The 210,386-nt window shown below is 45.5% G+C and overlaps 2 long non-coding RNA genes, 71 other non-coding genes and 1 pseudogene across 73 annotated transcripts; 37 read left to right on the forward strand and 37 right to left on the reverse strand.

Annotated features, from left to right (window-relative positions):
* The first annotated feature begins 17,484 nt into the window (after positions 1–17,484).
* LOC138235604 (U4 spliceosomal RNA) lies at positions 17,485–17,626 on the forward strand. Its single transcript, XR_011188281.1, has one exon. It is a non-coding gene; the product is annotated as a U4 spliceosomal RNA (small nuclear RNA).
* A 4,383-nt stretch (positions 17,627–22,009) lies between these two features.
* trnag-gcc (transfer RNA glycine (anticodon GCC)) lies at positions 22,010–22,080 on the forward strand. Its single transcript has one exon. It is a non-coding gene; the product is annotated as a tRNA-Gly (tRNA).
* Positions 22,081–27,513: 5,433 nt separating this feature from the next.
* Positions 27,514–27,655, reverse strand: LOC138235595 (U4 spliceosomal RNA). The gene has a single exon (XR_011188272.1). It is a non-coding gene; the product is annotated as a U4 spliceosomal RNA (small nuclear RNA).
* Positions 27,656–28,947: 1,292 nt separating this feature from the next.
* Positions 28,948–29,066, forward strand: LOC138235582 (5S ribosomal RNA). Its single transcript, XR_011188260.1, has one exon. It is a non-coding gene; the product is annotated as a 5S ribosomal RNA (ribosomal RNA).
* Positions 29,067–29,702: 636 nt separating this feature from the next.
* Positions 29,703–29,866, reverse strand: LOC138235570 (U1 spliceosomal RNA). Its single transcript, XR_011188248.1, has one exon. It is a non-coding gene; the product is annotated as a U1 spliceosomal RNA (small nuclear RNA).
* A 1,807-nt stretch (positions 29,867–31,673) lies between these two features.
* LOC138235565 (5S ribosomal RNA) lies at positions 31,674–31,792 on the forward strand. The gene has a single exon (XR_011188243.1). It is a non-coding gene; the product is annotated as a 5S ribosomal RNA (ribosomal RNA).
* A 637-nt stretch (positions 31,793–32,429) lies between these two features.
* Positions 32,430–32,589, reverse strand: LOC138235583 (U1 spliceosomal RNA). Its single transcript, XR_011188261.1, has one exon. It is a non-coding gene; the product is annotated as a U1 spliceosomal RNA (small nuclear RNA).
* Positions 32,590–37,835: 5,246 nt separating this feature from the next.
* On the forward strand, positions 37,836–37,949 carry LOC138235553 (U5 spliceosomal RNA). Its single transcript, XR_011188231.1, has one exon. It is a non-coding gene; the product is annotated as a U5 spliceosomal RNA (small nuclear RNA).
* A 229-nt stretch (positions 37,950–38,178) lies between these two features.
* On the forward strand, positions 38,179–38,320 carry LOC138235608 (U4 spliceosomal RNA). The gene has a single exon (XR_011188285.1). It is a non-coding gene; the product is annotated as a U4 spliceosomal RNA (small nuclear RNA).
* A 755-nt stretch (positions 38,321–39,075) lies between these two features.
* On the reverse strand, positions 39,076–39,192 carry LOC138235561 (U5 spliceosomal RNA). The gene has a single exon (XR_011188239.1). It is a non-coding gene; the product is annotated as a U5 spliceosomal RNA (small nuclear RNA).
* A 393-nt stretch (positions 39,193–39,585) lies between these two features.
* LOC138235563 (U5 spliceosomal RNA) lies at positions 39,586–39,700 on the reverse strand. Its single transcript, XR_011188241.1, has one exon. It is a non-coding gene; the product is annotated as a U5 spliceosomal RNA (small nuclear RNA).
* Positions 39,701–40,091: 391 nt separating this feature from the next.
* Positions 40,092–40,208, reverse strand: LOC138235559 (U5 spliceosomal RNA). The gene has a single exon (XR_011188237.1). It is a non-coding gene; the product is annotated as a U5 spliceosomal RNA (small nuclear RNA).
* A 391-nt stretch (positions 40,209–40,599) lies between these two features.
* On the reverse strand, positions 40,600–40,716 carry LOC138235552 (U5 spliceosomal RNA). Its single transcript, XR_011188230.1, has one exon. It is a non-coding gene; the product is annotated as a U5 spliceosomal RNA (small nuclear RNA).
* An 8,838-nt stretch (positions 40,717–49,554) lies between these two features.
* On the forward strand, positions 49,555–49,636 carry trnas-gcu (transfer RNA serine (anticodon GCU)). The gene has a single exon. It is a non-coding gene; the product is annotated as a tRNA-Ser (tRNA).
* Positions 49,637–52,069: 2,433 nt separating this feature from the next.
* Positions 52,070–52,151, forward strand: trnas-cga (transfer RNA serine (anticodon CGA)). The gene has a single exon. It is a non-coding gene; the product is annotated as a tRNA-Ser (tRNA).
* Positions 52,152–60,274: 8,123 nt separating this feature from the next.
* trnar-ucg (transfer RNA arginine (anticodon UCG)) lies at positions 60,275–60,347 on the reverse strand. Its single transcript has one exon. It is a non-coding gene; the product is annotated as a tRNA-Arg (tRNA).
* A 2,679-nt stretch (positions 60,348–63,026) lies between these two features.
* On the forward strand, positions 63,027–63,100 carry trnan-guu (transfer RNA asparagine (anticodon GUU)). The gene has a single exon. It is a non-coding gene; the product is annotated as a tRNA-Asn (tRNA).
* A 1,536-nt stretch (positions 63,101–64,636) lies between these two features.
* Positions 64,637–64,718, forward strand: trnas-uga (transfer RNA serine (anticodon UGA)). Its single transcript has one exon. It is a non-coding gene; the product is annotated as a tRNA-Ser (tRNA).
* Positions 64,719–66,270: 1,552 nt separating this feature from the next.
* trnar-ucg (transfer RNA arginine (anticodon UCG)) lies at positions 66,271–66,343 on the reverse strand. The gene has a single exon. It is a non-coding gene; the product is annotated as a tRNA-Arg (tRNA).
* Positions 66,344–71,035: 4,692 nt separating this feature from the next.
* trnar-ccu (transfer RNA arginine (anticodon CCU)) lies at positions 71,036–71,108 on the reverse strand. Its single transcript has one exon. It is a non-coding gene; the product is annotated as a tRNA-Arg (tRNA).
* Positions 71,109–77,601: 6,493 nt separating this feature from the next.
* Positions 77,602–77,674, reverse strand: trnar-acg (transfer RNA arginine (anticodon ACG)). The gene has a single exon. It is a non-coding gene; the product is annotated as a tRNA-Arg (tRNA).
* A 1,624-nt stretch (positions 77,675–79,298) lies between these two features.
* Positions 79,299–79,380, forward strand: trnas-gcu (transfer RNA serine (anticodon GCU)). The gene has a single exon. It is a non-coding gene; the product is annotated as a tRNA-Ser (tRNA).
* A 1,340-nt stretch (positions 79,381–80,720) lies between these two features.
* On the forward strand, positions 80,721–80,802 carry trnas-uga (transfer RNA serine (anticodon UGA)). Its single transcript has one exon. It is a non-coding gene; the product is annotated as a tRNA-Ser (tRNA).
* A 1,691-nt stretch (positions 80,803–82,493) lies between these two features.
* Positions 82,494–82,564, forward strand: trnag-gcc (transfer RNA glycine (anticodon GCC)). Its single transcript has one exon. It is a non-coding gene; the product is annotated as a tRNA-Gly (tRNA).
* A 2,847-nt stretch (positions 82,565–85,411) lies between these two features.
* Positions 85,412–85,949, reverse strand: LOC138235533 (uncharacterized). The gene is made up of 3 exons (XR_011188212.1): positions 85,874–85,949; positions 85,654–85,770; positions 85,412–85,554 (listed from the first exon to the last, which is right to left on the reverse strand). It is a non-coding gene; the product is annotated as an uncharacterized lncRNA (long non-coding RNA).
* A 3,553-nt stretch (positions 85,950–89,502) lies between these two features.
* Positions 89,503–89,575, reverse strand: trnar-ccu (transfer RNA arginine (anticodon CCU)). The gene has a single exon. It is a non-coding gene; the product is annotated as a tRNA-Arg (tRNA).
* Positions 89,576–93,035: 3,460 nt separating this feature from the next.
* trnar-ccu (transfer RNA arginine (anticodon CCU)) lies at positions 93,036–93,108 on the reverse strand. The gene has a single exon. It is a non-coding gene; the product is annotated as a tRNA-Arg (tRNA).
* Positions 93,109–100,371: 7,263 nt separating this feature from the next.
* trnar-ccu (transfer RNA arginine (anticodon CCU)) lies at positions 100,372–100,444 on the reverse strand. The gene has a single exon. It is a non-coding gene; the product is annotated as a tRNA-Arg (tRNA).
* A 6,247-nt stretch (positions 100,445–106,691) lies between these two features.
* On the reverse strand, positions 106,692–106,764 carry trnar-acg (transfer RNA arginine (anticodon ACG)). Its single transcript has one exon. It is a non-coding gene; the product is annotated as a tRNA-Arg (tRNA).
* A 1,625-nt stretch (positions 106,765–108,389) lies between these two features.
* Positions 108,390–108,471, forward strand: trnas-gcu (transfer RNA serine (anticodon GCU)). Its single transcript has one exon. It is a non-coding gene; the product is annotated as a tRNA-Ser (tRNA).
* Positions 108,472–109,814: 1,343 nt separating this feature from the next.
* On the forward strand, positions 109,815–109,896 carry trnas-uga (transfer RNA serine (anticodon UGA)). The gene has a single exon. It is a non-coding gene; the product is annotated as a tRNA-Ser (tRNA).
* A 1,695-nt stretch (positions 109,897–111,591) lies between these two features.
* Positions 111,592–111,662, forward strand: trnag-gcc (transfer RNA glycine (anticodon GCC)). The gene has a single exon. It is a non-coding gene; the product is annotated as a tRNA-Gly (tRNA).
* A 4,588-nt stretch (positions 111,663–116,250) lies between these two features.
* On the reverse strand, positions 116,251–116,403 carry LOC138235537 (U4 spliceosomal RNA; annotated as a pseudogene).
* A 6,407-nt stretch (positions 116,404–122,810) lies between these two features.
* On the forward strand, positions 122,811–122,929 carry LOC138235562 (5S ribosomal RNA). Its single transcript, XR_011188240.1, has one exon. It is a non-coding gene; the product is annotated as a 5S ribosomal RNA (ribosomal RNA).
* A 636-nt stretch (positions 122,930–123,565) lies between these two features.
* On the reverse strand, positions 123,566–123,729 carry LOC138235572 (U1 spliceosomal RNA). Its single transcript, XR_011188250.1, has one exon. It is a non-coding gene; the product is annotated as a U1 spliceosomal RNA (small nuclear RNA).
* Positions 123,730–125,504: 1,775 nt separating this feature from the next.
* Positions 125,505–125,623, forward strand: LOC138235594 (5S ribosomal RNA). The gene has a single exon (XR_011188271.1). It is a non-coding gene; the product is annotated as a 5S ribosomal RNA (ribosomal RNA).
* Positions 125,624–126,259: 636 nt separating this feature from the next.
* LOC138235575 (U1 spliceosomal RNA) lies at positions 126,260–126,423 on the reverse strand. The gene has a single exon (XR_011188253.1). It is a non-coding gene; the product is annotated as a U1 spliceosomal RNA (small nuclear RNA).
* Positions 126,424–128,198: 1,775 nt separating this feature from the next.
* Positions 128,199–128,317, forward strand: LOC138235568 (5S ribosomal RNA). Its single transcript, XR_011188246.1, has one exon. It is a non-coding gene; the product is annotated as a 5S ribosomal RNA (ribosomal RNA).
* Positions 128,318–128,953: 636 nt separating this feature from the next.
* Positions 128,954–129,117, reverse strand: LOC138235574 (U1 spliceosomal RNA). The gene has a single exon (XR_011188252.1). It is a non-coding gene; the product is annotated as a U1 spliceosomal RNA (small nuclear RNA).
* A 1,807-nt stretch (positions 129,118–130,924) lies between these two features.
* Positions 130,925–131,043, forward strand: LOC138235605 (5S ribosomal RNA). Its single transcript, XR_011188282.1, has one exon. It is a non-coding gene; the product is annotated as a 5S ribosomal RNA (ribosomal RNA).
* A 636-nt stretch (positions 131,044–131,679) lies between these two features.
* On the reverse strand, positions 131,680–131,843 carry LOC138235578 (U1 spliceosomal RNA). The gene has a single exon (XR_011188256.1). It is a non-coding gene; the product is annotated as a U1 spliceosomal RNA (small nuclear RNA).
* Positions 131,844–133,650: 1,807 nt separating this feature from the next.
* Positions 133,651–133,769, forward strand: LOC138235564 (5S ribosomal RNA). Its single transcript, XR_011188242.1, has one exon. It is a non-coding gene; the product is annotated as a 5S ribosomal RNA (ribosomal RNA).
* Positions 133,770–134,405: 636 nt separating this feature from the next.
* LOC138235577 (U1 spliceosomal RNA) lies at positions 134,406–134,569 on the reverse strand. The gene has a single exon (XR_011188255.1). It is a non-coding gene; the product is annotated as a U1 spliceosomal RNA (small nuclear RNA).
* A 1,807-nt stretch (positions 134,570–136,376) lies between these two features.
* Positions 136,377–136,495, forward strand: LOC138235551 (5S ribosomal RNA). Its single transcript, XR_011188229.1, has one exon. It is a non-coding gene; the product is annotated as a 5S ribosomal RNA (ribosomal RNA).
* Positions 136,496–137,131: 636 nt separating this feature from the next.
* Positions 137,132–137,295, reverse strand: LOC138235579 (U1 spliceosomal RNA). The gene has a single exon (XR_011188257.1). It is a non-coding gene; the product is annotated as a U1 spliceosomal RNA (small nuclear RNA).
* A 1,807-nt stretch (positions 137,296–139,102) lies between these two features.
* On the forward strand, positions 139,103–139,221 carry LOC138235571 (5S ribosomal RNA). The gene has a single exon (XR_011188249.1). It is a non-coding gene; the product is annotated as a 5S ribosomal RNA (ribosomal RNA).
* Positions 139,222–139,858: 637 nt separating this feature from the next.
* Positions 139,859–140,028, reverse strand: LOC138235581 (U1 spliceosomal RNA). The gene has a single exon (XR_011188259.1). It is a non-coding gene; the product is annotated as a U1 spliceosomal RNA (small nuclear RNA).
* A 5,264-nt stretch (positions 140,029–145,292) lies between these two features.
* Positions 145,293–145,409, forward strand: LOC138235550 (U5 spliceosomal RNA). Its single transcript, XR_011188228.1, has one exon. It is a non-coding gene; the product is annotated as a U5 spliceosomal RNA (small nuclear RNA).
* Positions 145,410–145,638: 229 nt separating this feature from the next.
* Positions 145,639–145,780, forward strand: LOC138235609 (U4 spliceosomal RNA). The gene has a single exon (XR_011188286.1). It is a non-coding gene; the product is annotated as a U4 spliceosomal RNA (small nuclear RNA).
* Positions 145,781–146,539: 759 nt separating this feature from the next.
* On the reverse strand, positions 146,540–146,654 carry LOC138235558 (U5 spliceosomal RNA). Its single transcript, XR_011188236.1, has one exon. It is a non-coding gene; the product is annotated as a U5 spliceosomal RNA (small nuclear RNA).
* Positions 146,655–147,044: 390 nt separating this feature from the next.
* On the reverse strand, positions 147,045–147,161 carry LOC138235560 (U5 spliceosomal RNA). The gene has a single exon (XR_011188238.1). It is a non-coding gene; the product is annotated as a U5 spliceosomal RNA (small nuclear RNA).
* A 393-nt stretch (positions 147,162–147,554) lies between these two features.
* On the reverse strand, positions 147,555–147,669 carry LOC138235557 (U5 spliceosomal RNA). The gene has a single exon (XR_011188235.1). It is a non-coding gene; the product is annotated as a U5 spliceosomal RNA (small nuclear RNA).
* Positions 147,670–148,060: 391 nt separating this feature from the next.
* LOC138235543 (U5 spliceosomal RNA) lies at positions 148,061–148,177 on the reverse strand. Its single transcript, XR_011188221.1, has one exon. It is a non-coding gene; the product is annotated as a U5 spliceosomal RNA (small nuclear RNA).
* Positions 148,178–148,568: 391 nt separating this feature from the next.
* LOC138235555 (U5 spliceosomal RNA) lies at positions 148,569–148,685 on the reverse strand. The gene has a single exon (XR_011188233.1). It is a non-coding gene; the product is annotated as a U5 spliceosomal RNA (small nuclear RNA).
* Positions 148,686–157,523: 8,838 nt separating this feature from the next.
* On the forward strand, positions 157,524–157,605 carry trnas-gcu (transfer RNA serine (anticodon GCU)). The gene has a single exon. It is a non-coding gene; the product is annotated as a tRNA-Ser (tRNA).
* Positions 157,606–160,043: 2,438 nt separating this feature from the next.
* On the forward strand, positions 160,044–160,122 carry trnas-cga (transfer RNA serine (anticodon CGA)). Its single transcript has one exon. It is a non-coding gene; the product is annotated as a tRNA-Ser (tRNA).
* An 8,087-nt stretch (positions 160,123–168,209) lies between these two features.
* trnar-ucg (transfer RNA arginine (anticodon UCG)) lies at positions 168,210–168,282 on the reverse strand. The gene has a single exon. It is a non-coding gene; the product is annotated as a tRNA-Arg (tRNA).
* Positions 168,283–170,961: 2,679 nt separating this feature from the next.
* Positions 170,962–171,035, forward strand: trnan-guu (transfer RNA asparagine (anticodon GUU)). Its single transcript has one exon. It is a non-coding gene; the product is annotated as a tRNA-Asn (tRNA).
* Positions 171,036–172,571: 1,536 nt separating this feature from the next.
* Positions 172,572–172,653, forward strand: trnas-uga (transfer RNA serine (anticodon UGA)). Its single transcript has one exon. It is a non-coding gene; the product is annotated as a tRNA-Ser (tRNA).
* Positions 172,654–174,197: 1,544 nt separating this feature from the next.
* On the reverse strand, positions 174,198–174,270 carry trnar-ucg (transfer RNA arginine (anticodon UCG)). Its single transcript has one exon. It is a non-coding gene; the product is annotated as a tRNA-Arg (tRNA).
* A 1,193-nt stretch (positions 174,271–175,463) lies between these two features.
* trnan-guu (transfer RNA asparagine (anticodon GUU)) lies at positions 175,464–175,537 on the forward strand. The gene has a single exon. It is a non-coding gene; the product is annotated as a tRNA-Asn (tRNA).
* Positions 175,538–177,074: 1,537 nt separating this feature from the next.
* On the forward strand, positions 177,075–177,156 carry trnas-uga (transfer RNA serine (anticodon UGA)). Its single transcript has one exon. It is a non-coding gene; the product is annotated as a tRNA-Ser (tRNA).
* Positions 177,157–178,700: 1,544 nt separating this feature from the next.
* On the reverse strand, positions 178,701–178,773 carry trnar-ucg (transfer RNA arginine (anticodon UCG)). Its single transcript has one exon. It is a non-coding gene; the product is annotated as a tRNA-Arg (tRNA).
* Positions 178,774–179,966: 1,193 nt separating this feature from the next.
* trnan-guu (transfer RNA asparagine (anticodon GUU)) lies at positions 179,967–180,040 on the forward strand. The gene has a single exon. It is a non-coding gene; the product is annotated as a tRNA-Asn (tRNA).
* Positions 180,041–181,579: 1,539 nt separating this feature from the next.
* On the forward strand, positions 181,580–181,663 carry trnas-uga (transfer RNA serine (anticodon UGA)). The gene has a single exon. It is a non-coding gene; the product is annotated as a tRNA-Ser (tRNA).
* A 1,550-nt stretch (positions 181,664–183,213) lies between these two features.
* Positions 183,214–183,286, reverse strand: trnar-ucg (transfer RNA arginine (anticodon UCG)). Its single transcript has one exon. It is a non-coding gene; the product is annotated as a tRNA-Arg (tRNA).
* Positions 183,287–187,978: 4,692 nt separating this feature from the next.
* trnar-ccu (transfer RNA arginine (anticodon CCU)) lies at positions 187,979–188,051 on the reverse strand. Its single transcript has one exon. It is a non-coding gene; the product is annotated as a tRNA-Arg (tRNA).
* A 9,419-nt stretch (positions 188,052–197,470) lies between these two features.
* trnac-aca (transfer RNA cysteine (anticodon ACA)) lies at positions 197,471–197,543 on the reverse strand. The gene has a single exon. It is a non-coding gene; the product is annotated as a tRNA-Cys (tRNA).
* Positions 197,544–199,167: 1,624 nt separating this feature from the next.
* trnas-gcu (transfer RNA serine (anticodon GCU)) lies at positions 199,168–199,249 on the forward strand. Its single transcript has one exon. It is a non-coding gene; the product is annotated as a tRNA-Ser (tRNA).
* Positions 199,250–200,589: 1,340 nt separating this feature from the next.
* Positions 200,590–200,671, forward strand: trnas-uga (transfer RNA serine (anticodon UGA)). The gene has a single exon. It is a non-coding gene; the product is annotated as a tRNA-Ser (tRNA).
* A 1,400-nt stretch (positions 200,672–202,071) lies between these two features.
* On the forward strand, positions 202,072–202,153 carry trnay-aua (transfer RNA tyrosine (anticodon AUA)). Its single transcript has one exon. It is a non-coding gene; the product is annotated as a tRNA-Tyr (tRNA).
* Positions 202,154–202,365: 212 nt separating this feature from the next.
* Positions 202,366–202,436, forward strand: trnag-gcc (transfer RNA glycine (anticodon GCC)). The gene has a single exon. It is a non-coding gene; the product is annotated as a tRNA-Gly (tRNA).
* Positions 202,437–205,277: 2,841 nt separating this feature from the next.
* LOC138235532 (uncharacterized) lies at positions 205,278–205,815 on the reverse strand. Its single transcript, XR_011188211.1, has 3 exons — positions 205,740–205,815; positions 205,520–205,636; positions 205,278–205,420 (listed from the first exon to the last, which is right to left on the reverse strand). It is a non-coding gene; the product is annotated as an uncharacterized lncRNA (long non-coding RNA).
* A 3,553-nt stretch (positions 205,816–209,368) lies between these two features.
* trnar-ccu (transfer RNA arginine (anticodon CCU)) lies at positions 209,369–209,441 on the reverse strand. Its single transcript has one exon. It is a non-coding gene; the product is annotated as a tRNA-Arg (tRNA).
* Between the last annotated feature and the right edge of the window lie 945 nt (positions 209,442–210,386).

A 210,386-nucleotide genomic window follows, 5' to 3' on the forward strand; every position in this document is an offset into this window, starting at 1 on the left:
ATTCTCTGTTGTGTATCTCTTTGTTTGGTGCACAATTTATATTAATAAATGTATCTAGTGTATTGAACCCCTGTGTGTGCGTTGTTAGTTGTTCTGACGATTGATTTTCTAAAAGCCCCAACTAACAACCTCGTGATTACTGCTACAATAAATAATTGTCTCAGTAAACCCATCAAACCATTACATTTAATGGCGTCCCTGGGTGGGCGAGTTTAGAATGAAATGAGAATCAGTCGCACAGAATAACTGATGTTGCTGTGAGTTCAAGTTCAGCACAGCACCGCGGCTTCTATACACGAATACCGGGTGTGCTGATAACTGCGTAAAGAAATCCCCCTGTTTTCTAGCGTTTAGTGTAACGTGTGCTGATTGGAAATCCATCTGCTCAGGTGTCTAGATTCCATACTGTATTTTGGAAAAAGAAAAAAAAAAGTAATACTCTTAAAGTTTCTCTGACGTGTAGCGGTGAGGCTTATTAATAGAAAGAATTAAGTGTTCTGAGCCTTCCCAAATGAGGCCCCATTTCTCTGTTCATCTCTGTGGTGCAGCCACAGAGAAACTATTCATGCAAGATGTTTTCTTTTGATAAGGACAGCTCCCAAAGGGGGATGCACTTAGCTAAGCCTGGCTATCATGATCAATGGTCATCCATTGGCACCTATCTGTCTAGGGAGTGCCAGTTGGACATCTGGACTGCATTACTAAGTGTCAGGAGTAAGTGACTCATATCTCACCTTGATCAACCAATCAGGGACTGGTAGGGCCGAGTAACCCACATGGGACTCTGATGCCCATGGAACTTTCAGCCAATCAATGAGCTGAAGTTCCTCCAGGTAAAAACAGGCAACACAGAGAGCCTGGAGATTCAGATTCAGAAGGGAAGATTCAACAAGATTCAGATTCAGATTCAGATTCAACAATTCTAAAGGGAATTCAAAGGAGAATCCCAAGGGCAGGACATTCTCGCAGCGCGCCTCCTGACCATCCTGAGACTCAGCCCGGACAACCATGGAACGGCCAGTATGTCCGAGTGCCAGAACCTTCCTTTGTTCTAAGAGTCTAGAGTGGAGGTTGCCAGAGAGTAACCAGCAGCAGGCCTTGTGAACAGGTCGGAACTGTGGACAGCTGAATCACTATTCAGAACTAGCTCTTCATCAGGAACGAACCGGTCCTCTTCCTGACTTGCTGGGACCCACAGTCATCTTTTCTCCTGTGCACAAACTTTGCTAGTTAAAGCCAACAGTGAGCATCAGCAGCGCACCGTCGCAAGCCGCACAGCACAGCCTGGCACGGAGCCAGAGAGCGCGGATTGGACAGCAACAGCCTGCAACTGTTTCTTTGAGTCCGCAGGAGATCTGAATCCCCAAAGATTGGATGAGTATTCAACTTCAATGCATTACAGCTCGAGAATTCAATTGTTATCCCAACCAGTTGATATCAATTTAATTCCTAAGAGTTATGTACTTGTTTTGAGTATCTAATGTAGAAGTTGTAACCAAGTTCATTTATGAAACGGTCTTAATGAATGATATACTGAACGTATGTCCTCTTGATATGTGTAACACTTTGTAACTGATTGAATATATACCTTTTGTATTCTGATAACCCTCTCGATAAGATCTGTTAGGTTTATATGCATATTCTATGTATTAATAAATGTATGCTCGTGTATTAGTACCTGTGTGTGTGCGTTGTTTGAGTTATATCGCATGGTTGGATTCTAAAGCCATCAAAAGAATCAACTTTGTGATTTACTGCTACAATTAATAATTGTCTCAGTAAATGCCCAAACCCTGCAGAACTGGTGCCTTCAGAGAGCCACTATGATTACATATTTGGCGTCCCTGAACCGGTTTTCCCTACATTATTTGGCGTCCCTGAACGGCTATGAATCACTACACATTTGGCGTCCCTGGCACGGGCGTGGCAAGACTGAAATGAGTCAACCAAGCGGAATAATTCATATAAAACGCCGCGGGTTTCATACACGACAATACAGTGTGCTGAAAGCCAAAAGAAAAAGTTCCCCTTGCTCTTTAAGCAGTGCTTGATTGTTTTGTGATCTTTTGCGATCTACCGGGTTGATTGCATACTTGATCTTGTGGTTTTCTGTGGTAAAACTGTGATTTCGTACTTAAAAGTAATACTCTTTAAGTTTAACGATGGTTGCTAAAAGGTCTGAATTCGAGTCGCTATTAAGCACTCTCTCTAGCAGCGACAGGTCTGACCACGATCTCTTCCATATCTCCGTCAGCGGAGAAGCTAGTAGAATAAATCTCCATTCTCTGAGAGAGCTAGCGAAGGACATAGAGAGATTTGACCCCGCAGTGTCAGAGAATAATATCGAGAGTTATATTCAGGACCTCAGGTATAACCTGCAGTACCTGCCAAACGCCACAGAACAGGAGAAAGTGTTTCTGGTCAGGAAAACTACCAGCAGAGCTGTACATGAGTGGATGGCTAGGCAGATGAAAGAAGTCTGTAATGACTTTGAGCAGCTTTGTCAAGCACTTATCGAAGAATACAGTGCGTTTATTGACCCGTCTGCTGCGATAGCCGCCGCTCTTAACATTAAGCACGAGAGAGCAGAGTCCCCTCGTGAATATTACGAGAGACTTAGACGAACTTATTTTGCAGGGCGAAATGATGAGGGTTGCGAAGAGAACACACATTTCAAGGGTTTATTCATTGCGAATCTCCACCCGTCAGTCAGAAAAATGATCTTAATGCATACAGATGCACAGACCATGAAAATGACTGATATTAAGAGATTCGTGCAGAAAGCCTGGGAGTATGATGTCCAAAGTCGCTCTGAGCAAAAAGCTGCTAAAGCGACTGTGTTCGCCGTCAGAGCCAGCAGGGTTAATTCCCCCCTGCTCGAAGGAGCACAGGCTCCTGAGCTGGCTAAGCCCCGTTCCAAAGGCACACAGGACCGCACCCAGCGTCCTAAGTGCCATGAGAACACCGGGGGAGGGAAAGGGCTAGAAAAGGCTGAACAAAAAGCCGCCCGCCTGGCCAGGCTTGAACAAGCTTTATTAGGACAGGGACAACCGCTCCCCAAGGCTGCCGGAAGCGTGAATGAGCTGATACTCTCCACTGGAGGAGGCGGAGACCCGCCCCCTCTCCCTCCCTCAGTCTATTTGATTGAGCGGAAGGGTTCCTGCCTGGATGAATTCAGCCACTCCCAAGTGAGTGCTGACTCCACCCCTGAAGTCACAGAGCAGGCAGTAAAACACAGAGGAAAAGCAGGAAGCTTTTACCTCAAGGCTGCCATGGGAGATGTCTTACACAGTGAGACACTGATTGACACTGAGGTTGAGAGGTGTTTGATGTCACACGGCAAGCTCAAACGGGTAGAAAAAGAAAAGGGCATGCGACTCAGAGAGGAACCTTTGGTGGATCACCAGAAAGGCAAAGTGTGGAAACAGGTCAAGGCTCCTAAGCCTTCTGTACAGAAGAAAAGGGGGGCCAAGAGGCAGACTGTGCTCACACAGTGCCCACCGAACACAGAAGCCTATGTGGAGATTCCTTCTGTTCCCTCTGGACAAGAAATACAAATATTTTCTTGTTCCCCGAATATACAGGGAAGTCGTGTCCCGGCCGAGGTCCCAACAGCCTCCCTGCCACAGGAGCGGTGCTCCAAGCAGCCGCCTGATCCACCAGGTAAAGCACACCCCTTTTACATCCCTAAAGAGGAGCAGATCTCCCCACCTGGCGATGAAAAGGAGCTTTCCCTGTGTACCCTGGCACCCAAGAGGGGTCAGGACCACCACCCTGCAGTGGTGGAAGGGATCCAGATGGCAGGAGAGCAGGTTGGTGATGTAGCCCTCACCCTTAGCCCTGAGAGGTCCTCTATTAGTGAGGATCTGCTTGAGCAGCTGTCACAGGGCCACCGCCAGGTGCCCCTGGTGCAACATTCACAGGTTAGACAGGAGGTCCAGCTGGACTCTGAGACTACTGCGCTGTGGACACACCTGATCCCAGATGCCGATTCCCTCTGCTTTGACCCAGGGAACCTGCAGTCAGGTAACATTATTTCTCACAACTACCAGGTAGTGAGTGAGACTGACCTGATTGTTCCTGCCTCAACGGCAGGGTTTCCAACACACCCAGTCCAACAGAAGGGACAGGGAATGAAAGCCGAGCCGGTTTTCTTACAGCCACCAGCTCAGTCTGTCAGTCTGAGTCTGATCAACAGTGGTTCAGCCAGACTGGAGCTGGATGGTCAAGTCACCCGCCTGCCAGTGCAGGACATCGCAAAGAGGGGTGTCAGAATCCCCGCCTGCACTGACATGGGCCTGGTGAGTGATAGTAAGTTCAAGGACAGTGAACTAGCTATCCCAGTGCTGGGGCAGCTCCCTGAACCCCTAGCGAGGGAAAGGGGGAGCGAGCAGGTGTCCTACACCCACGCCCAGCGAACGATTGTAAACATGCCGATAGAGGGATTCCTCAATCAGGAAGTGTGCAGGGTGGACCTGAACAGTGAGAATGGGGTAACAATCCCAGATCACTCAGGTGCTCCAGATGACCACTCAGCCGAGGGTCAGGCATGCTCCACCGCTGCACCGCCCCCTGCAGGGTTCCTAGAGCACAGGCATGAACAAATCGAAAAAGCAAATGTCCTGGAAAAGGAGGAGCAGCATCAGCAGCTGCATCAGATCTCCACAGATTTCCAGGATGTTGGTGCCCAAGATGCCACATGGCATACTGAGAAAGACACCATGTACACGCTGCGCCAGCTTAGAAAGGCAACAGTCACTCAGAAGGAGATGACTGGGATCAGCCACCCGAAAAGACTTTTGGGAGGACTGATTGCTGCCGCCACTGTTGCACGTTTGCTATTTCTGGTAGGTTTGTGTGCTACTGGCACTCTCCCCCTGACTGCCCCAAGAAGGCAGGTGTCAGAGATGCCAGAGGGTAGTGACAGACTGTATCGACAGCAGCAAAAGTTGGAAAGCTTAGGGAAAACCCTACAGGCAACTTCCTATGCAACAGGGTTAAACCTTATTCCCCAAACAGTGGACATGATTGTTGGTGTTATACAGTGGGTTTATGCTTGTGTGCAACAGGCCAGAATGTTGACACAAGACCTGTTAAGGGAGCTTAGTGCCACTGTAGCCAGTCTAGCCATGGCACAAATCCCAACCCACTTGATTCCACTCTTCTCAGTAGAGGAGTATGTGACATTAACCCCATCGCTCATAGCTCACCCAGAAGGCAATCCAAGATTGAATTCAGTTCCAAATCTTGAGATGGGTATGGCTACCAAAGCTATCCATTGGCTGAGTCTAAATGATTCACCAATGAAGGGTGTAAAGCTACTGACGAGCAGAGGGATGTTAATGAACCCCACGAAGAGCAGGTGGGAAGTAAATGGCTGGTAAGCACACCACATTTAACTGACACTATGACTTGTGACAGGCATGATACAGCTACCGCAATGCAGCTACCTAATCAAACAGTTTTCCTGCAAGTTCCCAAGGAGGCCATAGTACAGCTTGGACTTAACACTGTACGGTCTGGAACCAGACAATATAAGACCAAACTTGAGGTCGTGGATGCCTTCAGGTGCCACACTATTGAATTGGATAGAAATCCAAGAAACAGTAAGTCCTGAAGAGGTACAGGTAGTTGAGTTTGCTTTAATGGAACAAACCTCCAAACCACCCTAGCAGATACCCAACACAGGTGTTGTGGTTTATCGGGGGGGCTGGGAACAGGAACCGTTGTTATTGTAACACTACTGCCAGGTAGCTGGATCATGACTGACAGTGTACTCTGAATGATGTACTCTCACATCAAGATGTACTCTGGGTAGCATGAATGAGTCAAAGGTAGCATGTCAAAAGAAAGGAAGTGACTTCTCCCCAAATATCTACTACAGAGGTATCAGATATTGACAGTGAACTTCCTGATGTGTACTCCTAGACTTAGATAATGTCTCCTACCGTGTTTATACATACTCCAGATGTTATTCATCCTGTTTGTATCCAATGCTGGTTCCGGTATGAATTCTCGAGGAGTAATGTAGACATTTAAGATTAATGTTCTAATGGCAAGGGACATCACTTAACTCTGTTTTGTTTTGAAGGCAACAATGCCTCGGGACCTCGTGGCCTTCAAAAAGGGGGGATATGTAGCGGTGAGGCTTATTAATAGAAAGAATTAAGTGTTCTGAGCCTTCCCAAATGAGGCCCCATTTCTCTGTTCATCTCTGTGGTGCAGCCACAGAGAAACTATTCATGCAAGATGTTTTCTTTTGATAAGGACAGCTCCCAAAGGGGGATGCACTTAGCTAAGCCTGGCTATCATGATCAATGGTCATCCATTGGCGCCTATCTGTCTAGGGAGTGCCAGTTGGACATCTGGACTGCATTACTAAGTGTCAGGAGTAAGTGACTCATATCTCACCTTGATCAACCAATCAGGGACTGGTAGGGCCGAGTAACCCACATGGGACTCTGATGCCCATGGAACTTTCAGCCAATCAATGAGCTGAAGTTCCTCCAGGTAAAAACAGGCAACACAGAGAGCCTGGAGATTCAGATTCAGAAGGGAAGATTCAACAAGATTCAGATTCAGATTCAGATTCAACAATTCTAAAGGGAATTCAAAGGAGAATCCCAAGGGCAGGACATTCTCGCAGCGCGCCTCCTGACCATCCTGAGACTCAGCCCGGACAACCATGGAACGGCCAGTATGTCCGAGTGCCAGAACCTTCCTTTGTTCTAAGAGTCTAGAGTGGAGGTTGCCAGAGAGTAACCAGCAGCAGGCCTTGTGAATAGGTCGGAACTGTGGACAGCTGAATCACTATTCAGAACTAGCTCTTCATCAGGAACGAACCGGTCCTCTTCCTGACTTGCTGGGACCCACAGTCATCTTTTCTCCTGTGCACAAACTTTGCTAGTTAAAGCCAACAGTGAGCATCAGCAGCGCACCGTCGCAAGCCGCACAGCACAGCCTGGCACGGAGCCAGAGAGCGCGGATTGGACAGCAACAGCCTGCAACTGTTTCTTTGAGTCCGCAGGAGATCTGAATCCCCAAAGATTGGATGAGTATTCAACTTCAATGCATTACAGCTCGAGAATTCAATTGTTATCCCAACCAGTTGATATCAATTTAATTCCTAAGAGTTATGTACTTGTTTTGAGTATCTAATGTAGAAGTTGTAACCAAGTTCATTTATGAAACGGTCTTAATGAATGATATACTGAACGTATGTCCTCTTGATATGTGTAACACTTTGTAACTGATTGAATATATACCTTTTGTATTCTGATAACCCTCTCGATAAGATCTGTTAGGTTTATATGCATATTCTATGTATTAATAAATGTATCCTCGTGTATTAGTACCTGTGTGTGTGCGTTGTTTGAGTTATATCGCATGGTTGGATTCTAAAGCCATCAAAAGAATCAACTTTGTGATTTATTGCTACAATTAATAATTGTCTCAGTAAATGCCCAAACCCTGCAGAACTGGTGCCTTCAGAGAGCCACTATGATTACATATTTGGCGTCCCTGAACCGGTTTTCCCTACAGACGTAATGACAATGGCTGCTAAAATGTCTGAAGTGGAGTCGCTTATAAGTACTATTTCTAGCGACGACAATCCTGGTTACTGGAGTGGTATCGAAAAGTTGAACTTTGATGATATTGAGAAGCTGCAAGTAGATTTAGTAGCTAAGGTAGCGAACCAGCTTAACACAGGAGGGTCTGTGAAAGCAGTTCTGGTCCTATCGAGTTTCACCTTAAATCTAGCTAAACAGCTGGAACTGTCTTTGTCCGAGCTGACAAAGTTTCAAAAGCTTCAGGGAACGCTAGAAAGATATAAGGCGGAGCGAGTTGAGTTGTTGGATATAATCAGAGAAAAGAGAGTGAAAAATGAGGAAAGTGAAGACTGACTCAGGGAAGTTTTAGGTAAATTAGATGACTTGTCTGCTAGAGAAACTGCGGCTGAGGTAGCTAGGAGAGACCTGGAAGCGAGCTTGAAAGAAAAAGAAAAAGAAATTGAGAGTTTAAATGAGCTCAGCCAGGAAAGGCAAAAGGAGTCAGATGCTGCCGTACTGGAAGCAAAATAGACTAGATCCCACTTGCATGCCAGCCCACCTAGCAGCCCGGAGCGCTCACACAGCGCGCCGGGAGGAGGTTTCTCCCGGCCAGGGTCTGTGGTCGGATCGGCATGGGGGAGATCGCCGAGTCCTGCGCGAAACGCAAGGGCGAGTCAGTTCAGGCATAGACCCCCTGCTCCTGATCACGGCCGTCTCCCTGCCCGCGGAGAAACCGTAAAAATTAACCTCCACTCCCTGAGGCAGTTAGCCAAAGATGTAGAAAGGTTTGACCCGTCAGTGTCAGGGAATAATGTGGAGACCTACATCGATGAGCTGAGATATACTTTGCAGTTTATGCCCGAAGCGTCCGAACAGGAAAAGGCTATGTTAGTAAGGAAAACTACCAGCCGAGCGGTCCACGAGTGGATGTCTAGACAAGGACCGGAGGTCTGTAATAGCTTTGAGGAGCTGTGTCAGGCAATGTTCGGAGAATTTTCGGCTTTTATCGATCCCATAGCTGCCGTGGCCGCTGTGCACCATATTAAGCACGAAAAAGCTGAAGCCCCTCGCGACTATTATCAGAGGCTTAGGCGCACTTATTTTGCTGGGCGGAATGAAGAGGGTTGCGAAGAGAACGTGAATTTCAAAGGTTTATTCATTGCTAATCTGCATCCCTCAGTCAGGAAAATGATTGTGATGCACACTGATGCAAAAGCGATGAAAATGTCTGACATTAGAAGGTTGGCTCAAAAAGCCTGGGGAGCTGAAGTCTCTGCTTCCTCAGAGCAAAAACCTGCTAAAACGGCCGTGTTCGCCACTAAAGCCAGCAGGGTTGACGACTCGCCTCAGCTCGAGGCAGCTGAGGTTCCTGAGCTCGCTAAGCCCCGTCGCAAAATAGGCAGGCAGGACCGCACTAAGCGTCAGAGCCGCCGTGAGCGCTACGGGGAAGGCAAGGGCTCAGGCAGAGCCTATCATAAGACTGGACGAAGGGAGTCAACTGCAGCCCGCCTGGCCAGGCTTGAACAAGCCCTGCCTGAGAGATCAGGACAGGGTAAACCTTCCGCACCGAATGCCGGAAGTGTGAATGAGCTTAGGGGGACCACGCCCCTTCTCACTGGAGGAGGCGGGGATCCGTCCCAAGCCCCTCCCTCAGTCTATCTGATTGGGTGGGAGGGTTCCTGCCTGGAAGAAGGCTGTGACTCTGAGTTGGGCGCTGACCCACAATCCTACAATTCTTAGGGAATCTCAGCCAGAAAGGCAAAGCAAGGCGTATTTATATCAAGGTTTCTCTTGAAAACGTCTTAGATAGAGAAGCACTGATTGACACTGGGGCTGAAATTAGTTTGATGTCAGCCGATCTACTCAGCGAGCTCAAACGAGTAGCGAAAGGAAAAGGCATCAGACTTAAGGTAGAACCGTGTAAGATAGATATTTCCAGCTATACCCAGGATCATGCCAGGATCACACACCGAGTGTGGGTGGCACTTAGGTTCGGGCCAATGAACGTGGTGCATCCTGTTTACATCTCTAGGTTTAAAACAGAGCCACTACTCATTGGCCAAGACCTGCTTGACAGGCTGGAGCCTCTGGTGGACTGCCAGCGTGGAAAATTGTGGGCTCAGGTCAAAAACCCTAAGCCTGTTGCACAGCAAAAAGGGGGATTCAGTGGTTATGCTGTGATCACACAGTGCCCACTGAACACTATAGCTGAGTTGGAGGTTCCTCCTGGTTCCTCTGGACGAGAATAAATGTCTCTTCTTGCTTTCCAAAACTACAGGGAAGTCCTGCCCAGGCCAGCACTCCCACGGTCTCCCAACTACAGGAGCAGTGCTCCAAGCAGCTGCTTGACCCGCCAGGTAAAGCACACCCCCTTTTCATCCCTGAAGAAGAGTGGATCTCCCTGTCCGGTAATGAATGGGAGTCCTTTCTGTGCACCCTGGTACCTCAGGGGGTCCAGGACTACCACCCCATGGTGGTGGGAGGGGGTCCAGGTGGCAGAAGTGCAGGTTGATGATGTAATTCTTAGCCTCAGCTCTGAGAAGTCCATAATCAGTGAAGGTCTGTTCGAGGACCTGTCGCGAAGCTGTCAGGTGACCCTGGTGACGCAGTCACAGGTTCTGTGGTGGGCACCCCCATCTCATAAGTCCATTTGGAGCAAAGGAAGCTGTGTAGCTTCCATCTCCATCGGAAAAAGGAAGTTTGCTCACTACTTCCTATTGGAAGTACCTATTGGTTCGACTGGGCGCCCAGCTGGACACAGTAAACAGTGTGCTGTGGACACGGGTGGACCCAGATGCCCACTCTCTAAGCGGTGACCCCGAGAACATTCGGTCAGGTCAGACGATTCCTCAGGCCTGCCAGGTAGTAAACGAATCGGACCTGATCGTTCCTGCGTCAACAGCAGGGTTTCCAGTACGCCTTGTCCTAAAGAAGGGACAGAGAATGGACGCTGAGATGGTTTTCTTCCAACCATCAGCTCAGTTTATCAGACTGAACCTAGCAGTCTGTTGTACCCCCAGACTGGAACGGAATGGCCGAGCCACCTGCCTGTTGGTGCAGAACATAGCAAAACAAGATGTCAAAATCCCTGCTCGCACTGACATGGAACTGGTAATTGACAATGGTTTCTATGATTTCGAACTAGCCATCCCAGTACTGGGGCAGCTCCCTGGTCCCTTGGCCAGGGAGGGGGGAACCGAGCAGGTGTACTACACCTACCCCCGGCGGATGATTGCAATTATGCCAATAGAGGGATTCTGCAACCAGGAGGTGTGCAGGGTGGACCTTAGCGATAAGGATGAGATGGTTGTGTACACAGTACACGCAGGTGTTCCGATGGACCACTCAGCCGAGAGTACGACCCGGGATACCGCCATGCCGTCAAAAGCGGGGTTCCTAGAGCAGGTACAGGAACAGGTTGGCAAGGCAGATGCCCTGGAAACGGAAAGCCAGCGTCAGCAGCTGCGTCAGAATTTCCAGGATTTCCGGGAAGTGTTTGCACGGGACGCCTATGACTGCGGGGTGACGGATTTGAACACAGTGCGCATTCCAACGGCCCCTGGCGCCCGCCCAACCTATGTCAGGCAGTATCGCATTCCCCTCACGGCATACGAGTCCATAAAGCAGACGTTGGATGCTCTACTAGAGCGTCAGATCATAAGGGAGTGTAACTCCACTTATAACTCCCCACTGTGGCCGGTGCTGAAACCCAATGGTAAATGGCGTCTGACCATTGACTACCGGCAGCTGAATAAACAGGTTCCTTTGTCACGATGGCCAATGATCTACCTAGATCAGGAGTTATTCAAGGTGACAACAGCGAAATATTTCACCACAGTGGATGTGGCCAATGGGTTCTGGACCCTTAAGGTAGAACCAACAGACCAGTACAAACTGGCCTTTTCCTTTGGAAACAGGCAGTTCACCTGGAATCGATGCCCCTTTGGGTATTCCAACTCCCCAGCGGAGTTCAACATATTTCTGCACAAAGCCATGAGTCATGCAGCCGCCAGGGGCAACCTGGTCTATGTGGACGATATTCTGATGAGGAGTCAGACCTGGGAAGAACACATGGCCGAGATCAGGCATGTGTTGACCCAGCTCTCCTGTGCAGGGGCCAAACTGTCCCTGGCTAAGGGACAGTGGTGTAGGACCCAAGTGGAGTACGTGGGACTGTTGGTTGGAGCCCAAGGCATACAGCCACAGTCCAGCAGAGTCCAAGCTATCCAGAATATGAAGTCGCCCACTAACCTGTCTGAACTGCGCAGCTTTCTGGGAGTATGTAATTATTCCCAGCAGTTCATTGAGGATTACGCTGAAATAGCAAGGCCCCTCCACAAGCTGTTGCAGAAAGACGTGCCCTTTGAGTGGGGGCCTTCCCCAGAACAGGCTGTGATGGAGCTGAAGCGCAGACTCGGTAGTGCGCCGAGCTTGGCCTACCCTGACAAAAATAAGGTCTTCTACCTTGAAGCAGGGTTCTCAGAGCACTGCCTTGGGGCTGCTCTGAGTCAGGAATATAACCAAGAGCGAAGGGTGGTGGCATATGCCAGTCGAGCCCTGAGCCCAGTGGAGCAAAAGTTCTTGGACTGCGAGAAGGCCCTGTTGTCTACGGTCTGGTCGGTAGAACACTTCCGTAGTTATGTTGGGGGACAAAAGATCATCATCGAAACCTGCCACCAACCTGTGACATTCCTGCATAGCCAGAGACTGAAAGCGGGCAGGGTGTCAAATAGCAGGATTGTGGCATGAATGATGGCCCTACAAGGCTATGAGATAGAGGTACGTTATGCACAGAGCAAGAAAATGTACCTGGGACAGGGCCTGGCTTTGGGCCAAGTGTGTCACGGCTGTGACACTGACATGGAAGCTCCAGAAACAATTCCCGCTGCTGAGCTACCGAACAATCATCGGTACTACGATGAGAACGTGGGCCAGGGCTTACCCATGGCCTATGTTGACGGTTGCTCTTTTCGCCACGAACAGCAGGTGCTAGCAGGGGTAGGAGTAGTCTGGCAAGACAATACTCCCTGTGGGCCGACCCGCTATAAGCTAGGACCAAAGACTAGTCAGTATGCGGAAGTAGCTGGGGTGCTGATCACCCTCCAGCAGGCCCTGACACATGGCCTTAAACAGTTTGTCATCTGTAGTGACTCGAACTACGCCCGACATAGCTTCGTGTCTCACGTTCCGTATTGGAAGGGTAACGGCATGAAAAATGCCCGGGGCAAGGAAGTAAAGAACAAAGAGTTGTTCCTGGCCAGTGACAAGCTCACGACCGAGGCTGGAATGATGGTTTACTGGAGGAAGGTGAAGGGACACTCCCAGGTGAAGGGACCCGACAAAGACGGGAATGATGAGGCCGACCGGTTGGCCAAATCTGGTGCCTTAGAGGGTGAACCCTGGCAGTTCCAGCAGGAATGGCTACCCCCAGAATTCGTGGCTGAGGTCAAGGCGGTCACCCGAAGCAGGGCTAGACAGGATGTCGGAGCTGACCCTCAATCTGTAGTGCTTGGGTCACAGGGTTTTAACACCGATCTTGCGGAAATGCAGAAACAGGACCCAGCAATTGGGCAAATGTATCAGCATATCGCTGACCCAGTGCGTCAACCTCTTTCGGAGCAGGTGCTGAGCCAGTCTCTGGAGCTGAAGGAGCTGGCAGAGGTGAAAGACAACCTAAAAATTATAAAGGGGTTGTTGGTTTGTGTACCAGTTGCACAAGGTGTCCCAAAGTGGGTAGTTCCCCACTGTCATCGGGGGGTCATGATCCAACACGCTCATGACGAACCCTGTGGGGGTCACCGGGGAATCAAGGCTACATACGACACTATCCAGCAGGTGGCATTCTGGCCTCACATGGGCCAAGACATCGCCGCGTATGTAAAGGGGTGTCTGACGTGTAGCCAGTTCCAACCATCACGGCCCTTGCACCGTGCACCACTCCAGAAAAAGGGCATGACATTCACCTGGTCCAATCTTCAAATGGATTGGGTGGGGCCGCTGGTGAGGTCATCCAGAGGGAACAAATATTTCCTCACTGTTACGTGTGCATTCACAAAATGGATTGAGTGCCTCCCAGCACCCAACGACACGGCAGAGACAACTGCAGTGCTGTTGGTGAACCATGTGTTCAGTCGATGGGGATTCCCCCTGACCGTGGTCTCGGATCGGGGAACCCATTTCACAGCTACAGTAATGGCAACCCTGTGGAATATGCTTGGGGTCAAGACCCAGTTGCATATCTCCTACCACCCTCAATCCTCGGGCCAGGCAGAAAGGGCAAACCGAATGGTGGTTAGTATGCTCAAAAAGTTTGTCTCCAACAGCAGTAGGGACTGAGACATTAAGCTGCCCCTGGTTCTGATGGCCATCCGAGGTAAGCCCCATTGCTCTACGGGGGTCCCACCTTTTGAGATGATGACAGGTCGGAAGATGACTCTTCCCCTACACTGTCTTTATGGGGTGGAGGACCTGAGCACGACGGGGGCTGCTACGGCCCATCAGTATGTGTCAGACCTGCGAGCACATCTGCAGGCAACCTTTGCTTTTGCCCAGAACAATCTGGGAAGGAGTGCAGAGGGTAGGAAAGCATACTATGACCGAAAGGCAGTTAACCAGGAACTCCAAGTAGGAGACAAGGTCCTGTACTTCCAATTTGCCAAACCCACAGGGGTGGCCCGGAAGTTCTTACCCAGTTGGACAGGACCCCACGAGATTGTCGATAAGGTATCACCGGTAGCTTATCGAATTCAGATTGAGAAGGGAAGGCAATCTCTGGTCTACAAGTGGGTGCATCGCAACCACCTCCGGTTGTATCGCCCACCTCAAATGGCGCCGGAGAACACAGAATAGGGTTAAACGTCCAAACCCGATCAAAGAGGGGGGTGCCCCTTTGTAGCTGCAGGTAGTTAGGTACTGTACTGTAGGTCCTGCTAGGAAAATATATTCAAAATTATAGTGGAACTGTACCATGTGCCTCATCTATGTTCCAGAATGGGAATCCTAAAACTGCCAGGGCTGGTCCTGACAGTACTGTGGATCGCCTCGACACAGCCCCTTGAAGTTGTGGAACCTGGTCCTCCTACCGGCATAGTCCTGCAGGAAACCATAGTCCTCTCCATGGAAATCTTTATGGTACAATCTTTTTTTTTTCTTATAAAATATACTTTATTCCGAAAAAAAACACATCTCAAAGGGAAACGTCTCACACGATAACACTCCACAAAATTAAAACATCGGCGGAACGGCGGTGATTGTCTGTTATCAATCCTTGCAAGGGTGGGCGGATTTGCGCTATTATGAGAGTCCCTCCAAACCCTACCGCTTGCTGTAAACCATTAATCCCTGTACAGGGTCCATAGGCCTTTCCAGTGCTCCTTTGCCGTGGGGAAACCCCATTTAGCAACGTCGCGCTTCATCCTCCTCCTGAGGTCCGCCAGGATCCTCTCTTCCAGCTCCCTCGCTCCCCACTTGTTGTTGTGCCGGATGAGATTGTTTCTCGCGTCCCACAGGCCTTTCTTTGTGAGGGACAGCAGCAGCCACATCAGGAACTGCGTCCCCCTGTCCAGTCCGGTAGGTGCCAGCCCCAGCAGAATGTACTGGTAGCTGAGCACCGCATTCGTTTCCAGGAGTTGCATTATGTTGTCCATTCTGCCCCACACCGCCTTGGCGAAGGGGCAGCTCCTTCACTTTATTAAGATACTGAAGAAAGATGTGGAGACGGGGGTTTGAATTTAATCCTTTCTGTAGGGGGTTTAGACTTTCAAGTCACAAACTGGGGTTTATGGCAGGAAAGGGGGGTTAACTGATAAGGATTGCAGATGCAAGCTAGGAACCCCCCTGGGTGTAATGTTAAACTGACCATTTGTCCAGAACATCGTAAACTGGCCAAATACCATGAACCCCCCTCTTTACCATCAGACCGAGTGACGTCAGAAACGGAGAAGAAAACACTATATACCCCAAAAGTTTGTAACAGTACGGGGAACAATACTTCGGTTTTGTTGTTTCTTGCGGGAAACAAGACTTCGGCTTTATTGTTCCTTGCATGCAATAAACTCATCTGTTTTACTTCATCTCGGGATCAAGAACCTTATTTCTTCTGTTACAACAACCAGAACTATAACAGTCCTTAACACTTAACTACACCATTCCAAACTAACACTAAAGAAACACTAGTATATACTGGTATAACAAATATAACCAAACATAATCATTAACTGAGCAGTCACTGGGAGCAAATCTCCTTCCCGTCCACAAAGGCCCTCGCTCCCACAAAGTAGGCTCTCCTCCCCTCTCTTCTGGCAGCTTCAACCTGGGGCCACAGCTGGTTCCTGGTGCTCCTGTCCGCGGCAGACAGGTCCTCTGCAAACCTCAGTTTGTTCCCATTCAAATACTCATTCCCCCTCGCCGCTCGCCACAGCATGTCCCTCGCCGTCCTCTTGGTGAACTGTATTATAATCGATCTGGGGCGCACTTGCTCAGACATGTTCGCTCTCCCGAGCCTGTGAACAAAGTCAAAGGCCGATATTACGTCCTCCTGGTCCGGCAGGGTCCTTTTACAGATACCCTTCACTGTTGCAACAAGGTCCTTATCACGTTCCTCTTTAACTCCAAATAATTTTAAATTCCATCATCGACGGTATCTATCTACATCGTTCACTTTCAATTCAAGTTCTTTAATATGCTTTTCTTGTTTGGTATTTACTTGTTTAAGAACTTTTACTTCACTCTTTAAGTCTTCAACCTCTTTAAACACACAGTCCATGGACTTTTTAAGACTTTCGATTGCGACTGTATTAGATCAAATCATTTCCTTCAGCTCACCCATGCTCTGTGCCATCATGTTGAAGATGTTGGTCTGGAGCTCCTCCAGCGTCAGCTCGCCCCTTCCTCTCTTGGCTGCCGGGGTTTTCACAGGTGTGCTGGGCAGGGACTCCGGCTCTTCCTCTGGCAGCTGAGTCTCACTTGAGCGCATCTCAAGCACTCTTTCCACGTCCCCTCCAGCTGCTTCACTTTTCCCTTTAGTTGCCATCAATTTTCTTGTAGTGCTATACATATACGATTGAGGTTTCTTAGACTTCTCCTTCGAAGACCCAGCACTCTCTTTTCTTTTCCCAGTGTTACTCATATCGAAATTCTTAAACCTAAAAAAAATCGTTTTTTTTTCTTTCAATTATAACTGAAGTTTAAACAAGTAGTGTTAAGTCCTTATTTTTCTGTAGTCAAAAAAAGCAAAAATTAACATTCAGGTCATGAAAAACTCAAAAAAAATCCTCAACCACTAAACTTTACCTCCCACCTGAGCGCCATCTTGAACGCCCCTACCACCAGAGAATGCTCACGATTTCGGAAGCTGTCTCCGGGACGTGCTGATTCCACACATCCTGAATAAATCATGATATTGTTAGTTGCTGTAGCTAGACGTTCAAATGAGTTTCATGGCCAGATGGACTGTTTCCTCCAGCGGTATAGTATTGCAGTGAGACAGCACGATGCCTGCAAGACTATGTCACGCTAAACGCCACAGATTGTGTTTGTCCGTTCATGTCAGTTGTCCTGCAGCCACGGGAAGTGGGACACAAACATGCCGCAATGCTTTCAAGACGTTAGGATTTGTTTGTGCAACATCCGAGAAGAGTACTTGTGGCTTGAATGTGAACTGTACGTGCCCGCCCCCTTTCCTCTGTAGTGCATGAGTTCCTCCCGGCATGCCCTTCGTCATTGTTCTGTCATCTTGTATTTAAAGGGTTGTATTTCTGCTGCTGAAAAGAATCAACGGGTTTCTTTGTTCCCAACGGAGCCCTTGTCTGTCATGAAATTCTTCAAAACCTCAAGCTAGAAGAAGACGACAAATATGAAGCGTTACAGCAATGACATGCCATGAGACGATTGATAACGATTTCCATAGGATCCCCGCGGTTGCCTGGCAACCGTCAGCTTTGCGCAGTGGCAGTATCGTAGCCTGTGAGGTTTAGCCGAGGCGGGATTATTGCTAGTTGAAAACTTTTCCCAATACCCCGCTTCCGCCGGTTTGCAATACAATCGGCGAAAGCAATTTTTGACAGTCTCGTTAGAGACTGAGCAAGGTGTTTAAAGACAGATTTGGTCATGGTGACATCATGGTAGAAAGAAGCGAGCTTGTTCCCAGTGGGCATTGATTCGTCGAATATACGTATATTTACGGTGAAATTACGGCTATACGTATATATACGTCGCCTCGAAGTATAATCAACGTCGAATTGCAACCGTAAAATTGACGACATTAACAAACGCATATATAACGTCGAAAACACATCTAACACAGTGCCTGAGGCTTTTTACTGTATGTATCGTGTGTGCCGCAACTAGGAGTATACGGCACTCTGCACAGTGTACGAAGTAAATTATTTTCGCAGCAAATAATTTACACGTGTATAATAAATATAGTAAATATAATAAATTAATTACTGCGAAAATAATTTACTTTGTACACTGTGCAGAGTGCCGTATACTCCTAATTGCGGCACACACGATACATACAGTAAAAAGCCTCAGGCACTGTGTTAGATGTTTTTTCGACGTTATATATGCGTTTATTCATGTCGTCGATTTTACGGTTGCAATTCGACGTTGATTATACGTCGAGGCGACGTATATATACGTATAGCCGTAATTTCGCCGAATCAATGCCCACAGCTTGGCATACAAGGGTTTTGCTGAGGGGGTCTTGCCACCTGCCTGAAAAAAAACAGTAAAATGTTTGAGTGCCTATAGAGTTTCTATTTTTATTTTCTTGACAAAAGTCCCCCATCAGTGCGCGGTGCCCGAGGAAAAATCTGTAGGGGGGCGTCTGAAATTCTGAGGGGGGAGTGATATTTCGGTTGAAACGGAGCTGTACGGTGCAGCTACCCAAATGAAATCTCGCAGCTATGCCATTGATTAGTGCTTCATGATAGAAGATAACGACTAGCAATCTGGTATTTGCGATGAAGTTCAGTTTCACATTTTTCGTCACTCTCAAGGTTTGTATTGCCTGGAGCGAAAAGTACCATAAGCGTTCATTTTTGCAGCTACATGGACGTTCTGAATCGTTAAGAAAAAAATGTTGTAAAACCAACAGAAAGCACAGACTGCTATAACTAGTCCTAGTTATATAACGATTTTAAGTATAATGATAAACTACTGCAAGGAATCGGTCCACCTGAGCAAACAGGATCGTAATGTTGACACTCAATAATATGTGCAGTTCCTGGACGGATAGCCCTCCTGCCCATCAAACAGACTGAGTGACTGTTCGTGTCATTTAGTGTTGTCTGACCATTGACAAAGTACAACTATTTTTTTAGGGTGCAAATTAAGTTAGGTAAAACTTTTTGCCCAAAACTGAAGGGGCGACATTCCCCCCTCCCCCCGTGATGCCAGGCCTGTCCCCATCCTATTCCATAATGTCATTATATATAATACCATACAACAGTGACCGATCCTTACTTATTGCATGCGTTAAAATTGCACATCAGCTCATAGCAGCGATGTATTATCAATGTTAAATTTCAACCATAATATCGACAACATTAATAAACGCATACGTTGAGAAAATATCGAACCCAGCATATTTTCCGGTTATATACCACAATGCATTGCTAGTATTCGTTGGTCACCATTTTGGACACGTTTTTCAAACGTAGAAGTATATCCGAAAATATCTCAGCAATCCTCTTTTGACGAGTAAGTATGAACAATAATAATACTATCTGAATACATACAGATCTTTCTTAATATTATTTTGATTAAAATAGTATGTGAATAAGCAAAAAAATGGCACATAATATAGTGTGAATGGGGAAGATGACACAAAATTGTTTTGCCGTTTCTCTTATTCTTATTCTATGTTGTACTTTCAAACTTTGGGTACTCTTTAATTAGGACAGACTTTATTGCTCAACTGCTATGATGCAAGCCAAATTCTATACATTTATTTCAGCTTTGAGCTTAGTAAACCGTTCATTTTTTAGATTATACTAAAGAAGATATTAATCATCATTTATTTGGGAAGTAATATTATATAATTTTCTCCTAGCTGCAGTGCTGAAGTCCCACCCTACATCAACAGAAAAAGAAATAAAGGAGCACGCAATGTGTTACTTGAAGAATGCATATGCAAGGCAGGGGGCCAAGAGATCTGGACTCTGAAAATAATAGGTTTTTGGTTCTAACTGTTAGGACAATTAGACAGGGTTTGCAAATAGTGGACAAAAATCGTCTTAACTTCCATTGTAATATTTTATATTTTATGTAATATTTTTTTCTTGGAAATATAGAAGTTGTACATTTTAAAATGTATATTTGAATCAAAATGTGGTTTTGAGTTAGTGTGTTAATGTAATTAGTTTTGTGTTTGTCATTACTATACTGTATATTGCCATGTTACCAGAATTTGTAGCTGAAGTTTAAGACTAGTTGTGTTTTTATGATTATTGCCCATATGTTGATTGTTGATTGATTGTATACAATGTATAATTTGAAATACATATGTTTCAGGTGTGAATGTGTATTTTCAGAATACATTTCTAAACCTAATCATTGGCTTGTTTTACTTGTTTCTACACCTATAAAATCTATCTTTGATGTATAATAGACCTCTACCCATATACGTATAATAGACCTCTAATGTTATCCGTATAATAGACCTCTAACCATATACGTATAATAGACCTCTAAAGTTATACGTATAATAGACCTCTAACCATATACGTATAATAGACCTCTAAAGTTATCCGGAACTCCAACCATATATGTATAATAGTCCTCTAAATTTATCCGTATAATAGAACTCCAACCATTTATGTATAATGAACGTCTAAATATAGACGTATAATTGACGTTTAACTTTAGACGTATATTAGAATTTCATTCTAGACGAATTGTAGACCACATTTAGACGTCTAAGATATGCGTTTAATGGACGTATATTATACGTCTTTTGCCCAATGGGTTACATCTCAACAGAAACGCTCTTTAGCTCTTTCAGCGTTATGCAGAGAACATCGTCTGTCGAGATCACTTTTGAGTCAGCGCGAAACGCCGTGTGCTGTCAGTTTGATTTCATATTGCTCGTAGCGGCGCCCGGCTTTTGTCTGTCAAACGTTAGGTTGCGCTTCTTCATGCTGCATCGTCGGCATGAGTGGAGCTTTATAAACGTCTGTACTTACTGCGCCCCATAAGAAATCGTTTGTCCCCGTTCAAAAGAGATTGTGCGATGTCCTGCAGCAAACCTTTGACAGTTTGAAAAGAGGAATTTATTCTGCTTCCTGTGCGTGCAGTAGTTACAAAGTTGAACGCCTTTACACGATCTGCTGCAGTTTTCAGTGGGCGGGCTTTGTCAAATGGCTTGGAAAAACGCACTGTGTTTCGGCTCGGGAAACATCATGAGCAGTGTCCTGCATGTTTTCTGTGTATAGCTGTCTTTTAACGCATACAGAATTCATTCGAAATCATTGATTTCTCCAATTAACAAGGGTCCCTTAAAGGATGAGTCAAAGTAACGTCTAATCGGATTAGTTTCCTTAGAGCTGGTTCAGAGTTTGCTCAAGAGTTTACCTTTCACAGATGCGCAAAGAAGAATGTTGGGGGTGCACGCTTCAAGGCGCCTTACAGCTGTAGGGAGTGATTCGAGACGATTCGTGGCGTGTGCTCGTTCCCATATTCCGTACGACCCGGGGTGCAGTGCTAGGATGATGTACAATACCGCTTGGGCACGTAACAGCGTTATATGCAAGTGCGGGACTTGAGGGTTTTCGTTTGTTCGTTTTGTTTTGCTCTGCTTTGCTTTGTTTTGCTTTCCATCGCGTTGGTAAGAGCGTAAATAAAAAGGCGATTCCTGTGTCTACCACTAATGTAAGAGCTATTTCAAGTGCGACGTGGTGCGGCTTTTCAAATGCTTGTGGGCATTTCTCTGTTGTTGATTCTTTTTTTGTGTGTAACAAAGTGGCATTTTCATGTCCGGACGGGGAGACTTTATCATTCCTACATGAAGCCACCCTTAAGTCCTCTGAGGCGTGTCTGTCTGCAAGGCTTGTATTTTGGAAATGTTTTTTTGAAACGGAGAACGACTTTGAAATAGGCTTCCGCCGGCGCCTCGCGATCCAGGTAAGATTGTAGCAAGAACGCAGCGGCGGCGGGGCTTGCTGTAGTCGTGGCCGAGTGGTTAAGGCGATGGACTAGAAATCCATTGGGGTCTCCCCGCACAGGTTCCAATCCTGCCGACTACGTTGTCCGCCTTCAGTCGGTGTGTTTCGGCACAAGCAAAGAAGCGCGCCTCTTTGCTGTTCCTGGTGGTTTTAAAACGCCCAATCGCTTGTACCCGCTGCCTTGGAAATAAGTTCTTCAGCGTCCGCAAATGGCATTTTGCAGCTGGAAGCAGATGTCGACGCGTTTTGCACAGAGCACCAAAAAAGTGTCTTTTTTGAAGGCCCAGGCACTGAGCATTGGTGGTTCAGTGGTAGAATTCTCGCCTGCCACGCGGGAGGCTCGGGTTCGATTCCCGGCCAATGCAGTGGCTTTTGCAGCGAGCGGCTCCATCACTTGCATCCCCTTGGAACTCGCAACTGAAAACCCACTGAAGCTAAGCAGGTGTGAGCCAGGTCAGTACCTGGATGAGGATGAGCTACAGGGAAAAACAAAGCTTCCAGCTGGAAGCGGTGTTAATGGTGCCGGCGGGGGGGCGCTCACCCTGAGGTCTGTGCGGGTCCCAATGCCCCAGTATAGTGACGGAGACGCTGTGTTGTAAAAGGGCGCTGAATTTTGGATGAGATGTAAAACTGAGGTCACAGCGCTCTGTGGTCATTCAAAATGACCACCAAAACCTTTGACAAAAGCTCTTGGTAATTGATGGTCTTCAATAATGCTTCTCCTTTAGGTACATTTTAAATCAGCTGAAAAATGCTGTGAAATGGGGGGGCACTTCAGGCCAGTGTAGGATTTGGGTTACAAGAACCATGAAACTGCACGAGAAAGCCCGTACACTGAATTACACGGCTTTCTATTCAAAGGAGGACAAAAGAAATTCCCTGAGTTTGATTTTTTGCAGCACAGAGAGGAGCACTGTCGTGAGGCCGGTTAGCTCAGTTGGTTAGAGCGTGGTGCTAATAACGCCAAGGTCGCGGGTTTGAGCCCTGTACGGGCCAGGTCTAGGTCCAGGTCCCTGTTTGTGAAACAGGCAAATGACTGTCTCAGGGGCCCATTCCTCATTCTCAAGACACATGTATGCAGTATGTACACCGTGCATTGAGCAATAGGGACTGAATACACCACAGGTAAGGTTAGAAGTCATTCTGAGGTGCCACATGTGAGGGATACAGCTAGGCATCCGAAATGTAGGGATTGAGACCCTTCATGAGTACTGCATCCTTTGAGACAGACCCGTGCATGTTAAACAAATGATCATTTCTTTCGGCATTAGGGACTAAATATACTAAACATATGATGCTAAAATGTTATTTTCACATATATTAATGTAATAAATGATTGCTTATGCTTTATAAACAAATCTAATTAAAATAAAACATTAAGTTTTGTATTTATCTTGTACCATAGAACATGATTTTCTTTGTATTTCAAGCCCACCAAGTGTCCAAATGACGCACTACATGATATAAGGAAGATTATCACATGCATATCGGTATTATCTTTCTTATGAAAATGCATTCCTTTCATTACCTTTTACTTTTTAAAATGAACTCAAATTGAGTATAATGTAATAATTTAAGTAGAATAGATTCTAATAATATAATGATCCAGTGTTTTGCACTACTTCACTGCTTCACTGCTCTATGCCATCTGGAAATAAATCCTCAGACTGCTTACTGCCCTGGGCATGTACCAATAAATTAAAGGAGCACATCTGTTTATCACTGCGTTGAAGCAGGAGACACACAGTCTCTGCAAACACATCCTAGATACAGTGTTCCAGCACCTTTGACCTCATCCAGAATGTATCATTTCTCGAAAGGGATTGCTGTCCGAATGCACATCTGAATCCCAAACAGAATCTCTAGTAAAATACGATCATTTGTGAAACAGGCAAATGACTGTCTCAGGGGCCCATTCCTCATTGTCAGACACATGTATGGAATGCTTTCACCGTGCATTGAGCAATAGGGATTAAAAACACCGCAGGTAAGGTTAGATGTCATGTTCTATGATCATTTCTTTCAGCATTAGGGACTAAATATACTAAACGTATGATGCTAAAATGTTATTTTCACATATATTAATGTAATAAATGATTGCTTATGCTTTATAAACAAATCTAATTAAAATAAAAGCTTAAGTTTTGTATTTATCTTGTACCATAGAACATGATTTGCTTTGTATTTCAAGCCCACAAAGTGTCCAAATGTTCTATGATCATTTCTTTCAGCATTAGGGACTAAATATACCAAACGTATGATGCTAAAATCCTGAAAAAAGGATGTGCTCCATCTCGTCAGTAGATTGGATTCCAAAACTGATTTGGGTCAATATACATTACCTTTGAAATTAAAGTACAGTCTACTGTAGGGAACCATCAACTTAGAAAGCATTGGCCTTCCCTGGGGGTCAGGTAGGTGCAAAAGATAAACCTTTATCCTATCTTTATCTTAAGATAAGTGGCCAAGCAGTATTTTTCCAAGTTTCACCAAGCACATCATGTTGCCATAGTAGACAAAGTTCTATAAAATGTTAAATAACTTTTAAAAAAAGTATCTTGGTCTTACAGTACTGTACAAGGTGAATTAAACTGTCCCTGGTAATAAAAAGTAATTAGAAGCATCTCAGAAACTTTATCTCTAGAAACATTAGCTGTTTTATATCATGTAATTTAGTGTGATGTTGTCAGAATTCAAGGACATTATCACACACAGAAATTGGTTCAGTTAAATCTAAAAAACACAGCTAAACATGGGTTTAAATGTAACAGAAGTCTTACCTCTTGTCAAAAGATTTAATTCAAGAAGCGATGTAATAAATGATTGCTTATGCTTTATAAAGAAGCTTAAGTTTTGTATTTATCTTGTACCATAGAACATGATTTTCTTTGTATTTGAAGCCCACAAAGTGTCCAAATGACGCACTACATGATATAAGGAAGATTATCACATGCATATCGGTATTATCTTTCTTATGAAAATGCATTCCTTTCATTACCTTTTACTTTTTAAAATGAACTCAAATTGTGTATAATGTAATAATTTAAGTAGAATAGATTCAGGTAGGAAATATAGAGTCATGATGTTTATGGCTGACATCATTTCACATGGGTGAATTTTAAGCTAAGAAATAAAAACATTTACAATGAAGATACCATTGCTTAATTTTAAATGCCTTTAAAAAATAAATACCTCCTGAGAATAATTTGCCACTCCCAGATCCTTGGTAAGGTACTGTTTGAATCCATTCAGGAGAGGAGCATCCAGGGAGTGCTTTCTATAGAGTCCAGCTTGGGCCACTCTCTTCCGGCCTGCTGATACTTTTTAACTACTGAGGGCCTGTAAGGATATAAAACATCGGTTTAAACATTTTATACCTATAAGACAAATTAGAATTTTAGTAAAAAATAGATACATCTGAAAAATAAAAAAGTCTTACTGCTGATAGAGTTCTTCAGAGCTCACATCTTCCCCTTCCTTATCCGCTTCTGTTTCAGTTTCTAGAGCAGCCTCTGGCATCTCTTCCTCCTGGACAGCGGCCTCTTGCTCAGGGCCGCTGGAATGCAGGTAGATTCTTTTCAACATGCTTTTACATAATATGTTGTAACAATGATTTCAAAAAGAAACTACAGAAGCCTTACAGATTTAAAATTTCTCACCTTGCCAATGTGTCTTCAGGCTTCCCATGTACAAAAAGGCCCAAGGACTCTAGCAGTCTTACAACCACTATCCTGTTTGCCTCACCAGACACGATCTCTATTCTGTGGTAATCCACGATGACCCCGTTCTTCAGGTGATTCATCATGTCCTCCCTCGCCTGTTGAGAGGCCATCCTGATCTTTTCTGCCGTGGCGTGCTTCATACACGCCCTCTTCAAGTGAGCAGGAAGCTGATCAAGAGTATTCAGGTACATCTTGCACACCAGGGGAATCCGCGCGGGTTTCCTTTGAAAATAAATAATACCATCTGTGTATAGAAACAAGCTAAGACTGATTTCTTAAATTATCCTTAATTTTCTCTCTCATAGTTTGAGCATAATGATTTTATTGCATTTATATAAGAATTGCTCATTGCTCCTAAATAAATAATGGTTTCATAAAAAAGTGAACACTTACTTGGTCTCAGTCACAGACTTTCCAATAGAAGCCATCGTGGAGTTCAGCAACTGCAGGTCCTAGAAGTGGGGAAGGAATTTTAAAAGAGAAATTGAATTACAATACAGAAGGAATGGCTGAGGGTTCACTGAAATATATAAATATACAAATTCCAAAGACTGAGTCCATATAGAAACAACTACCTTTCATTTTCAGTATAAGAAAAAAAAAACATTATCTTCCAAAGCATCATAAAATTGTCCCTTCTTCCAGACTCTACTTCTCTCTTGTAGTAGTATAGCAGACCTTTCCAGGTGAGCAGATCACAGAGTCCGAAATGAGCTTCCTCCATCAAGCAAAGTACCTGAACATGACTCTGTCTTCATAAAAGCGCCCCTGTAATAAAGAAATTAAATCCGAAATCAAGAGGGCAGTTGCCTACTGAAATACAAGAAGTCATCAATTTTAACCTAGCAACACATTAAAGGCTGCATCTATACAAGTACGATTCTAGAAATGCTCACCAGATTACGTTTTAAAAGGAACTGCGCCTCAGGTTCCGCCGAGATCTTAACTCGGATGGCAGGATTCAGAGTCCGGAGTGTGGACTGATGGCGCACGGAGGGTCCATATACTGTGGATCCCTCAGTGATCTTCCGCGTATTCAAACCGCCAGCGTGTGACTCCCCTGTCCCCGTGACCTCATTGCTCTGCTCTCTCCTCTGTGCAGCTGAGCCCGACTCACGGTAAAATGGAAAAAAATATGCCCTCGACGCGAGATTTATTCTGGAGCGAGCCAGTGTTGCGCATAGCTGCCTTCAAAGCAGTTAACCCAGGTTCGATTCCCGGCCAACGCAGTTGCGAATGTTTTCAAATGCTGTCATGAGCCTTGGATTGTGACTAGCAAAGCGAAGCCTTTTGAAAGAGCTAAAGCACTGCAAAACGGAATTGAAGGAGAATCTTACAGGGGATTCTGAGCAGTGTCTGCATACATGCAGTCAGATAAAGGTGCTGAAAGCTTGAGCTACTCTCAATGTCATGCTGCCCTTCCCCGGAGTAAATCTGTTACATTGAAAGAATGCTTCTGGCAGGTTCAAAAAGGGACCCTTGTTAATTGGAGAAATCAATGATTTCGAATGAATTCTGTATGCGTTAAAAGACAGCTATACACAGAAAACATGCAGGACACTGCTCATGATGTTTCCCGAGCCGAAACACAGTGCGTTTTTCCAAGCCATTTGACAAAGCCCACCCACTGAAAACTGCAGCAGATCGTGTAAAGACGTTCAACTTTGTAACTACTGCACGCACAGGAAGCAGAATAAATTCCTCTTTTCAAACTGTCAAAGGTTTGCTTTGCGAACGCTGCAGGACATCGCACAATCTCTTTTGAATGGGGACAAACGATTTCTTATGGGGCGCAGTAAGTACAGACGTTTAAAATGCTCCACTCATGCCGACGATGCAGCATGAAGAAGCGCAACCTAACGTTTGACAGACAAAAGCCAGGCGCCGCTATGAGCAATATGAAATCATACTGACAGCACACGGCGTTTCGCGCTGACACAAAAGTAATCTCGACAGACGCTGTTCTCTGCATAAAGCTGAAAGAGCTAAAGAGCGTTTCTGTTGACACGTAACAAGCTCGTTTCTTTCTACCATGATATCACCGTGACCAAATCTGTCTTTAAACACCTTGCTCAGTCTCTGACGAGACTGTCAAAAATTGCTTTCGCCGATTGTATTGCAAACCGGCGGAAGCGGGGTATTGGGAAAAGTTTTCAACTAGCAATAATCGCGCCTCGGCTAAACCTCACAGGCTACGATACTGCCACTGCGCAAAGCTGACGGTTGCCAGGCAACCGCGGGGATCCTATGGAAATCGTTATCGATCGTCTCATGGCATGTCGTTGCTGTAACGCTTCATATTTGTCGTCTTCTTCTTCTTCTAGCTTGAGGTTTTGAAGAATTTCATGACAGACAAGGGCTCCGTTGGGAACAAAGGGCGTTGTGAGAAAACCGTTGCTTATTTTCAGCAGCAGAAATACAACCCTTTAAATACAAGATGACAGAACAATGACGAAGGGCATGCCGGGAGGAACTCATGCACTACAGAGGAAAGGGGGCGGGCACGTACAGTTCACATTCAAGCCACAAGTACTCTTCTTGGATGTTGCACAAACAAATCCTAACGTCTTGAAAGCATTGCAGCATGTTTGTGTCCCACTTCCCGTGGCTGCGGGACGACTGACACGAACGGACAAACGCAATCTGTGGCGTTTAGCGTGACATAGTCTTGCAGGCATCGTGCTGTCTCACTGCAATATTATACCGCTGGAGGAAACAGTCCATCTGGCCATGAAACTCATTTGAACGTCTAGCTACAGCAACTAACAATATCATGATTTATTCAGGATGTGTGGAATCAGCACGTCCCGGAGACAGCTTCCGAAATCGTGAGCATTCTCTGGTGGTAGGGGCGTTCAAGATGGCGCTCAGGTGGGAGGTAAAGTTTAGTGGTTGGGGAGTTTTTTTGAGTTTTTCATGACCTGAATATTAATTTTTGCTTTTTTTGACTACAGAAAAATAAGGACTTAACACTAGTTGTTTAAACTTCAGTTATAATTGAAAGAAAAAAAAACGATTTTTTTTTAGGTTTAAAAAGTCCGATATGAGTAACACTAGGAAAAGAAAAGAGAGTGCTGGGTCTTCGAAGGAGAACTCTAAGATACCTCAATCGTATATGTATAGCACTACAAAAAAATCGATGGCAACTAAAGGGAAAAGTGAAGCAGCTGCAGGGGCAGCAACAGGGCGGAGGCGCCGCGCGCCCGGCCGACGTGTTGGACCGGTGCGCTTTACGTGCTGAAATAAACACGCGACAGCCCCGAAATGTTTCCAGAGTGCTGTGCACTGAAGACTTGCCTGGTGCTCCTCCGTGCAGATTGTTTGTCCTCCTCCAGTGCGGGACGAGCCAACACAAGGGAGCGCATTCGCCAACATCCAGGCACGCAATGCGATTTGGAAAGCAGCTCCTTTCCAAAGAGTGGCACACGAACGATCCTTCAGTCCCGCTCGGGGAGCACGGAACCCCCGCCACACACAGCTTCAAGTAGCGAGTCAGGCGCCGAGGCTTTCGCTTACGGCCACACCACCCTGAACACGCCCGATCTCGTCTGATCTCGGAAGCTAAGCAGCGTCGGGCCTGGTTAGTACTTGGATGGGAGACTGCCTGGGAATACCAGGTGCTGTAAGCTTTTGCTCTCCCGGCCAGCAGGGGTCGCCGTTGGTGCCGTAGGCTTTGGGAGGAAAACCTGCAGGATGGAAAGGTGATCTATAGCCTCATCTCTAGAGATGTTTTGTTGCTGTGGCATGTGTGTGACCCATATTCCAAAAAAAAAACCCGTCTGTAAAACGAATATCGAAGCTGCCTCTAAATCTGCAAATGAAGATGAGTCGATAAACCACTCGTTTTTCGTATAACTAGACATATATTAATTTGTTACCGATTTCATTCATTGAGCACGGATACAATAGAGGTACAGCCATTCACTGTTTGACATGTCTGCACTGGTACAGAACCGAGCAATCAGAAAACGGGTGAAACTGTCTTTAGACTCAGCATACAGTACCGAGGCCCCCCATGACCAAATAAAGGCTAACCTCGATAATCAGCCTAAAGAACGCAGACTACAGCAAAACGACTGACTTTGAAAAGGGAATGAACGTCCGGAAGGAGTAGTGGAACTAGCTTGAGATGCTTCTCCGGACCCCTAACTAAAAGCCAGCGAGAACCAGCAGCGGCGTCCACTCCTGTCGAACCGGGATCCTTCCGGAGCCACGCAGCTCGTTGTGTCCTAACCCTCCCGTATCTGATTTTGGACCAAGCACATCAGGGGAGAGCGCGAACGCAGTCCCCCACTACCAGAAATTATGCAGTCGAGATTCCCACATTTGGGGAATTCGCAGGGGTCAGCACAGCCGGAGTGCAATGGCCGAGCCTCGCCCTGGGTGAACCTCCTTCTTGATCAAGGTATCTCCCCTGCCAGGTAAGTATGAGTTAAACAGGCCCCTGCAAGCGGCCCGCACCCACAGCACAAATCGCGCAGCCTAGGCCACCTCCTCGCCCCGCACGCCACCGCCTCCTGCTGGGCCCACTCTTTCACACACTCACACGCCACACTAACACTCAAAAGTGTGGGCAAAACGAGAAAACGAGCGCGCCGTTTCCTACACATCTGCAGTCGCCGTTGCGCATTCGCAGCATGTCCCGGGATGCAATTCGGCCTCATTTGCATAACTCCAGACCGGCAGATCGCCACGCAAGCTCGCGACGTGCGCCTGCCACACACCGAACAAACCTTTTCAGCAATTTCCAAAAAACGGGCCTGCTCGCCTGCCCACAAGGCTCCGTCTCTTACCTGTTCTCCAGAGCCTGCTGCCTTCTGTGCTTTTCTCTCGGCACCGCTGCAGTGCACACAACTCCTGTAGCGGGAGGGGGGGAGAAAGTTCCCGCGCTCCGCCGCAGGGAAGGCTCGCTCCGTGCGCACACGTCCTTTCGATGCCAGTCCAACAAGTGCTCCGCATTAGCTGCGTCGGGGCTCCGGCGTGTCGCACCTCACCTCACCTCGCACTGCCCCCTCCTTGAATGTCTGCCGCTGGGCATGCCCCGCTCTCCTCCGCCTCATCTTATCGCATGTGAGCACCGACAATGGCCACAATGCCGGGGAATGGCACCTGTAAAGTGTTAATTGGGGCACAGGAACAGCCCGTCTCGTCTCGGGGGGGCCGGCTTCAGAGACAATACAGCAAACACAGCGGGGCGGGGGAAGAAGACGACACCACACATGCGGGTACATTCAGCTCCGGCGGGAACGAGACATTTGTCGGTCTTTTCAAGTGCCGAGAGCCGAGCAAACCTTCACTTGTATCGTTTCTCCCCGGTGACTAGATCTGGCCCTGCGACTCTCGACTGGGCTCACCCCCGGGGCAGCCCAGCAGGTGTGAGCCTGGCCGGCACCCGGATGGGAGATTCCACCCCGGAAAAGCTCCGGTTGCTGCTGCTCCTGCAAGAGGTGTGACTGGGACCAGTAGGGAGCGCTCACCCTGCGGGCTGTGTGGCTCTCTTACGCCCCAGCCTCCTGATGGCGACACTCTGCTGCACAAACAGGCGCCGTCCTTCGGGGGAGGCGTCAAACCGAGGTCCCGACCCTCCTTGGCCATTAGGAAACCCCAGGGCGTCTCTCAAAAAGAGACGCCGGGGGTGTCCCTCTGGTGTTAGTGCTCCCCTTTACCCATCAGTCGGGGTCTCCTCCTAATCCCCGTCTCACCTGTAACAATCAATGACGAGGCCCCCCTGTCCGTGAGATTTAGTACTCGCGCAAGAGACCGGGGGCAGAGCGCGAACGCGGTCCCCCGCCCCCCACAAAGTGCGCGCTCCGGGTTCCCTCTCGGGGCCCTGCAACACAGCGGAAGGGCAGCGAGAAGGAGCCTCTTGCTCTGACGCCGCAAGGCCACAAGAGGGCGGAGGCGCCGCGCGCCCGGCCGACGTGTTGGACCGGTGCGCTTTACGTGCTGAAATAAACACGCGAAAGCCCCGAAATGTTTCCAGAGTGCTGTGCACTGGAGGTTTTTCTCTGGTGAAGACTTGCCTGGTGCTCCTCCGTGCAGATTGTTTGTCCTCCTCCAGTGCGGGACGAGCCAACACAAGGGAGCGCATTCGCCAACATCCAGGCATGCAATGCGATTTGGAAAGCAGCTCCTTTCCAAAGAGTTGCACACGAACGATCCTTCAGTCCCGCTCGGGGGGCACGGAACCCCCGCCACACACAGCTTCTAGTAGCGAGTCAGGCGCCAGGGCTTTCGCTTATGGCCACACCACCCTGAACACGCCCGATCTCGTCTGATGTCGGAAGCTAAGCAGCGTCGGGCCTGGTTAGTACTTGGATGGGAGACTGCCTGGGAATACCAGGTGCTGTAAGCTTTTGCTCTCCTGGCCAGCAGGGGTCGCCGTTGGTGCCGTAGGCTTTGGGAGGAAAACCTGCAGGATGGAAAGGTGATCTATAGCCTCATCTCTAGAGATGTTTTGTTGCTGTGGCATGTGTGTGACCCATATTCAAAGAAAAAAAACCCGTCTGTAAAACGAATATCGAAGCTGCCTCTAAATCTGCAAATGAAGATGAGTCGATAAACCACTCGTTTTTCGTATAACTAGACATATATTCATTTGTTACCGATTTCATTCATTGAGCACGGATACAATAGAGGTACAGCCATTCACTGTTTGACATGTCTGCACTGGTACAGAACCGAGCAATCAGAAAACGGGTGAAACTGTCTTTAGACTCAGCATACAGTACCGAGGCCCCCCATGACCAAATAAAGGCTAACCTCGATAATCAGCCTAAAGAACGCAGACTACAGCAAAACGACTGACTTTGAAAAGGGAATGAACGTCCGGAAGGAGTAGTGGAACTAGCTTGAGATGCTTCTCCGGACCCCTAACTAAAAGCCAGCGAGAACCAGCAGCGGCGTCCACTCCTGTCGAACCGGGATCCTTCCGCAGCCACGCAGCTCGTGGTGTCCTAACCCTCCCGTATCTGATTTTGGACCAAGCACATCAGGGGAGAGCGCGGACGCAGTCCCCCACTACCAGAAATTATGCAGTCGAGATTCCCTTATTTGGGGAATTCGCAGGGGTCAGCACAGCCGGAGTGCAATGGCCGAGCCTCGCCCTGGGTGAACCGATTTCGATTTTTCGATTTTTAAGAACTTTATTTTCTTTTCACAATAAAATACAGGACATCACAAATCAGAAAGCTTTACATTAATATACATACTTAAAACAGTATATATGATCACATCTCATTACATTTTGACACGGTAACAGTTACATAGTAACAATTTATTTTTTTCTGGTGCAAATCACATTCTTTACTTAAACATGATAATGTTTTTCACAGTCTCTTGAGATATTGACCTATGCTCTCTATTTCCCACAGATTTTCTGCTTCCTCCCTCCCTTCTCTCCACAGATCTCTGAGGTAATAGTTCTCTCGGGTGATGAACAGGGCCAGGCTACCTGCTGCCTTGACTGGGACCTCGATGCCTTTGAACAGCCCCATGTTCCTCACTCTCCACAGGGCGTCTTTCCCACTGTTCACCACGGCCCAGATCCTGTCAAACACGTCAGGAGGAAGTTTGACAGGAGAGATGCCGTATATGACGAAAGCAGCGGTCAGGGTAAATTGGGGCGAGAGAGCCTGCAACCAATCTTCAAACTGTGCCCAGAAGGCCTTAGCAAAAAAACAGGACCACAGGAGATGGGTCACAGTCTCCTCCTCGCCGCAGCCCACCCTAACGCAGCGAGGCCCCTACGGTACAAGAAAGTTCGTACCGGTAAGCACTGGTGGACGACACTCCAGGCTAAATCTCTGTGAATGTTGCACAGAAACTTAGAGGATGTGTGTTTCCACACCTTCCTTGTTTGGGCTGATGTTAAAATGCCCACAGGGGTCTGCCTATTATTCTGGGGTGCAACGAAATCTTCCAGTTTTTGGACGCTGACATCTCGGAAGGGAATATGGCCAATTGGGTGAGATCTTAGAAAACTTTTAACTGTCCCATAAATTGCAGGGCATGTGTCAGAGAGTGGGACGTCCAGCTTGGGTCTGACACCCCACACTCTGAACACCTCCCTACCTACCCAGAGCCTGGAAAAATAAGTCCAGGTACGCGCTGCAGGTGCTGTTGCAAAGCCTCTCAGCACAGAGGCCAGGAAAATGCACAGCAGCTTCGTAGCAATATCTGGGACAGACTTCCCCCCTGAGGGTAGCGGCCTGTACATTATTTCCCTTCTGAGTCTTTCCTGCTTCCCACCCCATAGAAATTGAAACATCAATCTCCTCAGCACCGCCGCAACACGGTGTGGGATTGGGAAGGTAGAAGCCAGAAAATTCAAGACAGACAAGAGCTCGGCTTTGATGACCAGCACCTTCCCTGTCATGGTGAGGTCTCGGTCCTTCCATTGCATCAGTTTTTTGTTTAAGATTGGCAATTTGTTCTGCCAATTTACTGTTCCCATCTCTTCTCCAAAATACACCCCCAGGACCTTAATTCTCTTCTCTTGCAGCCTGAGATCATGTCCTTCTATTGGCTCCCTCCAGTTCTGATAAAAAATCTCACTCTTAGATTTGTTAATTTTTGCGGAGGAAGCCAAAGAGAAACGATCACAGCACTGCAGAGCTCTGCTAATTGAGGCATTGTCAGAGAGGAGCAGGGTGACGTCATCCATGTATAGAGATGTCTTTACCTCTCCTCCCCCACTTCCAGGCACTGGTATCCCATTAATGGCCTGATCCTGGCGCAAGGCACAGGCTAAGGGCTCCATAGCCAAAACGAATAACAAGGGGGATAATGGGCAGCCCTGCCTCACCCCTGAACAGACTTCAAAGGGGCGTGATCTATTGCCATTAACCATTACTCTGCTGTTGCTACCTGTGTACAGCAGGTTAATCCACTTTCTCATGATGGGGCCAAACTTCATGTGCTCAAGTACCGATGTTAAGTACTGCCGGTTTAGGTGGTCAAAGGCCTTTTCTAGGTCTACACCTAAAATGCACAGAGGGAGGGAGCGATCCTCTGAGTACAGACAGACATCCCTCAACAAGGCCAGGTTGTCGCTCATCAGGCGTCCTGCTATCCCACAAGTCTGTTCTTTCCCTACCAGTGAGGCCACTACATTTTGTAGGCGCAGGATCTTAGCGTCCACGCCTAAGAGGCTGAGGGGTCTCCAGTTCTTTATGTCATTCTTTGCTCCTTTCTTAAACAAGAGAGAGATAGTGCCTTCTCTTAAGGAGTCAGGCAGCTATTCTGTCTTATAGCTTTCCTCGAATAGGAGCAGTAGCGGATCCTGAAACAGATCCCAAAAGGTGCAATAAAATTCTTTAGGCAGCCCGTCAGCACCCGAAGTTTTCCCCTTCTGTAAGCTCTCCATAGCCTGTCTCAGCTCTTCTACTGTCAAATCCCTCTCAAGTACTTCCCTATCTTCTTCACTCAAAACGTTTTCTAGCTTTGAGGTAAAAAAATGAATTTCTTCATCCTTTACCTCTGTAGAGCTGTACAGTCTTGAGTAGAAGGCCTCGCTGCAGGAGAGGATAGTACTCGGCTCTGTTCTCTCTCGTCCCTCCTCAACAACACTTTCCATGACAGACTTGGAGCCTACCACTTTCCTGAAAAAGAGGCGAGTACACTTCTCATTTTCTTCCAAGAACTGCACTCTGCTTCTTAACAGCACTCCTCGACTACTTTCTTCGGCTATGCTCCGGATGTCCTTTTTTAAAAGGGTGATATCCTCGAGCACATCGAAGCCACTGTGCAGCATTGTGTAGAGACGCTGCAGCTGCCTCTGTTTCCTGGCTAGCACTCCTCTCCGTCTGGCAGCAGCCTTCCTTCCCTCAGCCATGAAAAAGGCCTTTGTCCTCATCTTCACCTCCTCCCACCACTCTCCTACTGACCCGTACAGACACTGCAAGGACAGCCACTGTGATAGTTTCTCCTTGTAGCGGGATACTACCCCCTCGTTCTCTAGCAGCTTTGTGTTGAGTTTCCAGAGGCCTGGGCCAAAGACAGTCCCGCCCTGGAGTTCCACTCTACACCCTAAAGCCTGATGATCTGAGAAGAAGACAGGCTGAAGAGTGACCCCAACAACTTTCACTCTCTCTGAGACAAAGCAATAGTCAATTCTGGAGCTGCTATTCCTCCCTGACCATGTACATCCTGCTGTTGTGGGATATATACATCTATATGTGTCTGAGAGTTTAAAGTCTTGAACTAAGTTTTGCAGGGCCAGTGAGCTGGAATCCAATTTTATCGGAGAGCTAGACTGCCTGTCTTTGTGCTCTAAGATACAATTAAAATCCCCTCCCACTATCACGTCTGTGCTACTTAACAATAGGGGAGAGAGTGCCTTGAGTAGCTCCACCCTTCCTCCCACGTCAGTAGGACAATACACATTGATTAGCCGCAGGTTAACGGTCCCCCATTCCACATCCACACACAGCAACCTGCCATCTATGACCCTCTGAATACTTTTCAATTTGAAAGCCCATCCTTTGAAAAGAATGGCCACGCCAGAGGCTCTGTTGTTATTGTCCCCTGACCAAACAGAAGGCCCTTTATCCCACCTATCTTCAAAGCTTTTATACCTCTCTTGATAGGCTAAAGCACACTCCTGCAACATCAACACATCTCCCTCTCTCTGCTGGAGGTAATCAAAGACACACTGGCATTTAACTCTGTCATTGATACCTCTGGTGTTAAGAGAAATTATGTTTAGAGCCATATTACATAAGAAAGTGGAACCAGTCTTTACAAAACACATTTCTCTTCGGTCTCACCTGTTACCTTCTTCTTTTTCTTTTTCTTCTTACCAATTTCCTGCCAGCCATCCTCTGAATGAGCCTTCATCAGGGTGGCAGCAGTAAAAGCGTTCACCGAGTCCATTTCAAGGAAGGGGGTAGAAGGAGGGGTGGAGGGGTTCCAGCTGTCCCCATCGCCATGCTCTCCTTCCTCCTCGCTCGGGGAGAAAACAGAGTCATTTTTCCTTTTCCTCAAGTCCAGCTCCTGGGAGCACTGAGGGGAAAGGGGTGCAGCCGATGCACCAGTCTCCTCTTCCCCCTCACCCACCAGCTGTTGCAGATCCTCCGTGACGGACTGGATGGAGGAGAGGAGGGCATCTGTAGCACTTGTAGAGTCTGAGAAAAGCAGCTCCGCTGAATCCTGGGTATCGTCGCTGGACCCGCTCCACCGGGGGGCCCCACACTGGCCCTCGTTCTGAGGAGCAGGAGTGGGGGAGGGGTCCTCGCTGTTCTCTGGGGTTTTCAAACCCTCGTGCTTGTCTGGTGCAGTCTGCGGTTGTGGGAGCGTAGTGGATTTCTCTTCCACCGGCCCCGGAGCCACAGCAGGACTGATCCTGGCTGGAGGCTGAGACTCTTTGTCCAACAAGGGTTCTTTGTTTGACTTGTTGTTTGCTTTGGCTTTTCGGGCCGGTTTGGCTGAAACAAGCACTGCCTCATCCTTTCTCATTTTGAGTTTATTGGCGTAGGTGTGAGGGCAGTTCTTAAAAACGTGTCCTTTCCGAGCCACATAAATTGCACTTTGGCAGCATTGAACAGTCAGAGGCTAAATGTCCCTGTTTGCCACAGGTCTTGCAGCATTTCACAGTGCAGGACGATGCCAGGTGTCCCACAGCACCACAGCGCCGACACACCTTTGGTTGTCCCACATAAAAAACATAGCCATTGCAGGCGCCCAGCCGGATTGTAGAGGGCAGGTGCCTTAAGCCTCCATTTACATTGTCCGGTAGCAAGCGAACCTCGAATTTCCTTGCTCCTGTTTTTATACCGTCAACATCTCTAACCTCAGTTCCATGGTGGACGGTGCAGTACTGCTTAAGCCAGGTGTGAATGTCCTCCGTCTTTGCCAGTTCCGAGAACATAACAACATGCACCGTTTTCCTCTCTCTCTGTGTCAGAGGCTGCAAGCTGATCTTCTCAAGGGCAGGAACTTTCCCTCTTTTTGCCTCAAACACATCCATGCATTGTTCAAACAGAGAATAGGTAGCAAAAAACCTCAAATGCTTTCTGACCTGGGAGAGCGAAGATGAAATCCAAGTGCCGAGGTTCAAAGCCAAGTTCCTTCTGTAACACTTTTCTGCTGAACTGCATACGATCCATGAAGAGGTCATCCAAAAGCTCAAAACGTACAGCATTCTTGCGGGATCCAAAGGTTGCCATCTCAAACTGCAAAACAAACACTGCTTCCACAAAACAAGAAAACAATCCAACTACTCCAACTACAGGCTGATCAAGGTATCTCCCCTGCCAGGTAAGCCGAGAGCCGCAGGCGATGAGCCCGGAGCTGAACGGGCCCCACTGGCTCGTTTGTAAGGCCAGGTGCATTGCCAACCACGACCGGCAGGGCAGAGGCCTTGAAGGCGGCCTGGGCTCCTGCAGCTGTCCAGCCACGCACTCTGGTTTCTCTTCATCTCGTACAAATCTTTTGCCTTTTACTAAAGATTTCCATGGAGAGGAGCATGAATGAGTTCCACACAATTTTTGTGCTTCCCTGCCTTCGGGTGAGGCGCAGCTGGGCTGGTCAAAGAGAGAAAACAAAACCGCTCACAATCGCTCTTATTACGGCGACTGTGGCCGTCTGCTCTGCGAGTCCTCGGTCTCCGCCTGTCTGATTGGCGCTCTTTTCTTTGGGGGGCGGGAAGTGTCCGGCCGCAAATATGAAGCATTACAGCAACGACATGCCATGAGACGATAACGATTTCCATAGGATCCCCGCGGTTGCCTGGCAACCGTCAGCTTTGCGCAGTGGCAGTATCGTAGCCTGTGAGGTTTAGCCGATGCGCGATTATTGCTAGTTGAAAACTTTTCCCAATACCCCGCTTCCGCCGGTTTGCAATACAATCGGCGAAAGCAATTCTTGACAGTCTCGTCAGAGACTGAGCAAGGTGTTTAAAGACAGATTTTGTCATGGTAACATCATGGTAGAAAGAAACAAGCTTGTTACGTCTCAACAGAAACACTCTTTAGCTCTTTCAGCGTTATGCAGAGAACAGCGTCTGTCGAGATCACTTTTGAGTCAGCGCGAAACGCCGTGTGCTGTCAGTTTGATTTCATATTGCTCGTAGCGGCGCCCGGCTTTTGTCTGTCAAACGTTAGGTTGCCCTTCTTCATGCTGCATCGTCGGCATGAGTGGAGCTTTTTAAACGTCTGTACTTACTGCGCCTCATAAGAAATCGTTTGTCCCCGTTCAAAACAGATTGTGCGATGTCCTGCAGCGTTCGCAAAGCAAACCTTTGACAGTTTGAAAGAGGAATTTATTCTGCTTCCTGTGCGTGCAGTAGTTACAAAGTTGAACGTCTTTACACGATCTGCCGCAGATTTTACAAACGAGCCAGTGGGGCCCGTTCAGCTCGGGGCTCATCGCCTGCGGCTCACGGTTTGCGAGCGTGCCCAATCCGTGCGATAACTCGGAAAACACCCGGCCACACTGTGGCGGAAACGACGCACTCTGGGAAGCCGCTATGCAGGCAAGGTCCCAAGATCCCTGCGGCCGGACACTTCCCGCCCCCCAAAGAAAAGAGCGCCAATCAGACGGCCGGAGACCGAGGACTCGCGGAGCAGACGGCCACAATCACCATTACAAGAGCGATTGCGAACGTGCTTGTTTTCTCTCTTTGACCAACCCAGCTGCGCCCCACCCGAAGGCAGAGAAGCACAAAAATTGCATGGAACTCATTCATGCGCCTCTCCACGGAAATCTTTAGTAAAAGGCGAAAGATTCGTATGAGACGAAGAGAAACCAGAGTGCGTGGCTGCACAGCTGCAGGAGCCCAGGCCGCCTTCAAAGCCTCTGCGCTGCCGGTCATGGTTGGCAATGCACCTGGCCTTACAAACTAGCCAGTGGGGCCCGTTCAGCTCCGGGCTCATCGCCTGCGGCTCTCAGCTTGCGGCCGTGCCCAATCCGTGCGATAAGTCGGAAAACACCCAGCCACACTGTGCCGGAAACGACGCACTCTGGGAAGCCGCTATGAAAAGCGAGGTCCCAAGATCCCCTGCGGCCGGACACTTCCCGCCCCCCAAAGAAAAGAGCGCCAATCAGACGGCCGGAGACCGAGGACTCGCGGAGCGGACGGCCACAATCACCATTACAAGAGCGATTGCGAACGTGCTTGTTTTCTCTCTTTGACCAGCCCAGCTGCCCGCCACCCGAAAGCAGGGAAGCACAAAAACTGCAGGGAACTCGTTTGTGCTCCTCTCCATGGAAATTTTTAGTAAAAGGCGAAAGATTTGTACGAGATGAAGAGAAACCAAAGTGCGTGGCTGCACAGCTGCAGGAGCCCAGGCCGCCTTCAAGGCCTCTGCCCTGCCGGTCGTGGTTGGCAATACACCTGGCCTTACAAACGAGCCAGTGGGGCCCGTTCAGCTCCGGGCTCATCGCCTGCGGCTCACGGCTTGCGAGCGTGCCCAATCCGTGCGATAACTCGGAAAACACCCGGCCACACTGTGCCGGAAACGACGCACTCTGGGAAGCCGCTATGCAAAGCGAGGTCCCAAGATCCCCTGCGACCGGACACTTCCCGCCCCCCAAAGAAAAGAGCGCCAATCAGACGGCCGGAGACCGAGGACTCGCGGAGCAGACGGCCACAATCACCATTACAAGAGCGATTGCGAGCGTTTTTGTTTTCTCTCTTTGACCAGCCCAGCTGTGCCCCACCCGAAAGCAGAGAAGCACAAATATTGCATGGAACTCATTCATGCTTCTCTCCGCGGGAATCTTTAGTAAAAGGCGAAAGATTTGTACGAAATGAAGAGAAACCAGAGTGCGTGGCTGCACAGCTGCAGGAGCCCAGTCCGCCTTCAAAGCCTCTGCGCTGCCGGTCGTGGTTTGCAATGCACCTGGCCTTACAAACGAGCCAGTGGGGCCCGTTCAGCTCCGGGCTCATCGCCTGCGGCTCACGGCTTGCGAGCGTGCCCAATCCGTGCGATAACTCGGAAAACACCCGGCCACACTGTGCCGGAAACGACGCACTCTGGGAAGCCGCTATGCAAAGCGAGGTCCCAAGATCCCCTGCGGCCGGACACTTCCCACCCCCCAAAGAAAAGAGCGCCAATCAGACGGCCGGAGACCGAGGACTCGCGGAGCAGACTGCCACAATCGCCATAACAAGACCGATTGCAAGCGTTTTTGTTTTCTCTCTTTGACCAGCCAGGGTGCGCCCCACCCGAAGGCAGGGAAGCACAAAAATTGCATGGAACTCATTCATGCTCCTCTCCACGGAAATCTTTAGTAAAAGGTGAAAGATTTGTACGAGATGAAGAGAAACCAGAGTGCGTGGCTGCACAGCTGCAGGAGCCCAGACCGCCTTCAAAGCCTCTGCGCTGCCGGTCGTGGTTGGCAATGCACCTGGCCTTACAAACTAGCCAGTGGGGCCCGTTCAGCCCCGGGCTCATCGCCTGCGGCTCTCGGCTTGTGGGCGTGCCCAATCCGTGCGATAACTCGGAAAACACCCGGCCACACTGTGTCGGAAACAACGCACTGTAAGGCACCTTGAAGCGTGCACCTCCAACATTCTTCTTTGCACATCTGTGAAAGGTAAACTCTTGAGCAAACTCTGAACCAGCTCTAAGGAAACTAATCCGATTAGACGTTACTTTGACTCATCCTTTAAGGGACCCTTGATAATTGGAGAAATCAATGATTTCGAATGAATTCTGTATGCGTCAAAAGACAGCTATACACAGAAAACATGCAGGACACTGCTCATGATGTTTCCCGAGCCGAAACACAGTGCGTTTTTCCAAGCCATCTGACAAAGCCCGCCCACTGAAAACTGCAGCAGATCGTGTAAAGACGTTCAACTTTGTAACTACTGCACGCACAGGAAGCAGAATAAATTCCTCTTTTCAAACTGTCAAAGGTTTGCTTTGCGAACGCTGCAGGACATCGCAAAATCTCTTTTGAACGGGGACAAACGATTTCTTATGGGGCGCAGTAAGTACAGACGTTTAAAAAGCTCCACTCATGTCGACGATGCAGCATGAAGAAGCGCAACCTAACGTTTGACAGACAAAAGCCGGGCGCCGCTACGAGCAATATGAAATCAAACTGACAGCACACGGCGTTTCGCGCTGACTCAAAAGTGACCTCGACAGACGCTGTTCTCTGCATAACACTGAAAGAGCTAAAGAGCGTTTCTGTTGAGACGTAACCCAGTGGGCAAAAGACGTATAATATACGTCTATTAAACGCATACCTTAGACGTCTGAATGTGGTCTGCAATTCGTCTAGAATGAAATTCTAATATACGTCTATTGTTATACGTCAATTATACGTCTATGATTAGATGTTCATTATACGTAAATGGTTGGAGTTCTATTATACGGATAAATTTAGAGGACTATTATACATATATGGTAGGAGTTCCGGATAACTTTAGAGGACTATTCTACGTATATGGTTGGAGGTCTATTATACGGATAACTTTAGAGGTCTATTATACGTATATGGGTAGAGGTCTATTATACGGATAACTTTAGAGGTCTATTATATGTATATGGTTAGAGGTCTATTATACGGATAACTTTAGAGGTCTATTATACGTATATGGGTAGAGGTCTATTATACATCAAAGTTAGGTTTTACAGGTGTAGAAACTAGTAAATCAACCCAATGATTTGGTTTAGAAATTTATTCTGAAAATACACATTCACACCTGAAAAATATGTATTTCAAATTATACATTGTATACAATCAATCAACAATCAACATATGGGCAATAATCATAAAAAACACAACTAGTCTTAAACTTCAGCTACAAATTCTGGTAATATGGCAATATACAGTATAGTAACGGCAAACACAAACTAATTACATTAACACACTAACTCAAATCCACATTTTGATTCAAATATACATTTTAAAATGTACAACTTCTATATTTCCAAGAAAAAAAATATTACAATGGAAGTTAAGACGATTTTTGTCCACTATTTGCAAACCCTGTGTAATTGTCCTAACAGTTAGAACCAAAAACCTAGTATTTTCAGTGTCCAGATCTCCTGGCCCCCTGCCTTGCATATGCATTCTTCAAGTAACACATTGCGTGCTCCTTTATTTCTTTTTCTGCTGATTTAGGGCGGGACTTCAGCACCGCAGCTAGGAGAAAATTATATAATATTACTTCCCAAATTAATGATGATTAATATCTTCTTTAGTATAATCTAAAAAATGAACGGTTTACTAAGCTCAAAGCTGAAATAAATGTATAAAATTTGGCTTGCATCATAGAAGTTGAGCAATAAAGTCTGTCCTAATTAAAGAGTACCCAAAGTTTGAAAGTACAACATAGAATAAGAATAGAGAAACGGCAAAACGATTTAGTGTCATCTTCCCCATTCACACCATTCCCCATTTCGAATGAATTCTGTATGCGTTAAAAGACAGCTATACACAGAAAACATGCAGGACACTGCTCACGATGTTTGCCGAGCCGAAACACAGTGCGTTTTTCCAAGCCATTTGACAACGCCCGCCCACTGAAAACTGCAGCAGATCGTGTAAAGACGTTCAACTTTGTAACTACTGCACGCACAGGAAGCAGAATAAATTCCTCTTTTCAAACTGTCAAAGGTTTGCTTTGCGAACGCTGCAGGACATCGCACAACCTCTTTTGAACGGGGACAAACGATTTCTTATGGGGCGCAGTAAGTACAGATGTTTAAAAAGCTCCACTATTTTTATGTGCCATTTTTTGCTTATTCACTTACTATTTTAATCAAAATAATATTAAGAAAGATCTGTATGTATTCAGATAGTATTATTATTGTTCATACTTACTCGTCAAAAGAGGATTGCTGAGATATTTGCGGATATACTTCTACGTTTGAAAAACGTGTCCAAAATGGTGACCAACGAATACTAGCAATGCATTGTGGTATATAACCGGAAAATATGCTGGGTTCGATATTTTCTCAACGTATGCGTTTATTAATGTTGTCGATATTATGGTTGAAATTTAACATTGATAATACATCGTGGCTATGTGCCCCCTGCTATGAGCTGATTTGCAATTTTAACGCATGCAGTTAGTAAGGATCAGTCACTGTTGTATGGTATTATATACAGTATAATGACATTATGGAATAGGATGGGGACAGGCCTGGCATCACGGGGGGAGGGAGGAATGTCGCCCCTTCAGTTTTGGGCAAAAAGATGTACCTAACTTACCTAGGAGTATACGGCACTCTGCACAGTGTACGAAGTAATTTTCGCAGTAATTAATTTATTATATTTACTATATTTATTATACACGTGTAAATTAATTACTGCGAAAATAATTTACTTCGTACACTGTGCAGAGTGCCGTATACTCCTAGTTGCGGCACACACGATACATACAGTAAAAAGCCTCAGGCACTGTGTTAGATGTGTTTTCGACGTTATATATGCGTTTATTAATGTCGTCGATTTTACGGTTGCAATTCGACTTTGATTATACGTCGAGGCGACGTATATATACGTATAGCCGTATTTTCGCCGTGAATATACGTATATTCGACGAATCAGTGCCCACTGGGTAAACTCTTCAGCAAACTCTGAACCAGCTCTAAGGAAACTAATCCGATTAGACGTTACTTTGACTCATCTTTTTACGCTAGGGTTAGGGTTAGCATTCCCACGCTACTTAGACACTTTGTTTACGCTCAGTGCTTGATTTTGGGAACTTCAGGACGAGTGGGAATTTTCTCCTATCTGTCAATTCTGTTTTGTTTTGGAGACTCTTGGCTGCCTATGTTGTACAGTGCAGCGTGAAGGAAACATTTTCCAAAACTGTGTCAGCTCAAAAGTTGTAAGAAAACCTCTCCAGCTGCTTTAACTCTCTTCATTTTTGTCATTTAATGTGACACTCGATGTATAACTGGAGCCTCACATATGCAAATGGTGAGGCTCCAGTTCGACACCCAGTTCAATACCACTTTACAGTAAATGACAAAAGCATGGCAGACTGTGCCGGACCGGCAGATTACTTCCGCTTATTTTTACCATATTAAACAATGGAAATCCAACCACTTGCATTTGTGACACTTGATTTTGGCTGCACCTAAGACACTCTTAAATCTTCAAACACATTTCTCTTCTCCCGCAACACTCTTGTCTGTCGGCGCTATGTGGCAGCGTTGCATGACAACCCATCTCACCACGGAAAGGAACCTAACAGCTTTGGTAAGAGAGGAGAAAAGGACCTGGCCCGTACGCGGCTCAAACCCACAACCTTGGCGTTACTAGCACCACCATCTAACCAACTGAGCTAACCGACCTCACAACAGTGGTCCTCTCTGTGCTGCAAAAAATCAAGCTCAGGGAATTTCTTTTGTCCTTTGAATAGAAAGCCGTGTAATTCAGTGTACGGGCTTTCTCGTGCAGTTTCATAGTTCTTGTAACCCAAATCCTACACTGGCCTGAAGTGCCCCCCCATTTCACAGCATTTTTCAGCTGATTTAAAATGTACCTAAAGGAGAAGCATTATTGAAGACCATCAATTACCAAGAGCTTTTGTCAAAGGTTTTGGTGGTCATTTTTAATGACCACAGAGCACTATGACCTCGGTTTTACATCTCATCCAAAAGACAGCGCCCTTTTTCCAACACAGCTTCTCCGTCACTATATTGGGACATTGGGACCCGTACAGACCTCAGAGTGAGCGCCCATTAACACCACTTCCATCTGGAAGCTTTGTTTTTCCCTGTAGCTCACCCTCATCCTGGTACTGACCTGGCTCACACCTGCTTAGCTTCAGTGGGGTTTCAGTTGCGAGTTGCAAAAGTTGGGATACAAGTGTAGCGGCAATGCTTGTTAATAAGACAGAATTAAGCGTTGGTATGCTGTCCTAAATGAAGCCCCATCTCACCCCCCATCTCTGTGGTGCAGCCACAGAGAAAGTATTCATGCAGACTGATTTAAGTTGTTTTCTTTTGATAGGGAACAGCTCCCAGACAGGGATGCACTTAGCTAAGCCTGGCTATCATGATCAATGGTCATCCATTGGCGCCTATCTGTCTAGGGAGTGCTGAATGGACATCTGGACTGCATTCTTAAGTGTCAAGAGTAAGTGACTTATATCTCACCTTGACCAACCAATCAGGGACTGGCAGGGTGTGGTAATACCACGTGGGTCTCCAATGCCCGCAAAACTCTCAACCAATCAGCACACATCTGTGTCTTGGTCAAAAAGGGAGCGCAAGCTCAGATCGGGGCTCTCCTTGGCCATTTTCGCGCATCCTCAGAGACAATCACGTGACAACTGCTGTTGTCTGCATAGGGACTTGGACTTTGTTCTAAGCGCGAGGCCAAGCATCCCGTACGTACTCAGAATTCTACTAACGTGAATGCTCCGTTTGATCAACGGCAGCCTACAGTTGGACCCTCGTCGACAACCTGAATAGCTTATTCAGAAGCAGCGCTGGACCGGGAACGAACCAGTTTCTTCCCAGGCAAAAGAGTGACTTGTGAGGACTCGCGGTCACACTCTGTGCATAGAGACTTTCTACTAGCCAGCCGGACTGCTGGTAGATCCCCTCGGAGCAACGACTGCCCTGCGCGCCGCAGTCAGATTCCTCCGCCCGTCCTACTCCGAGCTGCACCTTGACTGGTTGGCTGGTAGCCAGAGGACGCCGACACAACGCCCATTGGACAACCGCTGGAACAGAGGCTGCAACAGAGCTTGTCAGCTGGTTTGGTGTTCGTGCCGGGAAATTCCAAATCCATACACAGTGGATAAGTTAACCCCATGTTCTACATTGCGTCTCGAGAATTCAATTGTACCTCAACACAAGTTGTTATCAATTTAATTCATGAGTAATGTATTTACTTCCGAGTTTAGAGTAACAATGGGTAATAACACTGATTAGCGATTTGGTAACCGAACGATATATATTGACATATATTCTCTGTTGTGTATCTCTTTGTGTTTGCATCTCTTCGAGATTATATATCTTGTATATTGATAACCCTCACAGTAAGGTCTGCCGCTCGTATCCAGGCAGACTAGTATATGTTTGGTGCACAATTTATATTAATAAATGTATCTCGTGTATTGAACCCGTGTGTGTGCGTTGTTAGTTGTTCTGGCGATTGATTTTCTAAAAGCCCCAACGAACAACCTCGTGATTACTGCTACAATTAATAAGTGTCTCAGTAAACCCATCAAACCACTACATTTAATGGCGTCCCTGGGTGGGCGAGTTTAGAATGAAATGAGACTCAATCGTACAGAATAACTGATGTTGCTGTGAGTTCAAGTTCAGCACAGCACCGTGGCTTTTATACGCGAATACCGGGTGTGCTGATAACTGCGTAAAGAAATCCCCCTGTTTTCTAGCGTTTAGTGTAACGTGTGCTGATTGGAAATCCATCTGCTCGGGTGTTTAGATTCCATACTGTATTTTGGTAAAAGGAAAAAAAGTAATACTCTTAAAGTTTCTCTGACGTAATGACAATGGCTGCTAAAATGTCTGAAGTGGAGTCGCTTATAAGTACTATTTCTAGCGACGACAATCCTGGTTACTGGAGCAGTATCGAAAAGTTGAACTTTGATGATATTGAGAAGCTGCAAGTAGATTTAGTAGCTAAGGTAGCGAACCAGCTTAACACAGGAGGGTCTGTGAACGCAGTTCAGGTCCTATCTAGTTTCGCCTTAAATCTAGCTAAACAGCTGGAACTGTCTTTGTCCGAGCTGACAAAGTTTCAAACGCTTCAGGGAAAGCTAGAAAGATATAAGGCGGAGCGAGTTGAGTTGTTGGATATAATCAGAGAAAAGAGAGTGAAAAGTGAGGAAAGTGAAGACAGACTCAGGGAAGTTTTAGGTAAATTAGATGACCTGTCTGCTAGAGAAACTGCGGCTGAGGTAGCTAGGAGAGACCTAGAAGCGAGCTTGAAAGAAAAAGAAAAAGAAATTGAGAGTTTAAATGAGCTCAGCCAGGAAAGGCAAAAGGAGTTAGATGCTGCCGTACTGGAAGCAAAACAGGCTAGATCCCACTTACATGCCAGCCCACCTAGCAGCCCGGAGCGCTCACCCAGGAGGTTTCTCCCGGCCAGGGTCTGTGGTCGGATCGGCATGGGGGAGATCGCCGAGTCCTGCGCGAGACGCAAGGGCGATTCAATTCAGGCATAGACCCCCTGCTCCTGATCACGGCCGTCTCCCTGCCCACGGAGAAACTGTAAAAATTAACCTCCACTCCCTGAGGCAGTTAGCCAAAGATGTAGAAAGGTTTGACCCGACAGTGTCAGGGAATAATGTGGAGACCTACATTGATGAGCTGAGATATACTTTGCAGTTTATGCCCGAAGCGTCCGAACAGGAAAAGGCTATGTTAGTAAGGAAAACTACCAGCCGAGCGGTCCACGAGTGGATGTCTAGACAAGGACCTGAGGTCTGTAATAGCTTTGAGGAGCTGTGTCAGGCAATGATCGGAGAATTTTCGGCTTTTATAGATCCCATATCTGCCGTGGCCACAGCGCACCATATTAAGCACGAAAAAGCTGAAGCCCCTCGCGACTATTACCCCTATTATATAATATTTTACTATTATATAACTTGTAAAATATTACCCCCGGTCCATTCTCTTCCAAAAGTGAGAAACACCTGTTTTCTACATTTTGTCTGTTTTAAAACCATATCTCTTTAAACCAAACCAAGAGTTTGTCTTTTGCACTGATATTCTGATTCATTTCAATTTCAAAGAAAAAAAAAAACATTATCTTCCAAAGCATCATAAAATTGTCCATTCTTCCAGACTCTACTTCTCTCTTGTAGTAGTACAGCAGACCTTTCCAGGTGAGCAGATCACAGAGTCCGAAATATGCTTCCTCCATCAAGCAAAGTACCTGAACATGACTCGGTCTTCATAAAAGCGCCCCTGTAATAAAGAAATTAAATCCAAAATCAAGAGGGCAGTTGCCTACTGAAGTTCAAGAAGTCATCAATTTTAACCTAGCAACACATTAAAGGCTGCATCTATACAAGTACGATTCTAGAAATGCTCACCAGATTACGTTTTAAGAAAGAACTGCGCCTCAGGTTCCGCCGAGATCTTAACTCGGATGGCAGGATTCAGAGTCCGGAGTGCGGACTGATGGCGCACGGAGGGTCCACATACTGTGGATCCCTCAGTTTTCTTCCGCGTGTTTAAACCGCCAGCGTGTGGCTCTCCTGTCCCCGTGACCTCATTGCTCTGCTCTCGCCTCTGTGCAGCCGAGCCCGACTCATGGTAAAGTGGAAAAAAATATGCCCTCAACGTGGGATTTACTCTGGATCGAGGATAGATGTCACCTTTTTATCGTTGAACAGGATGTATGTGATGTGGCGACTAGGTTCAATTTTGTATCCTTTTAAAAGATTAAGGACTGGGGTGAGCGGGATTTATCACCCTTTCAGCTAAGAACCCGACGTGAGCACCGTTTAAGCTGCATAGACTCGGTCGTTTAACTCTTCTCCATTAGCAGGGTTAAGGTTAAAGAAAAAAAACATTGCTGACTTCTTTTTTTTTGCCAGCCGCGAGCGCTGATTAGCGAGGTTTGTATTTCATGTTTTGCAAGTTGCATCCATTTTAAGAAAAACAAGTCGTTCAAGACAGGAAATGAATACTTGCATTTAATTAAGTCTAGGCGTATGCGGTTGTCCATAATGACCAGTTCTGTTCGAGAACACAGCACAAAAAAAGGCACCGCTGGGATTCGGACCCAGGATTTCTTGTTTACTAGACAGGCGCTTTAACCAACTAAGCCACGGCGCCCCGGGAGTACTGTTTTTTTGCAGCCACTTGGACACACCACTCAGACACATCTGCATTCGGTGTGTGCTCCGCCTGCTCGCTGAGCAAGTTGCCACCTTTACATACAATAGCAACATCGACACCAAGAGAAAGGATGACAAATGGCTTTTATCTGGAACTTTTCATGTCCAAGGAGCTCAATGTGCTTTCTGTGTACAACAGGGCCACTGAACTCCACACTGGCCACTGAACCACAGCAGTGGCTTGCTGGCTTGACATCTCCCAAGGAAAATGTTGAAATCGCATGTGGAACAGGAAAAGGACCCTCGAGTACGAGGGAAAAAAAAGAAAAAGATCACCTGGAGCGTGCCAACCCGTGTCTGGACAGCCCAGTTTCATTGACGAGGTGGCCGAGTGGTTAAGGCGATGGACTGCTAATCCATTGTGCTCTGCACGCATGGGTTCGAATCCCATCCTCGGCGCTCTCTATGTCTGACACGTGTGCCTGTTAGATGTTGGCCCTCCTTCTGTTTGCTCCAGTACTAGAGCTGTACATTTTCTAGCGGTGGCTGAACATGGTATAGTAGGCTAACGTCGGTATCGAGCAGTGGCAGTAACAGTATTTACGTGCCGCTGCTGCCAAGTGGCTCTGGGTTGAGACCGCATTTTCACTTACTTGCAGCACAAACGGAGAAAGCGATTTTTGACAGTCTCTCGAGAGACTGCGCTAGGTGTTTAGGGATAGACTTTGTCAGTTCCCCCTGGGATGATGGCCTCTCAAATAGTTTGTGATTCCTCTAGACGTTTATACAGTAGAAGCCTGCTTCGTGGCTTAAATCCAAGCTAAGGAAACGAGTTAGAGGTCTGATGCAGAACTGCACTGTATGTGTGAGGAAAGCTGCCCCCTTCTGTTCCATGTCGACCGAACAGAGGACTGTAAAGGATACGACCAAGAAACTTTAGGATGCTGGTTGGAATCCAGCTCCAAAGAAGCCCCTTTGGGTGTTATGTCATGAAAAAGTAAGAACAGAGAATCTCCCTTTGATCAAAAGCGCAACAGAACTGTTTTCCGTGGAGCAGGTTTCAGACCCGTAGACCTGTTTTATTTGTATGGCGTTCGTAAGCGCGCAAAACAAGGACAATTCCTGCGTCTAACACGAATGTAAATGCTTTTGAAAGTGCAGTGTGGTGCAGCTTGTAAAATCCTTGTCCACATTTGTGGTTTGTTGATGTTTTTTTTCTGTCTGCCAAAGTTGCATTTTGACATCCGGACGGTGAGACTTTATCATTTGAACGTGAAGCCAGCCTTAAACCCTCTGAGGCGTGTCTGTCTGCCGGCATGTATCTTGTGAAAGGTATTTTTTTTTAACGGAGAGCGACTTTAAAAAGGTTTCCGCAGACACCTCGCACTCCGGAGGAGGAATGCGGCGGTGGCGAGCTCACTGTAGTTGTGGCCGAGTAGTTAAGGCGATGGACTTGAAATCCATTGGGGACTCCCCGCTCAGGTTCGAATCCTGCTGACTACGGCGTCTGCTGCACGTCGCCTTGTGCCTGTGTGGCAAAGGCGAAGTGCCGCTTCTCCTTTCCTGGTACTATAAAAATGCTACATCGCTTGGTCCTGCTTCCATGGAAAGCAGTTCTTCAGGTAATTCTACTCTCTTACCAAAGCTGTTAGGTTCCTTTCCGTGGTGAGATGGGTTGTCATGCAACGCTTCCACATAGTGCCGACAGACAAGTGTGTTGCGGGAGAAGAGAAAAGTGTTAGAAGATTTAAGAGTTTCTTAGGTGGAGCCAAAATCAAGTGTCACAAATGCAAGTGGGAAGATTTCCAATGTTTAATATGGTCAAAATAAGCGGAAGTTATCTGCTGGTCCGGCACAGTTTGCCATGCTTTTGTCATATACTGTAAAGTGGTGTCGAACTGGGTGTCGAACTGGAGCCGCACCATTTGCATATGTGAGGCTCCAGTTATACATCGAGTGTCACATTAAATGACAAAAATGAAGAGAGTTGTAGCAGCTGGAGAGGTTTTCTTACAACTCTTGAGCTGACACAGTTTTGGAAAATGTTTCCTTCACGCTGCACTGTACAACATAGGCAGCCAAGAGTCTCCAAAACAAAACAGAATGGACAGATAGGAGAAAATTCCCACTCGTCCTGAAGTTCCCAAAATCCAGCACTGAGCGTAAACAAAGTGTCTAAGTAGCGTGGTAATGCTAACCCTAACCCTAGCTGGAGTTTGAGCAATCCAGCACTGAGCGTAAAAAGATGAGTCAAAGTTACGTCTAATCGGATTAGTTTCCTTAGAGCTGGTTCAGAGTTTGCTCAAGAGTTTACCTTTCACAGATGCGCAAAGAAGAATGTTGGGGGTGCACGCTTCAAGGCGCCTTACAGCTGTAGGGAGTGATTCGAGACGATTCGTGGCGTGTGCTCGTTCCCATGTACCGTACGCCCCGGGGTGCAGTGCTAGGATGACGTACAATACCACTTGGGCACGTAACGGCGTTATGTGCAGGGTTTTCGTTTGTTCGTTTTGTTTTGCTCTGCTTTGCTTTGTTTTGCTTTCCATCGCGTTGGTAAGAGCGTAAATAAAAATGCGATTCCTGCGTCTACCACTAATGTAAGAGCTATTTCAAGTGCGACGTGGTGCGGCTTTTCAAATGCTTGTGGGCATTTCTCTGTTGTTGATTCTTTTTTTGTGTGTAACAAAGTGGCATTTTCATGTCCGGACGGGGAGACTTTATCATTCCGACATGAAGCCAGCCTTAAACCCTCTGAGGCGTGTCTGTCTGCCGGCACGTATTTTGTCAAAGGTATTATTTTTTTTTAACGGAGAGCGACTTTGAAAAGGTTTCCGCAGCCACGTCGCATTCCGTGTTAGATTAAAGGAGGAATGCGGCGATGGTGAACTTGCTGTAGTCGTGGCCGAGTGGTTAAGGCGATGGACTCGAAATCCGTTGGGGACTCCCCATGCAGGTTCAAATCTTGCCGACTACGGCGTCTGCCGCACGTCTCCTTGTGCCTGCGCGGCAAAGGTGAAGTGCCGCTTCTCCTTCCCTGGTACTATAAAAACACTAAATAGCTTGGCCCCGCTGCCATGGAAATGAGTTCTTCAGATAACCACACATCTTGCGTTCGCACCTCTGGTGTTCTACTTATGCCTTTGAAAACCTAATGAATAAAACTGAAAGAACCGACACAATATGTAGGTGCTCGTAAAGCATGCATTAAAGAACTGTTAACAGCAAGGGTTTCAGTGGGTTAACTGAGGAGAAGGCGTGATCGCTAATTGTTGACTTTTTATTTTATGTTAGAAACACTCTTACTGTGCATGACGTGCAACAAATTTAGCCACAGAAATTGCATCACGCTTTCATGTATGCTATTGCAGACACCAACGTTGCCTAGATAGAAAACCGAAATAGCCGTGGGTTTGCTTGCTGGTCTGAAGGATCTCTCTTCGAATCTCTATCATTTGTCAATGGAAGTAAAAGGTGCTGCAATCTGATACGTTCAGAATCAAACCCGCAGCTGTTGTTCGACTTTATTTCTTGACTAATTACAACTGAGTGTCGCATGAGCAGTTACGTAAACTTGTCTGATATATTTGAACACAAATGCCGTTCTTCAATTAAAACTAACAGTACATTGTCAGGGACATTCAGTTCTATACAAACAAGAGACAGACAAGAGAACATTTAGTATATAATAGACAGAAAGAGGTTCGAATCCTGCCGACTACGTTGTCCACCTCCTGTCGTTGTGTTTCGGCGCAAGCAAAGAAGCGCCCCTGTTCGGTGTTCCTGGTGGTTTTAAAATGCCAAATTGCTTGTACCCGCTCCCTTGCAAATAAGTTCTTCAGCGTCCGCGAATGGCATTTTACAGCTGGAAGCAGATGTCGACGCTTTTTGCACAGAGCACCAAAAAAGCGTCTTTTTTGAAGGCCCGGGTTCTGAGCATTGGTGGTTCAGTGGTAGAATTCTCGCCTGCCACGCGGGAGGCTCGGCTTTGATTCCCCGCCAATGCAGTGGCTTTTGCAGCTAGCTGCTCCATCACTTGCATCCCCTTGCAACTCGCAACTGAAAACCCACTGAAGCTAAGCAGGTGTGAGCCAGGTCAGTACCCGGATGAGGGTGAGCTACAGGGAAAAACAAAGCTTCCAGCTGGAAGCGGTGTTAATGGTGCCGGCGGTGGGGCGCTCACCCTGAGGTCTGTGCGGGTCCCAATGCCCCAGCATAGTGACGGAGACACTGTGTTGTAAAAGGGCGCTGTCTTTTGGATGAGATGTAAAACCGAGGTCACATCGCTCTGTGGTCATTAAAAATGACCACCAAAACCTTTGACAAAAGCTCTTGGTAATTGATCGTCTTCAATAATGCTTCTCCTTTAGGTACATTTTAAATCAGCTGAAAAATTCTGTGAAATGGGGGGCACTTCAGGCCAGTGTAGGATTTGGGTTACAAGAACCATGAAACTGCATGAGAAAGCCCGTACACTGAATTACACGGCTTTCTATTCAAAGGAGGGCAAAAGAAATTCCCTGAGTTCGATTTTTTGCAGCACAGAGAGAACCACTGTCGTGAGGCCGGTTAGCTCAGTTGGTTAGAGCATGGTGCTAATAACGCCAAAGTCACGGGTTCGTGCCCCGTACTGGCCAGGTCCTTTTCTCCTCTCTTACCAAAGCTGTTAGGTTCCTTTCCGTGGTGAGAGGGGTTGTCATGCAACGCTGCCACATAGTGCCGACAGACAATTAAATGACAAAAATGAAGAGAGTTAAAGCAGCTGGAGAGGTTCTCTTACAACTTTTGAGCTGACACAGTTTTGGAAAATAATTCCTTCACGCTGCAGTGTACCATATAGGCAGCCAAGAGTCTCCAAAACAAAACAGAATTGACAGTCATATAATGTCCATTAACCCCGGTTTTAAACGCAGCATCATGTCTGCCATCATAAGAATATGAGTCCAATATTTTAGAATATAGTCAGAATGACTTCTAACCTTAGCTGTGGTGTCTTTAATCCCTATTGCTCAATGCATGGTGTACGTACTGCATACATGTGTCTTGAGAATGAGGAATGGGCCCCTGAGACAGTCATTTGCCTGTTTCACAAATGATCGTATTTTACTAGAGATTCTGTTTGGGATTCAGATGTGCATTCGGACAGCAATCCCTTTCAAGAAATGATATGTTCTGGATGAGGTCAAAGGTGCTAGAACACTGTATTTAGGATGTGTTTGCAGTGATTGTGTGTCTCCTGCTTCAACGCAGTGATATATAGATGTGCTCCTGTAATTTATTGGTACATGCCCAGGGCAGTAAGTAGTCTGAGGATTTATTTCCAGACGGCATAGAGCAGTGAAGCACTTCTACTTAAATTATTACATTATACACAATTTGAGTTCATTTTAAAAAGTAAAAGGTAATGAAAGGAATGCATTTTCATAAGAAAGATAATACCGATATGCATGTGATAATCTTCCTTATATCATGTAGTGCGTCATTTGGACACTTTGTGGGCTTGAAATACAAAGAAAATCATGTTCTATGGTACAAGATAAATACAAAACTTAATCATTTATTTTAATTAGATTTGTTTATAAAGCATAAGCAATCATTTATTACATTAATATATGTGAAAATGACATTTTAGCACCATAATATTACATACAGGTCTCTAGCTTCAACACAGTGATATATATATATATGCTCAGTGATTTATTGGTACATGCCCAGGGCAATAATCAGAATTAGTATTTATTTCCATACGGGCTACAGGTAATGTTGCGAAATACTTCAACACACTGGATCGCAGATTTAGACCCCCTGCACTCTTACTCCTTAAAAACCAAAGAAATGAAGATATGTAGCAATCACATTGTAACAGGGGTGACAGTGACTTAATGCTTATACTACTGGACTTCTGGTACCTTTAGGGTACGGTGTTCCCTGAAGGGCTCTCAAACCCCGCATTTCAGATGCCTAGCTGTATTGCTGATGTGTTGCACCTCAGAATCACTTTTAAACCTTACCTCTGGTATCTTTAATCCCTATTGCTCAACGCATGGTGAAAGTATTGCATAAATGTGTCTGAAAATGAGCAATGGGCACCTGAGAGACTCATTTGCCTGTTTCACAAATGATCATATTTGACTAGAGATTCTGTTTGGGATTCAGTTGTGCATTCTGACAGCAATCTCTTTCAAAAAATGATTTTACCTTATCGCGGCTTTGCCCTTCTTGCCTTTTTGGACAATATCTCCATCTTGTGGTCGTTGTTGGTAATGTCTAGACAATATCTCCATCTTGTGGTCGTTGTTGGTAATGTTTTCTTATGCCCTTTTTTTATTTCAATTCTCTATTAGATGATTCTAGAATCTCTACAATAGAGTTGAAAACATCAGTTTTATAGCAGACAATATGACATTATTTATAGTCCAATTAGAAATTTATTACCCTGTTTTTAACATAATAACAAATTAAAACTAAATTTGGAACACCAGGGAACATAAAAAATGATTTTTAGGAAAACCATGAGGTTCTCTGTGTCCGATGCCTGCAAGGGGAGAAAGCTAGAATCCTTTGATTTTTCCAAATTTGAAAATAAACATCATATAACAACAGCTTTCATTCCTAGGAGTGAAAAACAACCATTTTTGAAGACATATTAGTTTCTAAAACACTACAATAAAGTTAAAAACATCCATTTTATATTACATTATTTTTTGTGAAATAATTAAATTGGCTTATTTCTCTCACATTAAATTGGCTACAAATGCAAGAATTCAACCAGATATTCTTGTAAAATGTATAATGTTGCATTGCAGTTAGTTAATGTAGTTAGTCCATAGTCAGCAATCTAAACTTTATTGTTAAGCTTTAATGATTGATGTTGTACCAGTAACCTTTAGAAATACTATAGTACTTCACAAATGCTTTGTGTGTTTGGAAACCTTTTGAGTAAAAGCCTTATAAAAATAGGTTTAGTTTTTACAGGACATCACAAAGAAATAGGATGGTATAATTCTTATAATTGCTTAGTGATTGTATTTGGAAGATTATGCACTAAACAGACTTCAGGAATGCCAGTGGATCATTGTGCTATTTGGAATTATTCCAAAAATCAAGTGACCTCTTTGCTGTAGTATTTTTAGTATTATTTATTTAGTATTAATAAAGAATAGATTTATTAAAGTCGTGCGATGTGCAAGCGGGATATGTAAAATAATTTAAAATAAAGTTTTTTATTATTGTTATAGAGAAACATGATCAGATTTTCCCTGGTTCAGAAACAAAACGATTAAAATCTGTAATCTTTCCACTTGTATGTCATCAGACATTAACGAGTACAACCCCCCTCTCTGCCGGAGTGCTGGCTGTGACGAATTAAACCAATTTCACAGGTGTTTTCAAAGTAGGAAGTACAGTGTTAACTAGTAGATGGCCTCCTCAATGAAATCGCTTCAACATGCTAATGCGTTGGTGTAACAGTCCGGGCGTGGCAAGCTTCCAATGTCAACTCGACTCGATTGGAAGACAATGAACGTATTTTAGCCCTAAATGAATTAATAGCAAACATGGTTTACATAAAAGACATTTTTCCAAGAAAGTTTATAATAATACAATCTATAGTTGAAATCTGAGCCTAAATATAAAGAAAAAAGCATTTTCAGAGAGCAATCACGCTGTGTTTATGTAGAAAAAGCGATTAGGTTTATGAGCAATCTAATTACCTATTCGCTTAAAACGCTATATAAAATAAAGTTTATTTAAAGATGAATGATAAGTGTCGCAGTTTTAATAATTTTCGTAGTAGGGCTTGGACAGATTCCAAGTGCATTTTTGCAATTTACGTTGCATTGTCCAATGTGATGTTGTAATACAGTTTAGAATACAGTAAGTCTAAACTGTATCAGCTTTATTTATGGGTTGCAATTTAGAAAAAGTCAAAAACCGCACTCAAAATCCAATTTAGAGCTTTCTGGCAAGAGGAGACACCCAAATTATAATGTAACATGCCACTGTTTGTGCATGAACAAAGTTATACTGCAATTTTCCTTAGATACGCGATTAAAAAAAATAATTTTTTTGAATCCCCGGCCAAACACATTCCATAAGAATCAGCGCTTTTATACAGTATATCGCCTTTAAACACGCGTTTACGATTTAAATCAAAACTCGATTCAAATCAATATAAATGTTTATTTTGTAACGCATAGGTGACTATTCATTGTTATTAAAAAGACGTAAATTCGATCATGTTGTGATATTTAGAAATATAAATTTGTTTTGATGCGAGTGAGGTTTTATTTAATCTCTGACCAAGGGAAATGTTTCATTTTTTCAAAGAAATGTTTGTTAAAAATTAAAGTCATAGTTCCATGAGATTCAACCACAGACCATGTGACATAGGAGTCAGGAACCTAACCCACAGCACCACCAGCGCAGTCACATGCTGAGGGCTGAAAAAGCACTACAGAAACATTATCGACTATAAAATAATGTAATTAGGCACAGAAGAAGTTTACAGCACAGTACAATAATAAATGCTGACCATGACTTTAGAAGCATAAATTACCTTACACTCAATTTAAACACAAGCTGTCTTTAGCCCTCTAAGCTGGTTCATACAGAAATGTAGAGAACCAGGCTCAGAACACACAGCTTCATTAGCGAATACATATGCAGAACAACTAGAGAAGATGTTTTACAGAGGATGGATTTTTAGAAACATCCCATCAGTGACATCACTGAAGTCAACTCCTAGGTAACTGTCGTGTGGATAGTTTCACAAGAATCAGACAAAGGTTTAAGCATCGCTTATTTTAGATAAAACTGCAAAAAAACAACAACAACCCATAATGTACTTCTTTGCGGCTCTGTTTGCCCAAATCATATATTCACAACGTGAAATTAGAAAATAGTATTACGTAACCAAAAACCGCAATATGGAAACAGAACCTGTGTAATTGTTGACAGATGATGTACTCGTAACATTTTTACAAGACGAACTACAACATTTAAAAAATGACTTGTATGTACTTGATATCTCTAATCAATCCACTGCACTGCATTAAAACAAAACAAAAACTAAAACGCCCTGGGCATACCGTTTCGCGCTTCTTATCAGTTGCTCAAAAGCAATTTGACCGTATGAAATGCATAATATAAACCTAGAAACATATACGTGAGGAGTATTTACGTAGTATCGGTGTCAAGACATACCTCTCAAATACTGTAAATCAAGTTAAAAATATCTCAAGACCGATTCTGGTCATAATGAAACCATGTTTCGTGTATGTTTTCTTTAAAGTACCGAGACCAGCCATATACTGTATGTTTATGTTCCAAAATTAATATCGTTTATGGCCTTCACACGCGTTGCATTACGCTCCTATTCTTTTTATGCTCAGGCACTAAGATTTCCCTTCAGTGGTAAAATTCCATATAAATATTCAATACTTAAACGGGCACAGTTAAGACATTAAATATACATATACATATACATATACATATACAAACTGTATACAGTACAGTTTGCATACGGTAATATGTTTATGTTCCTAAATCAATCTCTTTTATGAGCATGTGAAAGGCATGGTGAATCGATTCTCAAAAATTACTGTACTTTGCATGATTGGAAAAAAATGCGTGATTGCGAAATGCTGTGGTGTTACTTTTACAAAGAAGGTCAGTGAAAGAAATAATGTGGACCAGGGCAATACTTTGAGTTTACAGCTTGTCCAAGGTCATTTATTATTAATACTATTAGTAATATCTTCATTAAAGACTTTGATGGCTACAGCTCAAACATGAGAAGTTGAGCTTTATTAGCTCCACCTTGCGGAAATTCCGGATACTATTATTTTGCTAGCGGTATTTACCGGTAACTCGCGGTATTTACCGGTAACTCGCGGTAGACTGCGTACAGCGTACCGGAAAATAATGCAGTATCGCCCGCACATTTTGAATGGCTGCATCTGTAGCAATCATATTGTAGCAGACACTCATTTGCCTGTTTCACAAATGATCATATTTTACTAGAGATTCTGTTTGGGATACGGATGTGCATTCTGACACCAATCTCTTACAAAAAATGATTTTACCTTATCGCGGCTTTGCCCTTCTTGCCTCTTTGGACAATATCTCCATCTTGTGGTCGTTGTTGGTAATGTCTAGACAATATCTCCATCTTGTGGTCGTTGTTGGTAATGTCTTCTTATAGATAGATACTTTATTGATCCCGTGAGGGAAATTGCAGTGCAACAGCAGCTTAACACACACAACACAGCCACAGTGTAACGAATTATATAATAATAGTACAATACTGTATATATACTGTATATATATATATGAAACAGAAATAGAAACAGAAACAGGAATCGCTTACTCACCTGGAGAATCTCTGTAGGAATATATAGCATTTATCAATGGAAATAAAAGCTGCTTTAATACAGTGCATGTTCAAACTCAAACCCTCAGCTGCTGTTCTTGTTTGTTTTGGGACAAATTGCAACTGAGCATCGCATGAACCGTTACGTACCCTCATCTGTTAGGGAATTTCAAGGGAGGAGTTAGGTCAGAATGGGTAGGCTGCAAAACAACAAGTAAAGATTTATTCCAAGATGAAACGTTGTGGCGGTTTTCTTATCTTTTCAGCATGGACTAAACTTTTACGTGTTCCTTATATGCTATATGTGTATCTATTAGCACCAATGTCGTTCTTAAAAACTAACATGAAATTGTCAGGGACATTCAGCTATATACAAAGACGAGACAGACAAAGTAATAATTCTGTATTAACGTGGCCTACATATTGACGCAATGATCGAACTAACTGACATGTTCTGATTCAGATCCCCTGCAGTTCATGCCAATTAGAACAATAGCAATGCTGAGTCCTCCCCACCCTACCGAGCACAAATTCAGCTGCTCTCCAGTTCTGTTCTGCATGTTTTTTCATTGCAATTGAGCTCGGAGCTGGAGATGATCTCCATACAGTTCTGTGTTCACTAGCCCGCACTTGCGTGCTAATTTACGGGTTGTGGCAAATGCTTTTCTATAGTTCATATACATGACGGCAACCTGTTACCGAGGAACCTGAGAGGTTTAAAAGCCTCATGAGCCAGGCAGGACTCGAACCTACAATCTTCTGATCCGAAGTCAGACGCGTTATCCATTACGCCACTGGCCCATAGGACATGCACTTGCACTCCACCACAGAGAGCTCTACACTGCTACTAGTAGTACACTTCCCCATCTAAATTTTCACAGCAAGAAACTTGTGTTTCCTACTATTTTTATCAGGTTTAAAATATCATCTCCTTAAAACAGAAAAAGTGTTGATGTGTCGTGCTGAAATTCCGATTGATTTTGAATTCAAAGAAAAAAGGTTTTCTTCCAAAACACCATGAAATTGTCACATCTTGCAGACAATAGGTGTATTCCATGTTGAAAAGAGAAGAAAGAAAACCATGGAGCCTTTAACAGGTGTGAGGCTTCTTCAGGTGTGAGAAGACCTCACAGTCGAAACGCTGTGGTTCCATTCTTCTCTTTTCAGTGTAGTGATTCATAGCCGTTCAGGGACCCCAAATATGTAAGAAAACCGGTTCAGGGACGCCAAATATGTAATCATAGTGGCTCTCTGAAGGCACCAGTTCTGTAGGGTTTGGGCATTTACTGAGACAATTATTAATAGTAGCAGTAAATCACAAAGTTGATTCTTTTGATGGCTTTAGAGTCCAACCATGCGACATAACTCAAACAACGCACACACACAGGTACTAATACACGAGGATACATTTATTAATACATAGAATATGCATATAAAACTAACAGATCTTATCGAGAGGGTTATCAGAATACAAAAGGTATATATTCAGTCAGTTACGAAGTGTTACACATATCAAGAGGACATACGTTCAGTATATCATTCATTAAGACCGTTTCGTAAATGAACTTAGTTATAACTTCTACATTAGATACTCAAACAAGTACATAACTCTTAGGAATTAAATTGATATCAACTGGTTGGGATAACAATTGAATTCTCGAGCTGTAATGCATTGAAGTTAAATACTCATCCAATCTTTGGGGATTCAGATCTCCTGCGGGCACAAAGAAACAGTTGCAGGCTGTTGCTGTCCAATCCGCGCTCTCTGGCTCAGTGCCAGGCTGTGCTGTGCGGCTTGCGACGGTGCGCTGCTGATGCTCACTGACCGGCTAGTTAGTGTTGGCTTTAACTAGCAAAGTTTGTGCACAGGACAAAAGATGACTGTGGGTCCCAGCAAGTCAGGAAGAGGACCGGTTCGTTCCTAATGAAGAGCTAGTTCTGAATAGTGATTCAGCTTTCCACAGTTCCGACCTGTTCACGAGGCCTGCTGCTGGTTACTCTCTGGCAACCTCCACTCTAGACTCTTAGAACAAAGGAAAGTTCTGGCACTCAGACACACTGGCCGTTCCGTGGTTGTCCGGGCTGAGTCTCAGGATGGTCAGGAGGCGCGCTGCGAGGATGTCCTGCCCTTGGGAGCCTTCTGCTCCTGGGCCGTCCTGCCCTGGAATTCTCCTTTGAATTCCCTTTAGAACAGTCCACAGAATCCTCTCCAGAATCCCTTCTGAATCTTGTTGAATCTCACTGAATCTCTCAGGCTCTCTGTGTTGCCTGTTTTTACCTGGAGGAACTTCAGCTCATTGATTGGCTGAAAGTTCCATGGGCATCAGAGTTCCACGTGGGTTACTCGGCCCTACCAGTCCCTGATTGGTTGATCAAGGTGAGATATGAGTCACTTACTCCTGACACTTAGTAATGCAGTCCAGATGTCCAACTGGCACTCCCTAGACAGATAGGCGCCAATGGATGACCATTGATCATGATAGCCAGGCTTAGCTAAGTGCATCCCCCTTTGGGAGCTGTCCTAGGACCTTAAATCACCCTGGGAATAGTCTCTCTGTGGCTGCACCACAGAGATGAACAGAGAAATGGGGCCTCATTTGGGAAGCTCGGAAACACTTAATTCTGCCTTATTAATAAGCCTCGCCGCTACATCAGCATGCAATAAACCTATTACTTGTTCCTTTGCAGCCGAGGCATGCTGACGTAGCTACCCAGCTGAACATCTTGCAGACTCTACAGTACTTCTCTCCTGTAGAAGTAAAGCAGGGCTTGCTGGGTGAGCTTTTGCTCCGGTAAATTAGGTCACGTGTCATGTTAAATCACTTCTTCTAAACACAACATTTGCTGGTGCTAGCTTTCCCCATGAAAAGAGACATTTCCCTTACAGTACATGACATATCGTTTTTATTCTATCAATAAGTATAGAAATTAAACAAAAGAAAAAATGGTGTCGCCAAAGAATGCACAGCTCTGTCGCCTTGGGGAGGTGTCAAGGGCATTGAGCTCCTTGGACATGAAAAGTGCCCGATAAATGCCATTTCTCATCATTTCTCTTGGCGTCAGTTCTGCTATTAAATGGGACGGAGGCAACGGGCTCAGAGAGCAGGTTAAGTGCACACCGAACGCAGATGTGTCCAAGTGTCTGTAAAAGCGCGGTGCTCCGCTGGCGCTGTTCCCTAGTGGCTTAAAGTGCCTGCCTAGTAAGCAGGCGATCCTGGGTCTGAATACCAGCGGTGCCTCTCTCCGTGTCTTGTTGTGCCGAATGTCTCATTTCAGACAAACGTACAGCTTGGTTCAGTTTAATGCAAGAATTCATTTCCTTTCTGGAATAACTTGTTTTTGAAGAAATCCATACAGCTTGTGAAAGATGAAATCCATTTCTTGGTTGTCAGTGGAAAAAGATTGCCGGCTGCAAGAAGCGCAAGTGATTGTTTTCTTTGACCATAAACCTGCAAATGTAGGGAGTACAAGCGGCCGTCAGTCTCTGTGGCACAATCGGTTAGCGCGTTCGGCTGTTAACCGAAAGGTTGGTGGTTCAAGCCCACCCAGGGACGTATGTCTCCGTTTTTCCAATGTAAACATCATCACCGCTAAAGAAGATGGCGCAGAAGGCTCCACAGTCGAAACGTTGTGCTTCTTTTCTTTTCTTTTCAGCATGGAGTAAACCTTTGCTTGATCCTTTGCAGCCTACGCATGCTGACACAGCTACCTTTCTCTTAACGCGCCTCAATCATTATTCACCAAAACCATCAGCAGAATGTGTCGCCTTTGTGGTGATGTCACTCCTCTGCTTCACAAATGTCCTTAGTGACGGACCATTTCTTTCTGCCATTTTTCCGGAGCGGTTATTGATTGCTCCATCATTTCCCTCATACTTTCCATCCCTAGATTGAAAAAAAAAAACAGAAACAGGCTGACAGGACGACAATCAAATTGCAAAAACTCATCAAAGCACTCGATAGAGTATTTGAATCCACAAGTAGCTACGAGCAACTTTGTCCTGGCTTGCATGAAAGTCGGAAAATGTCAAAAAGAAAAAGATGGTGGCTTTTTCATATCTGTTCTTTTATTTTTAGTTCGTTGGCTCATCTGTCCATTGTCCTCCTGCCTGGCTCTTGACCTGTGACTGTCTGAACGCACACATTAGACTTTCAGGCGGGGGATTTGTCCTGAGCCTCTGTGAAAGACCCACCCACCCCCATAAATAACTGCTCTAGAAACACATGAATGCAAAACTAAACCACAGCTTAAAGAGGAGCTCCAACTCAGTGCCATACTAATGTAAACGATGTAATACTAAGACATGTTCTTATGGATTTGTCTTACCTTGAGATATGTAATTGGATTTCAGGATTAACTTCCTCATTCAATGTACTGGTGATTCTTTGCCTGGTCAGTACCTGGGTGGGAGACCTCCAGCGAACAATTAAGCTTGCTGCTGGAAGTGGTGTTAAGAGACTCTTAGGATCTTCCAGAGGTGTCTGTCCAATAGCACTAGTTGCCTTAGAGCTGGCTCAAACATTGCTCAAGAGTCTACCTTTCACAGATGCGCAAAGATGAATGATGGGGGTGCACGCTTCAAGGAGCCTTCCAACTGTAGGGACCGATTAGAGACGATCCGTAGCATGTGTTCGTTTCCATATACGCCCCGTGTCTCAACGGTAGGACAGAGAAAAATACTGCCTCGACACGTAACAGCGTTATATTAAACCGCAGGACTTGAGGGCTGTTTTGTTTGAATGTTCAAGGCATTGGTAAGAGCGTAGGTCAAGGGCCATTGGTGCATCTCCTGTAACTGGAGTAAAAATGCTATTCAAAGTGCAGTGACTAAAATCGTCGTCCACATGTCTCCGTTGTTGATTGCTTTCTGTCTAAGAACGTTCTGTTTTCATGTCCGAACGGGGAGACTTTATCATTCCAACTTGAAGCCACCCTTAAGTCCTCTGAGGTGTGTGTGTGTGTGCTTGCACGTATGGCGTAAAAGGTTTCTTAAACGGAGAGCGAACTTGAAAAAAGTTGCCTCCGCTGCCGCCGCCGCCTCGCACTCCCTGTTCGATTGTAGCAAGAAGGCAGCGGCCGCGGCGCTTGCTGTAGTCGTGGCCGAGTGGTTAAGGTGACGGACTTGAAATCCGTTGGGGTCTCCCCGCGCAGGTTCAAATCCTGCCGACTACGGCGTCCTTTGCATTTGGTTGCGTGCGTGCGTGTAAAAGGACCAGCGCCGTTTCGTTTTCGCTGGGACCTTTAACACTCTAAATCGCCTGGACCCGCAGCCTGTGAAATCGATTCTTCAGCACCCACGAAGGACGCTTTGCCGCTGGACACAGATAACGATGCTTTTCTGCAACGAGCTTTCCAGCTGAATTTTCTCGGCAGCTCCGTACTGAACCTGTTCTCCATTGCAACATAGCGGAGGCTCGTCACGTCTATAGCAAGGCTGTGTAGGACCGCATACGCCACAGTGACTTGTACACAGACCACATGAAAGGCAAGCAAAATACACTTTTAAAATTCCAAAGACTCACAAGGTCAGAGAAACAGCGATGACCTGAACAGATCTGTTACAGAAGTCTAGGTTGACCTTTTTAGAGCTGTAATTGCATTTTTGTTTAATAGAAGATCAAATCTACTCGCATGTACCAGCACCTTACAGTTTATTGATGTTAATTCTGTTTAAGTAATAAGATTGCTAACGATGTTGGACTTTAGCCGGTGTTTTTTAGAACAAATTGCTTACACTTCTGTAAGGAATACGCAGTACGTGCCTTTGTCAGTCATTGCTCACCATACCTGTAACTTTCTTATCTAACTCACTTCCTCAAATGGTGAAGGTCCACAAACATAAATGAAAAAAAAACCCTTGTTGTAGATGAGGTGCACAAAAAAGCAGCCCCTGATAGTGTATAACACATTTATACTATTGCAGAGACACATGTAACATATATATACTGTATAGATATGAAACAGAAATAGAAATAGAAACAGGAATCGCTTACTCACCTGGAGAATCTCTGTAGGAATATCTAGCATTTATCAATGGAAATAAAAGCTGCTTTAATACAGTGCATGTTCAAACTCAAACCCTCAGCTGCTGTTCTTGTTTGTTTTGGGACAAATTGCAACTGAGCATCGCATGAGCCGTTACGTACCCTTATCTGTTAGGGAATTTCAAGGGAGGAGTTAGGTCAGAATGGGTAGGCTGCAAAACAACAAGTAAAGATTTATTCCAAGATGAAATGTTGTGGCGGTTTTCTTATCTTTTCAGCATGGACTAAACTTTTACGTGTTCCTTATATGCTATATATGTATATATTAGCACCAATGTCGTTCTTAAAAACTAACATGAAATTGTCAGGGACATTCAGCTATATACAAAGACGAGACAGACAAAGTAATAATTCTGTATTAACTTGGCCTACATACTGACGCAATGATCGAACTAACTGACATGTTCTGATTCAGATCCCCTGCAGTTCATGCCAATTAGAACAATAGCAATGCTGAGTCCTCCCCACCCTACTGAGCACAAATTCATCTGCTCTCCAGTTCTTTTCTGCATGTTTTTTCATTGCAATTGAGCTCGGAGCTGGAGATGATCTCCATACAGTTCTGTGTTCACCAGCCCGCACTTGCGTGCTAATTTACGGGTTGTGGCAAATGCTTTTCTATAGTTCATATACATGACGGCAACCTGTTACCGAGGAACCTGAGAGGTTTAAAAGCCTCACGAGCCAGGCAGGACTCGAACCTACAATCTTCTGATCCGAAGTCAGACGCGTTATCCATTACGCCACTGGCCCATAGAACATGCGCTTGCACTCCACCACAGAGAGCTCTACACTGCTACTAGTAGTACACTTCCCCATCTAAATTTTCACAGCAAGAAACTTGTGTTTCCTACTATTTTTATCAGGTTTAAAATATCATCTCCTTAAAACAGAAAAAGTGTTGATGTGTCGTGCTGAAATTCCGATTGATTTTGAATTCAAAGAAAAAAGGTTTTCTTCCAAAACACCATGAAATTGTCACATCTTGCAGACAATAGGTGTATTCCATGTTGAAAAGAGAAGAAAGAAAACCATGGAGCCTTTTACAGGTGTGAGGCTTCTTCAGGTGTGAGAAGACCTCACAGTCGAAACGCTGTGTTTCTGTTCTTCTCTTTTCAGCATGCAATAAACCTAGTACTTGTTCCTTTGCAGCCGAGGCATGCTGACGTAGCTACCCAGCTGAACATCTTGCAGACTCTACAGTACTTCTCTCCTGTAGAAGTAAAGCAGGGCTTGCTGGGTGAGCTTTTGCTCCGGTAAATTAGGTCACGTGTCATGTTAAATCACTTCTTCTAAACACAACATTTGCTGGTGCTAGCTTTCCCCATGAAAAGAGACATTTCCCTTACAGTACATGACATATCATTTTTATTCTATCAATAAGTATAGAAATTAAACAAAAGAAAAAATGGTGTCGCCAAAGAATGCACAGCTCTGTCGCCTTGTGGAGGTGTCAAGGGCATTGAGCTCCTTGGACATGAAAAGTGCCCGATAAATGCCATTTCTCATCATTTCTCTTGGCGTCAGTTCTGCTATTAAATGGGACGGAGGCAACGGGCTCAGAGAGCAGGTTAAGTGCACACCGAACGCAGATGTGTCCAAGTGTCTGTAAAAGCGCGGTGCTCCGCTGGCGCTGTTCCCTAGTGGCTTAAAGTGCCCGCCTAGTAAGCAGGCGATCCTGGGTCTGAATACCAGCGGTGCCTCTCTCCGTGTCTTGTTGTGCCGAATGTCTCATTTCAGACAAACATGTACAGCTTGGTTCAGTTTAATGCAAGAATTCATTTCCTTTCTGGAATAACTTGTTTTTGAAGAAATCCATACAGCTTGTGAAAGATGAAATCCATTTCTTGGTTGTCAGTGGAAAAAGATTGCCGGCTGCAAGAAGCGCAAGTGATTGTTTTCTTTGACCATAAACCTGCAAATGTAGGGTGCACAAAAGACTGTCAGACTCTGTGGTGCTGAAAAGTTGGTGGTTCAAGCCCCTCCAGTATGCGTGTCTCAGTTTTTCCAATGTAAACATCATCACCATCGCTAAAGAAGATGGTGCAGAAGGCTCCACAGTTGAAACGTTGTGCTTCTTTTCTTCTCTTTTCAGCATGGAGTAAACCTTTGCTTTATCCTTTGCAGCCTAAGCATGCTGACGCAGCTACCTTTCTCTTAACACGCCTCAATCATTATTCACCAAAACGATCAGCAGAATAAGTCGCCTTTGTGGTGATGTCACTCCTCTGCTTCACAAATGTCCTTAGTGACGGACCATTTCTTTCTGCCATTTTTCCGGAGCGGTTATTGATTGCTCCATCATTTCCCTCATACTTTCCATCCCTAGATTGAAAAAAAAAAAACAGAAACAGGCTGACAGGACGACAATCAAATTGCAAAAACTCATCAAAGCACTCGATAGAGTATTTGAATCCACAAGTAGCTACGAGCAACTTTGTCCTGGCTTGCATGAAAGTCGGAAAATGTCAAAAAGAAAAAGATGGTGGCTTTTTCATATCTGTTCTTTTATTTTTAGTTCGTTGGCTCATCTGTCCATTGTCCTCCTGCCTGGCTCTTGACCTGTGACTGTTTGAACGCACACAGTAGACTTTCATGCAGGGGATTTGTCCTGAGCCTCTGTGAAGGACCCACCCACCCCCATAAATAACTGCTCTAGAAACACATGAATGCAAAACTAAACCACAGCTTAAAGAGGAGCTTGTCATGACCGCCAGGCAGTTAAGACCAACTCTTAAGCAATCTAAACAGCACCAGCAGAGGGTGATTATTAACAAACGCCGCCGCACGAGTTAACCCACCTGCACACACTCCACCGTGGGGTACGCAGTGCTATTTTTACCATCTTTACTTGCATCCCGCTGGTATTGAGTCTACTCCTTGAGAGCTCTACCTGGCGTTTTTTCCATTACCTCGTTTATTCTGGATATTGGACTCCCCTTCTGCCTTTTCGACTTTGGACCTCGCCTCTCACCTCGGACTGTTTGCCACCAGTGTTCTCCCTGGATTACGACTTACCTTACGCCTCTTGACCACGAAACAAAGCAAAGCAGAGCAAAACAAAATGAACAAACGAAAAGCCTCACGTCCCGCACTTGCGTGTAACGCCGTTACGTGCCCAAGCGGTATTGTACTTCATCTTAGCACTGCACCCCGGGGCGTACGGTATATGGGAACGAGCACACGCCACAAATCGTCTCGAATCACTCCCTACAGCTGTAAGGCACCTTGAAGCGTGCACCCCCAACATTTTTCTTTGCGCATCTGTGAAAGGTAAACTCTTGAGCAAACTCTGAACCAGCTCTAAGGAAACTAATCCGATTAGACGTTACTTTGACTCATCCTTTAAGGGAACCTTGTTAATTGGAGAAATCAATGATTTCGAATGAATTCTGTATGCGTTAAAAGACAGCTATACACAGAAAACATGCAGGACACTTCTCATGATGTTTCCCGAGCCGAAACACAGTGCGTTTTTCCAAGCCCTCTGACAAAGCCCGCCCACTGAAAACTGCAGCAGATCGTGTAAAGACGTTCAACTTTGTAACTACTGCACGCACAGGAAGCAGAATAAATTCCTCTTTTCAAACTGTCAAAGGTTTGCTTTGCGAACACTGCAGGACATCGCCCAATCTCTTTTGAATGGGGACAAACGATTTCTTATGGGGCACAGTAAGTACAGACGTTTAAAAAGCTCCACTCATGCCGACGATGCAGCATGAAGAAGCGCAACCTAACGTTTGCATTCCTAGCAAATTCCTTTTATTTTTTGATAAATAAAGACAGTCTTGTTTAACAAACAACACACACAACATTTTACATTGTCAATTCAATTCAAATCAATGTATTTCTATATAGCGCCTTTCACAACAAGGTTACGTGCTGTCTCTTTGAGGCAGATGTTTAAATCCTCTGAGTTAAGTGCTGAAGTTATAGTAGTCCTATCAGTATTGTTGCCTCCGATCAACAGATCCTCATTTTTCTCAGAGTTGAGTAACAAAACGTTTTCACACATCCAAGTATTTCCTTCCTTAATGCATTTAACTAAACTGATAATAGAAGAGTTGTCGTTTGGTGTAAACAAAATGTTTATTTGAGTGTCATCAGCATATGAATGAAAGTTCATATTATTTTTTCATATTATCCTACCTAGCAGCAGCATGTAGAGAGAGAGAGCAATATTGGTCCCAGCACTGATCTTCTGGTACCCCAAATTGAACTGGTGACATTGATGAAGCAGTACAATTATTAGATATTTGAACATAATGAAAACGATGAGTAAAATGTGAAGTAAACCACTGAAGGACGGTTCCAGATAAGCCAACCTCAAACTCAAGCCTGTGTAACAAAACAGAGAGGTCAACCGTGTCAAAGGCAGCTCTAAGATCTAGAAGCAAAGCACAAGCACTGTTGCATTCCCTGCATCAGTAGCTAAGAGAATATCATTTACGACTCTTGTTAATGCAGTTTCAGAAACCAGACTAAAATTTCTCAAGTATATTATTTGAATCCAGATATGATTGACGTTAGGCAACAACTATTCTCCCAAGACTTTTAGATTGAAATGGGACCTTTGAGACAGGCCTGTAGTTGTTAAGAACTTGTTGATCCAAATTTGACTTCTTAAGAGCGGTCTAACAACCGCTACCTTAAATTGATCAGGTACAACGCCTGACGCAAGCGATGCATTCATCATACTAATTATAGGTCCTGCCAGTCCTTCGAGGGAATCTTTGACTAGCTGAGTGGGGATGGGATCTAGCGAACAGGTGGTTGACTTTGTCTTACGTCTGTGTTTATGAGTCCACCATAAGAAGAAATCTGAACAGGAGTGGTGATCATGCGAGGTCACCATGGAGGAAACCACTGCTCTCCCCCCAAAAAAAACCACCACTGCCCCTCTCAAGTTTGCTAAAGACCACATGGATGTTCCACAGCAACTCCTGGAACAATGTTCTGTGGACAGTGACAAAAGTTGAACATGTTGGTAAATGTGCACAACGTTATGTTTGGAGATAACAAAACACTGCATACCAACTCCAAAACCTCATCCCACCTGGGAAGCATAGCGGAGGCTGTACGGCTTGCAATCATCGAGGGACCGATGAATTCCAAGATGTATCAGGAAATTCTACAGCAGAATGTCAGGGTGTCTGCCTGTGATCTAAAACTCGAAAGACGCTGGGTCATGCAGCATGACAAAAACAAAGGAGTACATCAACAACAGAGTGGCTGAAACAATAGAAATTCCGTATTTTGGGATGGCCGAGTAAGAGTCCTGACCCCAATCCCATTTAAGTGCTGTGGCGTGATCTGAAGCAGGCCGTTCAGTGCAAGACATCTCCCAACTGTATGTGAGAGAAAAGCAGAGACGCTCACTGAGTAAGGTGGGGTTGCAGCTTTGCAAATCAAAAGGACATTTGTACGCTCAAAAAGGGACAGTAGCACCCCAGATGGGACTCGAACCCACAATCCCTGGCTTAGGAGGCCAGTTCCTTATCCATTAGGCCACTGGGGCACACTGGGTTGGGTCGATCACGCTGATGAAGAGCCAGTTTTTTTTTTCCTTTGCTTTTTCAAAGGGATCCCCAAAATTAGGAAAGTTAGGCAGCAGAAGGTTTACTGTGACCTGAGAAGGACCGGCATCCAATCACGGTGGTACACACACACACGCTCTCACTCATCTGAGCTACACGGCTACCAAGATGATCTCAGGTGCGCCGAGCTGGTACGGAACATATTGAACTGATCGACGGCGAATTGTCTCTCAGACAGGCTTTTCACCTCTGAGCTCCCTGACTGACAGTAATCAGCTAGGTAGTGAAACAGTCAGCTGCTTCTAAGCCTTAAACAGCTGCATCTCGGCGCTTCCACAGAGAGATGATTTGCAAGCCAAACATCGCCCATTGGGAACACCTTACTATCACTAGTTTAAGAGACTCTTAAGGTCTTGCAGAGGTGCCTGTCTAATAGCATGCGCTTTGCAAGCTATAGGTGTTTAGGCTGAGGCAGAATGCCTGTTAACAAAATGTTTTTCTAAAGGGGCCTCGCACTCTTTTCCAAGCAATGGTCACCATCCCCACCGAGTGTCACAATGTAGTCATGTCCTAGGACATCACCTGTTAGTCTCCATTTGTCTGCCACCAACACTTTAGGTTAAGGGGTCACAACCGCACCCCAAAGACCAGAGGAGCCGTTGGCGTTCTGGCGGCGCAGATTGGGCTGAAGGTGGGGCGCTTGAATCTCGCTGTTGGAGGCCGTCTGAAACTGACCCAAGCCTTTCCCTTGAATTAAATGTAAATAAATAAATGAACCCCAGATGCACATGGAATCAATCACGTGTTTCCTTTGAGCCGTTTCAAAGACTGCTCCAGAGTTTACCTTGCACAGATGCGCAAAGATTAATGATGGGGGTGCACGCTTCCAGGCGCCTTACAACTGTAGGGACTGATTAGAGACAATTCGTAGCGTGTGTTCGTTTCCATATACGCCCCGTGTTGCAATGGTAGGATGAAGTCAAATACGGCTTGGACGCGTAACGGCATTCTATCCAACTGCAGGACTTGAGGGTTTTTTGTGCTTTGTTCTGTTTTCGTTGACATCGCATTCGTAAGAGCGTCAAAAAAAGGCAATTCCAGCATCTAACACGAATAAAAGGGCTATTGAAACTGCAGGGCTGCGCAGCTTCTAAAATCCTTGCACACAATTCTCCGTTATTGTTACTTCCTTCTTTCTGTCTAACAAAGTTCCCTTTTCCTGACCGGACGGGGAGACTTTATCATTCCAACTTGAAGCCAGCCTTGTCCTCTGAGGCGCATTTGTCTGCTAGCATGCATTTTGTGAAAGTTTTTTTTGTTGTTGTTAAACGGAAAGCGACTTTGAAAAAGGTTTCCGCCGCTGCCCGGCACTCTATGTTAGACTGCATCAAAAAGGCAGTGGCGGCGGCGGTGGCCGAGTGGTTAGGGCGATGGACTAGAAAGCCATCGGGGTCTCCCTGCGAAGCTTCGAGTCCTGCCGCCTACGGTGTCGTCGTGTGTCTGCGCAACAAAGGAAAAGCACCTGTTTTGCTTTTCCCGCAACTTTTAAAACGCGAATGATCTGGATTTCTACATGATTGGCTCTTAAAATGTGATCTGATCTTCATCTGACACATAATAATAAATAAAGACAGTCTTGTTTAACAAACAACACACACAACATTTTACATTGTCAATTCAGTTCAAATCAATGTATTTCTATATAGCACCTTTCACAACAAGGTTGTCTCAAGGCACTTAACAATGCAAGTTGTTAAGAGCCTTGTGTCTAATATGCCACTTAGGTTACGTGCTGTCTCTTTGAGGCAAATGTTTAAATCCTCTGAGTTAAGTGCTGAAGTTATAGTAGTCCTATCAGTATTGTTGCCTCCGATCAACAGATCCTCAGTTTTCTCAGAGTTGAGTAACAAAAAGTTTTCACACATCCAAGTCTTTCCTTCATTAATGCATTTAACTAAAGTGATAATAGAAAAGTTGTCGTTTGGTGTGAACAAAATGTTTATTTGAGTGTCATCAGCATATGAATGAAAGTTCATATTATTTTTTCGTATTATCCTACCTAGCAGCAGCATGTAGAGAGAGAGAGCAATATTGGCCCCGGCACTGATCCGTCTGGTACCCCAAATTGAACTGGTGACGTTGATGAAGCAGTACAATTATTAGATATTTGAACATAATGAAAACAATGAGTAAAATGTGAAGTAAACCACTGAAGGACGGTTCCAGATAAGCCAACCTCAAACTCAAGCCTGTGTAACAAAACAGAGAGGTCAACCGTGTCAAAGGCAGCTCTAAGATCTAGAAGCACAAGCACTGTTGCATTCCCCACATCAGTAGCTAAGAGAATATCATTTACGACTCTCGTTAATGCAGTTTCAGAAAGCAGACTGAAATTTCTCAAGTATATTATTTGAATCCAGATACGATTGACATTGGGCAACAACTATTCTCTCAAAACTTTTAGATTGAAATGGGACCTTTGAGACAGGCCTGTAGTTGTTAAGAACTTGTGGATCCAAATTTGACTTCTTAAGGAGCGGTCTAACAACCGCTACCTTAAATTGATCAGGTACAACGCCTGACGCAAGCGATGCATTCATCATACTAATTATAGGTCCTGCCAGTCCTTCGAGGGAATCTTTGACTAGCTGAGTGGGGATGGGATCTAGCGAACAGGTGGTTGACTTTGTCTTACGTCTGTGTCCATGAGTCCACCATAAGAAGAAATCTGAACAGGAGCGGTGATCATGCGAGGTCACCACGGAGGAAACCACTGCTCTCCCCCCAAAAAAAACCACCACTGCCCCTCTCAAGTTTGCTAAAGACCACATGGATGTTCCACAGCAACTCCTGGAACAATGTTCTGTGGACAGACATGACAAAAGTTGAACTTGTTGGTAAATGTGCACAGCGTTATGTTTGGAGATAACAAAACACTGCATACCAACTCCAAAACCTCATCCCACCTGGGAAACATGGCGGAGGCTGTACGGCTTGCAATCATCGAGGGACCGATGAATTCCAAGATGTATCAGGAAATTCTACAGCAGAATGTCAGGGTGTCTGCCTGTGATCTAAAACTCGAAAGAGGCTGGGTTATGCAGCATGACAAAAACAAAGGAGTACATCAACAACAGAGTGGCTGAAACAGAAGAAATTCCGTATTTTGGGATGGCCAAGTAAGAGTCCTGACCCCAATCCCATTGAAGTGCTGTGGCGTGATCTGAAGCAGGCCGTTCAGCGCAAGACATCCCAAAAATATACATGAACTGAAACAGTTTTGCATAGAGGAATAGGCCAAAATACCTCCTAACCGCTGCTCAGGTCTGACCAGCCGCTACAGAAAGTGGGGATTGAGGTTTTTGTCATAAAGGAGCTTCCACTAGCTCCTTAATATAAGGGTTCACGTACTTTTTCCATCAATGACCTTGATTGTTTAACCATTTGGTCAATAAAGAAACAGCAATGTCAAATGTTGGGCGTGTGTTGTTTGTTAAATCAGACTCTCTTTATTAATTATTATGACTTAGATAAAGATAAGATCACATGTTAGGAGCCATTCATGCAGAAATCCACATCATTCCGAAGGGCTGTTTACAAAAGTTTTTCTCCCAACTGTATGTGAGAGAAAAGAAGAGACGCTCACTGAGTAAGGTGGGGTTGTAGCTTTGCAAATCAAAAGGACATTTGTACGCTCAAAATGGGACAGGAGCACCCCAGATGGTACTCAAACCCACAATCCCTGGCTTAGGAGGCCAGTGTCTTAGCCATTAGGCCACTGCGCCACACTGGGTGAGGTCGATCATGCTGATGAAGAGCCAGTTTTTTTTCCTTTGCTTTTTCAAAGGGATCCCCAAAATTAGGGAAGTTAGGCAGCAGAAGGTTTACTGTGACCTGAGAAGGACCGGCATCCAATCACGGTGGTACATACACACACGCTCTCACTCATCTGAGCTACACGGCTACCAAGATGATCTCAGTTGCGCCGAGCTGGTACGGAACATATTGAACTCATCGACGGCGAATTGTCTCTCAGACAGGCTTTTCACCTCTGAGCTCCCTGACTGACAGTAATCAGCTAGGTAGTGAAACAGTCAGCTGCTTCTAAGCCTTAAACAGCTGCATCTCGGCGCTTCCACAGAGAGATGATTTGAAAGCCAAACATCGCCCATTGGGAACACCTTACTATCACTAGTTTAAGAGACTCTTAAGGTCTTGCAGAGGTGCCTGTCTAATAGCATGCGCTTCGCAAGCTATAGGTGTTTAGGCTGAGGCAGAATGCCTGTTAACAAAATGTTTTTCTAAAGGGGCCTCGCACTCTTTTCCAAGCAATGGTCACCATCCCCACCGAGTGTCACAATGTAGTCATGTCCTAGGACATCACCTGTTAGTCTCCATTTGTCTGCCACCAACACTTTAGGTTACGGGGTCACAACCGCACCCCAAAGACCAGAGGAGCCGTTGTCGTTCTGGCGGCGCAGATTGGGCTGAAGGTGGGGCGCTTGAATCTCGCTGTTGGAGGCCGTCTGAAACTGACCCAAGCCTTTCCCTTGAATTAAATGTAAATAAGAAATGAACCCCAGATGCATATGGAATCAATCACGTGTTTCCTTTGAGCCGTTTCAGAGACTGCTCCAGAGTTTACCTTGCACAGATGCGCAAAGATTAATGATGGGGGTGCACGCTTCCAGGCGTCTTACAACTGTAGGGACTGATTAGAGACAATTCGTAGCTTGTGCTCATTTCCCTCTGTAACGCTTACGGCCGACAGGCACTGTGTAAGAGCCGGCGTACAAGAGCGGGTGACGTCACCGCCCTTCCCTGTGATAGCAGGACCACAGCTACTGGGCTGTGGAGCGATCTCTCTTTAGCTCACGGGGCTAGGTCGCTGCAGAGAGACGCGGAAGTCCCGGGTTTGAGCCTCCAGTCGGGATGGGGCCGACCAGATGCGGCAAGGGCGCCCGCCTGAGCCCCCGTTGCGTTACATCTCTATTCCCCGTGTTGCAGTGGTAAGATGACGTAAACTCCTGCTTCGACACGTAACGGGATTATAATCAAGTGCAGGAGCTGAGGGCTTTAGTTTTGTTTCGTTTTCCATGGCGTTCGTAAGCGCGCAAATCAAAGGCAATTCCTGCGTCTAACACGAATGTAAATGCTTTTGAAAGTGCAGTGTGGTGCAGCTTGTAAAATCCTTGTCCACATTTTTGGTTTGTTGATGTTTTTTCTGTCTGCCAAAGTTGCATTTTGACATCCGGACTGGGGGACTTTATGATTTGAACGTGAAGCCAGCCTTAAACCCTCTGAGGCGTGTCTGTCTGCCGGCACAAATCTTGTGAAAGGTATTTTTTTTAACGGAGAGCAACTTTAAAAAGGTTTCCGCAGCCACCTCGCAGTCCGTGTTAGATTATAGGAGGAATGCGGCGGTGGTGGGCTCGCTTTTGTCGTGGTCGAGTGGTTAAGGCGATGGGCTCGAAATGCGTTGGGGCTTCCCCGCGCAGGTTCGAAACCTGCCGACTCCGGCGTCTGCCGCACGTCGCCTTGTGCCTGCGCGGCAGAAGTGAAGTGCCGCTTCTCCTTTCCTGGTACTATAACAACGCGAAATCACTTGGACCCGCCGCCATGGGAAGCAATTCTTCAGATAACCACACATTTTGCGTTCGCACCTCTGGTGCTCTACTTATGCCTTTGAAAACCTAATGAATAAAGCTGAAAGAACCGACACGATATGTAGGTGCTGGTAAAGCACGCAGTAAAGAACTGTTAACAGCAAGGGTTTCAGTGGGTTAACTGAGGAGAAGGCGTGATCGCTAATTGTTGACTTTTTATTTGGTGTTAGAAACACTCTTACTGTGCATGACGTGCAACAAATGTAGCCACAGAAATTGCATCACGCTTTCATGTATGCTATTGCAGACACCAACGTTGCCTAGATAGAAAACCGAAAAAGCCGTGGGTTTGCTTGCTGGTCTGAAGGATCTCTCTTCGAATCTCTATCATTTGTCAATGGAAGTAAAAGGCGCTGCAATCTCATACGTTCAGAATCAAACCCGCAGCTGTTGTTCGACTTTTTTTTCTTGACTAATTACAACTGAGTGTCGCATGAGCAGTTACATAAACTTGTCTGGTATATTTGAACACAAATGCCGTTCTTCAATTAAAACTAACAGTACATTGTCAGGGACATTCAGTTCTATACAAACAAGAGACAGACAAGAGAATATTTCTACCGTTCATGTGGACTACGTGTTGACTTACTGATCGGAATAATTGAAAAGTTCGGGCTCATAGCCGATGCAGTGCGTGCTAATTAGAACAGCAACGCTAAGCTCTCAGCACCGTACTGAGCCCAGGTGTTTTTCTAAAGCTGTCAGGTGCAGTTCATTTACATGAAGGAAATATCTTACTGGGTACGATTACAATGCAGTAAGTAGCACAGACTACTTAGGGAGTAGCCCGATGTGTTTAAAAACGACCCGAGCCAGGTAGGAGTCGAACCTGCAATCTCCTGATCCGTAGTCAGACGCGTTATCCATTGCGCCACTGGCCCTGGTGTGACACTGCAGGACTGTAACCCAGTGAGATGAGCACTGCACCTAGTAAAATATTACCCCCGGTCCATTCTTTTCCAAAAGTGAGAAACACCTGTTTTCTACATTTTGTCTGTTTTAAAACCATATCTCTTTAAACCAAACCAAGAGTTTGTCTTTTGCACTGATATTCTGATTCATTTCGATTTCAAAGAAAAAAAAAACATTATCTTCCAAAGCATCATAAAATTGTCCATTCTTCCAGACTCTACTTCTCTCTTGTAGTAGTACAGCAGACCTTTCCAGGTGAGCAGATCACAGAGTCCGAAATATGCTTCCTCCATCAAGCAAAGTACCTGAACATGACTCTGTCTTCATAAAAGCGCCCCTGTAATAAAGAAATTAAATCCGAAATCAAGAGGGCAGTTGCCTACTGAAGTTCAAGAAGTCATCAATTTTAACCCAGCAACACATTAAAGGCTGCATCTATACAAGTACGATTCTAGAAATGCTCACCAGATTACGTTTTAAGAAGGAACTGTACCTCAGGTTCCGCCGAGATCTTAACTCGGATGGCAGGATTCAGAGTCCGGAGTGTGGACTGATGGCGCACGGAGGGTCCATATACTGTGGATCCCTCAGTGATCTTCCGCGTGTTCAAACCGCCAGCGTGTGACTCCCCTGTCCCTGTGACCTCATTGCTCTGCTCTCGCCTCTGTGCAGCTGAGCCCGACTCATGGTAAAGTGGAAAAAAATATGCCCTCATCGTGGGATTTACTCTGGATCGAGGATAGATGTCACTTTTTTATCGTTGAACAGGATGTATGTGATGTTGCGACTAGGTTCAATATTGTATCCTTTTAAAAGATTAAGGACTGGGGTGAGCGTGATTTACCACCCTTTCAGCTAAGAACCCGACATGAGCACCGTTTAAGCTGCATAGACTCGGTCGTTTAACTCTTCTCCATTAGCAGGGTTAAGGTTAAAGAAAAAAAACATTGCTGACTTCTTTTTTTTTGCCAGCCGCTAGCGCTGATTAGCAATGTTTGTATTTCATGTTTTGCAAGTTCCATCCATTTTAAGAAAAAAAAGTCGCGTTAAAGACAGGAAATGAATACTTGCATTTAATTAAGTCTAGCCGTAGGCGGTTGTCTGTAAGGACCAGTTCTGTTCGAGAAGACAGAACAAAGAAGGCACCACTGGGATTCGGACTCAGGATCTCCTGTTTAAGAGACAAGCGCTTTAACCAACTAAGCAACGGCGCCCCGGTAGTGTTGTCCTTTTGCAGCCACTTGGACACACCACTCAGACACATCTGCATTCGGTGTGTGCTCCGCCTGCTCGCTGAGCAAGTTGCCACCTTTACATACAATAGCAACATCGACACCAAGAGAAAGGATGACAAATGGCTTTTATCTGGAACTTTTCATGTCCAAGGAGCTCAATGTGCTTTCTGTGTACAACAGGGCCACTGAACTCCACAATGGCCACTGAACCACAGCAGTGGCTTGCTGGCTTGACATCTCCCAAGGAAAATGTTGAAATCGCATGTGGAACAGGAAAAGGACCCTTGAGTACGAGGGAAAAAAAAGAAAAAGATCATCTGGAGCGCGCCAACCCATGTCTGGACAGCCCAGTTTCATCGACGGGGTGGCCGAGTGGTTAAGGCGATGGACTGCTAATCCATTGTGCTCTGCACGCATGGGTTCAAATCCCATCCTTGTCGCTCTCTACGTTTGACGTTGGCTCTCCCTTTGTTTGCTCCAGTACTAGAGCCTTACATTTTCTAGCGGTGGCTGAACATGGTATAGTAGGCTAACGTTGGTATCGAGCAGTGGTAGTAACAGTATTTACGTGCCGCTGCTGCCAAGTGGCTCTGGGTTGAGACCGCGTTTTCACTTACTTGCAGCACAAACGGAGAAAGCGATTTTTGACAGTCTCTCGAGAGACTGCGCTAGGTGTTTAGGGATAGACTTTGTCAGTTCCCCCTGGGATGATGGCCTCTCAAATAGTTTGTGATTCCTCTAGACGTTTATACAGTAGAAGCCTGCTTCGTGGCTTAAATCCAAGCTAAGGAAACGAGTTAGAGGTCTGATGCAGAACTGCGAATTCAATGAAGGGGAACACTACAGTACATTGCACTGTATGTGTGAGGAAAGCTGCCCCCTTCTGTTCCTTGTCGACCGAACAGAGGACTGTAAAGGATACCGCCAAGAAACTTTAGGATGCTGGTTGGAATCCAGCTCCAAAGAAGCCCCTTTGGGTGTTATGTAATCAAAAAGTAAGAACAGAGAATCTCCCTTTGATCAAAAGCGCAACAGAACTGTTTTCCGTGGAGCAGGTTTCAGACCCGTAGACCTGTTTTATTTGTAGGGCAGGGCGCATTCCCAAACGCGAATCTCCTGTTTTAGAAATGCTTTGGGCGGCGTGAAGTGAAAATAAGAAGTGGGCTCCAGATGCACATGGAAGCAATCAAGTGTTTCATCCGAGCTGTTTCAAAGACTGCTCAACAGCTTTCCTTTTACAGAGGCCCAACGATTAATGATGGGGGTGCACCCTTCAATGTGCCTTACGACTCTAGGGAGTGATTGAGACGATTCGTAGCGTGTGTTCATTTCCCTCTATTCCCCATGTTGCAGTGGTAAGATGACGTAAATTCCTGCTTCGACACGTAACGGCGTTATAATCAAGTACAGGAGCTGAGGGCTTTTGTTTTGTTTCGTCTTCTATGGCGTTCGTAAGCGCGCAAAACAAAGACAATTCCTGCGTCTAACACGAATGTAAATGCTTTTGAAAGTGCAGTGTGGTGCAGCTTGTAAAATCCTTGTCCACATTTGTGGTTTGTTGATGTTTTTTCTGTCTGCCAAAGTTGCATTTTGACATCCGGACGGGGAGACTTTATCATTTGAACGTGAAGCCAGCCTTAAACCCTCTGAGGCGTGTCTGTCTGCCGGCATGTATCTTGTGAAAGGTTTTTTTAACAGAGAGCGACTTTAAAAAGGTTTCCGCAGCCACCTCGCACTCCGTGTTAGATTATAGGAGGAATGCGGCGGCGGCGAGCTCGCTGTAGTCGTGGCCGAGTAGTTAAGGCGATGGATTTGAAATCCATTGGGGACTCCCCGCTCAGGTTCGAATCCTGCCGACTACGGCGTCTGCCGCACGTCACCTTGTGCCTGTGCGGCAAAGGCGAAGTGCCGCTTCTCCTTTCCTGGTACTATAAAAATGCTACATCGCTTGGTCCTGCTTCCATGGAAAGCAGTTCTTCAGGTAATTCTACTCTCTTACCAAAGCTGTTAGGTTCCTTTCCGTGGTGAGATGGGTTGTCATGCAACGCTGCCACATAGTGCCGACAGACAAGTGTGTTGCGGGAGAAGAGAAAAGTGTTTGAAGATTTAAGAGTGTCTTAGGTGGAGCCAAAATCAAGTGTCACAAATGCAAGTGGGAAGATTTCCAATGTTTAATATGGTCAAAATAAGCGGAAGTTACCAGCTGGTCCGGCACAGTCTGCCATGCTTTTGTCATATACTGTAAAGTGGTGTGGAACTGGGTGTCGAACTGGAGCCTCACCATTTGCATATGTGAGGCTCCAGTTATACATCGAGTGTCACATTAAATGACAAAAATGAAGAGAGTTAAAGCACCTGGAGAGGTTTTCTTACAACTTTTGAGCTGACACAGTTTTGGAAAATGTTTCCTTCACGGTGCACTGAACAACATAGGCAGCCAAGAGTCTCCAAAACAAAACAGAATGGACAGATAGGAGAAAATTCCCACTCGTCCTGAAGTTCCCAAAATCCAGCACTGAGCGTAAACAAAGTGTCTAAGTAGCGTGGGAATGCTAACCCTAACCCTAGCTGGAGTTTGAGCAATCCGGCACTGAGCGTAAGAAGATGAGTCAAAGTAACGTCTAATCAGATTAGTTTCCTTAGAGCTGGTTCAGAGTTTGCTCAAGAGTTTACCTTTCACAGATGTGCAAAGAAGAATGTTGGGGGTGCACGCTTCAAGGCGCCTTACAGCTGTAGGGAGTGATTCGAGACGATTCGTGGCGTGTGCTCGTTCCCATATACCGTACGACCCGGGAGTGCTAGGATGACGTACAATACCGCTTGGGCACGTAACGGTGTTATATGCAAGTGCAGGACGTGAGGGTTTTCGTTTGTTCGTTTTGTTTTGCTCTGCTTTGCTTTGTTTTGCTTTCCATCGCGTTGGTAAGAGCGTAAATAAAAAGGCGATTCCTGTGTCTACCACTAATGTAAGAGCTATTTCAAGTGCGACGTGGTGCGGCTTTTCAAATGCTTGTGGGCATTTCTCTGTTGTTGATTCTTTTTTTGTGTGTAACAAAGTGGCATTTTCATGTCCGGACGGGGAGACTTTATCATTCCGACATGAAGCCACCCTTAAGTCCTCTGAGGCGTGTCTGTCTGCAAGGCTTGTATTTTGGAAATGTTTTTTTGAAACGGAGAACGACTTTGAAATAGGCTTCCGCCGGCGCCTCGCGATCCAGGTAAGATTGTAGCAAGAACGCAGCGGCAGTGGGGCTTGCTGTAGTCGTGGCTGAGTGGTTAAGGCGATGGACTAGAAATCCATTGGGGTCTCCCTGCACAGGTTCCAATCCTGCCGACTACGTTGTCCGCTTTCAGTCGGTGTGTTTCGGCACAAGCAAAGAAGCGCGCCTCTTTGCTGTTCCTGGTGGTTTTAAAACGCCCAATCGCTTGTACCCGCTGCCTTAGAAATAAGTTCTTCAGCGTCCGCAAATGGCATTTTGCAGCTGGAAGCAGATGTCGACGCGTTTTGCACAGAGCACCAAAAAAGCGTCTTTTTTGAAGGCCCAGGCACTGAGCATTGGTGGTTCAGTGGTAGAATTCTCGCCTGCCACGCGGGAGGCTCGGGTTCGATTCCCGGCCAATGCAGTGGCTTTTGCAGCGAGCGGCTCCATCACTTACATCCCCTTGCAACTCGCAACTGAAAACCCACTGAAGCTAAGCAGGTGTGAGCCAGGTCAGTACCTGGATGAGGATGAGCTACAGGGAAAAACAAAGCTTCCAGCTGGAAGCGGTGTTAATGGTGCCGGCGGGGGGGCGCTCACCCTGAGGTCTGTGCGGGTCCCAATGCCCCAGTATAGTGACGGAGATGCTGTGTTGTAAAAGGGCGCTGTCTTTTGGATGAGATGTAAAACCGAGGTCACAGCGCTCTGTGGTCATTCAAAATGACCACCAAAACCTTTGACAAAAGCTCTTGGTAATTGATGGTCTTCAATAATGCTTCTCCTTTAGGTACATTTTAAATCAGCTGAAAAATGCTGTGAAATGGGGGGGCACTTCAGGCCAGTGTAGGATTTGGGTTACAAGAACCATGAAACTGCACGAGAAAGCCCGTACACTGATTACACGGCTTTCTATTCAAAGGAGGACAAAAGAAATTCCCTGAGTTTGATTTTTTGCAGCACAGAGAGGAGCACTGTCGTGAGGCTGGTTAGCTCAGTTGGTTAGAGCGTGGTGCTAATAATGCCAAGGTCGCGGGTTTGAGCCCTGTACGGGCCAGGTCTAGGTCCAGGTCCCTGTTTGTGAAACAGGCAAATGACTGTCTCAGGGGCCCATTCCTCATTCTCAAGACACATGTATGCAGTATGTACACCGTGCATTGAGCAATAGGGACTGAATACACCACAGGTAAGGTTAGAAGTCATTCTGAGGTGCCACATGTGAGGGATACAGCTAGGCATCCGAAATGTAGGGTTTGAGACCCTTCAGGAGTACTGCATCCTTTGAGACAGACCTGTGCATGTTAAACAAATGATCATTTCTTTTGGCATTAGGGACTAAATATACTAAACATATGATGCTAAAATGTTATTTTCACATATATTAATGTAATAAATGATTGCTTATGCTTTATAAACAAATCTAATTAAAATAAAAGCTTAAGTTTTGTATTTATCTTGTACCATAGAACAAGATTTTCTTTGTATTTCAAGCCCACAAAGTGTCCAAATGACGCACTACATGATATAAGGAAGATTATCACATGCATATCGGTATTATCTTTCTTATGAAAATGCATTCCTTTCATTACCTTTTACTTTTTAAAATGAACTCAAATTGAGTATAATGTAATAATTTAAGTAGAATAGATTCTAATAATATAATGATCCAGTGTTTTGCACTACTTCACTGCTTCACTGCTCTATGCCATCTGGAAATAAATCCTCAGACTGCTTACTGCCCTGGGCATGTACCAATAAATTAAAGGAGCACATCTGTTTATCACTGCATTGAAGCAGGAGACACACAGTCTCTGCAAACACATCCTAGATACAGTGTTCCAGCACCTTTGACCTCATCCAGAACGTATCATTTCTTGAAAGGGATTGCTGTCCGAATGCACATCTGAATCCCAAACAGAATCTCTAGTAAAATACGATCATTTGTGAAACAGGCAAATGACTGTCTCAGGGGCCCATTCCTCATTGTCAGACACATGTATGGAATGCTTTCACCGTGCATTGAGCAATAGGGATTAAAAACACCGCAGGTAAGGTTAGATGTCATGTTCTATGATCATTTCTTTCAGCATTAGGGACTAAATATACTAAACGTATGATGCTAAAATGTTATTTTCACATATATTAATGTAATAAATGATTGCTTATGCTTTATAAACAAATCTAATTAAAATAAAAGCTTACGTTTTGTATTTATCTTGTACCATAGAACATGATTTGCTTTGTATTTCAAGCCCACAAAGTGTCCAAATGTTCTATGATCATTTCTTTCAGCATTAGGGACTAAATATACCAAACGTATGATGCTAAAATCCTGAAAAAACGATGTGCTCCATCTCGTCAGTAGATTGGATTCCAAAACTGATTTGGGTCAATATACATTACCTTTGAAATTAAAGTACAGTCTACTGTAGGGAACCATCAACTTAGAAAGCATTGGCCTTCCCTGGGGGTCAGGTAGGTGCAAAAGATAAACCTTTATCCTATCTTTATCTTAAGATAAATGGCCAAGCAGTATTTTTCCAAGTTTCACCAAGCACATCATGTTGCCATAGTAGACAAAGTTCTATAAAATGTTAAATAACTTTTAAAAAAAGCATCTTGGTCTTACAGTACTGTACAAGGTGAATTAAACTGTCCCTGGTAATAAAAAGTAATTAGAAGCATCTCAGAAACTTTATCTCTAGAAACATTAGCTGTTTTATATCATGTAATTTAGTGTGATGTTGTCAGAATTCAAGGACATTATCACACACAGAAATTGGTTCAGTTAAATCTAAAAAACACAGCTAAACATGGGTTTAAATGTAACAGAAGTCTTACCTCTTGTCAAAAGATTTAATTCAAGAAGCGATGTAATAAATGATTGCTTATGCTTTATAAAGAAATCTAATTAAAATAAAAGCTTAAGTTTTGTATTTATCTTGTACCATAGAACATGATTTTCTTTGTATTTGAAGCCCACAAAGTGTCCAAATGATGCACTACATGATATAAGGAAGATTATCACATGCATATCGGTATTATCTTTCTTATGAAAATGCATTCCTTTCATTACCTTTAACTTTTTAAAATGAACTCAAATTGTGTATAATGTAATAATTTAAGTAGAATAGATTCAGGTAGGAAATATAGAGTCATGATGTTTATGGCTGACATCATTTCACATGGGTGAATTTTAAGCTAAGAAATAAAAACATTTACAATGAAGATACCATTGCTTAATTTTAAATGCCTTTAAAAAATAAATACCTCCTGAGAATAATTTGCCACTCCCAGATCCTTGGTAAGGTACTGTTTGAATCCAATCAGGAGAGGAGCATCCAGGGAGTGCTTTCTATAGAGTCCAGCTTGGGCCACTCTCTTCCGGCCTGCTGATACTTTTTAACTACTCAGGGCCTGTAAGGATATAAAACACCGGTTTAAACATTTTATACCTATAAGACAAATTAGAATTTTAGTAAAAAATTGATACATCTGAAAAATAAAAAGTCTTACTGCTGATAGAGTTCTTCAGAGCTCACATCTTCCCCTTCCTTATCCGCTTTTGTTTCAGTTTCTAGAGCAGCCTCTGGCATCTCTTCCTCCTGGACAGCGGCCTCTTGCTCAGGGCCGCTGGAATGCAGGTAGATTCTTTTCAACATGCTTTTACATAATATGTTGTAACAATGATTTCAAAAAGAAACTACAGAAGCCTTACAGATTAAAAATATCTCACCTTGCCAATGTGTCTTCAGGCTTCCCATGTACAAAAAGGCCCAAGGACTCTAGCAGTCTTACAACCACTATCCTGTTTGCCTCACCAGACACGATCTCTATTCTGTGGTAATCCACGATGACCCCGTTCTTCAGGTGATTCATCATGTCCTCCCTCGCCTGTTGAGAGGCCATCCTGATCTTTTCTGCCGTGGCGTGCTTCATACACGCCCTCTTCAAGTGAGCAGGAAGCTGATCAAGAGTATTCAGGCACATCTTGCACACCAGGGGAATCCTCGCGGGTTTCCTTTGAAAATAAATAATACCATCTGTGTATAGAAACAAGCTAAGACTGATTTCTTAAATTATCCTTAATTTTCTCTCTCATAGTTTGAGCATAATGATTTTATTGCATTTATATAAGAATTGCTCATTGCTCCTAAATAAATAATGGTTTCATAAAAAAGTGAACACTTACTTGGTCTCAGTCACAGACTTTCCAATAGAAGCCATTGTGGAGTTCAGCAACTGCAGGTCCTAGAAGTGGGGAAGGAATTTTAAAAGAGAAATTGAATTACAATACAGAAGGAATGGCTGAGGGATCACTGAAATATATATATACAAATTCCAAAGACTGAGTCCATATAGAAACAACTACCTTTCATTTTCAGTATAAGAAAAAAAAACATTATCTTCCAAAGCATCATAAAATTGTCCCTTCTTCCAGACTCTACTTCTCTCTTGTAGTAGTATAGCAGACCTTTCCAGGTGAGCAGATCACAGAGTCTGAAATGAGCTTCCTCCATCAAGCAAAGTACCTGAACATGACTCTGTCTTCATAAAAGCGCTCCTGTAATAAAGAAATTAAATCCGAAATCAAGAGGGCAGTTGCCTACTGAAATACAAGAAGTCATCAATTTTAACCTAGCAACACATTAAAGGCTGCATCTATACAAGTACGATTCTAGAAATGCTCACCAGATTACGTTTTAAGAAGGAACTGCGCCTCAGGTTTCGCCGAGATCTTAACTCGGATGGCAGGATTCAGAGTCCGGAGTGTGGACTGATGGCGCACGGAGGGTCCATATACTGTGGATCCCTCAGTGATCTTCCGCGTATTCAAACCGATAGCGTGTGACTCCCCTGTCCCCGTGACCTCATTGCTCTGCTCTCTCCTCTGTGCAGCTGAGCCCGACTCACGGTAAAATGGAAAAAAATATGCCCTCGACGTGAGATTTATTCTGGAGCGAGCCAGTGTTGCGCATAGCTGCCTTCAAAGCAGTTAACCCAGGTTCGATTCCCGGCCAACGCAGTTGCGAATGTTTTCAAATGCTGTCATGAGCCTTGGATTGTGACTAGCAAAGCGAAGCCTTTTGAAAGAGCTAAAGCACTGCAAAACGGAATTGAAGGAGAACCTTACAGGGGATTCTGAGCAGTGTCTGCATACATGCAGTCAGATAAAGGTGCCGAAAGCTTGAGCTACTCTCAATGTCATGCTGCCCTTCCCCGGAGTAAATCTGTTACATTGAAAGAATGCTTCTGGCAGGTTCAAAAAGGGACCCTTGTTAATTGGAGAAATCAATGATTTCGAATGAATTCTGTATGCGTTAAAAGACAGCTATACACAGAAAACACGCAGGACACTGCTCATGATGTTTCCCGAGCCGAAACACAGTGCGTTTTTCCAAGCCATTTGACAAAGCCCACCCACTGAAAACTGCAGCAGATCGTGTAAAGACGTTCAACTTTGTAACTACTGCACGCACAGGAAGCAGAATAAATTCCTCTTTTCAAACTGTCAAAGGTTTGCTTTGCGAACACTGCAGGACATCGCCCAATCTCTTTTGAATGGGGACAAACGATTTCTTATGGGGCACAGTAAGTACAGACGTTTAAAAAGCTCCACTCATGCCGACGATGCAGCATGAAGAAGCGCAACCTAACGTTTGCATTCCTAGCAAATTCCTTTTATTTTTTGATAAATAAAGACAGTCTTGTTTAACAAACAACACACACAACATTTTACATTGTCAATTCAATTCAAATCAATGTATTTCTATATAGCGCCTTTCACAACAAGGTTACGTGCTGTCTCTTTGAGGCAGATGTTTAAATCCTCTGAGTTAAGTGCTGAAGTTATAGTAGTCCTATCAGTATTGTTGCCTCCGATCAACAGATCCTCATTTTTCTCAGAGTTGAGTAACAAAAAGTTTTCACACATCCAAGTATTTCCTTCCTTAATGCATTTAACTAAACTGATAATAGAAGAGTTGTCGTTTGGTGTAAACAAAATGTTTATTTGAGTGTCATCAGCATATGAATGAAAGTTCATATTATTTTTTCATATTATCCTACCTAGCAGCAGCATGTAGAGAGAGAGAGCAATATTGGTCCCAGCACTGATCTTCTGGTACCCCAAATTGAACTGGTGACATTGATGAAGCAGTACAATTATTAGATATTTGAACATAATGAAAACGATGAGTAAAATGTGAAGTAAACCACTGAAGGACGGTTCCAGATAAGCCAACCTCAAACTCAAGCCTGTGTAACAAAACAGAGAGGTCAACCGTGTCAAAGGCAGCTCTAAGATCTAAAAGCAAAGCACAAGCACTGTTGCATTCCCTGCATCAGTAGCTAAGAGAATATCATTTACGACTCTTGTTAATGCAGTTTCAGAAACCAGACTAAAATTTCTCAAGTATATTATTTGAATCCAGATATGATTGACGTTGGGCAACAACTATTCTCCCAAGACTTTTAGATTGAAATGGGACCTTTGAGACAGGCCTGTAGTTGTTAAGAACTTGTTGATCCAAATTTGACTTCTTAAGAGCGGTCTAACAACCGCTACCTTAAATTGATCAGGTACAACGCCTGACGCAAGCGATGCATTCATCATACTAATTATAGGTCCTGCCAGTCCTTCGAGGGAATCTTTGACTAGCTGAGTGGGGATGGGATCTAGCGAACAGGTGGTTGACTTTGTCTTACGTCTGTGTTTATGAGTCCACCATAAGAAGAAATCTGAACAGGAGTGGTGATCATGCGAGGTCACCATGGAGGAAACCACTGCTCTCCCCCCCAAAAAAACCACCACTGCCCCTCTCAAGTTTGCTAAAGACCACATGGATGTTCCACAGCAACTCCTGGAACAATGTTCTGTGGACAGTGACAAAAGTTGAACATGTTGGTAAATGTGCACAACGTTATGTTTGGAGATAACAAAACACTGCATACCAACTCCAAAACCTCATCCCACCTGGGAAGCATAGCGGAGGCTGTACGGCTTGCAATCATCGAGGGACCGATGAATTCCAAGATGTATCAGGAAATTCTACAGCAGAATGTCAGGGTGTCTGCCTGTGATCTAAAACTCGAAAGACGCTGGGTCATGCAGCATGACAAAAACAAAGGAGTACATCAACAACAGAGTGGCTGAAACAATAGAAATTCCGTATTTTGGGATGGCCGAGTAAGAGTCCTGACCCCAATCCCATTGAAGTGCTGTGGCGGGATCTGAAGCAGGCCGTTCAGTGCAAGACATCTCCCAACTGTATGTGAGAGAAAAGCAGAGACGCTCACTGAGTAAGGTGGGGTTGCAGCTTTCCAAATCAAAAGGACATTTGTACGCTCAAAGAGGGACAGTAGCACCCCAGATGGGACTCAAACCCACAATCCCTGGCTTAGGAGGCCAGTGCCTTATCCATTAGGCCACTGGGGCACACTGGGTTGGGTCGATCACGCTGATGAAGAGCCAGTTTTTTTTTCCTTTGCTTTTTCAAAGGGATCCCCAAAATTAGGAAAGTTAGGCAGCAGAAGGTTTACTGTGACCTGAGAAGGACCGGCATCCAATCACGGTGGTACACACACACACGCTCTCACTCATCTGAGCTACACGGCTACCAAGATGATCTCAGGTGCGCCGAGCTGGTACGGAACATATTGGACTGATCGACGGCGAATTGTCTCTCAGACAGGCTTTTCACCTCTGAGCTCCCTGACTGACAGTAATCAGCTAGGTAGTGAAACAGTCAGCTGCTTCTAAGCCTTAAACAGCTGCATCTTGGCGCTTCCACAGAGAGATGATTTGAAAGCCAAACATCGCCCATTGGGAACACCTTACTATCACTAGTTTAAGAGACTCTTAAGGTCTTGCAGAGGTGCCTGTCTAATAGCATGCGCTTTGCAAGCTATAGGTGTTTAGGCTGAGGCAGAATGCCTGTTAACAAAATGTTTTTCTAAAGGGGCCTCGCACTCTTTTCCAAGCAATGGTCACCATCCCCACCGAGTGTCACAATGTAGTCATGTCCTAGGACATCACCTGTTAGTCTCCATTTGTCTGCCACCAACACTTTAGGTTAAGGGGTCACAACCGCACCCCAAAGACCAGAGGAGCCGTTGGCGTTCTGGCGGCGCAGATTGGGCTGAAGGTGGGGCGCTTGAATCTCGCTGTTGGAGGCCGTCTGAAACTGACCCAAGCCTTTCCCTTGAATTAAATGTAAATAAATAAATGAACCCCAGATGCACATGGAATCAATCACGTGTTTCCTTTGAGCCGTTTCAAAGACTGCTCCAGAGTTTACCTTGCACAGATGCGCAAAGATTAATGATGGGGGTGCACGCTTCCAGGCGCCTTACAACTGTAGGGACTGATTAGAGACAATTCGTAGCGTGTGTTCGTTTCCATATACGCCCCGTGTTGCAATGGTAGGATGAAGTCAAATACGGCTTGGACGCGTAACGGCATTCTATCCAACTGCAGGACTTGAGGGTTTTTTGTGCTTTGTTCTGTTTTCGTTGACATCGCATTCGTAAGAGCGTCAAAAAAAGGCAATTCCAGCATCTAACACGAATAAAAGGGCTATTGAAACTGCAGGGCTGCGCAGCTTCTAAAATCCTTGCACACAATTCTCCGTTATTGTTACTTCCTTCTTTCTGTCTAACAAAGTTCCCTTTTCCTGACCGGACGGGGAGACTTTATCATTCCAACTTGAAGCCAGCCTTAAGTCCTCTGAGGCGCATTTGTCTGCTAGCATGCATTTTGTGAAAGTTTTTTTTGTTGTTGTTAAACGGAAAGCGACTTTGAAAAAGGTTTCCGCCGCTGCCCGGCACTCTATGTTAGACTGCATCAAAAAGGCGGCGGCGGCCGAGTGGTTAGGGCGATGGATTAGAAAGCCATCGGGGTCTCCCTGCGAAGCTTCGAGTCCTGCCGCTGACGGTGTCGTCGTGTGTCTGCGCAACAAAGGAAAAGCACCTGTTTTGCTTTTCCCGCAACTTTTAAAACGCGAATGATCTGGATTTCTACATGATTGGCTCTTAAAATGTGATCTGATCTTCATCTGACGCATAATAATAAATAAAGACAGTCTTGTTTAACAAACAACACACACAACATTTTACATTGTCAATTCAGTTCAAATCAATGTATTTCTATATAGCACCTTTCACAACAAGGTTGTCTCAAGGCACGTAACAATGCAAGTTGTTAAGAGCCTTGTGTCTAATATGGAACAAGTAATAGGTTTATTCCATGCTGAAAAAAAGAAGAAAGAGAACACAACGTTTCGGCCGTGGAGCCTTCTTCAGGTGTGTCTAATATGCCACTTAGGTTACGTGCTGTCTCTTTGAGGCAAATGTTTAAATCCTCTGAGTTAAGTGCTGAAGTTATAGTAGTCCTATCAGTATTGTTGCCTCCGATCAACAGATCCTCAGTTTTCTCAGAGTTGAGTAACAAAAAGTTTTCACACATCCAAGTCTTTCCTTCATTAATGCATTTAACTAAAGTGATAATAGAAAAGTTGTCGTTTGGTGTGAACAAAATATTTATTTGAGTGTCATCAGCATATGAATGAAAGTTCATATTATTTTTTCGTATTATCCTACCTAGCAGCAGCATGTAGAGAGAGAGAGCAATATTGGCCCCGGCACTGATCCGTCTGGTACCCCAAATTGAACTGGTGACGTTGATGAAGCAGTACAATTATTAGATATTTGAACATAATGAAAACGATGAGTAAAATGTGAAGTAAACCACTGAAGGACGGTTCCAGATAAGCCAACCTCAAACTCAAGCCTGTGTAACAAAACAGAGAGGTCAACCGTGTCAAAGGCAGCTCTAAGATCTAGAAGCACAAGCACTGTTGCATTCCCCACATCAGTAGCTAAGAGAATATCATTTACGACTCTCGTTAATGCAGTTTCAGAAAGCAGACTGAAATTTCTCAAGTATATTATTTGAATCCAGATACGATTGACATTGGGCAACAACTATTCTCTCAAAACTTTTAGATTGAAATGGGACCTTTGAGACAGGCCTGTAGTTGTTAAGAACTTGTGGATCCAAATTTGACTTCTTAAGGAGCGGTCTAACAACCGCTACCTTAAATTGATCAGGTACAACGCCTGACGCAAGCGATGCATTCATTATACTAATTATAGGTCCTGCCAGTCCTTCAGGGGAATCTTTGACTAGCTGAGTGGGGATGGGATCTAGCGAACAGGTGGTTGACTTTGTCTTACGTCTGTGCTCATGAGTCCACCATAAGAAGAAATCTGAACAGGAGTGGTGATCATGCGAGGTCACCACGGAGGAAACTACTGCTCTCCCCCCCAAAAAAACCACCACTGCCCCTCTCAAGTTTGCTAAAGACCACATGGATGTTCCACAGCAACTCCTGGAACAATGTTCTGTGGACAGACGTGACAAAAGTTGAACTTGTTGGTAAATGTGCACAGCATTATGTTTGGAGATAACAAAACTCTGCATACCAACTCCAAAACCTCATCCCACCTGGGAAGCATGGCGGATGCTGAGGTTTGTTGGATGTTGAGGTTTTTGTCAATAAAGGAGGTTCCACTAGCTCCTTAATATAAGGGTTCACGTACTTTTTCCATCAATGACCTTGATTGTTTAAACCATTTGGTCAATAAAGAAACAGCAATGTCAAATGTTGGGCGTGTGTTGTTTGTGAAATCAGACTCTCTTTATTAATTATTATGACTTAGATAAAGATAAGATCACATGTTAGGAGCCATTCATGCAGAAATCCACATCATTCCGAAGGGCTGTTTACAAAAGTTTTTCTCCCAACTGAGAGAAAAGCAGAGACGCTCACTGAGTAAGGTGGGGTTGCAGCTTCACAAATCACAAGGACATTTGTACACTCAAAAAGGGACAGGAGCACCCCAGATGGGACTCAAACCCACAATCCCTGGCTTAGGAAGCCAGTGCCTTATCCATTAGGCCACTGGGGCACACTGAGTGGGGTCGATCACGCTGATGAAGAGCCAGTTTTTTTTTTCCTTTGCTTTTTCAAAGGGATCCCCAAAATTAGGGAAGTTAGACAGCAGAAGGTTTACTGTGACCTGAGAAGGACCGGCATCCAATCACGGTGGTACACACACACACGCTCTCACTCATCTGAGTTACACGGCTACCAAGATGATCTCAGGTGCGCCGAGCTGGTACGGAACATATTGAACTGATCGACGGCGAATTGTCTCTCAGACAGGCTTTTCACCTCTGAGCTCCCTGACTAACAGTGATCAGCTAGGTAGTGAAACAGTCAGCTGCTTCTAAACCTTAAACAGTTGCATCTCGGCGCTTCCACGGAGAGATGATTTGAAAGCCGAACATCGCCCATTGGGAACACCTTACTATCACTAGTTTAAGAGACTCTTAAGGTCTTGCAGAGGTGCCTGTCTAATAGCATGCGCTTTGCAAGCTATAGGTGTTTAGGCTGAGGCAGAATGCCTGTTAACAAAATGTTTTTCTAAAGGGGCCTCGCACTCTTTTCCAAGCAATGGTCACCATCCCCACCGAGTGTCACAACGTAGTCATGTCCTAGGACATCACCTGTTAGTCTCCATTTGTCTGCCACCAACACTTTAGGTTACAGGGTCACAACCGCACCCCGGAGAGCAGAGGAGCCGTTGTCGTTCTGGCGGCGCAGATTGGGCTGAAGGTGGGGCGCTTGAATCTCGCTGTTGGAGGCCGTCTGAAACTGACCCAAGCCTTTCCCTTGAATTAAATGTAAATAAATAAATGAACCCCAGATGCACATGGAATCAATCACGTGTTTCCTTTGAGCCGTTTCAAAGACTGCTCCAGAGTTTACCTTGCACAGATGCGCAAAGATTAATGATGGGGGTGCACGCTTCCAGGCGCCTTACAACTGTAGGGACTGATTAGAGACAATTCGTAGCGTGTGTTCGTTTCCATATACGCCCCGTGTTGCAATGGTAGGATGAAGTCAAATACGGCTTGGACGCGTAACGGCATTCTATCCAACTGCAGGACTTGAGGGTTTTTTGTGCTTTGTTCTGTTTTCGTTGACATCGCATTCGTAAGAGCGTCAAAAAAAGGCAATTCCAGCATCTAACACGAATAAAAGGGCTATTGAAACTGCAGGGCTGCGCAGCTTCTAAAATCCTTGCACACAATTCTCCGTTATTGTTACTTCCTTCTTTCTGTCTAACAAAGTTCCCTTTTCCTGACCGGACGGGGAGACTTTATCATTCCAACTTGAAGCCAGCCTTGTCCTCTGAGGCGCATTTGTCTGCTAGCATGCATTTTGTGAAAGTTTTTTTTGTTGTTGTTAAACGGAAAGCGACTTTGAAAAAGGTTTCCGCCGCTGCCCGGCACTCTATGTTAGACTGCATCAAAAAGGCAGTGGCGGCGGCGGTGGCCGAGTGGTTAGGGCGATGGACTAGAAAGCCATCAGGGTCTCCCTGCGAAGCTTCGAGTCCTGCCGCCTACGGTGTCGTCGTGTGTCTGCGCAACAAAGGAAAAGCACCTGTTTTGCTTTTCCCGCAACTTTTAAAACGCGAATGATCTGGATTTCTACATGATTGGCTCTTAAAATGTGATCTGATCTTCATCTGACGCATAATAATAAATAAAGACAGTCTTGTTTAACAAACAACACACACAACATTTTACATTGTCAATTCAGTTCAAATCAATGTATTTCTATATAGCACCTTTCACAACAAGGTTGTCTCAAGGCACTTAACAATGCAAGTTGTTAAGAGCCTTGTGTCTAATATGCCACTTAGGTTACGTGCTGTCTCTTTGAGGCAAATGTTTAAATCCTCTGAGTTAAGTGCTGAAGTTATAGTAGTCCTATCAGTATTGTTGCCTCCGATCAACAGATCCTCAGTTCTCTCAGAGTTGAGTAACAAAAAGTTTTCACACATCCAAGTCTTTCCTTCATTAATGCATTTAACTAAAGTGATAATAGAAAAGTTGTCGTTTGGTGTGAACAAAATGTTTATTTGAGTGTCATCAGCATATGAATGAAAGTTCATATTATTTTTTCGTATTATCCTACCTAGCAGCAGCATGTAGAGAGAGAGAGCAATATTGGCCCCGGCACTGATCCGTCTGGTACCCCAAATTGAACTGGTGACGTTGATGAAGCAGTACAATTATTAGATATTTGAACATAATGAAAACGATGAGTAAAATGTGAAGTAAACCACTGAAGGACGGTTCCAGATAAGCCAACCTCAAACTCAAGCCTGTGTAACAAAACAGAGAGGTCAACCGTGTCAAAGGCAGCTCTAAGATCTAGAAGCACAAGCACTGTTGCATTCCCCACATCAGTAGCTAAGAGAATATCATTTACGACTCTCGTTAATGCAGTTTCAGAAAGCAGACTGAAATTTCTCAAGTATATTATTTGAATCCAGATACGATTGACATTGGGCAACAACTATTCTCTCAAAACTTTTAGATTGAAATGGGACCTTTGAGACAGGCCTGTAGTTGTTAAGAACTTGTGGATCCAAATTTGACTTCTTAAGGAGCGGTCTAACAACCGCTACCTTAAATTGATCAGGTACAACGCCTGACGCAAGCGATGCATTCATCATACTAATTATAGGTCCTGCCAGTCCTTCGAGGGAATCTTTGACTAGCTGAGTGGGGATGGGATCTAGCGAACAGGTGGTTGACTTTGTCTTACGTCTGTGTCCATGAGTCCACCATAAGAAGAAATCTGAACAGGAGCGGTGATCATGCGAGGTCACCACGGAGGAAACCACTGCTCTCCCCCCAAAAAAAACCACCACTGCCCCTCTCAAGTTTGCTAAAGACCACATGGATGTTCCACAGCAACTCCTGGAACAATGTTCTGTGGACAGACATGACAAAAGTTGAACTTGTTGGTAAATGTGCACAGCGTTATGTTTGGAGATAACAAAACACTGCATACCAACTCCAAAACCTCATCCCACCTGGGAAACATGGCGGAGGCTGTACGGCTTGCAATCATCGAGGGACCGATGAATTCCAAGATGTATCAGGAAATTCTACAGCAGAATGTCAGGGTGTCTGCCTGTGATCTAAAACTCGAAAGAGGCTGGGTTATGCAGCATGACAAAAACAAAGGAGTACATCAACAACAGAGTGGCTGAAACAGAAGAAATTCCGTATTTTGGGATGGCCAAGTAAGAGTCCTGACCCCAATCCCATTGAAGTGCTGTGGCGTGATCTGAAGCAGGCCGTTCAGCGCAAGACATCCCAAAAATATACATGAACTGAAACAGTTTTGCATAGAGGAATAGGCCAAAATACCTCCTAACCGCTGCTCAGGTCTGACCAGCCGCTACAGAAAGTGGGGATTGAGGTTTTTGTCATAAAGGAGGTTCCACTAGCTCCTTAATATAAGGGTTCACGTACTTTTTCCATCAATGACCTTGATTGTTTAACCATTTGGTCAATAAAGAAACAGCAATGTCAAATGTTGGGCGTGTGTTGTTTGTTAAATCAGACTCTCTTTATTAATTATTATGACTTAGATAAAGATAAGATCACATGTTAGGAGCCATTCATGCAGAAATCCACATCATTCCGAAGGGCTGTTTACAAAAGTTTTTCTCCCAACTGTATGTGAGAGAAAAGAAGAGACGCTCACTGAGTAAGGTGGGGTTGTAGCTTTGCAAATCAAAAGGACATTTGTACGCTCAAAATGGGACAGGAGCACCCCAGATGGTACTCAAACCCACAATCCCTGGCTTAGGAGGCCAGTGTCTTAGCCATTAGGCCACTGCGCCACACTGGGTGAGGTCGATCATGCTGATGAAGAGCCAGTTTTTTTTCCTTTGCTTTTTCAAAGGGATCCCCAAAATTAGGGAAGTTAGGCAGCAGAAGGTTTACTGTGACCTGAGAAGGACCGGCATCCAATCACGGTGGTACATACACACACGCTCTCACTCATCTGAGCTACACGGCTACCAAGATGATCTCAGTTGCGCCGAGCTGGTACGGAACATATTGAACTCATCGACGGCGAATTGTCTCTCAGACAGGCTTTTCACCTCTGAGCTCCCTGACTGACAGTAATCAGCTAGGTAGTGAAACAGTCAGCTGCTTCTAAGCCTTAAACAGCTGCATCTTGGCGCTTCCACAGAGAGATGATTTGAAAGCCAAACATCGCCCATTGGGAACACCTTACTATCACTAGTTTAAGAGACTCTTAAGGTCTTGCAGAGGTGCCTGTCTAATAGCATGCGCTTTGCAAGCTATAGGTGTTTAGGCTGAGGCAGAATGCCTGTTAACAAAATGTTTTTCTAAAGGGGCCTCGCACTCTTTTCCAAGCAATGGTCACCATCCCCACCGAGTGTCACAATGTAGTCATGTCCTAGGACATCACCTGTTAGTCTCCATTTGTCTGCCACCAACACTTTAGGTTAAGGGGTCACAACCGCACCCCAAAGACCAGAGGAGCCGTTGGCGTTCTGGCGGCGCAGATTGGGCTGAAGGTGGGGCGCTTGAATCTCGCTGTTGGAGGCCGTCTGAAACTGACCCAAGCCTTTCCCTTGAATTAAATGTAAATAAATAAATGAACCCCAGATGCACATGGAATCAATCACGTGTTTCCTTTGAGCCGTTTCAAAGACTGCTCCAGAGTTTACCTTGCACAGATGCGCAAAGATTAATGATGGGGGTGCACGCTTCCAGGCGCCTAAAAACTGTAGGGACTGATTAGAGACAATTCGTAGCGTGTGTTCGTTTCCATATACGCCCCGTGTTGCAATGGTAGGATGAAGTCAAATACGGCTTGGACGCGTAACGGCATTCTATCCAACTGCAGGACTTGAGGGTTTTTTGTGCTTTGTTCTGTTTTCGTTGACATCGCATTCGTAAGAGCGTCAAAAAAAGGCAATTCCAGCATCTAACACGAATAAAAGGGCTATTGAAACTGCAGGGCTGCGCAGCTTCTAAAATCCTTGCACACAATTCTCCGTTATTGTTACTTCCTTCTTTCTGTCTAACAAAGTTCCCTTTTCCTGACCGGACGGGGAGACTTTATCATTCCAACTTGAAGCCAGCCTTAAGTCCTCTGAGGCGCATTTGTCTGCTAGCATGCATTTTGTGAAAGTTTTTTTTGTTGTTGTTAAACGGAAAGCGACTTTGAAAAAGGTTTCCGCCGCTGCCCGGCACTCTATGTTAGACTGCATCAAAAAGGCGGCGGCGGCCAAGTGGTTAGGGCGATGGATTAGAAAGCCATCGGGGTCTCCCTGCGAAGCTTCGAGTCCTGCCGCTTACGGTGTCGTCGTGTGTCTGCGCAACAAAGGAAAAGCACCTGTTTTGCTTTTCCCGCAACTTTTAAAACGCGAATGATCTGGATTTCTACATGATTGGCTCTTAAAATGTGATCTGATCTTCATCTGACGCATAATAATAAATAAAGACAGTCTTGTTTAACAAACAACACACACAACATTTTACATTGTCAATTCAGTTCAAATCAATGTATTTCTATATAGCACCTTTCACAACAAGGTTGTCTCAAGGCACGTAACAATGCAAGTTGTTAAGAGCCTTGTGTCTAATATGGAACAAGTAATAGGTTTATTCCATGCTGAAAAAAAGAAGAAAGAGAACACAACGTTTCGGCCGTGGAGCCTTCTTCAGGTGTGTCTAATATGCCACTTAGGTTACGTGCTGTCTCTTTGAGGCAAATGTTTAAATCCTCTGAGTTAAGTGCTGAAGTTATAGTAGTCCTATCAGTATTGTTGCCTCCGATCAACAGATCCTCAGTTTTCTCAGAGTTGAGTAACAAAAAGTTTTCACACATCCAAGTCTTTCCTTCATTAATGCATTTAACTAAAGTGATAATAGAAAAGTTGTCGTTTGGTGTGAACAAAATATTTATTTGAGTGTCATCAGCATATGAATGAAAGTTCATATTATTTTTTCGTATTATCCTACCTAGCAGCAGCATGTAGAGAGAGAGAGCAATATTGGCCCCGGCACTGATCCGTCTGGTACCCCAAATTGAACTGGTGACGTTGATGAAGCAGTACAATTATTAGATATTTGAACATAATGAAAACGATGAGTAAAATGTGAAGTAAACCACTGAAGGACGGTTCCAGATAAGCCAACCTCAAACTCAAGCCTGTGTAACAAAACAGAGAGGTCAACCGTGTCAAAGGCAGCTCTAAGATCTAGAAGCACAAGCACTGTTGCATTCCCCACATCAGTAGCTAAGAGAATATCATTTACGACTCTCGTTAATGCAGTTTCAGAAAGCAGACTGAAATTTCTCAAGTATATTATTTGAATCCAGATACGATTGACATTGGGCAACAACTATTCTCTCAAAACTTTTAGATTGAAATGGGACCTTTGAGACAGGCCTGTAGTTGTTAAGAACTTGTGGATCCAAATTTGACTTCTTAAGGAGCGGTCTAACAACCGCTACCTTAAATTGATCAGGTACAACGCCTGACGCAAGCGATGCATTCATTATACTAATTATAGGTCCTGCCAGTCCTTCAGGGGAATCTTTGACTAGCTGAGTGGGGATGGGATCTAGCGAACAGGTGGTTGACTTTGTCTTACGTCTGTGCTCATGAGTCCACCATAAGAAGAAATCTGAACAGGAGTGGTGATCATGCGAGGTCACCACGGAGGAAACTACTGCTCTCCCCCCCAAAAAAACCACCACTGCCCCTCTCAAGTTTGCTAAAGACCACATGGATGTTCCACAGCAACTCCTGGAACAATGTTCTGTGGACAGACGTGACAAAAGTTGAACTTGTTGGTAAATGTGCACAGCATTATGTTTGGAGATAACAAAACTCTGCATACCAACTCCAAAACCTCATCCCACCTGGGAAGCATGGCGGATGCTGAGGTTTGTTGGATGTTGAGGTTTTTGTCAATAAAGGAGGTTCCACTAGCTCCTTAATATAAGGGTTCACGTACTTTTTCCATCAATGACCTTGATTGTTTAAACCATTTGGTCAATAAAGAAACAGCAATGTCAAATGTTGGGCGTGTGTTGTTTGTGAAATCAGACTCTCTTTATTAATTATTATGACTTAGATAAAGATAAGATCACATGTTAGGAGCCATTCATGCAGAAATCCACATCATTCCGAAGGGCTGTTTACAAAAGTTTTTCTCCCAACTGAGAGAAAAGCAGAGACGCTCACTGAGTAAGGTGGGGTTGCAGCTTCACAAATCACAAGGACATTTGTACACTCAAAAAGGGACAGGAGCACCCCAGATGGGACTCAAACCCACAATCCCTGGCTTAGGAAGCCAGTGCCTTATCCATTAGGCCACTGGGGCACACTGAGTGGGGTCGATCACGCTGATGAAGAGCCAGTTTTTTTTTTCCTTTGCTTTTTCAAAGGGATCCCCAAAATTAGGGAAGTTAGACAGCAGAAGGTTTACTGTGACCTGAGAAGGACCGGCATCCAATCACGGTGGTACACACACACACGCTCTCACTCATCTGAGTTACACGGCTACCAAGATGATCTCAGGTGCGCCGAGCTGGTACGGAACATATTGAACTGATCGACGGCGAATTGTCTCTCAGACAGGCTTTTCACCTCTGAGCTCCCTGACTAACAGTGATCAGCTAGGTAGTGAAACAGTCAGCTGCTTCTAAACCTTAAACAGTTGCATCTCGGCGCTTCCACGGAGAGATGATTTGAAAGCCGAACATCGCCCATTGGGAACACCTTACTATCACTAGTTTAAGAGACTCTTAAGGTCTTGCAGAGGTGCCTGTCTAATAGCATGCGCTTTGCAAGCTATAGGTGTTTAGGCTGAGGCAGAATGCCTGTTAACAAAATGTTTTTCTAAAGGGGCCTCGCACTCTTTTCCAAGCAATGGTCACCATCCCCACCGAGTGTCACAACGTAGTCATGTCCTAGGACATCACCTGTTAGTCTCCATTTGTCTGCCACCAACACTTTAGGTTACAGGGTCACAACCGCACCCCGGAGAGCAGAGGAGCCGTTGTCGTTCTGGCGGCGCAGATTGGGCTGAAGGTGGGGCGCTTGAATCTCGCTGTTGGAGGCCGTCTGAAACTGACCCAAGCCTTTCCCTTGAATTAAATGTAAATAAATAAATGAACCCCAGATGCACATGGAATCAATCACGTGTTTCCTTTGAGCCGTTTCAAAGACTGCTCCAGAGTTTACCTTGCACAGATGCGCAAAGATTAATGATGGGGGTGCACGCTTCCAGGCGCCTTACAACTGTAGGGACTGATTAGAGACAATTCGTAGCGTGTGTTCGTTTCCATATACGCCCCGTGTTGCAATGGTAGGATGAAGTCAAATACGGCTTGGACGCGTAACGGCATTCTATCCAACTGCAGGACTTGAGGGTTTTTTGTGCTTTGTTCTGTTTTCGTTGACATCGCATTCGTAAGAGCGTCAAAAAAAGGCAATTCCAGCATCTAACACGAATAAAAGGGCTATTGAAACTGCAGGGCTGCGCAGCTTCTAAAATCCTTGCACACAATTCTCCGTTATTGTTACTTCCTTCTTTCTGTCTAACAAAGTTCCCTTTTCCTGACCGGACGGGGAGACTTTATCATTCCAACTTGAAGCCAGCCTTGTCCTCTGAGGCGCATTTGTCTGCTAGCATGCATTTTGTGAAAGTTTTTTTTGTTGTTGTTAAACGGAAAGCGACTTTGAAAAAGGTTTCCGCCGCTGCCCGGCACTCTATGTTAGACTGCATCAAAAAGGCAGTGGCGGCGGCGGTGGCCGAGTGGTTAGGGCGATGGACTAGAAAGCCATCGGGGTCTCCCTGCGAAGCTTCGAGTCCTGCCGCCTACGGTGTCGTCGTGTGTCTGCGCAACAAAGGAAAAGCACCTGTTTTGCTTTTCCCGCAACTTTTAAAACGCGAATGATCTGGATTTCTACATGATTGGCTCTTAAAATGTGATCTGATCTTCATCTGACGCATAATAATAAATAAAGACAGTCTTGTTTAACAAACAACACACACAACATTTTACATTGTCAATTCAGTTCAAATCAATGTATTTCTATATAGCACCTTTCACAACAAGGTTGTCTCAAGGCACTTAACAATGCAAGTTGTTAAGAGCCTTGTGTCTAATATGCCACTTAGGTTACGTGCTGTCTCTTTGAGGCAAATGTTTAAATCCTCTGAGTTAAGTGCTGAAGTTATAGTAGTCCTATCAGTATTGTTGCCTCCGATCAACAGATCCTCAGTTCTCTCAGAGTTGAGTAACAAAAAGTTTTCACACATCCAAGTCTTTCCTTCATTAATGCATTTAACTAAAGTGATAATAGAAAAGTTGTCGTTTGGTGTGAACAAAATGTTTATTTGAGTGTCATCAGCATATGAATGAAAGTTCATATTATTTTTTCGTATTATCCTACCTAGCAGCAGCATGTAGAGAGAGAGAGCAATATTGGCCCCGGCACTGATCCGTCTGGTACCCCAAATTGAACTGGTGACGTTGATGAAGCAGTACAATTATTAGATATTTGAACATAATGAAAACGATGAGTAAAATGTGAAGTAAACCACTGAAGGACGGTTCCAGATAAGCCAACCTCAAACTCAAGCCTGTGTAACAAAACAGAGAGGTCAACCGTGTCAAAGGCAGCTCTAAGATCTAGAAGCACAAGCACTGTTGCATTCCCCACATCAGTAGCTAAGAGAATATCATTTACGACTCTCGTTAATGCAGTTTCAGAAAGCAGACTGAAATTTCTCAAGTATATTATTTGAATCCAGATACGATTGACATTGGGCAACAACTATTCTCTCAAAACTTTTAGATTGAAATGGGACCTTTGAGACAGGCCTGTAGTTGTTAAGAACTTGTGGATCCAAATTTGACTTCTTAAGGAGCGGTCTAACAACCGCTACCTTAAATTGATCAGGTACAACGCCTGACGCAAGCGATGCATTCATCATACTAATTATAGGTCCTGCCAGTCCTTCGAGGGAATCTTTGACTAGCTGAGTGGGGATGGGATCTAGCGAACAGGTGGTTGACTTTGTCTTACGTCTGTGTCCATGAGTCCACCATAAGAAGAAATCTGAACAGGAGCGGTGATCATGCGAGGTCACCACGGAGGAAACCACTGCTCTCCCCCCAAAAAAAACCACCACTGCCCCTCTCAAGTTTGCTAAAGACCACATGGATGTTCCACAGCAACTCCTGGAACAATGTTCTGTGGACAGACATGACAAAAGTTGAACTTGTTGGTAAATGTGCACAGCGTTATGTTTGGAGATAACAAAACACTGCATACCAACTCCAAAACCTCATCCCACCTGGGAAACATGGCGGAGGCTGTACGGCTTGCAATCATCGAGGGACCGATGAATTCCAAGATGTATCAGGAAATTCTACAGCAGAATGTCAGGGTGTCTGCCTGTGATCTAAAACTCGAAAGAGGCTGGGTTATGCAGCATGACAAAAACAAAGGAGTACATCAACAACAGAGTGGCTGAAACAGAAGAAATTCCGTATTTTGGGATGGCCAAGTAAGAGTCCTGACCCCAATCCCATTGAAGTGCTGTGGCGTGATCTGAAGCAGGCCGTTCAGCGCAAGACATCCCAAAAATATACATGAACTGAAACAGTTTTGCATAGAGGAATAGGCCAAAATACCTCCTAACCGCTGCTCAGGTCTGACCAGCCGCTACAGAAAGTGGGGATTGAGGTTTTTGTCATAAAGGAGGTTCCACTAGCTCCTTAATATAAGGGTTCACGTACTTTTTCCATCAATGACCTTGATTGTTTAACCATTTGGTCAATAAAGAAACAGCAATGTCAAATGTTGGGCGTGTGTTGTTTGTTAAATCAGACTCTCTTTATTAATTATTATGACTTAGATAAAGATAAGATCACATGTTAGGAGCCATTCATGCAGAAATCCACATCATTCCGAAGGGCTGTTTACAAAAGTTTTTCTCCCAACTGTATGTGAGAGAAAAGAAGAGACGCTCACTGAGTAAGGTGGGGTTGTAGCTTTGCAAATCAAAAGGACATTTGTACGCTCAAAATGGGACAGGAGCACCCCAGATGGTACTCAAACCCACAATCCCTGGCTTAGGAGGCCAGTGTCTTAGCCATTAGGCCACTGCGCCACACTGGGTGAGGTCGATCATGCTGATGAAGAGCCAGTTTTTTTTCCTTTGCTTTTTCAAAGGGATCCCCAAAATTAGGGAAGTTAGGCAGCAGAAGGTTTACTGTGACCTGAGAAGGACCGGCATCCAATCACGGTGGTACATACACACACGCTCTCACTCATCTGAGCTACACGGCTACCAAGATGATCTCAGTTGCGCCGAGCTGGTACGGAACATATTGAACTCATCGACGGCGAATTGTCTCTCAGACAGGCTTTTCACCTCTGAGCTCCCTGACTGACAGTAATCAGCTAGGTAGTGAAACAGTCAGCTGCTTCTAAGCCTTAAACAGCTGCATCTCGGCGCTTCCACAGAGAGATGATTTGAAAGCCAAACATCGCCCATTGGGAACACCTTACTATCACTAGTTTAAGAGACTCTTAAGGTCTTGCAGAGGTGCCTGTCTAATAGCATGCGCTTCGCAAGCTATAGGTGTTTAGGCTGAGGCAGAATGCCTGTTAACAAAATGTTTTTCTAAAGGGGCCTCGCACTCTTTTCCAAGCAATGGTCACCATCCCCACCGAGTGTCACAATGTAGTCATGTCCTAGGACATCACCTGTTAGTCTCCATTTGTCTGCCACCAACACTTTAGGTTACGGGGTCACAACCGCACCCCAAAGACCAGAGGAGCCGTTGTCGTTCTGGCGGCGCAGATTGGGCTGAAGGTGGGGCGCTTGAATCTCGCTGTTGGAGGCCGTCTGAAACTGACCCAAGCCTTTCCCTTGAATTAAATGTAAATAAGAAATGAACCCCAGATGCATATGGAATCAATCACGTGTTTCCTTTGAGCCGTTTCAGAGACTGCTCCAGAGTTTACCTTGCACAGATGCGCAAAGATTAATGATGGGGGTGCACGCTTCCAGGCGTCTTACAACTGTAGGGACTGATTAGAGACAATTCAAAGCTTGTGTTCATTTCCCTCTATTCCCAGTGTTGCAGTGGTAGGATGCCGTAAATTCCTGCTTCGACACGTAACGGCATTATAATCAAGTGCAGGAGCTGAGGGCTTTAGTTTTGTTTCGTTTTCCATGGCGTTCGTAAGCGCGCAAATCAAAGGCAATTCCTGCGTCTAACACGAATGTAAATGCTTTTGAAAGTGCAGTGTGGTGCAGCTTGTAAAATCCTTGTCCACATTTTTGGTTTGTTGATGTTTTTTCTGTCTGCCAAAGTTGCATTTTGACATCCGGACTGGGGGACTTTATCATTTGAACGTGAAGCCAGCCTTAAACCCTCTGAGGCGTGTCTGTCTGCCGGCACGAATCTTGTGAAAGGTATTTTTTTTAACGGAGAGCAACTTTAAAAAGGTTTCCGCAGCCAAATCGCAGTCCGTGTTTGATTATAGGAGGAATGCGGCGGCGGCGAGCTCGCATTTGTCGTGCTCGAGTGGTTAAGGCGATGGGCTCGAAATGCGTTGGGGCTTCCCCGCGCAGGTGCGAAACCTGCCGACTCCGGCGTCTGCCGCACGTCGCCTTGTGCCTGCGCGGCAGAGGCGAAGTGCCGCTTTTCCTTTCCTGGTACTATAACAACGCGAAATCGCTTGGACCCGCTGCCATGGAAATCAATTCTTCAGATAACTACACATTTTGCGTTCGCACCTCTGGTGCTCTACTTATGCCTTTGAAAACCTAATGAATAAAGCTGAAAGAACCGACACGATATGTAGGTGCTGGTAAAGCACGCAGTAAAGAACTGTTAACAGCAAGGGTTTCAGTGGGTTAACTGAGGAGAAGTTCGCTAATTGTTGACTTTTTATTTGGTGTTAGAAACACTCTTACTGTGCATGATGTGCAACAAATGTAGCCACAGAAATTGCATCACGCTTTCATGTATGCTATTGCAGACACCAACGTTGCCTAGATAGAAAACCGAAATAGCCGTGGGTTTGCTTGCTGGTCTGAAGGATCTCTCTTCGAATCTCTATCATTTGTCAATGGAAGTAAAAGGCGCTGCAATCTCATACGTTCAGAATCAAACCCGCAGCTATTGTTCGACTTTATTTCTTGACTAATTACAACTGAGTGTCGCATGAGCAGTTACATAAACTTGTCTGGTATATTTGAACACAAATGCCGTTCTTCAATTAAAACTAACAGTACATTGTCAGGGACATTCAGTTCTATACAAACAAGAGACAGACAAGAGAATATTTCTACCGTTCATGTGGACTACGTGTTGACTTACTGATCGGAATAATTGAAAAGTTCGGGCTCATAGCCGATGCAGTGCGTGCTAATTAGAACAGCAACGCTGAGCTCTCAGCACCGTACTGAGCCCAGGTGTTTTTCTGAAGCTCTCAGGTGCAGTTCATTTACATGAAGGAAATCTCTTACTGGGTACGATTACAATGCAGTAAGTAGCACAGACTACTTAGGGAGTAGCCCCATGCGTTTAAAAACGACCCGAGCCAGGCAGGAGTCGAACCTGCAATCTCCTGATCCGTAGTCAGACGCGTTATCCATTGCGCCACTGGCCCTGGTGTGACACTGCAGGACTGTAACCCAGTGAGATCAGCACTGCACCTAGTAAAATATTACCCCCGGTCCATTCTTTTCCAAAAGTGAGAAACACCTGTTTTCTACATTTTGTCTGTTTTAAAACCATATCTCTTTAAACCAAACCAAGAGTTTGTCTTTTGCACTGATATTCTGATTCATTTCGATTTCAAAGAAAAAAAAAACATTATCTTCCAAAGCATCATAAAATTGTCCATTCTTCCAGACTCTACTTCTCTCTTGTAGTAGTACAGCAGACCTTTCCAGGTGAGCAGATCACAGAGTCCGAAATATGCTTCCTCCATCAAGCAAAGTACCTGAACATGACTCTGTCTTCATAAAAGCGCCCCTGTAATAAAGAAATTAAATCCGAAATCAAGAGGGCAGTTGCCTACTGAAGTTCAAGAAGTCATCAATTTTAACCCAGCAACACATTAAAGGCTGCATCTATACAAGTACGATTCTAGAAATGCTCACCAGATTACGTTTTAAGAAGGAACTGTGCCTCAGGTTCCGCCGAGATCTTAACTCGGATGGCAGGATTCAGAGTCCGGAGTGTGGACTGATGGCGCACGGAGGGTCCATATACTGTGGATCCCTCAGTGATCTTCCGCGTGTTCAAACCGCCAGCGTGTGACTCCCCTGTCCCTGTGACCTCATTGCTCTGCTCTCGCCTCTGTGCAGCTGAGCCCGACTCATGGTAAAGTGGAAAAAAATATGCCCTCATCGTGGGATTTACTCTGGATCGAGGATAGATGTCACTTTTTTATCGTTGAACAGGATGTATGTGATGTGGCGACTAGGTTCAATATTGTATCCTTTTAAAAGATTAAGGACTGGGGTGAGCGTGATTTACCACCCTTTCAGCTAAGAACCCGACATGAGCACCGTTTAAGCTGCATAGACTCGGTCGTTTAACTCTTCTCCATTAGCAGGGTTAAGGTTAAAGAAAAAAAACATTGCTGACTTCTTTTTTTTTGCCAGCCGCTAGCGCTGATTAGCAATGTTTGTATTTCATGTTTTGCAAGTTCCATCCATTTTAAGAAAAACAAGTCGCGTTAAAGACAGGAAATGAATACTTGCATTTAATTAAGTCTAGCCGTAGGCGGTTGTCTGTAAGGACCAGTTCTGTTCGAGAAGACAGAACAAAGAAGGCACCACTGGGATTCGGACTCAGGATCTCCTGTTTAAGAGACAAGCGCTTTAACCAACTAAGCAACGGCGCCCCGGTAGTGTTGTCCTTTTGCAGCCACTTGGACACACCACTCAGACACATCTGCATTCGGTGTGTGCTCCGCCTGCTCGCTGAGCAAGTTGCCACCTTTACATACAATAGCAACATCGACACCAAGAGAAAGGATGACAAATGGCTTTTATCTGGAACTTTTCATGTCCAAGGAGCTCAATGTGCTTTCTGTGTACAACAGGGCCACTGAACTCCACAATGGCCACTGAACCACAGCAGTGGCTTGCTGGCTTGACATCTCCCAAGGAAAATGTTGAAATCGCATGTGGAACAGGAAAAGGACCCTTGAGTACGAGGGAAAAAAAAAGAAAAAGATCATCTGGAGCGCGCCAACCCATGTCTGGACAGCCCAGTTTCATCGACGAGGTGGCCGAGTGGTTAAGGCGATGGACTGCTAATCCATTGTGCTCTGCACGCATGGGTTCGAATCCCCTCCTCGTCGCTCTCTACGTTTGACGTTGGCTCTCCTTCTGTTTGCTCCAGTACTAGAGCCTTACATTTTCTAGCGGTGGCTGAACATGGTATAGTAGGCTAACGTTGGTATCGAGCAGTGGTAGTAACAGTATTTACGTGCCGCTGCTGCCAAGTGGCTCTGGGTTGAGACCGCGTTTTCACTTACTTGCAGCACAAACGGAGAAAGCGATTTTTGACAGTCTCTCGAGAGACTGCGCTAGGTGTTTAGGGATAGACTTTGTCAGTTCCCCCTGGGATGATGGCCTCTCAAATAGTTTGTGATTCCTCTAGACGTTTATACAGTAGAAGCCTGCTTCGTGGCTTAAATCCAAGCTAAGGAAACGAGTTAGAGGTCTGATGCAGAACTGCGAATTCAATGAAGGGGAACACTACAGTACATTGCACTGTATGTGTGAGGAAAGCTGCCCCCTTCTGTTCCTTGTCGACCGAACAGAGGACTGTAAAGGATACCGCCAAGAAACTTTAGGATGCTGGTTGGAATCCAGCTCCAAAGAAGCCCCTTTGGGTGTTATGTAATCAAAAAGTAAGAACAGAGAATCTCCCTTTGATCAAAAGCGCAACAGAACTGTTTTCCGTGGAGCAGGTTTCAGACCCGTAGACCTGTTTTATTTGTAGGGCAGGGCGCATTCCCAAACGCGAATCTCCTGTTTTAGAAATGCTTTGGGCGGCGTGAAGTGAAAATAAGAAGTGGGCTCCAGATGCACATGGAAGCAATCAAGTGTTTCATCCGAGCTGTTTCAAAGACTGCTCAACAGCTTTCCTTTTACAGAGGCCCAACGATTAATGATGGGGGTGCACCCTTCAATGTGCCTTACGACTCTAGGGAGTGATTGAGACGATTCGTAGCGTGTGTTCATTTCCTTCTATTCCCCATGTTGCAGTGGTAAGATGACGTAAATTCCTGCTTCGACACGTAACGGCGTTATAATCAAGTACAGGAGCTGAGGGCTTTTGTTTTGTTTCGTTTTCTATGGCGTTCGTAAGCGCGCAAAACAAAGACAATTCCTGCGTCTAACACGAATGTAAATGCTTTTGAAAGTGCAGTGTGGTGCAGCTTGTAAAATCCTTGTCCACATTTGTGGTTTGTTGATGTTTTTTCTGTCTGCCAAAGTTGCATTTTGACATCCGGACGGGGAGACTTTATCATTTGAACGTGAAGCCAGCCTTAAACCCTCTGAGGCGTGTCTGTCTGCCGGCATGTATCTTGTGAAAGGTTTTTTTTTTAACAGAGAGCGACTTTAAAAAGGTTTCCGCAGCCACCTCGCACTCCGTGTTAGATTATAGGAGGAATGCGGCGGCGGCGAGCTCGCTGTAGTCGTGGCCGAGTAGTTAAGGCGATGGATTTGAAATCCATTGGGGACTCCCCGCTCAGGTTCGAATCCTGCCGACTACGGCGTCTGCCGCACGTCACCTTGTGCCTGTGCGGCAAAGGCGAAGTGCCGCTTCTCCTTTCCTGGTACTATAAAAATGCTACATCGCTTGGTCCTGCTTCCATGGAAAGCAGTTCTTCAGGTAATTCTACTCTCTTACCAAAGCTGTTAGGTTCCTTTCCGTGGTGAGATGGGTTGTCATGCAACGCTGCCACATAGTGCCGACAGACAAGTGTGTTGCGGGAGAAGAGAAAAGTGTTTGAAGATTTAAGAGTGTCTTAGGTGGAGCCAAAATCAAGTGTCACAAATGCAAGTGGGAAGATTTCCAATGTTTAATATGGTCAAAATAAGCGGAAGTTACCAGCTGGTCCGGCACAGTCTGCCATGCTTTTGTCATATACTGTAAAGTGGTGTGGAACTGGGTGTCGAACTGGAGCCTCACCATTTGCATATGTGAGGCTCCAGTTATACATCGAGTGTCACATTAAATGACAAAAATGAAGAGAGTTAAAGCACCTGGAGAGGTTTTCTTACAACTTTTGAGCTGACACAGTTTTGGAAAATGTTTCCTTCACGGTGCACTGAACAACATAGGCAGCCAAGAGTCTCCAAAACAAAACAGAATGGACAGATAGGAGAAAATTCCCACTCGTCCTGAAGTTCCCAAAATCCAGCACTGAGCGTAAACAAAGTGTCTAAGTAGCGTGGGAATGCTAACCCTAACCCTAGCTGGAGTTTGAGCAATCCGGCACTGAGCGTAAGAAGATGAGTCAAAGTAACGTCTAATCGGATTAGTTTCCTTAGAGCTGGTTCAGAGTTTGCTCAAGAGTTTACCTTTCACAGATGCGCAAAGAAGAATGTTGGGGGTGCACGCTTCAAGGCGCCTTACAGCTGTAGGGAGTGATTCGAGATGATTCGTGGCGTGTGCTCGTTCCCATATACCGTACGACCCGGGGTGCAGTGCTAGGATGACGTACAATACCGCTTGGGCACGTAACGGCGTTATATGCAAGTGCAGGACGTGAGGGTTTTCGTTTGTTCGTTTTGTTTTGCTCTGCTTTGCTTTGTTTTGCTTTCCATCGCGTTGGTAAGAGCGTAAATAAAAAGGCGATTCCTGTGTCTACCACTAATGTAAGAGCTATTTCAAGTGCGACGTGGTGCGGCTTTTCAAATGCTTGTGGGCATTTCTCTGTTGTTGATTCTTTTTTTGTGTGTAACAAAGTGGCATTTTCATGTCCGGACGGGGAGACTTTATCATTCCGACATGAAGCCACCCTTAAGTCCTCTGAGGTGTGTCTGTCTGCAAGGCTTGTATTTTGGAAATGTTTTTTTGAAACGGAGAACGACTTTGAAATAGGCTTCCGCCGGCGCCTCGCGATCCAGGTAAGATTGTAGCAAGAACGCAGCGGCAGTGAGGCTTGCTGTAGTCGTGGCTGAGTGGTTAAGGCGATGGACTAGAAATCCATTGGGGTCTCCCCGCACAGGTTCCAATCCTGCCGACTACGTTGTCCGCTTTCAGTCGGTGTGTTTCGGCACAAGCAAAGAAGCGCGCCTCTTTGCTGTTCCTGGTGGTTTTAAAACGCCCAATCGCTTGTACCCGCTGCCTTAGAAATAAGTTCTTCAGCGTCCGCAAATGGCATTTTGCAGCTGGAAGCAGATGTCGACGCGTTTTGCACAGAGCACCAAAAAAGCGTCTTTTTTGAAGGCCCAGGCACTGAGCATTGGTGGTTCAGTGGTAGAATTCTCGCCTGCCACGCGGGAGGCTCGGGTTCGATTCCCGGCCAATGCAGTGGCTTTTGCAGCGAGCGGCTCCATCACTTGCATCCCCTTGCAACTCGCAACTGAAAACCCACTGAAGCTAAGCAGGTGTGAGCCAGGTCAGTACCTGGATGAGGATGAGCTACAGGGAAAAACAAAGCTTCCAGCTGGAAGCGGTGTTAATGGTGCCGGCGGGGGGGCGCTCACCCTGAGGTCTGTGCGGGTCCCAATGCCCCAGTATAGTGACGGAGATGCTGTGTTGTAAAAGGGCGCTGTCTTTTGGATGAGATGTAAAACCGAGGTCACAGCGCTCTGTGGTCATTCAAAATGACCACCAAAACCTTTGACAAAAGCTCTTGGTAATTGATGGTCTTCAATAATGCTTCTCCTTTAGGTACATTTTAAATCAGCTGAAAAATGCTGTGAAATGGGGGGGCACTTCAGGCCAGTGTAGGATTTGGGTTACAAGAACCATGAAACTGCACGAGAAAGCCCGTACACTGATTACACGGCTTTCTATTCAAAGGAGGACAAAAGAAATTCCCTGAGTTTGATTTTTTGCAGCACAGAGAGGAGCACTGTCGTGAGGCTGGTTAGCTCAGTTGGTTAGAGCGTGGTGCTAATAACGCCAAGGTCGCGGGTTTGAGCCCTGTACGGGCCAGGTCTAGGTCCAGGTCCCTGTTTGTGAAACAGGCAAATGACTGTCTCAGGGGCCCATTCCTCATTCTCAAGACACATGTATGCAGTATGTACACCGTGCATTGAGCAATAGGGACTGAATACACCACAGGTAAGGTTAGAAGTCATTCTGAGGTGCCACATGTGAGGGATACAGCTAGGCATCCGAAATGTAGGGTTTGAGACCCTTCAGGAGTACTGCATCCTTTGAGACAGACCTGTGCATGTTAAACAAATGATCATTTCTTTTGGCATTAGGGACTAAATATACTAAACATATGATGCTAAAATGTTATTTTCACATATATTAATGTAATAAATGATTGCTTATGCTTTATAAACAAATCTAATTAAAATAAAAGCTTACGTTTTGTATTTATCTTGTACCATAGAACATGATTTGCTTTGTATTTCAAGCCCACAAAGTGTCCAAATGTTCTATGATCATTTCTTTCAGCATTAGGGACTAAATATACCAAACGTATGATGCTAAAATCCTGAAAAAAGGATGTGCTCCATCTCGTCAGTAGATTGGATTCCAAAACTGATTTGGGTCAATATACATTACCTTTGAAATTAAAGTACAGTCTACTGTAGGGAACCATCAACTTAGAAAGCATTGGCCTTCCCTGGGGGTCAGGTAGGTGCAAAAGATAAACCTTTATCCTATCTTTATCTTAAGATAAGTGGCCAAGCAGTATTTTTCCAAGTTTCACCAAGCACATCATGTTGCCATAGTAGACAAAGTTCTATAAAATGTTAAATAACTTTTAAAAAAAGCATCTTGGTCTTACAGTACTGTACAAGGTGAATTAAACTGTCCCTGGTAATAAAAAGTAATTAGAAGCATCTCAGAAACTTTATCTCTAGAAACATTAGCTGTTTTATATCATGTAATTTAGTGTGATGTTGTCAGAATTCAAGGACATTATCACACACAGAAATTGGTTCAGTTAAATCTAAAAAACACAGCTAAACATGGGTTTAAATGTAACAGAAGTCTTACCTCTTGTCAAAAGATTTAATTCAAGAAGCGATGTAATAAATGATTGCTTATGCTTTATAAAGAAATCTAATTAAAATAAAAGCTTAAGTTTTGTATTTATCTTGTACCATAGAACATGATTTTCTTTGTATTTGAAGCCCACAAAGTGTCCAAATGATGCACTACATGATATAAGGAAGATTATCACATGCATATCGGTATTATCTTTCTTATGAAAATGCATTCCTTTCATTACCTTTTACTTTTTAAAATGAACTCAAATTGTGTATAATGTAATAATTTAAGTAGAATAGATTCAGGTAGGAAATATAGAGTCATGATGTTTATGGCTGACATCATTTCACATGGGTGAATTTTAAGCTAAGAAATAAAAACATTTACAATGAAGATACCATTGCTTAATTTTAAATGCCTTTAAAAAATAAATACCTCCTGAGAATAATTTGCCACTCCCAGATCCTTGGTAAGGTACTGTTTGAATCCAATCAGGAGAGGAGCATCCAGGGAGTGCTTTCTATAGAGTCCAGCTTGGGCCACTCTCTTCCGGCCTGCTGATACTTTTTAACTACTCAGGGCCTGTAAGGATATAAAACACCGGTTTAAACATTTTATACCTATAAGACAAATTAGAATTTTAGTAAAAAATAGATACATCTGAAAAATAAAAAGTCTTACTGCTGATAGAGTTCTTCAGAGCTCACATCTTCCCCTTCCTTATCCGCTTCTGTTTCAGTTTCTAGAGCAGCCTCTGGCATCTCTTCCTCCTGGACTGCGGCTTCTTGCTCAGGGCCGCTGGAATGCAGGTAGATTCTTTTCAACATGCTTTTACATAATATGTTGTAACAATGATTTCAAAAAGAAACTACAGAAGCCTTACAGATTAAAAATATCTCACCTTGCCAATGTGTCTTCAGGCTTCCCATGTACAAAAAGGCCCAAGGACTCTAGCAGTCTTACAACCACTATCCTGTTTGCCTCACCAGACACGATCTCTATTCTGTGGTAATCCACGATGACCCCGTTCTTCAGGTGATTCATCATGTCCTCCCTCGCCTGTTGAGAGGCCATCCTGATCTTTTCTGCCGTGGCGTGCTTCATACACGCCCTCTTCAAGTGAGCAGGAAGCTGATCAAGAGTATTCAGGCACATCTTGCACACCAGGGGAATCCTCGCGGGTTTCCTTTGAAAATAAATAATACCATCTGTGTATAGAAACAAGCTAAGACTGATTTCTTAAATTATCCTTAATTTTCTCTCTCATAGTTTGAGCATAATGATTTTATTGCATTTATATAAGAATTGCTCATTGCTCCTAAATAAATAATGGTTTCATAAAAAAGTGAACACTTACTTGGTCTCAGTCACAGACTTTCCAATAGAAGCCATTGTGGAGTTCAGCAACTGCAGGTCCTAGAAGTGGGGAAGGAATTTTAAAAGAGAAATTGAATTACAATACAGAAGGAATGGCTGAGGGATCACTGAAATATATATATACAAATTCCAAAGACTGAGTCCATATAGAAACAACTACCTTTCATTTTCAGTATAAGAAAAAAAAAACATTATCTTCCAAAGCATCATAAAATCGTCCCTTCTTCCAGACTCTACTTCTCTCTTGTAGTAGTATAGCAGACCTTTCCAGGTGAGCAGATCACAGAGTCCGAAATGAGCTTCCTCCATCAAGCAAAGTACCTGAACATGACTCTGTCTTCATAAAAGCGCCCCTGTAATAAAGAAATTAAATCCGAAATCAAGAGGGCAGTTGCCTACTGAAATACAAGAAGTCATCAATTTTAACCTAGCAACACATTAAAGGCTGCATCTATACAAGTACGATTCTAGAAATGCTCACCAGATTACGTTTTAAGAAGGAACTGCGCCTCAGGTTCCGCCGAGATCTTAACTCGGATGGCAGGATTCAGAGTCCGGAGTGCGGACTGATGGCGCACGGAGAGTCCATATACTGTGGATCCCTCAGTGATCTTCCGCGTATTCAAACCGCCAGCGTGTGACTCCCCTGTCCCCGTGACCTCATTGCTCTGCTCTCTCCTCTGTGCAGCTGAGCCCGACTCACGGTAAAATGGAAAAAAATATGCCCTCGACGTGAGATTTATTCTGGAGCGAGCCAGTGTTGCGCATAGCTGCCTTCAAAGCAGTTAACCCAGGTTCGATTCCCGGCCAACGCAGTTACGAATGTTTTCAAATGCTGTCATGAGCCTTGGATTGTGACTAGCAAAGCGAAGCCTTTTGAAAGAGCTAAAGCACTGCAAAACGGAATTGAAGGAGAATCTTACAGGGGATTCTGAGCAGTGTCTGCATACATGCAGTCAGATAAAGGTGCTGAAAGCTTGAGCTACTCTCAATGTCATGCTGCCCTTCCCCGGAGTAAATCTGTTACATTGAAAGAATGCTTCTGGCAGGTTCAAAAAGAGACCCTTGTTAATTGGAGAAATCAATGATTTCGAATGAATTCTGTATGCGTTAAAAGACAGCTATACACAGAAAACATGCAGGACACTGCTCATGATGTTTCCCGAGCAGAAACACAGTGCGTTTTTCCAAGCCATTTGACAAAGCCCACCCACTGAAAACTGCAGCAGATCGTGTAAAGACGTTCAACTTTGTAACTACTGCACGCAGAGGAAGCAGAATAAATTCCTCTTTTCAAACTGTCAAAGGTTTGCTTTGCGAACGCTGCAGGACATCGCACAATCTCTTTTGAATGGGGACAAACGATTTCTTATGGGGCGCAGTAAGTACAGACGTTTAAAATGCTCCACTCATGCCGACGATGCAGCATGAAGAAGCGCAACCTAACGTTTGACAGACATAAAGCTGAAAGAGCTAAAGAGCGTTTCTGTTGACACGTAACAAGTTCGTTTCTTTCTACCATGATATCACCGTGACCAAATCTGTCTTTAAACACCTTGCTCAGTCTCTGACGAGACTGTCAAAAATTGCTTTCGCCGATTGTATTGCAAACCGGCGGAAGCGGGGTATTGGGAAAAGTTTTCAACTAGCAATAATCACGCAATAATCACGCCTCGGCTAAACCTCACAGGCTACGATACTGCCACTGCGCAAAGCTGACGGTTGCCAGGCAACCGCGGGGATCCTATGGAAATCGTTATCGATCGTCTCATGGCATGTCGTTGCTATAACGCTTCATATTTGTCGTCTTCTTCTTCTTCTAGCTTGAGGTTTTGAAGAATTTCATGACAGACAAGGGCTCCGTTGGGAACAAAGGGCGTTGTGAGAAAACCGTTGCTTATTTTCAGCAGCAGAAATACAACCCTTTAAATACAAGATGACAGAACAATGACGAAGGGCATGCCGGGAGGAACTCATGCACTACAGAGGAAAGGGGGCGGGCACGTACAGTTCACATTCAAGCCACAAGTACTCCTCTTGGATGTTGCACAAACAAATCCTAACGTCTTGAAAGCATTGCAGCATGTTTGTGTCCCACTTCCCGTGGCTGCGGGACGACTGACACGAACGGACAAACACAATCTGTGGCGTTTAGCGTGACATAGTCTTGCAGGCATCGTGCTGTCTCACTGCAATACTATACCGCTGGAGGAAACAGTCCATCTGGCCATGAAACTCATTTGAACGTCTAGCTACAGCAACTAACAATATCATGATTTATTCAGGATGTGTGGAATCAGCACGTCCCGGAGACAGCTTCCGAAATCGTGAGCATTCTCTGGTGGTAGGGGCGTTCAAGATGGCGCTCAGGTGGGAGGTAAAGTTTAGTGGTTGGGGAGTTTTTTTGAGTTTTTCATGACCTGAATGTTAATTTTTGCTTTTTTTGACTACAGAAAAATAAGGACTTAACACTAGTTGTTTAAACTTCAGTTATAATTGAAAGAAAAAAAAACGATTTTTTTTTAGGTTTAAAAAGTCCGATATGAGTAACACTGGGAAAAGAAAAGAGAGTGCTGGGTCTTCGAAGGAGAACTCTAAGATACCTCAATCGTATATGTACAGATGCAGCCATTCAAAATGGGTGAGGTATTTCGCGGCATACCCCGGTGGGCGTGTCACAGTATCACGCAGTATCACGCGGTATCACGTGTGTCACGTGTGTCAAGTGACTAACTATCCGGCGTCGCCTTGTAAAACCGCCAGGGGGAGCTTAACCTCTCATGTACAGCATTTGAGCCTTTAATTTGGAACTGTGTATTACAGCATGTTAATCATCAGTCATTAAAATGTTGGTATATATTATGAAAGCAAGATTGCTCAGTTGGACAGAAGTACACAACCTACCTTTATCAGAAATATTTATGCATCAAAGCCTTTACTGAAGATATTACTAATAGTATTAATAATGGATGACTTTGGACAAGCTGTATACTCAAAGTATAATTTCTTTAGCACATTTGTACAAGCACTTGGAATCTGTCCAAGCCATACTTTGTCAGGCATTTTGTTTTACTTCAACGGGGCATAAAAACTTCCTTGCTTTTAACAGGGCGTTTCATAATTTCTAGCTACGAAAATGATTTAAAATGCGACACCTATCATTCAACTAGAGCTTAAAATATCACAAGGAAAAATACACACCGGTATTCCATTTCTCCCTAAACATTGTAAGCTTCGAAGTCTTTAACTAACGTGAAACCGGAGTCAACAAGCATACTTTTAGAATTTGATTAAAAGGGAATATAATATGGAATCGCATATCTCAATAATTTAATAACGGTATGATTATATCCGTGTACTGCGGCAGAGCTATGTAGGGCTGTTTCGCCTGCCTGATCATGTGAGCTCCCTTGTAGCCTACTGGTCTAGGTGCGTGACCACCAGCTGGTAGGTTGGGTGTTCGAATCCAGCTGGTACTGGACTTTTCATTTTCATTTTCATTTTTATTTATTTATTTTTTAATCGCGTAACATAAACATATTACCGTATGCAAACTGTACTGTATACAGTATGTATATGTATATTTAATGTCTTAACTGTGCCCGTTTAATTGAATTTAAAAAACATATTTAACACGAACATTAAGCTGCTTACATCTTCCGCCTGAGAACAGTCACCCGTTGCTACCCAACGCAGAATGGTGATTGGCTGACACCATCTGACACCCCTCTGATTGGAGAAAAAAGACGTGCTGGTGTGCTATACCAGGAAGAGGATTTCTTTCCATTCAAAACGTGTATTTTAAAAGTTTAAGAAGTAAAAACCTTACAGCGTACACAGATTTCTAAACTGATCAGGATCGTTATCTTTGTCTTATGCATAATAATGTTCACCGCTCTGTCCAGCAAATTAATAATAAACTTTATTTTATATAGCGTTTTAAACGAATAAGAAATTAGATTGCTCATAAACCTAATCACTTGCTTTTTCTTTTTATTTAGGCTCAGATTTCAACTATAGATCGTATTATTAATAACCATAATAACAACCAACCAACAAAAACAACCATATAAACATAATGGTGGTGCTGGACCTTCCAGTTTTATTTATTTATTTTTTAATCGCGTAACATAAACATATTACCGTATGCAAACTGTACTGTATACAATCTTAACTGTGCCCGTTTAAGTATTGAATATTCATATCTAATTTTACCACTGAAGGGAAATCTTAACATAAACATACAGTATATGGCTGGTCTCGGTACTTTAAAGAAAAAAATACGCACCAGTATTCCATTTCTCCCTAAACATTGTAAGCTTCGAATGAAACCACTAAATAAAGACATAAATATAGAAATCTTAAGATTTGTTTTATTTAATGTTGGTAGCAGGATGAACTGTCAGAGTGTATATTTTGTCGCAAAGTTGCTACAAGATGTTAACAGTGAAAAAGGTATTTAGAAATGAGTTATTTCAAGATGAAAAAGAAAACATACACGAAACATGGTTTCATTACGACCAGAATCGTTCTTGAGATATTTTTAACTTGATTTACAGTATTTGAGAGGTATGTCTTAACACCGATACTACAGTGCTTAAGTACTGCTCACGTATATGTTTCTAGGTTTATATTATGCATTTCATACGGTCAAATTACTTTTGAGCAACTAATAAGAAGCGCGAAACGGTATGCGTTTTACTTTCGTTTTGTGCTGGGACCCGTGGATTGATTAGAGATATCAAGTACATACAAGTCATTTTTTAAATGTTGTAGTTCGTCTTGAAAAAATGTTACGAGTACATCATCTATCAACAATTACACAGGTTCTGTTTCCATATTGCGGATTTTGGTTAGGTACAGTATTATCAAATCCACTGGCGCTGTGTGTTACTTTACTGAGTCCCAATCTGTGATTGAAACCTGTAAAACCGGTTTAATTCGTCACAGCCAGCACTCTTCAGGTGTGAGGGTCTTCTGAATGAAATGCTAAAATGTTTGTGTATATTCTAATGGTAGTGGGGGCAGGGTGTGTGGGAACAGGTTTGTTCTTCACACCTGAAACATTTTCTCTGAAAGGATTTTCTTCGAAGTTTAACCGATCTTGTTACAGCATGTTACAGTTTACTATTATTAACCATATTCATTTTAAGTGCTTAATGTAAAATCTTGTAAAAATATATTTTCATTGTTCAAATATACATTAATATACATTAAGTCTGACTATCATATAATAAGTTAAATACAAAACTAAAGAAAAAATAGGGTTAAATATAATTCAAAATATTTTGCTAACAATGTTAACTGTTTATGAATAATAAAATGTATTAACTAAGGAGTAGGATGGCACAGTTGTTAGTATGTTTTTTGTTTTGTTTCTTTTTCATAAATACAACAGTAGTACCTGATGTCTCAGTGGCTTTCAAAATTAAATTATGCATGCAAACCTGTGAACTAGAAAGATAACTAAGATTTTAATACTAATTAAATGACCGCGGGCACTTCCCACCCCCCCCCCTACATTCTCAAAGTAGAACAGACTAACCTTCTAATGAAAGACGGTCCACCCCCCACGGACAGTAAAAGTGCCCACAGGCACTTAAACTTAATATGGTCAGTAACGGTAAACAGTAACATGGTAAGAAGGAGCACGTACAAACGTTTTCGAAATAACCACATGTAAGACTCTGATCCTAAAAATGTTTAGGGAGAAAGTGGAATACTGGTGTGCTTCCAGAAGAATCAGTATGGCTCAGAGATTAAATAAAACTTCACAGACATTAACGAAGAGCATAACGCGTGTACTGTATACACTGCAAGTACAACCCAACTCTCTGCAGGAGTGCTGGCTGTGACGAATTGAACCGGTTTCACGGGTATTTTCAAAGTAGGAGGCGAGATTTCCAGCGAAAGACACCCCCCCCCCCCTCAAAAACCCAGTAAATACAGTACTTACTAGTTAAAGGCTAGGCTCTCGACTACGGCGAAAGGAACCCTTCTTTCATTAGAAGACAATGAACATATTTTAGCCCTGAATGAATTAATAGCAAACATGGTTTACATAAAAGACATTTTTCCAAGAAAGTTTAGCCTTTGTCACTAATGAAACCACTAAATAAAGACATAAATAGAAAAATCTTAAGATTTTTAAAATACATGACTTTGCTAAAATTTATTTGAAAATAAAAACAATTACAACCGCCAGGGGAGAGAGAGAACAGGGGAGGGATGTTGGTTTTGCATAAGGGGCGGGGCTATGGAAAGTAGGTATGTTTGGGAATGTGTAGTTACATGTTCTGGCTGTTTGTGAATTATCGTTGTTGAGTATGGAGTGTTGAGGTATTGATTTTGTGTAATGCTTTATGTTGAAAATTGAGGTGGATTTTGTTTATGATAAACAGGATAAACTGGGATGGGAGGAAGGTTTGGTTTTGCATAAGGGGCGGGATTATGATAATTGGATGACTTTGCGAGTGTAAAATGGTTTGATTATTTGATTTTGTATTGTGGTTGTTATCTATGTTTTTGGTTGGTATTATGTTTATATGGTTGTTTTTGTTGGTTGGTTGTTATTATGGTTATTAATAATACGATCTATAGTTGAAATCTGAGCCTAAATAAAAAGAAAAAGCAAGTGATTAGGTTTATGAGCAATCTAATTACTTATTCGTTTAAAAAGCTATATAAAATAAAGTTTATTATTAATTTGCTGGACAGAGCGGTGAACATTATTATGCATGAGACAAAGATAACGATCCTGATCAGTTTAGAAATCTGTGTACGCTGTAAGGTTTTTACTTCTTAAACTTTTAAAATACACGTTTTGAATGGAAAGAATCCTCTTCCTGGTATAGCACACCAGCACGTCTTTTTTCTCCAATCAGAGGGGTGTCAGATGGTGTCAGCCAATCACCATTCTGCGTTGGGTAGCAACGGGTGACTGTTCTCAGGCGGAAGATGTAAGCAGCTTAATGTTCGTGTTAAATATGTTTTTTAAATTCAATTAAACGGGCACAGTTAAGACATTAAATATACATATACATACTGTATACAGTACAGTTTGCATACGGTAATATGTTTATGTTACGCGATTAAAAAATAAATAAATAAAAATGAGAAGTCCAGTACCAGCTGGATTCGAACACCCAACCTACCAGCTGGTGGTCACGCACCTAGACCAGTAGGCTACAAGGGAGCTCACATGATCAGGCAGGCGAAACAGCCCTACATAGCTCTGCCGCAGTACACGGATATAATCATACCGTTATTAAATTATTGAGATACGCGATTCCATATTATATTCCCTTTTAATCAAATTCTAAAAGTATGCTTGTTGACTCCGGTATCACGTTAGTTAAAGACTTCGAAGCTTACAATGTTTAGGGAGAAATGGAATACTGGTGCGTATTTTTTTCTTTAAAGTACCAAGACCAGCCATATACTGTATGTTTACGTTCCAAAATTAATATCGTTTATGGCCTTCACACGCGTTACAGTATGCTCCTATTCTTTTTATGCTCAGCTACTAAGATTTCCCTTCAGTGGTAAAATTCAATATCTACAACGGGCACAGTAAAGACGTTTACAGTACAGTAAGTCTTTCTACGACAGACCAACGGACCACGAGTGCCCCTGTCGGTCAACCAATCACGCACCGCGGTATCGCGTGTCATCTTACCTGCGGTATCTGTACTGCGGTGTCTTTACCGCGCACTTTGAATGGCTGCATCTGTATAGCACTACAAAAAAATCGATGGCAACTAAAGGGAAAAGTGAAGCAGCTGCAGGGGCAGCAAGAGGGCGGAGGCGCCGCGCGCCCGGCCGAAGTGTTGGACCGGTGCGCTTTACGTGCTGAAATAAACACGCGACAGCCCCGAAATGTTTCCAGAGTGCTGTGCACTGAAGACTTGCCTGGTGCTCCTCCGTGCAGATTCTTTGTCCTCCTCCAGTGCGGGACGAGCCAACACAAGGGAGCGCATTCGCCAACATCCAGGCACGCAATGCGATTTGGAAAGCAGCTCCTTTCCAAAGAGTTGCACACGAACGATCCTTCAGTCCCGCTCGGGGGGCACGGAACCCCCGCCACACACAGCTTCAAGTAGCGAGTCAGGCGCCGGGGCTTTCGCTTACGGCCACACCACCCTGAACACGCCCGATCTCATCTGATCTCGGAAGCTAAGCAGCATCGGGCCTGGTTAGTACTTGGATGGGAGACTGCCTGGGAATACCAGGTGCTGTAAGCTTTTGCTCTCCCGGCCAGCAGGGGTCGCCGTTGGTGCCGTAGGCTTTGGGAGGAAAACCTGCAGGATGGAAAGGTGATCTATAGCCTCATCTCTAGAGATGTTTTGTTGCTGTGGCATGTGTGTGACCCATATTCAAAAAAAAAAACCCGTCTGTAAAACGAATATCGAAGCTGCCTCTAAATCTGCAAATGAAGATGAGTCGATAAACCACTCGTTTTTCGTATAACTAGACATATATTCATTTGTTACCGATTTCATTCATTGAGCACGGATACAATAGAGGTACAGCCATTCACTGTTTGACATGTCTGCACTGGTACAGAACCGAGCAATCAGAAAACGGGTGAAACTGTCTTTAGACTCAGCATACAGTACCGAGGCCCCCCATGACCAAATAAAGGCTAACCTCGATAATCAGCCTAAAGAACGCAGACTACAGCAAAACGACTGACTTTGAAAAGGGAATGAACGTCCGGAAGGAGTAGTGGAACTAGCTTGAGATGCTTCTCCGGACCCCTAACTAAAAGCCAGCGAGAACCAGCAGCGGCGTCCACTCCTGTCGAACCGGGATCCTTACGCAGCCACGCAGCTCGTGGTGTCCTAACCCTCCCGTATCTGATTTTGGACCAAGCACATCAGGGGAGAGCGCGAACGCAGTCCCCCACTACCAGAAATTATGCAGTCGAGATTCCCACATTTGGGAAATTCGCAGGGGTCAGCACAGCCGGAGTGCAATGGCCGAGCCTCGCCCTGGGTGAACCTCCTTCTTGATCAAGGTATCTCCCCTGCCAGGTAAGTATGAGTTAAACAGGCCCCTGCAAGCGGCCCGCACCCACAGCACAAATCGCGCAGCCTAGGCCACCTCCTCGCCCCGCACGCCACCGCCTCCTGCTGGGCCCACTCTTTCACACACTCAAACGCCACACTGACACTCAAAAGTGTGGGCAAAACGAGAAAACGAGCGTGCCGTTTCCTACACATCTGCAGTCGCCGTTGCGCATTCGCAGCATGTCCCGGGATGCAATTCGGCCTCATTTGCATAACTCCAGACCGGCAGATCGCCACGCAAGCTCGCGACGTGCGCCTGCCACACACCGAACAAACCTTTTCAGCAATTTCCAAAAAACGGGCCTGCTCGCCTGCCCACAAGGCTCCGTCTCTTACCTGCTCTCCAGAGCCTGCTGCCTTCTGTGCTTTTCTCTCGGCACCGCTGCAGCGCACACAACTCCTGCAGCGGGAGGGGGGGAGAAAGTTCCCGCGCTCCGCCGCAGGGAAGGCTCGCTCCGTGCGCACACGTCCTTTCGATGCCAGTCCAACAAGTGCTCCGCATTAGCTGCGTCGGGGCTCCGGCGTGTCGCACCTCACCTCACCTCGCCCTGCCCCCTCCTTGAATGTCTGCCGCTGGGCATGCCCCGCTCTCCTCCGCCTTATCTTATCGCGTGTGAGCACCGACAATGGCCACAATGCCGGGGAATGGCACCTGTAAAGTGTTAATTGGGGCACAGGAACAGCCCGTCTCGTCTCGGGGGGGCCGGCTTCAGAGACAATACAGCAAACACAGCGGGGCGGGGGAAGAAGACGACACCACACATGCGGGTACATTCAGCTCCGGCGGGAACGAGACATTTGTCGGTCTTTTCAAGTGCCGAGAGCCGAGCAATCCTTCACTTGTATCATTTCTCCCCGGTGACTAGATCTGGCCCTGCGACTCTCGACTGGGCTCACCCCCGGGGCAGCCCAGCAGGTGTGAGCCTGGCCGGCACCCGGATGGGAGACTCCACCCCGGAAAAGCTCCGGTTGCTGCTGCTCCTGCAAGAGGTGTGACTGGGACCAGTAGGGAGCGCTCACCCTGCGGGCTGTGTGGCTCTCTTACGCCCCAGCCTCCTGATGGCGACACTCTGCTGCACAAACAGAGGTCAAACCGAGGTCCCGACCCTCCTTGGCCATTAGGAAACCCCAGGGCGTCTCTCAAAAAGAGACGCCGGGGGTGTCCCTCTGGTGTTAGTGCTCCCCTTTACCCATCAGTCAGGGTCTCCTCCTAATCCCCGTCTCACCTGTAACAATCAATGACGAGGCCCCCCTGTCCGTGAGATTTAGTACTCGCGCAAGAGACCGGGGGCAGAGTGCGAACGCGGTCCCCCGCCCCCCACAAAGTGCGCGCTCCGGGTCTTGCAACACAGCGGAAGGGCAGCGAGAAGGAGCCTCTTGCTCTGACGCCGCAAGGCCAAAAGAAGGCGGAGGCGCCGCGCGCCCGGCCGACGTGTTGGACCGGTGCGCTTTACGTGCTGAAATAAACACGCGAAAGCCCCGAAATGTTTCCAGAGTGCTGTGCACTGGAGGTTTTTGTCTGGTGAAGACTTGCCTGGTGCTCCTCCGTGCAGATTGTTTGTCCTCCTCCAGTGCGGGACGAGCCAACACAAGGGAGCGCATTCGCCAACATCCAGGCACGCAATGCGATTTGGAAAGCAGCTCCTTTCCAAAGAGTTGCACACGAACGATCCTTCAGTCCCGCTCGGGGGGCACGGAACCCCCGCCACACACAGCTTCAAGTAGCGAGTCAGGCGCCAGGGCTTTCGCTTACGGCCACACCACCCTGAACACGCCCGATCTCGTCTGATCTCGGAAGCTAAGCAGCGTCGGGCCTGGTTAGTACTTGGATGGGAGACTGCCTGGGAATACCAGGTGCTGTAAGCTTTTGCTCTCCCGGCCAGCAGGGGTCGCCGTTGGTGCCGTAGGCTTTGGGAGGAAAACCTGCAGGATGGAAAGGTGATCTATAGCCTCATCTCTAGAGATGTTTTGTTGCTGTGGCATGTGTGTGACCCATATTCAAAAAAAAAAACCCGTCTGTAAAACGAATATCGAAGCTGCCTCTAAATCTGCAAATGAAGATGAGTCGATAAACCACTCGTTTTTCGTATAACTAGACATATATTCATTTGTTACCGATTTCATTCATTGAGCACGGATACAATAGAGGTACAGCCATTCACTGTTTGACATGTCTGCACTGGTACAGAACCGAGCAATCAGAAAACGGGTGAAACTGTCTTTAGACTCAGCATACAGTACCGAGGCCCCCCATGACCAAATAAAGGCTAACCTCGATAATCAGCCTAAAGAACGCAGACTACAGCAAAACGACTGACTTTGAAAAGGGAATGAACGTCCGGAAGGAGTAGTGGAACTAGCTTGAGATGCTTCTCCGGACCCCTAACTAAAAGCCAGCGAGAACCAGCAGCGGCGTCCACTCCTGTCGAACCGGGATCCTTCCGCAGCCACGCAGCTCGTGGTGTCCTAACCCTCCCGTATCTGATTTTGGACCAAGCACATCAGGGGAGAGCGCGAACGCAGTCCCCCACTACCAGAAATTATGCAGTCGAGATTCCCACATTTGGGGAATTCGCAGGGGTCAGCACAGCCGGAGTGCAATGGCCGAGCCTCGCCCTGGGTGAACTTCCTTCTTGATCAAGGTATCTCCCCTGCCAGGTAAGTATGAGTTAAACAGGCCCCTGCAAGCGGCCCGCACCCACAGCACAAATCGCGCAGCCTAGGCCACCTCCTCGCCCCGCACGCCACCGCCTCCTGCTGGGCCCACTCTTTCACACACTCACACGCCACACTAACACTCAAAAGTGTGGGCAAAACGAGAAAACGAGCGCGCCGTTTCCTACACATCTGCAGTCGCCGTTGCGCATTCGCAGCATGTCCCGGGATGCAATTCGGCCTCATTTGCATAACTCCAGACCGGCAGATCGCCACGCAAGCTCGCGACGTGCGCCTGCCACACACCGAACAAACCTTTTCAGCAATTTCCAAAAAACGGGCCTGCTCGCCTGCCCACAAGGCTCCGTCTCTTACCTGCTCTCCAGAGCCTGCTGCCTTCTGTGCTTTTCTCTCGGCACCGCTGCAGTGCACACAACTCCTGCAGCGGGAGGGGGGGAGAAAGTTCCCGCGCTCCGCCGCAGGGAAGGCTCGCTCCGTGCGCACACGTCCTTTCGATGCCAGTCCAACAAGTGCTCCGCATTAGCTGCGTCGGGGCTCCGGCGTGTCGCACCTCACCTCACCTCGCACTGCCCCCTCCTTGAATGTCTGCCGCTGGGCATGCCCCGCTCTCCTCCGCCTTATCTTATCGCGTGTGAGCACCGACAATGGCCACAATGCCGGGGAATGGCACCTGTAAAGTGTTAATTGGGGCACAGGAACAGCCCGTCTCCTCTCGGGGGGGCCGGCTTCAGAGACAATACAGCAAACACAGCGGGGCGGGGGAAGAAGACGACACCACACATGCGGGTACATTCAGCTCCGGCGGGAACAAGACATTTGTCGGTCTTTTCAAGTGCCGAGAGCTGAGCAATCCTTCACTTGTATCGTTTCTCCCCGGTGACTAGATCTGGCCCTGCGACTCTCGACTGGGCTCACCCCCGGGGCAGCCCAGCAGGTGTGAGCATGTCCGGCACCCGGATAGGAGATTCCACCCCGGAAAAGCTCCGGTTGCTGCTGCTCCTGCAAGAGGTGTGACTGGGACCAGTAGGGAGCACTCACCCTGCGGGCTGTGTGGCTCTCTTACGCCCCAGCCTCCTGATGGCGACACTCTGCTGCACAAACAGAGGTCAAACCGAGGTCCCGACCCTCCTTGGCCATTAGGAAACCCCAGGGCGTCTCTCAAAAAGAGACGCCGGGGGTGTCCCTCTGGTGTTAGTGCTCCCCTTTACACATCAGTCGGGGTCTCCTCCTAATCCCCGTCTCACGTGTAACAATCAATGACGAGGCCCCCCTGTCCGTGAGATTTAGTACTCGCGCAAGAGACCGGGGGCAGAGCGCGAACGGGGTCCCCCGCCCCCCACAAAGTGCGCGCTCCGGGTCCTGCAACACAGCGGAAGGGCAGCGAGAAGGAGCCTCTTGCTCTGACGCCGCAAGGCCACAAGAGGGCGGAGGCGCCGCGCACGCGGCCGACGTGTTGGACCGGTGCGCTTTACGTGCTGAAATAAACACGCGAAAGCCCCGAAATGTTTCAAGAGTGCTGTGCACTGGAGGTTTTTGTCTGGTGAAGACTTGCCTGGTGCTCCTCCGTGCAGATTGTTTGTCCTCCTCCAGTGCGGGACGAGCCAACACAAGGGAGCGCATTCGCCAACATCCAGGCACGCAATGCGATTTGGAAAGCAGCTCCTTTCCAAAGAGTTGCACACGAACGATCCTTCAGTCCCGCTCGGGGGGCACGGAACCCCCGCCACACACAGCTTCAAGTAGCGAGTCAGTCGACGGGTCTTTCTCTTACGGCCACACCACCCTGAACACTCCTGATCTCGTCTGATCTTGGAAGCTAAGCAGCGTCGGGCCTGGTTAGTACTTGGATGGGAGACTGCCTGGGAATACCAGGTGCTGTAAGCTTTTGCTCTCCCGGCCAGCAGGGGTCGCCGTTGGTGCCGTAGGCTTTGGGAGGAAAACCTGCAGGATGGAAAGGTGATCTATAGCCTCATCTCTAGAGACGTTTTGTTGCTGTGGCATGTGTGTGACCCATATTCAAAAAAAAAAACCCATCTGTAAAACGAATATCGAAGCTGCCTCTAAATCTGCAAATGAAGATGAGTCGATAAACCACTCATTTTTCGTATAACTAGACATATATTCATTTGTTACCGATTTCATTCATTGAGCACGGATACAATAGAGGTACAGCCATTCACTGTTTGACATGTCTGCACTGGTACAGAACCGAGCAATCAGAAAACGGGTGAAACTGTCTTTAGACTCAGCATACAGTACCGAGGCCCCCCATGACCAAATAAAGGCTAACCTCGATAATCAGCCTAAAGAACGCAGACTACAGCAAAACGACTGACTTTGAAAAGGGAATGAACGTCCGGAAGGAGTAGTGGAACTAGCTTGAGATGCTTCTCCGGACCCCTAACTAAAAGCCAGCGAGAACCAGCAGCGGCGTCCACTCCTGTCGAACCGGGATCCTTCCGTAGCCACACAGCTCGTGGTGTCCTAACCCTCCCGTATCTGATTTTGGACCAAGCACATCAGGGGAGAGCGCGAACGCAGTACCCCACTACCAGAAATTATGCAGTCGAGATTCCCACATTTGGGGAATTCGCAGGGGTCAGCACAGCCGGAGTGCAATGGCCGAGCCTCGCCCTGGGTGAACCTCCTTCTTGATCAAGGTATCTCCCCTGCCAGGTAAGTATGAGTTAAACAGGCCCCTGCAAGCAGCCCGCACCCACAGCACAAATCGCGCAGCCTAGGCCACCTCCTCGCCCCGCACGCCACCGCCTCCTGCTGGGCCCACTCTTTCACACACTCACACGCCACACTAACACTCAAAAGTGTGGGCAAAATGAGAAAACGAGCGCGCCGTTTCCTACACATCTGCAGTCGCCGTTGCGCATTCGCAGCATGTCTCGGGATGCAATTCGGCATCATTTGCATAACTCCAGACCGGCAGATCGCCACGCAAGCTCGCGACGTGCGCCTGCCACACACCGAACAAACCTTTTCAGCAATTTCCAAAAAACGGGCCTGCTCGCCTGCCCACAAGGCTCCGTCTCTTACCTGCTCTCCAGAGCCTGCTGCCTTCTGTGCTTTTCTCTCGGCACCGCTGCAGTGCACACAACCCCTGCAGCGGGAGGGGGGGAGAAAGTTCCCGCGCTCCGCCGCAGGGAAGGCTCGCTCCGTGCGCACACGTCCTTTCGATGCCAGTCCAACAAGTGCTCCGCATTAGCTGTGTCGGGGCTCCGGCGTGTCGCACCTCACCTCACCTCGCACTGCCCCCTCCTTGAATGTCTGCCGCTGGGCATGCCCCGCTCTCCTCCGCCTTATCTTATCGCGTGTGAGCACCGACAATGGCCACAATGCCGGGGAATGGCACCTGTAAAGTGTTAATTGGGGCACAGGAACAGCCCGTCTCGTCTCGGGGGGGCCGGCTTCAGAGACAATACAGCAAACACAGCGGGGCGGGGGAAGAAGACGACACCACACATGCGGGTACATTCAGCTCCGGCGGGAACGAGACATTTGTCGGTCTTTTCAAGTGCCGAGAGCCGAGCAATCCTTCACTTGTATCGTTTCTCCCCGGTGACTAGATCTGGCCCTGCGACTCTCGACTGGGCTCACCCCCGGGGCAGCCCAGCAGGTGTGAGCCTGGCCGGCACCCGGATGGGAGATTCCACCCCGGAAAAGCTCCGGTTGCTGCTGCTCCTGCAAGAGGTGTGACTGGGACCAGTAGGGAGCGCTCACCCTGCGGGCTGTGTGGCTCTCTTACGCCCCAGCCTCCTGATGGCGACACTCTGCTGCACAAACAGGCGCCGTCCTTCGGGGGAGGCGTCAAACCGAGGTCCCGACCCTCCTTGGCCATTAGGAAACCCCAGGGCGTCTCTCAAAAAGAGACGCCGGGGGTGTCCCTCTGGTGTTAGTGCTCCCCTTTACACATCAGTCGGGGTCTCCTCCTAATCCCCGTCTCACCTGTAACAATCAATGACGAGGCCCCCCTGTCCGTGAGATTTAGTACTCGCGCAAGAGACCGGGGGCAGAGCGCGAACGCGGTCCCCCGCCCCCCACAAAGTGCGCGCTCCGGGTTCCCTCTCGGGGCCCTGCAACACAGCGGAAGGGCAGCGAGAAGGAGCCTCTTGCTCTGACGCCGCAAGGCCACAAGAGGGCGGAGGCGCCGCGCGCCCGGCCGACGTGTTGGACCGGTGCGCTTTACGTGCTGAAATAAACACGCGAAAGCCCCGAAATGTTTCCAGAGTGCTGTGCACTGGAGGTTCTTGTCTGGTGAAGACTTGCCTGGTGCTCCTCCGTGCAGATTGTTTGTCCTCCTCTAGTGCGGGACGAGCCAACACAAGGGAGCGCATTCGCCAACATCCAGGCACGCAATGCGATTTGGAAAGCAGCTCCTTTCCAAAGAGTTGCACACGAACGATCCTTCAGTCCCGCTCGGGGGGCACGGAACCCCCGCCACACACAGCTTCAAGTAGCGAGTCAGGCGCCGGGGCTTTCGCTTACGGCCACACCACCCTGAACACGCCCGATCTCGTCTGATCTCGGAAGCTAAGCAGCGTCGGGCCTGGTTAGTACTTGGATGGGAGACTGCCTGGGAATACCAGGTGCTGTAAGCTTTTGCTCTCCCGGCCAGCAGGGGTCGCCGTTGGTGCCGTAGGCTTTGGGAGGAAAACCTGCAGGATGGAAAGGTGATCTATAGCCTCATCTCTAGAGATGTTTTGTTGCTGTGGCATGTGTGTGACCCATATTCAAAAAAAAAAACCCGTCTGTAAAACGAATATCGAAGCTGCCTCTAAATCTGCAAATGAAGATGAGTCGATAAACCACTCGTTTTTCGTATAACTAGACATATATTCATTTGTTACCGATTTCATTCATTGAGCATGGATACAGTAGAGGTACAGCCATTCACTGTTTGACATGTCTGCACTGGTACAGAACCGAGCAATCAGAAAACGGGTGAAACTGTCTTTAGACTCAGCATACAGTACCGAGGCCCCCCATGACCAAATAAAGGCTAACCTCGATAATCAGCCTAAAGAACGCAGACTACAGCAAAACGACTGACTTTGAAAAGGGAATGAACGTCCGGAAGGAGTAGTGGAACTAGCTTGAGATGCTTCTCCGGACCCCTAACTAAAAGCCAGCGAGAACCAGCAGCGGCGTCCACTCCTGTCGAATCGGGATCCTTCCGCAGCCACGCAGCTCGTGGTGTCCTAACCCTCCCGTATCTGATTTTGGACCAAGCACATCAGGGGAGAGAGCGAACGCAGTCCCCCACTACCAGAAATTATGCAGTCGAGATTCCCACATTTGGGGAATTCGCAGGGGTCAACACAGCCGGAGTGCAATGGCCGAGCCTCGCCCTGGGTGAACCTCCTTCTTGATCAAGGTATCTCCCCTGCCAGGTAAGTATGAGTTAAACAGGCCCCTGCAAGCGGCCCGCACCCACAGCACAAATCACGCAGCCTAGGCCACCTCCTCGCCCCGCACGCCACCGCCTCCTGCTGGGCCCACTCTTTCACACACTCACACGCCACACTAACACTCAAAAGTGTGGGCAAAACGAGAAAACGAGCGCGCCGTTTCCTACACATCTGCAGTCGCCGTTGCGCATTCGCAGCATGTCCCGGGATGCAATTCGGCCTCATTTGCATAACTCCAGACCGGCAGATCGCCACGCAAGCTCGCGACGTGCGCCTGCCACACACCGAACAAACCTTTTCAGCAATTTCCAAAAAACGGGCCTGCTCGCCTGCCCACAAGGCTCCGTCTCTTACCTGCTCTCCAGAGCCTGCTGCCTTCTGTGCTTTTCTCTCGGCACCGCTGCAGTGCACACAACTCCTGCAGCGGGAGGGGGGGAGAAAGTTCCCGCGCTCCGCCGCAGGGAAGGCTCGCTCCGTGCGCACACGTCCTTTCGATGCCAGTCCAACAAGTGCTCCGCATTAGCTGCGTCGGGGCTCCGGCGTGTCGCACCTCACCTCACCTCGCACTGCCCCCTCCTTGAATGTCTGCCGCTGGGCATGCCCCGCTCTCCTCCGCCTTATCTTATCGCGTGTGAGCACCGACAATGGCCACAATGCCGGGGAATGGCACCTGTAAAGTGTTAATTGGGGCACAGGAACAGCCCGTCTCGTCTCGGGGGGGCCGGCTTCAGAGACAATACAGCAAACACAGCGGGGCGGGGGAAGAAGACGACACCACACATGCGGGTACATTCAGCTCCGGCGGGAACGAGATATTTGTCGGTCTTTTCAAGTGCCGAGAGCCGAGCAATCCTTCACTTGTATCGTTTCTCCCCGGTGACTAGATCTGGCCCTGCGACTCTCGACTGGGCTCACCCCCGGGGCAGCCCAGCAGGTGTGAGCCTGGCCGGCACCCGGATGGGAGATTCCACCCCGGAAAAGCTCCGGTTGCTGCTGCTCCTGCAAGAGGTGTGACTGGGACCAGTAGGGAGCGCTCACCCTGCGGGCTGTGTGGCTCTCTTACGCCCCAGCCTCCTGATGGCGACACTCTGCTGCACAAACAGGCGCCGACCTTCGGGGGAGGCGTCAAACCGAGGTCCCGACCCTCCTTGGCCATTAGGAAACCCCAGGGCGTCTCTCAAAAAGAGACGCCGTGGGTGTCCCTCTGGTGTTAGTGCTCCCCTTTACCCATCAGTCGGGGTCTCCTCCTAATCCCCGTCTCACCTGTAACAATCAATGACGAGGCCCCCCTGTCCGTGAGATTTAGTACTCGCGCAAGAGACCGGGGACAGAGCGCGAACGCGGTCCCCCGCCCCCCACAAAGTGCGCGCTCCGGGTTCCCTCTCGGGGCCCTGCAACACAGCGGAAGGGCAGCGAGAAGGAGCCTCTTGCTCTGACGCCGCAAGGCCACAAGAGGGCGGAGGCGCCGCGCGCCCGGCCGACGTGTTGGACCGGTGCGCTTTACGTGCTGAAATAAACACGCGAAAGCCCCGAAATGTTTCCAGAGTGCTGTGCACTGGAGGTTTTTGTCTGGTGAAGACTTGCCTGGTGCTCCTCCGTGCAGATTGTTTGTCCTCCTCCAGTGCGGGACGAGCCAACACAAGGGAGCGCATTCGCCAACATCCAGGCACGCAATGCGATTTGGAAAGCAGCTCCTTTCCAAAGAGTGGCACACGAACGATCCTTCAGTCCCGCTCGGGGAGCACGGAACCCCCGCCACACACAGCTTCAAGTAGCGAGTCAGGCGCCGGGGCTTTCGCTTACGGCCACACCACCCTGAACACGCCCGATCTCGTCTGATCTCGGAAGCTAAGCAGCGTCAGGCCTGGTTAGTACTTGGATGGGAGACTGCCTGGGAATACCAGGTGCTGTAAGCTTTTGCTCTCCCGGCCAGCAGGGGTCGCCGTTGGTGCCGTAGGCTTTGGGAGGAAAACCTGCAGGATGGAAAGGTGATCTATAGCCTCATCTCTAGAGATGTTTTGTTGCTGTGGCATGTGTGTGACCCATATTCAAAAAAAAAAACCCGTCTGTAAAACGAATATCGAAGCTGCCTCTAAATCTGCAAATGAAGATGAGTCGATAAACCACTCGTTTTTCGTATAACTAGACATATATTCATTTGTTACCGATTTCATTCATTGAGCACGGATACAATAGAGGTACAGCCATTCACTGTTTGACATGTCTGCACTGGTACAGAACCGAGCAATCAGAAAACGGGTGAAACTGTCTTTAGACTCAGCATACAGTACCGAGGCCCCCCATGACCAAATAAAGGCTAACCTCGATAATCAGCCTAAAGAACGCAGACTACAGCAAAACGACTGACTTTGAAAAGGGAATGAACATCCGGAAGGAGTAGTGGAACTAGCTTGAGATGCTTCTCCGGACCCCTAACTAAAAGCCAGCGAGAACCAGCAGCGGCGTCCACTCCTGTCGAACCGGGATCCTTCCGCAGCCACGCAGCTCGTGGTGTCCTAACCCTCCCGTATCTGATTTTGGACCAAGCACATCAGGGGAGAGCGCGAACGCAGTCCCCCACTTTTAGAAATTATGCAGTCGAGATTCCCACATTTGGGGAATTCGCAGGGGTCAACACAGCCGGAGTGCAATGGCCGAGCCTCGCCCTGGGTGAACCTCCTTCTTGATCAAGGTATCTCCCCTGCCAGGTAAGTATGAGTTAAACAGGCCCCTGCAAGCGGCCCGCACCCACAGCACAAATCACGCAGCCTAGGCCACCTCCTCGCCCCGCACGCCACCGCCTCCTGCTGGGCCCACTCTTTCACACACTCACACGCCACACTAACACTCAAAAGTGTGGGCAAAACGAGAAAACGAGCGCGCCGTTTCCTACACATCTGCAGTCGCCGTTGCGCATTCGCAGCATGTCCCGGGATGCAATTCGGCCTCATTTGCATAACTCCAGACCGGCAGATCGCCACGCAAGCTCGCGACGTGCGCCTGCCACACACCGAACAAACCTTTTCAGCAATTTCCAAAAAACGGGCCTGCTCGCCTGCCCACAAGGCTCCGTCTCTTACCTGCTCTCCAGAGCCTGCTGCCTTCTGTGCTTTTCTCTCGGCACCGCTGCAGTGCACACAACTCCTGCAGCGGGAGGGGGGGAGAAAGTTCCCGCGCTCCGCCGCAGGGAAGGCTCGCTCCGTGCGCACACGTCCTTTCGATGCCAGTCCAACAAGTGCTCCGCATTAGCTGCGTCGGGGCTCCGGCGTGTCGCACCTCACCTCACCTCGCACTGCCCCCTCCTTGAATGTCTGCCGCTGGGCATGCCCCGCTCTCCTCCGCCTTATCTTATCGCGTGTGAGCACCGACAATGGCCACAATGCCGGGGAATGGCACCTGTAAAGTGTTAATTGGGGCACAGGAACAGCCCGTCTCGTCTCGGGGGGGCCGGCTTCAGAGACAATACAGCAAACACAGCGGGGCGGGGGAAGAAGACGACACCACACATGCGGGTACATTCAGCTCCGGCGGGAACGAGACATTTGTCGGTCTTTTCAAGTGCCGAGAGCCGAGCAATCCTTCACTTGTATCGTTTCTCCCCGGTGACTAGATCTGGCCCTGCGACTCTCGACTGGGCTCACCCCCGGGGCAGCCCAGCAGGTGTGAGCCTGGCCGGCACCCGGATGGGAGATTCCACCCCGGAAAAGCTCCGGTTGCTGCTGCTCCTGCAAGAGGTGTGACTGGGACCAGTAGGGAGCGCTCACCCTGCGGGCTGTGTGGCTCTCTTACGCCCCAGCCTCCTGATGGCGACACTCTGCTGCACAAACAGGCGCCGACCTTCGGGGGAGGCGTCAAACCGAGGTCCCGACCCTCCTTGGCCATTAGGAAACCCCAGGGCGTCTCTCAAAAAGAGACGCCGTGGGTGTCCCTCTGGTGTTAGTGCTCCCCTTTACCCATCAGTCGGGGTCTCCTCCTAATCCCCGTCTCACCTGTAACAATCAATGACGAGGCCCCCCTGTCCGTGAGATTTAGTACTCGCGCAAGAGACCGGGGGCAGAGCGCGAACGCGGTCCCCCGCCCCCCACAAAGTGCGCGCTCCGGGTTCCCTCTCGGGGCCCTGCAACACAGCGGAAGGGCAGCGAGAAGGAGCCTCTTGCTCTGACGCCGCAAGGCCACAAGAGGGCGGAGGCGCCGCGCGCCCGGCCGACGTGTTGGACCGGTGCGCTTTACGTGCTGAAATAAACATGCGAAAGCCCGGAAATGTTTCCAGAGTGCTGTGCACTGGAGGTTTTTGTCTGGTGAAGACTTGCCTGGTGCTCCTCCGTGCAGATTGTTTGTCCTCCTCCAGTGCGGGACGAGCCAACACAAGGGAGCGCATTCGCCAACATCCAGGCACGCAATGCGATTTGGAAAGCAGCTCCTTTCCAAAGAGTGGCACACGAACGATCCTTCAGTCCCGCTCGGGGAGCACGGAACCCCCGCCACACACAGCTTCAAGTAGCGAGTCAGGCGCCGGGGCTTTCGCTTACGGCCACACCACCCTGAACATGCCCGATCTCGTCTGATCTCGGAAGCTAAGCAGCGTCGGGCCTGGTTAGTACTTGGATGGGAGACTGCCTGGGAATACCAGGTGCTGTAAGCTTTTGCTCTCCCGGCCAGCAGGGGTCGCCGTTGGTGCCGTAGGCTTTGGGAGGAAAACCTGCAGGATGGAAAGGTGATCTATAGCCTCATCTCTAGAGATGTTTTGTTGCTGTGGCATGTGTGTGACCCATATTCAAAAAAAAAAACCCGTCTGTAAAACGAATATCGAAGCTGCCTCTAAATCTGCAAATGAAGATGAGTCGATAAACCACTCGTTTTTCGTATAACTAGACATATATTCATTTGTTACCGATTTCATTCATTGAGCACGGATACAATAGAGGTACAGCCATTCACTGTTTGACATGTCTGCACTGGTACAGAACCGAGCAATCAGAAAACGGGTGAAACTGTCTTTAGACTCAGCATACAGTACCGAGGCCCCCCATGACCAAATAAAGGCTAACCTCGATAATCAGCCTAAAGAACGCAGACTACAGCAAAACGACTGACTTTGAAAAGGGAATGAACATCCGGAAGGAGTAGTGGAACTAGCTTGAGATGCTTCTCCGGACCCCTAACTAAAAGCCAGCGAGAACCAGCAGCGGCGTCCACTCCTGTCGAACCGGGATCCTTCCGCAGCCACGCAGCTCGTGGTGTCCTAACCCTCCCGTATCTGATTTTGGACCAAGCACATCAGGGGAGAGCGCGAACGCAGTCCCCCACTTCTAGAAATTATGCAGTTGAGATTCCCACATTTGGGGAATTCGCAGGGGTCAACACAGCCGGAGTGCAATGGCCGAGCCTCGCCCTGGGTGAACCTCCTTCTTGATCAAGGTATCTCCCCTGCCAGGTAAGTATGAGTTAAACAGGCCCCTGCAAGCGGCCCGCACCCACAGCACAAATCGCGCAGCCTAGGCCACCTCCTCGCCCCGCACGCCACCGCCTCCTGCTGGGCCCACTCTTTCACACACTCACACGCCACACTAACACTCAAAAGTGTGGGCAAAACGAGAAAACGAGCGCGCCGTTTCCTACACATCTGCAGTCGCCGTTGCGCATTCGCAGCATGTCCCGGGATGCAATTCGGCCTCATTTGCATAACTCCAGACCGGCAGATCGCCACGCAAGCTCGCGACGTGCGCCTGCCACACACCGAACAAACCTTTTCAGCAATTTCCAAAAAACGGGCCTGCTCGCCTGCCCACAAGGCTCCGTCTCTTACCTGCTCTCCAGAACCTGCTGCCTTCTGTGCTTTTCTCTCGGCACCGCTGCAGTGCACACAACTCCTGCAGCGGGAGGGGGGGAGAAAGTTCCCGCGCTCCGCCGCAGGGAAGGCTCGCTCCGTGCGCACACGTCCTTTCGATGCCAGTCCAACAAGTGCTCCGCATTAGCTGCGTCGGGGCTCCGGCGTGTCGCACCTCACCTCACCTCGCACTGCCCCCTCCTTGAATGTCTGCCGCTGGGCATGCCCCGCTCTCCTCCGCCTTATCTTATCGCGTGTGAGCACCGACAATGGCCACAATGCCGGGGAATGGCACCTGTAAAGTGTTAATTGGGGCACAGGAACAGCCCGTCTCGTCTCGGGGGGGCCGGCTTCAGAGACAATACAGCAAACACAGCGGGGCGGGGGAAGAAGACGACACCACACATGCGGGTACATTCAGCTCCGGCGGGAACGAGACATTTGTCGGTCTTTTCAAGTGCCGAGAGCCGAGCAATCCTTCACTTGTATCGTTTCTCCCCGGTGACTAGATCTGGCCCTGCGACTCTCGACTGGGCTCACCCCCGGGGCAGCCCAGCAGGTGTGAGCCTGGCCGGCACCCGGATGGGAGATTCCACCCCGGAAAAGCTCCGGTTGCTGCTGCTCCTGCAAGAGGTGTGACTGGGACCAGTAGGGAGCGCTCACCCTGCGGGCTGTGTGGCTCTCTTACGCCCCAGCCTCCTGATGGCGACACTCTGCTGCACAAACAGGCGCCGTCCTTCGGGGGAGGCGTCAAACCGAGGTCCCGACCCTCCTTGGCCATTAGGAAACCCCAGGGCGTCTCTCAAAAAGAGACGCCGTGGGTGTCCCTCTGGTGTTAGTGCTCCCCTTTACCCATCAGTCGGGGTCTCCTCCTAATCCCCGTCTCACCTGTAACAATCAATGACGAGGCCCCCCTGTCCGTGAGATTTAGTACTCGCGCAAGAGACCGGGGGCAGAGCGCGAACGCGGTCCCCCGCCCCCCACAAAGTGCGCGCTCCGGGTTCCCTCTCGGGGCCCTGCAACACAGCGGAAGGGCAGCGAGAAGGAGCCTCTTGCTCTGACGCCGCAAGGCCACAAGAGGGCGGAGGCGCCGCGCGCCCGGCCGACGTGTTGGACCGGTGCGCTTTACGTGCTGAAATAAACACGCGAAAGCCCCGAAATGTTTCCAGAGTGCTGTGCACTGGAGGTTTTTGTCTGGTGAAGACTTGCCTGGTGCTCCTCCGTGCAGATTGTTTGTCCTCCTCCAGTGCGGGACGAGCCAACACAAGGGAGCGCATTCGCCAACATCCAGGCACGCAATGCGATTTGGAAAGCAGCTCCTTTCCAAAGAGTGGCACACGAACGATCCTTCAGTCCCGCTCGGGGAGCACGGAACCCCCGCCACACACAGCTTCAAGTAGCGAGTCAGGCGCCGGGGCTTTCGCTTACGGCCACACCACCCTGAACACGCCCGATCTCGTCTGATCTCGGAAGCTAAGCAGTGTCGGGCCTGGTTAGTACTTGGATGGGAGACTGCCTGGGAATACCAGGTGCTGTAAGCTTTTGCTCTCCCGGCCAGCAGGGGTCGCCGTTGGTGCCGTAGGCTTTGGGAGGAAAACCTGCAGGATGGAAAGGTGATCTATAGCCTCATCTCTAGAGATGTTTTGTTGCTGTGGCATGTGTGTGACCCATATTCAAAAAAAAAAAACCCGTCTGTAAAACGAATATCGAAGCTGCCTCTAAATCTGCAAATGAAGATGAGTCGATAAACCACTCGTTTTTCGTATAACTAGACATATATTCATTTGTTACCGATTTCATTCATTGAGCACGGATACAATAGAGGTACAGCCATTCACTGTTTGACATGTCTGCACTGGTACAGAACCGAGCAATCAGAAAACGGGTGAAACTGTCTTTAGACTCAGCATACAGTACCGAGGCCCCCCATGACCAAATAAAGGCTAACCTCGATAATCAGCCTAAAGAACGCAGACTACAGCAAAACGACTGACTTTGAAAAGGGAATGAACGTCCGGAAGGAGTAGTGGAACTAGCTTGAGATGCTTCTCCGGACCCCTAACTAAAAGCCAGCGAGAACCAGCAGCGGCGTCCACTCCTGTCGAACCGGGATCCTTCCGCAGCCACGCAGCTCGTGGTGTCCTAACCTTCCTGTATCTGATTTTGGACCAAGCACATCAGGGGAGAGCGCGAACGCAGTCCCCCACTACCAGAAATTATGCAGTCGAGATTCCCACATTTGGGGAATTCGCAGGGGTCAGCACAGCCGGAGTGCAATGGCCGAGCCTCGCCCTGGGTGAACCGATTTCGATTTTTAAGAACTTTATTTTCTTTTCACAAAAAAATACAGGACATCACAAATCAGAAAGCTTTACATTCATATACATACTTAAAACAGTATATATGATCACATCTCATTACATTTTGACATGGTAACAGTTACATAGCAACAATTTTCTTTTTTTCTGGTGCAAATCACATTCTTTACTTAAACTTGATAATGTTTTTCACAGTTTCTTGAGATATTGACCTATGCTCTCTATTTCCCACAGATTTTCTGCTTCCTCCCTCCCTTCTCTCCACAGATCTCTGAGGTAATAGTTCTCTCGGGTGATGAACAGGGCCAGGCTACCTGCTGCCTTGACTGGGATCTCGATGCCTTTGAACAGCCCCATGTTCCTCACTCTCCACAGGGCAACTTTCCCACTGTTCACCACGGCCCAGATCCTGTCAAACACGTCAGGAGGAAGTTTGACAGGAGAGATGCCGTATATGACGAAAGCAGCGGTCAGGGTAAATTGGGGCGAGAGAGCCAGCAACCAATCTTCAAACAGTGCCCAGAAGGCCTTAGCAAAAAAGCAGGACCACAGGAGATGGGATACAGTCTCCTCCTCGCCGCAGCCCACCCTAACGCAGCGAGGGCTGGGGGTGAGGCCCCTACGGTACAAGAAAGTTCGTACCGGTAAGCACTGGTGGACGACACTCCAGGCTAAATCTCTGTGAATGTTGCACAGAAACTTAGAGGATGTGTGTTTCCACACCTTCCTTGTTTGGGCTGATGTTAAAATGCCCACATGGGTCTGCCTATTGTTCTGGGGTGCAACGAAATCTTCCAGTTTTTGGACGCTGACATCTCGGAGGGGAATATGGCCAATTGGGTGAGATCTTAGAAAACTTTTAACTGTCCCATAAATTGCAGGGCATGTGTCAGAGAGTGGGACGTCCAGCTTGGGTCTGACACCCCACACTCTGAACACCTCCCTACCTACCCAGAGCCTGGAAAAATAAGTCCAGGTACGCGCTGCAGGTGCTGTTGCAAAGCCTCTCAGCACAGAGGCCAGGAAAATGCACAGCAGCTTCGTAGCAATATCTGGGACAGACTTCCCCCCTGAGGGTGGCGGCCTGTACATTATTTCCCTTCTGAGTCTTTCCTGCTTCCCACCCCATAGAAATTGAAACATCAATCTCCTCATCACCGCCGCAACACGGTGTGGGATTGGGAAGGTAGAAGCCAGAAAATTCAAGACAGGCAAGAGCTCGGCTTTGATGACCAGCACCTTCCCTGTCATGGTGAGGTCTCGGTCCTTCCATTGCATCAGTTTTTTGTTTAAGATTGGCAATTTGTTCTGCCAATTTACTGTTCCCATCTCTTCTCCAAAATACACCCCCAGGACCTTAATTCTCTTCTCTTGCAGCCTGAGTTCATGTCCTTCTTTTGGCTCCCTCCAGTTCTGATAAAAAATCTCACTCTTAGATTTGTTAATTTTTGCGGAGGAAGCCAAAGAGAAACGATCACAGCACTGCAGAGCTCTGCTAATTGAGGCATTGTCAGAGAGGAGCAGGGTGACGTCATCCATGTATAGAGATGTCTTTACCTCTCCTCCCCCACTTCCAGGCACTGGTATCCCATTAATGGCCTGATCCTGGCGCAAGGCACAGGCTAAGGGCTCCATAGCCAAAACGCATAACAAGGGGGATAATGGGCAGACCTGCCTCACCCCTGAACAGACTTCAAAGGGGCGTGATCTATTGCCATTAACCATGACTCTGCTGTTGCTACCTGTGTACAGCAGGTTAATCCACTTTCTCATGATGGGGCCAAACTTCATGTGCTCAAGTCCCGATGTTAAGTACTGCCGGTTTAGGCGGTCAAAGGCCTTTTCTAGGTCTACACCTAAAATGCAAAGAGGGAGGGAGCGATCCTCAGAGTACAGACAGACATCCCTCAACAAGGCCAGGTTGTCGCTCATCAGGCGTCCTGCTATCCCACAAGTCTGTTCTTTCCCTACCAGTGAGGCCACTACATTTTGTAGGTGCAGGAAAAGGGCTTTGGACAGGATCTTAGTGTCCACGCCTAACAGGCTGAGGGGTCTCCAGTTCTTTATGTCATTTTTTGCTCCTTTCTTAAACAAGAGAGAGATAGTGCCTTCTCTTAAGGAGTCAGGCAGCAATTCTGTCTTATATCTTTCCTCGAATAGGACCAGTAGCGGATCCTGAAGCAGATCCCAAAAGGTGCAATAAAATTCTTTAGGGAGCCCGTCAGCACCTGGAGTTTTCCCCTTCTGTAAGCTCTCCATAGCCTGTCTCAGCTCTTCTACTGTCAAATCCCTCTCAAGTACTTCCCTATCTTCTTCACTCAAAACGTTTTCTAGCTTTGAGGTAAAAAAATGAATTTCTTCATCCTTTACCTCTGTAGAGCTGTACAGTCTTGAGTAGAAGGCCTTGGTGCAGGAGAGGATAGCACTCGGCTCTGTTCTCTCTCGTCCCTCCTCATCAACTACACTTTCCATGACAGACTTGGAGCCTACCACTTTCCTGAAAAAGAAGCGAGTACACTTCTCATTTTCTTCCAAGAACTGCACTCTGCCTCTTAACAGCACTCCTCGACTACTTTCTTCGGCTATGCTCCGGATGTCCTTTTTTAAAAGGGTGATATCCTCGAGCACATCGAAGCCACTGTGCAGCATCGTGTAGAGACGCTGCAGCTGCCTCTGTTTCCTGGCTAGCACTCCTCTCCGTCTGGCAGCAGCCTTCCTTCCCTCAGCCATGAAAAAGGTCTTTGTCCTCATCTTCACCTCCTCCCACCACTCTCCTACTGACCCGTACAGACACTGCAAGGACAGCCACTGTGATAGTTTCTCCTTGTAGCGGGATACTACCCCCTCGTTCTCTAGCAGCTTTGTGTTGAGTTTCCAGAGGCCTGGGCCAAAGACAGTCCCGCCCTGGAGTTCCACTCTACACCCTAAAGCCTGATGATCTGAGAAGAAGACAGGCTGAAGAGTGACCCCAACAACTTTCACTCTCTCTGAGACAAAGCAATAGTCAATTCTGGAGCTGCTATTCCTCCCTGACCATGTATATCCTGCTGTTGTGGGATATATACATCTATATGTGTCTGAGAGTTTAAAGTCTTGAACTAAGTTTTGCAGGGCCAGTGAGCTGGAATCCAATTTTATCGGAGAGCTAGACTGCCTGTCTGTGTGCTCTAAGATACAATTAAAATCCCCTCCCACTATCACGTCTGTGCTACTTAACAATAGGGGAGAGAGTGCCTTGAGTAGCTCCACCCTTCCTCCCACGTCAGTAGGACAATACACATTGATTAGCCGCAGGTTAACGGTCCCCCATTCCACATCCACACACAGCAACCTGCCATCTATGACCCTCTGAATACTTTTCAATTTGAAAGCCCATCCTTTGAAAAGAATGGCCACGCCAGAGGCTCTGTTGTTATTGTCCCCTGACCAAACAGAAGGCCCTTTATCCCACCTATCTTCAAAGCTTTTATACCTCTCTTGATAGGCTAAAGCACACTCCTGCAACATCAACACATCTCCCTCTCTCTGCTGGAGGTAATCAAAGACACACTGACATTTAACTCCGTCATTGATACCTCTGGTGTTAAGAGAAATTATGTTTAGAGCCATATTACATAAGAAAGTGGAACCAGTCTTTACAAAACACATTTCTCTTCGGTCTCACCTGTTACCTTCTTCTTTTTCTTTTTCTTCTTACCAATTTCCTGCCAGCCATCCTCTGAATGAGCCTTCATCAGGGTGGCAGCAGTAAAAGCATTCACGGAGTCCATTTCAAGGAAGGGGGTAGAGGGAGGGGTGGAGGGGTTCCAGCTGTCCCCATCGCCATTCTCTCCTTCCTCCTCGCTCGGGGAGAAAACAGAGTCATTTTTCCTTTTCCTCAAGTCCAGCTCCTGGGAGCACTGAGGGGAAAGGGGTGCAGCCGATGCACCAGTCTCCTCTTCCCCCTCACCCACCAGCTGTTGCAGATCCTCCGTGATGGACTGGATGGAGGAGAGGAGGGCATCTGTAGCACTTGCAGAGTCTGAGAAAAGCAGCTCCGCTGAATCCTGGGTATCGTCGCTGGACCCGCTCCACCGGGGGGCCCCACACTGGCCCTCGTTCTGAGGAGCAGGAGTGGGGGAGGGGTCCTCGCTGTTCTCGGGGGTTTTCAAACCCTCGTGCTTGTCTGGTGCAGTCTGCGGTTGTGGGAGCGTAGTGGATTTCTCTTCCACCGGCCCCGGAGCCACAGCAGGACTGATCCTGGCTGGAGGCTGAGACTCTTTGTCCAACAAGGGTTCTTTGTTTGACTTGTTGTTTGCTTTGGCTTTTCGGGCCGGTTTGGCTGAAACAAGCACTGCCTCATCCTTTCTCATTTTGAGTTTATTGGCGTAGGCGTGAGGGCAGTTCTTAAAAACGTGTCCTTCCGAGCCACATAAATTGCACTTTGGCAGCATTGAACAGTCAGAGGCTAAATGTCCCTGTTTGCCACAGGTCTTGCAGCATTTCACAGTGCAGGAAGATGCCAGGTGTCCCACAGCACCACAGCGCCGACACACCTTTGGTTGTCCCACATAAAAAACATAGCCATTGCAGGCGCCCAGCCGGATTGTAGAGGGCAGGTGCCTTAAGCCTCCATTTACATTGTCCGGTAGTAAGCGAACCTCGAATTTCCTTGCTCCTGTTTTTATACCGTCAACATCTCTAACCTCAGTTCCATGGTGGACGGTGCAGTACTGGTTAAGCCAGGTGTGAATGTCCTCCGTCTTTGCCAGTTCCGAGAACATAACAACATGCACCGTTTTCCTCTCTCTCTGTGTCAGAGGCTGCAAGTTGATCTTCTCAAGTGCAGGAACTTTCCCTCTTTTTGCCTCAAACACATCCACGCATTGTTCAAACAGAGGATAGGTACCAAATACAACCTCAAATGCTTTCTGACCTGGGAGAGCAAAGATGAAATCCAAGTGCCGAGGTTCAAAGCCAAGTTCCTTCTGTAACACTTTTCTGCTGAACTGCATACGATCCATGAACAGGTCATCCAAAAGCTCAAAACGTACAGCATTCTTGCGGGATCCAAAGGTTGCCATCTCAAACTGCAAAACAAACACTGCTTCCACAAAACAAGAAAACAGTCCAACTACTCCAACTACAGGCTGATCAAGGTATCTCCCCTGCCAGGTAAGCCGAGAGCCGCAGGCGATGAGCCCGGAGCTGAACGGGCCCCACTGGCTCGTTTGTAAGGCCAGGTGCATTGCCAACCACGACCGGCAGGGCAGAGGCCTTGAAGGCAGCCTGGGCTCCTGCAGCTGTCCAGCCACGCACTCTGGTTTCTCTTCATCTCGTACAAATCTTTTGCCTTTTACTAAAGATTTCCATGAAGAGGAGCATGAATGAGTTCCATACAATTTTTGTGCTTTCCTGCCTTCGGGTGGGGCGCAGCTGGGCTGGTCAAAGAGAGAAAACAAAACCGCTCACAATCACTCTTATTACTGCGACTGTGGCCGTCTGCTCTGCGAGTCCTCGGTCTCCGCCTGTCTGATTGGTGCTCTTTTCTTTGGGGGCGGGAAGTGTCCGGCCGCAAATATGAAGCGTTACAGCAACGACATGCCATGAGACGATTGATAACGATTTCCATAGGATCCACGCGGTTGCCTGGCAACCGTCAGCTTTGCGCAGTGGCAGTATCGTAGCCTGTGAGGTTTAGCCGATGCGCGATTATTGCTAGTTGAAAACTTTTCCCAATACCCCGCTTCCGCCGGTTTGCAATACAATCGGCGAAAGCAATTCTTGACAGTCTCGTCAGAGACTGAGCAAGGAGTTTAAAGACAGATTTTGTCATGGTAACATCATGGTAGAAAGAAACAAGCTTGTTACGTCTCAACAGAAACACTCTTTAGCTCTTTCAGCGTTATGCAGAGAACAGCGTCTGTCGAGATCACTTTTGAGTCAGCGCGAAACGCCGTGTGCTGTCAGTTTGATTTCATATTGCTCGTAGTGGCGCCCGGCTTTTGTCTGTCAAACGTTAGGTTGCCCTTCTTCATGCTGCATCGTCGGCATGAGTGGAGCTTTTTAAACGTCTGTACTTACTGCGCCTCATAAGAAATCGTTTGTCCCCGTTCAAAACAGATTGTGCGATGTCCTGCAGCGTTCGCAAAGCAAACCTTTGACAGTTTGAAAGAGGAATTTATTCTGCTTCCTGTGCGTGCAGTAGTTACAAAGTTGAACGTCTTTACACGATCTGCCGCAGATCTTACAAACGAGCCAGTGGGGCCCGTTCAGCTCGGGGCTCATCGCCTGCGGCTCACGGCTTGCGAGCGTGCCCAATCCGTGCGATAACTCGGAAAACACCCGGCCACACTGTGCCGGAAACGACGCACTCTGGGAAGCCGCTATGCAAAGCGAGGTCCCAAGATCCCCTGCGGCCGGACACTTCCCGCCCCCCAAAGAAAAGAGCGCCAATCAGACGGCCGGAGACCGAGGACTCGCGGAGCAGACGGCCACAATCACCATTACAAGAGCGATTGCGAACGTGCTTGTTTTCTCTCTTTGACCAGCCCAGCTGCCCGCCACCCGAAAGCAGGAAATCACAAAAATTGCAGGGAACTCATTCGTGCTCCTCTCCACGGAAATCTTTAATAAAAGGCGAAAGAGTTGTACGAGATGAAGAGAAACCAGAGTGCATGGCTGCACAGCTGCAGGAGCCCAGGCCGCCTTCAAGGCCTCTGCCCTGCCGGTCGTGGTTGGCAATACACCTGGCCTTACAAACGAGCCAGTGGGGCCCGTTCAGCTCCGGGCTCATCGCCTGCGGCTCACGGTTTGCGAGCGTGCCCAATCCGTGCGATAACTCGGAAAACACCCGGCCACACTGTGCCGGAAACGACGCACTCTGGGAAGCCGCTATGCAGGCAAGGTCCCAAGATCCCCTGCGGCCGGACACTTCCCGCCCCCCAAAGAAAAGAGCGCCAATCAGACGGCCGGAGACCGAGGACTCGCGGAGCAGACGGCAACAATCACCATTACAAGAGCGATTGCGAACGTGCTTGTTTTCTCTCTTTGACCAACCCAGCTGCGCCCCACCCGAAGGCAGAGAAGCACAAAAATTGCATGGAACTCATTCATGCGCCTCTCCACGGAAATCTTTAGTAAAAGGCGAAAGATTCGTATGAGATGAAGAAAAACCAGAGTGCGTGGCTGCACAGCTCCAGGAGCCCAGGCCGCCTTCAAAGCCTCTGTGCTGCCGGTCATGGTTGGCAATGCACCTGGCCTTACAAACTAGCCAGTGGGGCCCGTTCAGCTCCGGGCTCATCGCCTGCGGCTCTCAGCTTGCGGCCGTGCCCAATCCGTGCGATAAGTCGGAAAACACCCAGCCACACTGTGCCGGAAACGACGCACTCTGGGAAGCCGCTATGAAAAGCGAAGTCCCAAGATCCCCTGCGGCCGGACACTTCCCGCCCCCCAAAGAAAAGAGCGCCAATCAGACGACCGGAGACCGAGGACTCGCGGAGCAGACGGCCACAATCACCATTACAAGAGCGATTGCGAACGTGCTTGTTTTCTCTCTTTGACCAGCCCAGCTGCCCGCCACCCGAAAGCAGGGAAGCACAAATATTGCATGGAACTCATTCATGCTTCTCTCCGCGGGAATCTTTAGTAAAAGGCGAAAGATTTGTACGAAATGAAGAGAAACCAGAGTGCGTGGCTGCACAGCTGCAGGAGCCCAGTCCGCCTTCAAAGCCTCTGCGCTGCCGGTCGTGGTTTGCAATGCACCTGGCCTTACAAACGAGCCAGTGGGGCCCGTTCAGCTCCGGGCTCATCGCCTGCGGCTCACGGCTTGCGAGCGTGCCCAATCCGTGCGATAACTCGGAAAACACCCGGCCACACTGTGCCGGAAACGACGCACTCTGGGAAGCTGCTATGCAAAGCGAGGTCCCAAGATCCCCTGCGGCCGGACACTTCCCTCCCCCCAAAGAAAAGAGCGCCAATCAGACGGCCGGAGACCGAGGACTCGCGGAGCAGACTGCCACAATCGCCATAACAAGACCGATTGCGAGCGTTTTTGTTTTCTCTCTTTGACCAGCCAGGCTGCGCCCCACCCGAAGGCAGGGAAGCACAAAAATTGCATGGAACTCATTCATGCTCCTCTCCACGGAAATCTTTAGTAAAAGGCGAAAGATTTGTACGAGATGAAGAGAAACCAGAGTGCGTGGCTGCACAGCTGCAGGAGCCCAGGCCGCCTTCAAAGCCTCTGCGCTGCCGGTCATGGTTGGCAATACACCTGGCCTTACAAACGAGCCAGTGGGGCCCGTTCAGCTCCGGGCTCATCGCCTGCGGCTCTCAGCTTGCGGCCGTGCCCAATCCGTGCGATAAGTCGGAAAACACCCAGCCACACTGTGCCGGAAACGACGCACTCTGGGAAGCCGCTATGCAAAGCGAGGTCCCAAGATCCCCTGCGGCTGGACACTTCCCGCCCCCCAAAGAAAAGAGCGCCAATCAGACAGCCGGAGACCGAGGACTCGCGGAGCAGACGGCCACAATTGCCATAACAAGAGTGATTGCGAACGTTTTTGTTTTCTCTCTTTGACCAGCCAGGCTGCGCCCCACCCGAAGGCAGGGAAGCACAAAAATTGCATGGAACTTATTCATGCTCCTCTCCACGGAAATCTTTAATAAAAGGCGAAAGATTTGTACGAGATGAAGAGAAACCAGAGTGCGTGGCTGCACAGCTGCAGGAGCCCAGACCGCCTTCAAAGCCTCTGCGCTGCCGGTCGTGGTTGGCAATGCACCTGGCCTTACAAACTAGCCAGTGGGGCCTGTTCAGCCCCGGGCTCATCGCCTGCGGCTCTCGGCTTGTGGGCGTGCCCAATTCGTGCGATAACTCGGAAAACACCCGGCCACACTGTGTCGGAAACAACGCACTGTAAGGCACCTTGAAGCGTGCACCCCCAACATTCTTCTTTGCACATCTGTGAAAGGTAAACTCTTGAGCAAACTCTGAACCAGCTCTAAGGAAACTAATCCGATTAGACGTTACTTTGACTCATCCTTTAAGGGACCCTTGATAATTGGAGAAATCAATGATTTCGAATGAATTCTGTATGCGTCAAAAGACAGCTATACACAGAAAACATGCAGGACACTGCTCATGATGTTTCCCGAGCCGAAACACAGTGCGTTTTTCCAAGCCATCTGACAAAGCCCGCCCACTGAAAACTGCAGCAGATCGTGTAAAGACGTTCAACTTTGTAACTACTGCACGCACAGGAAGCAGAATAAATTCCTCTTTTCAAACTGTCAAAGGTTTGCTTTGCGAACGCTGCAGGACATCGCAAAATCTCTTTTGAACGGGGACAAACGATTTCTTATGGGGCGCAGTAAGTACAGACGTTTAAAAAGCTCCACTCATGCCGACGATGCAGCATGAAGAAGCGCAACCTAACGTTTGACAGACAAAAGCCGGGCGCCGCTACGAGCAATATGAAATCAAACTGACAGCACACGGCGTTTCGCGCTGACTCAAAAGTGATCTCGACAGACGCTGTTCTCTGCATAACACTGAAAGAGCTAAAGAGCGTTTCTGTTGAGACGTAACCCAGTGGGCAAAAGACGTATAATATACGTCTATTAAACGCATACCTTAGACGTCTAAATGTGGTCTGCAATTCGTCTAGAATGAAATTCTAATATACGTCTATTGTTATACGTCAATTATACGTCTATGATTAGATGTTCATTATACGTAAATGGTTGGAGTTCTATTATACGGATAAATTTAGAGGACTATTATACATATATGGTAGGAGTTCCGGATAACTTTAGAGGACTATTCTACGTATATGGTTGGAGGTCTATTATACGGATAACTTTAGAGGTCTATTATACGTATATGGGTAGAGGTCTATTATACGGATAACTTTAGAGGTCTATTATATGTATATGGTTAGAGGTCTATTATACGGATAACTTTAGAGGTCTATTATACGTATATGGGTAGAGGTCTATTATACATCAAAGTTAGGTTTTACAGGTGTAGAAACTAGTAAATCAACCCAATGATTTGGTTTAGAAATTTATTCTGAAAATACACATTCACACCTGAAAAATATGTATTTCAAATTATACATTGTATACAATCAATCAACAATCAACATATGGGCAATAATCATAAAAAACACAACTAGTCTTAAACTTCAGCTACAAATTCTGGTAATATGGCAATATACAGTATAGTAACGGCAAACACAAACTAATTACATTAACACACTAACTCAAAACCACATTTTGATTCAAATATACATTTTAAAATGTACAACTTCTATATTTCCAAGAAAAAAAATATTACAATGGAAGTTAAGACGATTTTTGTCCACTATTTGCAAACCCTGTGTAATTGTCCTAACAGTTAGAACCAAAAACCTAGTATTTTCAGTGTCCAGATCTCCTGGCCCCCTGCCTTGCATATGCATTCTTCAAGTAACACATTGCGTGCTCCTTTATTTCTTTTTCTGCTGATTTAGGGCGGGACTTCAGCACCGCAGCTAGGAGAAAATTATATAATATTACTTCCCAAATTAATGATGATTAATATCTTCTTTAGTATAATCTAAAAAATGAACGGTTTACTAAGCTCAAAGCTGAAATAAATGTATAAAATTTGGCTTGCATCATAGAAGTTGAGCAATAAAGTCTGTCCTAATTAAAGAGTACCCAAAGTTTGAAAGTACAACATAGAATAAGAATAGAGAAACGGCAAAACGATTTAGTGTCATCTTCCCCATTCACACCATTCCCCATTTCGAATGAATTCTGTATGCGTTAAAAGACAGCTATACACAGAAAACATGCAGGACACTGCTCACGATGTTTGCCGAGCCGAAACACAGTGCGTTTTTCCAAGCCATTTGACAACGCCCGCCCACTGAAAACTGCAGCAGATCGTGTAAAGACGTTCAACTTTGTAACTACTGCACGCACAGGAAGCAGAATAAATTCCTCTTTTCAAACTGTCAAAGGTTTGCTTTGCGAACGCTGCAGGACATCGCACAACCTCTTTTGAACGGGGACAAACGATTTCTTATGGGGCGCAGTAAGTACAGACGTTTAAAAAGCTCCACTATTTTTATGTGCCATTTTTTGCTTATTCACTTACTATTTTAATCAAAATAATATTAAGAAAGATCTGTATGTATTCAGATAGTATTATTATTGTTCATACTTACTCGTCAAAAGAGGATTGCTGAGATATTTGCGGATATACTTCTACGTTTGAAAAACGTGTCCAAAATGGTGACCAACGAATACTAGCAATGCATTGTGGTATATAACCGGAAAATATGCTGGGTTCGATATTTTCTCAACGTATGCGTTTATTAATGTTGTCGATATTATGGTTGAAATTTAACATTGATAATACATCGTGGCTATGTGCCCCCTGCTATGAGCTGATGTGCAATTTTAACGCATGCAGTTAGTAAGGATCGGTCACTGTTGTATGGTATTATATACAGTATAATGACATTATGGAATAGGATGGGGACAGGCCTGGCATCACGGGGGGAGGGAGGAATGTCGCCCCTTCAGTTTTGGGCAAAAAGATGTACCTAACTTACCTAGGAGTATACGGCACTCTGCACAGTGTACGAAGTAATTTTCGCAGTAATTAATTTATTATATTTACTATATTTATTATACACGTGTAAATTAATTACTGCGAAAATAATTTACTTCGTACACTGTGCAGAGTGCCGTATACTCCTAGTTGCGGCACACACGATACATACAGTAAAAAGCCTCAGGCACTGTGTTAGATGTGTTTTCGACGTTATATATGCGTTTATTAATGTCGTCGATTTTACGGTTGCAATTCGACTTTGATTATACGTCGAGGCGACGTATATATACGTATAGCCGTATTTTCGCCGTGAATATACGTATATTCGACGAATCAGTGCCCACTGGGTAAACTCTTCAGCAAACTCTGAACCAGCTCTAAGGAAACTAATCCGATTAGACGTTACTTTGACTCATCTTTTTACGCTAGGGTTAGGGTTAGCATTCCCACGCTACTTAGACACTTTGTTTACGCTCAGTGCTTGATTTTGGGAACTTCAGGACGAGTGGGAATTTTCTCCTATCTGTCAATTCTGTTTTGTTTTGGAGACTCTTGGCTGCCTATGTTGTACAGTGCAGCGTGAAGGAAACATTTTCCAAAACTGTGTCAGCTCAAAAGTTGTAAGAAAACCTCTCCAGCTGCTTTAACTCTCTTCATTTTTGTCATTTAATGTGACACTCGATGTATAACTGGAGCCTCACATATGCAAATGGTGAGGCTCCAGTTCGACACCCAGTTCAATACCACTTTACAGTAAATGACAAAAGCATGGCAGACTGTGCCGGACCGGCAGATTACTTCCGCTTATTTTTACCATATTAAACAATGGAAATCCAACCACTTGCATTTGTGACACTTGATTTTGGCTGCACCTAAGACACTCTTAAATCTTCAAACACATTTCTCTTCTCCCGCAACACTCTTGTCTGTCGGCGCTATGTGGCAGCGTTGCATGACAACCCATCTCACCACGGAAAGGAACCTAACAGCTTTGGTAAGAGAGGAGAAAAGGACCTGGCCCGTACGCGGCTCAAACCCGCAACCTTGGCGTTACTAGCACCACCATCTAACCAACTGAGCTAACCGACCTCACAACAGTGGTCCTCTCTGTGCTGCAAAAAATCAAGCTCAGGGAATTTCTTTTGTCCTTTGAATAGAAAGCCGTGTAATTCAGTGTACGGGCTTTCTCGTGCAGTTTCATAGTTCTTGTAACCCAAATCCTACACTGGCCTGAAGTGCCCCCCCATTTCACAGCATTTTTCAGCTGATTTAAAATGTACCTAAAGGAGAAGCATTATTGAAGACCATCAATTACCAAGAGCTTTTGTCAAAGGTTTTGGTGGTCATTTTTAATGACCACAGAGCACTATGACCTCGGTTTTACATCTCATCCAAAAGACAGCGCCCTTTTTCCAACACAGCTTCTCCGTCACTATATTGGGACATTGGGACCCGTACAGACCTCAGAGTGAGCGCCCATTAACACCACTTCCATCTGGAAGCTTTGTTTTTCCCTGTAGCTCACCCTCATCCTGGTACTGACCTGGCTCACACCTGCTTAGCTTCAGTGGGTTTTCAGTTGCGAGTTGCAAAAGTTGGGATACAAGTGTAGCGGCAATGCTTGTTAATAAGACAGAATTAAGCGTTGGTATGCTGTCCTAAATGAAGCCCCATCTCACCCCCCATCTCTGTGGTGCAGCCACAGAGAAAGTATTCATGCAGACTGATTTAAGTTGTTTTCTTTTGATAGGGAACAGCTCCCAGACAGGGATGCACTTAGCTAAGCCTGGCTATCATGATCAATGGTCATCCATTGGCGCCTATCTGTCTAGGGAGTGCTGAATGGACATCTGGACTGCATTCTTAAGTGTCAAGAGTAAGTGACTTATATCTCACCTTGACCAACCAATCAGGGACTGGCAGGGCGTGGTAATACCACGTGGGTCTCCAATGCCCGCCAAACTCTCAACCAATCAGCACACATCTGTGTCTTGGTCAAAAAGGGAGCGCAAGCTCAGATCGGGGCTCTCCTTGGCCATTTTCGCGCATCCTCAGAGACAATCACGTGACAACTGCTGTTGTCTGCATAGGGACTTGGACTTTGTTCTAAGCGCGAGGCCAAGCATCCCGTACGTACTCAGAATTCTACTAACGTGAATGCTCCGTTTGATCAACGGCAGCCTACAGTTGGACCCTCGTCGACAACCTGAATAGCTTATTCAGAAGCAGCGCTGGACCGGGAACGAACCAGTTTCTTCCCAGGCAAAAGAGTGACTTGTGAGGACTCGCGGTCACACTCTGTGCATAGAGACTTTCTACTAGCCAGCCGGACTGCTGGTAGATCCCCTCGGAGCAACGACTGCCCTGCGCGCCGCAGTCAGATTCCTCCGCCCGTCCTACTCCGAGCTGCACCTTGACTGGTTGGCTGGTAGCCAGAGGACGCCGACACAACGCCCATTGGACAACCGCTGGAACAGAGGCTGCAACAGAGCTTGTCAGCTGGTTTGGTGTTCGTGCCGGGAAATTCCAAATCCATACACAGTGGATAAGTTAACCCCATGTTCTACATTGCGTCTCGAGAATTCAATTGTACCTCAACACAAGTTGTTATCAATTTAATTCATGAGTAATGTATTTACTTCCGAGTTTAGAGTAACAATGGGTAATAACACTGATTAGCGATTTGGTAACCGAACGATATATATTGACATATATTCTCTGTTGTGTATCTCTTTGTGTTTGCATCTCTTCGAGATTATATATCTTGTATATTGATAACCCTCACAGTAAGGTCTGCCGCTCGTATCCAGGCAGACTAGTATATGTTTGGTGCACAATTTATATTAATAAATGTATCTCGTGTATTGAACCCGTGTGTGTGCGTTGTTAGTTGTTCTGGCGATTGATTTTCTAAAAGCCCCAACGAACAACCTCGTGATTACTGCTACAATTAATAAGTGTCTCAGTAAACCCATCAAACCACTACATTTAATGGCGTCCCTGGGTGGGCGAGTTTAGAATGAAATGAGACTCAATCGCACAGAATAACTGATGTTGCTGTGAGTTCAAGTTCAGCACAGCACCGTGGCTTTTATACGCGAATACCGGGTGTGCTGATAACTGCGTAAAGAAATCCCCCTGTTTTCTAGCGTTTAGTGTAACGTGTGCTGATTGGAAATCCATCTGCTCGGGTGTTTAGATTCCATACTGTATTTTGGTAAAAGGAAAAAAAGTAATACTCTTAAAGTTTCTCTGACGTAATGACAATGGCTGCTAAAATGTCTGAAGTGGAGTCGCTTATAAGTACTATTTCTAGCGACGACAATCCTGGTTACTGGAGCGGTATCGAAAAGTTGAACTTTGATGATATTGAGAAGCTGCAAGTAGATTTAGTAGCTAAGGTAGCGAACCAGCTTAACACAGGAGGGTCTGTGAACGCAGTTCAGGTCCTATCTAGTTTCGCCTTAAATCTAGCTAAACAGCTGGAACTGTCTTTGTCCGAGCTGACAAAGTTTCAAACGCTTCAGGGAAAGCTAGAAAGATATAAGGCGGAGCGAGTTGAGTTGTTGGATATAATCAGAGAAAAGAGAGTGAAAAGTGAGGAAAGTGAAGACAGACTCAGGGAAGTTTTAGGTAAATTAGATGACCTGTCTGCTAGAGAAACTGCGGCTGAGGTAGCTAGGAGAGACCTAGAAGCGAGCTTGAAAGAAAAAGAAAAAGAAATTGAGAGTTTAAATGAGCTCAGCCAGGAAAGGCAAAAGGAGTTAGATGCTGCCGTACTGGAAGCAAAACAGGCTAGATCCCACTTACATGCCAGCCCACCTAGCAGCCCGGAGCGCTCACCCAGGAGGTTTCTCCCGGCCAGGGTCTGTGGTCGGATCGGCATGGGGGAGATCGCCGAGTCCTGCGCGAGACGCAAGGGCGATTCAATTCAGGCATAGACCCCCTGCTCCTGATCACGGCCGTCTCCCTGCCCACGGAGAAACTGTAAAAATTAACCTCCACTCCCTGAGGCAGTTAGCCAAAGATGTAGAAAGGTTTGACCCGACAGTGTCAGGGAATAATGTGGAGACCTACATTGATGAGCTGAGATATACTTTGCAGTTTATGCCCGAAGCGTCTGAACAGGAAAAGGCTATGTTAGTAAGGAAAACTACCAGCCGAGCGGTCCACGAGTGGATGTCTAGACAAGGACCTGAGGTCTGTAATAGCTTTGAGGAGCTGTGTCAGGCAATGATCGGAGAATTTTCGGCTTTTATAGATCCCATATCTGCCGTGGCCACAGCGCACCATATTAAGCACGAAAAAGCTGAAGCCCCTCGCGACTATTACCCCTATTATATAATATTTTACTATTATATAACTTGTAAAATATTACCCCCAGTCCATTCTCTTCCAAAAGTGAGAAACACCTGTTTTCTACATTTTGTCTGTTTTAAAACCATATCTCTTTAAACCAAACCAAGAGTTTGTCTTTTGCACTGATATTCTGATTCATTTCAATTTCAAAGAAAAAAAAAACATTATCTTCCAAAGCATCATAAAATTGTCCATTCTTCCAGACTCTACTTCTCTCTTGTAGTAGTACAGCAGACCTTTCCAGGTGAGCAGATCACAGAGTCCGAAATATGCTTCCTCCATCAAGCAAAGTACCTGAACATGACTCGGTCTTCATAAAAGCGCCCCTGTAATAAAGAAATTAAATCCAAAATCAAGAGGGCAGTTGCCTACTGAAGTTCAAGAAGTCATCAATTTTAACCTAGCAACACATTAAAGGCTGCATCTATACAAGTACGATTCTAGAAATGCTCACCAGATTACGTTTTAAGAAAGAACTGCGCCTCAGGTTCCGCCGAGATCTTAACTCGGATGGCAGGATTCAGAGTCCGGAGTGCGGACTGATGGCGCACGGAGGGTCCACATACTGTGGATCCCTCAGTTTTCTTCCGCGTGTTTAAACCGCCAGCGTGTGGCTCTCCTGTCCCCGTGACCTCATTGCTCTGCTCTCGCCTCTGTGCAGCCGAGCCCGACTCATGGTAAAGTGGAAAAAAATATGCCCTCAACGTGGGATTTACTCTGGATCGAGGATAGATGTCACCTTTTTATCGTTGAACAGGATGTATGTGATGTGGCGACTAGGTTCAATTTTGTATCCTTTTAAAAGATTAAGGACTGGGGTGAGCGGGATTTATCACCCTTTCAGCTAAGAACCCGACGTGAGCACCGTTTAAGCTGCATAGACTCGGTCGTTTAACTCTTCTCCATTAGCAGGGTTAAGGTTAAAGAAAAAAAACATTGCTGACTTCTTTTTTTTTTGCCAGCCGCGAGCGCTGATTAGCGAGGTTTGTATTTCATGTTTTGCAAGTTGCATCCATTTTAAGAAAAACAAGTCGTTCAAGACAGGAAATGAATACTTGCATTTAATTAAGTCTAGGCGTATGCGGTTGTCCATAATGACCAGTTCTGTTCGAGAACACAGCACAAAAAAAGGCACCGCTGGGATTCGGACCCAGGATTTCTTGTTTACTAGACAGGCGCTTTAACCAACTAAGCCACGGCGCCCCGGGAGTACTGTTTTTTTGCAGCCACTTGGACACACCACTCAGACACATCTGCATTCGGTGTGTGCTCCGCCTGCTCGCTGAGCAAGTTGCCACCTTTACATACAATAGCAACATCGACACCAAGAGAAAGGATGACAAATGGCTTTTATCTGGAACTTTTCATGTCCAAGGAGCTCAATGTGCTTTCTGTGTACAACAGGGCCACTGAACTCCACACTGGCCACTGAACCACAGCAGTGGCTTGCTGGCTTGACATCTCCCAAGGAAAATGTTGAAATCGCATGTGGAACAGGAAAAGGACCCTCGAGTACGAGGGAAAAAAAAGAAAAAGATCATCTGGAGCGTGCCAACCCGTGTCTGGAAAGCCCAGTTTCATTGACGAGGTGGCCGAGTGGTTAAGGCGATGGACTGCTAATCCATTGTGCTCTGCACGCATGGGTTTGAATCCCATCCTCGGCGCTCTCTATGTCTGACACGTGTGCCTGTTAGATGTTGGCCCTCCTTCTGTTTGCTCCAGTACTAGAGCTGTACATTTTCTAGCGCTGGCTGAACATGGTATAGTAGGCTAACGTCGGTATCGAGCAGTGGCAGTAACAGTATTTACGTGCCGCTGCTGCCAAGTGGCTCTGGGTTGAGACCGCATTTTCACTTACTTGCAGCACAAACGGAGAAAGCGATTTTTGACAGTCTCTCGAGAGACTGCGCTAGGTGTTTAGGGATAGACTTTGTCAGTTCCCCCTGGGATGATGGCCTCTCAAATAGTTTGTGATTCCTCTAGACGTTTATACAGTAGAAGCCTGCTTCGTGGCTTAAATCCAAGCTAAGGAAACGAGTTAGAGGTCTGATGCAGAACTGCACTGTATGTGTGAGGAAAGCTGCCCCCTTCTGTTCCATGTCGACCGAACAGAGGACTGTAAAGGATACGACCAAGAAACTTTAGGATGCTGGTTGGAATCCAGCTCCAAAGAAGCCCCTTTGGGTGTTATGTCATGAAAAAGTAAGAACAGAGAATCTCCCTTTGATCAAAAGCGCAACAGAACTGTTTTCCGTGGAGCAGGTTTCAGACCCGTAGACCTGTTTTATTTGTATGGCGTTCGTAAGCGCGCAAAACAAGGACAATTCCTGCGTCTAACACGAATGTAAATGCTTTTGAAAGTGCAGTGTGGTGCAGCTTGTAAAATCCTTGTCCACATTTGTGGTTTGTTGATGTTTTTTTTCTGTCTGCCAAAGTTGCATTTTGACATCCGGACGGTGAGACTTTATCATTTGAACGTGAAGCCAGCCTTAAACCCTCTGAGGCGTGTCTGTCTGCCGGCATGTATCTTGTGAAAGGTATTTTTTTTTTAACGTTGAGCGACTTTAAAAAGGTTTCCGCAGACACCTCGCACTCCGGAGGAGGAATGCGGCGGCGGCGAGCTCACTGTAGTTGTGGCCGAGTAGTTAAGGCGATGGACTTGAAATCCATTGAGGACTCCCCGCTCAGGTTCGAATCCTGCTGACTACGGCGTCTGCTGCACGTCGCCTTGTGCCTGTGTGGCAAAGGCGAAGTGCCGCTTCTCCTTTCCTGGCACTATAAAAATGCTACATCGCTTGGTCCTGCTTCCATGGAAAGCAGTTCTTCAGGTAATTCTACTCTCTTACCAAAGCTGTTAGGTTCCTTTCCGTGGTGAGATGGGTTGTCATGCAACGCTTCCACATAGTGCCGACAGACAAGTGTGTTGCGGGAGAAGAGAAAAGTGTTAGAAGATTTAAGAGTTTCTTAGGTGGAGCCAAAATCAAGTGTCACAAATGCAAGTGGGAAGATTTCCAATGTTTAATATGGTCAAAATAAGCGGAAGTTATCTGCTGGTCCGGCACAGTTTGCCATGCTTTTGTCATATACTGTAAAGTGGTGTCGAACTGGGTGTCGAACTGGAGCCGCACCATTTGCATATGTGAGGCTCCAGTTATACATTGAGTGTCACATTAAATGACAAAAATGAAGAGAGTTGTAGCAGCTGGAGAGGTTTTCTTACAACTCTTGAGCTGACACAGTTTTGGAAAATGTTTCCTTCACGCTGCACTGTACAACATAGGCAGCCAAGAGTCTCCAAAACAAAACAGAATGGACAGATAGGAGAAAATTCCCACTCGTCCTGAAGTTCCCAAAATCCAGCACTGAGCGTAAACAAAGTGTCTAAGTAGCGTGGTAATGCTAACCCTAACCCTAGCTGGAGTTTGAGCAATCCAGCACTGAGCGTAAAAAGATGAGTCAAAGTTACGTCTAATCGGATTAGTTTCCTTAGAGCTGGTTCAGAGTTTGCTCAAGAGTTTACCTTTCACAGATGCGCAAAGAAGAATGTTGGGGGTGCACGCTTCAAGGCGCCTTACAGCTGTAGGGAGTGATTCGAGACGATTCGTGGCGTGTGCTCGTTCCCATGTACCGTACGCCCCGGGGTGCAGTGCTAGGATGACGTACAATACCACTTGGGCACGTAACGGCGTTATGTGCAGGGTTTTCGTTTGTTCGTTTTGTTTTGCTCTGCTTTGCTTTGTTTTGCTTTCCATCGCGTTGGTAAGAGCGTAAATAAAAATGCGATTCCTGCGTCTACCACTAATGTAAGAGCTATTTCAAGTGCGACGTGGTGCGGCTTTTCAAATGCTTGTGGGCATTTCTCTGTTGTTGATTCTTTTTTTGTGTGTAACAAAGTGGCATTTTCATGTCCGGACGGGGAGACTTTATCATTCCGACATGAAGCCAGCCTTAAACCCTCTGAGGCGTGTCTGTCTGCCGGCACGTATTTTGTCAAAGGTATTATTTTTTTTTAACGGAGAGCGACTTTGAAAAGGTTTCCGCAGCCACGTCGCACTCCGTGTTAGATTAAAGGAGGAATGCGGCGATGGTGAACTCGCTGTAGTCGTGGCCGAGTGGTTAAGGCGATGGACTCGAAATCCGTTGGGGACTCCCCATGCAGGTTCAAATCCTGCGCGGCAAAGGTGAAGTGCCGCTTCTCCTTCCCTGGTACTATAAAAACACTAAATAGCTTGGCCCCGCTGCCATGGAAATGAGTTCTTCAGATAACCACACATCTTGCGTTCGCACCTCTGGTGTTCTACTTATGCCTTTGAAAACCTAATGAATAAAACTGAAAGAACCGACACAATATGTAGGTGCTCGTAAAGCATGCATTAAAGAACTGTTAACAGCAAGGGTTTCAGTGGGTTAACTGAGGAGAAGGCGTGATCGCTAATTGTTGACTTTTTATTTGGTGTTAGAAACACTCTTACTGTGCATGACGTGCAACAAATTTAGCCACAGAAATTGCATCACGCTTTCATGTATGCTATTGCAGACACCAACGTTGCCTAGATAGAAAACCGAAATAGCCGTGGGTTTGCTTGCTGGTCTGAAGGATCTCTCTTCGAATCTCTATCATTTGTCAATGGAAGTAAAAGGTGCTGCAATCTGATACGTTCAGAATCAAACCCGCAGCTGTTGTTCGACTTTATTTCTTGACTAATTACAACTGAGTGTCGCATGAGCAGTTACGTAAACTTGTCTGATATATTTGAACACAAATGCCGTTCTTCAATTAAAACTAACAGTACATTGTCAGGGACATTCAGTTCTATACAAACAAGAGACAGACAAGAGAACATTTAGTATATAATAGACAGAAAGAGGTTCGAATCCTGCCGACTACGTTGTCCACCTCCTGTCGTTGTGTTTCGGCGCAAGCAAAGAAGCGCCCCTGTTCGGTGTTCCTGGTGGTTTTAAAATGCCAAATTGCTTGTACCCGCTCCCTTGCAAATAAGTTCTTCAGCGTCCGCGAATGGCATTTTACAGCTGGAAGCAGATGTCGACGCTTTTTGCACAGAGCACCAAAAAAGCGTCTTTTTTGAAGGCCCGGGTTCTGAGCATTGGTGGTTCAGTGGTAGAATTCTCGCCTGCCACGCGGGAGGCTCGGCTTTGATTCCTCGCCAATGCAGTGGCTTTTGCAGCTAGCTGCTCCATCACTTGCATCCCCTTGCAACTCGCAACTGAAAACCCACTGAAGCTAAGCAGGTGTGAGCCAGGTCAGTACCCGGATGAGGGTGAGCTACAGGGAAAAACAAAGCTTCCAGCTGGAAGCGGTGTTAATGGTGCCGGCGGTGGGGCGCTCACCCTGAGGTCTGTGCGGGTCCCAATGCCCCAGCATAGTGACGGAGACACTGTGTTGTAAAAGGGCGCTGTCTTTTGGATGAGATGTAAAACCGAGGTCACATCGCTCTGTGGTCATTAAAAATGACCACCAAAACCTTTGACAAAAGCTCTTGGTAATTGATCGTCTTCAATAATGCTTCTCCTTTAGGTACATTTTAAATCAGCTGAAAAATTCTGTGAAATGGGGGGCACTTCAGGCCAGTGTAGGATTTGGGTTACAAGAACCATGAAACTGCATGAGAAAGCCCGTACACTGAATTACACGGCTTTCTATTCAAAGGAGGGCAAAAGAAATTCCCTGAGTTCGATTTTTTGCAGCACAGAGAGAACCACTGTCGTGAGGCCGGTTAGCTCAGTTGGTTAGAGCATGGTGCTAATAACGCCAAAGTCACGGGTTCGTGCCCCGTACTGGCCAGGTCCTTTTCTCCTCTCTTACCAAAGCTGTTAGGTTCCTTTCCGTGGTGAGAGGGGTTGTCATGCAACGCTGCCACATAGTGCCGACAGACAATTAAATGACAAAAATGAAGAGAGTTAAAGCAGCTGGAGAGGTTCTCTTACAACTTTTGAGCTGACACAGTTTTGGAAAATAATTCCTTCACGCTGCAGTGTACCATATAGGCAGCCAAGAGTCTCCAAAACAAAACAGAATTGACAGTCATATAATGTCCATTAACCCCGGTTTTAAACGCAGCATCATGTCTGCCATCATAAGAATATGAGTCCAATATTTTAGAATATAGTCAGAATGACTTCTAACCTTAGCTGTGGTGTCTTTAATCCCTATTGCTCAATGCATGGTGTACGTACTGCATACATGTGTCTTGAGAATGAGGAATGGGCCCCTGAGACAGTCATTTGCCTGTTTCACAAATGATCGTATTTTACTAGAGATTCTGTTTGGGATTCAGATGTGCATTCGGACAGCAATCCCTTTCAAGAAATGATATGTTCTGGATGAGGTCAAAGGTGCTAGAACACTGTATTTAGGATGTGTTTGCAGTGATTGTGTGTCTCCTGCTTCAACGCAGTGATATATAGATGTGCTCCTGTAATTTATTGGTACATGCCCAGGGCAGTAAGTAGTCTGAGGATTTATTTCCAGACGGCATAGAGCAGTGAAGCACTTCTACTTAAATTATTACATTATACACAATTTGAGTTCATTTTAAAAAGTAAAAGGTAATGAAAGGAATGCATTTTCATAAGAAAGATAATACCGATATGCATGTGATAATCTTCCTTATATCATGTAGTGCGTCATTTGGACACTTTGTGGGCTTGAAATACAAAGAAAATCATGTTCTATGGTACAAGATAAATACAAAACTTAATCATTTATTTTAATTAGATTTGTTTATAAAGCATAAGCAATCATTTATTACATTAATATATGTGAAAATGACATTTTAGCACCATAATATTACATACAGGTCTCTAGCTTCAACACAGTGATATATATATATATATGCTCAGTGATTTATTGGTACATGCCCAGGGCAATAATCAGAATTAGTATTTGTTTCCATACGGGCTACAGGTAATCTTGTGAAATACTTCAACACACTGGATCGCAGATTTAGACCCCCTGCACTCTTACTCCTTAAAAACCAAAGAAATGAAGATATGTAGCAATCACATTGTAACAGGGGTGACAGTGACTTAATGCTTATACTACTGGACTTCTGGTACCTTTAGGGTACGGTGTTCCCTGAAGGGCTCTCAAACCCCGCATTTCAGATGCCTAGCTGTATTGCTGATGTGTTGCACCTCAGAATCACTTTTAAACCTTACCTCTGGTATCTTTAATCCCTATTGCTCAACGCATGGTGAAAGTATTGCATAAATGTGTCTGAAAATGAGCAATGGGCACCTGAGAGACTCATTTGCCTGTTTCACAAATGATCATATTTGACTAGAGATTCTGTTTGGGATTCAGTTGTGCATTCTGACAGCAATCTCTTTCAAAAAATGATTTTACCTTATCGCGGCTTTGCCCTTCTTGCCTTTTTGGACAATATCTCCATCTTGTGGTCGTTGTTGGTAATGTCTAGACAATATCTCCATCTTGTGGTCGTTGTTGGTAATGTTTTCTTATGCCCTTTTTTTATTTCAATTCTCTATTAGATGATTCTAGAATCTCTACAATAGAGTTGAAAACATCAGTTTTATAGCAGACAATATGACATTATTTATAGTCCAATTAGAAATTTATTACCCTGTTTTTAACATAATAACAAATTAAAACTAAGTTTGGAACACCAGGGAACATAAAAAATGATTTTTAGGAAAACCATGAGGTTCTCTGTGTCCGATGCCTGCAAGGGGAGAAAGCTAGAATCCTTTGATTTTTCCAAATTTGAAAATAAACATCATATAACAACAGCTTTCATTCCTAGGAGTGAAAAACAACCATTTTTGAAGACATATTAGTTTCTAAAACACTACAATAAAGTTAAAAACATCCATTTTATATTACATTATTTTTTGTGAAATAATTAAATTGGCTTATTTCTCTCACATTAAATTGGCTACAAATGCAAGAATTCAACCAGATATTCTTGTAAAATGTATAATGTTGCATTGCAGTTAGTTAATGTAGTTAGTCCATAGTCAGCAATCTAAACTTTATTGTTAAGCTTTAATGATTGATGTTGTACCAGTAACCTTTAGAAATACTATAGTACTTCACAAATGCTTTGTGTGTTTGGAAACCTTTTGAGTAAAAGCCTTATAAAAATAGGTTTAGTTTTTACAGGACATCACAAAGAAATAGGATGGTATAATTCTTATAATTGCTTAGTGATTGTATTTGGAAGATTATGCACTAAACAGACTTCAGGAATGCCAGTGGATCATTGTGCTATTTGGAATTATTCCAAAAATCAAGTGACCTCTTTGCTGTAGTATTTTTAGTATTATTTATTTAGTATTAATAAAGAATAGATTTATTAAAGTCGTGCGATGTGCAAGCGGGATATGTAAAATAATTTAAAATAAAGTTTTTTATTATTGTTATAGAGAAACATGATCAGATTTTCCCTGGTTCAGAAACAAAACGATTAAAATCTGTAATCTTTCCACTTGTATGTCATCAGACATTAACGAGTACAACCCCCCTCTCTGCCGGAGTGCTGGCTGTGACGAATTAAACCAATTTCACAGGTGTTTTCAAAGTAGGAAGTACAGAGTTAACTAGTAGATGGCCTCCTCAATGAAATCGCTTCAACATGCTAATGCGTTGGTGTAACAGTCCGGGCGTGGCAAGCTTCCAATGTCAACTCGACTCGATTGGAAGACAATGAACGTATTTTAGCCCTAAATGAATTAATAGCAAACATGGTTTACATAAAAGACATTTTTCCAAGAAAGTTTATAATAATACAATCTATAGTTGAAATCTGAGCCTAAATATAAAGAAAAAAGCATTTTCAGAGAGCAATCACGCTGTGTTTATGTAGAAAAAGCGATTAGGTTTATGAGCAATCTAATTACCTATTCGCTTAAAACGCTATATAAAATAAAGTTTATTTAAAGATGAATGATAAGTGTCGCAGTTTTAATAATTTTCGTAGTAGGGCTTGGACAGATTCCAAGTGCATTTTTGCAATTTACGTTGCATTGTCCAATGTGATGTTGTAATACAGTTTAGAATACAGTAAGTCTAAACTGTATCAGCTTTATTTATGGGTTGCAATTTAGAAAAAGTCAAAAACCGCACTCAAAATCCAATTTAGAGCTTTCTGGCAAGAGGAGACACCCAAATTATAATGTAACATGCCACTGTTTGTGCATGAACAAAGTTATACTGCAATTTTCCTTAGATACGCGATTAAAAAAAATAATTTTTTTGAATCCCCGGCCAAACACATTCCATAAGAATCAGCGCTTTTATACAGTATATCGCCTTTAAACACGCGTTTACGATTTAAATCAAAACTCGATTCAAATCAATATAAATGTTTATTTTGTAACGCATAGGTGACTATTCATTGTTATTAAAAAGACGTAAATTCGATCATGTTGTGATATTTAGAAATATAAATTTGTTTTGATGCGAGTGAGGTTTTATTTAATCTCTGACCAAGGGAAATGTTTTATTTTTTCAAAGAAATGTTTGTTAAAAATTAAAGTCATAGTTCCATGAGATTCAACCACAGACCATGTGACATAGGAGTCAGGAACCTAACCCACAGCACCACCAGCGCAGTCACATGCTGAGGGCTGAAAAAGCACTACAGAAACATTATCGACTATAAAATAATGTAATTAGGCACAGAAGAAGTTTACAGCACAGTACAATAATAAATGCTGACCATGACTTTAGAAGCATAAATTACCTTACACTCAATTTAAACACAAGCTGTCTTTAGCCCTCTAAGCTGGTTCATACAGAAATGTAGAGAACCAGGCTCAGAACACACAGCTTCATTAGCGAATACATATGCAGAACAACTAGAGAAGATGTTTTACAGAGGATGGATTTTTAGAAACATCCCATCAGTGACATCACTGAAGTCAACTCCTAGGTAACTGTCGTGTGGATAGTTTCACAAGAATCAGACAAAGGTTTAAGCATCGCTTATTTTAGATAAAACTGCAAAAAAACAACAACAACCCATAATGTACTTCTTTGCGGCTCTGTTTGCCCAAATCATATATTCACAACGTGAAATTAGAAAATAGTATTACGTAACCAAAAACCGCAATATGGAAACAGAACCTGTGTAATTGTTGACAGATGATGTACTCGTAACATTTTTACAAGACGAACTACAACATTTAAAAAATGACTTGTATGTACTTGATATCTCTAATCAATCCACTGCACTGCATTAAAACAAAACAAAAACTAAAACGCCCTGGGCATACCGTTTCGCGCTTCTTATCAGTTGCTCAAAAGCAATTTGACCGTATGAAATGCATAATATAAACCTAGAAACATATACGTGAGGAGTATTTACGTAGTATCGGTGTCAAGACATACCTCTCAAATACTGTAAATCAAGTTAAAAATATCTCAAGACCGATTCTGGTCATAATGAAACCATGTTTCGTGTATGTTTTCTTTAAAGTACCGAGACCAGCCATATACTGTATGTTTATGTTCCAAAATTAATATCGTTTATGGCCTTCACACGCGTTGCATTACGCTCCTATTCTTTTTATGCTCAGGCACTAAGATTTCCCTTCAGTGGTAAAATTCCATATAAATATTCAATACTTAAACGGGCACAGTTAAGACATTAAATATACATATACATATACATATACATATACAAACTGTATACAGTACAGTTTGCATACGGTAATATGTTTATGTTCCTAAATCAATCTCTTTTATGAGCATGTGAAAGGCATGGTGAATCGATTCTCAAAAATTACTGTACTTTGCATGATTGGAAAAAAATGCGTGATTGCGAAATGCTGTGGTGTTACTTTTACAAAGAAGGTCAGTGAAAAAAATAATGTGGACCAGGGCAATACTTTGAGTTTACAGCTTGTCCAAGGTCATTTATTATTAATACTATTAGTAATATCTTCATTAAAGACTTTGATGGCTACAGCTCAAACATGAGAAGTTGAGCTTTATTAGCTCCACCTTGCGGAAATTCCGGATACTATTATTTTGCTAGCGGTATTTACCGGTAACTCGCGGTATTTACCGGTAACTCGCGGTAGACTGCGTACAGCGTACCGGAAAATAATGCAGTATCGCCCGCACATTTTGAATGGCTGCATCTGTAGCAATCATATTGTAGCAGACACTCATTTGCCTGTTTCACAAATGATCATATTTTACTAGAGATTCTGTTTGGGATACGGATGTGCATTCTGACACCAATCTCTTACAAAAAATGATTTTACCTTATCGCGGCTTTGCCCTTCTTGCCTCTTTGGACAATATCTCCATCTTGTGGTCGTTGTTGGTAATGTCTAGACAATATCTCCATCTTGTGGTCGTTGTTGGTAATGTCTTCTTATAGATAGATACTTTATTGATCCCGTGAGGGAAATTGCAGTGCAACAGCAGCTTAACACACACAACACAGCCACAGTGTAACGAATTATATAATAATAGTACAATACTGTATATATACTGTATATATATATATGAAACAGAAATAGAAACAGAAACAGGAATCGCTTACTCACCTGGAGAATCTCTGTAGGAATATATAGCATTTATCAATGGAAATAAAAGCTGCTTTAATACAGTGCATGTTCAAACTCAAACCCTCAGCTGCTGTTCTTGTTTGTTTTGGGACAAATTGCAACTGAGCATCGCATGAACCGTTACGTACCCTCATCTGTTAGGGAATTTCAAGGGAGGAGTTAGGTCAGAATGGGTAGGCTGCAAAACAACAAGTAAAGATTTATTCCAAGATGAAACGTTGTGGCGGTTTTCTTATCTTTTCAGCATGGACTAAACTTTTACGTGTTCCTTATATGCTATATGTGTATCTATTAGCACCAATGTCGTTCTTAAAAACTAACATGAAATTGTCAGGGACATTCAGCTATATACAAAGACGAGACAGACAAAGTAATAATTCTGTATTAACGTGGCCTACATATTGACGCAATGATCGAACTAACTGACATGTTCTGATTCAGATCCCCTGCAGTTCATGCCAATTAGAACAATAGCAATGCTGAGTCCTCCCCACCCTACCGAGCACAAATTCAGCTGCTCTCCAGTTCTGTTCTGCATGTTTTTTCATTGCAATTGAGCTCGGAGCTGGAGATGATCTCCATACAGTTCTGTGTTCACTAGCCCGCACTTGCGTGCTAATTTACGGGTTGTGGCAAATGCTTTTCTATAGTTCATATACATGACGGCAACCTGTTACCGAGGAACCTGAGAGGTTTAAAAGCCTCATGAGCCAGGCAGGACTCGAACCTACAATCTTCTGATCCGAAGTCAGACGCGTTATCCATTACGCCACTGGCCCATAGGACATGCACTTGCACTCCACCACAGAGAGCTCTACACTGCTACTAGTAGTACACTTCCCCATCTAAATTTTCACAGCAAGAAACTTGTGTTTCCTACTATTTTTATCAGGTTTAAAATATCATCTCCTTAAAACAGAAAAAGTGTTGATGTGTCGTGCTGAAATTCCGATTGATTTTGAATTCAAAGAAAAAAGGTTTTCTTCCAAAACACCATGAAATTGTCACATCTTGCAGACAATAGGTGTATTCCATGTTGAAAAGAGAAGAAAGAAAACCATGGAGCCTTTAACAGGTGTGAGGCTTCTTCAGGTGTGAGAAGACCTCACAGTCGAAACGCTGTGGTTCCGTTCTTCTCTTTTCAGTGTAGTGATTCATAGCCGTTCAGGGACCCCAAATATGTAAGAAAACCGGTTCAGGGACGCCAAATATGTAATCATAGTGGCTCTCTGAAGGCACCAGTTCTGTAGGGTTTGGGCATTTACTGAGACAATTATTAATTGTAGCAGTAAATCACAAAGTTGATTCTTTTGATGGCTTTAGAGTCCAACCATGCGACATAACTCAAACAACGCACACACACAGGTACTAATACACGAGGATACATTTATTAATACATAGAATATGCATATAAAACTAACAGATCTTATCGAGAGGGTTATCAGAATACAAAAGGTATATATTCAGTCAGTTACGAAGTGTTACACATATCAAGAGGACATACGTTCAGTATATCATTCATTAAGACCGTTTCGTAAATGAACTTAGTTATAACTTCTACATTAGATACTCAAACAAGTACATAACTCTTAGGAATTAAATTGATATCAACTGGTTGGGATAACAATTGAATTCTCGAGCTGTAATGCATTGAAGTTAAATACTCATCCAATCTTTGGGGATTCAGATCTCCTGCGGGCACAAAGAAACAGTTGCAGGCTGTTGCTGTCCAATCCGCGCTCTCTGGCTCAGTGCCAGGCTGTGCTGTGCGGCTTGCGACGGTGCGCTGCTGATGCTCACTGACCGGCTAGTTAGTGTTGGCTTTAACTAGCAAAGTTTGTGCACAGGAGAAAAGATGACTGTGGGTCCCAGCAAGTCAGGAAGAGGACCGGTTCGTTCCTAATGAAGAGCTAGTTCTGAATAGTGATTCAGCTTTCCACAGTTCCGACCTGTTCACGAGGCCTGCTGCTGGTTACTCTCTGGCAACCTCCACTCTAGACTCTTAGAACAAAGGAAAGTTCTGGCACTCAGACACACTGGCCGTTCCGTGGTTGTCCGGGCTGAGTCTCAGGATGGTCAGGAGGCGCGCTGCGAGGATGTCCTGCCCTTGGGAGCCTTCTGCTCCTGGGCCGTCCTGCCCTGGAATTCTCCTTTGAATTCCCTTTAGAACAGTCCACAGAATCCTCTCCAGAATCCCTTCTGAATCTTGTTGAATCTCACTGAATCTCTCAGGCTCTCTGTGTTGCCTGTTTTTACCTGGAGGAACTTCAGCTCATTGATTGGCTGAAAGTTCCATGGGCATCAGAGTCCCACGTGGGTTACTCGGCCCTACCAGTCCCTGATTGGTTGATCAAGGTGAGATATGAGTCACTTACTCCTGACACTTAGTAATGCAGTCCAGATGTCCAACTGGCACTCCCTAGACAGATAGGTGCCAATGGATGACCATTGATCATGATAGCCAGGCTTAGCTAAGTGCATCCCCCTTTGGGAGCTGTCCTAGGACCTTAAATCACCCTGGGAATAGTCTCTCTGTGGCTGCACCACAGAGATGAACAGAGAAATGGGGCCTCATTTGGGAAGCTCGGAAACACTTAATTCTGCCTTATTAATAAGCCTCGCCGCTACATCAGCATGCAATAAACCTATTACTTGTTCCTTTGCAGCCGAGGCATGCTGACGTAGCTACCCAGCTGAACATCTTGCAGACTCTACAGTACTTCTCTCCTGTAGAAGTAAAGCAGGGCTTGCTGGGTGAGCTTTTGCTCCGGTAAATTAGGTCACGTGTCATGTTAAATCACTTCTTCTAAACACAACATTTGCTGGTGCTAGCTTTCCCCATGAAAAGAGACATTTCCCTTACAGTACATGACATATCGTTTTTATTCTATCAATAAGTATAGAAATTAAACAAAAGAAAAAATGGTGTCGCCAAAGAATGCACAGCTCTGTCGCCTTGGGGAGGTGTCAAGGGCATTGAGCTCCTTGGACATGAAAAGTGCCCGATAAATGCCATTTCTCATCATTTCTCTTGGCGTCAGTTCTGCTATTAAATGGGACGGAGGCAACGGGCTCAGAGAGCAGGTTAAGTGCACACCGAACGCAGATGTGTCCAAGTGTCTGTAAAAGCGCGGTGCTCCGCTGGCGCTGTTCCCTAGTGGCTTAAAGTGCCTGCCTAGTAAGCAGGCGATCCTGGGTCTGAATACCAGCGGTGCCTCTCTCCGTGTCTTGTTGTGCCGAATGTCTCATTTCAGACAAACGTACAGCTTGGTTCAGTTTAATGCAAGAATTCATTTCCTTTCTGGAATAACTTGTTTTTGAAGAAATCCATACAGCTTGTGAAAGATGAAATCCATTTCTTGGTTGTCAGTGGAAAAAGATTGCCGGCTGCAAGAAGCGCAAGTGATTGTTTTCTTTGACCATAAACCTGCAAATGTAGGGAGTACAAGCGGCCGTCAGTCTCTGTGGCACAATTGGTTAGCGCGTTCGGCTGTTAACCGAAAGGTTGGTGGTTCAAGCCCACCCAGGGACGTATGTCTCCGTTTTTCCAATGTAAACATCATCACCGCTAAAGAAGATGGCGCAGAAGGCTCCACAGTCGAAACGTTGTGCTTCTTTTCTTTTCTTTTCAGCATGGAGTAAACCTTTGCTTGATCCTTTGCAGCCTACGCATGCTGACACAGCTACCTTTCTCTTAACGCGCCTCAATCATTATTCACCAAAACCATCAGCAGAATAAGTCGCCTTTGTGGTGATGTCACTCCTCTGCTTCACAAATGTCCTTAGTGACGGACCATTTCTTTCTGCCATTTTTCCGGAGCGGTTATTGATTGCTCCATCATTTCCCTCATACTTTCCATCCCTAGATTGAAAAAAAAAAACAGAAACAGGCTGACAGGACGACAATCAAATTGCAAAAACTCATCAAAGCACTCGATAGAGTATTTGAATCCACAAGTAGCTACGAGCAACTTTGTCCTGGCTTGCATGAAAGTCGGAAAATGTCAAAAAGAAAAAGATGGTGGCTTTTTCATATCTGTTCTTTTATTTTTAGTTCGTTGGCTCATCTGTCCATTGTCCTCCTGCCTGGCTCTTGACCTGTGACTGTCTGAACGCACACATTAGACTTTCAGGCGGGGGATTTGTCCTGAGCCTCTGTGAAAGACCCACCCACCCCCATAAATAACTGCTCTAGAAACACATGAATGCAAAACTAAACCACAGCTTAAAGAGGAGCTCCAACTCAGTGCCATACTAATGTAAACGAAGTAATACTAAGACATGTTCTTATGGATTTGTCTTACCTTGAGATATGTAATTGGATTTCAGGATTAACTTCCTCATTCAATGTACTGGTGATTCTTTGCCTGGTCAGTACCTGGGTGGGAGACCTCCAGCGAACAATTAAGCTTGCTGCTGGAAGTGGTGTTAAGAGACTCTTAGGATCTTCCAGAGGTGTCTGTCCAATAGCACTAGTTGCCTTAGAGCTGGCTCAAACATTGCTCAAGAGTCTACCTTTCACAGATGCGCAAAGATGAATGATGGGGGTGCACGCTTCAAGGAGCCTTCCAACTGTAGGGACCGATTAGAGACGATCCGTAGCATGTGTTCGTTTCCATATACGCCCCGTGTCTCAACGGTAGGACAGAGAAAAATACTGCCTCGACACGTAACAGCGTTATATTAAACCGCAGGACTTGAGGGCTGTTTTGTTTGAATGTTCAAGGCATTGGTAAGAGCGTAGGTCAAGGGCCATTGGTGCATCTCCTGTAACTGGAGTAAAAATGCTATTCAAAGTGCAGTGACTAAAATCGTCGTCCACATGTCTCCGTTGTTGATTGCTTTCTGTCTAAGAACGTTCTGTTTTCATGTCCGAACGGGGAGACTTTATCATTCCAACTTGAAGCCACCCTTAAGTCCTCTGAGGTGTGTGTGTGTGTGCTTGCACGTATGGCGTAAAAGGTTTCTTAAACGGAGAGCGAACTTGAAAAAAGTTGCCTCCGCTGCCGCCGCCGCCTCGCACTCCCTGTTCGATTGTAGCAAGAAGGCAGCGGCCGCGGCGCTTGCTGTAGTCGTGGCCGAGTGGTTAAGGTGACGGACTTGAAATCCGTTGGGGTCTCCCCGCGCAGGTTCAAATCCTGCCGACTACGGCGTCCTTTGCATTCGGTTGCGTGTAAAAGGACCAGCGCCGTTTCGTTTTCGCTGGGACCTTTAACACTCTAAATCGCCTGGACCCGCAGCCTGTGAAATCGATTCTTCAGCACCCACGAAGGACGCTTTGCCGCTGGACACAGATAACGATGCTTTTCTGCAACGAGCTTTCCAGCTGAATTTTCTCGGCAGCTCCGTACTGAACCTGTTCTCCATTGCAACATAGCGGAGGCTCGTCACGTCTATAGCAAGGCTGTGTAGGACCGCATACGCCACAGTGACTTGTACACAGACCACATGAAAGGCAAGCAAAATACACTTTTAAAATTCCAAAGACTCACAAGGTCAGAGAAACAGCGATGACCTGAACAGATCTGTTACAGAAGTCTAGGTTGACCTTTTTAGAGCTGTAATTGCATTTTTGTTTAATAGAAGATCAAATCTACTCGCATGTACCAGCACCTTACAGTTTATTGATGTTAATTCTGTTTAAGTAATAAGATTGCTAACGATGTTGGACTTTAGCCGGTGTTTTTTAGAACAAATTGCTTACACTTCTGTAAGGAATACGCAGTACGTGCCTTTGTCAGTCATTGCTCACCATACCTGTAACTTTCTTATCTAACTCACTTCCTCAAATGGTGAAGGTCCACAAACATAAATGAAAAAAAAACCCTTGTTGTAGATGAGGTGCACAAAAAAGCAGCCCCTGATAGTGTATAACACATTTATACTATTGCAGAGACACATGTAACATATATATACTGTATAGATATGAAACAGAAATAGAAATAGAAACAGGAATCGCTTACTCACCTGGAGAATCTCTGTAGGAATATCTAGCATTTATCAATGGAAATAAAAGCTGCTTTAATACAGTGCATGTTCAAACTCAAACCCTCAGCTGCTGTTCTTGTTTGTTTTGGGACAAATTGCAACTGAGCATCGCATGAGCCGTTACGTACCCTTATCTGTTAGGGAATTTCAAGGGAGGAGTTAGGTCAGAATGGGTAGGCTGCAAAACAACAAGTAAAGATTTATTCCAAGATGAAATGTTGTGGCGGTTTTCTTATCTTTTCAGCATGGACTAAACTTTTACGTGTTCCTTATATGCTATATATGTATATATTAGCACCAATGTCGTTATTAAAAACTAACATGAAATTGTCAGGGACATTCAGCTATATACAAAGACGAGACAGACAAAGTAATAATTCTGTATTAACTTGGCCTACATACTGACGCAATGATCGAACTAACTGACATGTTCTGATTCAGATCCCCTGCAGTTCATGCCAATTAGAACAATAGCAATGCTGAGTCCTCCCCACCCTACTGAGCACAAATTCATCTGCTCTCCAGTTCTTTTCTGCATGTTTTTTCATTGCAATTGAGCTCGGAGCTGGAGATGATCTCCATACAGTTCTGTGTTCACCAGCCCGCACTTGCGTGCTAATTTACGGGTTGTGGCAAATGCTTTTCTATAGTTCATATACATGACGGCAACCTGTTACCGAGGAACCTGAGAGGTTTAAAAGCCTCACGAGCCAGGCAGGACTCGAACCTACAATCTTCTGATCCGAAGTCAGACGCGTTATCCATTACGCCACTGGCCCATAGAACATGCGCTTGCACTCCACCACAGAGAGCTCTACACTGCTACTAGTAGTACACTTCCCCATCTAAATTTTCACAGCAAGAAACTTGTGTTTCCTACTATTTTTATCAGGTTTAAAATATCATCTCCTTAAAACAGAAAAAGTGTTGATGTGTCGTGCTGAAATTCCGATTGATTTTGAATTCAAAGAAAAAAGGTTTTCTTCCAAAACACCATGAAATTGTCACATCTTGCAGACAATAGGTGTATTCCATGTTGAAAAGAGAAGAAAGAAAACCATGGAGCCTTTTACAGGTGTGAGGCTTCTTCAGGTGTGAGAAGACCTCACAGTCGAAACGCTGTGTTTCTGTTCTTCTCTTTTCAGCATGCAATAAACCTAGTACTTGTTCCTTTGCAGCCGAGGCATGCTGACGTAGCTACCCAGCTGAACATCTTGCAGACTCTACAGTACTTCTCTCCTGTAGAAGTAAAGCAGGGCTTGCTGGGTGAGCTTTTGCTCCGGTAAATTAGGTCACGTGTCATGTTAAATCACTTCTTCTAAACACAACATTTGCTGGTGCTAGCTTTCCCCATGAAAAGAGACATTTCCCTTACAGTACATGACATATCATTTTTATTCTATCAATAAGTATAGAAATTAAACAAAAGAAAAAATGGTGTCGCCAAAGAATGCACAGCTCTGTCGCCTTGTGGAGGTGTCAAGGGCATTGAGCTCCTTGGACATGAAAAGTGCCCGATAAATGCCATTTCTCATCATTTCTCTTGGCGTCAGTTCTGCTATTAAATGGGACGGAGGCAACGGGCTCAGAGAGCAGGTTAAGTGCACACCGAACGCAGATGTGTCCAAGTGTCTGTAAAAGCGCGGTGCTCCGCTGGCGCTGTTCCCTAGTGGCTTAAAGTGCCCGCCTAGTAAGCAGGCGATCCTGGGTCTGAATACCAGCGGTGCCTCTCTCCGTGTCTTGTTGTGCCGAATGTCTCATTTCAGACAAACATGTACAGCTTGGTTCAGTTTAATGCAAGAATTCATTTCCTTTCTGGAATAACTTGTTTTTGAAGAAATCCATACAGCTTGTGAAAGATGAAATCCATTTCTTGGTTGTCAGTGGAAAAAGATTGCCGGCTGCAAGAAGCGCAAGTGATTGTTTTCTTTGACCATAAACCTGCAAATGTAGGGAACACAAGCGGCTGTCAGTCTCTGTGGCGCAATCGGTTAGCGCGTTCAGCTGTTAACCGAAAGATTGGTGGTTCAAGCCCACCCAGGGACGCATGTCTCAGTTTTTCCAATGTAAACATCATCACCGCTAAAGAAGATGGCGCAGAAGGCTCCACAGTCGAAACGTTGTGCTTCTTTTCTTCTCTTTTCAGCATGGAGTAAACCTTTGCTTGATCGTTTGCAGCCTACGCATGCTGACACAGCTACCTTTCTCTTAACGCGCCTCAATCATTATTCACCAAAACCATCAGCAGAATGTGTCGCCTTTGTGGTGATGTCACTCCTCTGCTTCACAAATGTCCTTAGTGACGGACCATTTCTTTCTGCCATTTTTCCGGAGCGGTTATTGATTGCTCCATCATTTCCCTCATACTTTCCATCCCTAGATTGAAAAAAAAAAAACAGAAACAGGCTGACAGGACGACAATCAAATTGCAAAAACTCATCAAAGCACTCGATAGAGTATTTGAATCCACAAGTAGCTACGAGCAACTTTGTCCTGGCTTGCATGAAAGTCGGAAAATGTCAAAAAGAAAAAGATGGTGGCTTTTTCATATCTGTTCTTTTATTTTTAGTTCGTTGGCTCTTCTGTCCATTGTCCTCCTGCCTGGCTCTTGACCTGTGACTGTCTGAACGCACACATTAGACTTTCAGGCGGGGGATTTGTCCTGAGCCTCTGTGGAAGACCCACCCACCCCCATAAATAACTGCTCTAGAAACACATGAATGCAAAACTAAACCACAGCTTAAAGAGGAGCTCCAACTCAGTGCCATACTAATGTAAACGAAGTAATACTAAGACATGTTCTTATGGATTTGTCTTACCTTGAGATATGTAATTGGATTTCAGGATTAACTTCCTCATTCAATGTACTGGTGATTCTTTGCCTGGTCAGTACCTGGGTGGGAGACCTCCAGCGAACAATTAAGCTTGCTGCTGGAAGTGGTGTTAAGAGACTCTTAGGATCTTCCAGAGGTGTCTGTCCAATAGCACTAGTTGCCTTAGAGCTGGCTCAAACATTGCTCAAGAGTCTACCTTTCACAGATGCGCAAAGATGAATGATGGGGGTGCACGCTTCAAGGAGCCTTCCAACTGTAGGGACCGATTAGAGACGATCCGTAGCATGTGTTCGTTTCCATATACGCCCCGTGTCTCAACGGTAGGACAGAGAAAAATACTGCCTCGACACGTAACAGCGTTATATTAAACCGCAGGACTTGAGGGCTGTTTTGTTTGAATGTTCAAGGCATTGGTAAGAGCGTAGGTCAAGGGCCATTGGTGCATCTCCTGTAACTGGAGTAAAAATGCTATTCAAAGTGCAGTGACTAAAATCGTCGTCCACATGTCTCCGTTGTTGATTGCTTTCTGTCTAAGAACGTTCTGTTTTCATGTCCGAACGGGGAGACTTTATCATTCCAACTTGAAGCCACCCTTAAGTCCTCTGAGGTGTGTGTGTGTGTGCTTGCACGTATGGCGTAAAAGGTTTCTTAAACGGAGAGCGAACTTGAAAAAAGTTGCCTCCGCTGCCGCCGCCGCCTCGCACTCCCTGTTCGATTGTAGCAAGAAGGCAGCGGCCGCGGCGCTTGCTGTAGTCGTGGCCGAGTGGTTAAGGTGACGGACTTGAAATCCGTTGGGGTCTCCCCGCGCAGGTTCAAATCCTGCCGACTACGGCGTCCTTTGCATTCGGTTGCGTGTAAAAGGACCAGCGCCGTTTCGTTTTCGCTGGGACCTTTAACACTCTAAATCGCCTGGACCCGCAGCCTGTGAAATCGATTCTTCAGCACCCACGAAGGACGCTTTGCCGCTGGACACAGATAACGATGCTTTTCTGCAACGAGCTTTCCAGCTGAATTTTCTCGGCAGCTCCGTACTGAACCTGTTCTCCATTGCAACATAGCGGAGGCTCGTCACGTCTATAGCAAGGCTGTGTAGGACCGCATACGCCACAGTGACTTGTACACAGACCACATGAAAGGCAAGCAAAATACACTTTTAAAATTCCAAAGACTCACAAGGTCAGAGAAACAGCGATGACCTGAACAGATCTGTTACAGAAGTCTAGGTTGACCTTTTTAGAGCTGTAATTGCATTTTTGTTTAATAGAAGATCAAATCTACTCGCATGTACCAGCACCTTACAGTTTATTGATGTTAATTCTGTTTAAGTAATAAGATTGCTAACGATGTTGGACTTTAGCCGGTGTTTTTTAGAACAAATTGCTTACACTTCTGTAAGGAATACGCAGTACGTGCCTTTGTCAGTCATTGCTCACCATACCTGTAACTTTCTTATCTAACTCACTTCCTCAAATGGTGAAGGTCCACAAACATAAATGAAAAAAAAACCCTTGTTGTAGATGAGGTGCACAAAAAAGCAGCCCCTGATAGTGTATAACACATTTATACTATTGCAGAGACACATGTAACATATATATACTGTATAGATATGAAACAGAAATAGAAATAGAAACAGGAATCGCTTACTCACCTGGAGAATCTCTGTAGGAATATCTAGCATTTATCAATGGAAATAAAAGCTGCTTTAATACAGTGCATGTTCAAACTCAAACCCTCAGCTGCTGTTCTTGTTTGTTTTGGGACAAATTGCAACTGAGCATCGCATGAGCCGTTACGTACCCTTATCTGTTAGGGAATTTCAAGGGAGGAGTTAGGTCAGAATGGGTAGGCTGCAAAACAACAAGTAAAGATTTATTCCAAGATGAAATGTTGTGGCGGTTTTCTTATCTTTTCAGCATGGACTAAACTTTTACGTGTTCCTTATATGCTATATATGTATATATTAGCACCAATGTCGTTATTAAAAACTAACATGAAATTGTCAGGGACATTCAGCTATATACAAAGACGAGACAGACAAAGTAATAATTCTGTATTAACTTGGCCTACATACTGACGCAATGATCGAACTAACTGACATGTTCTGATTCAGATCCCCTGCAGTTCATGCCAATTAGAACAATAGCAATGCTGAGTCCTCCCCACCCTACTGAGCACAAATTCATCTGCTCTCCAGTTCTTTTCTGCATGTTTTTTCATTGCAATTGAGCTCGGAGCTGGAGATGATCTCCATACAGTTCTGTGTTCACCAGCCCGCACTTGCGTGCTAATTTACGGGTTGTGGCAAATGCTTTTCTATAGTTCATATACATGACGGCAACCTGTTACCGAGGAACCTGAGAGGTTTAAAAGCCTCACGAGCCAGGCAGGACTCGAACCTACAATCTTCTGATCCGAAGTCAGACGCGTTATCCATTACGCCACTGGCCCATAGAACATGCGCTTGCACTCCACCACAGAGAGCTCTACACTGCTACTAGTAGTACACTTCCCCATCTAAATTTTCACAGCAAGAAACTTGTGTTTCCTACTATTTTTATCAGGTTTAAAATATCATCTCCTTAAAACAGAAAAAGTGTTGATGTGTCGTGCTGAAATTCCGATTGATTTTGAATTCAAAGAAAAAAGGTTTTCTTCCAAAACACCATGAAATTGTCACATCTTGCAGACAATAGGTGTATTCCATGTTGAAAAGAGAAGAAAGAAAACCATGGAGCCTTTTACAGGTGTGAGGCTTCTTCAGGTGTGAGAAGACCTCACAGTCGAAACGCTGTGTTTCTGTTCTTCTCTTTTCAGCATGCAATAAACCTAGTACTTGTTCCTTTGCAGCCGAGGCATGCTGACGTAGCTACCCAGCTGAACATCTTGCAGACTCTACAGTACTTCTCTCCTGTAGAAGTAAAGCAGGGCTTGCTGGGTGAGCTTTTGCTCCGGTAAATTAGGTCACGTGTCATGTTAAATCACTTCTTCTAAACACAACATTTGCTGGTGCTAGCTTTCCCCATGAAAAGAGACATTTCCCTTACAGTACATGACATATCATTTTTATTCTATCAATAAGTATAGAAATTAAACAAAAGAAAAAATGGTGTCGCCAAAGAATGCACAGCTCTGTCGCCTTGTGGAGGTCTCAAGGGCATTGAGCTCCTTGGACATGAAAAGTGCCCGATAAATGCCATTTCTCATCATTTCTCTTGGCGTCAGTTCTGCTATTAAATGGGACGGAGGCAACGGGCTCAGAGAGCAGGTTAAGTGCACACCGAACGCAGATGTGTCCAAGTGTCTGTAAAAGCGCGGTGCTCCGCTGGCGCTGTTCCCTAGTGGCTTAAAGTGCCCGCCTAGTAAGCAGGCGATCCTGGGTCTGAATACCAGCGGTGCCTCTCTCCGTGTCTTGTTGTGCCGAATGTCTCATTTCAGACAAACATGTACAGCTTGGTTCAGTTTAATGCAAGAATTCATTTCCTTTCTGGAATAACTTGTTTTTGAAGAAATCCATACAGCTTGTGAAAGATGAAATCCATTTCTTGGTTGTCATTCGAAAAAGATTGCCGGCTGCAAGAAGCGCAAGTGATTGTTTTCTTTGACCATAAACCTGCAAATGTAGGGAACACAAGCGGCTGTCAGTCTCTGTGGCGCAATCGGTTAGCGCGTTCAGCTGTTAACCGAAAGATTGGTGGTTCAAGCCCACCCAGGGACGCATGTCTCAGTTTTTCCAATGTAAACATCATCACCGCTAAAGAAGATGGCGCAGAAGGCTCCACAGTCGAAACGTTGTGCTTCTTTTCTTCTCTTTTCAGCATGGAGTAAACCTTTGCTTGATCGTTTGCAGCCTACGCATGCTGACACAGCTACCTTTCTCTTAACGCGCCTCAATCATTATTCACCAAAACCATCAGCAGAATGTGTCGCCTTTGTGGTGATGTCACTCCTCTGCTTCACAAATGTCCTTAGTGACGGACCATTTCTTTCTGCCATTTTTCCGGAGCGGTTATTGATTGCTCCATCATTTCCCTCATACTTTCCATCCCTAGATTGAAAAAAAAAAAACAGAAACAGGCTGACAGGACGACAATCAAATTGCAAAAACTCATCAAAGCACTCGATAGAGTATTTGAATCCACAAGTAGCTACGAGCAACTTTGTCCTGGCTTGCATGAAAGTCGGAAAATGTCAAAAAGAAAAAGATGGTGGCTTTTTCATATCTGTTCTTTTATTTTTAGTTCGTTGGCTCTTCTGTCCATTGTCCTCCTGCCTGGCTCTTGACCTGTGACTGTCTGAACGCACACATTAGACTTTCAGGCGGGGGATTTGTCCTGAGCCTCTGTGGAAGACCCACCCACCCCCATAAATAACTGCTCTAGAAACACATGAATGCAAAACTAAACCACAGCTTAAAGAGGAGCTCCAACTCAGTGCCATACTAATGTAAACGAAGTAATACTAAGACATGTTCTTATGGATTTGTCTTACCTTGAGATATGTAATTGGATTTCAGGATTAACTTCCTCATTCAATGTACTGGTGATTCTTTGCCTGGTCAGTACCTGGGTGGGAGACCTCCAGCGAACAATTAAGCTTGCTGCTGGAAGTGGTGTTAAGAGACTCTTAGGATCTTCCAGAGGTGTCTGTCCAATAGCACTAGTTGCCTTAGAGCTGGCTCAAACATTGCTCAAGAGTCTACCTTTCACAGATGCGCAAAGATGAATGATGGGGGTGCACGCTTCAAGGAGCCTTCCAACTGTAGGGACCGATTAGAGACGATCCGTAGCATGTGTTCGTTTCCATATACGCCCCGTGTCTCAACGGTAGGACAGAGAAAAATACTGCCTCGACACGTAACAGCGTTATATTAAACCGCAGGACTTGAGGGCTGTTTTGTTTGAATGTTCAAGGCATTGGTAAGAGCGTAGGTCAAGGGCCATTGGTGCATCTCCTGTAACTGGAGTAAAAATGCTATTCAAAGTGCAGTGACTAAAATCGTCGTCCACATGTCTCCGTTGTTGATTGCTTTCAGTCTAAGAACGTTCTGTTTTCATGTCCGAACGGGGAGACTTTATCATTCCAACTTGAAGCCACCCTTAAGTCCTCTGAGGTGTGTGTGTGTGTGTGCTTGCACGTATGGCGTAAAAGGTTTCTTAAACGGAGAGCGAACTTGAAAAAAGTTGCCTCCGCTGCCGGCGCCGCCTCGCACTCCCTGTTCGATTGTAGCAAGAAGGCAGCGGCCGCGGCGCTTGCTGTAGTCGTGGCCGAGTTGGGTTAAGGTGACGGACTTGAAATCCGTTGGGGTCTCCCCGCGCAGGTTCAAATACTGCCGACTACGGCGTCCTTTGCATTTGGTTGCGTGCGTGCGTGTAAAAGGACCAGCGCCGTTTCGTTTTCGCTGGGACCTTTAACACTCTAAATCGCCTGGACCCACAGCCTGTGAAATCGATTCTTCAGCACCCACGATGGACGCTTTGCCGCTGGACACAGATAACGATGCTTTTCTGCAACGAGCTTTCCAGCTGAATTTTCTCGGCAGCTCCGTACTGAACCTGTTCTCCATTGCAACATAGCGGAGGCTCGTCACGTCTATAGCAAGGCTGTGTAGGACCGCATACGCCACAGTGACTTGTACACAGACCACATGAAAGGCAAGCAAAATACACTTTTAAAATTCCAAAGACTCACAAGGTCAGAGAAACAGCGATGACCTGAACAGATCTGTTACAGAAGTCTAGGTTGACCTTTTTAGAGCTGTAATTGCATTTTTGTTTAATAGAAGATCAAATCTACTCGCATGTACCAGCACCTTACAGTTTATTGATGTTAATTCTGTTTAAGTAATAAGATTGCTAACGATGTTGGACTTTAGCCGGTGTTTTTTAGAACAAATTGCTTACACTTCTGTAAGGAATACGCAGTACGTGCCTTTGTCAGTCATTGCTCACCATACCTGTAACTTTCTTATCTAACTCACTTCCTCAAATGGTGAAGGTCCACAAACATAAATGAAAAAAAACCCCTTGTTGTAGATGAGGTGCACAAAAAAGCAGCCCCTGATAGTGTATAACACATTTATACTATTGCAGAGACACATGTAACATATATATACTGTATATATGAAACAGAAATAGAAACAGAAACAGGAATCGCTTACTCACCTGGAGAATCTCTGTAGGAATATCTAGCATTTATCAATGGAAATAAAAGCTGCTTTAATACAGTGCATGTTCAAACTCAAACCCTCAGCTGCTGTTCTTGTTTGTTTTGGGACAAATTGCAACTGAGCATCGCATGAGCCGTTACGTACCCTTATCTGTTAGGGAATTTCAAGGGAGGAGTTAGGTCAGAATGGGTAGGCTGCAAAACAACAAGTAAAGATTTATTCCAAGATGAAACGTTGTGGCGGTTTTCTTATCTTTTCAGCATGGACTAAACTTTTACGTGTTCCTTATATGCTATATATGTATATATTAGCACCAATGTCGTTCTTAAAAACTAACATGAAATTGTCAGGGACATTCAGCTATATACAAAGACGAGACAGACAAAGTAATAATTCTGTATTAACGTGGCCTACATATTGACGCAATGATCAAACTGACTGACATGTTCTGATTCAGATCCCCTGCAGTTCATGCCAATTAGAACAATAGCAATGCTGAGTCCTCCCCACCCTACTGAGCACAAATTCAGCTGCTCTCCAGTTCTGTTCTGCATGTTTTTTCATTGCAATTGAGCTCGGAGCTGGAGATGATCTCCATACAGTTCTGTGTTCACCAGCCCGCACTTGCGTGCTAATTTACGGGTTGTGGCAAATGCTTTTCTATAGTTCATATACATGACGGCAACCTGTTACTGAGGAACCTGAGAGGTTTAAAAGCCTCACGAGCCAGGCAGGACTCAAACCTACAATCTTCTGATCCGAAATCAGACGCGTTATCCATTACGCCACTGGCCCATAGAACATGCGCTTGCACTCCACCACAGAGAGCTCTACACTGCTACTAGTAGTACACTTCCCCATCTAAATTTTCACAGCAAGAAACTTGTGTTTCCTACTATTTTTGTCAGGTTTAAAATATCATCTCCTTAAAACAGAAAAAGTGTTGATGTGTCGTGCTGAAATTCCGATTGATTTTGAATTCAAAGAAAAAAGGTTTTCTTCCAAAACACCATGAAATTGTCACATCTTGCAGACAATAGGTGTATTCCATGTTGTAAAGAGAAGAAAGAAAACCATGGAGCCTTTTACAGGTGTGAGGCTTCTTCAGGTGTGAGAAGACCTCACAGTCGAAACGCTGTGTTTCCGTTCTTCTCTTTTCAGCATGCAATAAACCTAGTACTTGTTCCTTTGCAGCCGAGGCATGCTGACGTAGCTACCCAGCTGAACATCTTGCAGACTCTACAGTACTTCTCTCCTGTAGAAGTAAAGCAGGGCTTGCTGGGTGAGCTTTTGCTCCGGTAAATTAGGTCACGTGTCATGTTAAATCACTTCTTCTAAACACAACATTTGCTGGTGCTAGCTTTCCCCATGAAAAGAGACATTTCCCTTACAGTACATGACATATCGTTTTTATTCTATCAATAAGTATAGAAATTAAACAAAAGAAAAAATGGTGTCGCCAAAGAATGCACAGCTCTGTCGCCTTGGGGAGGTGTCAAGGGCATTGAGCTCCTTGGACATGAAAAGTGCCCGATAAATGCCATTTCTCATCATTTCTCTTGGCGTCAGTTCTGCTATTAAATGGGACGGAGGCAACGGGCTCAGAGAGCAGGTTAAGTGCACACCGAACGCAGATGTGTCCAAGTGTCTGTAAAAGCGCGGTGCTCCGCTGGCGCTGTTCCCTAGTGGCTTAAAGTGCCCGCCTAGTAAGCAGGCGATCCTGGGTCTGAATACCAGCGGTGCCTCTCTCCGTGTCTTGTTGTGCCGAATGTCTCATTTCAGACAAACATGTACAGCTTGGTTCAGTTTAATGCAAGAATTCATTTCCTTTCTGGAATAACTTGTTTTTGAAGAAATCCATACAGCTTGTGAAAGATGAAATCCATTTCTTGGTTGTCAGTGGAAAAAGATTGCCGGCTGCAAGAAGCGCAAGTGATTGTTTTCTTTGACCATAAACCTGCAAATGTAGGGTGCACAAAAGACTGTCAGACTCTGTGGTGCTGAAAAGTTGGTGGTTCAAGCCCCTCCAGTATGCGTGTCTCAGTTTTTCCAATGTAAACATCATCACCATCGCTAAAGAAGATGGTGCAGAAGGCTCCACAGTCGAAACGTTGTGCTTCTTTTCTTCTCTTTTCAGCATGGAGTAAACCTTTGCTTTATCCTTTGCAGCCTAAGCATGCTGACGCAGCTACCTTTCTCTTAACACGCCTCAATCATTATTCACCAAAACGATCAGCAGAATAAGTCGCCTTTGTGGTGATGTCACTCCTCTGCTTCACAAATGTCCTTAGTGACGGACCATTTCTTTCTGCCATTTTTCCGGAGCGGTTATTGATTGCTCCATCATTTCCCTCATACTTTCCATCCCTAGATTGAAAAAAAAAAAACAGAAACAGGCTGACAGGACGACAATCAAATTGCAAAAACTCATCAAAGCATTCGATAGAGTATTTGAATCCACAAGTAGCTACGAGCAACTTTGTCCTGGCTTGCATGAAAGTCGGAAAATGTCAAAAAGAAAAAGATGGTGGCTTTTTCATATCTGTTCTTTTATTTTTAGTTCGTTGGCTCATCTGTCCATTGTCCTCCTGCCTGGCTCTTGACCTGTGACTGTTTGAACGCACACAGTAGACTTTCATGCAGGGGATTTGTCCTGAGCCTCTGTGAAGGACCCACCCACCCCCATAAATAACTGCTCTAGAAACACATGAATGCAAAACTAAACCACAGCTTAAAGAGGAGCTTGTCATGACCGCCAGGCAGTTAAGACCAACTCTTAAGCAATCTAAACAGCACCAGCAGAGGGTGATTATTAACAAACGCCGCCGCACGAGTTAACCCACCTGCACACACTCCACCGTGGGGTACGCAGTGCTATTTTTACCATCTTTACTTGCTTCCCGCTGGTATTGAGTCTACTCCTTGAGAGCTCTACCTGGCGTTTTTTCCATTACCTCGTTTATTCTGGATATTGGACTCCCCTTCTGCCTTTTCGACTTTGGACCTCGCCTCTCACCTCGGACTGTTTGCCACCAGTGTTCTCCCTGGATTACGACTTACCTTACGCCTCTTGACCACAAAACAAAGCAAAGCAGAGCAAAACAAAATGAACAAACGAAAACCCTCACGTCCCGCACTTGCGTGTAACGCCGTTACGTGCCCAAGCGGTATTGTACTTCATCTTAGCACTGCACCCCGGGGCGTACGGTATATGGGAACGAGCACACGCCACAAATCGTCTCGAATCACTCCCTACAGCTGTAAGGCACCTTGAAGCGTGCACCCCCAACATTTTTCTTTGCGCATCTGTGAAAGGTAAACTCTTGAGCAAACTCTGAACCAGCTCTAAGGAAACTAATCCGATTAGACGTTACTTTGACTCATCCTTTAAGGGAACCTTGTTAATTGGAGAAATCAATGATTTCGAATGAATTCTGTATGCGTTAAAAGACAGCTATACACAGAAAACATGCAGGACACTTCTCATGATGTTTCCCGAGCCGAAACACAGTGCGTTTTTCCAAGCCCTCTGACAAAGCCCGCCCACTGAAAACTGCAGCAGATCGTGTAAAGACGTTCAACTTTGTAACTACTGCACGCACAGGAAGCAGAATAAATTCCTCTTTTCAAACTGTCAAAGGTTTGCTTTGCGAACACTGCAGGACATCGCACAATCTCTTTTGAATGGGGACAAACGATTTCTTATGGGGCACAGTAAGTACAGACGTTTAAAAAGCTCCACTCATGCCGACGATGCAGCATGAAGAAGCGCAACCTAACGTTTGCATTCCTAGCAAATTCCTTTTATTTTTTGATAAATAAAGACAGTCTTGTTTAACAAACAACACACACAACATTTTACATTGTCAATTCAATTCAAATCAATGTATTTCTATATAGCGCCTTTCACAACAAGGTTACGTGCTGTCTCTTTGAGGCAGATGTTTAAATCCTCTGAGTTAAGTGCTGAAGTTATAGTAGTCCTATCAGTATTGTTGCCTCCGATCAACAGATCCTCATTTTTCTCAGAGTTGAGTAACAAAAAGTTTTCACACATCCAAGTATTTCCTTCCTTAATGCATTTAACTAAACTGATAATAGAAGAGTTGTCGTTTGGTGTAAACAAAATGTTTATTTGAGTGTCATCAGCATATGAATGAAAGTTCATATTATTTTTTCATATTATCCTACCTAGCAGCAGCATGTAGAGAGAGAGAGCAATATTGGTCCCAGCACTGATCTTCTGGTACCCCAAATTGAACTGGTGACATTGATGAAGCAGTACAATTATTAGATATTTGAACATAATGAAAACGATGAGTAAAATGTGAAGTAAACCACTGAAGGACGGTTCCAGATAAGCCAACCTCAAACTCAAGCCTGTGTAACAAAACAGAGAGGTCAACCGTGTCAAAGGCAGCTCTAAGATCTAGAAGCAAAGCACAAGCATTGTTGCATTCCCTGCATCAGTAGCTAAGAGAATATCATTTACGACTCTTGTTAATGCAGTTTCAGAAACCAGACTAAAATTTCTCAAGTATATTATTTGAATCCAGATATGATTGACATTGGGCAACAACTATTCTCCCAAGACTTTTAGATTGAAATGGGACCTTTGAGACAGGCCTGTAGTTGTTAAGAACTTGTTGATCCAAATTTGACTTCTTAAGAGCGGTCTAACAACCGCTACCTTAAATTGATCAGGTACAACGCCTGACGCAAGCGATGCATTCATCATACTAATTATAGGTCCTGCCAGTCCTTCGAGGGAATCTTTGACTAGCTGAGTGGGGATGGGATCTAGCGAACAGGTGGTTGACTTTGTCTTACGTCTGTGTTTATGAGTCCACCATAAGAAGAAATCTGAACAGGAGTGGTGATCATGCGAGGTCACCATGGAGGAAACCACTGCTCTCCCCCCCAAAAAAACCACCACTGCCCCTCTCAAGTTTGCTAAAGACCACATGGATGTTCCACAGCAACTCCTGGAACAATGTTCTGTGGACAGTGACAAAAGTTGAACATGTTGGTAAATGTGCACAACGTTATGTTTGGAGATAACAAAACACTGCATACCAACTCCAAAACCTCATCCCACCTGGGAAGCATAGCGGAGGCTGTACGGCTTGCAATCATCGAGGGACCGATGAATTCCAAGATGTATCAGGAAATTCTACAGCAGAATGTCAGGGTGTCTGCCTGTGATCTAAAACTCGAAAGACGCTGGGTCATGCAGCATGACAAAAACAAAGGAGTACATCAACAACAGAGTGGCTGAAACAATAGAAATTCCGTATTTTGGGATGGCCGAGTAAGAGTCCTGACCCCAATCCCATTGAAGTGCTGTGGCGTGATCTAAAGCAGGCCGTTCAGTGCAAGACATCTCCCAACTGTATGTGAGAGAAAAGCAGAGACGCTCACTGAGTAAGGTGGGGTTGCAGCTTTGCAAATCAAAAGGACATTTGTACGCTCAAAAAGGGACAGTAGCACCCCAGATGGGACTCGAACCCACAATCCCTGGCTTAGGAGGCCAGTTCCTTATCCATTAGGCCACTGGGGCACACTGGGTTGGGTCGATCACGCTGATGAAGAGCCAGTTTTTTTTTTTCCTTTGCTTTTTCAAAGGGATCCCCAAAATTAGGAAAGTTAGGCAGCAGAAGGTTTACTGTGACCTGAGAAGGACCGGCATCCAATCACGGTGGTACACACACACACGCTCTCACTCATCTGAGCTACACGGCTACCAAGATGATCTCAGGTGCGCCGAGCTGGTACGGAACATATTGAACTGATCGACGGCGAATTGTCTCTCAGACAGGCTTTTCACCTCTGAGCTCCCTGACTGACAGTAATCAGCTAGGTAGTGAAACAGTCAGCTGCTTCTAAGCCTTAAACAGCTGCATCTCGGCGCTTCCACAGAGAGATGATTTGCAAGCCAAACATCGCCCATTGGGAACACCTTACTATCACTAGTTTAAGAGACTCTTAAGGTCTTGCAGAGGTGCCTGTCTAATAGCATGCGCTTTGCAAGCTATAGGTGTTTAGGCTGAGGCAGAATGCCTGTTAACAAAATGTTTTTCTAAAGGGGCCTCGCACTCTTTTCCAAGCAATGGTCACCATCCCCACCGAGTGTCACAATGTAGTCATGTCCTAGGACATCACCTGTTAGTCTCCATTTGTCTGCCACCAACACTTTAGGTTAAGGGGTCACAACCGCACCCCAAAGACCAGAGGAGCCGTTGGCGTTCTGGCGGCGCAGATTGGGCTGAAGGTGGGGCGCTTGAATCTCGCTGTTGGAGGCCGTCTGAAACTGACCCAAGCCTTTCCCTTGAATTAAATGTAAATAAATAAATGAACCCCAGATGCACATGGAATCAATCACGTGTTTCCTTTGAGCCGTTTCAAAGACTGCTCCAGAGTTTACCTTGCACAGATGCGCAAAGATTAATGATGGGGGTGCACGCTTCCAGGCGCCTTACAACTGTAGGGACTGATTAGAGACAATTCGTAGCGTGTGTTCGTTTCCATATACGCCCCGTGTTGCAATGGTAGGATGAAGTCAAATACGGCTTGGACGCGTAACGGCATTCTATCCAACTGCAGGACTTGAGGGTTTTTTGTGCTTTGTTCTGTTTTCGTTGACATCGCATTCGTAAGAGCGTCAAAAAAAGGCAATTCCAGCATCTAACACGAATAAAAGGGCTATTGAAACTGCAGGGCTGCGCAGCTTCTAAAATCCTTGCACACAATTCTCCGTTATTGTTACTTCCTTCTTTCTGTCTAACAAAGTTCCCTTTTCCTGACCGGACGGGGAGACTTTATCATTCCAACTTGAAGCCAGCCTTAAGTCCTCTGAGGCGCATTTGTCTGCTAGCATGCATTTTGTGAAAGTTTTTTTTGTTGTTGTTAAACGGAAAGCGACTTTGAAAAAGGTTTCCGCCGCTGCCCGGCACTCTATGTTAGACTGCATCAAAAAGGTGGCGGCGGCCGAGTGGTTAGGGCGATGGACTAGAAAGCCATCGGGGTCTCCCTGCGAAGCTTCGAGTCCTGCCGCTTACGGTGTCGTCGTGTGTCTGCGCAACAAAGGAAAAGCACCTGTTTTGCTTTTCCCGCAACTTTTAAAACGCGAATGATCTGGATTTCTACATGATTGGCTCTTAAAATGTGATCTGATCTTCATCTGACGCATAATAATAAATAAAGACAGTCTTGTTTAACAAACAACACACACAACATTTTACATTGTCAATTCAGTTCAAATCAATGTATTTCTATATAGCACCTTTCACAACAAGGTTGTCTCAAGGCACGTAACAATGCAAGTTGTTAAGAGCCTTGTGTCTAATATGGAACAAGTAATAGGTTTATTCCATGCTGAAAAAAAGAAGAAAGAGAACACAACGTTTCGGCCGTGGAGCCTTCTTCAGGTGTGTCTAATATGCCACTTAGGTTACGTGCTGTCTCTTTGAGGCAAATGTTTAAATCCTCTGAGTTAAGTGCTGAAGTTATAGTAGTCCTATCAGTATTGTTGCCTCCGATCAACAGATCCTCAGTTTTCTCAGAGTTGAGTAACAAAAAGTTTTCACACATCCAAGTCTTTCCTTCATTAATGCATTTAACTAAAGTGATAATAGAAAAGTTGTCGTTTGGTGTGAACAAAATATTTATTTGAGTGTCATCAGCATATGAATGAAAGTTCATATTATTTTTTCGTATTATCCTACCTAGCAGCAGCATGTAGAGAGAGAGAGCAATATTGGCCCCGGCACTGATCCGTCTGGTACCCCAAATTGAACTGGTGACGTTGATGAAGCAGTACAATTATTAGATATTTGAACATAATGAAAACGATGAGTAAAATGTGAAGTAAACCACTGAAGGACGGTTCCAGATAAGCCAACCTCAAACTCAAGCCTGTGTAACAAAACAGAGAGGTCAACCGTGTCAAAGGCAGCTCTAAGATCTAGAAGCACAAGCACTGTTGCATTCCCCACATCAGTAGCTAAGAGAATATCATTTACGACTCTCGTTAATGCAGTTTCAGAAAGCAGACTGAAATTTCTCAAGTATATTATTTGAATCCAGATACGATTGACATTGGGCAACAACTATTCTCTCAAAACTTTTAGATTGAAATGGGACCTTTGAGACAGGCCTGTAGTTGTTAAGAACTTGTGGATCCAAATTTGACTTCTTAAGGAGCGGTCTAACAACCGCTACCTTAAATTGATCAGGTACAACGCCTGACGCAAGCGATGCATTCATCATACTAATTATAGGTCCTGCCAGTCCTTCGGGGAATCTTTGACTAGCTGAGTGGGGATGGGATCTAGCGAACAGGTGGTTGACTTTGTCTTACGTCTGTGCTCATGAGTCCACCATAAGAAGAAATCTGAACAGGAGTGGTGATCATGCGAGGTCACCACGGAGGAAACTACTGCTCTCCCCCCCAAAAAAACCACCACTGCCCCTCTCAAGTTTGCTAAAGACCACATGGATGTTCCACAGCAACTCCTGGAACAATGTTCTGTGGACAGACGTGACAAAAGTTGAACTTGTTGGTAAATGTGCACAGCATTATGTTTGGAGATAACAAAACTCTGCATACCAACTCCAAAACCTCATCCCACCTGGGAAGCATGGCGGATGCTGAGGTTTGTTGGATGTTGAGGTTTTTGTCAATAAAGGAGGTTCCACTAGCTCCTTAATATAAGGGTTCACGTACTTTTTCCATCAATGACCTTGATTGTTTAAACCATTTGGTCAATAAAGAAACAGCAATGTCAAATGTTGGGCGTGTGTTGTTTGTGAAATCAGACTCTCTTTATTAATTATTATGACTTAGATAAAGATAAGATCACATGTTAGGAGCCATTCATGCAGAAATCCACATCATTCCGAAGGGCTGTTTACAAAAGTTTTTCTCCCAGCTGAGAGAAAAGCAGAGACGCTCACTGAGTAAGGTGGGGTTGCAGCTTCACAAATCACAAGGACATTTGTACACTCAAAAAGGGACAGGAGCACCCCAGATGGGACTCAAACCCACAATCCCTGGCTTAGGAAGCCAGTGCCTTATCCATTAGACCACTGGGGCACACTGAGTGGGGTCGATCACGCTGATGAAGAGCCAGTTTTTTTTTTCCTTTGCTTTTTCAAAGGGATCCCCAAAATTAGGGAAGTTAGGCAGCAGAAGGTTTACTGTGACCTGAGAAGGACCGGCATCCAATCACGGTGGTACACACACACACGCTCTCACTCATCTGAGCTACACGGCTACCAAGATGATCTCAGGTGCGCCGAGCTGGTACGGAACATATTGAACTGATCGACGGCGAATTGTCTCTCAGACAGGCTTTTCACCTCTGAGCTCCCTGACTAACAGTGATCAGCTAGGTAGTGAAACAGTCAGCTGCTTCTAAACCTTAAACAGTTGCATCTCGGCGCTTCCACGGAGAGATGATTTGAAAGCCGAACATCGCCCATTGGGAACACCTTACTATCACTAGTTTAAGAGACTCTTAAGGTCTTGCAGAGGTGCCTGTCTAATAGCATGCGCTTTGCAAGCTATAGGTGTTTAGGCTGAGGCAGAATGCCTGTTAACAAAATGTTTTTCTAAAGGGGCCTCGCACTCTTTTCCAAGCAATGGTCACCATCCCCACCGAGTGTCACAACGTAGTCATGTCCTAGGACATCACCTGTTAGTCTCCATTTGTCTGCCACCAACACTTTAGGTTACAGGGTCACAACCGCACCCCAGAGAGCAGAGGAGCCGTTGTCGTTCTGGCGGCGCAGATTGGGCTGAAGGTGGGGCGCTTGAATCTCGCTGTTGGAGGCCGTCTGAAACTGACCCAAGCCTTTCCCTTGAATTAAATGTAAATAAATAAATGAACCCCAGATGCACATGGAATCAATCACGTGTTTCCTTTGAGCCGTTTCAAAGACTGCTCCAGAGTTTACCTTGCACAGATGCGCAAAGATTAATGATGGGGGTGCACGCTTCCAGGCGCCTTACAACTGTAGGGACTGATTAGAGACAATTCGTAGCGTGTGTTCGTTTCCATATACGCCCCGTGTTGCAATGGTAGGATGAAGTCAAATACGGCTTGGACGCGTAACGGCATTCTATCCAACTGCAGGGCTTGAGGGTTTTTTGTGCTTTGTTCTGTTTTCGTTGACATCGCATTCGTAAGAGCGTCAAAAAAAGGCAATTCCAGCATCTAACACGAATAAAAGGGCTATTGAAACTGCAGGGCTGCGCAGCTTCTAAAATCCTTGCACACAATTCTCCGTTATTGTTACTTCCTTCTTTCTGTCTAACAAAGTTCCCTTTTCCTGACCGGACGGGGAGACTTTATCATTCCAACTTGAAGCCAGCCTTAAGTCCTCTGAGGCGCATTTGTCTGCTAGCATGCATTTTGTGAAAGTTTTTTTTGTTGTTGTTAAACGGAAAGCGACTTTGAAAAAGGTTTCCGCCGCTGCCCGGCACTCTATGTTAGACTGCATCAAAAAGGCAGTGGCGGCGGCGGTGGCCGAGTGGTTAGGGCGATGGACTAGAAAGCCATCGGGGTCTCCCTGCGAAGCTTCGAGTCCTGCCGCCTACGGTGTCGTCGTGTGTCTGCGCAACAAAGGAAAAGCACCTGTTTTGCTTTTCCCGCAACTTTTAAAACGCGAATGATCTGGATTTCTACATGATTGGCTCTTAAAATGTGATCTGATCTTCATCTGACGCATAATAATAAATAAAGACAGTCTTGTTTAACAAACAACACACACAACATTTTACATTGTCAATTCAGTTCAAATCAATGTATTTCTATATAGCACCTTTCACAACAAGGTTGTCTCAAGGCACTTAACAATGCAAGTTGTTAAGAGCCTTGTGTCTAATATGCCACTTAGGTTACGTGCTGTCTCTTTGAGGCAAATGTTTAAATCCTCTGAGTTAAGTGCTGAAGTTATAGTAGTCCTATCAGTATTGTTGCCTCCGATCAACAGATCCTCAGTTTTCTCAGAGTTGAGTAACAAAAAGTTTTCACACATCCAAGTCTTTCCTTCATTAATGCATTTAACTAAAGTGATAATAGAAAAGTTGTCGTTTGGTGTGAACAAAATGTTTATTTGAGTGTCATCAGCATATGAATGAAAGTTCATATTATTTTTTCGTATTATCCTACCTAGCAGCAGCATGTAGAGAGAGAGAGCAATATTGGCCCCGGCACTGATCCGTCTGGTACCCCAAATTGAACTGGTGACGTTGATGAAGCAGTACAATTATTAGATATTTGAACATAATGAAAACGATGAGTAAAATGTGAAGTAAACCACTGAAGGACGGTTCCAGATAAGCCAACCTCAAACTCAAGCCTGTGTAACAAAACAGAGAGGTCAACCGTGTCAAAGGCAGCTCTAAGATCTAGAAGCACAAGCACTGTTGCATTCCCCACATCAGTAGCTAAGAGAATATCATTTACGACTCTCGTTAATGCAGTTTCAGAAAGCAGACTGAAATTTCTCAAGTATATTATTTGAATCCAGATACGATTGACATTGGGCAACAACTATTCTCTCAAAACTTTTAGATTGAAATGGGACCTTTGAGACAGGCCTGTAGTTGTTAAGAACTTGTGGATCCAAATTTGACTTCTTAAGGAGCGGTCTAACAACCGCTACCTTAAATTGATCAGGTACAACGCCTGACGCAAGCGATGCATTCATCATACTAATTATAGGTCCTGCCAGTCCTTCAGGGGAATCTTTGACTAGCTGAGTGGGGATGGGATCTAGCGAACAGGTGGTTGACTTTGTCTTACGTCTGTGCTCATGAGTCCACCATAAGAAGAAATCTGAACAGGAGTGGTGATCATGCGAGGTCACCACGGAGGAAACTACTGCTCTCCCCCCCAAAAAAACCACCACTGCCCCTCTCAAGTTTGCTAAAGACCACATGGATGTTCCACAGCAACTCCTGGAACAATGTTCTGTGGACAGACGTGACAAAAGTTGAACTTGTTGGTAAATGTGCACAGCATTATGTTTGGAGATAACAAAACTCTGCATACCAACTCCAAAACCTCATCCCACCTGGGAAGCATGGCGGATGCTGAGGTTTGTTGGATATTGAGGTTTTTGTCAATAAAGGAGGTTCCACTAGCTCCTTAATATAAGGGTTCACGTACTTTTTCCATCAATGACCTTGATTGTTTAAACCATTTGGTCAATAAAGAAACAGCAATGTCAAATGTTGGGCGTGTGTTGTTTGTGAAATCAGACTCTCTTTATTAATTATTATGACTTAGATAAAGATAAGATCACATGTTAGGAGCCATTCATGCAGAAATCCACATCATTCCGAAGGGCTGTTTACAAAAGTTTTTCTCCCAACTGTATGTGAGAGAAAAGAAGAGACGCTCACTGAGTAAGGTGGGGTTGTAGCTTTGCAAATCAAAAGGACATTTGTACGCTCAAAATGGGACAGGAGCACCCCAGATGGTACTCAAACCCACAATCCCTGGCTTAGGAGGCCAGTGTCTTAGCCATTAGGCCACTGCGCCACACTGGGTGAGGTCGATCATGCTGATGAAGAGCCAGTTTTTTTTCCTTTGCTTTTTCAAAGGGATCCCCAAAATTAGGGAAGTTAGGCAGCAGAAGGTTTACTGTGACCTGAGAAGCATCCAATCACGGTGGTACATACACACACGCTCTCACTCATCTGAGCTACACGGCTACCAAGATGATCTCAGTTGCGCCGAGCTGGTACGGAACATATTGAACTCATCGACGGCGAATTGTCTCTCAGACAGGCTTTTCACCTCTGAGCTCCCTGACTGACAGTAATCAGCTAGGTAGTGAAACAGTCAGCTGCTTCTAAGCCTTAAACAGCTGCATCTCGGCGCTTCCACAGAGAGATGATTTGAAAGCCAAACATCGCCCATTGGGAACACCTTACTATCACTAGTTTAAGAGACTCTTAAGGTCTTGCAGAGGTGCCTGTCTAATAGCATGCGCTTCGCAAGCTATAGGTGTTTAGGCTGAGGCAGAATGCCTGTTAACAAAATGTTTTTCTAAAGGGGCCTCGCACTCTTTTCCAAGCAATGGTCACCATCCCCACCGAGTGTCACAATGTAGTCATGTCCTAGGACATCACCTGTTAGTCTCCATTTGTCTGCCACCAACACTTTAGGTTACGGGGTCACAACCGCACCCCAAAGACCAGAGGAGCCGTTGTCGTTCTGGCGGCGCAGATTGGGCTGAAGGTGGGGCGCTTGAATCTCGCTGTTGGAGGCCGTCTGAAACTGACCCAAGCCTTTCCCTTGAATTAAATGTAAATAAGAAATGAACCCCAGATGCATATGGAATCAATCAGCCGTTTCAGAGACTGCTCCAGAGTTTACCTTGCACAGATGCGCAAAGATTAATGATGGGGGTGCACGCTTCCAGGCGTCTTACAACTGTAGGGACTGATTAGAGACAATTCGTAGCTTGTGCTCATTTCCCTCTATTCCCCGTGTTGCAGTGGTAGGATGACGTAAATTCCTGCTTCGACACGTAACGGCATTATAATCAAGTGCAGGAGCTGAGGGCTTTAGTTTTGTTTCGTTTTCCATGGCGTTCGTAAGCGCGCAAATCAAAGGCAATTCCTGCGTCTAACACGAATGTAAATGCTTTTGAAAGTGCAGTGTGGTGCAGCTTGTAAAATCCTTGTCCACATTTTTGGTTTGTTGATGTTTTTTCTGTCTGCCAAAGTTGCATTTTGACATCCGGACTGGGGGACTTTATCATTTGAACGTGAAGCCAGCCTTAAACCCTCTGAGGCGTGTCTGTCTGCCGGCACGAATCTTGTGAAAGGTATTTTTTTTAACGGAGAGCAACTTTAAAAAGGTTTCCGCAGCCAAATCGCAGTCCGTGTTTGATTATAGGAGGAATGCGGCGGCGGCGAGCTCGCATTTGTCGTGCTCGAGTGGTTAAGGCGATGGGCTCGAAATGCGTTGGGGCTTCCCCGCGCAGGTGCGAAACCTGCCGACTCCGGCGTCTGCCGCACGTCGCCTTGTGCCTGCGCGGCAGAGGCGAAGTGCCGCTTTTCCTTTCCTGGTACTATAACAACGCGAAATCGCTTGGACCCGCTGCCATGGAAATCAATTCTTCAGATAACTACACATTTTGCGTTCGCACCTCTGGTGCTCTACTTATGCCTTTGAAAACCTAATGAATAAAGCTGAAAGAACCGACACGATATGTAGGTGCTGGTAAAGCACGCAGTAAAGAACTGTTAACAGCAAGGGTTTCAGTGGGTTAACTGAGGAGAAGGCGTGATCGCTAATTGTTGACTTTTTATTTGGTGTTAGAAACACTCTTACTGTGCATGATGTGCAACAAATGTAGCCACAGAAATTGCATCACGCTTTCATGTATGCTATTGCAGACACCAACGTTGCCTAGATAGAAAACCGAAATAGCCGTGGGTTTGCTTGCTGGTCTGAAGGATCTCTCTTCGAATCTCTATCATTTGTCAATGGAAGTAAAAGGCGCTGCAATCTCATACGTTCAGAATCAAACCCGCAGCTATTGTTCGACTTTATTTCTTGACTAATTACAACTGAGTGTCGCATGAGCAGTTACATAAACTTGTCTGGTATATTTGAACACAAATGCCGTTCTTCAATTAAAACTAACAGTACATTGTCAGGGACATTCAGTTCTATACAAACAAGAGACAGACAAGAGAATATTTCTACCGTTCATGTGGACTACGTGTTGACTTACTGATCGGAATAATTGAAAAGTTCGGGCTCATAGCCGATGCAGTGCGTGCTAATTAGAACAGCAACGCTGAGCTCTCAGCACCGTACTGAGCCCAGGTGTTTTTCTGAAGCTCTCAGGTGCAGTTCATTTACATGAAGGAAATCTCTTACTGGGTACGATTACAATGCAGTAAGTAGCACAGACTACTTAGGGAGTAGCCCCATGCGTTTAAAAACGACCCGAGCCAGGCAGGAGTCGAACCTGCAATCTCCTGATCTGTAGTCAGACGCGTTATCCATTGCGCCACTGGCCCTGGTGTGACACTGCAGGACTGTAACCCAGTGAGATCAGCACTGCACCTAGTAAAATATTACCCCCGGTCCATTCTTTTCCAAAAGTGAGAAACACCTGTTTTCTACATTTTGTCTGTTTTAAAACCATATCTCTTTAAACCAAACCAAGACTTTGTCTTTTGCACTGATATTCTGATTCATTTCGATTTCAAAGAAAAAAAAAACATTATCTTCCAAAGCATCATAAAATTGTCCATTCTTCCAGACTCTACTTCTCTCTTGTAGTAGTACAGCAGACCTTTCCAGGTGAGCAGATCACAGAGTCCGAAATATGCTTCCTCCATCAAGCAAAGTACCTGAACATGACTCTGTCTTCATAAAAGCGCCCCTGTAATAAAGAAATTAAATCCGAAATCAAGAGGGCAGTTGCCTACTGAAGTTCAAGAAGTCATCAATTTTAACCCAGCAACACATTAAAGGCTGCATCTATACAAGTACGATTCTAGAAATGCTCACCAGATTACGTTTTAAGAAGGAACTGTGCCTCAGGTTCCGCCGAGATCTTAACTCGGATGGCAGGATTCAGAGTCCGGAGTGTGGACTGATGGCGCACGGAGGGTCCATATACTGTGGATCCCTCAGTGATCTTCCGCGTGTTCAAACCGCCAGCGTGTGACTCCCCTGTCCCTGTGACCTCATTGCTCTGCTCTCGCCTCTGTGCAGCTGAGCCCGACTCATGGTAAAGTGGAAAAAAATATGCCCTCATCGTGGGATTTACTCTGGATCGAGGATAGATGTCACTTTTTTATCGTTGAACAGGATGTATGTGATGTGGCGACTAGGTTCAATATTGTATCCTTTTAAAAGATTAAGGACTGGGGTGAGCGTGATTTACCACCCTTTCAGCTAAGAACCCGACATGAGCACCGTTTAAGCTGCATAGACTCGGTCGTTTAACTCTTCTCCATTAGCAGGGTTAAGGTTAAAGAAAAAAAACATTGCTGACTTCTTTTTTTTTGCCAGCCGCTAGCGCTGATTAGCAATGTTTGTATTTCATGTTTTGCAAGTTCCATCCATTTTAAGAAAAACAAGTCGCGTTAAAGACAGGAAATGAATACTTGCATTTAATTAAGTCTAGCCGTAGGCGGTTGTCTGTAAGGACCAGTTCTGTTCGAGAAGACAGAACAAAGAAGGCACCACTGGGATTCGGACTCAGGATCTCCTGTTTAAGAGACAAGCGCTTTAACCAACTAAGCAACGGCGCCCCGGTAGTGTTGTCCTTTTGCAGCCACTTGGACACACCACTCAGACACATCTGCATTCGGTGTGTGCTCCGCCTGCTCGCTGAGCAAGTTGCCACCTTTACATACAATAGCAACATCGACACCAAGAGAAAGGATGACAAATGGCTTTTATCTGGAACTTTTCATGTCCAAGGAGCTCAATGTGCTTTCTGTGTACAACAGGGCCACTGAACTCCACAATGGCCACTGAACCACAGCAGTGGCTTGCTGGCTTGACATCTCCCAAGGAAAATGTTGAAATCGCATGTGGAACAGGAAAAGGACCCTTGAGTACGAGGGAAAAAAAAGAAAAAGATCATCTGGAGCGCGCCAACCCATGTCTGGACAGCCCAGTTTCATCGACGAGGTGGCCGAGTGGTTAAGGCGATGGACTGCTAATCCATTGTGCTCTGCACGCATGGGTTCGAATCCCATCCTCGTCGCTCTCTACGTTTGATGTTGGCTCTCCTTTTGTTTGCTCCAGTACTAGAGCCTTACATTTTCTAGCGGTGGCTGAACATGGTATAGTAGGCTAACGTTGGTATCGAGCAGTGGTAGTAACAGTATTTACGTGCCGCTGCTGCCAAGTGGCTCTGGGTTGAGACCGCGTTTTCACTTACTTGCAGCACAAACGGAGAAAGCGATTTTTGACAGTCTCTCGAGAGACTGCGCTAGGTGTTTAGGGATAGACTTTGTCAGTTCCCCCTGGGATGATGGCCTCTCAAATAGTTTGTGATTCCTCTAGACGTTTATACAGTAGAAGCCTGCTTCGTGGCTTAAATCCAAGCTAAGGAAACGAGTTAGAGGTCTGATGCAGAACTGCGAATTCAATGAAGGGGAACACTACAGTACATTGCACTGTATGTGTGAGGAAAGCTGCCCCCTTCTGTTCCTTGTCGACCGAACAGAGGACTGTAAAGGATACCGCCAAGAAACTTTAGGATGCTGGTTGGAATCCAGCTCCAAAGAAGCCCCTTTGGGTGTTATGTAATCAAAAAGTAAGAACAGAGAATCTCCCTTTGATCAAAAGCGCAACAGAACTGTTTTCCGTGGAGCAGGTTTCAGACCCGTAGACCTGTTTTATTTGTAGGGCAGGGCGCATTCCCAAACGCGAATCTCCTGTTTTAGAAATGCTTTGGGCGGCGTGAAGTGAAAATAAGAAGTGGGCTCCAGATGCACATGGAAGCAATCAAGTGTTTCATCCGAGCTGTTTCAAAGACTGCTCAACAGCTTTCCTTTTACAGAGGCCCAACGATTAATGATGGGGGTGCACCCTTCAATGTGCCTTACGACTCTAGGGAGTGATTGAGACGATTCGTAGCGTGTGTTCATTTCCCTCTATTCCCCATGTTGCAGTGGTAAGATGACGTAAATTCCTGCTTCGACACGTAACGGCGTTATAATCAAGTACAGGAGCTGAGGGCTTTTGTTTTGTTTCGTCTTCTATGGCGTTCGTAAGCGCGCAAAACAAAGACAATTCCTGCGTCTAACACGAATGTAAATGCTTTTGAAAGTGCAGTGTGGTGCAGCTTGTAAAATCCTTGTCCACATTTGTGGTTTGTTGATGTTTTTTCTGTCTGCCAAAGTTGCATTTTGACATCCGGACGGGGAGACTTTATCATTTGAACGTGAAGCCAGCCTTAAACCCTCTGAGGCGTGTCTGTCTGCCGGCATGTATCTTGTGAAAGGTTTTTTTAACAGAGAGCGACTTTAAAAAGGTTTCCGCAGCCACCTCGCACTCCGTGTTAGATTATAGGAGGAATGCGGCGGCGGCGAGCTCGCTGTAGTCGTGGCCGAGTAGTTAAGGCGATGGATTTGAAATCCATTGGGGACTCCCCGCTCAGGTTCGAATCCTGCCGACTACGGCGTCTGCCGCACGTCACCTTGTGCCTGTGCGGCAAAGGCGAAGTGCCGCTTCTCCTTTCCTGGTACTATAAAAATGCTACATCGCTTGGTCCTGCTTCCATGGAAAGCAGTTCTTCAGGTAATTCTACTCTCTTACCAAAGCTGTTAGGTTCCTTTCCGTGGTGAGATGGGTTGTCATGCAACGCTGCCACATAGTGCCGACAGACAAGTGTGTTGCGGGAGAAGAGAAAAGTGTTTGAAGATTTAAGAGTGTCTTAGGTGGAGCCAAAATCAAGTGTCACAAATGCAAGTGGGAAGATTTCCAATGTTTAATATGGTCAAAATAAGCGGAAGTTACCAGCTGGTCCGGCACAGTCTGCCATGCTTTTGTCATATACTGTAAAGTGGTGTGGAACTGGGTGTCGAACTGGAGCCTCACCATTTGCATATGTGAGGCTCCAGTTATACATCGAGTGTCACATTAAATGACAAAAATGAAGAGAGTTAAAGCACCTGGAGAGGTTTTCTTACAACTTTTGAGCTGACACAGTTTTGGAAAATGTTTCCTTCACGGTGCACTGAACAACATAGGCAGCCAAGAGTCTCCAAAACAAAACAGAATGGACAGATAGGAGAAAATTCCCACTCATCCTGAAGTTCCCAAAATCCAGCACTGAGCGTAAACAAAGTGTCTAAGTAGCGTGGGAATGCTAACCCTAACCCTAGCTGGAGTTTGAGCAATCAGGCACTGAGCGTAAGAAGATGAGTCAAAGTAACGTCTAATCGGATTAGTTTCCTTAGAGCTGGTTCAGAGTTTGCTCAAGAGTTTACCTTTCACAGATGCGCAAAGAAGAATGTTGGGGGTGCACGCTTCAAGGCGCCTTACAGCTGTAGGGAGTGATTCGAGACGATTCGTGGCGTGTGCTCGTTCCCATATACCGTACGACCCGGGGTGCAGTGCTAGGATGACGTACAATACCGCTTGGGCACGTAACGGCGTTATATGCAAGTGCAGGACGTGAGGGTTTTCGTTTGTTCGTTTTGTTTTGCTCTGCTTTGCTTTGTTTTGCTTTCCATCGCGTTGGTAAGAGCGTAAATAAAAAGGCGATTCCTGTGTCTACCACTAATGTAAGAGCTATTTCAAGTGCGACGTGGTGCGGCTTTTCAAATGCTTGTGGGCATTTCTCTGTTGTTGATTCTTTTTTTGTGTGTAACAAAGTGGCATTTTCATGTCCGGACGGGGAGACTTTATCATTCCGACATGAAGCCACCCTTAAGTCCTCTGAGGCGTGTCTGTCTGCAAGGCTTGTATTTTGGAAATGTTTTTTTGAAACGGAGAACGACTTTGAAATAGGCTTCCGCCGGCGCCTCGCGATCCAGGTAAGATTGTAGCAAGAACGCAGCGGCAGTGGGGCTTGCTGTAGTCGTGGCTGAGTGGTTAAGGCGATGGACTATAAATCCATTGGGGTCTCCCCGCACAGGTTCCAATCCTGCCGACTACGTTGTCCGCTTTCAGTCGGTGTGTTTCGGCACAAGCAAAGAAGCGCGCCTCTTTGCTGTTCCTGGTGGTTTTAAAACGCCCAATCGCTTGTACCCGCTGCCTTAGAAATAAGTTCTTCAGCGTCCGCAAATGGCATTTTGCAGCTGGAAGCAGATGTCGACGCGTTTTGCACAGAGCACCAAAAAGCGTCTTTTTTGAAGGCCCAGGCACTGAGCATTGGTGGTTCAGTGGTAGAATTCTTGCCTGCCACGCGGGAGGCTCGGGTTCGATTCCCGGCCAATGCAGTGGCTTTTGCACCGAGCGGCTCCATCACTTGCATCCCCTTGCAACTCGCAACTGAAAACCCACTGAAGCTAAGCAGGTGTGAGCCAGGTCAGTACCTGGATGAGGATGAGCTACAGGGAAAAACAAATCTTCCAGCTGGAAGCGGTGTTAATGGTGCTGGCGGGGGGGCGCTCACCCTGAGGTCTGTGCGGGTCCCAATGCCCCAGTATAGTGACGGAGATGCTGTGTTGTAAAAGGGCGCTGTCTTTTGGATGAGATGTAAAACCGAGGTCACAGCGCTCTGTGGTCATTCAAAATGACCACCAAAACCTTTGACAAAAGCTCTTGGTAACTGATGGTCTTCAATAATGCTTCTCCTTTAGGTACATTTTAAATCAGCTGAAAAATGCTGTGAAATGGGGGGGCACTTCAGGCCAGTGTAGGATTTGGGTTACAAGAACCATGAAACTGCACGAGAAAGCCCGTACACTGATTACACGGCTTTCTATTCAAAGGAGGACAAAAGAAATTCCCTGAGTTTGATTTTTTGCAGCACAGAGAGGAGCACTGTCGTGAGGCTGGTTAGCTCAGTTGGTTAGAGCGTGGTGCTAATAACGCCAAGGTCGCGGGTTTGAGCCCTGTACGGGCCAGGTCCAGGTCCCTGTTTGTGAAACAGGCAAATGACTGTCTCAGGGGCCCATTCCTCATTCTCAAGACACATGTATGCAGTATGTACACCGTGCATTGAGCAATAGGGACTGAATACACCACAGGTAAGGTTAGAAGTCATTCTGAGGTGCCACATGTGAGGGATACAGCTAGGCATCCGAAATGTAGGGTTTGAGACCCTTCAGGAGTACTGCATCCTTTGAGACAGACCTGTGCATGTTAAACAAATGATCATTTCTTTTGGCATTAGGGACTAAATATACTAAACATATGATGCTAAAATGTTATTTTCACATATATTAATGTAATAAATGATTGCTTATGCTTTATAAACAAATCTAATTAAAATAAAAGCTTAAGTTTTGTATTTATCTTGTACCATAGAACAAGATTTTCTTTGTATTTCAAGCCCACAAAGTGTCCAAATGACGCACTACATGATATAAGGAAGATTATCACATGCATATCGGTATTATCTTTCTTATGAAAATGCATTCCTTTCATTACCTTTTACTTTTTAAAATGAACTCAAATTGAGTATAATGTAATAATTTAAGTAGAATAGATTCTAATAATATAATGATCCAGTGTTTTGCACTACTTCACTGCTTCACTGCTCTATGCCATCTGGAAATAAATCCTCAGACTGCTTACTGCCCTGGGCATGTACCAATAAATTAAAGGAGCACATCTGTTTATCACTGCGTTGAAGCAGGAGACACACAGTCTCTGCAAACACATCCTAGATACAGTGTTCCAGCACCTTTGACCTCATCCAGAACGTATCATTTCTTGAAAGGGATTGCTGTCCGAATGCACATCTGAATCCCAAACAGAATCTCTAGTAAAATACGATCATTTGTGAAACAGGCAAATGACTGTCTCAGGGGCCCATTCCTCATTGTCAGACACATGTATGGAATGCTTTCACCGTGCATTGAGCAATAGGGATTAAAAACACCGCAGGTAAGGTTAGATGTCATGTTCTATGATCATTTCTTTCAGCATTAGGGACTAAATATACTAAACGTATGATGCTAAAATGTTATTTTCACATATATTAATGTAATAAATGATTGCTTATGCTTTATAAACAAATCTAATTAAAATAAAAGCTTATGTTTTGTATTTATCTTGTACCATAGAACATGATTTGCTTTGTATTTCAAGCCCACAAAGTGTCCAAATGTTCTATGATCATTTCTTTCAGCATTAGGGACTAAATATACCAAACGTATGATGCTAAAATCCTGAAAAAAGGATGTGCTCCATCTCGTCAGTAGATTGGATTCCAAAACTGATTTGGGTCAATATACATTACCTTTGAAATTAAAGTACAGTCTACTGTAGGGAACCATCAACTTAGAAAGCATTGGCCTTCCCTGGGGGTCAGGTAGGTGCAAAAGATAAACCTTTATCCTATCTTTATCTTAAGATAAGTGGCCAAGCAGTATTTTTCCAAGTTTCACCAAGCACATCATGTTGCCATAGTAGACAAAGTTCTATAAAATGTTAAATAACTTTTAAAAAAAGCATCTTGGTCTTACAGTACTGTACAAGGTGAATTAAACTGTCCCTGGTAATAAAAAGTAATTAGAAGCATCTCAGAAACTTTATCTCTAGAAACATTAGCTGTTTTATATCATGTAATTTAGTGTGATGTTGTCAGAATTCAAGGACATTATCACACACAGAAATTGGTTCAGTTAAATCTAAAAAACACAGCTAAACATGGGTTTAAATGTAACAGAAGTCTTACCTCTTGTCAAAAGATTTAATTCAAGAAGCGATGTAATAAATGATTGCTTATGCTTTATAAAGAAATCTAATTAAAATAAAAGCTTAAGTTTTGTATTTATCTTGTACCATAGAACATGATTTTCTTTGTATTTGAAGCCCACAAAGTGTCCAAATGATGCACTACATGATATAAGGAAGATTATCACATGCATATCGGTATTATCTTTCTTATGAAAATGCATTCCTTTCATTACCTTTAACTTTTTAAAATGAACTCAAATTGTGTATAATGTAATAATTTAAGTAGAATAGATTCAGGTAGGAAATATAGAGTCATGATGTTTATGGCTGACATCATTTCACATGGGTGAATTTTAAGCTAAGAAATAAAAACATTTACAATGAAGATACCATTGCTTAATTTTAAATGCCTTTAAAAAATAAATACCTCCTGAGAATAATTTGCCACTCCCAGATCCTTGGTAAGGTACTGTTTGAATCCAATCAGGAGAGGAGCATCCAGGGAGTGCTTTCTATAGAGTCCAGCTTGGGCCACTCTCTTCCGGCCTGCTGATACTTTTTAACTACTCAGGGCCTGTAAGGATATAAAACACCGGTTTAAACATTTTATACCTATAAGACAAATTAGAATTTTAGTAAAAAATTGATACATCTGAAAAATAAAAAGTCTTACTGCTGATAGAGTTCTTCAGAGCTCACATCTTCCCCTTCCTTATCCGCTTTTGTTTCAGTTTCTAGAGCAGCCTCTGGCATCTCTTCCTCCTGGACAGCGGCCTCTTGCTCAGGGCCGCTGGAATGCAGGTAGATTCTTTTCAACATGCTTTTACATAATATGTTGTAACAATGATTTCAAAAAGAAACTACAGAAGCCTTACAGATTAAAAATATCTCACCTTGCCAATGTGTCTTCAGGCTTCCCATGTACAAAAAGGCCCAAGGACTCTAGCAGTCTTACAACCACTATCCTGTTTGCCTCACCAGACACGATCTCTATTCTGTGGTAATCCACGATGACCCCGTTCTTCAGGTGATTCATCATGTCCTCCCTCGCCTGTTGAGAGGCCATCCTGATCTTTTCTGCCGTGGCGTGCTTCATACACGCCCTCTTCAAGTGAGCAGGAAGCTGATCAAGAGTATTCAGGCACATCTTGCACACCAGGGGAATCCTCGCGGGTTTCCTTTGAAAATAAATAATACCATCTGTGTATAGAAACAAGCTAAGACTGATTTCTTAAATTATCCTTAATTTTCTCTCTCATAGTTTGAGCATAATGATTTTATTGCATTTATATAAGAATTGCTCATTGCTCCTAAATAAATAATGGTTTCATAAAAAAGTGAACACTTACTTGGTCTCAGTCACAGACTTTCCAATAGAAGCCATTGTGGAGTTCAGCAACTGCAGGTCCTAGAAGTGGGGAAGGAATTTTAAAAGAGAAATTGAATTACAATACAGAAGGAATGGCTGAGGGATCACTGAAATATATATATACAAATTCCAAAGACTGAGTCCATATAGAAACAACTACCTTTCATTTTCAGTATAAGAAAAAAAAACATTATCTTCCAAAGCATCATAAAATTGTCCCTTCTTCCAGACTCTACTTCTCTCTTGTAGTAGTATAGCAGACCTTTCCAGGTGAGCAGATCACAGAGTCTGAAATGAGCTTCCTCCATCAAGCAAAGTACCTGAACATGACTCTGTCTTCATAAAAGCGCTCCTGTAATAAAGAAATTAAATCCGAAATCAAGAGGGCAGTTGCCTACTGAAATACAAGAAGTCATCAATTTTAACCTAGCAACACATTAAAGGCTGCATCTATACAAGTACGATTCTAGAAATGCTCACCAGATTACGTTTTAAGAAGGAACTGCGCCTCAGGTTTCGCCGAGATCTTAACTCGGATGGCAGGATTCAGAGTCCGGAGTGTGGACTGATGGCGCACGGAGGGTCCATATACTGTGGATCCCTCAGTGATCTTCCGCGTATTCAAACCGATAGCGTGTGACTCCCCTGTCCCCGTGACCTCATTGCTCTGCTCTCTCCTCTGTGCAGCTGAGCCCGACTCACGGTAAAATGGAAAAAAATATGCCCTCGACGTGAGATTTATTCTGGAGCGAGCCAGTGTTGCGCATAGCTGCCTTCAAAGCAGTTAACCCAGGTTCGATTCCCGGCCAACGCAGTTGCGAATGTTTTCAAATGCTGTCATGAGCCTTGGATTGTGACTAGCAAAGCGAAGCCTTTTGAAAGAGCTAAAGCACTGCAAAACGGAATTGAAGGAGAACCTTACAGGGGATTCTGAGCAGTGTCTGCATACATGCAGTCAGATAAAGGTGCCGAAAGCTTGAGCTACTCTCAATGTCATGCTGCCCTTCCCCGGAGTAAATCTGTTACATTGAAAGAATGCTTCTGGCAGGTTCAAAAAGGGACCCTTGTTAATTGGAGAAATCAATGATTTCGAATGAATTCTGTATGCGTTAAAAGACAGCTATACACAGAAAACACGCAGGACACTGCTCATGATGTTTCCCGAGCCGAAACACAGTGCGTTTTTCCAAGCCATTTGACAAAGCCCACCCACTGAAAACTGCAGCAGATCGTGTAAAGACGTTCAACTTTGTAACTACTGCACGCACAGGAAGCAGAATAAATTCCTCTTTTCAAACTGTCAAAGGTTTGCTTTGCGAACACTGCAGGACATCGCACAATCTCTTTTGAATGGGGACAAACGATTTCTTATGGGGCACAGTAAGTACAGACGTTTAAAAAGCTCCACTCATGCCGACGATGCAGCATGAAGAAGCGCAACCTAACGTTTGCATTCCTAGCAAATTCCTTTTATTTTTTGATAAATAAAGACAGTCTTGTTTAACAAACAACACACACAACATTTTACATTGTCAATTCAATTCAAATCAATGTATTTCTATATAGCGCCTTTCACAACAAGGTTACGTGCTGTCTCTTTGAGGCAGATGTTTAAATCCTCTGAGTTAAGTGCTGAAGTTATAGTAGTCCTATCAGTATTGTTGCCTCCGATCAACAGATCCTCATTTTTCTCAGAGTTGAGTAACAAAAAGTTTTCACACATCCAAGTATTTCCTTCCTTAATGCATTTAACTAAACTGATAATAGAAGAGTTGTCGTTTGGTGTAAACAAAATGTTTATTTGAGTGTCATCAGCATATGAATGAAAGTTCATATTATTTTTTCATATTATCCTACCTAGCAGCAGCATGTAGAGAGAGAGAGCAATATTGGTCCCAGCACTGATCTTCTGGTACCCCAAATTGAACTGGTGACATTGATGAAGCAGTACAATTATTAGATATTTGAACATAATGAAAACGATGAGTAAAATGTGAAGTAAACCACTGAAGGACGGTTCCAGATAAGCCAACCTCAAACTCAAGCCTGTGTAACAAAACAGAGAGGTCAACCGTGTCAAAGGCAGCTCTAAGATCTAGAAGCAAAGCACAAGCACTGTTGCATTCCCTGCATCAGTAGCTAAGAGAATATCATTTACGACTCTTGTTAATGCAGTTTCAGAAACCAGACTAAAATTTCTCAAGTATATTATTTGAATCCAGATATGATTGACATTGGGCAACAACTATTCTCCCAAGACTTTTAGATTGAAATGGGACCTTTGAGACAGGCCTGTAGTTGTTAAGAACTTGTTGATCCAAATTTGACTTCTTAAGAGCGGTCTAACAACCGCTACCTTAAATTGATCAGGTACAACGCCTGACGCAAGCGATGCATTCATCATACTAATTATAGGTCCTGCCAGTCCTTCGAGGGAATCTTTGACTAGCTGAGTGGGGATGGGATCTAGCGAACAGGTGGTTGACTTTGTCTTACGTCTGTGTTTATGAGTCCACCATAAGAAGAAATCTGAACAGGAGTGGTGATCATGCGAGGTCACCATGGAGGAAACCACTGCTCTCCCTCCCAAAAAAACCACCACTGCCCCTCTCAAGTTTGCTAAAGACCACATGGATGTTCCACAGCAACTCCTGGAACAATGTTCTGTGGACAGTGACAAAAGTTGAACATGTTGGTAAATGTGCACAACGTTATGTTTGGAGATAACAAAACACTGCATACCAACTCCAAAACCTCATCCCACCTGGGAAGCATAGCGGAGGCTGTACGGCTTGCAATCATCGAGGGACCGATGAATTCCAAGATGTATCAGGAAATTCTACAGCAGAATGTCAGGGTGTCTGCCTGTGATCTAAAACTCGAAAGACGCTGGGTCATGCAGCATGACAAAAACAAAGGAGTACATCAACAACAGAGTGGCTGAAACAATAGAAATTCCGTATTTTGGGATGGCCGAGTAAGAGTCCTGACCCCAATCCCATTGAAGTGCTGTGGCGGGATCTGAAGCAGGCCGTTCAGTGCAAGACATCTCCCAACTGTATGTGAGAGAAAAGCAGAGACGCTCACTGAGTAAGGTGGGGTTGCAGCTTTGCAAATCAAAAGGACATTTGTACGCTCAAAAAGGGACAGTAGCACCCCAGATGGGACTCGAACCCACAATCCCTGGCTTAGGAGGCCAGTGCCTTATCCATTAGGCCACTGGGGCGCACTGGGTTGGGTCGATCACGCTGATGAAGAGCCAGTTTTTTTTTTCCTTTGCTTTTTCAAAGGGATCCCCAAAATTAGGAAAGTTAGGCAGCAGAAGGTTTACTGTGACCTGAGAAGGACCGGCATCCAATCACGGTGGTACACACACACACGCTCTCACTCATCTGAGCTACACGGCTACCAAGATGATCTCAGGTGCGCCGAGCTGGTACGGAACATATTGAACTGATCGACGGCGAATTGTCTCTCAGACAGGCTTTTCACCTCTGAGCTCCCTGACTGACAGTAATCAGCTAGGTAGTGAAACAGTCAGCTGCTTCTAAGCCTTAAACAGCTGCATCTCGGCGCTTCCACAGAGAGATGATTTGAAAGCCAAACATCGCCCATTGGGAACACCTTACTATCACTAGTTTAAGAGACTCTTAAGGTCTTGCAGAGGTGCCTGTCTAATAGCATGCGCTTTGCAAGCTATAGGTGTTTAGGCTGAGGCAGAATGCCTGTTAACAAAATGTTTTTCTAAAGGGGCCTCGCACTCTTTTCCAAGCAATGGTCACCATCCCCATCGAGTGTCACAATGTAGTCATGTCCTAGGACATCACCTGTTAGTCTCCATTTGTCTGCCACCAACACTTTAGGTTAAGGGGTCACAACCGCACCCCAAAGACCAGAGGAGCCGTTGGCGTTCTGGCGGCGCAGATTGGGCTGAAGGTGGGGCGCTTGAATCTCGCTGTTGGAGGCCGTCTGAAACTGACCCAAGCCTTTCCCTTGAATTAAATGTAAATAAGAAATGAACCCCAGATGCTCATGGAATCAATCACGTGTTTCCTTTGAGCCGTTTCAGAGACTGCTCCAGAGTTTACCTTGCACAGATGCGCAAAGATTAATGATGGGGGTGCACGCTTCCAGGCGTCTTACAACTGTAGGGACTGATTAGAGACAATTC

This window comes from Lepisosteus oculatus, unplaced genomic scaffold, assembly GCF_040954835.1.
Source record: "Lepisosteus oculatus isolate fLepOcu1 unplaced genomic scaffold, fLepOcu1.hap2 HAP2_SCAFFOLD_82, whole genome shotgun sequence".
In the NCBI taxonomy this organism is placed as follows: domain Eukaryota; kingdom Metazoa; phylum Chordata; class Actinopteri; order Semionotiformes; family Lepisosteidae; genus Lepisosteus; species Lepisosteus oculatus.